This window comes from Nomascus leucogenys, chromosome 22a (assembly GCF_006542625.1).
Source record: "Nomascus leucogenys isolate Asia chromosome 22a, Asia_NLE_v1, whole genome shotgun sequence".
Lineage (NCBI taxonomy): Eukaryota > Metazoa > Chordata > Mammalia > Primates > Hylobatidae > Nomascus > Nomascus leucogenys.
In genome coordinates, this window is record NC_044402.1 from 59960125 (window position 1) to 60248482 (window position 288358).

The window sequence follows — 288358 nt, forward strand, 5'->3', positions numbered from 1 at the left end:
TTCCACCATCGACAACCAAATGGAAGCCAGAGGACAAAGGGGCCTATGTTGCATATATGTCAGCCTCCTAGGGGTGTATGAGAGGTGGAGGAAGATTGGAACAGACCCTAATATAACTAGCATATTCCCCTTTCCCATTCCAAGTTCCACTTGTATGAGCCAGTTTTCTAATTGGCAACATGGTTTACCTAATGGCACAAATCAAAATATACTCAACATTCATTCCTACCATGATCCTTACAATCTCAACTCATACAAATATCTGACCCCAAGTTTCCGTTGATTCTAAATTGTGAGATTTATGAAGTGCCTTCCATTCTCTCACATCACTGCTCATTTCTCTCTTCACATCACTCTACCATCACTCCAGCCTGTTCACTTCTTTATGGCATCTATCACTTTCAAAAATTACCTTGTTTACTTTGTTTTTCAAATTTACTGGAAGACTGTGCTCAGGTTTGTGTCTCCAGTTCCTAGTACAGTGGCTGATACATAGTATATGCTTGATAAATAAGTATTGAACGAATAAATTGGTGCAGGCTTCCAATATTTATTAGCTAACTATTTTAGTACACTTTAAAGCAGTCTCTTCAGCATCAGTTTTAGTCCTTTATAGTCCACCATTTCTATGTCTGCTAGCATAACTTTTTTATTCAAAAATCTGCTTAAAATTATTTTGCAGCACTTTGTAGGATTCCAAATGAAGCAATTCTGTCACTGAACACTTATTTATTGAGCATACACTATGTGCTAAGGAATCGAAGACAAAGATGAGCCAACAGACTCAATCAGGGTGTTTACAATTTACTAAGCAAAGATAATAAATGAAGCCGCGGCAGCGAAGTGGAGTATTCTAAGATGGCGGAGCACCAGGTGCTGGGATGCACTGAACAAGAATCTTTGACCTACAGGGAAGAAAATATTAGGAAAGGCTTCCCAGAGGACTGAAGAGTAAAAGAAGACAACGAACATGGCGACCATGTCCTAAGAGGCCCACACTCCACTTTTATAGTGTCTCCTCAGCCTGGTATCTCAGTGTCTTAGTCCTGATGTTTACTAGCTGTATGTCCTACACTTTCTCAGTTTGGACTCTCTGCTCTAGAGACAGGTGACTATTTAGTGTTCCCTAAATGCTTCGTGCTGATTCCCCCTTCTGTGGTTTTGCCTACTTATTCCTGCTGTCCTAAGAGCCAAGATTCTGTTTCCTAGGGAAGCCATCCATTTTATACTCTGTTCTCCCCTTCTCTGCGCAACACAACATGTTTCTAGAAGAAACTTGACTTCTTTTCTCAGTTTTCCAGAGAACAGTTTGCATTTTCCCAGACATTACCAAGCCTAAATTAAATGGCAGTGATTTGGAGAAGGAAATCCCTGCATTCTCTTCACGTTAATACTCTGCATTAGCTACCGGAATATATAGAACTCCTTGAGAAACATCTGTGACTCATCAATTTATTCTTCTCTGTTTTAAAAGATAAACGATGGCTTCTCAATTACTTCGAGTAAACATAGCCAAATGTTAACTCCAAATTTAATTTAATGTAGACAGTTTAATCTGAAGTGTAGTGAATAGCAATAGAAATGAGACCAAATGAGCAGAAAATATTTGAATTTTAATTGTATATATGGCGGTTAGTACGATATCCTCAGGTTATTGAATATTTGTGCCTCTGTGGCACTATAGATAATACAACCTCATGGCTATTCTGAGTAATAGGTACTAGTATAATTGCAGGTGGTTGAAAAGCAAATATGTATTAAAATTCTAACTAATAAACATATTTTCTACAATTTTCTAATCACAATTATACTCTGATGTCAAACCAGGCCAAAAGTCACAGTATAGGAACATTATAAAAAGTAACAATTATGGTGTTACTTTATTATCGCAGAAGTTCCTCATAATTAGCCCAGAAAGGTTTAATTTAATTCACAAAAGTCTATGATTATTGAAGTGCACATTTTCTTTCAGCCAGTGTAGTTGTTTTACATTTTATGGTAGTAAAATGAAGATATCAAGGTCAAAAAGTAAAATTCAATCGTATTCAAATTACAAAATTCAAACTGTCACTTCCAATTGTTTAAGGCTTTCATTTAATCAAATATATATAAGAACTTAAAGTCAATGCTAATACGTTAGTGACTGATTTCAAAATGATCGAAAATATACAAATAACACAGACACTGGATATATGTATTAAGTTTTTTTTGGCAAGTTAATGGGAACTTATGTAATTGATCAGAAAACCTGCTAACTATGTCATATTATGATGCAAATAATTAATATGATATGCGTTTGTATTCATCATAAAGCAAATTATGCAAAATGTGACTTGGGATAACACTTTTTGCCTCAAGGGAAACTTTATTTCTGTTCCGGTGTTGTGAAAGATGCCATCATATATTTTTTCTTGAGTATTAAGAAAAAAAATAACATCATCATGCCATATTATTATACTTAATAAAGCAATATTTTTAAGTCTATTTTAACATTTTCCTTCTCGATGACAGATGGAATAGTGTGTTGACTGGCTGTAGGATTTGCTTTAAAGAAAGTGATTGTTGGCTCGACGTGGTTGCTCACACCTGTAATCCCAGCACTTTGGGAGGCCGAGGCAGGCGGATCACCTGAGGTCAGGAGTTTGAGACCACCCTGGCCAATTTGGCGAAACCCCATCTCTACTAAAAATACAAAAAAATTAGCTGGGCTTGGTGGCGGGTACCTGTAATCCCAGCTACTCGGGAGGCTGAGGCAGGAAAATCGCTTGAACCTGGGAGGCAGAGGTTGCAGTGAACCAAGACTGAGCCATGGCACTCCAGCCTGGGCAACAAGAGCAAAACTCCACCTCAAAAAAGAAAAAGAAAAAGAAAAAGAGAAAAGGAGAAGAGGAGAGGGAGGAGAGGAGAGGAGAGGAGAGGAGAGGAGAGGAGAGGAGAGGAGAGGAGAAAAGAGGAGAGAAGAAAAGAGGAGAGAAGAAAAAAGGAGAGAAGAAAAGCAGAGAAAAGAGTGATTGTTATTGGTCCATGACTCCTGATGAATCAGAGTTCTCCAGGTATTTGGATCGGTGAAGGATCTCTTGCTTTACTTGATATTCTGGAAGTTCTGTATAAAATAAAAGTAAAAGTTAACGACATGCCATTTTAAGGATTTCACAAATGTGCTTGTATGTGTTTGCATTTTTGCTGGAGTCTGCACCTGGAGGAAAAAAATAATCAAGTTCCAGAATGTAAAGTCGCAATAGTAAAATATCATATTGTCTTTCTAGGGAGCATCACACCTTTAACTATGATGTCCAAGTAATAATTTTTTAAAAAGTCCTTTCTTTTCACAAATATTTAAATTTTTAGTTGTTTCTCTGCAAACTTCTTTGAAGGCTCAGGGCTATTTGAATATAGCATAACATGAAACAAATGCAACTATCTTACTCCTTACAGAAGACACGTATTCACATGGGTTAGGCCTGACCATCAAGTGAGTGAACAATGTCTGAAATAGCAACCATTATTCTTTCTTTAGGGAGCATTATTTATCTCCAGGTGTGGGGCAACACAGTTTTTGTTGCCAATGATGCTTTTGTTTCAGTTTGTTCTTTTAATAATGGCTTTAAATTTTGTCTCTTTTATCCTGGGCCTGGAGTTTTCAGATTACACATTATGATAAATTTTAAATTATATGAAAATAATTTGTAACTAAATACAAATATATTTAATAGTATGAATAATTTGCTTTAAAATACACATTAGAATAAATGCAAAACATTTGTCCATAATAATAACACCCCCACTGCCATCCAAAAAAGGGGTATGCCTTCTATGCAGGTGAGAAAAAAGATGAAGTTACAGCAAATACATAGGGAATTATGAGTAGTCTATACCTTATATCTGTAGCACAACAGTAATATCTAAAAACCAGTGGAATCATGGGACAGGTGTAAATTTTATACATTCTGTATGTAGTTAAGAAGTAAAGATTGAGAACCATTAAAGTATGATGTTTTTTGCTGGGCCAGAAAACTGTCCATATTTTTTTGTGACAATGTTTGTCACGGAATATCTAGGCAGGAACAGTAACTAAACCGTGTTCTCAAGTACTTAAAACCAAATAAAGTAACTTTAATAAATTCCAAATGCTATTTTTCCCTCTTAGCAATGTACTCTAATTATTTGGCTTTCAACCCATATCTTAGAACCCATGGAATGTCTTCTTATCCAAATATAACTTTTAAGGCCTTGGCGAAAAGCAGTGTGTTTTGGTACTGGTTTTAGTTAACATCAAATTAAATGCTTAGAGGGGTTGGGTCCAAATAGTGAATACATTTTGTTTAGCTGGCATTGCATTTAAAAATAAATAAATTAGGATGTCTGTATGTACCTGACCCCTTGGTATCATCATACACCTTCTCATGCCAGTCTTTTATTTGCCTAATTGTCAAGGCCTTTTTAAGTCTGAGATCTCTGGAGGAGCAAGGTATGTTTACATGCATTGTATAGTTGACTGAATTAATCTTTCTAGGTGTCAGATGTCATAAGGTAAATCTCCGGTGAATACTTCTGTTCCTCTGAAGGCCCAATCTTACTGATATAGTTTGTGTATGTACTTACATGTATATATGGCTGTATACACACTTATGTATATTACTTCATTAACATTTATGCTACTCAAATTTTACAGACATGTACTCATATATATAAAGAATAAGCAAATGAACACGATTGATGCTTAAATATGAGGGTTTTTTTCATTAAAGGCAAGTCTACACTATTTTATGTATAGTTGTAAATGCTAAATAAGTGGAAAAATTTTAAACACTAGACATTTAGAAATCTAGAGGTTGATGTATATCTCATCGCAATGTCTCACATGCCTGCTGGAGTATTACTACATTCCAGCAATAAAAGCAGCCAAGATTTGGAGAATAAATTAATTTCAGGCAATGGTAATGTCTTTCTAGGGGCACTCTGTGAGGCCTTATTAAATGTCTTTTTCAATAATTGCCTATTAAAAATGAATAAAATGTATTAGCATGTAAGAAATTAGAGTGAAGAGTACATCTTCAGGTAAATATAAACTGTATGCAGTAAACAATAGGTCAGTTATGTCAGCCTATCAGTCATGCAAATGATTTGAATAACAAATGCAGCAAAGTTCAATTTGGATTTGGTAGGGAAGCCAAGGGGAAAGATTGATAAGAGTTTAATTGGAAGGAACATACAATGCATGTGTGCTTGTAAAATGCAACATAAAAAATCTCCTATGATCACATTTTCCTTACGTAGGAAGACTGAAAGTAACGTTTCCATGGACCTATGCCACATAAAACTTGATTTAGTATGTCTTAACAGAGAAGCTTTCATTCTCAGGCTCTTTGTAAGCTCAGCCATTGTGCAACATGCTTTAATACAGCTAAGTGACTCCCTTTCAGACCTTTCCTTCTAATTTATATTCAGTTACCTAAACTTGACCATAACCAAGAGAAGGATTCCACAGGTGACTGTCATGCACATGGCAGCATAGATTACTTCTCCTAGGAAAAAAAAAATTAAGAAAAAATAGTCACTGGATTTTTAGAGGAAATAAATAATATAAATATTATAGAGGATTGATTTTTAACTGACCATTGAAGGGGGAATGAAATCCAGTTAAAGTGATTTTGTTTGCATGTTTTCTTGCATACAATGCCATGCCTTTGACATTAGACAGGGTTGGATAATCTGAAAGAAAATCGTAAAAATGAGATTAGTTACATATCATACATTATTTTAATTTTATGGATTACAATTTGCTTTATCTTTTAAGGCAGCAATTTATTCCTATTACATTATTTTAATCTGATAGATTTGAATAAAACTAGGAACAATTTTCTTAAATTTTAACAGCCTGTTTTTCCCCTTTTAATCAGATAATTTCCCTATATAAGCTTTTATTTTTTGCAAACCAAGATAAGTACAATGATTATATTTTATAACATAAATCATTGTATCTTATATACAGACAAGAAAATAAAAGATGGTAACTTTAGGCCATCTTTGGGATATTGAAAAAGATCCTTTCTTTACAAAAGTGATTGCTTTAATGTACCTCTGCACTCATACTGGAATACCTAGTTTTGCTTTTTTCCCTTGTTCTGTCTCTTTTTCTCTCCATTAGCTAAACCTTCAGTTTCTCCTGTTACCTATTTTTGCCTCCCTTCAGAGCTATTCCTGGCCAGTCTGAGGCGCTAGTCTTCTTGGCCATGTTTCTGATAAACACATTCCCACCAGTTTCCAATAGCTCACAACTTTAGAAATCATGCTTTAGAGTGACCAGGTCATAAAAAGAAATGTTTCCCCGTGAGGACAGTCTTTTCTCTGGCTTTTCTACTTTAACAACAGAAAGATGCAATTGTTCAAATTAACTGATAGATCTCTTTTAGGTGATTTTTATCAATAACTTTAAAGTGAAATCACTCCGAGTTTTGACTTAATTGGACACAAATATGAATGTCAAACATACCAATAGTTTAGTAACCAATTTATGTAATGAAGGTTAAAGTTGGTTTTGAGGCAGTAAGAAAAATGAGATAAAGCTTCCATTTTAGAGAGGTTTCGCTGTCTTCTGTTATAGATGCTTCATGCATTTTTGAAACCTGACACTAACTATGAGTAGACAGTTGTTTACAAAAATGAATGTATCAAACAGTGGGATATTACATCCGATGAAAACTAGTGACAACAGACTCTGAGCAGGAAGGGAGATAAGAAAATCTACAGTGATGCATTGCTTAATGATGGGGATATGCACTGAAAAATGCATGCTGAGTGGATTTTGTGCTTGTGTGAACATCACAGAGTGTACTTGCACCAACCTGGGTGGTATAGCCTACCACATGCCTAGGCTATATAATACAGCCTTTGCTTTTAGGCTACAAACATGCACAGTGTGTGCTATTGTACTAAATACTTTAGGCAACTTTAATGCAATGGTAAATATTTGCATATTTAAACATATAAACGTAGAAAAGATACTATAAAAAATACGGTATTATAATCTTATGGGACCACTGATGTATAGTCTGTCTGTCTGTCTGTCGTTGACCAGAATGTCCTTACGAGGTACATGACTTTATTACCAAATGTTCCATTCAGTTATCTCTCCATCCAGGGCTGCTGCTGTTCAGAAGACAGCTTATTGGGAGCCAAGATTTGAGCACTATGTTAGCAATAATCGGTAGACAGATAGATTGGAGTTTCAGACCAGTAGTAAACCTCCCAGAGTGGGTCGGAAAGCAGCAGCCCAATACAAGACTAGAAAAGTGAGGATTTTGTCATTAGAAAACTCATTCTCAGGGGGTCTGAACTCAAATACAGTTAAGGCATTTTTTAAAATAGTTTTAGTCTCCAACTTGCATATTGGATTACCATCTATTTAAGAAACCTCCAATGTGGCTGATGCATGTAATACCAGCACTTTGGAAGGCTAAGGTGGGAAGATCACTTGAGCCCAGGAGTTTAAAGCCAGCCTGGCCAACATAGCAAGACCCCATCTCTAAAAAGTTTAAAGATTAGCTGGGCATGGTGGTGCACACCTGTAGTCCTAACTTCTCTGGAGGCTGAGGTGTGAGGATCACTTGAGTCCAGGCGTTCCAGATTGAAGTAGCTGTGATCAAGCCACTACACTCTAGCCTGGGTGAAAACACAAGACTCTGACTCTAGAGAAAAAAAAAAGAAAGCCTCCCGCTTGTTAAAATGCAAAATAAACCACTTAAGAATGTAAAAGTAATAGAGGTAGAACTTGTGAATTATTTTTTACTTTTGTGATTGTAAAATTACTTTTGTATTCACTATAAAGTTGAAAGCAGAAAAATGAGAAATTTTAAATAATACTGTTTTTTTAATAAGGGGTCCTTGAAAAAAATTAATTTTAATCACATTGATCATACAGACCTTTAGCATAATAAATGATCACAATAAAATTGTGTATTTAAATCAATTCAGAAAATGAAGAATCAATAGTTTTACTTCTTTTTAAGTTATATGGCCTTTTTAAAAAAGTTGTAGCTAATATACATTAGATGATTAATTATTTAAGTGATGCTATGGTTTTTCCTTATGAAATTCTATCCCTAAGTACATTTAGTCTAGTTGGGTGTTACAGTTCATCTTTGCAAAAGAAAAAAGTATTATTTTGAAACAAAAAAGGCTTTTTTTAGATATGTAACTGCCTTAATTGTTAAACGCTCACCTAGCAGAGTTTAGAAAGAATCATCTCATTTACTAAATTTCTCTCACATGGAACTCATTAACAGAGTTATAATAGATCAGTGACAGAAATGTTAGCTAATTATCCCAGTGAAAATTTAAATGCATCTAGCAATCACTCCACAGTCTTAAATATTGCACCCTAGGAGGATACCGAATATCAGTTAGAGAGATTAATGTTACTGAGGGTTTCTTGGCTACTGAAGCCCACTGGAGTTCCTTCCCTGCCTTTTACAAACAGTGAGGTTTACAGTGTTTTATAACCACAAAATTAAAGTCAGCAAAGTTGATAACTAACCTCAGTTCCACATCATCTGCTCTATTTATAGATAAACACTGTCAGTGACTTGTTTATCTTAACTTGTACCCTGGAGAAATTAAACAAGATTATGAACTATATTGTAAAATCCTTGTACATTTCATGGGAAATCAAGATTAATTTCAATCTTGGATTAGGAACAAATTTAGGTAGTATTCTCCCCAAATGAGCTATGGAGAGGTGAGCCTTACTATTTCTTTTTTTTTTTTTTTTTCCAAAATCCTTGTGCAACAGTAGTTGAGAGTTCATGGGGACTGAAACTCTGCTTGTATAATTCATATGAAACAGTAAATGCATTGTAAAAGTTATGGTTGATCAGAGACAAAGCAATGATTTAGAAATAAATGTCAGAATACTTGAGATATAATTTGAAACAGAGATTTAACATATCACAAACTGCAAATTTATAAACCTTCATTTCATTTTAATTAAAACATAATTTAGAAGAGTCAGCTTGGGGGAAACAATGCCTGTCTCTAGAATGTTTCATGGGAAAAAAATAAGTTCACAAAATTAAACAGTAATTTTTACCTTGAATTATATTACAAAAGCACTAGGCGAGTTTGTAATAAATAAGACAAATGAAAGATAATGAAAATAGTTTGTACTATAATTTACAAATTTCAAGACTTTATATTTCATATGTGGAGGTTTCAATGTATGGAATACTTTCAATGAAAAAAATATAAGTGACAGTACCACTGATTGTCCAGAAAGGTTTTGATGTCTTCATTTGACATTGAATAATTCACTTATGGCTACCCTTTGGAAAATGTGTAAAATTTTACCTCGCTGGCTTATATATATATATATATATATTTTTTTTTTTTTTTTTTCCATAGGCTGATTGAAAACAACAGGGGAGAGTTAGGAAAAAATAAAGGAAAGAGAACTCTCTTTTGGAGAGTGTTCATGGTCATTTCGAATGATGAGATAATCCAGAAAGTTTTATACATTACTGAGTTTTGAAATGGGGAACCTCCATCAGAAACAATGCACAATTGTAATGAGAGTAGAAGGGAAAACAAGGATAAAATATGGGATTTCTTTTTGGTTCTTTTTCTCATTTTTCTTTCTTTCCTCCTTCTCCTCCTTCTCTCATTCCTATCTTTCTTTAAAAAGTATTTAGTGAGCATTTACTATTAATAGACAGTGGAGATTTTTTAAAAAGTGATCCACGTGTACTTTTTCAGTATTGTTGAATGTGGTGCGAAAATACACCAGATTTGCTGTCTTTGCAGTCATTACCCAAAGACCACTTAAAAGCTGACGGCTCAGGAACCATTTTGTTACCTCTAGTTCTCCCTCCTTTCTCATTAGTACATTTTCAAGCCATCTTGAAAAGATCCCACGCTACTGCATTAAACTGTCAATATGACAACTACCTTTCACCTTTTGTGACTGTCCTTCAGTAGCCAAATGTCTTGAAATAGTTGTCTTGATAATTGTCTCTGATCCTCAACCCATTTCACTTTATAACATTTCCAAACAGGTTTTTGCTTCACTATTCCACTGAAATTATTATTTCAAGATCAGCTAAGGCCTACTTGGTCATTTCAAATATTCTTCTTCATTGGCTTCTTCTGCTGTCTTCAACTTCTAAAGGCTGGAGTTCGATCCTGGCCCTTCCCTTTAATAAGGTTCAGTCCTGCCCCTCCCCTTTAGTAAGAAGAAACCTAATAATCTCACTGACTGATCTCAATTTTCCAATGATTTTAAGTAAACTACAGATTCATTTCAAGCTACCTTCTTGATATTTTTGCTTGCATATCTTATAACCATCTCAAATTTAACAAGTTCTAAACTAAATGTAGGTTTCCTCCTACCATACTAACTTCCTTCACTGCGTTTCTCATCTCAGTAAATGATATGACCCATCCATATCATTCAGGTAATCTGGAAATTATCCTTGATTTTTTCCCTTCTTTCAATCGTATATCCCATTAGCCAGTCTTGTTGATTTTACATAAATAGGTATCTTTATTCTTCCTCACTGCAAACTCCACTGAACTAGCTAACGTGATCATCATATTCCAGTATAGGTGCTTCAATAAATACCCCCAATAATCTCAACTTTTTTCCTGTTTTCACTTCTGCCTGACTCCAGTGAAAGCAATCAGGGTTATCTATTAAACATCCAAATGAAATCATTTATTTCCCCTACTTCAAATCTTTAAATAGCCTCTCACTGAACTTAAATGAAAACCTAAAGCCTCTACCATGTCTAGAAAGTCCCACATGACCTAAACCCTAGCAATTTCTTTGGTATATTAAATCTCGTCTTTGCCCATTTCATTCCAGCCACCAAGAGGCTTCTTTCCTCCGTCCTTGCCTCTTTTCCTTCCTTCCTGTTTCTCTTACTTCCTTCTAGTTTACCAAACACATTAAATATTTTCTTTACTGCTGGAGCGCTTAACCCTTGCTATTGCCTCTTCCTAGAACAGACTCCTTCTCTTTCTTCAGGTGTCTGCCTAAAGACCACCTTCTGGGAAAGATTTTCCCAGGCCATTTTACTCGAGTAGAACCCTCTGTCATTTTCTATTTTCAAAGGGACACAGTAAATTCAACATCTTTTTAGAAGAGGCAGAGTTTTTAGAATTATGTACCATAAAACACTGGCTCTGCAGAATACTTTTATGGGTTAGGCAAACAAAAGATCCCATAAGTAAATGACTTTAAAAAATTTTGGTTTAGATGTAATATATGCATTTAGTTGCAAGTAATTTTCAGTTTGTTTTAATATAATATAGTGGCATACATTACCTAAATTTACTTTCTCCAGGGGCTATATTTTAGAATCCAAGAAAACAAATTGGAAAACATGGATATATGTGATTAAATGGCAAGGATTTATAAAATTTGTGCAGGCATAAGATGTTCATTGAGGATCTTTATTTTTGCTTAGTCAATGGAAGGCAAGAGAACACCACACTGAAAATATTGTGTGTTGATAAATGTAAGTACTAATTTATAATCCTTCGTCTACTAGACACACATATATACAAATGCTAGGTACCACAATTTCTCTTCATCTGTATTTCTGGGAGCCAAGGAAATTTTTCATTTTTCTTTTCTGTTTTCTTTTTCAGTTATTTATTTTATGTTATGTTATTCTATTTTTCTTTTTAATTTTTAAGTTCAAGGGTACACGTGTAGGTTTGTTACATAGGTGAACTTGTGTCATAGAGGTTTTTTTTTTTTTTTTTTTTTTTTTTGAGACAGAGTCTCGCTCTGTCGCCCAGGCTGGAGATAATTTTTTTGTATTTTTTTTAGTAGAGATGGGGTTTCACCGTGGTCTCGATCTCCTGACCTCGTGATCCGCCCACCTCGGCCTCCCAAAGTGCTGGGATTACAAGCGTGAGCCACCGCGCCCAGCCCATAGAGGTTTGTTGTACAGATTATTTTATCGCCCAGGTATTAAACCTAGTACTCATTAGTTATTTTTTTTAATCCTTTCCCTCCTCCCACCCTCCACCCTCCAGTAGGCCCCCATGTGTGTTGTTCCCCTCTATTTGTCCATGTGTTCAAGCAAACTTTTCACCCTGAGGTTTGAAAGATGCCTGACCTTTCAAGTGCTGCTCCTATTGCTGCTTAGAGAGGGTGATGAGATGCAACATCAATCCCACTTTTGCTGCCAGTTAATCTGGCATTCTTCAATTTCCCAACATGTCCCCATGAGATATGGAGAACTTAGAACCTGCTTTCTATTCAGGAGACCCATTACAGCAGAACCAGAAATAAATTCATGGATCATTTATTCCTAGTTACCTGTAAATGTCCACAGAACAATGTGATGAAAAGCACCATATATGGACCCAAGTAAAGGTTACCTATGTAAGTAATTACTTCCTACTTCAAAGCTAGCATAATGACAATCAATACGGAGAGATATTCATAAAATGATACATGACCTTGCTCTCGTAAAGTTCTTGATCTAGTTTCCAGTAAGGGGAAAAATGTAAATAAAGCAAGGTTGAATCAATAAGGGACAACCAGGTAAATGGTACACCTTGAGGACTAGTGGGAAATAAGAATAATTTGCACTCTGGGTGTCCTTGGAAATCAGATGAAGGAGTTTATATGAGGGAGGGATGAAAATAGGAAGAAGGGAGAGCAATGAATGTCTTCTGCACACAAAAGTGATCACGGCAGAGTTTAAGAATTAGTCTAGTCATGGTATATAGGTTGGCTTCATGAGTGAAATCTAACTAGAAAGCAACAGCAGAAATTTAGGCTTAAGGAGATAAAAACTAAAAATAGGCAATAGAAGCTGGAGTCGAGAAGAGACAAGTGTAGGATATATTTAAAACAAAGAGATTTTCATTAGAAAGCAGAATGATGCAGAGCATAGAAGCACAAGTGTTAGCATCAGATATGGATTAAAAACCAGCTCTACTTCACTCCCGGTCAGTCATTTTAGGCAAGTTATTGAGATTTTTTCCTCAATATTTTTATCCTTTTTTATTGAGATAAGGTCTTGCTTTGTTGCCCAGGTTACACAATCATACTTCACTGCAACTTTGAACTCCTGGGCTCAAGCAATCCTCTTACCTTGGCCTCCCAAAGCTCTAGGATTACATGGATGAGCCACTGTGTGTAGCCCTTTGTCTTTAAAGTGATATGATGCCTACCACAAAACTTATGGCTCAAAATTAAACAATATGTGAAGAGAGTTTGAAATAGTGTTTGGCACAAGTTAAGTGCTCAAAAAATTGTATCATTATTAAGCATTAGACAATGTAGAGTTTTATTTAATATGAAAAAATGAAGAGGATTAAATCAAAGATTATTCCTAGATCCTTAAGGTGACATGATGTTTTAGAAAATATTTGGAATGAAAGATGAAAAAATAATAGAAGAGAGAACTAAGTCTGTCTCCCCTCTCTTTAACCCGGCTATGCAAATCCAAGAACAGTGGCTGTGGAATTAGAAAAAACTTGACTACAATCTTAAATGAGCCGTCCACTAGATGCACTACTCTTGGACAGTTTATTTAACCTATGAGCCTCATGTTTCCCCTATATAAAAAGGGTATTGCGATAGATTGTATTTTTTTAATAAAGATTCACTTCTCTTTTGCTGTAAAAATATATGCATGCACCATCCAATGCCCTGTGAGTTAGAGCACTACTTTTGTGTGTGTGTGTGTGTGTGTGTGGGTGTGTGAGATGGAGTCTCGCTCTGTCACTGAGGCTGAAGTGCAATGGCACGATCTTGGCTCACTGCAACCTCTGCCTACCGGGTTCAAGTGATTCTCCTGCCTCAGCCTCCTGAGTAACTGGGATTACAGGCGCTCGCCACCACGCCTGGCTAATTTTTGTATTTTTAGTAGAAATGGGGTTTCACCATGTTGGTCAGGCTGGTCTCAAACTGCTGACCTCATGATCTGCCCGCCTTGGCCTCCCAAAGTGCTGGGATTACAGGTGTGAGCCACCGCGCCTGGCCTAGAGCACTACTTTCTATGGGAAGTGTATATTTAGTACTCCACTGATATTAGGCTTCACCTTGACTTGCATTTGTCAAAAATGTAAGAAAGAAAGGACATATATTATATTCATGCAGATATTTAAGAGTGATCTTGTTGCTTGTTTTTATCTTTTCCATAAAAATGGCATGTTCCCAATGGCAACTGTGCCTTCAGCCTGAGTCTAGAAATGGGAAGCAGAACCCAGCTGCCTACATGCAGCATGACCTAGAAATCAATCTTTGTTTTTGTATGCCACTGAAATTTGGCAATTGCATGTTAGTGTATAACATAGCAAAATCTAATTCGGGGGGTAATCATATACCACAAATGAAAATTTTTGACAGATTGCAGGTGCTTAATAAATACTAGCTTTTTCTTTTCTCTCCTCTTACATACCTGTCAATAGACTTGCAGGTGAAAGGACTATAAATCATGCTGCTATAAAGACACATGCACACGTATGTTTATTGCGGCACTATTCGCAATAGCAAAGAGTTGGATCCAACCCAAATGTCCAACAACGATAGACTGGATTAAGAAAATGTGGCACATATACACCATGGAATACTATGCAGCCATAAAAAATGATGAGCTCATGTCCTTTGTAGGGACATGGATGAAACTGGAAAACATCATTCTCAGTAAACTATCGCAAGGACAAAAAACCAAACACTGCATGTTCTCACTCATAGGTGGGAATTGAACAATGAGAACTCATGGACACAGGAAGGGGAACATCACACTCCGGGGACTGTTGTGGGTTGGGGCGGGGGGACAGCATTAGGAGACACACCTAATGCTAAATGACGAGTTAATGGGTGCAGCACAACAACATGGCACATGGATACATATGTAACAAACCTGCACATTGTGCACATGTACCCTAAAACCTAAAGTATAATAATAAAAAAAAAAAAAATAAAAAAATAAAAAATAAAAAATTTAAATTAAAAAAAGAAAAAGTGAAAAGGGGTTAAAGAAAGGTGAGAAAGGAGGAAACTGGAGAAAGGCAGGAGAGCGTTGAAGAACATTCCTACTTTGGAAATAGGAAGGCTTTCCCTTCTCTTTTGGGAAACATTAGGCAGTGAGGTATGCATTAATTGCAGTCACTCCTTATTTATTATGCACCAGTGTTATTTTAAAGTCCACCATATTCTCAAAAGTAAGTATGGAATGCAACATCGTTATCTCTACTGAGATTTAAATTATTCCACGTCAGTCAGGGCCACATTCCTTTTATTCATAAACATCTTACAGTACTGCATTACCACATGAGGTATTAGCACCTTTTGTAAATGTGGATTTTCCAGCTGATTTGTCACTTTACATATACACACAAATACATAATGAGAATTAGAAATAAAAATACTAGTAAACATAGATAATAGAGTGGAGTGAGGAGTAGTGTAGCATAGTAGAAAGGGGGTCAGCCTTTGACTTCCAATCATGGATTGAAGACCTTGCTCTAAAATTTGTACTTTTGTTTTTCCTTCTTTTTTCTGACTCATTTGTGCTCCAGTTTTCTATCCTAGAAAATTTTAGGATAATAATACTTACTGTTTTTTTGTGAGGATTAAATGAGGCAGGGCATGTAAGGTAACTTGCAGAGGGTAAACATACAACAAGAGCTATTTTTTTTTAATTAAGAAATTATGTTTTGCTAGTGGTTACACATTAGTATTACCTATGGAGCAATGAGAGATTTCTGGGTTCTATTGCTGTAGGTTTTGATTTAATAGGGCAAGGGAAATGTAGAGATAAGTACTAGGCATTCGTAATTTCAAATGTTTTTCTATACCCTTTCAATATATGGTCAGACACATAGAGGGAACAACACACACTGGCTGGGGCCTTTAGGAGAGTGGAGGGTGAAAGGAGAGAGAGGATCAGGAAAAATAACTAATGGGTACTAGGCTTAATACCTGGGTGATGAAATAATCTGTATAACAGACCCCCATGACATAAGTTTACCTGTGTAACAAATCTGCACATGTACCCCTGAACTTAACATAAAATTTTTAAAATAATAAAACAAAAACATGTAAAACATATATCTATACAGTCAGGATGTAGACCATTGGTAGAAAGGGGAAAACTCATGATTCTGGAAATGAAAAAGAGAAATCAGATCATAAACAACATTATAGTGGGCTAGTGGAAATGAAATACTTAATTAGTGAGGGGAGCTGGGGGAAGAACAGGAAGAGGGAGAGGTTGGGGAGTTATGTTTCTTAGGAAAACTCCTTTAAATATAAGCTGGTAGAGAAGAACCAGACGTAATAACGGTAACTGCTAAGCCAGTTTTACCAACTGAAGAAAAACATATTTGGATCAGTAAGAGATGTTACCACCTCAAAAGTTCCCTTTCAGCTACCTGGCAGTATTAAAATAACAAAAGCAATTAAAAGGAATAATATTTCCATTTTAGGGTAGGGGTGCTGGAATGGCAGTTTGGGCCAAAGAACAGTGAGAGAAATTGACTGAGTCGAAGCAGTTGTGTGGAAGTGTTGGAAGTAGCTATTAGGGTTGTAGACATATGCTTAGTGTACATTTTCAATGTAATAGCTACCATATGTTCTTTCAACAAAATACCATTGTAAGTTTTAGACTGTCTGTTATACTAGAAAGAGCTGGTGAATAGAGATTCAGGGATTGAATCATGTCTGGCCTGGAAACTTAAAACATCAAGAGTAGCATCTTCCTACACAGACCCCAGTGACGCACAGCAGTGTATCAGTAAGATGAGTCGCCCTCTGAGAAAACTCTGCAAACGGAGTCATGTGGCTTTTCTTGTTTCAGATTGCCTTCACTCCCAGCTAAAGCAGACATGCACTCAGGAACTAGTGGACTCTGGCCTCCTTTGCAACTGAGTTTTTTTGAAAGACACTAGCATGTGTCTACAGTTAATGTCTGGCCACCTGACTCAGGTGCTAATGCAGAAGTAGAACATCAGTCCCAGACTTATGGCAAACTTGAAGTGCATTGATGCTTGGGAAAGCTTAGTCTCTAGCTTCAGCGGCAACCAAGGGAAAGCATTCCACCCTAAGGCAGCAGCTAGAAGAAAGGACAGAGACAGTGGGGAGCAGTGTCTGTCACAGAGGCTCAAAACACCACCAAGGGCCGACATGTGCCATGCAGTGGCTTTCATCCATTCTACATTCTTTTATCTAGTTTGAGAACTAATTTGTTTACTAATGATTTGCACAACATACCCTAAATAAATGCTTTCCAAAGAGTAAAGGTTGCACAGAATAAAAATTATGTTGTGCTCATTTTACAGCTTATTAGCTGTAAATGTGACATTAAAACATTCTTGCGACTTTTAGCCTGAGAGATATTTATTGATGTTTGCAATGTCATAAAGGATTTTCTTGGACCCATGAAAAGAACTCTAGCAGATGGGTTGAGAAAATCTGATACTAATGGAAGATGAACTGTTGCCATCATCAATGGATTCTTTACAAATGTCTACTCATTACTCACCTATCTCATCCAAGGAGCTTTATCTGCCTAAGTACCAAACATTCTTTTTTTCTAAAGAGTCCCTCTTTAAGATGATATCCCAGCATGTAGGTGCCAGGGCAGTAACTATTAAGTGCCCACTTATGGTGTTTTATGGCAATACATCTGATGCTATTATATTGTTGTCACAAGAATACTTGGCTCTTTAAGCCAAGAATACACATGCTCATAATAAATGATTTTTACGACTTTGCATACACAATCACGATGCAAAGAAAGTATAGAGGAAAGGCTGCTTGTTTTATGCAGCTTTGGCACTAACCCTATCCCCAATTATAGGCAACAAGAGGATTGTACGAAGCCAATGAAAATATAAGGGTGGAAAATGGAAAAGATAATACTATGATTTCATGTACTGAAGGCTGTTATTGTTCAAATTGCAACAGTATTGTTTTGTTGTTTCATTTCCCTCCATGATCTTAAATGCTCCTTTCTTCTCTAGTAATGCCAAAATGTGAATTGTCTCACTCATCAATGGCAACTCTTTAATCTTTATGTTTCGGCTTTGAGCAAACAACAAAGGTAGTCAAATGATGATTCATACAACATTTCATGTTCAGTGGAAGATTTTTTCCCCTCCCTTAACAACACCTATGCCTTAAGAGTAGAATTAGGAGAAAAATGAAGGTAGAAGACAGCCGTTCTCCTGTTGTTTCTGTTGAGGGTTTGTACACTTCAGTATTTCCAGATTATAGCCCTGTGAAGCATTTACTGCAAAATAGGAAGCCTTGGCCAAATATGCAGTGTTTCAGGTCTGCAGACAAAATTTAAACCAGCTGGATTTTATTGGGAACTTTTGAGTGCAAGTAAACCTAGTGGTGAAACTAAAGCCCGTATTTGTCTCCATTGGAATGGGCTGCATCTCTAGGAACTACTCCCCCATGTCTCTTCTCTTGAGGGAATTTTGAATTTTGAAAGGTCCTAAGATAAAATCTTCCAGATAATTCCTTAGAGTATCTGGTTGAAATCTTAGCCAACAAAGGTGGAAGTTGCAGCCAGATATGGTGCCTCTGTTAGTCAAATCTTGAGAGAGATGAGGGGAAGCTGGGTCTCTCTCAGTAATCTAATTTTAAGTTGCCCAAATTAAAACAGATAAAGATTCCCTATACACATATACTTACAAAAACAGAGCCAACGGACACGCATTCACTTAAACTCACACACATTTACAATAGTGCCTGGTCAAAGTGGCAAATAATGGCCAACATACTGGATTTGTAGATGACAAAAGTTCCACATCATGTTTTTGAGTGTCCCTTAGGTGAAAATTATTGTGTTCCTTGCTTAAAAATAAGCAGTTTTATAGATTCAAACACGTAAGTACTAGAAGCAAAGAAACGTACCTTATTATGATTGTTTATTGAATCTGGACACATTATTAGCTATTTAGAATTTTTAAAACAAAGCAATAAAAGGTAAGGAATCTGGAACTAGAGAAAACTCTTTTATCCCAAATCTCAATTTAGCTCTCTGAAAGAATAAGTACTTTTTTCAAGGGCAAATAAAGAAATAATACAGGCTTTCTTAAAATTTTAGTATAATATTAGGAAAGGAAGGTTATTTGTGGGCTACTGGTCTTTTTAATATTAAATAAATAGTCACTCCAGAGGGGGCCACAAACACAGTCAGTCTGAAGTTTGCTTAAATGGCTCTGAACTTAGCCTCAATTACCTAATCCAAGACTATCAGAACACATCTAATATCAGAGATCATCTATTTCTTTGAAATCTTTCCTAGAATTTAATACGTGAGAAACCTGAGCTCTAGGGAGAAGATAACTAATTTCCTCTACACCACCTGGTGGAGGTAGGGATGGAACTTGCTTCCTAGGCTGTTCTTTATATTGCAACAAATTGCCTCTCATCAAACAAACTTTTTAAATAGTCTCTTATTATATTCCTGTGTTCCCTGTGAAATGTAACATTTATAATCAATTGACAATTATAAGGTTTATATCATTGGACGAGAGCAGTATATTATGGTGAATAAAAGCACAGCTTCTGGTGCCAAAAACAGCTGTGTTTAAATTCTGGCTCTATTGTCTTTTCTGTGACTTGGACAAGTTACTAATTTCTAGGTGCCTCTGTTTTCTTTTGGGTAAAAGAAAGAGCACCTACTTCACATATTGCTTGTAAAAATTAAATTAATTAAGTCACATAAAATGAATAGAACAATGTCTGACGCACAGCAGTCAATTAGGTCTCAGCATCTCGAGCAAACAAAAGACAAGTCAGCTAGCATTAGTAGTCAGAATGTAGATTCAACAGGGCAAGCAATATCTTTAGATGTTTATTAAATCTCCATTTTTAAGATACATCTTTTATAGCTTCAGTTTTCTCCATGTCATCATTTTACAGTGTTGAAATAAAGTGGCAAGCAGATCCATGAGAAGATTCTTTACAGTTGGTCCAATGGGATAATTATTTTCAAGAGTTTGTCCAGATTCTTATACTATTAATATTAATATAATGTTTTCTTGATATGCTTCTGGCCGTTAGTCATTCACTATTTCTGTAGTTTCTTCGAGGAAGGTAGTAGTGTGCTCAAAGGGAAACACCTGATTATCTTAGTGCTTTCCGTCAGAAGTGACGGCAAATGTAAAGCCAATTGCACAGGTGGATCTCATGTATAGGCTCCATCTCTATTTAAAAGACTGATGCTTTCCAGGATAGTTCCAAGTATAGCATCAGCAAGGTTGGAGCATTCCTCATAGTCTAACCCCGTAGCTGAGTCTGACTCTTTTTTTGCTGCTTTTTGGAGAAATTTAAGAAAATCTAGAATGAAATGAAGGGACTGAGATTTTCCTATTTGCAAAGTTCTGATGCAAATTCCAACTGCCATGACCAAAGAACCTCTAAAGTTGCAAAAGTTACTGTGGAAAATATGACTTACTCAAATATATTCAGGTTTGACTTAGATGTTAAACAACTAACCTTATCCAGCTGATCTCTCCCCGACACACATCTGTTGGTTGCTCTTTACTTCCAAGTCTAATTTTACCCAGTGCGAAGCAAAAATTCTTCACTACTTTCTAAGCACAGTGTGCTTGATGCTGAAAATCAAGTGATGACACTCAGTGTTCAGATGTTTTCTGACTCTTGACTTTTATCTGTCCCATCAGTTGTTATCAATGTAAACAGTAAAATTGTGGGGCCAATGGGAATTCTTCCAGTTATCCAAGTCTACTTTTTCATGTTTATAACACGATAATCTTGATACTAATGCCTCTGGAATATAGTAATAGTTTATTTTTAATTAATAGAAAAAAATAATGCTTCTCTTTCTGTTGAGTCTGGGGATGTTTTATTGTGTGGGGATAAATGGAAGTTCTTGAGGTTTTTTTTATACACTTTAAGTTCTGGGATACACATGCAGAACATGCAGGTTTGTTACATAGATATACACGTGCCATGGTGGTTTGCTGCACCCATCAACCCATCGTGTATATTAGGTATTTCTCCTAATGCTATCCCTCCACTAGCTCCCAAGCCCCCAACAGGCTCCAGTGTGTGATGTTCCCCTCCCTGTGTCCATGTGTTCTCATTGTTCAACTCTCACTTGTGAGTGAGATCTTTTTTCCATTGACTTAGTAAGCAAATTCAAAAACATTGGGATGGTATCTCAAAGGAACTAGTGTTGAAGTTCTCCCTATGGAGTTAACAGTAGTGTATGCTACGTTTACGATTTGAGTAAGTGAACATTGCCAGATTCCACCTGATTTTCCGAAAAGAATCAATGAGTACTCTAAGCCAGTGTTTCATGGAGTGTGGTACCTGGACAAGCAATTTCAGCATCACCTGGAAACTTGTCCTAAATGTAAATGCCCCAGTTTTCAAGCCCATTGCATTAGAAACTGCATCATATCAATCAGGTTAGTCTATTTCCCAGTAGAGGGCAGGAAGGTATGTACAATCACGTGTAGCTTAATGATCAGGACCAGAATACATTCTGAGAAATGCATCATTAGGAGATTTTGTTGTGCAAACATCAGAATGTACACAAACCTAGCTGGCATAGCCTACTACAGATCTAGTCCGTGTGGTCTAGCCTGTTGCTCCTAGGCTGCAAACCTGGACAGCATGTTACTGAATACTGAATACTGTAGTCAACTTGTAACACAATGGTATTTGTGTACCTAAACATAGAGAAGGTAAAACACAGTGTAACAAGGTATAACACTGTAAAAATATGATGTTATAATTTTATGGGACCACCATCATTATGCAGTCTGACTTTGACAGAAACATCATTATGCAGCGCATAATTGTATATGAGATTGGATAGTAAATTCATTTCTTCTTAAAATGTCCTCAAGAAATTGTTGAGGTAATTGCTATTTAAAATGTGATCCTTAGACCAACAGCATCAGCCTCACCTAGTTGCTTGTAGAAATGCATATCTCAGGCCCTACCCCAGACCTAATGAATCAGAATCTGGATTTTAACTGGAAACCATGTGATTCTTATGCACAATGAAGTTTGCAACTAATAGCCCCAGTTGATTATCTACCCTAAAATTATTCAAAGATAACACCATACTTAAGAAGTCACTTATTCTAAGAAAATATACCTTAGATCTTCCAGAAATTTTCTACCCATATTACCTGTTTAACATCATAATTATTCAAAAAGTATTGATTTGCCTGATTTTTCAAATCCCTCAAAATCTATGATAAAAGATAGTATTTACTGAGTTTTACTATGTTCCAGATATTTCTTTACTGATATAATCTTTGCACCAACATTCTCAGTTAGAAATGTTTATTGTGATTTTCATTTCACAGACTGGAAATTGAAGGTAAGTGAGAGAAGTAACTTGTTTATGGTTATTTATCTTGTAAACGATGGAAAAATTATTTGAACACAGACATATTGGTGCTATATTGCCTCTCTATGTCTGTGCTCTGTAATAAGGTCTATTTACATTTCCAAGCACAGAATTTGACTTCTACGGTCATTGTTGCCGATCATTGTTTTTAATCAAAAATGTAAGAGTCAGGCTGAGGAAGGAGAGTGGAAGAAGGGGCACTATTTATATTTTAAATTTGAAAGCTAATAATGGTTAAATACACTGATTTTTCCCTGAGGACCCAACCCAAAGAAATATCTAGAATTCTAAGTGTATATATTAAATAGCATAAAACCTAAAAGTTGTAGAGTTTATTATAAATCAACATTTTTACATTGGATGGTATTTAAAGTAATTTTAAAGAAACAGTTTATTTGTTATTATTCTCTTTATTGCTAACTTAAAACACATATGCCTGTTCTCTACAGAATTCAAAACAATGCAAATAAAAAAAACAAGATCCTTAAGGAATAATCCCTTATTTCTAAGAGGAAAAACAAACATTTATAAGTGAATGTCTATGAATCTGATGGACTACAAATTCACCATGGAGCCATTTTAATCCAGAAAATACCAAATACTGGACTGTTTAGAGGCTATGATAGAAATATGGATACAGAGTAGAGAAATTCTGTTGAATGTTCCTTGGAAAACCAAGAAGCTTTTTTAGCACCTGGACTGAATTTGAAGGAAACTAGACTTGAATTAGAGTTTTGTGTAGAAACCAAGAAAAAGTCAGTGGTTTTGGCTAGATGAAGTGATTTATTTAAAGCCAAAACTTAACATAAAGCTCCTGAAATACTAATTTATATGAATTGGCTATACTAGAAGGTGATGTATGTGCATTTATGTATATATGTATGTATATATGTGTGCATAAGACAGGGAAAGAGAGAGAGAGAGAGAGGAGTTTTTGCAGGGGAAGTGTCTTTCACAATTCACTTAGCTCAGGGTTTTATTTATAGTCTGTAATCTTCTTTCTTCAGACAGTCAGTGATCAGATAATAGTAAGAATTATAACATGTAATTACAAAAGTGAGTTTGAGCCTTTATTAATTCATTTTACACAGTCTTTGCATTATTTTGGTAAAATTAAGTTTAAATTTTTATGTACTTAAAGAAAAAAATGTAAGACTATGTATCATGCACCTCCATATATAAATGGGTGTATTTAAAGTACTTTCTATAAAAGTGCTCGCTAATGGAATGTTATTTTTAAATCCAGACCTTCACTGGGAGTAGACAGATGAAATGTTGTAAGACAGGATGAAATGCAGCCAAATAAATCATCTATCCATTGAATGCAGACAAGTAAGATGAATAAACCAATCTTACTAGCATCTTGACATCTAACATGAGGGATCAATAGACAGATGGGTGAGAAGTATGGCTATAAAAAGAAATGAAATGGTAGAAACAGGTATGGAAAGGCTCTTTTCTAAAGCTTCTTGAGAAAGACTATATACATTTCGAGGAGTTTTTATGTTAATATTTCACAAAAGCCAGCTGGTTCTGGAAACCAGTTGGGAACAATCTTCTGTCATTCACAGATGGGGCTAACCATATCAGTCATTAAAGGAATGCACACATTTAAGAGCAAAAATGTGTTAGGATCAATTGCTTATTTACAATGATGACACCACTCAAGGATCAACTGTAAAATTATTTCCTACTACTGGAACTTTTTGAGAGCAGATCTATAAAAAGGAAAACTGTTGGAAAATATAAGGAGCTTGCAATGTTTTTATTAAAGTGAGCAGTAGCAGCCTGCTCTTGTTAATTCCTGATTCTTTTGCTCAAATATTTGAATGAAAAATTCCAGCCTGAGTGGAAACATAAAGAATTGAGGCTCTAAATAGAGAAGCAGTATTAGGATACTTCCAAAAAAGCAAGGAAAAACTATTGAATTCAAGAACAGTGCTGCCATAGAACTATGGTTGACTTTTATTCATTTACTCATTCATTCATTCACTACCTATTGAGTGGCTAATGTGGACCAACAATTGTCTTGGGCACTGGAGTGAAGCAGGCCACCTTGGGAGCTGCATGGCATTAGTCTTATTGGTCTTTCCTTTCTGAGCACAGACTTTTCTTATTCCCTGAGAGGTGTAAGTGAAAAGAGGATCTGGGACCTACGGCTGGCGACTGGGTTTTCCCAAATGTGGATTAGAGAAGTGGTGCCCAAACTTGCTTGAAAATCAAAACCACCTGGATAACTTTTTAAATACACGTTGCTGAGCTCTACCCCAGGCCTACTGAATTAGAATTACTGGGGTTAGGGCTAAATACCTATATTTTCAACACACTTTCTCTATATTTCTGAGGATTAGCCAGATTTGAGAATCAAAAATTTAATGTCCAGTAATACTCCTCAATAGTTTGGGCTTGTCTTTGTGACCATGTTTCTTCATTAATAGTGGAAAGATTGTTACTAATGGAGTTGGGGAACCAGCTGGCTTTAGTAAAACCTTAATATAGAAACCCCTAGCACATTGTTGGTGGAAATAAATTAGGACAGCCATTATGGAAAACAGTATGAAGTTTCCTCTAAAAATTAAAAATAGAACTACCAAATGACCTAGCAATCCCATTACTGGGCATACATCCAAAGGAAGTGAAATTAGTGTGTTGAAGATATATCTACATTCCATGTTTATTGCAACACTGTTCACAACAGCCAAGATACGGAATCAACCTAAGAAAATGCGATATACATACATAAGGGAATACTATTCAACCATGGAAAAAAAAAGAATTTTTTTTATTTGCAACAACATGGATGAAACTGGATAACATTGTGCTGAATGAAAAATGCCGGTCACAGAGAGACAAATACCACATGATCTCACTTATATGCGGGATCTAAAAATGTTGATCTCATAGATACAGAGAATAGAGGGATGATTATTAAAAGCAAGGGTTGTTGGGGAGATATTGGTCAAAGGATGCATAACTACAGTTAGATAGGAAGAAAAAATTCAGGAGATGTATTGTACAACATGGTGACTATAGTTAATGATGATATATTATATTCTTGAAAAATGCTGAGTGAATGCAAAGTGTTCTCACCACAGAAATGATAACTATGTGAGGTTATGTATGTATTAATTAGCCAGATTTAACCATTCCACAGTGTGTGTGTGTGTTTGCATGTGTGTATTTCAAAACATTATCTTGTGTATGGTAAATACATATAATTTTTATATCAATTTAAAAAATAAATAAATTTGGGGAAAAAGCAAAACATAAAAAATAAATTCCTAAAAATGTGTAGCAGTATTCACTATAGCCTTTGTAAGGCATCAAATAAAAGAAGCTTAATGGTTCAATTCTTAATCTGAATCAAAATAATGGTTTTTAAAGGCAGAGAGTTAAAGAAGGAAACAACAGACACTGGGGTCTCCTTGATGGGGGAGGGAGGAGGAGGGAAACGAGCAGAAAAGATAACTCTTGGGTACTGGGCTTAATACCTGGGTGATGAAATAATATGTACAAAAAATCCCCATGACACATGTTTACCTACGTAACAAACCTTCACATGTACCCCCAAACCTAAAATAAAAGTTAAAAATATAAAAATAAAGGCACGGTGTTTAACATATACACAATACTTGCTATTTAATAGTCACTTTATACACTTAATCTCATTCAAGCTCTCAGGTTGGTATCTGGAGTCTCTGGCAAGAACTTAATAGGAGAGTTACAGCACAGACACGTTGGGCTCTGAAGCAAAGCCATTCCATCTGCAGTAGAATGCTCCTTGCCATTTGAAATTTAGTGCCCGTTGGATATTATCAGATCTGTTAAGTAAATGATTCCCAAAAAGATGAACCCAGTATATCAGTGTTTACTGTCCATGCACAGATGACTACAAACACTCACAGAGGTGGCTCTAGAAGACAGTGGTAAAAGGAAATCCATCCCACAGGCAGAACATGAGCAGTACTCTTGACTGTTCACTTTGTATGGAAAGACAAGTGGCTAGAAGTAAGACTCATGGTCAGTGGTAAATTGCTTGGTCAAAGGGATTTAAAAAAAAAAGCAGACTTGGAAGATTGTAGAAAAGGGAATGAGGGAAAAAGACTTGTGGAAGGACCCATGGTAGTGGCAAGACGTGGGCAAATTTTTATATCTCAGATTTTTGCCAGCAGAGAGTATCTGCCACAGAGAAGACCCTCCATGACCATACTTGTGCAATGAGCTTGAAGAATGTGGCTATGATGGCAAGGATGGCAGCTATGCATGGGCCTGACAGAATGGATTTCCTCTCCATAAGGCTGATCAGTTAGTGTTCTGCCAATGCTGAATGGCAAACCTTCCAGCAACAACAGATACCTATACCAAGATCTTATTTTAGCAGGTTGATGGCAGATTCATAACACCATAACCCTTCTACTTGAAAGAGGTAGTGATGCTTTCCAACTAGAATTTATACTTACTTTGGATACGAATTTGCCTTCCTTCCCTACCATCAAAATGCTTCAGAGAATGCCTAATCTTTTTTTATGCAGCTACAACCTAAGAGTGCTTCGTCTTGGACATTGTACCATGCTCTTCATTTTTCTTTTCCCAGTGCTTTTCTGCCACTGAAGCACGAAATGTGGGGACCCACTCAGTACTCATGCATACACTGTATGCAAGTTTGAGGGAATCAAGGCTAGTGGGGTCACCCCAAATCAGTGAGGGACAGGATCCAAAGGTCAAATGCTTTCCCCTTCCTTCTCCTATGAATAAAGCTCAGTGATGTATTTCACAAAGCATCTTAGAAGGTCCCAAAAGAAGCAAACTTCAGTAACCTGAATTAGAAAACAACTCAGTATTGCATCTTTGTACTGACTATTGACACCCCATCTCCTTTACATGTGCTCCCAGATAAACTACTGCACACAAGTCATTGCTTTAAGCTTTGTTCTCTGTTATATGTACTGGCCATATTCAAAAATAATTTCAGATCTTTCAGTATCTATCTATGATAGAGTGGTACAAATGATAATTAAATAGGACTAGTTTTAGGGAGACAGATTATATACTTTGTTGGAAATACTGTGGCAAAGACTGGCAAGCCACTCACCAAACTCACTTTTCTTCCTCCAAGGTATAGAGCTAAACTACATTTCCTAGCCTCCCCACAGATAAGCATAAACAGAAGTACATGTGCAATGCACTTATGACTGGCCCCTAAAAATTTCCAGTGTAATGTCTTTTTCTGAATCTGCAGGATGAATGAAGAAGCATCTGTGAACTTAGAAGAGGGTGTGGCCATACAGTAGAAACATTTGGAATCACTAAATAGCTGTATAACACCTAAATTCCTCTAACTCACTCAACCCATCCCACTTCTTCCCTCTGTAGTTATATTTCATGTGAGTCAGAAATTAATTATTGTCTCGGCCTACTGGTATTTGATGTGTTATCGGTGATGGCTTAGTGATGCCTAGCCTATATAAAAATTGACATCTTGAAGTAGGGCAGCTGCCATAGTTTAAACCTAAAATATGGAGAATTGTCTTAGCAGTCAGGTGGTGAGAAACTGCCTATTGGGGGCTGGAAAGATAGAGCCCCTTTTTAAATTGTGAATTGGCAAATTATTTGGTACAACTTGCAAAGGTGATCAGATATCCACCCGGCCAGTAGCACTACATGAGGTGGTTTGAAAGAGCTGGAGTGATAGTATGAATGGCTCACTCTTGGCTGCTTGAGCAGGGTTTTACAAAAGAGACGTGAACTCAGGTAGAAATTGGTTGTCAAGCAAAGATTAGAGGCATTAAAATAAGGATCCCCTAACATTTAAAAAGCTGACTACTTGTAGGTCTGAAATAGCAAAAGATAAGATTGAAAAATATCCAAGAGCAAATAAACCCCAAAGCTAGCAGAAGACAAGAAATAACCAAGATCCAAGATGAATTGAAGAAGATAGAGACATGAAAAAACTTCAAAAAATCAATAAATCCAGGAGCTATTTAAAAAATAAAATAAAATAGCTAGCTAGACTAATAAAGAAGAAAAGAGAGAAGAATCAAATAGACACAATCAGAAATAGTAAGAGGGATATCACCACTGACCCCAGAGGAATACAAACAAACATTACAGAATACTATAAATGCCTCTATGCACATAAACTAGAAAATCTAGAAGAAATAGACAAATTCCTGGACACCTTCACCCTCCTGAGACTGAACCAGGTAGAAATTGAATCTCTAAATAGACCAATAATGAGTTCTGAAATTGAGGCAATAATAAATAGCCTACCAAGCAAGATGGTATTAACATCTGAATCCTACCAGAAGTACAAAGAAGAGCTGGTACCATTTCTACTGAAACTATTCCAAAAAATTGAAAAGGAGAGACTCCTCCCTAACTTATTCTATGAGCACAGAATCATCCTGATACCAAAACCTGGAAGAGATGCAACAAAAATAAGAAAACTTCAGGCCAATATTCTTGATGAACATTGATGCAAAAATCTTCAATTAAATACTGGCAAACCGAATCCAGTAGCACAAAAAAAAGCTTATCCACCACGATCAAGTTGGCTTCATGTCTGGGGTGCAAGTTTGGTTCAACACAGCCCAGTCAATAAATATGATTCATTACATAAACAGAACTAAAGACAAAAACCACGTGATTATCTCAATAGTTGCAGAAAAGGCCTTTGATAAAATGCAACATCGCTTCATGTTAAAAACTCTCAATAAACTAGTTATTGAAGGAACATACCTAAAAATAATAAGAGCCGTCTATGACAAATCCACAACCAATATCATACTGAATGTGCAAAAGCTGGAAGCATTCCCCTTGAACACTAGCACAAGATAAGGATGCCCTTTCTCAGCACTCCTATTCAACATACAATTGGAATTTCTGGCCAGGGAAATCAGGCAAGGGAAAGAAATAAAGGTATTCAGATAGGAAGACAGGAAGTCAAATTATCTTTGTTTATAGAAGACATGATCCTATATCTAGAAAACCTCATGGTTTTAGCCCAAAAGCATTTTAAGCTGATAAGCAACTTCAGCAAAGTCTCAGGATATAAAATTAATATGCAAAGTGACACAAGACCAGGTTGCCCTTTCTTAGCACTCCTATTCAACATATTATTGGAAGCTCTGGCCAGGGCAATTGGGCAAGAGAAGGAAATAAAGTGTATTCAAATAGGGAGTCAAACTATCTGTGTTTGCAGATAATATGATCCTATATCTCATTGACTGAGCCCAAAGGCTTCTTAAGCTAATAAGCAACTTCAGCAAAGTCTCAGGATACAAAATCAATGTGCAAAAATCACTAGCATTCCTATACACAAACAACAGACAAGCAGAGAGCCAAATTATGAATGAACTCCTATTTACAACTGCTACAAAAAGAACAAAATATCTAGGAATACAGCTAACAAAGGAAGTGAAGGACATCATCAAGGAGAACTACAAACCACTGCTCAAAGAAATCAGAGAGGATGCAAACAAATGAAGAAACATTCCATGCTCATGGATAGGAAAAATCAATATCATGAAAATGATCATACTGCCCAAAGTAATTTATATGTTCAATGCTATTCCCATTAAACTACCATTGACATTCTTCACAGAATTAGAAAAACGCTATTTAAAAAATTCATATGGAGCAAAAAAAGAGCGAAATAGCCAAGACAGTCCTAAGCAAAAAGAACAAATCTGGAGGCATCACACTACCCAACTTCAAACTATACTATGAGGCTACAGTAACCAAAACAGTGTGATACTGATATAAGAACATATGCATAGATAGATAGAAGAGAATAGAGAGCTCAGAAATAAGACCATGCAGCTACAACCATCTGATCTTTGACAAACCTAGCAAAAACGAGCAGTGGGGAAAGAATGCCTATTTAATAAATGATGCTGGGAGTACTGGCTAGCATATGCAGGAAATTGAAACTGGATCCCTTCCTTACACCATATACAAAAATTAACTCAAGATGGCTTAAAGACAAATGTAAAACCCAAAACTATGAAAATCCTAGAAGAAAACCTAGGCAATACCATTCAGGACGTAGGCATAGGCAAAATCTTCATGATGAAAACACCACAAGCAATTGCAACAAAAGTGAAAATTGACAAATGAGACCTAAACTAAAGACCTTTTGCACAGCAAAATAAACTATCATCAGAGTGAACAGACAACCTACATAGCGGAAGAAAACTTTTGCAATCTTTCCATTTGGCAAAGATCTAATAACCAGAATCTACAAGGAACTTAAATAAATTGAAAAGAAAAAAAAAACAAACAACACTATTAAAAAGTGGGCAAAGGAAAGGAATGACACTTCTCAAAAGGAGACATTCATGTGGCCAACAAACATATGAAAAAAAGCTCAACATCACTGATCATTAGAGTAATGCAAATCAAAACTACCATACAACCATTGTGAAGACAGTGTGGCAATTCCTCAAGGATCTAGAAGCACAAATACCATTTGACCCAGCAATCCCACTACTGGGTATATACTCAAAGGAACATAAATCATTGTATTATAAAGATACATGCATGGGTATGTTCACTGCAGCCCTATTCACAATAGTGAAGACATGGGGTCAACTTAAATAACCATCAACGATAGACTGAATAAAGAAAATGTGGTACATATACACCATGGGATACTGTGCAGCCATAAAAAGGAATGAGATCATGTCCTTTTCAGGAAAATGGAGGGAATTGGAAGCCATTATCCTCAGCAAACTAACACAGGAGCAGAAAACCAAAGACTGCATGTGCTCACTTATAAGTGGGAGCGGAATGATGAGAACACATGGACACACAGTGGGAACAATAAATGCTACAGCCTGTCAGGTGGGTGGTGGGAGGAAGGAGAGTATCAGGAAGAATAGCTAATGGATGCTGGGCTTCATGCCTAGGTGATGGGATGATCTGTGCAGCAAACCACCATGGCACACGTTTACCTATGTAACAAACCTGCATATCCTGCACATGTATCCCAGAACTTAAAAAAAAAAAAAAGTTGAAGAAAAAGAAGGAAAATATCTCCAGTCATAAAAGGCCTAGTATTTCTAAGTTAAATACATTGATTCAATGATGGAGCAAATCTCAGATTAAGAGTATTACCTTATTACACAGTCTATTGTTTAGATTAGCTTAAATTATTAAATGAGAGAGAGAGGCACAGAGGTGAGGAAGGAAAGAAATAAGGCACACTTGGGAACTAAGTCAAGAAAAATTTTTTATTGTGAATACTGGCACATGTAACTGATAAAAAGCAAGTACATGAGAAATCTAACACATTTTTAAGAGATTATATTGCCAAAGGAGCCACAAGTCTGCTTGCAAAAGTCAGTGACTGTTAAACTTTAAAACAACTTTCAGTCCTTCAAACTATATGAACAGGATTTGGCTACGAACATTCCATGTTCCCCGAGGAGGGTGTACTCTGCCAAACCTATTTCAGATATGGCCGTGGAAAAATATGGTCAAGGAAGAACCTTTCAGAGGATAAAATAGGAACCACAGAAGGTGGTTCTTCACAGATATCTGATTCAGCTTCTCCTTACTGAAATCCACACTGCCAGAGAGGCTGCACAATGCCTATGGTATAGGATCTCACTGTGTGTTATTGTTCTCCCATTTTTCCTGATTTTGAATAGAAGGGTTTTTTTTTTTTTTTTTTGAGGTTTTGCTGTCCCTGATACTATATGTAGGTATATAGTGGGGGTTTGGGTGCGTTAGTGTTTTGTGTCTGTGTCGGGAAGATGGCAGTGGGTTGCCTGTCTATTACAAGGTGCCACAACATTTACCTTGCACATCTTTTAACATTCAGGGCTTCGAGTTGGTGGCTGATGCTGAATAAAAATTTGAAAAACATTAAGATGTCTCCACTGGAGAAGGAATAAGCATATTCTCTGTGTGAAGAGAAAAATGCAATGGAAATTTGGGAAGAGGAAGGGTAAACTCTGGCAGAGACTTACTTGTTGATTAACAATTACAATTGCCTCTGGCACAAAGCTAGGAGATAGGTGTGGCCGTGTGACTGAGTTGGGGCCAGATGACCATGAGTGTGTGTGATATGCACTGTTGCCACCATCAAACCATAAAATGCCCCTTTATGACTGTGAGGCAAACTACATTTTTTTATTTTCCTATCCTCTGTTGAGTAGAGAGCACTTAGAGGTCCTATGCTGAGGCAGAGGTGCGTGTAGGAAAGAGGCTAGTCCTCTAAATGACCAATGTTAATGCTGATTGGACTTATGCTTCCAAGAAATGAACTTCCATTCTGTAAAGCCACTGAGCTTCTGGAGCTTATTTGTTATATCACAATCTCAAAATCCTGAAGAATATATCAAGTAGGAGGACAGGCAATTGGGTTGGAATCTTAGAAAAGAGGTCTTCCTTAAAGATTGTAAGTCAATGTAAGAAGTGATGATGCTATGGCCATGGATGGGATCTCCTTGGGGAAGATTATAGCATTACTTTAGCAGAGAATCTACAGCTGAGTCTTGAAACACAAATATTAATTCGCCAATTGGAAAAGCCTACAAAGTAGAAATAAGAGGAGCATTCAGGGTGATCAGAGGAATAGGAGCCAAGGTGTGAGGGGAGTACACCAAGAAAGAAAAGTATATCAATTGTTCTTGAAGGTAGCTTAAAATCCAAATAAGACAAGGACCTCCAGGCCCTCTTAAATGGATGTGGTTGATAACCTATGGGAAAGCTGCTTTTGTGAGTGGATCTATACCCAGAAGCCAAACTGGAAAGGGTGGATCAGCCTGTTAGAGAAAAAGAAATTGAAACAATGAACCCAGGCAACTCTTCTGGAAAATTTGTCTGTGAAAGGGGAGAAGACAGGGTGCTAATGAATAAGTTGGGTTTATTTGTGTCTGGTTTTTTTTTCCCTTTTTGTACAAATACAGATTCTTGAATGTGTTTAAATGAATACTTTAGTTCTATTTTTGGTAGTCTAACAATATTAGAACCATGACCAGTCACTCTACCACAAGACAATGACTAAAAAGTACTAAATAAATTTCAGATGAGATCCTCAAATGTACAGTAGCATTTAATAAAATTCAGCATTCATTTGTTGTTTAAAAGAGATTTGCATTCCGTGAATAGAAGAGAACTTCTTTATTCCAATCTGCAGTATGTACAAAAAACTTGTGACAAATGTCAGACTTAATGGTAAATGAAGAGATAATTCTCTTCAAGATCAGGAACAAGGCAAGGGTGCTCACTATCACCGTTTATATTTCACTTTTTTTCTGTAGATCCTAGATGTTATAGGAAGTGGGGGGAGGATTAAAAACAAGCATGAGTATTGAACAAAGGAAACAAAACTGTGATTATTGAAGAGTATATGGTTATCTAAAAGGAAGAACAACATAATTCCGTACATTGTCAAAATCTATGAGTGTTTAACAACTTTGCTACATATGAATTTATGTGTGGAAATCAAATGAATTTCTATAGTTCAACCATGAAGGGTTTGACAGTGTAATCCTGAGAAAATATGACTTTCAATAACAATTGTAATATTTGGGCCATACCTAGAAATAATTGTAGACAGCAAAAGCTATGAAAAAAATTATTTAGAAATTATTTTTCATTGTGAAAGTAACAAAAATTTATTATAAGACAGAAAAGAAAAAAATATATATCTGTGGATTGGAAGGCTCAGTATCACTTTTTAGAAAATAGACAAATGTCTGGCAGCAGTTGCAGGATGGCAAAGTGAAGGGGTGTTGGGCAGGGCCCAGCATCAGAGGATGGGGAGCAGGCAGCTGAGAACTTGCTTGCCCCTAGGAAGATGTGAAATGGCAAGACACAGAAACACACATGTGCTTTGGCTCCAAGCCACCTCTTGTGTGTTTTATTGTTTCATTGAATTTCAAAAACGAAAGCAAAAGAAAATTATTAAGAATTTCGACAATGACTGCAGAGCATTGAATCCCAGATGTGGGATTCTTCTGAGCACAAGGCCTATGTAACTACACTGGCCACATGTCCATGAAGCTGGTCCTACTGTCATGTCCTGTCATTATATAATGTGATTTTATTGGTTTATGGGACATGAGAATTTTTAATCTCTCAATGATTCTCATGTTTAGCAAAGATTGAGAACTGCTCCCTAGAGAATATCTTGCATGTGCGTATCAAGAAAGATGTACTAAAATGTCCAACATTTTCAATAAATATAAAGATTTGGTTTGCTATGAAACAGTAAATATCCATTACTTCCTTCTAGAAACAGTATCTGCAGATATGGTAGTTACAGCTAGGGATCTAGGGGTAGGGGCCTGGGGAAGTTTGGGGACATCGATGGTTGCATGGTCTAATCCTGAAGATGGATAATAGAGAAGTTTTGAATTATTACATGATCACATCCTTAAGTTCCTTCCTTAAGACTCACAAAAGTCCTTCTTGAGCATTTGCTCACTTTGAGATGCTGAACAAATTATTTAAATTCCTAAATATCAATTTTCTTGTCCCCAAATTAAATAATAACTTTGGAAAATATGTTTTCCATCTCATCATTATAGGTTGATCAGCAGATATGTTAAAGACCAAGGGGAGAAAAACTAAAGAGTGAATATATTGTACATAGGCCAGGACAGCCAATTATAGTAGGTTGTTAGAGTAATGATCCCTGATTAATCTGACCTTGAATATTCATATCCTTATGTAGTCCACTCCCACAGTGACTCTGAGGTTGGCCATTGTGATTTGCTTTGTTCAGTGAAATATTTACAAATGTGACAGTAGCAGATACTAGATAGCTGCACAATGGGGTTTAGCCATTAGGAAGTCTTCTGCTTCCACGTAAGAGTTTTTGGCTATATTGCTGAAGATGTCATATTGAAGTGAACCACACCATACCAGAAAATGGTGTCTGCTAATACCACCTTGGACGAAACAGCCTCAGCCGAGCCTATAGGTACCAGATGACTATAGGCACATGAGTGGCCCCCCAAAAGACCATCAGAAGAGCCATCCAGCTGAGCCAAGTCCAATGTGCAGAATTGTGAGCAAATAAATGGTTATTATTTTAAGCCATTGTTTTGTTAGTGTAGATACTTGTGGTTTGTTATGTAGCAATAGATACTTGATATATCCATTTATCTGATAGAATAAATCTTCTATGCTTTTTATATTGAAATCAATAAATGATAATTAAGAGTGGTCTATCATATAAATTTTAAAAATGTACTATTTTCAAGTAAGTGAGTAAAATAGCAAATACACAGAACATAATCAGAAAGCAAATTTTCAAATGCAATACCAAAAAATGTCTGTGCTGGATTACCTCTTTGTACTGTATAGGCAAAAACAAAATAAATAGATAGATAGATAGATGATAGATGATAGATAGATAGATGATAGATAGATGATAGATAGATAGATAGATGATAGATAGATAGATAGATAGATAGATAGATAGATAATTTTAGTTGGGGAACTTACTGAAACATGATTTTCTATGAAGCATGTGCTGGAAAATCTTGCACAAAGATTCCTCACTTTGTGTAATGGTCCTACAGGTACATTGCACTTGAAGGACTGTCCCAAGGATATCTATGTAAGCAGCTTTGCAGTCATCACTTCCTGAACAAGTGAGGTCCTGTTTGCTTAAGGCGCTAATGCAATTCTCATCTTCATGACACTTTCTAGTCACACGCTGCCAGCATTTTGACTGAAATGTTCTATAGTGCCTCCTAGAGAAAGAGTGAAGAAAAATAATTAGTTTTGAATAATATTATTTCACATTAACATGTGATCCCCCATCACCTAATGAAAGACATAGAACATAATGCGTTTGAGATGCCAGTACATAGTTGAAAAGTAAATTTGTAATTTGAAAAATCAGTATAGGGAGTGTGGAAGAAATTGTAGAGTAATCTTGTGAATTATTGTCCCTTTTTGTGATGAAAGACAGTGGTTAAGTTGAGGATTCCACGGATGGATTTTCCTTTATTACTAATTTTATTCCAGTGTATGACGATTTGAGGCATGAACTACTTCAGAGATTTATCGGCAATTTTTTATTCCAAATATAGTTTTGTGGCTAGCCTTTGGCCACTGTGTCACACCAAGTGATTTCAAATAAGGTATTTGACCTTTCAAGTCAGTTATCCCACAGGATGGGAGGTGCTTTATACTTTCTCAAGGGACTAGGCAGACTAATTAGAATTTACAATACGTTGTGAGGTATAAGATTTCTGACTATGTACTTGATTACTGTTGTAATAAAATTGAATAAATTCTGGATAATGCACACTAATTTCATTTTTGCATTTTTTACAATAAGAATATATTTTTATTAATGGATGCAAGAATAAAATTCTTTCAATTTAATATTTGTCACCTAAAATTGCTTTTTACTCTTTCTTGAATAGGTTGACATCAAACATGTATGAAAGCCCTATAAGTACATGACATTTTCATGAGTTTATTTGTCCACATGGATGTCGCTATGTTAAAAAACCAAAGTCACATTGTTTTTAATAATTAAATATTTAAGTCATCTTAAAGGATAAGCTTTTAAATATAATAGTGAAGATTAATTCATGTATATTAAATTTATAATAAAGGAAGTACTACACATTTTCTGAACATATAATTATTAGGCCAGAAGAACAAACATATTCCTTCAATGCGGTTAATGGTTACATATAAGATATCTTCTAAATTTAAGTTTTGGAAGTATTGATTGTCATTCAGATAGAGAATAGACCTGTAGTTACATGCTATTTTTTCATTTTAAATATGTGTTTTACTAAGTTTAAATTGCATGGTTTATCTACTTATATATAAGTAGATAAATTTTCACTCAGGAAAAAAGCCATGAAATTTTGCCAGAATGATGAACTAAATAATATTTAATTAAAAATAAAATACTACTTTGGTACACTGGATTCCAAAATTATTTGAAATGTAAATGGACTAAAGTCTCCAATTAAAAGACATAGTATGGCTGAATGGATTAAACGGATTAAAAACCAAAAGAGCCAATGATCTATTACCTCTAAGAAACATACATCATCTATAAAGAAACACATAGATTGAAAAATAAAGGGATGGAAAAAGATATTCTATGCCAACGGAACCAAAAAAAAAGAAGCAGGAGTAGCTATACTTTTATTAGACAAAATAGATTTCAAGAAAAAAACTATAAAAAGAGATAAAGAAGGTGATTACATAATGATAACAGATTCAACTCAGCAAGAGGATATAACAATTGTAAATATATATGCACCCAACACTGCAGTACCTAGACATGTAAAGCAAATAGTATTAGACCTAAAGAGAGAGACTTCAACATCTCACTTTCAGCATTGGACAGATCATTCAGATGGAAAATTAACAAAGAAACATCAGTCTTAATCTGCACTATAGATAAAATGTACCTAATAGATATTTACAGGACATTTCATACAATAGCTGAAGAATACACATTATTCTCCTCAGCATGCAGATTGTTGTCAATGATAACCCATATGTTAGCTAAAAAGCAAGTCTTAAAATTTTCAAAAAATTGAAATCATATCAAGTATTTTCTCTGATGATAATGGAATAAAACTAGAAATCAATAACAAGAGGAACTTTGAAAACTATACAAATACATGGAAATTAAACAATATGCTCCTGATTATCCAGTGTGCAAATAAAGAAATTAAGAATAAAATTTAGAAGTGTATTAAAACAATGAAAATGAAAGAACAACATACCAAAACCTATAGGATATGGCAAAAGCAGTATTAAGAGAAAAGTTTATAGAAATAAGCACCTACATCAAAAAAGTAGAAAAACTTCAGATAAACAACTTAGCAATGCATCTTAAAGAACTAGAAAAGCAAGAGCAAACTGAACCAAAATTAATAGTAGAAAATAAATATGAATAAATATCAGAGCAGAAATAAATGAAAGTGAAACAAAAAACAATTCAAAAGAGTAACAAAATGAAAAGTTGGTCTTCTGGAAAGACAAAATCTCCAAACCATCAGCTAGGCTAATAAAAAGAGACAGAAGACCCAAATAAATGAAATCAGAGATTAAAAAGGAAACATTACAAATGATGCCACAGAAATTCAAAGGATCATTGGAGCCTACTATGAGAAAATATATGCCAATACATCAGAAAATCTAAAAATGGATAAGTGAATAAATTTGTAGACACATATAACCTACCAAGATTGAACTGCAAAGAAATCCAAATCCTGAACAGACCAATAACAAGTAATGAGATCGATGCTATAATAGAAAGTCTCCCAGCAAGGGAAAACCTAGGATATGATGCCAAATTTTACCAAACACTTAGAGAAGAACTAATACCAATTCTACTAAAAATATTTCCAACAACAGAGGAGGGAATACTTCCAAACTCATTCTTTGAGGCCAGTATCACCCTAATACCAAAACCAGACAAGACATATCAAGGAAAGTAAACTACAGGCCAATTTTCCTGAAGAACATTACTGCAAAAATCCTCAACAAAATCCTAGCAAACCAAATTCAACAACACATTAAGATTTTTCATCATGACCACGTGGGATTTATGCTAGTGATGCAAGGATGGTTCAATATATGCAAACCAATCAGTTTGATACATCATATCAACAAAATGAAGGACATAAAACATGATCCTTTCAACTGATGCTTAAAAAGCATTTGCTAAAGTTCGCTACATTCCTTCAAGATAAAAGCCTCAAAACCAGGATATAGAAGGAATATACCTCAACAGAATAAATGCCATATATGACAGACCAGACCAATAGCTAGTATCATACAGAATGGGGAAAAACTGAAAGCTTTTCCTCTATGATCTGTAACGAGACAAGGATGCCTACTTTCATCACTGTTATTCAACACAGTGCTGGAAGTCCTAGCCCAGCAATTAGACAAGAGAAGGAAAAAAAAGGGGGCGGCCATCCAAATTAGAAAGGTAGAAACATTTGTTTGCAGATTATATAATTTTATATTTGAAAAGACCCAAAGACTCCACCAAAGAACTCTTAGAACTGATCAACAAATTCAGTAAAGTTGCAAGATAAAAAATTAACATACAAAAATAAGTAGTATTTCTATATGCTAACAGCAAACAATCTGAAAAACAAATCTTCAAAGTAGTCCAATTTACAATAGCTACAAATAAAATAAGATAATTGGAATATGTCTAAATGTCCAAAAAAGACTAAGCAAATTAATTAAACTACATCCATGCAATGGCACACTCTATAGCCATTCAAACATTTGAGAATTTTCTTTTTTTAATTTCTTCTAAGAAAAATGAGATAGATGTGCAGAACGTGCAGGTTTATTTCATAGGTATGCATGAGCCATGGTTGTTTGCTGCACCTATTGACCCATCCTTTAAGTTCCCTCCCCTCCCCCCACCCCCGACTCCCTAACAGACCCTGATGTGTGAATTTTCTTATACGCAATTATGGAAAGATCTTTAATCCACATTTAGGGAAAAATAACAAAAATAATGTATAGAGAAGTATATAATATGATGTCATCTGTTTTAAATCAGTTGAATAAAGAATACATACATATTTAAAAGTATTTAGAATATTTTCTAAGCAAATACCTTGTCATTACTTTTTTAAGTTAATATATAAAAATATAATGTATTAAAATTTTCTGTAAATACCCAGACTTTTGTGAAATTGGCAAGACATAATCTCACCTCCCAGAGGGTATCTGTACTAGAGAAAGGTAATTGAGAAATGGCCCTTAAATTGTCCTCTTTGGCTGTTAATAAATAAAGGAATTTCAAAGCCCATCGTGAATTGAAAAATTTGGAACAGGGACAGAAATTGTATTTTAAAACTGAAGTGCCCTGTTTTGCCTATGTACAGGCTCTTCTGCAAAAAAGATAAGTATCATAAGGGGCTTAATATTCTCATTGAAGAAGTGGTTTTCCACTTGGAGATTTGTTTTTCATCTGAATTACATTAACAATAATTTAATATAAACTCTGGAAATCTCCCTAAGGCAAAATGGGCTCAGGAAAATGATAGGATTTGTCTTTTCACATTGACTACTAATATTATATAACATTTCCATCACCGCTATAAAGTACTCATTAAGGGACTATTTGCACATAGTGAAAGGAAATTGAAGACATACAGTCCTCACACTTGAACTAATCTAAGAAAGAAATTACATGAGAAGAAATACATACATGTACATTACGATATAAAAATTAAGTGTACAATATTCAAAAGTGAGAGGAAGGGAGATGACGTTTTTTGAGTGCTTATCCCACTCCAGACCCCATACCAAACATTTTGAAAAGGTGGTTAAATCTGGGGGTCCTTGTTGAGGAAAATCATAAACTCTGCCAGTCCATCTGAGAAGGTGTTGATACCAAGGGGAGGTTAGTGTAAGAGTGTGTGCTTCAGAGTCTATCACAGGAATTATCAAGGACTGTAGCAGCAGAGCCATCACTTGCTATTAAAATATTTTCTTTGATGTGGATGCTCAGAAATACCATGCTTTGAAGGTTGAGTGCTAATGGCTTCCAGATAATTAGATAGCACCTCTAAAGCCCTGGCACTGGAATCACGCAAAGCTGGGTACCTACCTGTGGATAAATCTGATATTTTTACAGTGATTGCTATTGAAACAATGGTGTCCCCTGGCCCTGGCTGGTTAAAATATTATTAGGTTTCATTGTTGATGTAAGAATATGATAGAAAGACAGAATAGTAATAGTTTTAGTTTATTTGATGTGAGAAAAGTAGTGTAATCAAATGTGTTTGATATTTCATTGATTTCATATTTCATTGATTTCAGAAGATATCATTATTTTATGTACAACAACAATAACCACAAAAGACACCTGTTGGAACTTAAATTATGACAAATGTCTTTGTTATTGACCTTAAAGGCTTGATCTTAAAAATATGAAAAATATGATATAGGTCGGTTCACACCCACTCAATTAAATCTCTCATCTTGCCCCTATTTCTCTCCTCTTTGCACACTCTACCCTCACTGCTTTTCTAAAATGCCACATACATGTTTTCCTAAGCACTGGCTGGTCAGTTTGCTTAGTATCTCCTCTCTCAGTATCTACTGTTTGCCTAGTGTTGTTTGCCTTAAAACAACACATACATTTTTAATTTAATATCTGTCTTCTCTCTGGACTATAAGATCCACAGGCATTTGTTTCCCTTATTCACCATTGCCTATAGTAGTAGTAGGTGCTTGATAAACTTGTTTTGAATTAATAAATAAATGACTAACATTACTCCCCCAAGAATTACAGGTGTGAGGTTGGAAAGAGGAGAATGAATACATTTCTATGGTCATGGCATACATGTGTGCTAGGGATGTCCAAATCCTACTTGTATAGAGCACCCTTGACATAAGTAACTGCAAAAAAGACTCCATCTTAGATTTCATAGGGTGCTTTTCCAACAGGGACAAAATATTTTCCTAAATAAACAAGACTGCATCCAACCAGATAAGGACATAAACAAGCATACTCTTCCACTATCAGTCCTCTCAAGAGGTCTCTGTGGCCATAAAGAGAGTAGGACTTCAGCAGCTCAGAATGGCCATCTTGCCTGACTGACACCGCCTTGCTCTCGCTCATGATAAGCACCCAGCATCTGCTGCCAACGATTCTCCCCACATCAGACTCTTCCTTGCAAGATCGATGGACAGCCCAGATAAGACCCGTAGAATCTTTGTTTTTGTCACTCTTCCTGGACTTGTTCGTTAGCCCTTTTCTCTATCCTTTTTCTCTTAATGTTAAATGTTACTTTGTTGTGGACTGTTTAACCTATAACCCTTATATATTAAGTATACTATTATGTATGGTTTGCAATATTGACTGATTTGTGGAGTGGCTTGAGCCCGTGTACCCATGGCTCTGAAAACAAAGTGAATGAGAAGTACTGAGAACTGCCTCCTTGGGAACTCCACGTAGCTTGTGGCTTTTGTGATTGAACAGTATTAAAGCCTGACATTGTGAAAAGACACAAATGTGTGTGGACCTGGTTATCTCTGACTTTGCACCACTCATATGAGTATTTATGCTACCTTCTTCTTCCTGATCTCCAGCCTAAGACAGAAAGAATTTATTTCCAAGTTTATAGAGTCTCCTTGCCAAAATAATAAATTTCCTAACAGCCTTATATAATTAAACAAACAAAAAAACAAACTAAAAAGCTGATATATGTCAGGTCTATTAACCAATTCATTAGTCTAACTTGAACACATAATTTTTATAATATTATTTCATGGCTACCATATTTTTACATGCTGATTTTTTATTTCAAAAATCTATTCTGCATTTGAATTTCAAAGACGATACTGCACATGTACCACAGATTCAAAAAAATATTAATTGTCTGGCTTTATTTACACCATGTTGGATGATGGTGGGAACTCTAGCTAATGTAATGAGATCAAGTGTTAGGACTGGACTATAACGAATCAGGTGCTGAAATAAGAAAGTAAGGTATGAGTGTTTTTACCCACCTGCATAATTCATCATTTTGGCAGCTGCGAATTACATTGAGGCAAGTAGGGGGAGGAACCATGTTCACTGCACATGGCTTGCTGTGAAGAGCTTCTTTGGACTGCTGACAAGGTATATCAGATTGAGCACAGTCACAAAAAGCCAACATCTGGGCAATGTTAAAAGGTATATTTTGATAGAAGAACCGTATGGCTGCTTGGCAGTGTTTCACATCACACGGATTTCCATTTGCTGAGCAAGCTTTAAGGTAAGAGGCCAACTGTGCATTACAGACCACATCCCCTACACATGCCTCTGCCACTTCCAAACAGGACCACATCCCTTTGAATCCTGAAAGCAATGATATGCCCAGGTCGTGGAAAAGTAAACACAAAGCTGTACATACAGAATCTGTAAAACACTGTGAGAAGTCTATGAGCAAAATACAATGATGTACCAATGTCCTATTTTGGGCAAACATTATATCTTTTAGAGTAAGGATGAATTTACTGAGACCTAAATCGTAGACTTACTGGAATCATCTTTCATCTATACAGGATACACATTGTGATCTAGAGTGATGGGAAGTGTGCAGGGCCAAAACTGAGCTGAAGGAAAAATCTCCCAGTCCAAGGTTTTCAAATATAAACGATAAATCTTCAGAAGTTGCATTTGAACTATATAGCTTATGGTTAGCTCATTGGCTCAAGGCAAAATGATTCTTGTTCTGCTGCACGTTTTTGTGAGGGGAATCTTGAATAAAGGCTCCACATAGTTATTCTAGCATATATAAATGTTTATACTCCTACAGATACACAAGTATACACAAAAACAGTTGGTGCCAAATAACTTATATGATCACAAATACCCATTAAATGTAATCAATATCTACTATCTGGGTTTTTGTTTGTTTGTCTGATTTTTGAGACAGGGCCTTGTTGTACAGTGGCATGATCCCAGCTCACTGCAACCGCCATCTCCTGGGCTCAAGTAATCCTCCTGCCTCAGCCTCCCAATGAGCTGGGATCACAGGCACATGCCTCCATGCCCCGCTAAGTTTTGAATTTTGTTTTTGTTTTGTTTTGTTTTCGTAGAGAGAGGGTTTTGCCATGTTGTCCAGGCTGGTCTCAAACTCCTGGGCTCAAACGATCCACCTACCTCAGTCTCCCACAGTGCTGGGACTACAGTTGTGAGCCACTGCACCCACCCTAGTATTTGGTTTTAATTATTAAGCATTTCTTAGTGCATGTATAAATTGATAATGGATGGGCAAAGCAGTTGCTTTGATGCATCATTAGTAAAAGAAATGAAATGATTTTGTTGCATTTTATTAGAACTGTTAAACCACATGATTTATTTTGTACTGGCCTATCTTTAAGAAGCCTGGTAACTGCATTTTAAATTATATTATCAGGTATTTGCAATGCAGATCAAAATAATAACTTATAAACATTACCATGATGGGAACGTGTAGTTAGATTCCATTTGAATTTATCCTCTTTCACGTTATCTAGAAGGAAAACAAAGAAACTATTTCATTATTGAACAATTTTCTGAATTTCCTAGGAAAACATGGGCCACATTTATAAATGAGTAAAGTCCACATATATTCAAGCAAAAGTACATACAAGGTTATGTAACATGTATTTAGCCCTTGATATTCAAAATTAATGTGGTATAGATGAAGAAAACAAGCCTCTGAAATATCATTCAAGTGAGCTAAACAGCCCTACTCTGAGGATTTAGTTACTTGAAGACTTAAATAAATGCTAGTGATTAGACTGTGCACGGAGTAAACAAACACTGGACGCTGACTGGGGAAAAAAAAAAACAGAAGGAATATTTTCTGAACACTACCTCTCACCCTGCCCAGCATAAAAACCCTTCTCAGAAGGGTCTTCATTAGTTTGAAATGCAATTTTAAAACCAGTTTGACCTCTGATTATCTTATCCTCCAAGAGTTCTTAGAAATTATAATTATAGTATTGAAAAAACTCATCAATGAAAATGAACTCGGTTTTCATCTAATTCCAAAATCTTTAAAGGAACATTGGTTGGTTCCCTACTATGTACCAGGTGACAAACTGAGGATGCAAATCTGCAGTCCCTGTCATCAAGCATCCCACAGCCCAGAAGGAAATACAGACATATAAAACAAAGCCAAAAGAAACTCTAAGGAGCACTAATATATCCATAAAGTGGCAGGGGAATTAGATGATAAGATTTTTATTTTGAAATGAAAATTATTATTCTTTCATTGGATATTAAGATATTAACTTTTGTTATGGCATAAATGTCCCTTCATGATTCAGTATGTCCTAATGTGAGCTGTTCGTTCGTATTTCCTGCCCGCTAGTCTAGTGCACATGTAAGATGGTACTATCACAGGAAACTTACTTCTACCCACAGGTGTGTCATGGCCTTCCAGACTCTTTATATTGTCCAAGCTATTCTCATTATGCATTGTTTTTCATTTTTTTCATTGATCAAGTCTCAGCTTGAGAACCATTCTTTCTTCTTGATCCCACCCATCATCCCGCCTCTCTGAGGAAAATCTGGAGGTTCCAACTTCTGTGCTACTATTCCGTATCTAATAAAATCCCAACAGATCCCAGGGAGTCATATAGCTTTGTAACAGGTACAAAAGTCTAGGCTAGACATTCTTTTACGGATTAATACCCCTGCATTGGGTCTGATTGGTAAGGCTGTGCCACTGACTAAAATATATTCAAGAAACTGCTGTGTAGAACTAAATAAACAGCAGCTTCACTCACTGTTAATTGACTGAAGTTTTTCCCATTACCCCTAAATTCTTAAGTTGGAGCCATAATCTCCCGTGCAGTTGTGGGGTGATGGTGTCTTTAGGTTAAAAGAGGTCATAAGAGTGGGGCCCTGATCGAATAGGATTAGTGTCCATATCAGAAGACTTCAGCGAGCTAGCTGTCTCTCTCCCCTGGAGCACTCACTGAGGAAAGGTCCTGAGAACACAGGGAAAAGGTGGCTGGCTATCTACAAGCTAGTAAAAGAGGAGTCCTAGCCAGGAACAGATTCTGGGGACCTTTATCTGAGATTTTTCATAATCCAGAACTGGGGAAAAATACAATTTTTGCTTTTTAAGCCACCCAGCCTGTAGTATTTCGTTACGGTAGCCAGAGCAGTCTAATGTACTTACTATATGAGTACTTGTTACCAACACAACAAAACAGTTATTTTTAGTGTCTGAAAATAAAGTGCTTCATAGAAGGTATTACATTTTAATACTTATACATTAAATGCTAATTTTGTATGAAATTAACATTTACACATTAAATATAAAACTAGCATTTACACACACACACACATACTCACACACACACTCATACATTTTTTCCCAGAGGATATTTTAAACAGTGGCTTTTACTGAAAGAGGAGTTGAAGGTCAATATGTTTTGGAAACGAATAAAATTATTCACCAACAAGACCTACATGTGAGTTATAAAATCCTATACAATTCATCAGAAAATATCCAACAATCCCTAAAATCTGATCTAATATCTAATATTAGAATCAGAAGTACTTCCATATATCTTCTTTTTCTTAACATTGATAGTATCAGAAACTAAACTCTTGTATATGTAAATATTTTGATTTATATTTTATAATCTGATAAGAAATATGCTTACAATAAACTAGTAGACAAACATGTTTCTATAAAATGACTAGTTGAATTAAATGCAACAGAGATTTCTTTTTTAGAGAGTATGCAGCAACTTTTAAAGCAAAAGCAAAAGAAGATGCTCAAAGGAGACAGAAGAATCACCCATGGAAGCAAGAAGAAAAACAGAAGAGTGTAGTATCTGGGAAGCCTAGCTTTTCTCTAGCCTCACTTCCCTGTAGCTCTTGCTAGTGAATCCTACCCATTTCCCATATAGATCATACCACGATATCATCAGAATGTGTTTATATCTGCTTTTCCAGCTTTGTAGCTTCCAAAATATTAATTATTCATCCTTATAAAACATTTCTCCTTCTTTGAATTTTATGCTATCTGGTTGTGCCTCCCTCTTTTCTTTTGTCAAATATTAACCTCGATGTCTTGCCCTGATATTCAGCGTTGACTCAGGTACTGTCTCAATATTCTCCTCTACCTCAGATCGTGTCATTGTGCTAAGTTATCTCTATGTCTTTTGGGAAAAAACCATCTTCCACCCTTAATTCACAATTCCTTAACCATAGCTTTTATGACCTTCACCGACACTCCGACTATGCCACACCAATGATCAACTTCTAGACCCGACATTGACATGAAGTTCTCTCTCTTTCAATTGCAAATATTAATTACCTTACTCGCTTCCAAAGCTTCACATTCTTGATCACTTCAAGTGCATATATACTTTCAGAACTTTCATCTTTTTATTCATTCCCAATCTTAGCATCATCTCCTGGATTCATAGACTCTTTCCAGCTTAAATCACTCACCCATTCAAATAAAGGAACAGTTTCTTGTTATTGTCATTTCGTCCTTTCTTCTTTACTTTCTCGTGATTCTCTATAAAACTCCAACCCTATGAAATTTTACTGAGTGGTTTTTCTGCTCCTTTATACCGTTTGGTTTTCTCGCAGAAAAGTCACACTATCATCTTAACTAGCATCCCAACAAATTAAAAAAAAAATTACCCCCAATTTTGCTTCTAATGTGTACAATTTCAGATGTCACCACACATTATGCATTTACATCAAGCTGCATATCCTACCATTTCCTTCATCATTCTCATAAGATGACCTTGACTCATATGTTAGTAGAGCTTTCAACTGGGAATCTGTTTATGCTGGAAGACAACGCTGGGAAAATGGCATGTGGGATCCATGAGACCAGGGACTATATCTTATTATCTCATATTTCCACTCAATATTATTCAATAAACATATTTGAATAAATATCGAATGAATATTATTCACCATTTAACCCTGCATAATCAATTATACCACCCTATCTAAATCATTCCCATTCACATACAGAATTTATTTTTTCCATCTTACAGGGAAAAAAGCCCTCTTCTTACCTCAGTTATTTATCCAAGCACTGCCCTATTTTCTCTCCTCTTTATAACAATCTTTCAAAGTGCTGTCTGTATTTTCTGGCTCCAATTTCTATCCCCTTATGTACTCTCCAACCTCCACCCCACATCCTGCCATTGTGCTTACCCTGCCACAGATACTGTTCTTATCCAGCTCATTCATAACTTCCACAGTGGCAAGTGCAATAGCTGATTTCTGACCCTGAATGTCTCTACCAAATCATTTGATCTTCTTGAACTTTCACTCTTCCTTGAAACTCTTCATTCTGCTTCTGGAGGCAATACTTTCCTAATTTACTCTTTCTGGCAGATCCTTATTATTTCTCATTGCTGATTCCTTCCTCTTCTCTCATACTAGTACATGTTGAAGTATCTCATAGACTAGTCCATGGACCTCATTAATATCCTCTTTTATTGACCCACTGGTATCAAAATATATCCAGAATCTGATATCATCTCACACTGTTACCACTCTGGTCCAAGACGCCATGCATTTCTTTGTTAATCTCAACCTGAAACAGCGTCCTGATTGAATCCATCTTAGTCGTCATTGAAGGCTGGAACCTCATTCATTTGAGCATCCTGTGTACACATTTATTCAAACTTTCCCAAATCTGAATGCAGTCTGCTTTTGAGGAATCACCGCATTAACAATTCCACAAAATAATTTCTTTCAGGCTTTTTCTTAATACTGCCCACATTTGGCCTTCATCAAGGGTCTTTGATTGTTCTGTTTCTCTCTCACAGATTTTCCTAATATTCTTTTCCAACAAAGTAAAATGTTCAGATTCCTGACAGACATGTGCTGCTGCTATTACAGTCACTCTTTTCTTCAGCAATTAATGGTGTATCTTTCTGATGGAACCATTGTGTGATATCTGATTGTGAAGCCAAATCTGAGGACAGGGCTGATTCTCCTACAAACAGAGTAAGGTTGACTAAAAATTAAATAAACTAATTTACTTATGACTTTTTAATATGTTTCAAAAGTGTACAGATATACTTTTATAAATATTCCAATATCTGTTATCTTTCAAAAACCATTTAAAGTTATTTCAAGAGAGCTATAACAAATGATCTTGCATTTTTAAAAACTGACATGTAAAACACTGATAAATTACAGGTTATAGAACCACATAATGTTAATGTTCAATTTCTTTTAGTGATATTTTTCTTTATCACTTATTTTGTTTTTTCTTTTTTTTGGGGGGGGGCGGATTTTCTAGTTTATTTTTTGTACTGATATCTAGGTTATTTCCACCGAGATAAAATGACATATTTCTAATTATTTCAGTGTCTTAAAATTTGTTGATATTTGCTTTGATTCAACATATGGTCAACTTTTTTTTTTTCTTTTAATATTATACTTTAAGTTCCAGGGTACATGTGCACAACGTGCAGGTTTGTTCCATATGTATACATGCGCCATGTTGGTGTGCTGCATCCATTAACTCATCATTTACATTACGTATATCTCCTAATGCTATCCCTCCCCCGTCCCACCACCCCACGACAGGCCCCAGTGTGTGGTGTTACCCTTCCTTTGTCCAAGTGTTCTCATTGTTCAGTTCCCACCTATGAGTGAGAACATGCGGTGTTTGGTTTTATTGTCCTTGGGATAGTTTGCTGAGAATTATGGTTTCCAGCTTCATCCATGTCCCTACAAAGGACATGAACTCATCATTTTTTATGGCTGCATAGTATTCCATGGTATATATGTTCCATATTTTCTTAATCCAGTCTATCATTGATGGACATTTGGGTTGGTTCCAAGTCTTTGCTATTGTGAAAAGTGCTGTAGTAAACATACCTGTGCATGTGTCTTTATAGCAGCATGATTTATAATCCTTTGGGTATATATCCTGTAATGGGATGCCTGGGTCAAATGGTATTTCTAGTTCCAGATCCTTGAAGAATTGCCACACTGTCTTCCACAATGGTTGAACTAGTATACAGTCCCACCAACAGTGTAAAAGTGTTCCTATTTCTCCACATCCTCTCCAGCACCTGTTGTTTCCTGATTTTTTAATGATCACCATTCTAACTGGTGTGAGATGGTATGTCATTGTGGTTTTGATTTGCATTTCTCTGATGGCCAGTGATGATGAGCATTTTTTCATGTGTCTGTTGGCTGCATAAATGTCTTCTTTTGAGAAGTGTCTGTTCATATCCTTCACCCACTTTTTGATGTGGTTGTTTTTTTCTTGTAAATTTGTTTGAGTTCTTTGTAGATTCTGGATATTAGCCCTTTGTCAGATAGGTAGATTGCAAAAATTTTCTCCCATTCTGTAGGTTGCCCGTTCACTCTGATGGTAGTTTCTTTTGCTGTGCAGAGGCTCTTTAGTTTAATTACATCCCATTTGTCAATTTTGCCTTTTGTTGCCATTGCTTTTGGTGTTTTAGACATGAAGTCCTTGCCCATGCCTATGGCCTGAATGGTATTGCCTAGGTTTTCTTCTAGGGTTTTTATGGTTTAAGTCTAACATGTAAGTCTTTAATCCATCTTGAATTAATTTTTGTATAAGGTGTAAGGAAGGGATCCAGTTTCAGCTTTCTATATATGGCTAGCCAGTTTTCCCACCACCATTTATTAAATAGGGAATCCTTCCCCCATTTCTTGTTTTTGTCAGGTTTGTCAAAGATCAGATAGTTGTAGATGTGTGGCATTATTTCTGAGGGCTCTATTCTGTTCCATTGGTCTATATCTCTGTTTTGGTACCAGTACCATGCTGTTTTGGTTACTATTGCCTTGTAGTATAGTTTGAAGTCAGGTAGCGAGATGCCTCCAGCTTTGTTCTTTTGGCTTAGGATTGTCTTGGCAATGCGGGCCCTTTTTTGGTTCCATATGAACTTTAAAGTACTTTTTTTCCAATTCTGTGAAGAAAGTCATTGGTAGCTTGATGGGGATGGCATTGAATCTATAAATTACCTTGGGCAGTATGGCCATTTTCATGATATTGATTCTTTCTATCCATGAGCATGGACTGCTCTTCCATTTGTTTGTATCCTCTTTTATTTCACTGAGCAGTGGTTAGTAGTTCTCCTTGAAGAAGTCCTTCACATCCCTTGTAAGTTGGATTCCTAGGTATTTTATTCTCTTTGAAACAATTGGGAATGGGAGCTCACTCATGATTGCACTCTGTTTGTCTATTATTGGTGCATAGGAATGTTTGTGATTTTTGGACATTGATTTTGTGTCCTGAGACTTTGCTGAAGTTGCTTATCAGCTTAAGGAGATTTGGGGCTGAGACGATGGGGTTTTCTAAATATACAATCATGTCATCTGCAGACAGGGACAATTTGACTTCCTCTTTTCCTAATTGAATGCCCTTTATTTCTTTCTCCTGCTTGATTGCCCTGGCCAGAACTTCCAACACTATGTTGAATAGGAGTGGTGAGAGAGGGCATCCCTGTCTTGTGCCAGTTTTCAAAGGGAATGCTTCCAGTTGTTGCCCGTTCAGCATGATAATGGCTGTCAGTTTGTCATAAATAGCTCTTATTATTTTGAGATACGTCCCATCAATACCTAATTTATTCAGAGTTTTTAGCATGAAGGGCTGTTGAATTTGTCAAAGCCTCTTCTGCATCTATTGAGATAATCATGTGGTTTTTGTCTTTGGTTCTGTTAATATGCTGGGTTATGTTTATTGATTTGCGTATGTTGAACAAGCCTTGCATCCCAGGGATGAAGCCCACTTGATCATGGTGGATAAGCTTTTTGATGTGCTGCTGGATTCGGTTTGCCAGTATTTTATTGAGGATTTTTGCATCAATGTTCATCAGGGATATTGGTGTAATTCTCTTTTTTTGTTGTGTCTCTGCCAGGCTTTGGTATCAGGATGATGCTGGCCTCATAAAATGAGTTAAGGAGGATTCCCTCTTTTTCTATTGATTGGAATAGTTTCAGAAGGAATGGTACCAGCTCCTCTTTGTATTTCTGCTAGAATTCAGCTGTGAATCCATCTGGTCCTGGACTTTTTTTTTTGGTTGGTAGGCTATTAATTACTACCTTAATTTCAGAGCTTGTTATTGGTCTATTCAGGGATTCAACTTCTTCCTGGTTTAGTCTTGGTAGAGTGTATGCATTCAGGAATTTATCCATTTCTCCTTGATTTTATGGTTTATTTTTGTAGAGGTGTTTATTCTCTGATGGTAGTTTGTATTTCTGTGGGATCAATGGTGATATCCCCTTTATCATTTTTTATTGCATCTATTTGATTCTTCTCTCTTTTCTTCTTTATTAGACTTGCCAGTGGTATGTCAATTTTGTTGATCTTTTCAAAAAACCAGCTCCTGCATTCATTGATTTTTTTGAAGGGTTTTTTGTGTCTCTATTTCCTTCAGTTCTGCTCTGATTTTAGTTATTTCTTGCCGTCTGCTAGCTTTTGAATGTGTTTGCTCTTGCTTCTTTCAATTGTGATGTTAGGGTGTCAATTTTGGATCTTTCCTGCTTTCTTTTGTGGGCATTTAGTGCTATAAATTTCCCTCTACACACTGCTTTAAATGTGTCCCAGAGATTCTGGTATGTTGTGCCTTTGTTCTCATTGTTTTCAAAGAACATCTTTATTTCTGCCTTCATTTAATTATGTACCCAGTAGTCATTCAGGAGCAGGTTGTTCAGATTCCATGTAGTTAAGTCGTTTGGAGTGAGTTTCTTAATCCTGAGTTCTAGTTTGATTGCATTGTGGTCTGAGAGACAGTTTGTTATAATTTCTGTTCTTTTACATTTGCCAAGGAGTGCTTTACTTCCAACTATGTGGTCAATTTTTGGAATAAGTGCAGTGTGGTGCAGAGAAGAATGTATATTCTCTTGATTTGGAGTGGAGAGTTCTGTAGATGTCTATTAGGTCTGCTTGGTGCAGACCTGTGTTCAATTCCTGGATATCCTTGTTAACTTTCTGTCTCATTGATCTGTCTAATGTTGACAGTGGGGTGTTAAAGTCTCCCATTATTATTGTGTGGGAGTCTAAGTCTCTTTGTAGGTCACTGAGGACTTGCTTTATGAATCTGGGTGCTCCTGTATTGGGTGCATATATATTTAGGATAGTTAGCTCCTCTTGTTGAATTGATCCCTTTACCATTATGTAATGGCCTTCTTTGTCTCTTTTGATCTTTGTTGGTTTAAAGTCTGTTTTATCAGAGACTAGGATTGCAACCCCTGCCTTTTTTTGTTTTCCATTTACTTGGTAGATCTTCCTCCATCCTTTTATTTTGAGCCTATGTGTGTCTCCGCAGGTAAGATGGGTCTCCTGAATACAGTACACCGATGGGTCTTGACTCTTTATCCAATTTGCCAGTCTGTGTCTTTTATTGGAGCATTTAGCCCATTTACATTTAAGGTTAATATTGTTATGTGTGAATTTGATCCTGTCATTATGATGTTAGCTGGTTATTTTGCTCGTTAGTTGATGCGGTTTCTTCCTAACATCGATGGTCTTTACAATTTGGCATGTTTTTGCAGTGGCTGGTACTGGTTGTCCCTTTCCATGTTTACTGCTTCCTTCAGGGGCTCTTGTAGGGCAGGCCTGGTGGTGACAAAATCTCTCAGCATTTGCTTTTCTGTAAAGGATTTATTTCTCCTTCACTTATGAAGCTTAGTTTGGCTGGATATGAAATTTTGGGTTGGACATTCTTTTCTTTAAGAATGTTGAATCTTGGCCCCCACTCTCTTCTGGCTTGTAGAGTTTCTGCCAAGAGATCCACTGTTAGTCTGATGGGCTTCCCTTTGTGGGTAACCCAACCTTTCTCTCTGGCTGCCCTTAACATTTTTTCCTTCATTTCAACTTTGGTGAATCTGACAATTATGTGTCTTGGAGTTGCTCTTCTCAAGGAGTGTCTTTGTGGCCTTCTCTGTATTTCCTGAATTTGAATGTTGGCCTGCCTTGCTAGATTGGGGAAGTTCTCCTGGATAATATCCTGCAGAGTTTTTTCCAACTTGATTCCATTCTCCCCATCACTTTCAGGTACACCAATCAGATGTAAATTTGGTCTTTTCACATGGTCCCATATTTCTTGGAGGCTTTGTCCATTTCTTTTTACTCTTTTTTCTCTAAACTTCTCTTCTCACTTCATTTCATTTGTTTAATTTTCAATCACTGATACCCTTTCTTCCAGTTGATCAAATCGGCTACTGAAGCTTGTGCATTCATCACGTAGTTCTTGTGCCATGGTTTTCAGCTCCATCAGGTCACTTAAGGACTTCTCTATACTGTTTATTCTAGTTAACCATTTGTCTAATCTTTTTTCAAGGTTTTTAGCTTCTTTGTGATGGGCTCGAACTTCCTCCTTTAGGTCGGAGAAGTTTGATCATCTGAAAGCTTCTTCTCTGAACTCGTCAAAGTCATTCTCCTTCCAGCTTTGTTCCATTGCTGGTGAGGAGCTGCATTCCTTTGGAGGGGGAGAGGTGCTCTGATTTTGAGAATTTTCAGCTTTTCTGCTCTGTTTTTTCCCCATCTTTGTGGTTTTATCTGCCTTTGGTCTTTGATGATGGTGACCTACAGATGGGATTTTGATGTGGATGTCCTTTCTGTTAGTTTTCCTTCTAACAGTCAGGACCCTCAGCTGCAGGTCTGTTGGAGTTTGCTGGAGGTCCACTCCAGACCCTGTTTGACTGGGTATCAGCAGCAGAGGCTGCAGAACAGTGAATATTGCTGAACAGCAAATGTTGCTGTCTGATTGTTCCTCTGGAAGCTTCATCTCAGAAGGGTACCCAGCTGTGTGAGGTGTCAGTCTGCCCCTACTGGAGGGTGTCTCCCAGTTAGGCTACTTGGAGGTCAGGGACCCACTTGAGGAGGCAGTATGTTCATTCTCAGATTTCAAACTCCATGCTGGGAGAACCACTACTCTCTTCAAAGCTGTCAGACAGGGACATTTAAGTCTGCAGAGGTTTCTGCTGCTTTTTGTTCAGCTATGCCCTGCCCCCAGAGGTGGAGTCTACAGAGGCAGGCAGGCAGGCCTCCTTTAGCTTCAGTGGGCTCCACCCAGTTTGAGTTTCCCAGCTGCTTTGTCTACCTACTCAAGCCTCAGCAATGACAGGCGTCCCTCCCCCAGTCTCGCTGCCACCTTGCAGTTTGATCTCAGACTGCTGTGCTAGCAATGAGTGAGGCTCTGTGGGCCTGGGACCCTCCGAGCCAGGTGTGGGATATAATCTCCTGGTGTGCCATTTGCTAAGGCCGTTGGAAAAGCGCAGTATTAGAGTGGGAGTGACCCAATTTTCCAGGTGCCATCCATCACTGCTTCCCTTGGCTAGGAATGGGAATTCTCTGACCCCTGTGCTTCCCGGGTGAGGCGATGCCTCACCCTGCTTCGGCTCATGCTCAGTGCGCTCCAGCCACTGTCCTGCCCCTGCTGTCCAACAAGCCCCAGTAAGATGAAACCGGTACCTCAGTTGGAAATGCAGAAATCACCTGTCTTCTGCGTTGCTCATGCTGGGAGCTGTAGACTGGAGCTGTTCCTATTCGGCCACCTTGGAACCACCGCCAAACACTTTTGTTTGCTCATTTCATTTGAAAATGCTCTTTATATCCTCCAGGGTTTACACATAAATATTTTATGAATGGAAACATGATTTTGATGCTCAATGTTTAGTTAATGAAAAATATTTACATTATATATTTACTAATCATTTGCTAAGTGTCAGGCATTATGCTGGGTGCTTTAGCACATTTTTAAGAAGAAATAACAAAACTGATTTTCTTGAGAATGGAAAAGTGTATGTCTGTGTACTCTGGAGAATATTTTGAGAATGCAAAGCACAGAGAGAAAACCATTTTGTTGAAGTGATGATTAGAAGGTTTGTGGAGGATGCTGCAGTTGACATAGAAGGAATGGCAAGATTTAAATTATCATGTTCTTTCTCATATTTAAATTATCATTTTCTTTATAATTCTTTATCACGAATTATAAGAAATCAGCTGAATGCTTTCTGTAAACAGAAAAACCAGGTTAGGTCCTTTACTAAGTCCATCGGGAATATTTAGGCCTTCTCCTTTAGATCTTCTCCATATGAAACTCTCATTGAGTGCAAGGTTTTTGTATGCCTGATTCATCAATATTTCCACATAGCAGTATTTAATAAATTTCTATTGTGGAAAAAATAGTTTTAGTATGTAAACTGATTTCAACTTAACTGCTCTAAATATGTATAGTTCTGTTGATATACAATATTTTGTCAAAATTTGATATGCTAAAAGTGGCAATTAAGGCTACTAAGTTCAGATGTCTTACCATCTTGAAAAAACTCAGTAAATATTTTAATAAGCATTTCAGCATGCTAACATTTCAGCCTAATTAATCTAAAACTAGTAACGTCTACTAAGTAGCAAATTAATGCCATTATCAGGCCCTATCTTATTTGACTTTTCAGAATTGTGACAATTTTCTTCATGTCCTCTCTTTCATTGGCTTCAAAAATTCCACTCTCTGTAGCTTCTTTTCCTGCATTTAAAAAACTTCTATTTGGTTTCTTCAACTAGATCATAAAATTCTTCTGAAAATATCTTTCTCCTCCCTTTCTGTTTTTCCCAGGCAGTCTTACTCTCCTTTATGTTTTTTATCTACTCATAAACCTCTGTGTCTCTGTTTTAGATTTCTCTCCTCAAGATCCCTGCTTCCCAATGCCAGCTTGATGAGACATGTTCCTTTACATTTTTAGACTATTTTTTATCATTGCAAATTTAGAAAAACAATACCAACATTCCTAACTCGAATATTCTAAAGCATGCCTCAGATGAAATATTTTCAGAATACAACTCATCACTTTTGTCCCCAGTCCTGTACAATTTTTCATTTCTTGGCTCAATGTACAGCAATCCCCTTGTCCCAAGCCAGCCATCTGGAGATTATGCTTAATACATTTTCAACTCCTCATATCCAACTGGTCACCAATTCCTATTGATTATTATTCATAAATATACCTTAAGTATATGTTTTATTATAATTCTCAGGACCAATACCTTAGTTCAGGCATGCATTACCTCTCCCTCCAATTATTTTGATGGCTTTTTAACTGATATTCTTGACCTGCATCTTTCTCTGCCCCCCATTCCATCCTCTCTACGTTACTGCCTGTGATATCTTTTGAGAAACTGATGATACATTCCTCTATTTAAAATATGTAATAGCTCCTCATAGCAATGGTTTAAAGTCTAATCTCTTTAGAAAGATATGTAAGTTCAGCTTTCCTCCTTTTCATAAATATCTGGTTTCTTTCCAGTGTTAACAAATACTTTTCCATTCTAGTATCCAGCTTAACAAGAGAATTGTTGCTCCCCAAATGTTCCCCACTTCATTCTATTTCTTCTGCTTAAAATATCCATTTTGTTTTGCCTCCCTAATGAAACCAACTTACCCTAAAAGGCCCAAGTCTGACAATTCTGTGAAGTCTTCTGAGTTACCATTATTTTTCACTCTATGGCTTCTGGTACTTTGTCTGTGTGTGTGTGTGTGTATGTGTGTATCCTTATCATGTGTGTAGCATGTATCACATTGTACAGGTGATATTTGGCAATTATTATTTTAATTAAGAATCGAGTTCATACAAAATAGGTTATATGATGATACTGAAATTAAACTAGAAATCAATAATGAAGATATCTGAGAAATCTCAGATATTAGGAAATAAAATAACCTTCTGGCTGGGCGTGGTGGCTCATGCCGGTTATCCCAACACTTTGGAAGGTCGATGCTGGCAGATCACCTGAGGTCAGGAGTTCGAGACCAGCCTGGACAACATGGCAAAACCATGTCTCTACTAAAAATACAAAAATCAGCCAGGTGTGGTGGCAAGCACCTGTAATCCCAGCTACTCAGGGAGCTGAGGCAGAGGAATAGCTTGAACCCAGGAGAAGGAGGTTGCAGTGAGCTGAGATCACTCCACTGCACTCCAGCCTGGGTGACAGAGAGAGACTCTGCCTCAAAATATAATAATATTAATAATAATAAAATAAATTATAACAAAGAGGAAGTCACAAAGGAAAGGAGAAAATATTTTGACATAAATATAAATTAAAACTACATATCAGAATGTGTGGCTATAGCTAAATCAGTACTTGGAAGGAAATTCATAGTATTAAATGCTTATATGAGGAAAGAATAAAATCTCAAATCAGTGGTTCAAGGTTTTATGTTAGGAAGCAAGAAAATGGGGAACACCTTAAAATCAAATCAGACATACACATAAAGAAACAATGAATAGTAAAATTGAAAGGACACAAATTATACAAATTATCAATATGTAAACATAAAAAGGACATCACTGCAACTGCTACAGACGTTAAAATGGACAATTAGGAAATACTAGGAGCAATTTTGTAGGGAGATAGAAACCAAAAAGAAACAGTAAACTGAAAACTTTAAGGATAAAAATCCAGCATAAATTCAGCAAACGGAAGACATAAACTACCAAAGCTCACTCATGAAGAAATAGATAACAAGAATAGTCTTACAACAAGTTAACACATTGAATTTATATTTTCAAACCTTTCTAATGAAGCATGGGCCAGATATCTTTACCGGTTAATGAAACAGATGATGTAAGGAAGGAATGGCACCAATTCTTTTTGTGCTTTTCCAGAATACTGAAGAGGAGGAAATACTTCCCAATTGATTTTACAGGCCAGCATAACTTAGATACCAAACCAGGCAAAGACATTGTAAGAAAACAAATCAACCATGCCAATATGCTTTATGAACATAGCTTTTTAAACAAAATATTAGCAGTTGAATCCAGAAATACAAACAGAATAATACACCATGATTGAACAGAATTTAGCCTTGAAATGAAGGGCTGGAACAACAGTAAAAAATCAAATAATGAATTTCGCCATATAAAAATCTAAAGGAAAAAATGTGATCAAGCTTGGCAGGACATGGGGGAGGAGAAATGGAGAGAAGTTGGTTAACAGGTACAAATATACATTAACATAGAAGGAATAATTTCTAGTACTTGATAGTACAGTAGGGAGACTATAGTTAACACTAATTTACTGTATATTTTAAAATAGCCAGAAAAATTGAAATACTCCCAACAAAAAGAAAAGATAAATGTTTGAAGTAATTAATAGTAATAGAGGCAAAAAAGTATTTGCAGAATTCAGCATTTATGCATTTATGATTTTAAAAATGAAGAAAACCCAAAATATAAAGGAATTTCCTCCACTTGATAAAGAGAACCTGCAAAACACACACACACACACACACTCTTTATGGTACAAAACTGAATGCCTTTCTCCTAAGACAGGTGAAAAGGTAAGATATTCACTTTCGACAATTCTATTTAATATATTGAAAGCTCTAGTTAGGGTAATAAAGCAAGGAAAATAAATGAAAGACTACAGATTGGAAAGGGGAAAATGAAACTCTATCATAGATGACAAGACTACTTATGTAGAATTTCCTGCAGATTCTAAAAAAAAAAAAAGAATAATTGCATTTAGCAAGTCATAGGCTATAAGTTCCATATAGACAAATCAATTGTATTTCTATATAATCATTATAATCAATAGAAAGTTAAGATGTAAAATAAATTACCATTTGTAACAGCACCAAAAACTGAAGTGTGTTTGTAGAAGTCTAAAAAGTTGTGCAAGAACTATATACTGAAAGCTATCAAATACTGATGAACTAAATCAATGAAGTTATAAATAAATGAAGAAATATATCATGTTAATAAATCTGAACACTCAACAGAGTAAATTGGTTTATAATTTCAAGGTAAGTTCGTCAAAATGTCAGCGGGATTCTTTGCAGACATTGACAAGCTGATTCTAAAATGTTTATGGAAAGACAAAGGTGTGGTCCGGCCTAGTGGCTCACACTTTTGGAAGCTGAGGCGGGCAGATCAATTGAGCCCAGGAGTTGGAGACCAGCCTGGCCAACATGGCAAAAACCCGTTTCTACTAAAAATACAAAACTTAGCTGGTGTGGTGGCACATGCCTGTAATCCCAACTACTTGGGAGGCTTTGGCATGAGAATCGCTTGAACCCAGGAGGTAGAGGCTGCACTGAGTGAAGACTGAGCCACTAAGCTCCAGCCTGGGTGGCAGAACAAGAACAAGGCCCTGTTTCAAAAACAACTACAGCAACAACAACAAAAATAAAATTAAAATAAAATAAAGACAAAGAAATAGAATAGCCAAAATTATTTTTAAAATAACAGTTAAAGGAATCGTACTACTTGATTTCAAGACTTTCTGTGAAGCTATAGTAAGACTATAAAATATTTGCAAAAGTACAGAATTAACTCAATGGAACAGAAGTCTAGAAATAGAGCCACCAACATATGGCCAAATGACTTTTGAGAAAAGTAAAATTAATATTATTTTCCACAAATGTGGGTGGAACAATTAGATATATGCATGGAAGAAAATCTGACTTATATCTTGTACTGGATACAAAAATTAATTCATAATGTAACACAGGCCTAAATATAAAACCTAAAACTACATCATTTCTAGATCTTATGAGAAAATCTTTGTTAATGTGAATTAAATATTTATTAGATGCAACATCAAAAGTATGATCTATGAAAGAAAAGCTAAACTGAATTTCACTAAAAGTTTTTAAATTCTGTTTTTTAAGACACTCTTAAATGACATAGACTAAAAAAATACAAAACACATATTCTGATAAAAAAGTCTATTCAACTTACAGAAACAGCTCTCAAAACTCAATGCAATAACCAAACACCAATTTAAAAATAGGCAAAAGTTTGAAGAAATACTTTACCAAATAAGATAGATAGATAGATGGCACACAGCACATAAAAATATGCTTAACATTATGATTAAGTGCAAATTAAAACCACAATGTGGTACCACTAAATATATATTAGAATGGCAAAAAAAATGTGTTGCTGGGAATGTGAAGCAACTGGAAATTTTATACATTGATGGTTACATTAAATCTGGATTACAGTTTAGAAGCTTTTTGTAACATTAAGCATATACTTACCATGTGACCCCACAATTTCATAAGTGAAATAAAACTTATGTTTGTCTGAATCTTGTATGTGAGTATTTATAGCAGCCTTATTTTTAATCCCTGAAAACCTGGAAATAATGCAATTTACTTTCAATAATGAATGGATAACCAATCTGTGATATACTCACACAATGAAATACTACTCATCAAGAAAAATAAACTTACACATGAGAAAAATTAATGAATCTCTAATGTATTATGTTAAACAAAATAAACTGAATTAAAACGGCCACATGTTGCATAACTTCATTTGTTGATATTCTGGAAATGGCAAAATTATGGAACAGAAATTTGTCCAATGAGCCCACCACGGATGGTTGAATGGGTTGGACGATGAGACCATTCCGTGTACATGAGAGGTAAATCTACCTCTTGTAAAGTGAGAGAAGGTTGATTGTGAAAGAATTGAGGACTCTGTGATAACAGGTGCATTTCTCTGCTGATTACTTTTCAGAGTATATAGGGACATTGAAGACTGGAAACTGTTCACTTTAGAACTGTTTGATCTTGCACATCTCTTGGAATGTTGTACAGTTAAGGGTACATGCAGGCTAGCTGATCACCACTACACCATTGTATTAGCCTGATTAAATGTCCCCATGCAAAGGCAAGTATAACTCTAGCAATTATTTACATTTTGATTTCTCCCAGGAGACTCTGAGTTCCTTAACAACAAAGATAATATCTTATTTGCCTTCTATCATCTAGGTGTTGTGCAAGGCCACAATAAACTCCACAAATATATGAATTGAATGAGTGAATCTATAATTCCACTGACTGGAATGAAGCTTAGAATTGTGGCTACCAATGAAATAAATATGTCATGCACTTACTGAGACTGAGGTCTATGGCTCACAGAACCCCAAGGTACATCAAGAACTGTATCAAAACTCCTCACGTACCCCTCAAATATATACACCTACTATATACCAACAAAATTTTTAAAATAATAAAGCTTTGAAAAGAATGAATCAAATTACAAAAAGCATTAATCAGATTACATAAATGTGGTTAATTTTGAAATTTTTGCTTTCTTTTTCATGACTATAAACATTTCTTATAACAAAATATTACCTGATTTATTGATACATTTTTTTCCAAGCAGTTTGTTCACAGTACAATAGAAGTCATCAGTGCAAAGACACTCTTTAAATTGGAAATTGCTTTCCACTAAGTACTGGATACTCAGGTTGCAGTATGATGGATTCCTCGTCTTGCAGGGGTCACCTGGATCTCACAATCAAACACATAACACTATAGATAGTAATCTGATTATAATTTTGAATTCTTCCTCCCCAAAGTACTTTTAACATATTAACCTGAATAATGCATTAATATGGTAAAATAATCTGGGGTTGCTGCAGGATGTCCATATAAGTGACTTTTTATGAAAAACCTGTATTTTCATTGAATATTTTCCATAATGTACTTTCTATATTAAAACTTTCTGCATTTCAAAATAGCTTTTTCCTACTTAGAATATCATTTCTTGCTTTTCGGTAAAAATAAGGCTACTCTTACTGGAGGTGACCAGAATGCTCTCTAATCTTAGCATTTTGTCAGCTTATCTATTTTATTAGCCATTTTGTCATAATCTGATCTTTTATTTTCATGTCATTCTCAGACTATAGTAAGATATGTGCAGGTGGCTCTAAATTTATCATTAAAAATTATGTGGTCCTGGCACATAGCACTCAATAAATATTATTGAATAAGTCTTTCATAATTACCAATATTTCATTTTCTGCATTAATTTAAAAATACATAATCCTCTACCTGAACATTTTCTTTTATTTATTATTCTGAATAAAACTACTTGAGTTTATTTCATTTGTACATTTGAGAATATGCATGTTTCAGCTTCATACATAAAATAATTATGCAAATATTGCAATTTACTGCAAAAGACTTACTGTTTATATACTGAAATTAAATAAGGTACAATCTGTGACACCTAAATATAATATTTTGACAACATATTTTAAATTGCCTTATAAAATGTAGCAAGAAGGTTAATCATCAAAATAGACTATTTTTAGATTATACTGTAGAACAGATTATACTGTAGAACAATGTTCTACTGTATAAATTGACTATGTTCTACCACATAGTTTATTCTATTTACTTATTCTATTTACTTTATTCTATTTATAGTTTATAGTATTCTATTTACTTCATTCTATTTACTTTTAAAGAAAGGAGTCTTACTATAATGTTCTCATTCAAGGCTTATTTAGCTACTTGAATATTCAATATATATATATATTTTCTTTTTAAGGAAATACAGGCCAGGCACGGTGGTGCACGCCTGTAATCCCAGCACTTTGGGAGGCCGAGGCGGGCAGATCACGAGGCCAAGAAATTGAGACCATCACGGCCAACGTGGTGAAACCCCGTCTCTACTAAAAATACAAAAATTAGCTGGGCGTGGCGGCATGCGCCTGTAGTCCCAAGCTACTCTGGAGACTGAGGCAGGAGAAAGAATCATTTGAACCGGGGAGGCGGAGGTTGCAGTGAGCCGAGATCACGCAGCTACATTCCTGGCGGCAGAGCGAGATTCCGTCTCAAAAAAAAAAAAAGAAAGAAAGAAAATACCAGTCACTCCCCAATCTTCACATTCTCAACTCTTGAACCTCCCCACAAATGTCTGTAAGGTAGGCCAAGTTAAAAACAGAACTATAGCTTTAATTGTTCTTGACATAGAATTGGAAATACTGTATATATGTTTCCAGAATATAAATTTTACATTATACATGGACAAATACACAACAATTATTATAACAAATCTTATTTTTTCTATTTTATCATTGACATATGTAATCAAAATAACCTCTTATTTGAAAAAAAAATACTGCCATGTTTCTGAGAAGAATGCATAAAATTGTGGCATTATACATGGTGAGAGAGGTAAGAAAATAATCTGAAATCTTGAATAATGCTGCCCTCAGCATCAGTAATTAAAGCCCTTTAGTAACTAAGAAAATCCTTTTGTAATTAAATTTGCTAATACATGATTAAAAGTGAATCGATTGGGGGTCAAGATTGAATAAGATACTTAGAGTAAAACTTAGTTCTTAGGATAATGACAAAATATCAAATCCTGTTTTTATCTTAGTAAAAATAAATCATTTGAGTGTATTTTTAGCAACTTGTTTACCTGAATCATTGCAGGCATCTTCCATTACTCTCCAAGCATGTTTACATCCATTTGCATCACGTAAGCATTGCTCTCTTAAATACGTGCAATTATTGGTTTGTGAAGTGTATTCATTTTCCAAGCTTAGCCCCATAGCTTGAATAACAACAACAAAAACACGGTTGTAATATAAGTTTGCCATCCGTTTTCTTCAAATCTAAGTTATTAATGATAAAGAGCAGAATTATGGAAAATAACATGTAGTGAAATTATTGATGGTGGGAATAACCTGAACCTCCTCTCTAGCTGTAGATCTGTTTTTCTTTTTATAGATTCTTAAATGAATATTTTAAATTTGCTCATTTTGACTTCTCATCATCTATTTATTCCTCAACTTATAATTTATTTTTATTACTATCATTCCATTAAAACTGCTCCTAAAAATGTCTCTAATTACCCCTTTAAAATCTAACTTAATGGCTTTAAACTTTATCTCACCATTGAGCATTTTGTGGATTTTTTGTTTTTGAAACTCTTCCTTTGCCAGCCCTCCCTTCTTGTTCTCTTGATATTTATCCACTTTATGTTTTCTGACCATAGCTAAAATCCTTCCCAGGATCATTTTATTCTTCTGGTAAAGTATAATTTTAGCTTAGGTTCTCTTCTCAGACCTTTTCTATTTTCATTTTATACATTCTCTGCAGAAAATTCCATGCACTCTTATGGTTTGAACTAAAATCGTTAGTCTGATGATTCTCAAATGTGTAATTCAATCTCAGTATTTCCAGTTTTCCTGTCATAGGTACATAATTGTTATCTCTACTTGAATGTTTCAGAAACACTTTCACAGGATCTTCATCATCATTGTTCCACTGTGTACCACTCTACTTCATCTGCAATGCCACAATTAACATAAGAACCCAAACTAGAAAGCTTGGTTTTGTGGAAGACTATTTTCCATCCTCAACTTCACTCTCCCATATTCACTCTTATTAAATTTGTTGACTTTCACTTTGAGCATTTGTTTAACTTATTAGTCAGTCTGCCTCCAGTTTGAATCTTATTCAGAACCTTATTCAGACAGGTTCCTTATAACCCCTAATCTACCTAATGCACTATTCCAGTCTTGCCATTTTTCTGTTTTATATCCTTTGAACTATTTCTCATATCAGGGCTCTGATATCCCTCACCATGTGCTATCTGGAAGGTCTCAAGCATTTATCGTTTCCCAAATGATCCGTGCGTCTTCTACCTCTGCATACATACTGTCTGGTCCCTGATAAGCATTTTCTTTCTTTTTCTTCTGGAATAACCCTTTTTGTTGTTTAAAACTGAACACAATCATTAGCTGTTTTCTGGAAACTTTACTTGAATTCTATACTCCCCTTTTTCCACACTCAAATTGAATTTGACATCTTCCATCCATTTACTAGAACTGTGGGGATCCCGCAATTACAGGTTTTGCTGTTCTGTAGTGTATATATTCATGTGCCTGTCTCCACCACTGGATTGTACAGTACAGCTTTACCCGCAGGCAGTAAGGATAATTTATAACTGTATTTTTGTCACCAAACACAATGATGCAGTATAGGTATTCAATAAATGAATATTGACTTATACCCAAGTTATTAGTTGTTTATATGTAAGATATGTAAATAACTGATAACATCTAAAAAATAATACCTTCCAGATATTTACAAGTTACTTTTGCTAGAGGAGAAATCCAGCAAGTTTTCTAAAAACAATCAAGAAAATAGCAATGTTAATTTAATATGTTACACGGATTAGTCAAATTGATTCTGCTAACATGTGAACTGACACTAGCCAAATCAATTAATAGAAAAAAATATAGGAATTGCAATTGTGTTACAGAGACAGTTACAGTAACTGTCATCAAGAGAGTCAAGCTATAACTAAATAAGAGCCAAATTATTTGAATTTTTAAATGCTGTTGTTAATTATGAATCACCTGTGACAATGTAGAGTGATAGGTTTCAAGTAAGGCCTTGAAATCTTTTTTTTTTTAAATCTTACCTCTTTCCAAATCTCATCTTACAAGAAGAATCCAAGACAACTGATTGGACCATGTGTACTACTTGCTGGGTCACTGCATTTGGAGATTAGGCCCATGGGTGTAGCTTGGTAACATTTTTCTTGCTGAGGGCTGGAGTGGAAATGGACATGTCAGCTTTCTGTTTTCTCATGGGTTCATGGACAACCTCATCTAGCCAAGCCCTTGTACTCCTTAGTTGGCTAGCCCAAAGAAAGAAAAAGAGGACTCTTTTGATCCTAGCACAAAGTTACTTGGTCAAATCCAGTTTTCCAAAGACCCAGACATAGAAATTTGAAGACATAAACTCAACTTACAAGAAAATGGTATTTTATTTGCCATTAATCATTATATCTTGTGAAAAGCCCCCTCAAGAATCTTATAAGTGATAATATCCCAGATATATCATCAAAACTTCATCAGCACTTCAGAGTAATAATCACTTAGAAATACTACATATTATCTTCCCCAAATATGTTTTACTTGCTTTCACATTTTCAGTTTTTAATGTTTTACTTCCTTTCACATTTTCAGTTTTTGGTTGAACGAGCTACTTAATAGATTATTTTATAGGATTTTCCACACTTTCTACTCAACAAAATATTGACTCAACTGAGAAAACCACCTCAATGATTTGGTCCACAAGAATCAAGAATATATTACCTTTCCAAAATCTGCCTTATTCATTCCTGACTATGATTTGTGGTTTTGTATTTAACCTAGGATTTTTCAAGAATTTTCCTGTAATACTCAATGAAAAATAACTTCTGTTTTTAAATTAATAAGATGGATAATGCTGCAAATTATGTCACTGTTTTTAAGATGTATGGGGCTCATTATCCTATTAAATGTTCTGAGATTTTAAAATTCATTGTTTTCCACATTTCTTTATCAACAGACATTTTCCTCATTATAAGACCTATTTAGATAATGTCAAACAAGCATTCTAAAAAATATAATATGGGAAATGTTGGTACAACCTATCAAATAGTATAATTTTAGTTCTAACAATGTTAAGAAGTTATTTCCCTCCTTCATGCAACCTGGTGTCAAGTTAATTTAGCAGTAAAAGATGAAAATAAGAGGCCATTGCCTTTTCAACTGAGGCCATAATGAGTCTGTAATGCATTTTGTGAGCTTCATTATATTGCTGCCTGATCTATAAAAATTAAAGTTTCCCATATTTCTCTTTACCACAAAAAAAGAACTAAAGAAATATTAACAATCTTTATGAAAATAAGAAAATATTTTAGGAATAATTACAAAAAGCAAAATTATGGAACAATGGAAAAATATTACTTAAACCAAAGAAAAACTGCAAATATAAGGGATTTCTCTTCTTCTTAACTTGTTTCCTTGAATTGATATGACTCTCCTTTTATGTTCAATACAATTTAAAGTAAACTTTTTTGCTTTCTTGCCCACAATTATGCCTTTATTCATCAAGTATATATTAGCTTAAACATAAAATGTCATATTTTTAAAATTATTATCTAGCTACAATTACAATTATTCCTTTTCTGAATTCAGTTTATAGATTCTACCAAATGCTAAAGAAGATATAAAATATTCTCCAGTCACACATCTAGCAAATAGATTTTCATGGATTCTACATTAAATAAAAATAAATTATTTTTCATCAACATCTTATAATACGTTCATCAGATGCAATACAAGAGAAGTAAGTCCACACTCGAATTCTAGGTCATAAAAATTAATCAAAATATGAAGCATTCTGATATGGTGTTAAGTTGTTTTACTTCACTAAATTACTTCTAGTTAGCAAATATTAACACTGTAGGTAAATTGAATGTTTTAAATTAATCTTATTTTTATTTAATTTCAAAGCAAAATAAATAAAATAGATAATAGTTTGAAATTTTTCATCTTATAACTTGTAAATAGATACTGGAAGGTTTTATTTCTAAAAGGTTCTAACACATGTGTGAATTCCATTAATCCTAATAAGTAACTCAAAGTCATTGGGTCACTCTATACAATAAGACAGAAACAAGCTAAGAGATTAATGCAATTTTCACATTCTGCATTGTCTATAGAGTTAGAAATAAGTGAGTAAAAGTGAGTGTACATTTTTGCAAGAAGAATAAACCATGTTAAAGCATAAATTTGTAATTTACTTGGTACTTCATATTATAAGCCCCTGTTAAGCTTAAGTGTGATGGTATTCAGTTTACAAAGAATTAATATTATGAATAATTCAGATAAACCAGAAGCACCGTTCACTTACCCAAGAAAATAAACACTATCATGCTGGACAACTCACGGCAGTTCACCTGGAAAAAAAGGCAGATGCGTTTCTTCTGACAACTTTCTTAACAGTAACCGTCCAGAATAAGGCTTCAGCCTCTGTGTTTGCTTCCTAAAGGCATTACCAATTCAAGTCAGCTTCCTATGTCATCATTTCCTCCCCAGTGTTTCCTAAGCTGTGAACTGTTCTAATTATATTCAAATTCGATTATTCTCCTGAGGGTGCTGGTCTTGAATATTAGGATATTATGCCTCTAAGAAAGCCCATGAGCCAAATACTAAGAGAAATGATACATAATCTGCACATTCATGAAAAAGGTTTATTTTCCTTAACTAAAATACTACACTACGTAAAAGCCTCCCAAATATGACCCAAAATTTTCAAAGACACTTGAGTATACTCAGTCTCCACTTGTTTAATTAGCCTCATTAAGGCAATTTCATGTCATTTGAGGATATAGAAAAGCAGAAAACGCATAATAGCCCTGGAAAATGTTTGCAAAATCCAAGTTCTACTAGAATTAGCCTGATATACCTCAAACATACTGGGAAGCTGCTTCCCAAACAAAGAATGTTGTATTACATGTGCCACAAACCCCAGTATGCTTAAAACTTATGCCACTTCAGCTACAGTATCTAATACCTTCCAAATACAGCTACAGTGTAAAAAACATATTCTTCCCAGTGATGCAGAAATTCTATGTTCCACTGGAAAGATAATCATCTACATTTGTGTTCATCACTTGACAACTATTTTTTTTCCTAGTCTCAATGAAGGGACTTATATATCTTATGTCTTAGTTTGGCTATGCCCTTCCTCATGTAAACCTACAGCACATCATCTTTCTTGGGGTGTCATGAGACTTCTATTTTTAAATCACTTGGAGGCCTTTCTAGAATGAATGCTTAAAAAATAAAATGCTGCTTTGGCAAGAAATTAAGAAGAGATAGGGATGGGAGAGAAGTATTTGTGCAGTTACGCAATTGAGTTTTTGATTGCATATTGTTCATGTTCATTTTATACCAGTAGAGAAGTTATACTATATTTTGTTTTCAGCAGGCATAATGAAAAAACACAGATTCTAGAGTCCAACAAACAAAAATTATAACATTGCTTTTCTCTATAGATCTAGATGAGTGACTTAGCATTGGAAGTTATTCACTCCTTTGTAAAATGTGCTGATTGTATTAATTCTTGCTGTAATATAAAGTATGTATATGAGGGGCTTATCTCACAAAAAAATTGATTATATTACTTTCACTGACTTAATTATTACATAATAGGATTATAATATCATAAAATTAATCCATTTTTCTTCTTTTCAAGGGATTGAGTCACTAAACTTTCCTAATGACTTCTACCAAGATAAGCTTAGATATAAGCCAACTTAAAAGGGCTTAAGCTAGGACAGAGTTGGTTACTACCATAGTTGAAGAGTCCAGGGGAAGAATTAATTTCAGGTGTGTTTTAAACTGTTTTTTCTGGGTCCAAGTTGTTTGTTTCCTCCTGTCTCTTACCCGCATTCTTCTCTACCAGTCCTATTCCTATAAAGGCTCTTACCTTCTGGTGGGAAGATGGCTGTGAAGCCCTTGGCAAACATCCTTCTCTCTTAGAAAGCAGGGTAGAAAGTGTGATTCTTTTCCTATTAAAGTTGCAGTAATAAGTCACATCAGTTCTAGATGTGTCAAGTGCCAATCAGTTTTACAAAAGGAACTTACCCCATGTCAAGTATCACAGATATAGGTTGTCAGTGTAGTTGGCCCTTTTCAAAGCACAGAATCTGATGGTGCAGAAGGGGTGCATCACGAAGGAAAATTATGGTATTAGAAGAAGCAGCTGAAGGGATCTTGGGGCAGCAAAAACCACATGCTTAGTAAAGTATCTAAGTGCTGAGTTTAAGAAGAACAAGCCCAAGGAAAATAAACTTATGAAACAAAGGAAGAGGATAACATAATTTTCTGTTCAAGGAAGGCGATATAGTTATGACTTTCTAGAGTGCAGTGATCCACAGAACCTGAATGTAAGACCCCGGGAATGGTGCTAATCTTTGCCAGACAAGTACAGCTGCTGAGGTCTATAACTTATAGGTATAGAAAGCACCTGCGGTCATATAGCTGTTTATCCAACACAAAATACTATCAGCTGTGTTACCATTGAATGCCTGTTTATCGAGCCATCAGTCCTCTTTGTGTATAGACTCCTTCTCAGAATAATATTTTCAGGGCAAAAAAATTTTTTAAAGATTACAAAGGAAATTAAGTATGTTAAAATATACTTGTCAAAATATGTTTTAAATTTGTGATAAAGTAATACATATGCTTCCTCATTGCAGAAGTAAATATCAAGATCTAAGTGAGTCTAAAAATATTGTTGTTTCAGTGTAGTGATTATGATAGATCCTAATTTGAGAGAACTTCCACTAATAAAGTGTTATATAAAAATATCTGTAACTTCTATTAGTGCCAAAGATAGCACAGGAAGTACTGAATTTCAATGAGTTTAGTAAAAAGATAACACAATTTTACCCCAAGCAAATTATAGACACCTCAAATTAATAAACTCCAATTTAATGTCAATGAAAATAATATTCTCGATTATTTAAATGAAAGCTGCTATTGAATCAGAACATTGTAGAAATAGAATCATCAATTTTGATAGTTTCTAATTATAATGTGTGCCTAATTTTAAAATGTATTCTACATTTCATGTAAAATGTTGTAATGTATAAATGAAACAGAAGAAAGTACAGCTGCTCTGCTGGGAGTTTTCATGAGTAGTCCTAAGCTCTACTTATTGGGCTTTGCCAGCACATCCACAGCTGCTACTGAGGCATCCAAAGGCTCTGAAATTCCCATTCAAAATTCTCTAAATGTATGTAATTGCTGTTTGATAAATTTTGTTTTAGCTAACGTATCATTCTCATGACAGTTAAATGCACTAGACCTCACTCCTTGGCAAAAGACATATAATATTTACTAAAAGGCTTTTGTATCAAAGACTCTACAAAAACAAAAATGAGGAACAGACACTAGTTGCATGAATTGGATAAACTAGAATGCAAATTAAGCTACATATAAAAAGGGAAAAAAATTGTTAAATAAAACTATGATAAATCAGTGAAAAAAACTTCATATTAAAGGGCATTTCTTTTTGGAACATAAAGTTGTTTAAATCTTTTGTTCGATGACATTTGACTTCCTCCAATCACCTTTGTGTTACCACTATATTTGTCTACTTAAAACTTTTGTCGCATGCTACTGTCTGGAGGAGTCTGGTCAGCTCTAGCCAACCTAAAACTGACATTCTGAAAAGAATACATACATACGGTCATGAGTTTCTTGGCTAAAAGACCTGTAAACAGAGTTCTAAGATGCCGAGTAATAAAAGCAGACACAATGCAGTATTTTTTGGAGAAATTAAACAAACAAACAAAAAAAACTTCTTGCTTTTTTTTTTATTGGAGGACCCCACCAAAAAAATAATAATAATTAGGTATACTTAATAACCCCACCATAACTTGCCCATCAAGCTCCTCACTAACGACCTGATGAGATGTGGCCAGGCGTGGAGGGACAAGGCCACCAAAATTGGGAGAAGCTGAGAAACCACAGAGAGGCAAGACTCTGAGGTTTGTTCTGTGGACTTCAGATGGACTAACATTACTGAGACTCAGTGGATGAAGAGGAAAAGATAAGTGCTAATTATGGGTGGCCTTTTATGCTTTACCAAGAAGACTAGGGTTTAACAGAAGAAAGAGAGGCTTTTGTTGAGTTCCAGAACGGAGTAACCTGGTTGGGTTTTGAAAAATTGCTTAAGCAATGCTATGGAAGATGGTTTGGAAACAAGGCAAATTGCCTGTCACGAAGCTATGTCAGTAGTTTAGGGGAGAATGACAAGGGCTGAACTAAAAGTAGTAATGATGCAGAGAAAATGGTAGGTCCAAGAAATTTCAGAATTTAAAATTTACAGGATCTGGTGACCATTTGAGATGGTGGGCGGGTTGAGAAGGAGGAATGAATTCTTACTTTTGTTTTGTGTTACTTGATGTTGGTTGTCACCATTTATCAAGGCACAAGACTCACAGTTCAATGCTCTATATACAAAATCATTCAATCCATTGATGAAGTTAAAAACTTTAATTAAACAGCCATTCCTTTGGCTCATGTCATCATTTGGGAAGATAGGCTGGCTGTCTTCAAGAGAACCAAAACAGCTCCAAAAAATAAGATTGCCTTAGAGGATTATTATTAAGTTCTTGCCCTCAGTCTAGTAGGAAATAAAGAACGGACTCATTTATTATTTATTCTTTAAACAATGATATTAATGGAAGTGTTAATGATATTGCCACATATAGCACCCCAATTATAAGATGTCCAACAGTTTGGCTCTTAATTCACCGACTCTGGGAGTTAGAGAGAATTAGACATACATAAGTTTATTTAGACCGCAGGAAAACAGTGGCAGTTTTATATGTGTGTGCAAGCACTTTTTCAGGTGCTTTAACACTGTGAATTAGTACAGAGACAGGACTCAAAAATACCACTACTTGTTTCTCCCTGGAAGAGGTTTACAGCATACTCCCCTAGTGGCTACTTGACAGTCTGGTTTCTAACTAACGCACCTGAGAATTAAAGGGGCAAGCAAAAAGCAGCTTTCTAACAGCCTGAGCAGCAGCTTAGCACTTCCTGAGACTCTTCCTCCAGCTCAACACATCAATAATCCCAGCTCTCCCAATTCTCCCTGGAAGGAGTGTGATCATCCACAAAATGCTCTTTTACAGCATTTACCAGAAATACTGTATCCCAAAATTCCTGGCTCTAAGAGCAGAAGAGACTAGGCGTATACGAGTCTCCCTAGATCACAGAACAAAGAGGTGGTTTTAAACAGGCATGCTGATTCTTCCAGGAACTGTATCTCTTGGGAGCAGTATAGAACAGGAGCTAGAATGCACAGCTCCCTTTTTTTTTTTTTTTTCCTCTAGCAGCCTACTGCACACTCATCCAGTGACAACTACATAGCTTAACCTCCAGCTTGCATCAGGGAGCTAACAAGGCAGACTAAAAGTAGCTCTCAGGTAGACTAAGCAGAACTTGGCATGTCCCCAGCCTATTTTTCCTAAAAGGAGTTTGTTCACACACCAAGTGTCACAACTTCTATAGCTCTATTTATTTCTTCTATTATTTTATAGTCTACTTATTCTTCTTGAAAATAGTTTGTTCACAATTAAGTGTCAAAACTTCTATAGCTCCCACCCAAAGGACTGAATTCCTAACAGCCTAAGCTTGGGAGTGGTGGGGCTTTGCATTCCTAACTTACTCTAGATCACAGATAACAAAGATGTAGACAAACAGTGGCCCCACTTCCAAAAGCTATCTTCCCAGAATCAAAAAGTGTGACCTGAACACAAATGCAGGCAGTTTCCGTAGAACCTCTCCCTGGCTTCGTGCAGAAAGAGTGGAGAAATAACACCTGCACCCAATTTCAACAAGAGGATAGAAGGAACTGGACCACACATCTAATACTTGGCATTTTTCTGGCTACATTTTGAAAGTCTGGCCTCTATCTTACAGTTCACAGAGTATCGATAGGACATGGCATATCCCAATCTCCTGGGAGCCACCAATAACAGAAACAGTGGCCTGGACAAACAAAGCTTTGAGAGGCACATTAAAATTTTTTGTCAAATGGACAAGTGATATTTTTCTTCTTCACAAGTCCTGTTTCATAAGACTGGGAAAGGCAGCTGCCTTATCTAGTGTGCAGTAAACAACACAGAGTCAAGGAAACTAAAGAAGCAAGAAATATATATTCCAAATAAAGAGCAAAATAAATGTACAGAAGTTGACTCAAGTGAATGGAAGAGATGTAATTTACCCAACAGAGAATTTAAAATAATGATTATAAAGACTGTCACTAAGGTCCACAGAGAAATGCAAAAACAAACTGAGAACTTTAACAAAGAGAAAGTATATGAAAGTATCAATCAAATCTTAGAGCTGAAGAACATTAAACTAAACAGAAAAAATCAACAGAAAGTTTACCCACAAATGAGATTAAGCAGAAGAAAATATCAATGAACTCAAAGACAAGTCACTGGAAGTCATCCAATCTAAGCAGCAAAAAGGAAAAAGAATGAAAAAGAACGAACACATCTTAAGAGACATACGGACGCCCTCAATCAGAGCAGTATACACATCATAGGTGTTCAGAAGGAGGAGAGACAAGCACAGAACATATTCAAAAAATAATGGCAGAAAATTTCCCAGTACTGGGGAAGAAAATAGAAAGCTGGATACAGGAATCCTAAAGAATACCAAATAAAATGAATCCAGATAAAACCACATCGAGTACATATACATCAGGAAATACTGTGAAGCCATAAAAAAGAACAAAATCATGTGTTTTTCAGCAACATGGATAGGCTACTGGAAGGTATTATCCTATGCAAATTAACACAGAAACAGAAAACCAAATATTGCATGTTCTTTTACATAAGTAGGAATTAAACATTGGGTACACACAGACATAAATATAGAAACAATTGACACTGCATGCTCCAAAAAGGGAAGAAAAAGGGTCTAAGAGCTAAAAAAAAAAAACCTTCGTACTAGATACTATGTTCACTACTTGAGTGGTGGGATCAACAGAAGCCCAATGCCACAGAATATGTCCTTGCAGCAAGTCTGCACATGTACCCTCTGAATCTAAAATTTAAAAAAGGAAAAGAAACCCACACCAAGGCACATCATAACAAAACTGTCAAAACTTAAAGACAGAGTATGGAAAGCAGCAAGGGAGAAGTGAATTGTCACATATAAGAAAACCCTGATAAAACAATCAGCAAATTTCTCAGCATTAACCTTGAAAGCTCAAGGGAATGGGATAATATATTCAAAATTCTAAAAGAAAAAAACCTGCCAATCAAGAATAGTATACCTAGCATATCTGTCTTTAAATAATGAGGGGTGTTAAAGACTTTCTCAGAGAAACAAAGGCTGAGTTTCTCACCATTAGACCTGCATTATAAGAAATGCTAAAGGGAGTTCTTCAAGCTGAAGGAAAAGGATTCAAAATAGAAACATGAAAACATATGAAAGTATAAAATGCACTGGTAAAATTAATGGCATTTTTCAAATCCAAAACATCCTAATATTGTAATGATGGTGAACAAATCAAGGATTTCTCTAGTATAAGGGTTAAAAGGCAAAATTCTTAAAAGCAACTACAGCTACAGTAGTTTGTTAAGTATACATATTATAAAAAGTTGTAAAGAATGACATCAAAAACATAAAATTTAGAAGGAGGAGAGTAAAAGTGTAGCCTTTGTGTAAGTGATCAAACAAGTTGTTATCAACTTGGCATAGCTTGTTAGGGTATAAGATGATTTATGTAACCACAAAGCATGAGTCTATAATAGATACACAAAATATTTTGAAAAATTCAAAATATATCACTACAAAAAGCAATCAAATCACGAGAAAGCAAGATATAAGAAAAAAATGTAGGATCTAGAAAACAACTTGAAAACAATAAAATGGAAGTAGCAACCTCTCATCTATCAATAATTACTTTAAAGCTTAATGGATTAGATTCTGTAGTCAAAATGCATACAGTACCACGATACATACCAAACAAGATCCAACTATATGGGCCTACAGAAGACTCACCTTACCTTAAAGGAAACTTGCAGGTTGAAAATGAAGTAATGGAAAATGATATTCCAGGCAAATAAAAGAGAGCAGGGGTGGCTATATTTATTTCACACCAAATAAACTTTAGGTTAAAAAAAACTGTAAAAAGGGATAAAGAAGGTCAGTATATTATAATAAAAAGATCAATGCATCAAGATAATATAACAGTTGTAAATATATATACACCCAACACTGAAGCACCTAAATATATAAATCAAAGATTAAGAGTTCTGAAAAGAGACATAAATGCAGCACAATAATAGTAAATATTTTTAATATCCCACTTCCAACAACAGAACTATTATCTAGACAAAAAATTAATAACAAAATATTGGACTTGAATTATACTTATACCAATGGAGTTAATAGACACATACAGAAGATTTCATCCAACAGCAACAAAATATATATTTTTCTCAAGTATACATGTAACATTCACTAGGATAAATCAATTGATAGTCCACAAAAAAATCTTAACAAATATCAGAAGATCAACATTATATCAAGTATCTTTCTCAATCACAACGGTATGAACCTATAAATCAATAACAGGAGAAACCAAGAAAAATTAACAAGTATATGCAAATTAAACAACATGCTCCTGAAAAACTATTGAATCAAAGAGGAAATTCAAAAATTAATTTTAAAAATATTTAGAGAAAAATGAAAATGGAAACACAACATATTAAAACTTATGGGATTCAGCAAAAGCAGTTCTAAGGGGAAAGTTTGTAACATTAAATGCCTACATCAAAAGCGAGAGTGAGAAAAGGAGAGAGAGATCTTACATTAACAACTTAATGTTACACCTCAATGAATTAGTAAAAGAAGAACAATCTGAGCCTAAAGTTAGTGGAAGAAAGGAAATATTTCAGAGCAAAAATCAGTGAAATAGAAATTAGAAAAACAATACAAGAGATCAGTAAAGCTAAGGGTTGATCTTCCAAAAAGACAAACAAAATTGACAACCCTTAGCTAAATTAACCATGACAAAATAGAGGTGATTCAAGTAAACTAAATCAGAAATGAAAAAAGATATCACAATTGATAATACAAAAATACAAAGGGTCTTATGAGACCACTATGAACAATTGCATGCAAACAAATTGGACAATGGAGAGGAAATAGATAAAGGCTTTGATACATAACCTTCCAAGGTCAAATCATGAGGAATATAAATGGAACAGTAATGGGCAAGGAAATTAAATCAGTAATGAAAAGTCTGCCATCAAGGAAAATCCAAGGAAAAGATATTTTCATAAATGAATTCTACCCAACATTTAAAGAAGAACTAGTAATAATTATTTTCAAACTTCTTCAAAAAATTGAAGAGAAGGAAATATTTCCACAATCATTTTGTAAGGCCAACATTAGCCTGAGACCAAAGCCAGACTAACAAACACTGCGTGTTCTCACTCATAGGTGGGAATTGAACAATGAGAACACATGGGCACAGGAAGGGGAACATCACACACCAGGGCCTGTTGTGGGGTGGAGGGACCGGGGAAGGATAGCATTAGGAGATATACCTAATGTTAAATGATGAGTTAATGGGTGCAGCACACCAACATGGCACATGGATACATATGTAACTAACCTGCACATTGTGCACATGTACCCTAAAACTTAAAGTATAATGAAAAAAAAAAAAGAAAGAAACTACTGGAAAAGAAAATTACAGGCCAATATCACTGATGAACATGGATGCAAAAATCCTCAACAAAATACCAAAAACTATATTCAACAGTACACTAAAAGGATCATTCACCATGGTGAAATGGAATTTATTCCTGGGATGCAAGAATGGCTTACCATATGCAAATCAAGTGGGGATTGTTAATGGGTGCAAAAATATAGTTAGATAAAATGAATAAGACCTACTATTTGATAGCACATCAGGGTGACTACAGTCAATAATAATTCATTGTATATTTTAAATAACTAGAAGAATGAAATTGAAATTCCCTAACACAAAGAAATGATAAATGCTTGAGGTAATGAACACTCCAAATACCCTGATGTGATTATTATACATCATATGCCTGTATCAGAACCTTGCATGTACCCCATGAAAATATATACCTATTGCATACTCATAATAATTATAAATAATATTTTTTAGATTCACTCTGCGTCTAGGTCTGCAGATGTGCTTTTCTAACTATCACAAAATAAATTTATGGAAGTAAAAAACAATTAAAAATGTGAATCACCACAGTAACAGAATGAAGAACAAAAACAATATAATCACCTCAATGGATGAAGAAAAAACATTTGAAATAATTTAACATCCTTTCATGATAAACTTTTGAAAATCAGTTATAGAAGGAATGTTTCTCAACACAACAAAATCATATATAACAAGCCTACGGTGAACATCATACTCAGTGGTGAAAAGTTAAAGGCTTTTGGATCAGGAGCAAGACAAGGATGTCTGCTTTCATCAATTATGTTCAACATAGTACTGGAGGTCCTAGTCAAAACAACTGGGTAAGAAACAAAAGCATCCAAATAGGAAAAGAAGAAATGAAATTGTTTGCTGATGACATAATCTTATATATAGAAAACCCTATAAGACCACACCCAAAAAATTGTTAAAACAAATTAACAAATTTAGTGAATTTGCAGAATACAAAATCAACTTACAAAATTAATATTATTTCTATACACTAACAACATACAACCTGAGAAAGAAATTTTAAAATTACAACAGTATCTTACACACACACACACACACACTCTTATTCACTTAGAAGTAATCAATGGAATATGATAGAAAGCCCAGAAATAAACCCACACACCTATGGTCAATTAAATTTTCATAAAGGTAACAAGATCACACCATGGGGAAATGACAGACTTCACAATAAATGGTGTTGGGAAAACTAGATATACACACACAGAAGAATCAAAATGAACCTTTATTTCAGCCTTTGTACAAGAATCAACTCAAAATGGATTAAAGACTTAATATAACATAAGACTTGAAGCTATAAAACTACTAGAAGAAAACACAGGAGGAAACCATCATGACCTGGATATAAGCAGAGATTTCTTGACCCCAAAAGCACAGGCAATGGAAGCAAAAATAGACAAATGGAATTGCATCAAACTAAAAAGCTTCTGCAGGAAGGAAAGGAAACAGTTAGCAGGCTAAAGAGACAACCCACAGATTGGGAGAAGATATTTGCAAATTACACATTGGATAAAAGGCTAATATCTAAAATATGCATGGAACTCAAACCCCTGAATAATAAGAAAACAAATGATCCTATTAAAAATGGGCAGGCAACTTAAATATACATTTCTCAAAGGAAAACATAAAAGTGGTCAACAGATATATGAAAAAATTCTCAACATCTCTGATCATCAAAGAAATGCTATTTAAATCACAATGAAATATTATCTCACACTTGATAGACTGGCTATTATCAAAAAGATGAAAACTAACAAGTGTTGATGAGGATGTGGAGAAGATGGAACCCTTATACATTGTTGATGGTATTGTAAATTCGTACAGTTATTTTGGTAAACAGTATGAATGTTACTAAAAATCTAAAATTACCACACAGTCCAGCAATTCCACTTTTGAGTACATAGTCAAAGGAATTAATATCAGTACGTCAACAAGATGTCTGAACTCCCGCATTCACTGCAGCATTATTAACAAAGCCAATATTTGAAAACAACTTACGTGCCCATCAACGGATGAATGGATTTTGACAATGTGGTAGATATAAACAATGGAATACTATTCGGCCTTTGAAAGGCATGAAATTTTGTCATTTATGACAACATGGATTAACCTAAAGGACATTATGCTACAGGAAATAAGTCAGACACAAAGCAACAAATACTGCATGATCTCTCTTATATGTGTAATTTAAAAAGGCAAAGGGATAGAAATACAGAGTACAGTGATGGCTACCAAAGGCTGGGCTAGGAGGATGGACAAAGAAAGGGGAGATGTTGGTCAAAGAGTACAAAGTTTCAGTTAGATAGAAGAAATAGGTTCTGGTGATCTATTACACTACATTGTAAGTAAATATAGTTAGAAAACAATATATTTTATATTTCAAAATAGCTGAAAGAATGGATTTTAAATGCTCTCACGATGAAGAAAGGATAAGCATTTGAGATGACAGATATGTTAATTAGCCTGATTTGATCATTCCACAAGGTATGCTTGCATCAAAATGTCACATTGTATCCCTTAAATAAATACAACCATTATTTGTCTATTAAAGATAAAATATTACTTAAGAAAAAAAAGACAGGCTAATTCCCCTTGAGGAAGGCCACTGAATACCACAGTAAGTGTGTATACTAGTGATTCCTCTAGTTCTTCCCCAAAGGGACCAATTGCCAGAATTTGCCGGAATTGGTTAATGACAGTATCAGTATTTGGATAAGAAGAATACCTAGATCTATTGAGGAATCTTTAAAAAATTCAAAAATATTTTACTTACATTTATTTATTGGATTTTTAAAGCGTGGTTGTTATATTTGTATACATATTTGTACATTAAAATGTAAACAGCCTCTTTATTATTTTTCTTGCAAAATCAAGAAAATGAAAAAAAACACCATGATTTGACTACTTATGTGTATGCAATATTAATATTTGGCTACATTTCTTAGATTTTTGCCATATATACATATGCACCATATATATCATTGTTTGAATGCATAGATAGTGCAGGATTATTCATTCATAAATTGTAGATGAAAAGAATGTGAACAAAGGCTTGGTGAAAGTTAGTATCAATTCTGAGTTTCCAGCTGACTATTTCCACCAAACTTCCACATTTACTTATTGGATTTAAAGTGTTAATTTTTTTTAAGAAAACAGACCCTCCAAATTCTAAATGTTAAAGCAAAAATTCAAGTGACTCAAATTCTGTGAAGAGAATATAAACATTATGTCCATGTAATAGTACATTTTTTGTTGTGGAAATTAGTTGTACATGTGGTACATATACACCATGGAATACCATGCAGCCATAAAAAGGAACAAGAGCATGTCCTTTGCAGGGACATTGATGGATCTAGAAGCTGTTATCCTCAGCAAACTGACGCAGGAACAGAAAACCAAACACTGCATGTTCTCACTTATATGGGGGAGCTGAATGATGAGAACACATGGTCACATGATGGGTAACAACATACACTAGGGCATGTCGGTGGGCCAAGGGGAAGGAGAGCATCAGGAGGAATAACTAATGGATGCTGAGCTTAACACCTCGGTGATGGGTCGATCTGTGCAGCAAACCACCATGCCACTCATTCACCTATGTACAAACCTGCACATTCTGTACGTGTACCCCAGAACTTAAAATAAAAGTTGATGAAGAAAAAAAGAATTATTTAGTTGTCATTTGTGATTATACAAGTAACCTGTAATAACAGATAAAAAATAAAAAGAAAATTATAAACAATAAATTGAAAATATGCAATTAACCTTCTAAAGATAAATGATATAATATTTGATACATAGCTTTCAAATTTTTCTAGACATATTTATAAACCTACACCGTGTGTATTTTATACAGCTGTCCTCTACATAGTGTTCTGTAATTTGGTTTGTTCCCTTAACAATGCACCACAAAGACCTTTCCATGTCCATATGTGAATAACAAAACTGTCATCTTGACATCTACCCAGTGTTCTATTATGATGTTTTAAACTTTATTTAGCCTAGTATTTATTCATTTATTCAATAAATATTTATTGAGCACCTATTACATACCAGGCCCAGCTTTTGCTTTAGAGATACGTATTAAGCCAACTTTGTATTGCTATAAAGAAATACCTGAGACTGAGTAATTTATAAGAAAAGAGATTTAATTGGCTCATGGTTCTGCCAGCTGCACAACAAGCATAGGAACATGTGCTGCTGAGGGAGGGCCTCAGGGATCTTTTATTCATGGTGGAAAATGAAGCAGGAGCAGGTACTTCACATGGCAAAAGCAGGAGCAAGTGAGAGAGGAAGTTCAGGGGAGGTGCCACACACTTTTAAACAACCAGATCTCGTGTGAAGTCAGAGCCAGAGCCCACTTCTCACCAAAGGGATGGCCCAAGCCCTTCATGAGGGATCCGCCCCATGATCCACATACCTCCCACCAGACCCCAGGGAACATTTCAACATGAAATTTAGGTGGGAGCAAATATCCAAGAATATTAGATAGATAATAAAAGAGAAATAGCTCCTCTTTTGGAGTTTATATTCTAGGTGATTAATGCAAGCATAAAAAAAAAGTAAATACTATCTACATCAGGTATCTGCAACTCCAAGAAAAAAACATAAGGCAAGGCAAAGAAGACAGGACATAATGGAATTATAGGGGTAAGAATTACTGTTTTATATAGTTCAAGTAAGTAAAGCAACTGCAGAAACAAGACACTCAGAATAAGTAATGAGAGATTACAACTAGAGAAAAGAATGATTGAAAAAGCCTTGAGATTAAGTATGTGCTTGATGTGTTCACAGACCAGCTATTGGGCCACTGTGGCTGGGCAGAATGGGCAAGGGGCAGAATGGACAGGGGCCAGAGGGGCTGTGGGGCCAGATCCTATGGGAATTTACAGGCATATAGTAAGGACTTCCGTTTTTTACTTGAATAAAATAAGGACCCCTTGGAGAGTATTGAATAGTGACAGAGTTTTATTGACATTTTTAAGGGATTATAATTCCTTTCTTGTAGAGAATAAACCATAGGGAATTAAAGTGAAAGTAGGAAACCTAGTTGGGAGGCTAGCAGGGCGCATTAAAAATATAAGATCACGTAGATATTGAAAAAACAAACAGAAATGACTGATGAAGTGAAAGGAAATCCATGAGATCAGGGCATCCTAGAAGCCAAATAAGGAAAGTGTTTCAAGGAGAAGGGAGTAATTAACTACAAATAAGTAAAATGAGAACAAAATACTGATACAGCAATGTAGAGGTCCCACGTGACCATGATAAGACAAATATTTGTGGGATTTGGCAAGGAAGATCTAGATGAAGTGGATTCACGATCAAATTGAAGCAGAGGAATTTCTGATCCAGGGAGTCCCTCTTTCAAGGGAATTTGCTGTAAAGAGAAGCAGAGAATTGAGGCAATATCTGGAGAGAGATGTGAAGTCAACAGAGAGACACTGGAAATATCAGGTTATACTTGTTCCATACCTAAAGCACTTTTTTTCTGACTAAAAATAAAAATCAAATTAGTTTTTAAGTCATGTCTATGATATAACTTTTGCTGTTTGCTATCATCTGTCTTTCTCTAAATTACAAGTCCCTGCCAGAGACCAGCTTTCTCCTTCCCTGTTGTGGTGTTAGTCCTAGTTTTTCTCTCTCATCCATATTCTAAATTGGTCTGATTCTTTTACTGGAATTAATACAATGTTATTTCATTTTATTTTTTTTCTTTTAAGAAATTTAAAATTTTGAGATGGAGTCTCTCTGTGTTGCCCAGGCTGGTCTCAAACTCCAAGTCCTCCTTTGGGAGGTCCTCCTGCCTAGATTTCCCAAAGTGCTAGGATTGCAGGCATGAGCCGTGGCTCCCAGACTGCTGTATTATTTTTAAGCAGATCACCTCACCTTCATTTTAATCCCTTTCCTTAAAGAACTTCTTTGTCTATTTAATGGAATAATCTTAAAAACTTTTCCAATGGCTTTTATTCTTTTTCTTCTTCTATAGATTTCTAAATAAATTTAACTTTTTGGTTGATGTAAAGTCGATCTTCAATGCATAATTTACAAATAGTTGACTTACTACAAATAGAATTTAGCATTAATGATATTTGTACCTGATACCTTCCAATTTAATCTGACCTTATATTCATTAAGTTGCTCAGAAAGAAATTTCCTTTTGATGGTCATCCTATTGCCTATTTTGCGCAATACTACTTTCCTCTCCTTGTATTCCTCCCCATTTTATTCTATTTGCATTTCTCTCCATGTTTCCCATTCATCAGTTTTTTTTTTTTTCTGTTGCTGTGTGTAAATAACCCCCCAAAACGTATGTGCCTTACGACAACAATAGTGATTTACTATCATTCATGTCAATTTGGAATTTGACAGTGGCCTGGCTGGATGTTTCTGGCTCAGGGACTCTTTTGAGGTTTCAATCGGACAATCATTTCAGAGGGATGATCTCGAAAGCCTTTTCTCCACTTGTTTGGTGCCTGAATTGGGAGGCCTTGAACCTCTGAGACCCCTTGAACATAATCTCAATGTCTATGTAATTTCTCCACTTGGTCTACCCAGTAGATAAACTTTAGGATAGCTGAGCTTCTTGCAAATAAGCTCATGGTTTCCATGGCACATGTTCCAAGAAAGAGTCAAATGAAAGCCATTATTTTCTTGTGTGTATTAGCCTTTGAAATCATCCAGCATCACTCCTATTGGAATCTCTTGATCAAGGCGATTACAAAGTTTCCTTTGGTTTCAAGGGAGGGGACATAGGCCCCACCTCCAGATGGAGGAGTGTCAATACAGCATGGTAAAAACAGCTTGTGAAATGAGACATATATTGGTGTAGCCATCTTTGAAAGATACAATCTGCCACACCTCTCAAGCACCAATCTCCTTCTTCCTTGACTCATGTTTCTCACTCTAATTATGTTCTTACACTTCAACATCATCTCCAGTCTTGTATGATTTTCTTATTTTCTAATCATCTCCTGGCTTCACTTCCTTCCCTTCTAGTCTGACCCTCTGGTTAGGAATTTCTTCCCACTCTTCAGTACCCTCAGATGTGTGTCCCTTGTGATCCTTAAGTACTCTAAACATAGTCTACCCTCAGTAAATGTGGGCTCTGTATCCGTACATTCAGCCAACTGTGGATCAAGAACAATTTTTTTTTTTAAAAAGGAATCTGTTACTGAACATGTACATATATTTTTTATTGTCATTATTCCCTAAATAATACAACAACTATTTCCACAGTCAATTATAATGCATGGGTATTATAAGTACTTTATAAATGACTTAAATTATAAAGAGGGTGTGTGTAAGTTAAATGCAAATATTATGCCATTTCATATAAGGGACCTCAGCAAACTGTGAATTTAGGTATCCATAGGGAGTCCTGGAACTAATTCCTCATGGATGCCAAGGGACAACTGTATGTCAATTTCCAGGTTTCACTATCTCTCCTTTTCCACTACTGAATCATACTGAAAAAAAATTGCATTACTGAGTTTTTTGGCCCTATTATTAGCATTATTTTTAATTCTATTCTTAACCAGTGTATTAACACTGCCCAACAATACTTCCTCAACTAGTTACAAATATTCTGTGTTCCTAGGATGGCTATTACAAACATTTGCCACATTTATGAAATCATCTTTTCACAATTCTCTGTTACTAGCAGAAAATTCAGCTGCTGCTAACAGAAATTTCTCTTATTATCTGACCTAATCCCACCAACATTTAATTTTTAAAATTCTATGTTTTAGTTTATTTATTTTTATAATTTTAAAAAACATTAAGAACATGTAATACTCCACATTTTTGTCTTTTATTGGTATAGCTGCCTTCCATCCATACTGTTTAAAGTCTTCTCTTTTTTTGTTATTTTTAAGTTAGTAATGTCATTTCAGTTTTGATTTTATTCTAAATCTAGTATTATTTAAGATCACAGTCTTAACTTTTTAGGCTGACATTGATTTATACTGACATTATTTATACATACTACATGTTAACAGTGGATCTAAGTGTTGGATAATACATATGAGTCATTTATTCCTCAAAAAAAAACACTGATGATGTAGAAACTATTGTTATCCTAATATTACTGAAAATTAAGCTGAGGTAGAGAGAAGATAATTAACTTTCCCAGATCACAAAACTAGGAGAATAGAGCTTATGTTCACAACCACAATGTGATACTTCTTCCATTTTTACCCAATGTTATTAAATTATTAAGTTGGCCTATAATATCTCTACTTTCCTTGCTTTACCAAGGTTTTCTGAGTGGCCAAATTATTAATTATTGTAAATGTATAACATTTTAAGAAGAAATTGTATATTCTTATAATAGATACACATATATTCTTATTTTAGTTTGATATATTACTTTCTGCAATAAATGTATTCTTGTTACCTGATAATTTGCATTTTACCAAGGTATTTTCGTTTTATATTGTTTGTGTTTTGTTAATATAATTTCAAGTTTATAAAAGTTTGTCACCATCGATTGTACATTTATCCTTATTTAATGTCCCTCTTTGTCATGTTTTCACCTTAAATTTTACTTTGTCTAATGACAACAACATCTGACTTTATTTTTGCTTTCACTTCCCTGGGAGATCTTTGCGCTTAATTTTAGTTTTATTTTTTCCTAACCACCTTAAATACACTTTTTATAAACAATGTATGGCTGGAATTTATTTTACTAGGGTTATTCAATCCATTGATTTTTACTCTAATAAAATATAGTTGCTTTTATGCTTTCTTAGTAATTTTGTGATGCCATTTTTCTTACTCTTGCATGCCTTGTTCAAATTCTCTTTTTCTCCCCAATTCTCTACCAATTTTCAGATTTTTATCTTAAATTTTTTAAAGTTTTTAGTCCCAGGCTGCTAAGAAGCTTTTTCTCAACGATTACTCCTTGTTTTCAAGGATCTTAACATTTATTTTCCAGAAATGTAATCATTATTGCAGAAGGTACTGTTTCCTATCAGATATCTGTTATTATTTTCCCCCTAATTTTATTTGAAGTGATGTCATGTGCCTTTCTGTTCCTTCTTCCTTTTCTCTTTCTTGCTACAATTTGGGCATAAAAAAATGGAGCTTTAGTAGTCACCTTACACATAAGGCAATCCTGAGGAGGAAACCTTCCCTCTAAGGATATCGGGCAGAAACACAGGAGCCTGGCACCTTGAGAATGGGAAACCCACGAACCAATCTTCCCCCCAACCCCCCAGATTGCATGTAAATGAAAGCAAGTAAACTTTAGCTTTTTAAAGCCAGTCATTTAAACTTTCTAATTTCTGTAGCTAAAGTTAATCCTATCTAATAAACAATCAATTTTTGACTTGACTCTGTTAATGTATATGCAAATGTGAATATTTATGTCGTGAGATGCAGGTTAGCCTAATTCTTGTTAAGTTCATTTTTCCTGTTTTGAGATCTCAGTTCAATTGTATTTTAGTTTAAGTGCTTCAAAAAAAAATCTTCCTGGGAAATAGTCTCTGACTTATTAAATGTCCCAAAATGTCACCCTTCGGTTTGACACATTCTGGATTCAGAATCCACAGACCCTTGATTCTGCTGCTGCCAAAGCACAGATTTCAAGATGTGAGGGACCGCACGCTTGGAGTACTGTAGTGGGTTGTTAAAATCTCAACTGACAGCAAGGTAGCCCTTGAGAAGTAACAACCCAAGTGTAGGCTGTGCCAGTAAAGAGCTTCTAAGGCTTGGAGTTAGGACAGGTTTTGATGTGAGACACTCCGGGAAGTGTATAACATGAGTAGAGAAAATGTGGCCTGCTTTCTTCTCATTACAAAAGACACACACACTCAAAGAGAGAAAGTGGGAGAGAACAGAACTCTCAAAACCTACACTTGTACATCAAGGCCAGTATTGGCAGGAGAGCAGCTAGCAGAGCAGGCTGTGGTGGGCCAGGTGGTGGCAGATTCTTGGCTCTAAGACCAGCAGACTGGCAGCAGTGTTAGGATCTTGAGGCAACATATGCCAGAAGGAAGAGGTGGGGATCATTGTTTGGGGGAAAAGAGAAAGAAAGCATTTCAAAGACTGAACTTCTATGTGTGATCCTAACTCTGCGTTCCCCATCAACCTACACACAGACAATAAAAAAGCATGTTGACAATGGGAGGACAACTTCACAAACGTACCTAAAGCACCTAGTCCTCTTAGCTACTGGAAAAGCACCTCTGTGTTAAAGCGGGTGGTGGCTGGGATCCATTGTAAATAGAATTAAACATTAATGTGGCCTTATTCCCCAAATCTTCATCTAGATATGAAGTCTAGTGTTTATTTTCCAGCCCCATTGCCACTGCCTTGATTTAGTTCCAAATCATGTTTCTTGAGGATGAATACTGCCATAAAAACCTATTTGAGATCTAAACTTTTGAGGCCCAGCTTTCAAATTCACCAGCTGTAATGCTATTATTATGCTCCCCAGAACACAAATCTAACCATGCCATTCCTCTGCATAGAATTTTTAAATTGTTCCTCATTGTATACCACAAGTTTCAAATGTCCTTGAATATTATAAAATGCTTTTTACTATCTACCCTTTTCCTGCTGTTCAATTCCATTTTCTGCCATGGGCTCCCATTTTCCTTTTAAATTATGTGTAATTTCCTGAAGGGTTCTTGCTGTTTCATACCCCATCCCATTATGGATCTGTCCTTGTGGCCAGAGTGGCCTTCCTCACCTCTGCCTTTAAACTACAGCAAAGCCTCTCCCAAAGCCACTTAACTCTAGGCAGAGCCAGAAGATTTTGTCCTGTCTAATCTCTAGCACCTAAAAAATGCATTTTTGACTTTGTTTACGTTCTTCTTTACAAAAGAGTTAGCTTAATACAGGCAGAGATTTAATCTTTTTGATCTGTGTATCCCTTCTTAGTAGAGTGTTTAGGTAAGCAGTAAATACTATTTTTTTCTTCATTAACAAGATCTCCACTTGTTCTTAGCACTTTTAACAATTGACTGAAATAGGCCAGGCGCGGTGGCTTACGCTTGTAATCCCAGCACTTTGGGAGGCTGAGGCGGGCAGATCATGAGGTGAGGAGATCGAGACCATCCTGGCTAACACAGGTGAAACCCGGTCTCTACTAAAAATACAAAAAATTAGTCAGGCGTGGTGGGGGGCGCCTGTAGTCCCAGCTACTCAGGAGGCTGAGGCAGGAGAATGGTGTGAACCCGGGAGGCAGAGCTTGCAGTGAGCCAATATTGCACCACTGCACTCCAGGCTAGGTGACTGAGTGAGACTCCATCTAAAAAAAAAAAAAAAAAAAAAAAAAATTGAGTGATAGGGGCTTTTTTGTTAATCTATTCAGCAAGTTTATTGAGGGTCTACATCTTATGAGGCACTGTGCTAGGCCCAGAACATGACTCACAAATTTCTCAAATACAAAGTAGTTCTTGTCTACAAACTTAGATCCTAATAACTTAGGTCCTAATAACTTAAGTACTAATAGGGAAAAAAAAGCCCAAATTAAAAGGCTAAGATCTACAATTAATTGAGAAGAAAACTAGTACTGCAAGATTCTAAAATGAATTAAAATTTTGAGAGAGGAGAATTCCATATATATACATAGGAAAAATATTTACTTTTTCAATTTTTTTTTTTTTTTTTTTTTTTTTTTTTTTTTTTTTTTTTTTTTGAGACGGAGTCTCGCTTTGTCGCCCAGGCTGGAGTGCAGTGGCGCAATCTCGGCTCACTGCAAGCTCCGCCTCCTGGGTTCACGCCATTCTCCTGCCTCAGCCTCTCCAAGTAGCTGGGACTACAGGCGCCCGCCACCACGCCTGGCTAATTTTTTTTGTATTTTTAGTAGAGACGGGGTTTCACCGTGGTCTCGATCTCCTGACCTCGTGATCCGCCCGCCTCGGCCTCCCAAAGTGCTGGGATTACAAGCGTGAGCCACCTCTCCCGGCCTACTTTTTCAATCTTAAGAAAATTATAACTGAGATGTTCATCAAGACCTGAAATCCATCAACTGGAAAAGGATTTTAAATGTAGTTGGCATTTCCAAGGACCAAACCAAGAAGGCAATTCTGTTTATAATAGCTACAAAAAGATAAGATAAAGTAAAATGCCTAGGAATACATTTCACCAAAGAGGTAAAAGATATCTATGAGGAGAACTACAAAACACTGATGGAAAAAAGCCCTAGATGACAAAAACAAATGGAAAAACATCCCTGGCTCATGGACTAGGAGATTCAATATTATTAAAATGACCATGCTGTCTAAAGCAATCTACAGATTCAACACAATCCTTATCAAATTACCAATGTCATTTTTCACAGAATTAGAAAAAAAAATCCTAAAATTCATATAAAACCGAAAGAAAAAGAGTCCAAAACCCAAAGCAATTTTATTTTATTTATTTATTTTTAATTATACTTTAAGTTCTAGGGTACATGTGCACAACGTGCAGGTTTGTTACATATGTATACATGTGCCATGTTGGTGTGTTGCACACATTAACTCGTCATTTACATTAGGTATATCTCCTAATTCTATCCCTCCCCCCTCCCCCCATCAATGATAGACTGGATTAAGAAAATGTGGCACATATACACCATGGAATACTATGCAGTCATAAAAAAGGATGACTTCATGTCCTTTGTAGTGACATGGACGAAGCTGGAAACCATCATTCTCAGCAAAGTCTGGCAAGGACAAAAAAGCCAACGCAATTTTAAACAAAAAGAACAGAGTTGTTGGCATCATGTTATCTGACTTCAAATTATGCTACAAAGCTATAGTAACCAAAACAACATGGTACTAGTATAAAAATGTACACATTGATGAATAGAACAGCATAGATAACCCAGAAATAAAACCATACATCTATAACCAACTGATTTTTGACAAAGCCAGCTAAAAAATATTTACTGGGTAAATGACTCCATATTCAATAAATGGTGCTGGGAAAATTGGATAGCCATATGCAGAAGATTGAAACTGGACACCTACCTCTGACCAGCTACAGAAATTAACTCAAGATAGACTAAAGGCGTAAATGTAAGACCTGAAATTATAAAAATACTAGAAGAAAGCCTGGAAAAAATCTTCAGGACATTTGCCTAGGCAAAAAATTATGACCAAGTCCTCAGAGGCAAATGCAACAAAAACAAAAATAGACAAATGGGACTTAAACTAATGTTTCTGGACAGAAAAATAAACAATCAACAGAGTGAACAGACAAACTACAGAATGGGAAAAAAATTGCAAACTATGCATCTGACAAAGGAATAATTTTCGGAATCTACAAGGAACTCAAACGACTCAACCAGATAAAAAATAAATAACCCCATTAAAATGTGGGCAAAGAACACGAACTTTTTTTCAAAAGAAGACATACATGCCACTAGCATAGTGATGTTGAGACAATGCTCAACATCACTAATCATCAGAGAAATTCAAATTAAAATCACAATAAAATATCATCTCACACTAGTCAGAATGGCTGTTATTAAAAAGTCAATAAGCAACGGATGTTTGTGAGGATGCAGAGAAAAGGGAATGCTTATACACTTTTGGTGGAAATGTAAACTAGTACAACCTGTATGGAAGACAGTATGGAGATTTCTCAAAGAACTAAAAATAGTTCTCAAAGAACTAACATTAGATCCAGAAATCCCACTACCTGGTATATATCCAAAGGGAAAGAAATCATTATATTACAAAGATACCTGCACTCACATGTTTATCACAATAGCAAAAATGTGGACTAATCTAAGTGTCCATCAACAGAGGGTTTGATAAAGAAAATTGAAATACACACACACGCACACATACATACATATAATGGAGCCATAAAAAAGAATAAAATCACAACTTTTGCAGCAATGTAGATGGAACTGGAGGCCATTATCCTAAGTAAAATAACTCAGAAACAGAAAGTCAAATGCTCCATGTGGTCACTTATAAGTGGAAGCTAAACAATAGGTACACGAGCATACAGAGTGGGATAATAGACCTTGGGTACTACAAAAGATGGGAGGGTGGGGGGGATGAGAGTTGAAAAATTACTTATTTGGTACAAGTTCACTGTTCAGATGATGAGTACAGTAAAAGCACAGACTCCAACACTATGCAATACAGGTGTGTAAGAAATCTGTATTCTTACACCCTAAATATATAAACATAAGAAATTAAAGTATCTGGCATTTCAAAAATCTTTTATGAGAGACTTTGTTAATACAAATTATTAATGTGATGTGTTATGGCATAGAGGGTTACCAAATTTCATTTGGGAGGTTTTGAGATATATATAGTGGAGATATTCACTCTTCAGCTCTGACACAGCAGAAACAACTTGTTCAATCACCTGTGGAATTTGGAGCCAGTGCAATCTCTTCCACAGAAGCCACAGTCTGGGAGACTGGGACCCCAAATCTGCATTTGTACCTTAACCATATTTTCAAGTTCAAGTCCACTCTCTGTGATACAGGTTAGAATTTTTAAAAAGAAATAACTTGCTAAAATGATATAAACTTAAATGTATCTGCAGCTAGTTTTCAGTTTTACATAATATTTAACTCCTTAACCTTTTCCAAGTACTTTTATTTTTTTGCTTTCTTTTTTTTATTATTATACTTTAAGTTCTGGGATACATGTGCAGAACGTGCAGGTTTGCTACGTAAGTATACACGTGCCATGGTGGTTTGCTGCACCCATCAACCCATCATCTACATTAAGTATTTCTCCTAATGCTATCCCTCCCCTAACTCCCATTCCCCAATAGGCCCCGGTGTGTAATGTTCCCCTCCCTGTGTCCATGTGTTCTCATTGTTCAACTCCCACTTATGAGTGAAAACATGTGGTGTTTGATTTTCTGTTCCTGTGTTAGTTTGCTGAGAATGATGGCTTCCAGCTTCATCCATGTCCCCGCAAAGAACATGAACTCATCCTTTTTTATGGCTGCATAGTATTCCATGCTGTATATGTGCCACATTTTCTTTATCCAGTCTATCACTGATGGGCATTTGGATTGGTTCCAAGTCTTTGCCATTGTGAATACTGCTGCAATAAACATACGTGTGCATGTGTCTTTATAGTAGAATGATTTATAATCCTTTGGGTATATACCCAGTAATGGGATTGCTGGGTCAAATCTTATTTCTGGTTCTAGATTCTTGAGGAATCACCACACTGTCTTCCACAATAGTTGAACTAATTGACACTTCCACCAACAGTGTAAAAGTGTTCCCATTTCTCCACATCCTCTCCAGCATCTGTTATTTTCTGGCTTTTTAATGATCACCATTCTAACTGGTGTGAAATGGTATCTCATTGTGGTTTTGATTGGCATTTCTCTAATGACCAGTGATGATGAGCTTTTTCTCATATGTTTGTTGGCTTTGCTGTTCTTTTTTGTGCTTTGTAACGGACTTTATTTTCTTATTTTATTTTTTTATTTTTTGAGACAGAGTCTCGCTCTGTCGCCCAGGCTAGAGTGCAGTGGTGCAATTTCGGCTCACTGCAAGCTCCGCCTCCTGGGTTCACACCATTCTCCTGCCTCAGCCTCTCAAGTAGCTGGGACTCCAGGCACCCACCACCATGCTTGGCTAATTTTTTTTTGTATTTTTAGTAGAGATGGGGTTTCACCGTGTTAGCCAGGGTGGTCTCAATTTCCTGACCTTGTGATCCACCCGCCTCGGCCTCCCAAGTGGTGGGATTACAGGTGTGAGCCACTGCGCCAGGCCTCTTAACAGACTTTATTTATATTTATTTCTTCCAAAAATCATTTAAGTAAAAAATACAATTTTAAAACATTAAAATGCCAGGAAATGGAGGCAGATAGGAATATAAAGTGAAGCCAGATAGAATTAGCACATTACAATGTTTGTCATGATATCATGTATGCAACGATGGGATTGGGCATGTTACAGATCTGCCTCCAATCCTTCCAGCAGGCAATTTGAACAGCAAGCACAATTTTTAAAAATACTCTATTGTGCAATGTTCTTAGGAAGAAAGCAAGGAAAGTACAAGTATTCTTGGCACTAAGTCCAGGCAGAAATTTCTTTTTATATATTCTTTTATATAACCTTGGAATGTCATGAGCAATGTCCTCAATACTTTTTTTTTTTTTTTCTTTTTTTGAGATGGAGTCTCGCTCTGTCACCCAGGCTGGAGTGCAGTGGCGCCACCTTGGCTCACTACAAACTCCGCCTCCTGGGTTCAAGCGACTCTCCCGCCTCTGCCTCCTGAGTAGCAAGGATTACAGATGCGTTCCATCATGCCCGGCTAATTTTTGTATTTTTTAGTAGAGACAGGGTTTTACCATGTTGGTCAGGCTGGTCTCTAACTCCTGACCTCTTAATCCTCCCACCTTGGCCTCCCAAATTGCTGGGATTACAGGTGTGAGCCACCACCCCAGACCTATTCTTTTAAGTAAACATAATAACATGTTCTTATATTCTTTTTGCAAAGCTTCTCCATGAAGGGTGCTATCATCATACCAGCTTGATGGGATACACACACACACACACACACACACAGACTCACGTACAGTGCAATAAGAGGACACAGCTCCACCAAGGGTTATACTTTAAATAAGCTGGAGGAAAAGAAAGGCGGCCTAATCTTACAGAATATTCTCCAAAAATATTATTTACTGTCGTAGCTTTTGACATGCAAAGAATAGTTGTGAGTTCCATAAGTTTTTCTAAGTACCTCCAGTAGGTTTCTGAAAAACCATCTGGAAATCCATTTATAGGTAAGTCCAAAGTAATGTCATCTGCTGGTGGTAGAAAGAGTTTTGCTTTGGCTTAGAACTTTTTTGTGATCAAACAGTGTTAGTTACAAATTTGAAACTGGGAGAATATCTCTGAATCTTGACAAGATCCAGGAATGCAGCTATGTTACCAGACAAGAACCGAGTCATATAATTTAGCTCTTAGAAAACTGAGATTGTACGGGCCTCGTTGGTGGTATAGTGGTGAGCATAGCTGCCTTCCAGAAAACTGAGATTGTGTTAATATATTCTGAGCATTAAGAAGCCAAAAAGGACAGTGTCTTGAATGAAACTCTGCCTGATCCAGTCAGAATCAGGCAAAGAGGCCCCAATCAGAAGTGGACAGAGAAGCCCACAGACTACAAACATTCTCCTCAATTATAATGAAGTCTGCTCTAAAACATATAAGTGGTTGACTTTCCTAGAATCCCAGATGATAAATCAATGGTCAAATGCTAGTCTAGATCAATTAAATCAGAATCTTGAGTTTCATCTCAGACTAAATAGTGTATTGGGAGTGGTATCAAAGAATCTGCATTTTTAACAAGAATCTCACGGGAGTTTGAAGCAGAAATGGCTTGGTAGTCCTTGCCAGAAAATCCTGATGATATAGTTTGGATAGTCGTCCCTTCCAGATCTCATGTTGAAATGAGATCCCCAGTGTTAGAGGTTGGGCATAGTAGGAGGTATTTGGTCATGAGGGCAAATCCTTCATGAATGGCTTGGTGCCATCCCCCTGGTATTGAGTGAGTTATCACTCTGTTAGTTCATGTGAGAGCTGGTTGTTAAAACGTGCCTGGCACCTCTCCTCTCTCTTGTGCTTCCTCCCTCTCTTGCCGTGTGGCACGCTGGCTCCCCTTGCCTTCTAGATGAGTAGAAGCTTCCTGAGGGCATTACCAGAAGCAGATGCTGGTGTCATGCTCTTTGTACAGCCTGCAGAACCATAATCCAAATAAACCTCTTTTCTTTATAAATGACCCAGCACCAGGTACTCCTATATAGCATTTCAAAACAGACTAACACACCTGGTCACAATATTTTTAGCTTGGAAACAAGGTATAAGCAAACATCCCAGTAAATCATGCACATAAAGCCCAGCTTTAAGTATTACTAGTTTGTTATAAGCTCCAAGATCATCTGGTTGAATAATAAACACAAGCTGATTGGATAAAGTGTCCCATTAAATAGGAGACTGATTTATACTAGCTAAAAATCTTAGAGTGGGGGCATCTAATCGTACAAACATTGGTTGATGGTTTTATTGAGGTTTAGCTATAGAAAATAATGTTATTTAATTAAACTATGTTATTTTGTTTTGATAGTAGTAGCTTGAAGGCTGTTTCAGTGGTCTATTCTGGACACTCCTAGTGGCAACATGACCTTGCAATATGTATGTAAAATATTAACTACTATTCTGTTCTCTGTAACAGGAAAAAGGATCCTAAATTCATCATATTTAAACCTTTTGTTAAACCAAAATTTTCAAATACTTAAAGGAGGAAAAAGAACTCATTAATGTGTCACCCCATTGAAAAATCTTGTTAAGGGAACATCTTGACAGACTCTGGCTCTTAAGAAAGTACTGAACTTCAAAACTGATATAAGCATTCATACGGAGCAGGACTTACCCACACTCTCTGAGAAATAAAGAGCTAGGAAGATGGCTCCTGTTATCTGAACAAGTAGCATTCAGGGTTTGTTTTTTTTTTTAAATTATATTTTAAGTTCTAGGGTACATGTGCACAACATGCAGGTTTGTTACATATGTATACATGTGCCATGTTGGTGTGCTGCACCCATTAACTCATCATTTACATTAGGTATTTCTCCTAACGCTATCCCTCCCTCCTACCCCCACCCCAAGACAGGCCCTGGTGTGTGATGTTCCCCACCCTGTGTCCAAGTGTTCTCATTGTTCAATTCCCACCTATGAGTGAGAACATGCGGAGTTTGGTTTTCTGTCCTTGTGATAGTTTGCTCAGATGGCTGCATAGTATTCCATGGTGTACACATGCCACATTTTCTTAATCCAGTCTATCATTGAATGACATTTGGGTTGGTTCCAAGTCTTTGCTATTGTGAATAGTGCTGCAATAAACATACGTCTGCATGTGTCTTTATAGTAGCATGATTTATAATCCTTTGGGTATATACGCAGTAACGGGATGGCTGGGTCAAATGGTATTTCTAGTTCTAGATCCTTGAGGAATCACCACACTGTCTTCCACAATGGTTGAACCAGTTTACACTCCCAGCAACAGTGTAAAAGTGTTCCTATTTCTCCACATCCTCTCCAGCAAGTGTTGTTTCCTGACTTTAATGATCGCCATTCTAACTGGTGTGAGATGGTATCTCATTGTGGTTTTGATTTGCATTTCTCTGATGGCCAGTGATGATGAGCATTTTTTCAGGGCTGGTTTTAACCTGCATATAAGTTGATCAGTGATAAGCATGGAAGAATCTCCTACAAGAAAACATGGAATGTTGTTAACTTTTGAATCACAGATTACTGCCAGTGGAATGAGGGAAGAATTTTTCTTTCTCAATCCTCTTAATTCTACGATCTCACTCCATTCTGGTTATGTGCAAAGTAAGTTATAAGAAGAACACAATTTAGGGACAAGAAGGTAAGAAAGAGATGGGTTCTTTCAACAACAGGAATGTAACAATCATGAGGTAGCATTTGAAGCTGAATATTCATAGTCTATTGGAAACAAAACAAAACAAGCAAACAAATGAAACATGGTTGATAGATACTTTCTTGTAATAATACATTCTGAAGGCCTAGACTACATTTTTGCATAAAGACAGTGTGCTTTTAGAATTGATAGACTATATAGATGCAACAAATAATACATACTTTGTAAAGAGAAATATAATTTTCTAATAAAAATATTTTCATTAAATAAGTCAACTCTTTTTTGTTTGTGTTTTGTTTTGTGTGTGTGTGTGTGTTTTTTGAGACAGAGTCTTGTTTGTTGCCCAGGCTGGAGTGCAGTGGTGTGATCTCTGCTCACTGCAACCTCCGCCTCCTGAGTTCAAATGATTCTCCAACCTCAGCCTCTCAAGTAGCTGGGATTACAGATGTGCACCATCACACCTTGCTATTTTTTATTTTTTTGCATTTTTAGTAGAGGTGGAGTTTCACCATGTTGACCAGACTGGTCTCGAACTCCTGACCTTAAGTGATCCACCTGCCTCAGCCTTCGAAAGTGTTGGGATTATAGGCATGAGCAACCGCGCCTGACCTAATAAGTCAATTCTTAAACACCAAAATGTTTGACCGAGCACAGGAAGAAAGTTTCTCTTAGAAAAGAAAAAAAAATGCAGTGTGATTACTTCGATAATCAGATAAATAGTTCTGCTGCCTTTTCAAGATGCCAGCATACAGTGAGGTAAGTTCTGTTATTTTAACAGTTCTCAATGGAAGTAATAAAGCTACAGAATGTATGTAAAAAGTCCTTGCTACAGATGCATTTAAAGTGGATACTTTCCAATTTTAGAAGATAAATTTAAAAATTATTAATAGCTAGTACATTTTTAAAAATGAGATTAATTTATTTCTGCCTCAAATTGTACCCAATTAAAAGCAAAGATTGGACAATAAGAAGTGTAAGTTTTAGAGGGTTTGAGAAATCAAACTAAGCAGATTCATATGGTTTAAAAATAATTTGTAAATAATAAAATTATTTTTTGAAACAATTTCTGAAGCAGAAAAAAAACTAATGTGGGCTCATAATAGCAGAGATAGGGTATAAAAAATGCTGCGGTTAGTGCCACGGCAGGCTTCCCATCTGGAGTATTAGGAGTGCAATTCTGAACAGGAGAACAGTGCTTAGCTCTGCTGGCCTAGCCACCTAACTCCGTGAGGGCCTTGTACCTTACTTCAACCATTTCTTTTCAGTTCTCTTCTCTTCTAAGAGGGCAGGCTTTCTGTTGTATGAAAACTGTCATGAATTTCATCAGGACAAAATAGTAAGAATTTGTTTGAAGTACATAATATCTAGTCATAAGTGCAATTCTACCTGATCATCTTGCTTTTCTCTGAGCAGAGAAGGAAGGAAGTCCAGGATGGGACTGGTAGACTGGGATAAAATAAAAGGGTGAAGAATCCAGTAGTCCCTTTGGGGTTGAGAAGGGAAGTTGTAGCGAGAAGAAACATATAGGAGGAAAGGATGGAGAAGGAGTTGTTGGCTTAACATAGAGTTTTGCATTTCAGTGGAGGATCTGTTGTTACAGGAGGTAATAAGCAGACGGTGCAGCATGTGATCTGCACTGTGCAAAACTGTGAGACTGGTTTGATGAAGAAATGTAGAAATAAAGGTCAGTCACATCAAAGAGACCAAGGAAGAGTTAAGCTGTATTCCTGGATGCATTACCCACATTGACCCACGGGCTAGACAGTATGACTTCAAGCCGGGTGCCAATGTGTATAAGTAAGGGGAGGAGAGCCCAAGAGGCTGAAAATGTCAGTAACAAAGAGAAGTTCACCATGATAAATCCTCTTACAGGTGCCAGGTTTTATTCATGAAAGAAACAGTAGATGCCTGGGCATAAAATTGGTGAGCAAAAAGAACACTGGTGCTACCTGCCAGTTTGATGATGGTTAGACATTAGGATTTGGTGCTTCAAAGTATAGTTTAATTTTAATAAAAGGAAATAAGTGCTTTGTAGACACTGAGAATGTAGAGTGTTTTGTTCACATAGAAAGATAGTTCCACAGACACATTGAAGCAACTGTGAGAAAATGAAGCAAAATGATGAGTTGGGGAAATAATTGTCATGCAGTTATTATTAATTCATTAATTGAAGAGATATTTATCAAATAACTTTTATGTGCCAGGCATTGTTCTAGGGAACCAATGACACAACAGGCAGCAACACTAATGAGAAGGTCTTTGGCATCACGGAACTTTATATTCTTAAGGATTATTGGCAATGAATTTCAAAGGAGATAGGCGGTTTACAGATCACTCCTTTTCACTTGTCTCAAATTGTTATAACCATATGAATGTTAGTTAAAAACAAACAAAAATAAAGAGAAAGAAAGAAAGAAAAAGAAAAATATATTCTTGAAGGAAAAAGCTCTCTAGAAAAGCAGAAATATAGAACCTCGATATTTGTAAAAGAGTGAGGAAAACTAGACACCAAGGAGTGAATTAAATGAAGAAGAGACATTGAAGAGCTGACAGATGAAACTGATCTACACTGTGGGATGTATTTGGACTAATTAACTGAGTGTTGCATATGGAGAGACATACATAGACATACACACACACACATTTGCATTTAGAAATCATGTAAAATTTTTGGATGTATTGACAATACTCTAAAATTGCAATTTTCTCACTTTATAATGGGGCTTGAAAAGAGAGTTGTCACAGATTCAGAAGACCACTGATAAGCATAAATGTTCTGGGAAGAAAATGAATGGGTTTTAAAAAAATGTATGATCTAGACTCAGCTTTATAGGCAAGTCCTTCACTTAAGTCTACAAAAACCATATAAACAGAGCTTTTAAATCTGTACCTCTGTTTTAAGGAACATAGCTTCTTTTCTGAAGATGTTCTCGTTATCTCATCTATAATAAGTTAAGTAAGTTTCATGTTGCCAAGCACTGAGGATTTTCCAGTCCACGACATTTTGTTTGTACCATTCTTCCTTGGTAATTAAAATATTACCTTAAATATTTTGAAATTAATTAGAAATCGATCACCTAATAAACAACAGTTTAAAAAAATAAGTATTATCTTTTTGCTATTGCTCAGGGCCTAGGCCTATGAAATGTAAGGCAATAGCTGTTTTGTTTCTGAAGGTGTCACAAGCGGTACCTCCTCAGATATATCTCCCCACTGACCTGCCATGGCCTTAACACAAGACTCAAAACTGGGATTCCTTCTGGCTTGAGGCAAGAAGCTTAGCTGGGGCTTGAAAAGAGAGTTGTCACAGATTCAGAAGACCACTGATAAGCATAAATGTTCTGGGAAGAAAATGAATGGGTTTTAAAAACATGTAAAATTATAAAATTTGGGATATGAGAAAATAAATGTTTTACTTTTTCCTTCAGCTCTGCTTCATTTGTTCTCAAATTAGCTACTTGCCTCTTGTTCATCTCAGGAGACAACAAGAACCTAGGCAATTGGATGGGGTTGGGCTAAAGGAAGGACCAGGAGTTCTATAGGGCAAGGCACGCTCTGGAGGGAGGTCTGCTGATACTTAGCTTGGTGGTAAAACTGGCAGTGGGCATTACAGGTGGAGAGTGAGAAAAGAGTGAAAGAAGAGCAAGAACAAAGCGATGCTTCAAGAATTTTGCTACCCAACTTCTCATGCATGGCCATTGGCCTGGATAAAAATGAAGATGCTGTGACCACTCTTCAGGGCTGGCTCCAGAAGGAAGAGTGGCCAAGTAGCTAGTCTGTGCTAATGGATTACTTAGAGCAACACATTCTCACCACTGAATAACTTGTTTTTCTCGTAATTTCACCACAAGAAGGTTCACTTCCTCTTGAGATGCCTACTAAAATCACATTTTCCTAGGAGTCAAGTATTTACCTTGACGGGTTACTTTGGCTTCATTTTTTATAAACGTTAGAATAAATAGTGCTGAATAAAAATTGATTTTTAAATCAATATCCTTAGTAGCTGATTCTGTAGTTTCTCAGAATTATTTCAAAAAAGTTTGAAAAGCTGAAAATATATATTTTAAAATTTATCAGTGAACATAAAATAGTCCTAAATGACTTATACAAAATGGCCCAGAAAAAAATTAATTATGTAAATGTCACTTATTAGTCTGATCATAAATTGAAAATTATGAGTTCATCATTTCATCTCAGTCAATGTAGACTAAATCTCTCAACTCAGATAAAAGCTCCAAAATTTAATGCCGTATTTATCTGGTTTTCATAACTTTCATGACATATTTCTGTGCCAGTGTTAACCTTCTTTGTTATAGTACCTGGTCTTAAAAACAACATTAAAAACCTTTTATATCATTATTATCCTTGGTTATATAAACTTATTGGAAAAAATGTTTTGATCATTAGGTACTGCACCAGAGGGCTTAATTCAATCCTTAACTGCAGAGATTTGACATTAACTGTGAGTGAATAGCCAACTTATCTAATCAACAACAACAAGATTTTTCATACAATAGAGAGGGCAGTGTGAATGTGATTATAGAATTCTCAATATAGTTTTTACTTAAAAACTACATAATGCGCATCCTTTACAGCAGTAAGTGTGTAATCACATTGGATTTGATAAGAAATTTCTTCATGAAGACACAGTACAATCAGGCATAAAGAATTTCAAGATATAAGATAATTGTTAAAACAATTGACATAATGTTACACACATGAAATATAACAATTATAGAAATATATTTCATGAAAAACATAAAAGACATTTAACTCCAAAGATTATAAAGAAAACTTAAGAGAATAAAAATACGTGGCAAGTGGAGGGGGTTGTTGTCCCCTCGTTAGTAGCAGTAGTTGCGTAGAAAACAATTCCCTTTGAAGTTTGGGAAATAATAATGTTTTTCATGCCTTTGTACTTTATTTTTTTGTGGTACATAAGGTAATAGAGAAGGCTTTTACAATATTTTCTCTATTTATAGATTGTCTCTAAAAAATCTATTTTTTGCTTCATGCAATTTGAAAACTAATTGAATAAAACTTAGTGGAATTTACTTTTTTTGACTTGTGACTTGTAGAAAGTAGAAAAGGCATTTGTTGTAAAACTAACTGACACTGAAAAGCTTTCTAAATTGTAATGGCTAGCGAAATTTTTTTTGAAATGCAGTTGATGGCTATTACAATTTACATCAAGTGCATTCTATTATTACACAAGTATTAAAATAATAGCCCTCCTCACAATTTGGGTCCATAAACAACTTTGGGGATTTTTGCCATTCAGCTATTTCAGGTTTAACCACAGCCAGACTAAATTTTATAAACATATTTACCTCAATCTTCATTAAAACAATGTGTATTAGGAGTGAAATTCAATATCATTGTGTCTGCTACTTGCAATTAACTCATCAATAATTTATAACAGGTGTTTAATATCCAATAAATTCTCCAAGCTTTGGAAACTCAGAAGTAAATTTCCTCACAAACTGGGAGTAATCTTTAGCCAGGAATAAATAAATTCAAGTATGAAGGTTTCTGTGGTTTTATAGAAATTCAGAAATAACAAAGTTAAAATGGATTCAATGTTAGATAAAATTATATCATCACTATTGATAACAAAAGCTCAATGACATTGACAACTTACATTAAATCTTTGAAATATAGCAAAAAAAGAGAGATACATTTTCAAGGTACAGCATAAAACAGTCCCAACACATTCCTTTCAAAAGATGTCTTTGCATTTGTGTCATTAGCAAATAATGAGGTAAATGGTTGACTCTTTGTTTCATAAGATTGGCAGGGTTTGGGAATACCTATTTCTTTACAATTTGTCCTATTAAGGTAACCATACCAAATCCAGACCTCTTAGAAGGATTCCTGGATTCACATGTTGAGTGCTATGTACATGGTCTATTACATTCCCAGAGTTTAAGTACTGGTTTTATTTTATTTTATATCTCCTTCCATGAAATGAACATTCTTAGAAACTATCTGCTTCTGCAAAACAAACTTTAGTAAGTATAAATAAGATAGGGATTTGAAAGTTTTAGTTAAAAACTCAAGTCATCTGGGTGGACATAAAGCACACAAGTGCCTTAAAACCAGTCTTTCCCACTGCACTTATCAGTAGCAATTGTTTTGTAAACTGTATTTTTTTTAATAAGATGACATGAGTGAGAGTCAACATTGATACTCAGCGTCTTCTTTCAGACATCCAACCACGTTGATGGTAGCGATGATGGTGGCCCCTGTTGTAGACACCTGTGCAGTAAAAGACTTTATTTCACACAGGCTGATAAACTGATGTCAGATGGTATCACTTAAAGCAGTGGATCTCAAATCTTAAAATGCTTCAGAATCACCTGTAGGGCTTAACACGTAGCTTCTGGGCTATCACCCCTAAAGTTTCTGGTAAAGTAGGTGAGGGATAGGGTGGAAGTTAGCATGTCCAGTAAGTTCCCAGATGATGCTGATGGTATAGAAACCACATTTTGAGAATCACTGATTTAGAGCAAAGGAATTCTGACTTCGCATCTGTCACATAACTGCTGCTGAGTCAGTTTTTTCCTCTCTCTCCCCCTTTCCCTCTCAATCTCTCTCCCTTTTCTCTCTTTTAAATTATAAGTAGGTATATTTGGGTCTAAGGAATTTACTCTTCCTCTGAGCTATTACTTGGCTATTAAGGCATATTATCAACGTTATTTGAAGTTATCCTCAAACTTTTTAAAGTGCTGTCATCATGATCCGAAATTTACAACTCTCATGCAGCATAAATAAGAAAAGAAGTTCTGAAATATACAAAGGGGAGAAAGGAGAGAGTTAAAATACTTTGCTTTCACTGATATAGTGCTGATATTTTACAATATGATCTCAATAAACCTTGTATAAGAAGATAGTTTTTGCTTTGAGTCATAAAAGGCACAAGGTAACAGAATCCCAAGTTCCAAGATTTGAAAACAAGTTGTGGATAATTAGGCTGTATTATTTTTCTCTGAGAGTAATGGAAAAATGAAAAAACAACAAAAATTAATTTTTTATGGAAATTTTTCTTAAACACTGTGCTCCATATCTTTTGTTTCAATACAATCAGAACACCTATTACCATAATATGAGATGAAAATCATCTTTCATAAACACTTCTTTTACTTTTAATTTAATTTTCAAGTAAATATTTGAATCAGAATAATTTTTCAGGGGAATAAGTTTGAATATTCAGTGCTTTGACTCCTAGATCTTACATTTTCTACAAACTATACGATAGTCTATTCATGTATGTGTGAGTTAAGAGCAAGCCCCTCTATTTTTTAACCACCTGGTACTCAGCCCCAGGCCCAGATGGAACCCACTGACATCAACTGTCATTGTAATTAAATTGAAAAAAAAAAAAAAAAAAAGTGCAACTGCACTACAAACTTTCTGGTGAAGACCACTGTCCTTGGTCGCTTCACTGCTCTGCCATGACCAAGAATTGTCCCCCAGATTGTTTGCTGCCTGGCACTCTGTCAACATGTCTCCCTCACTAGACTGAAGCTCTTTTGAAGGCATGTTTGCATCGACACCACCTCATTCCCCAGCACCTAGCATATCCAGCAAGGCTGACTATATCATTTTGTTGTTGTTGTTGTTAAAAGAACATAATGATGTGATTTAGCTTATTCTTAAATGTTGAAGTGTTAGAGATGGAAATTACGTTAAAACTTTTACTGTAATAGAGTCTTACTGGCCATATGTTGAGACAAGAAATGTTAGCAATGGTCAATTTGCAAACCTGAGAAAATTGTGTAAATGAGTGAGTATATAGTTTTGTAAGATAGTTTTTGAATTACCTAACACAGTATGCTATTTTATATATAAATATTTTCTCAGATATCACATAACAACAGTCTTGTGATTTTTTTTAAAAAAACTATTAAGTCAACTAACATGTCTATTGTTAATTCATAATTAGTAATTGCTACTTCTTTTAGTAGCAAAAAAAATCATTGGATAGATTCTGGTAATTTTTAGGAACCAATTTGAATGTGAGAGATTAAAATAACAAGGGATTATAAATAGAATTAGAAATGTTTAAACATTTAATTGACACACATTATAATACATGAAACTAAAAGTGAAATAGCCTGAAAAAAGCTCAGTTGAAGGTTAAACTTCTAATATATTTAAATCAAAAGTTAAGAAATCATTTTAAACTGACTTTTTTTTATTTCCAAAGAGCAATAGATTAAAAAAAAAAAGATCCACAAGTAATTTTAGCTTCACATCATAGGATAATAAAATTTCTGTTCCCAGTGATTTTAAAAAGGATAGTTTTACTCAGGTATCCTTGTCATATGAACAAATATTCTACCAGTTTTGAAGTGGTCCTGCTCCATTGGCTGCTGGGAGTGTGCTTATGCTAGTGAGCACAACTTGCTCAGAAAGTTTTGATATGTTATCAAAGTTGCTGATTTGAGTGGTCAAGGACTTCCGGCTCTCTGTGCTAGTTCGTCCCCTGGTGAGCCGATCCTCCTGGCGATGGTGAACTCCAAGGCAACAGCAAGAAAACGCAGCTTTAAATTCCTCTCGAAATTTTCCTGGCAAACAGAGAGAATGAAAGGAAAAGGAATTATGCATAAATGCTTCAACAAATTATGAATAGTGTACAACTGAGTTGCTCCCTTGAGCCAAACTAACAATGAGGTGTAATATTTTGCAAAGATGGGGAAAATAGAAGAAGGAAATTGAGTTTATTGGAAGCTTGGTAGACTCTTGAAACAATGAGTATTTTCAAAAAATAATGAGGCTGCCTTTCATGTATGGTGCTTGGAATTTGCTTCATTCCTTTATAGTCAAACCTCATATATTTACACATATTGGTATATGTTATCTACATAGCTATAATGGAAGTGATCATCAGTAGAAGAACGCTCAGAGACATTTAATAGTTAAACACAATGAAACTTAGGTCATACAAAGCCAAAATTATACAAAAATTACCCCTGCATCTTACTCTAAATAACTGATACTGAAACAATTAAATCCACAAAATACCTAGAAAAATACACTCAAATATCCAGAAAATTTTCAGTTTCATAATCTATATGAGAAAGAACAAAAACTGAAGGGGGAAAAATACTGTAGAAGGTATTCCTTGTCTTTAAATTATGGAGGAGATATTGGAGAACTATGAGAATGAATCGATCACTTTTATTAGTGTGAATGGCAGTATTGTGAATCATTTCCTCTCTCTTAGCCTCAGCTACCCACTGAGTTATCAGTGATTAAGTGAGAAGATGAATGTTCACGGGCCCAGCACAATAGCAGTCACATAATGAGTTATCAGTGATTATCAGTTGCCTCCTCTAACTCACTTTTATCCTCCATACTAGGACTTTGACCTGGTTCTGTGACTTCTGCTTCAAACACTTCTCATTACAACTTCCTCATAGCCTTTACCTGCTTAGTGTGAGGTTCAGAGCTTTCGACATTGTGCTAGATTTTGTTTTAAATAGAACAAAATTATTCCTCACCAATCTAATTGGTTGCCTTTTTTTTCAACCTATGCAACCAGAAGGCCAAAGACCAAGTTGGAAGATGCACAAGCTTTATTAAATATGCCACAAAATGAATTTCTATTCTTCCACATAAAATCACCGTATATTTGAAGATAGAAATAACAAAGAAATCGCCAATGAGTTGGAGATTAAGGCAATGTAAAAATGTAGCTAATTAAAACATAATTCTAAAAGTCAGGCAAAATGTGAATAAACAATAGTGATTTAAATGACTTTTATAATTGTCTTGATTCCATAAACAGATATAAATTGTATAAGTTACATGTATATGTATGTGTGTATCATTTAACTTACGTGTTATTTAGGAGTAATACTATTTTTGGTAGGCAGTGGGAAATATTGAGATAAATCCAAGAGATGATACTGACAAGAGAAACATGAATATAGCAAAATATCTAAAAGTGAATAGATCCTAATTCTGTCTCAATTAGGCTACACATTTTGGCAAAGGAATAATATAGCAAGGCAAAACAGAACAAAGTATTTTATATTTTTGTAAATCATGAGTTTAAAGTATGTCATGTAAGATTTTGTGTTATTGATTTCTCAGAACATTTACTGTTCTTCTATTATAACATTTCTTGTAAGTTTTACATGGAAAAAATCAGTTCATTTTCTCTGATGAGTTCAGTAACAAATATTTTGCCTCAAAAGAGAAGAAACTCAAGATAAATCAGGTCAGGGAAAAAATATATCTCACATAGCAACTAAACTCTTCATAAAATTGAAGAGTGTTCACTGATTCCTCATCCTTAGTTAGAAATGTGGCTTATGGAAGAAAAGTTGAAAACTCACCACTGAGAAAATTATAAATAATTGGATTCGCAGCACTATTGGCATATACAAGCCAGTGTGAAAAGGTAAACCAGGCATACACAGTCTCTCTGTCTTCGGTGTGGGTAAACATCCCAAATACTCTGCAGGAAAAGAAACAACAGAAAAGTGTCTTTTAACTAATTAAATTCAAAGGTGAACAAGGCTATTGGTAGAGGTTGGTCTGACCCCTGTCCTCTCCGGTTGCAGGAATTGACCACAGGTTGGTTTCTGACCCCATAATTGGTTTAGAATAACTTCAGTGCCTGAACAGAAACTCCACAGCACAATCAATAAATCAAAAGCCAAATCAGGTCAGAGAAGGGTCTCTCCCTCCCACAAATAGCAGATGCAGTATTTCTTTTAAATAAGAATACAGAAGTTGAATATATATATCGTCTTTATTTCATTTTCTTTCTAAATACAATTGAATAATGTTGTATTAATATTCCATTATGTGTATCATTTAAAAATCACCCCTAAATGATAGTCTTCAAGTACTTCTTCCTACTTTCATTTACGTATTGATCAAAGTATCATATGCCTTCAACTCCAATCTTCCTGGATTATCTGAAACTTGCCTTCCGGGACTCCTTAATACCCAGAGAAGAAACAGTTCTCGATGGGCAGAATTTTGGTAATTTTTAAAAATTAATGAGTGTTAACTTTTCATGTATTATTTTAAACTTTAAAACATGTTTTATTATGGTATCCTTAAAGACTATTTAAAAATTTTCTTCATACTTAGTAATATTCCATCTATTAAATTCTAATCACTAACCTACAACAGATAACTTACAGCTACTCAATAAGATTATAGGCCAAAAATCATATATATTTCCTGTGAAGTCTCCATCTTTGATTGTCTGTGTGTGTGTGTGTGTGTGTGTGTGTGTGTGTTACAGCAAGAAGGCATGACAACAATGCATTTCTGGTATAAGGTGATACTCTAAAGAGTACTTGAGTTTTACAAAAACACTATATAGAGTGAAACAATATGGACAAAAGAAATTTGTACTATGTTATGACCCTTTATCTCAAAATGTCTTTGAAATCTTGGACAAACCTGAACTGTTGTAAAGAAATTGGTTTTGACTAATTCGGCAAAAAGTTAAGTTTTAAGGAGAAGAAGCTAGGAATGGTTTTTGTGGGAGAAAGAAAAAACAAATTTCATATGCAAGGACAAATAAATACAAGCATTTGAAAAAAAAAGTGTGTGGTAACAAGAAAAACAATTTTCAAGTTCTTTTTTTCAAAAGTTTTTATGTTGTGGAAAAGAGTAGAATGCCCAAAAACTTGAAATATCTTAAATTTAACATGGCCTTGCTCCTTTGAAAGTTATTTGTTTTCCTTGGAAAGGAAGGGATTTGAGTCAGAAGAATAAGACAAATATTATTGACAAAAAAAGCATTTGGAAATAAAGGGAAAGAGCAAGCTCTGAGATACAGGAAATCCAAATACGTAACCAAGAGAGAGGTAAATCCAATTTTCTTTGAATTTAGACTGACTAATGGAGAAAGAAGATTAAAAAGACAAACAAAGAATAAAACACTTCCAGTAATATAACATGTTTATAAAGTTCTTAAAAGCAGAAGACAGTATCTAGCAGGTGGCCATAATAAATTTGTATTAAATTTCTGTTAGCAATAATAATAATAATAATAATAAGAGGCAAAGCACAAAAAGATACGGAGGGCAAAATAATTTCTACTTTCTTGTGAGCTGGCATATGTCTCAAGGACCCAGGCCACAAGAAAATCATATCTCTTTAAGGCTGTGACTGTAGTAAATAGTATCACTGAACAAAAGTTTGCTCTCCATTTCTTCTCCTTTGAAAAAGCCATTAAACCATCAAAAACAGGGGCCAAAGAGAATGAGAATCCTTTGCAGCTGGTTATACCACCTTTCTTCTGACTCCAGCCAAAGCTGCCGCTCTTCAGAGTTCCCAGCTGTGAGGAATATAATATTGATTCTGAATCAGGCAAAAGTGAGAGGAGCAATTCTTTTTTTTTTTTTTTTTTTTTTTTTTTTTTTTTGAGACGGAGTCTCGCTCTGTCGCCCAGGCTGGAGTGCAGTGGCACAATCTCGGCTCACTGCAAGCTCCGCCTCCCGGGTTCACGCCATTCTCCTGCCTCAGCCTCTCCGAGTAGCTGGGACTACAGGCGCCCGCCACCACGCCCGGCTAATTTTTTGTATTTTTAGTAGAGACGGGGTTTCACCGTGGTCTCGATCTCCTGACCTCGTGATCCGCCCGCCTCGGCCTCCCAAAGTGCTGGGATTACAAGCGTGAGCCACCGCGCCCGGCCAGCAATTCTAGCTTCAGTTCGAAGCCCGTGGTAAACAAGAATTGATATTGCCTTGGGAACAGTCTATGTGGAACAGTTTTGATAATTCCCAATAAAGTTGGCTGGCCATGAAGTTTAGTGTGTACCACTGCCTCTGCATCTGCTTGCTGTTCATGTCATGGGTCAATATTTTTAACTTAATAGTTGTGCCTGCAGTGTAACAAATAACATACTTTCCCTCATTGATTTTTATTAATATCTGTCCTGAGCTTGATTCAGTGACTTCAGGAAATGAATTCTTCTGTTTAGACATTCGACATACATATCTGCCTTGATTGCTTTTTAAAAGTGCTCACCAATGCACTTTTAAGTATAATTAGAATACTAACATAAGCTCTTTTTATCCTTAAGATATAATTCTCTCACAATCGCCTATGTTTTGGAAAACGAAGTTTTGAAAAACCCATTTGTTCTCATCAAGAAAGAACTGCAAGCTGTAAATGAGTTGTTACGCATTAGAACTTTGTCTGCATCTAAGGTTTAGCAACTAGCTTGAAGAGACTGGAGAAACATCTGTTTTATGTCTGCCATGCAACTGAGAATACGCATGACAAAAGCTCAAGTCTGAGCACTCTAAAAGGCTGTTCGCCCTACCTGCTGGTAACAACATAACTGAGTCATCTGGCCTGACAAGGTATCTAGGCAGAAAGTTTAGATTTTTCACTGGCTTAGTAAAAAAAAATAAAAAAAATAAAAATGTTAATTAAGAATCAAGTTAAAAGGCAGGCTATTTCACTTTCAAATAACAGATAAGTTTTACCTCTTTAGCACATTGAGGATGCTAATTGGTAGATAGCAAATTGCAAATACCAAAAGCACAACCATCAACATCCGGGCTGTTTTCCTTCTGGCTCGGATCTGCTTTATTTCAGCGGCTACAGCGCTTATCCGGGACTTTGTCGGCTGTCCTGGCCCTCGAGGCTGTGAAACAGGCTGCAGGGGCTTCCATTTTCTCTGAACTACAGATGATGTTCCAGGGATCTGAAAGGAGAAGAGACAGACCCTTATTGCAATTTGACTTAGGAAAGTTCCACTTTGGGGAAGTAATTAGAAAACACAGTCAGGAAAGGCTTCCAGACGCCTGAGGTGTGGGAGGTTTGAGCGCCTGTTTCTCCAGAGCATTTGCTGAGCTTAGTATGTGCTTGGCATTAATTCAGACAAATGCCAAATAGGAGTTTGTGTGGAAAACAAAGATAAAACATCAAAATTTTGTCAATGTCTAAAGAAAGCTGCAAGTGGAAAAGATATTTCCTTGTAAAAAGAACAAAGCTTGGAAAAGGAGAATGATAAAGGGATGACAGCCATATTATCTCGTTAGGAATTTTTGTTCAGCTCAGATACCAAAGTTTAAAGCAAAGGAACAGCCAGCAAGTAACGTCAAGCAACCCGCATGGATTTTTTTTCACGGATCAATACTGCCATCTGCTGCCAGACAGAGAGATAGGACTTAACTACCTGTAGCTTTTCAGGTTTTCTGCTTCTCAAGTTCGGACATAGCAAACCTTTGAATAAAAGCGTATTTTTTAAAAATCAAGTATTTTTTTTGTTGTTCACTATTTGTAGTTATGAAATTGTTTGAAATCAATTTTGTGGTTCAGCCCTTTAAAATGCGCACAAACCCACTGAGGATTTTTTGTGGTCTTACATTAATATTTCAAATAGCCGGAATTTATAACAATAATTACACAACTTGTACTTTTCCATTTCTTTTCAAAGCTATTTGATAATAGCAGGGAGTCCCTCCAAGTATAATATTTTCTTAATTGTAAGCTCATGAAGATTGATAGGGTTTAGTGAACAGAACAATAAAATTCAGCATGCATAATTTTTTAAAGAGGAAAATGTGCCAACAAGCACAAGAAAAGGCCAGCTTAGTTCTATTAAGATTATTAAGCTTTTGCTTTCTGTCTCCGTGCGGCAAACCAGTGCTGACCAATGTGTCCTTGTGGTCTCTCAGAACAGATGTTCAATGGATTTTGTTGCTTTTTACACCACAAGATCAAAGTCTGTTCAATAATCTTTGAGAACAGAATTTTACTTATATGTCCACACAGATAAATTAATATGACATTTCCTTTGACCATCTTCTTTCTTGAAGAGGCAAATGATGTTAACAAAAACCTGTCCTTGAATGGAAAATATCGGATAAATTATTTGTCTTCTCACTCTGTATGTCTTGTCATATAGACAATCTTTTTTACATAGTAGTGGTTCAACTCAATCTTTTAACCCACTGGTTGGGGACAGATAGGAACTTTCTCTTCTGTGACTCTCATTTTAAGCAGCAATTTTAAAAAATAACTGATAAGAATGAGCAATGGATGCTGGAATGTTCCAGGAGACTTCTATCATGAAAAGCCTGTATGTGTCTGCTAAATGATCTTGAACTGTTTTCTAAATGATCTCTGATAGATCAATTAAACTTTAGTGATTCTATCACTGACTGTTCCCCTGAAGGAGAGAATCAACATTCTGCATCTGATGACTTCTGCAGCCATTAGAAACAGTTCTCGGTCACCTGAGGTTGGGAGTTCGTGACCAGCCTGACCAACATGGAGAAACCCCGCCTCTACTAAAAATACAAAATTAGCTGGACATGGTGGCACATGCCTGTAATCCCAGCTACTCGGGAGGCTGAGGCAGGAGAATCGCTTGAACCCAGGAGGCAGAGGTTGCAATGAGCTGATGAGATCACACGATTACGCTCCAGCCTGGGCAACAAGAGCAAAATTCCACCCCCCCCCAAAAAAAAAATACAGTTTTCATAAAGAGAAAGCTATGGTCCCTGAAATCGGGAAAAAAAAATGTAGTGATGCCCTTTTTAGACAATGATCTAAATAAGGATAGAAGGTGCTGAATCCTGCATTCATTTTGAAGAGACATAAATTTCTCCATTGATAAGCTGTCTAGAGACACTGAGAATTCAGAGAAACTCGGTATAAAATTAAGAGGAATAACTGACATTACTGAGCTCCAGGAACTATGCACTAGTAATCCTTAATGCATCCCTAAAAGTACGTTATTGTAAATCTCATAGATTTCAATCAAGCAGGCACTGAGAAGGATTAAGTAAAATACATGCACCCCACTTTTATTTCACGATTATAAATAAACTTTATAAATCATATTTTACACAAAAATACACCCTGAAAAATGTATTACCACAGTTATGAATTGGAAATAGCATGTACATGATGGACCTTAAAACCTACTCTGTCTTAAAAAGTGTTTGTGACCAGGATAAAGTTATGAGGAAGAGGCAAACATGCTACAAACATTAAAAATATTATGAATAAACAATGAATTTGCCAACTTACATGAAATGGACAAAGCCTTGGAAAGACAAAGATGACCAAAACTGACTCTGTACTTACAAACCATGCTACAAAAAAATCTCCAGGCCCAGATAGGTCCATTCATGAATTCAATCAGACAGTAAAGAATAAATAATTCCAATCTTGTTCAGACTTTTAATGAAATGTACAGAAAATATAATTTTTCAACAAGTTTCATGAGGCCACATTTATCTTTATAAGCAAAGATATGATAACAAAAGACAGCTAACAAGTAAATATCCTTCATGAATAGAGATAGAAAGCTCTTTAAAAATATGTTATCAAATTAAAGCCTGCAATATATAAATAGGATAATATCATTTGCTCAATCAGATTTATTCTAGCAATGCAGTGTTGGCTTACCACTCAAAAACTCAAGTCTTCTCTGACCACTTGTACCCAGCATTGTACTGGACTTTGAGCCAATACAAGAAGAAAAGAAAAATAAATAAAATGCCTACAGATTGGTTCTATTGAGAAGAAATTATTGCTTACAAAGATCATCCTAAAGAATCTACCAAAAACCCACTAGAACTTATAAAAGAATTTAGCAAGCAGCAGGTCACTAAATCAACAAACAAAAAAATCAATTATACTTATATATACTAGCAATAAATGGAAAATTAAATTTTAAAAGTTTCAATATCAAAAGAATGTGTTTTAGGCATACATTTCATAAAATATATATATATAGGTATATATATTTCATAAAATAGATGTAAAAATATATATATTTCATAGTATATATATATATACTGAAAATGATGAAACATTGCAGAGAGATAATAAAGAACTCCTAAATAAATAGATTCACTGTGGTCATGCATTAAAAGGCTTAGTATTGTTAATATGGCAATTCTCCCCAAATTAATCTATAGAGTTAATGCAATTAATCATGTTCAATACCACAACAGTCTTTTTTGTGGAAATGAAAGTACTGATTTTAATTTTTTATGAAAGTGGAAAGGACCTGGAATAGCCAAAACAATTTAAAAAAAGAATTTATTCTTTTTTAAACTTTGGTTGCAGGACTTATAAAAACTCATTTCAAGATTTATAATGAAGGTACAATGAGTGTTTAAGTGTATTTGTGACTGCGTATATCCCAGAGGACTAGTCTGATGTATATATATATTTGATACTCACCTCACTTAAAAAGTGCCTGGACAAGCGACTACCTAAAAGAAAAGTATGCAGCTGTGAAGAGACCTAGCAAAGTGGCATTTACTGGTCAGGGAAGGAAAGGTAAGTATTCGAAGCAAAAAGTATTCAAATCAAAGTAGGAAGAAAGTATATAAACAATGAAATCACGAACAACATTGCTTAATGCTGCCAAAAGATCAATAAATAAACTTTAAAAATATATATTCTTTAGAAATCATTGGTAACTTTCATGTAAGCTGTTTCACTGTAGTGATGAAAGTTGAAGCTACATTGAGGTGGGCTGAGACATCAGGGGAGGTGGTGGTTAGTGAGAAAAAGATGACAAATGGAAATAAGTCGAGAATTTTATCTGGGAGGAGGAGGAACAAAGAGTTAAGTTTGTGGCTGGATGAGTCTGAGAGTTTGGATGATGCTTATTTTTTAATGCATAGCAAATGCCTGCTCCATTTGCTAAGTGCTAAGAAACTTGTAGGACAAGTCTCCTTTCCCCTTACCGTATTCCTTAACCCATTACCCATTTCATCATGATAAAGTATAACAGATATTTGGTAGGCACTGGTGGTCTTCTGTGAAACAATAATCTCCTTACATTTCCCTGTTCAGCAGGGACCATGAAACTTTTCCTTGCCCCTTACAGCCACCACCATATGAAGATGACTGTGTTCCAACTCCGAGGGAGTTTTTCACATTAAATTCCATGATTTCTTGACACTTTTTGTTTACCTCAGTACTGCTCTGATAAGATTTGCATGCTAAATTCTTATAATGAAGACTATAATTTTATTTGTTCCTTTTCTTAACATCATTCTCACTATGAATAGCTCCAGTTTCAGAGTGTGCAGATGGCCCTTATGGATGACAACTGCAATACCTGATCTTCTCACTATGCCTGCTGCCCCTGTCCAACTCCAGATCTGTTGTCTCGCAACATTATTCTGTCACACTGTCTATGACTTCTTTGCAAAAATGGTTTTCCCTCTGCTTTCTGGGACTTGATATACGGTTTCATGGAATAGGTTCTCTCATTTTTTGCATGTCTATGGATCATTTTAAAGTCCATAGAAGTACAGAAAAAAACTTTAGTCAGAAAGTACAGAAAAAACAACTCGTGGATAATTCCTATTATAGTCTCTCATTACATTAACATGTCAAATTGTGTGTTCAGCCTTTTTTCCTTCCCTGTGGTTTCAGCAGCAGAACTTTCTAAAAAAAAAAAAGTCTTCAATTTTTAAAATTTTAAAATATCCCATCATTTTTGTTCTTTCTTTTTAAAAGATAACATTTTATTGAGATATAATTCACATACCATAAACCTCACTGCTTTAATGGGTTCAAAAAATGATTTTTAGAATATTCGCAGGGTTGTGCAACTATCACATCATCACTATCTAATCTAGAACATATTCATCACCTCCAAATGAGGCTCCAAATCCATTAGCAGTCACTTCTCATTGTTGCATTCTGCCAGCCCCTGCCAAGGACAAATTATTTTGGCTCTATATATTTGCCTATTCTCAACATTTCATGCAAATAGAATTATGTAATATGTGGCCTTCTCTGCCTGGCTTCTTTCACTTAGTATGTTTTCAAGATTCATCAGTCTTGTGGTATCTATCGGTGCTTCATTTCTTTTAGTAGCTGAATAGTATTTTATTGCTTGCATATAGAACAATTAATTATTCCATTTACTCATCGAAAACATTTGGGTTGTTTCCACTTTTTGGCTACTATGAATTATATACTGTTATGAACATTCATGTGCAAGTTTTTGTGTAAACATGTCTTCAGTTCTCTGGGTCCATAACTAGAGATTGAATTGGTGGGTAATGTAGTAATTCTCTAAGATTTTGAGGAACTACCAAACTGTTTTCTGAAGCAGTTACAGAATTTTGCATTCCCACCAACAATGTAGGAGGATTCCAATTACTCCACATCCTGACCAATAATGATTACAGCCTTTTAAAACAAATCTATCCTGTTTAGTGTGAATAGGTATCTCATGATTTTGATTAATATTTCTCTAATAAGTAATGATGTTAAGCATCTTCTTATGTGCTTATTGACCATTTGTATATCTTCTTTGCAGAATTGTTTATTCAAGTCTTTGCCTACTTGTAATTTTTTTAATTATTAATTCATAAGAGTTATTTGTATATTCTGGATACAAATTCCTTAACACATATATGATTTGCAAATATTTTCTGCATTTATATGGGCTGACTTTTAACTTTTTTAATGGTGCAGTTTGAAGCACAACAGTTTTTGTTTTGATATGTTGTCATTTGTTGCTTGTGGTTTTGGTGTCATATTTAGAACCTATTGGTTAAGCCAAGTTCATGATGATTTTCTTCTGTGTTTTCTTCTAAGAGATTAGCTTTTACATATAAATCTATGATTCATTTTGAGTTAAGTTTTGAATATGGTGTGAGGTGAGGTTCAACTCCATCCTTTTGCTTGTGGATATACAATTGTCTTAACACCATTTGTTGTCAGGACTATGATTTTTCCCATTGAACTGTGTTAAAACCTTTATCAATACTCAATTAATCATAAATATGAGAGTTTATTTGTGGACCATGAATTCTATTCCATTGATCTATATGACTAACTGTATGCAAGTACCACACTGTCTTAGTTGCTGTGGCTTTTTATTAAGGTTTGACATTAGGAAGTAAGTTTTCCATTTCTTTTTCAAGATTATTTTGGCTCTTCTCTATCTCTTGCATTTCCACATTAATTTTAGGATCAGTTTGTCAATTTGTGTCCAAAATACAAAGCCATCTGGGATTTACATAGGAATTGTATTGAATTCATAGATTAATTTGAAGATTGTTTCTATTTTAACAAGATTGAATCTTCCAATCCATAAACACAGAATATCTTTTAATTTATGTAGTCCTTCTTTAAGTTTTTTCAATGATATTTTGTAATTGTAGGTGTACATGTTGTGCACAGATTGAATATCCCTTATCTGAAATTCTTGAGAACAAAAGTGTTTCAGATGTGAGTTTTTTTGGATTTTGGATTATTTTCCTATACATAATAAGATACCTTGTAGATGGCACTTAAGTCTAAACCCAAAACTTACTTACATTTTATAAACACCCAATACAAATAGTCTTTAAGCAAATTTATATAACATTTTTAATAATTTTGGACATGAAACAAAGTTTTGGTTGATTTTTGACACAACCTGTCACATGAGGTAACAGGGGAATTTTCCACTTCTGGCATCATGTTAGCTCTCAAAAGTTTGGGATTTTAGAGCAGCTAGAATTTTAGGTTTTGGGATTAGAGATGCTTAACCTGTACTACATGTGATTCAAGGACTGTGTTGGTAACCTTTCTGAGACTGAATATGATGATGGAGAACAAAATGTTACAGAAATGGACTATATGTTGCTTGAATGGAAATAGTTCCGAACTGACTCGAGAAACCTGTGTAACTGTGGCCTACTCATTGAAGTTGCTAATAATTATGATTGTAAATGATATTCACGTATAGGACTTGAAAATATTGAAGGAACATTATCTATTTGATTGATTCGATCAACATACTATTTATTTTTAATAATCCAGAGCTATTTCCTTTTCATTATTTTTGTTGCCTATATAGAGACTAGAACCACATCATTTAATAGATGCACCTTTTTAAATACAAAAATCGGGTAATTTTCTTCCTGGATCTTTGGTGGTTATGTTAGAATCCTCAGCAATACAGTGAATTCATAATTCTCTTTTTAGGGAATTATAACTGCTGCATGGAATCCATGTTTCTACAATTTCTGGAAATTCCCTAAATATACATGTTTATATTGAAGATTTTTTTTTTTTTTTTTTTTTGGACAAGAGTCTTAACTCTGCCACCCAGGCTAGAGTGCAGTGGTGCAGTCTTAGCTCACTGCAGCCTCCGCCTCTCAGGCTCAAATGATTCTCATGCCTCAGCTTCCTGAGTAGCTGGGATTATAGTCTTGCACTGCACCACCATGCCTGGCTCATTTTTGTATTTTTAGTAGAAACACGGTTTTGCCATGTTGACTACGCTGGTCTTGATCTCCTGCCCTCATGTGATCCTCCCGCCTCAGTCTCCCAAAGTGTTGAGATTACAGGCATAAGCAATCGAGCCTGGATGAAGTCTCTTATTAAGCTTCTTTTATTAAATCTACTTCTAGGTATTTGATTAATTTTGTTGCTATTTAAATGATTTTTTGTTAATTTCGTTTAAAATTTTTCTTTGCTAATGTATAAAAATGAAATTGATTTTTGTATATCAACCTTTCATCCTGAAAACTAGCTGAACTCATTTATTTGTTCTAATGTACTTTTTTTCAAAATAATTCGTTAGGATTTTCTATATAAAATATCACATAACCTACAAGTAGAAATAGTTTACCTCTTATTTTGTGATCGTCATGCCTTTTATTTTTTATTATTGTTAATATTATCTCTTGCCTGTTTGCCCTGTAAAGAATCAGTTCTATTCAATATTGAATGAAAATGGTTGTAGCAGACATACTTGTCTTGTTTCTGACTTTAGTAGGAAAATATTCAGTCTTTCATCATTAAGTATGATGTCAGCTATGAAGTTTTCATAGATGACCTTTGTCAAATTGAGGAAGTCCCATTCATTCCCAGATGGTTGAGTGTTTTTATCATGAATGCATATTGTATTTTTTCAAGTGCTTTTACTGCATCTATTAAGTTGATCATGTGGTTTTAGACATTTATTTCATTAATATGATGCAATACATTGATTGATTTTCATATGTTAAACCCACCTTGCAATGGTGGGCTAATTTACAGTTGATCATTGTGTATAATTCTTTTTACATATTGTTGGATTTGATTTGATAGCATTTTGTTGAATACTTTCACATCTATATTTATAATTATATTAGTGTGTAGTTTTATTTTATTGTAATGGTTGTGGTTTTAGTATCAGGGAAATTCTGGCCTCATGGAAGGAAATGAGAGTGTTTCCTCTTTTTGTATTTTTTGGAAAAAGTTGTGAAGAACTGGCAGTAATACTTGTTTAAATGTTAAGTAGAATTCAATGGGGAAGCCACTTGGGCTTCTCTCTGTAGGAAGTTTCCTGATTACTAATTCAATCTCTATTCAGATTTCCTAATTTTCTTTGAGTAGGGTACAGTAGTTTCTGTCTTTCTATGAAATTGTCCATTTCATCTAGGCTATTTGTTGGCATAATTTTTTTTCTTACTGTTCTCTTATTCTCTTCTTATCTCTGTAATGACAGTAGTGATAGATCAAGCAAAAGCAAATCAAATGGGGAAGATAACTTCTGATGTTAGTGATTTTTGTTTTCTCTCTTTTTTCTTGATTAACTTAGGAAAAGGTTTGTCATTTTCTCTGATCTTTTCAAAGTACCAACTTTCTGTTTTATAGATTTTTTTCTATTGTTTTTCTATGCCTCATTTATTCCCTTTCTAATCTGTATTATTTCCCTCCTACTATTTGCTTTGGTTTTGATTTTTTCTTTTTTTGGGGTTTCTTTTGGTGGAATATTAGGGTTTTCTATTTAAAAGCTTTCTTCTGTTTTAATATAGATGCTTATAGCTATCAGTTTCCCTCTCAGCATTTGCTTTGCTGCATTTTGTATGTGTATATATGTTGTGTTTTCACTTTCATCCATCTAAAAACATTTTCTAAATTCCCTTGTGATTTCCTCTTTTACCTATTGATTATTTAAAAGACTTAATTGTCATACAGTTGTGAATTTCAAAAATTTCTTTCTATAATTAATTTCTAATTAATATAATTCCATCGTGATAGGAAAATGCATTTTTTATTATTTTAATTGTTTAAAATGTACTGAGGCTTGCTTTAGAGCATATCTTATGATCTAACCTGGAAAATGTTTTATGTGCAAACGGGATAAATATGCATTCTTCTGTTTTTTGTGGAGTGTTCTATAAATATCTGTTAAGCCCAGTGGTTTCATAGTTTCTTTAAATCTTTTATTTCCTTGTTGCTATTCTGCCTGTTTATTCTTTTTTTTTTTTTTTTTTTTTTTTTTTTTTTTTTTTTTTTTTTTTTTGAGACGGAGTCTCGCTGTTGCCCAGGCTGGAGTGCAGTGGCGTGATCTCTGCTCACTGTAGGCTCCGCCCCCTGGGTTCACGCCATTCTCCTGCCTCAGCCTCCTGAGTAGCTGGGGCTACAGGTGCCCCCCACCTCACCCGGCTAATTTTTTGTATCTTTAGTAGAGACGGGGTTTCACCGTGTTAGCCAGGATGGTCTGCATCTCCTGACCTCGTGATCCACCTGCCTCAGCCTCCCAAAGTGCTGGGATTACAGGCGTGAGCCACCGCGCCCGGCCTGTTTTTCTATCCATTACTGCAAGTGAGTATTAACATTTTCTACTATAATTTTCTAGCTGCCTACTTGTCTCCTTAATTCTACTGCTTTTTGCTTTGTATATTTTGGGTTTCAGTTGCTAAATGCATGTATGTTTACAACTTTTATATCTTCCTGATGGATCGACTCCATCATCATTATGAAATGTCCCTCTCTATGTATAGTAATATTTTGTTAAAATTTATTTTGTCTAATTTTAGTATAACCACATTAACTCCCTTTTTGTGATTGTTTTAGTACTTCTTCTGTTATTTTAATTTAACCTATTTGTATTTGTATATCTGAATACAAAGTATATCTCTTATAGACAGCATAAAGTTGGATCATGCGGTTTTTTTTGTTTGTTTGTTTGTTTGTTTTGTTTTTTTTGTTTTTTTAATTATTGGTTGGTTTTTATTTATTATGTCAATCTATGCCCTTTGATTGAAGTATTGTATCCATTTAATCTAATTATTAAGAAAATATAATTTATATCTGCCATTTTAGTATTTGTGACATATATATTGTATCTCTTGTCTTCCTCTATTTCCTGACTACTGCTTTATTTTGTGTTAAATATTTTCTGTATACGATTTTAATTCTTTTACCTATATTTCTACATTTTTCAAAAAATTATTTTCTTAGTGGTTACACCAGGGATTAAAATTAGCAACTTAATCTAAACAACCTGCTTAGATTATGTCAATGTAATTTCAATAGTATAAAACCAATTTGCTCCAATATAGCTCCGTTTCCTCCTCCTTTTTTGAATTACATCTGTATACATTATAAGGTGAATCTTCACAATTTTATAGCGATTATTTCATGCAGTTGCTCTTTACATTAGATAACAGAAGATAAATATGTTTATTCTGTCTACAGTATTCACCTATGTAGTTACCTTCACTGGTGCTCCTTATTTCTTTTTGTATGGACTCGAGTTACTGCCTTCCTGATTCTGCCCCTGCAATTGTAATTTGTTTGCTGTCTATTTTCTCACACTAGACTGATTTGTCATCATCAAATATTATTTATCTTAAGTTCTCTTAGAAGAGTGCTGAATAAAGAGCAGCAGAAAACTTTGTGATAAGAGCTGGGAACAGGAAGGTCTTCCAAAGGCCTTGAAAAGCTGAACTATAGTTTCAGACCCAAATATCTACTACAGTCCATCCTCAGTACCTCACACCATAGCTGACACGGAGTATGTGCTTAATAAATGTGAAATAAATTAACACAGGCACATGACGATTAAGATATAGTGTTGAATTATATGAACGGTCTGAACTAGAAAAAATGCTGACAGATAAATGAAAGGGTCAAGCAAGATTAAGTTCTTTAAAAAAATAAGTTTTAGCAAATAATCTGTAGAATTTCCTGAGTACTCTGAGTCAAACTGCCAAAAGAGAGAGAGAGAGAGAGAGAGAGAGAATTTAAGTAGTTCACAGCAATGCATTAGCTAATTCTTTTAATGAGGCTTAAACTTCTTGAGAAAGTCAGACAAGGACACACAATTTGCTCACTAATAATCTTACACTTACTAATTCAAAAGTGCATAACAGAGTTCATGCATCTCTGTAATTTTAAGCAAATAGGACAAGCTCTTCATTTGATGGCTCACTTGATGTAGGCTATGGCACACATAATGCCTTACAACTTTGTTTATAGACACCAACAGTTGGAAATTGAGAGTTGCTCAAGCAGAATTCTATGTAATCACCCATTTGGGGTTAATTCACTTTATTGTGGCTGCTAAAGTGAGTTCAGCTGAACCTAGTATTTTTCTATTCCAATCTGTTTTGTAAATGACTTTAGTTTCACAGCCCAAGCATTTTACTGCAAATCTTCTGAATCATGTGGCTTGTACTAATCAGGATAATTCATGAAAAGAATGTGGATTATTTATGAATCTGTGATGCAATTTATTTTAAACTTTATTTTAGAGTTTGGGAAATGTCAAACTATATGCTTAAATGGTGGAAAATTAAATTGTTTGGATTTTGGTGTCACTCATTCATTTAACAAACTTTTTAAAACATTTTCTCTGATGGTACCCTGTAAACTTTAGGGTAACCATGGTATCATGGTAAAGTTTTACCATGTAAAAGTAACAAGACAGATACGTTACAACCTTGAAAGAGTTTTAAAGGTATGTCAATTTGTAAATAAATGAATAAGAAATTATAAGCATATCTTTTATACAATGCACACTAACTAGTAAACATAAGGAAATAGGGGATAATCTTAATACTGAACATTCCCCAACAAAATCTGAATCCAAATCTAAAATATCTTCATGCCTACTTGCTCATTAATTGCTTTTCCCCTTCAAGAAATTTTTCAGATTCTAATCCATTTCTACAAATGTTTATCGGAGTAACTGGGCAATAGATTCTCTATGTCCTCTCTAAACTTTCCCAGCACTTTCTCCTCTTCTACTCACTTTGTTCTTATGAAAAAAGCAACTGATGTGTGCTGAGCACCTGCTATTTATAGGGATACAAAGATGACAGCGAGACTATCTTTATCTTAGTAGAGTAGAGGAACCAGACAAATAAGAAGCACTATACTGGTATTTCAATGTGCATTTTTTAAAAATAGTCACATATACTAATTCAACACATGCTTGCTATTTAAATGTAAGTACAATTAGTTGAGAGGCCATTATTAAACAACATCTATTAAGATATTTTGTTTAATGAGCACTTTCTGTATTTTAGGCACTTGAGTTAATTCATCTAAGCAAGCTTTCCAACCCACCTTATTTTGTTGTTGTAGTTCTGTTTTGTTTTGTTTTAGCCTTTTAGCAGCCTGAAGCCCTGGTTTTTAGTTTCTGTCTCTAGTATTAACCAGAAAAGAGAGATGAGGAAGGAGTTTTACTGGCTCAAGCAGAAATAGAAACTAAGAACCCACGACGGTGTTCTCTCCCTTGGACACCCCTGAATGCATGTAACAAACCTATGAGGAAGATGCTATATAACCCCATTTTAAAGTTAATAAAGGGAGTCACAAGAATTTAAGCCATTTACAAAATTCATGTCAATACTAAGTGGTGGAGTCAGGATTTAAATTCATGCAGTCTGGCCCTGTGTTTTTGACTTCTCTATAGTGTATCATTCCAGATCATTCATCCCCAGCTTGTAGGAAGCTCCCCATTGCCCTGTGATGTGTGATGTCTTTCTGTCAGAGAAGAATGTGTCCCCTCTTCATGATCAAGTTTAACCACGTGACTTGTTTTAGCCAATGAAAAGTGAGATGTAACACATGCCAGTTCATAAAAGACATTAAGAGAAAATATACTTTTCTTCCAGTTTTCTTTTTCTCTCAGTCTCAGAATGGCATGTCCCAGAAAGTGCCATTTCTTCAGACTAGGTTCTGGAACGAGAAAACAAATGGAGTGCAGTGGCCCAGCCAGCCCTCCCCACTGACCTCTAATAGCAGTGAAACAGAACTCTTGTTGCAAACCACATTTTTTAATAGAAGAATAATAACCTAGCAGAACCTGACAGATACAATAATAGGTACTAGGAAGCAGGATGCTGCAGTAACAAACACCCTAAAATATAAGCATTGGCTTCATAGGGAGGTGGAGAGTGCTGAGAAGACTGTCACCAACATCTAGAAAATCACCACTCATATTTTATAGTAGTCCACATTAGTTTTTATAGTAAAAAATGATGGGAAACAAAATGTTAATAAATGTTGCTACTGGTTTCACTTATAACGTCATAAAAGAAATGACTTCTTTGTAAAAGTAGAGGAAAAGAGAAAATATTGAAGTTATGAGCCATATAGTGTTAAAAATATGCGAGTGTTGCTCAAATCCAGTCAGTGAAGGATGATCTTGAAAAACGCTTCGAATAACAAGGGTTGATTAAAAAAACAAAGACACATCCTCAAAGACCAAATAAAGTGTTTGTGAAATCTTTTTAATGAATTAAGGTGACTCCAGTAAATCTTTTCAGTTGGATAAAATGTGTCAGAGAAAACAGAATAATGGCATGGCCTTCCACAAGCCTGATAAAGTAAGTATTGGCAGTAAGTTTAGAGAATGAGAGAAATACATCTCTAAGAATTGTGGCATTTTAAGATACATTTTACAAAATGCCAGAGACCGAGTATTTTGTCTCTATATTACAAACGACTAAATGTGTTCGTTGGTGATATCCTTCAAATCATCAAGGTTTAAGTTAAATGTTACCTTTCCTGGATTAGATACGCTTTTAGTACATTGTGCTCTGATTCTCTGTGCTTATATTTAAAGTAATTTTCACCCTGCATCTGACGATGCCCCTCCTCTAGACTATGAATTCCTCAAGGGCAAAAAGTAGAATTTTTAGCTTTTTTGTGAGAAATGTATGTGAAAGTTTCATGATATGTATTTGAGGAATGAATAACTGAGTAAATGAACACAAACATTCACTGATACAGCAGAATTATCGAACAGTGTAGTAACCCCAAATCAGCATTATATACAGTTTTTAAAATTATACATTCTGCCTGATTCTTATAATATTCTAAAAAATGAGATCTTTGAAGCTGGAGATTTAACCTGTATGTTCAAATGTTTTAAATAAATCTGATTAAAAATATAACCTTTCAGACTTAGAGTCTCAAAAAACTCTAAAGGAATTTTTATTTGCTATTTCTCATAGAAAGTGAAATTAATGTTATTCCTAGACAAAAGACAATTAATCACAGATATTAAATTTTATTTAAAATGTAAAGTACTTAATCAGTTTATATAATACATTTCCTGAATATTATTCTAAAAATGCCTAGACATATTTCTATGTCTAGGTTCTCATTACTTTAGAAGAACACACAATATAATGCTTTTCTGAAGATGTTATGTTGGTTCAATGCATTCTTAAATTTTGTTTATAAGTGCATCCTAAAAAAAAAAGCACAGACAAATTATTTGGAAGCAATAACAAATAACAAATTATGTGTGGAGGAATAACACACGCAAAATATTTGAAACTATATACCTGTCGACACCAGAGTTTGCGAAATATTTGCAGATAAGCCAACACCATAAGACACAGTGGTGCCATGTATGTCACCAGAAAGAAACAGATGTGGTACATCTTGGGATAAATTTCACCTAGGATGAAAGTCAAAACAACAAAACCTTACGTTACAATTGATGGACTTTTTAAAAAGATACATGTCAATGCTTTTCTTCAAAGTGCATATTTACCTTTTATATGATTTCATCGTCATATTATATGCGCAAAGGAGAAAAAAATTCATAATATTTAACAACTTATTTTACTCAGTATATGGGTATACGCATGCCAAATGTGAAGTCATAATTTCACTTAATGTTGTACTCAGAGAAATAAGAATTAGCTATTTCTTAATTTGTGCTATGCAAAGTCAAGTGTTCAGTTATTAAAAGGACCTTTATTTGACTTGATTACATCTGGCTAATTAACAAAATTAATTTGGGTTGTTCTAAACTTTTGTTTACAAAAAGGGACATGAATCAATGAAAACCTAAAAACTAATGCTTTGGTTAAAATGGGAAGAAAATATAAACTCAGTTGGTTGTTCCTTATTAGAATGTAAGTTCCCTGAGAAATGGGAGGCTATTCTCAGTTGTATCTCCAAATATAAATGTGAAAAAAATTTTGAAAACTAAATACAATAAAAATTTGACAATGATTCTTTTTGTTGACTTATTGGAACATATACAAAATTCCTCTTTAAGCATAGTATGTCTGTGGTGTGTGTATGCTTTTATTAAAAATACATATATATACTTTTAATGAGAATTTTAAGGCTTTATAACATTAATTTTCTCCAATCTAATATGAATATTTTCTCACTTATTAAGCATAAACACCTCTAGGACTGTAGTAATTTTTTATTTATAATTAATCCTATGTACACAAATGATACACATCACAGATTAGCCACTTACGAACAAGTCGATTAATCAGTTCATGGCATTGTGGTTTAATATTTTAGCTTTTCTAAATTATATTGATTACTAACTTTGTAAATGCTCTAGAAGATATATATATATTCCCTACCTAATACATATATATATTCCCTACCTTATATATATACATAAATACATAAATAAATTCAGATTCCCTACGTAATACATATTTTATATAATCATTATATATTTATATATTTATATTTTATATATTAATATAAAATATAATATTCATATAATATATTAATATATTACATGTTTATTAATATATAAATATATATTAATATGTAACAAATTATACATTATATATTTAGATGTAACATAAATAATATTATATATTAATATTATATGTAATATATATAACATATACTATATTATATATTATATATTTATATATAACATATATAACATATACTATATTTATATATTATGTCGGGAATCTGATTTTATGTATGTATTTTTTTAATTTTTTATTCTGATAGGTGTTGGGGGAACAGGTGGTGTTTGGTTTTACTTCAGTAGGTTTTGGGGGAACAAGTGGTGTTTGGTTACATGAATCTTCAGTGGTGATTTCTGAGATTTTGGTGCATCCATCACCCATGCAGTGTACATTTTACCCAATCTGTAGTCTTTTATCCTTCACCCACTCTCCCACACTTTCCCCTGAGTACCTGAAGTCTATTTTATCATTCTTATGCCTTTGCATCCTCCCACTTATGAGTGAGAACATACGTTGTTTGGTTTTCCATTCCTGAATTACTTCACTTAGAATAATGTTCTCCAAATCCCTCCAGGTTGCTGGGAATGCCATCATTTCGTTCCTTTTTATGGCTGAGTAGTATTCCATGGTATATACATACCACATTTTCTTTATTCCCTCATTGATTGATGGGCATTTGGGCTGGTTCTGTATTTTTCCATTTGCAAATTGTGCTGCTGTAAACATGCGTGTGCAAATATCTTTTTAGTATAATGGCTTATTTTCCTCTGGGTAGCTACCAGAGTAGGGAAATTGATGGATCAAATCGTAGATCTACTTTTAGTTCTTTAAGAAATCTCCACACTGTTTTCCATAGTTGTTGTACTAGCTTACATTCCCACCACCAGTGTAAAAATGTTCCCTCTCCACCACATTCATTCCAATGTCCATTATTTTTTGGCTTTTTGATTATGGCCATTCTTGTAAGAGTAAGGTGGTATTGGCCAGGCAAAGTGGCTCACGCCTGTAATCCCAGCACTTTGGGAGACCAAGGCAGGAGAATCGTTTGAACCCGGGAGGCAGAGGTTGCAGAGAGCTGAGATCACACCACTGCACTCCAGCCTGGGCGACAGTGCGAGGCTCCGTCAAAAAAATAAAAATAAAAAAATAAAGTGGTATTGCATTGTGGTTTTGATTTGCTTTTCCCTGATTCTTAGTGATACTGAACATTTTTTCATATGCTTGTTGGCTATTTGTATACCTTCTTTTGAGAATTGTCTATTCATGTTCTTAGCCAACTTTTGATAGGTTTGTTTGCATTTTTTCTTCCTGATTTGTTTGAGTTCCCTGTAGATTTTAGAAGATATTTTTGTACTAGTATTCGAATATATCACAATGGTCTACCTCCTTTTACTGCAATGTAAAAGAGGAAGCAATATATCTCACATAGACTCCATAGATATTAAACGTAATTAACTCATTATAATTCTAATTGAATGCTAACACAACAGAGCTGTTTTGTTTTTCTTCTAAAATTTACATACGTTATTTTGACTTTTCTATTGACAAGGGGGTTTGTCCCATAGTATTGTTGATGAATAATGCTATTACCTCTATGCATTTTATTCTTTTCATTACTTCATAAAGGGGGTGTAGAAGCATGAAAGCTTGGTTACGTGATCAAATTTGTGATAAGGGCAGTTTACAGTCAGGATTAATCAATAATAAGCATGATGATTGTCATAATAATAGATAATATTTATTGAGCAATCATGCATTTGATTCTTGCTGAATTTATTTTAACATATTTATGAGTTTAATATTCTCCACAATCTTATTTCCATAGGCTGTCTTTCAGATGCAGTTGAGTTTGAGTCTAATTTTCTCCATATTCATCCTTCTAAACCTATCTTCTCTTTCGGTTTAGATGTCTTTATCCACTGCAATCTTCAGCGGGGTCAGTAGGATGCATGTGTTGGCAGGTCTAAGAGACCAATTTGAGGTGTCATTTTTAGCTACTCTATGGCCCAGGTAGCACTCACCTACCTCATCAGTTTCTAACTTTCTTTCAAGTTGATCCTGTAAAGCAGGCCAGTTACATAAAAAGTGATAACATTCAAGCACTCTGACTGGAGGAATAACAAACAGTCTTTCCCTTTGAAGTGCTACAGCCTACACAGCATTTGGTGGGCCAATTTCAAAGGAATCTGAAAGTGACCTCAGCACTTCCCAGGCACCTAAGAGGCTTTGAACTTTTATTTGTTTTGAAGAAGTGTCACATGAGCTTTCCTCATTAAAAAGTCTATATAACTTTGAAGCTTACATACCTGTGAAGCCCTGTTGCCTGCATAAGACAAATTGAGTGGATAGAGGAAAGTAGATTTGACAGGTAAATTTTTTCCACTGCAGCTACGGATAGTATCACTGTGATAACAGTTTGACGTTTTGAATAGATGGTAGCAAAAGCTCCTATGTGGTTGGTATATTTATGAATAATTAGAAAAAATATGTAATTGACTGCTATGTAATATGTAAATATTGACTGCTATGTAAAAATATGTAAATGACTGCACATTATGATAATAAACACTGATATGGAAAAAACATCAAGCAAAATTATACTTCCAGGATAGGATAGCTTGTTTGAATAAGGAGATTATAATAGATAACTAGGGAAACATGATAGTCTAAGCTGATTAAAAACTCAGATATGCCATTGAAATTTTAAATTATGTGTGATGAAAATATCTTTGAAGACTTTTTGTACTTCATAAGCAATGTCTTCAATGCATTTAAGACATTTGTATATAACCTAGAATATAGCTACACAAAATTTGTTTCACATAAGCATTACTTTAATTAAAAAAAGTTTTAAATATTGATAATCATTAATAATTACTCTTTTTACTCAACTGATGAATAAGCACAATCTAAATAAATTATATATATATGAAACTAACTAATAAGGAACAAATGTGGATCTTTAGTCTTTGAAATCAGAGATTAAAGAGTTATATCATACATTTGACAGGCAAAACTTAATTTCTCTCAGATGAGTTAAGGTTCATTATTCAGCCAGCATGTTATCTTAATTATCTAGAAACTAGAAACATTCCTCTTTCATGGTACACTTATCAGGAATTGAATGAACAAGTAAATTAAATACAATTTCCCAGTATCCAACTTGGAATGTCTTTTCAAAGTTTAGGGGTTCATTAAGTTTACCTGAATCTTTAATATGTTTTACTATCTTCTCCCTAATAAATATGTTTAATAAATCTTCCCATTAATAGACATATACACATATTTATATGCTTTCAAACCTCATAATAGGCCAGATGCCATAATTACTTTGACTGTAAAAAGGGTTCCATTTTTTTTTTAGCCTACCAAAGAACAATTTGTCAGTAATATTCAAAAAGAGAGATATTACTAATCTCCAGTGTCCAGAACAATTGACCAAGGGTACATGCTAATTAAACACTGGATGAATGAATAATGGAGAAAATATAACTTTGATGGAGTGTATAAAAAGAGTTTTTTTTTTCTTTTTGAAGACGGGGTCTCGCTCTTTTGCCCAGGCTGGAGTGCAGTGCCGTGATCTCGGCTCACTGCAACTTCCGCCTTTCAGTTTCAAGTGATTCTCCTGCCTCAGCTTCCCGAGTAGCTGGAATTACAGGCGCCCACCACCACGCCCAGCTAATTTTTGTGTTTTCAGTAGAGACGGGGTTTCACCATGTTGGCCAGGCTGGTCTCGAACTCCTGACCTCATGATCCGCCCATCTCAGCCTCCCAAAGTGCTGGGATTGCAGGCTTGACCCACCACACCCAGCAAAGAATTTCTTTCTATAGGATCTTTCTTGTAGAACTATACATTTACAAACCAAGCAAGAAAGAAATTGTGGGTTAATTTAATAATTTTAGAAGTATGAAATGATGTGACTGAAGCAAACAGTGAACACATACAAATGTATATTTTAAAGATTATTAAAATGAGTATTTACATTATTTATATGTTCTTGAGTGTTGTGTGTGTCTGCCAGAAATCATGGCGTATGGTTATTTTTATGAAGAAGTAATAGGCAATAATGAACATAATTAGTTTTAGAAATCATTTATCCATATATAATTACATATTTCTGGTAAATTTTTTAGTTAGACAGAGTTCTCAGTTATTTTGCACCATGAGTAAAACAGCATTTACAGAACTTTTCCAAAAGTTATTTGATAGATATGTATCAACTGACCAAATTGCTTTTCCAAATTTTTTTCCACTGCCATATTGGTTGTAGGATAATTATGATACTACTCTCTACTTTTATAACTACATTATTGATTTAACTTAGAATAAAGATAAGAAACACAGATTATGAATTAATCTCAAATAGAAGATATTTTACAATAGTTTTAAAAATCAGGCTAAATGACAGTTGGCCTTTAAAAATGTTTGAATTTGGAGAGATGACACTGTAAAATATACTTTCTTACAGTTTTTTAAAAAGTTGTGACAATCACACATATGCAAAGGTTTAACATTATAAGTTGAACATGGACTTATAGTTTACATGAACAATGATTTTACATGCTATGTAGAAATCATCATAATAAATGTCTAATAAAAAAGATAAAAATCCGCCTTGAATTATTTTTTCTTAAAAATATTCTTAGCAATTTTATTTAATATTTAAATGACTATATAGCTTTTATTAAGTTGGATTTTGTAGCTAATCAATTCAGTCCAATAATACTTAATTTTAGTCTTTATAAGCATTTAATTATAGGCTATGATAAAATCACCTTCAAATAGTTTTCTTAAATGACTTCTGAAGGCTAAGTTTAGATTTTTACATATTCAACAATTGTTTCCTTTTTTTTAATGAAAATGTCCATGCTAGAGTTATGTAATAAAATATCAGAGTAGAAGTGAGTTTTATGCACTTATATTTACCACTCAGAGGTAATTTAAAAATCATACATCTATTTACTTAATCATAATAACTGAACAGGAATCCATGACTTTGCAATCTTTTTGTTAATGGAGGTTACTGTTACTTGATTATTCAGGGAAACATTAAAAAAAGAAAAGCTTATAAAAGCAACCCATAAATATATAAGTGAAACTAATTGCCGGAATATTAGAAAAATACTGCTGACACATACTGAAAAGTATTTTTATATTTTATCTAATTGCAATCTCTATAAAACTTAAGGAATCCCAACTTACGAGTTGGAAGCTTTAGATTTAAATGTACCTATTTGCTTCATAATCTTGAAAAAATAATATAATCTTTCTAGGGCTAAATTTAGTCTTGAATTTAATACAGGATTCTGAGAAATACCTTTTTAGGCTTTCTAAATATAAATCAGTGTAAAAAGATTGTATAAGAGACATGTCACAGTCAGTCCCCAACCCATCTTCTTTCAAAACTCAATTATTTACACTACCTGCTCCTATGTTCCAGAAACTACAAGTGCTGACTCACTTTCTTTCTGCTTTGTAATGTAGTATCGATGATGTGGATTTTCTTGCTTTCTGGACACCCTTTTCCCTCTTCTCAGTCTGGAGAATTTTTGCCTATCTTTAATATTCTGCTGGAATGTTAGCAGCTCCTCTGTAAACTTTTGTTCAAGTGGCCAGAACTGAGTTTGTTCTCTCATTTGTGTTCTCAGCATTTTGTATATAAATATATTAAAATACTGATTACCCTATAAAAATGTGTTTATTGGCCTTTGAGCCTTATTATATAGAGTGTGCTCCCATAAGCAGAGTCTGTTTCTCTCCAGGTGGGCACAATGCCTGACATATACTAAGTTCTCAAGGTGGTGTTTGAGCATTAAATGAATGGGACATAAAACACTTCATAAATATACCTACCATTCTGGAAATTTCCATTTATTTTGTTTTTGTCTGCACTATTAATTTGGAAAATTGGAAAAAACTGAAAATTATACAGAGAAAAATACAACAAAAAAAGTTGCAATGTTAAAAAGGAAAAGTAAATCCCAATAAAAGACAGATATTTGATATTTGGGGTAACAGATAAAGCAAATTATAAAATTTTAGTTATTATAGGTCTTACAACAATATATGAAATAATCCCAGCCTCTCTTAAATATTGTCTTGCTGTAGATATATCCTGTAGTATATGCCTAACATATCAGTGATTGGCTTTTTTTCCTTTTGGTGTTCTAGTACAAACACCAAGGTAGGAAATAACAGAATTCAAAGATTACAATATTTAAGAACATTATCCTTAATGCCCTGGTGTGCCTTAGTGCCCTGGTGTGCACTGCTTGTTTTGATACATCTTTCTAATAAAAAACAATTTTAATGTATGAATTCTCTAAATATGAGCCATTTTAGTATCTTATCTAGAAGAGGTCAGATTTTATGTGTGTATATATATATATATATATATATATATATTTCATGTGATATATTGGAATCAGTGCATGTTATGCTGACATGCAGGGTTACTTTATTTTCTGTCATTCTTTCCTGTGCCCAGATTTGTGCTAGCACCAGGTGTTGATAGCAGTATTCTCACTGTTAAACAAAAACCTCAGACTGACTCTAAGAATTTCTAACCAAAGAAACCTAAAGCCTTCAAGGCTGATTGTTTAAATTTCACATCATACATGTCAGATGGGAAACCAGATTGATTCGTAATTAATATAATTCTTAAACTGGATAACAATTATTTGAGTGGCAAAACTCACCAACTGAATGTATTATGAATAGAGAAAACAAATTTGGATTATTTGACTTAGAGACCCACATGCTGACTCTGGCCATGTTCCCAGGACCATGTGATCCAGGACACGGTCTCAAAATGAAAAAATTCAGCTGTATTTGAAGCCCATTAGGGACCCTAACACTAGTCAACACAGTGTTGAACCATCTTATAAATCGTGGATCATTCCAGAATACACAATTGGATTTGTATTCCATATTGCTTTTTGTTTAAGGAGTTTAAGAAAAACTAAAATAACCAAATCTGAATTGTAGAATAATCTCCTTTCATTTCCTAGCTGAAAGATATGAAAATGAGAAAATAGTAGATAACATTACCAAAGGATTCAGATAGGTAGAGTTATTCTATGAAATTGCTTTGAAATTCAAGTTGGCTTTCATGCTCTCGCAAAACTGTATTCACAAATGTCAATAAAATATGTAAGCCCAGCTTCACAATGGCTATGCTAACCCAATTTTCAATTTGCTGCTGTAATATAAATGTCAGTTGATGGGCCATAAGGTACTTACCACCCCAGCGCTCATCACACACTGTAAAGAGGGTGGTTTTATTGGCTAAGCCCGGGAGCATGGTGCTGCACTCCATGACGATGGCCTGAGGAATCATTATAATGCAGGAGACAATCCAGATGATGACAATGCTGTTACGGGCCCGCTTTGCTGTGCTCTTAAACATCAAAGGGTGACAGATTGCATACCACCGATCCAAGGCGATACAGCTCAGTGTGAGGACAGACACAGACACCGACACGGTCTAGAGAAAAGAAAGATCATAGTAATAGAGAAGCACCAGCTGTTAAAAGAATTACTCTTAATATATTTACTATATGAGAAAGGTAGTCACAACATATAAGCAAATTCAAAGTTGCCAAAGATAAACAATCCATGCAAGTGCTATTTAAAAAGAAATTATATCAAAAAATAAAATATTAGAAATATACTTTTAAATGTAAATTTATTGTTAAACATGAAAAGGTATGATGAAAACTTTGCAATCTTTTTTTATTCCAAATGTCTTAATTTATAATATGGCATTCTTTAAATAATTACTTTAATTATTTTGTCCTGTAACTTTTCAATTGATTGGAAGAAATCATACCCGCATATGGAAAAAAAATAAAACACATGTTTAGTCCAAACTGGTAAAGCCTCACTTATAAAGAATAATGTCTTTCTTTTAAATTATCATATAGGAATTTGATTGAAATTATATTTAATTAACATTTTTTAATTATGGGTAGCTTATTTCATACTTTCAAATAATAAGGGCTATTTGTACATCAGTGCATTTTCAACATGTAGCACCCAAGGGAAGTTATGAGTCATGTTAAAAGAGAATTCTGTATGCGGATCTCCTTATGACAGTTTGCTCACTGCTAGCCTAGTCAATGTGATTCCAAAAACTAGGTAAGTTCACCCAGTCAAAATTTTTATATAATTAGCAATGCCACAAATCATTCTTTAACTTGGCACTTTAAGGAAATAACAACAAAAAAACATGTTAAAAATGCCTATATCCACATGATTAGTTAATGTAATTATGTTCAATGTGCTCTCTGATACTGGATGAAATATTGATTCTGATATCACTCTCAGAATAACCTCTCCCTTTAAAAAGACTTTTGATTTCTTTTACATTTTTTTAGATTGTTATTTATTTTCCTTTCAGCATGTATAAGGCAGTAAATTATTTGTTTAATTTGCTTATTTATCGTCTGTTTTCTCTATTGGAACAAAGCTCTATGGTAGGAGGGACTGCTTCTGTTTTTTTCACAACTGTGTCCCCTATATGTGATACAACGTTTGATGTCCATTGTGCATTTAAGAAATATTTGTTTTTAACTTCTATTTTAATTTCAGGGGTACATGTGCAGGTTTGTTACATAGGTAAATGTCTGTCATGGGTGTTTGTTGCACAGATTATTTCATCACCCAGGTATTAAGCCAACTATCCACTGGTTATTTTTCCTGATCCTCTCCCTCCTCCCACTCTCTACCCTCTGAAAGGCCCCAGTGCATGTTGTTCCCCTTTATGTGTCCATGTGTTCTCATCATTTAGCTCCCACTTATAAATGAGAACATGTGGTATTTGGTTTTCTGTTCCTGCATTTGTTTGCTAAGGATAGTGGCCTCCAGCACCTTTCATGTTGCTGCAAAGGACATGATCTCATTCTTTTTTATGGCTGCATAGTATTCCATGATGTATATGTACCACATTGTCTTTATCCAGTCTATCATTGATGGGCATTTAGGTTGATTCCACATTTTTATTATTGTGAATAGTGCTGCAATGAACGTATACTTGCATGTGTCTTTAAAACAAATATTTGTTAATCCATTAATAGTGGTGAGCCTTAATTGAAGACAGTAGATGTAGTCCAGTCATCTTCTTCTATTTTTCTGTCCTGGTTATATTGATCTCATAATATGTGGAAAGGGTAGATATCTCTGTCTTTTACATGAGACCTTTCTTGTTGATATGTTGATTATAGGTACAAATGAGTGAAAGAGATCTAAGATCCAGTGCAACAGTGCAGAAAGTCTCTGGGCTGTCAGGAGGATCTATCTGTTCTCTCTCTCTGATCAGCTAGCTGCACACTATTGAGTCACTCACTTTACAGCTTTGGGCCTAATGTGTGTGTTGTGTGTTGCGTGTGTGTGTGTGCTAAATGAAGGAAATCAACAGGATAAGATTCTCATCAACTATGATTCTTTTGTTTCTCCATGGGAGAGGCAGAAGAGTATAGTCGGAATCAAGTCTGCAACCAGGTTTTCTGGGTATGAATCCCAGCTGACTTACGGAGTTATCTTAGGGCCATTATTTAACCTCTCCATTCCTCAGTTTTCTCATCTGTAAAATGTGGATGATTAACAGTACCTAACCATGGAATTGTATGGACAGTTAGTTGAGATGAACATGTCTATTCCAGGGATGGCATGAAAGTGCTGTGTGTTTGCTATTACTTATGATTATAATAATAATAATGATGATGATACTGTTAGTTTTTATCTTTCATTCTTGAGTCTGAAGTTCTATATTTTAATTGGAACAGATTGCTTTTCAGAGAAGAATATTCATAGAAATTACAAGTGAAAGCCTAACCTTTGCTAAATTATTGGAGGCTAATTTCATTTTAAGTGTAATTTTAAAGGGCTGGACTCTATGAGAATGGGCTTAAGTTGATTAGTGACTCCTGGAAATTTCTTAGTGCTATCTTAGGGTACCTTCAACTCTCTTTCTCAAACCAATCTCACCTTATTCTCTACAACCTCCATTCCTTCTCTGCAAATAAGTTAAGCACCTAGGGCCCCTCAATACCATTGATAACCTGGGAATGGAAGTATGGTTGCATAAATTTGCACAGTCGCCTTTTCATAGCTTCTGGGCTAGAGACATATCAATCCTCTCCAGGAATTAGAAGTACAAAGTGTTCATCAAGCCTTAGTAATTTATAATCCATTAATTTAATCAACATGGATAAATGGGATAGATGTAGCATGGTTCAAATATCAATGTCATTTCTAATGTTTCCTAATGCCATTAGGTCATAATAATCAATTCATATCAGTTCACTTGAAAGACTGACATCCAGTGCCAACAGTGACCCAGGGAGCACTGCCCTTCGTCACACAGAAAAGGGAGGAATATGCTAGTGTGATTTATCTAACAGTAGAATGAACCAATCCATTGAATGAACCCTTGACAATCAGTGTGTTAATATTCATTGTTTGAACTACTATATTTGCTTGTGCATTTGACACATCAATATACAATTACGTGTAATGTATAAGATTTTCTTGAGGTGATGTAAAATTGCATTTTATCATGAGTAATTATAAGTGAAAGTTTTGTTGTTGCTTTTAACTTCTAAGAGTGCACTTCTGGGTGTCTTTTTCACTTGGATTCTGATATTAGCTCAAGTCAGTCGAATAGTAAGTCATTTGAGAAATGAATCTAGTGTGGATTATGAATGTTGAGAATGAAGTGGAGTGAGATAATGGAACTTTCTTCTGCCTTCAAGTACTTGGCCTTTGACCTATACTATGGGCACCCTTCGCACAGGATAATGTTTGGGGATTTCCTTTAGTAGAGAAGTCCACTGTTTTATACTAGCAAATAGATATGGCAAAGGGATCTTAAAGATTCACTATAAGGAGAAATGAAAATTTTGCCAAATCACAGATTTGGATGCTAAGCACTAATAGGTAGAAAGGTTGCAAAGTATGACTGAAAGAGAGGGAGCTTGTTTGACCACCCACTACCCACCTCCCACATCTCACTTGGCTTCTTTTTTTTTCTGGCATTTTCTGTGTAGGGCGTCTTCTGCAGTTAAAAAAAATCACTCTGAAAAAGTAACCAATGCTCTTGTCATTGGTGGAAGAGAAGTGAAATACATGATAATTATTCAGCAAATAGCCGAATACATGTTAATGGTCTTGGAGTTGTGCAATTGTTAAAGATACAAAAGAGTTATTTTAATTATTCAGCTAAGCTTTATAAGATTTGTGAGACTTTTAAGATTTTTGTGCATTTGCCAATGCGTTATAGCATATCACTCATAAATCTAAAGGCTGTATTGTATTTAGAAGAAAAAGAACATATAAATTATAGCAAATTAACAAATGTCCAAATAATCTAAAACGCAACCAAATAACTTTAAAATGTGGCTGGGCATGATGTAATGTGTTTTTAAATATTCAGTAAGACATAAATATCATATCAGGGATGTAAGTCATTAGTTTCAGAATGTCACAACTAGGGAGAAAAACTGCTCAAATTTAAATTATATGTTTATTGCCCATTGGCACTGTTCATCGCATTTGGGAACATTCCATGAAAAATGAAGCAATAAATATGAAGAATTTGGAGATACTAGCTTTACCCATGTACCAATCTCTTGGTGCATTTACACCTTTCCGTCAGGAAGTAATGTTGGATGGGGTAACAAATGGATCTAGTCTTTTGCATCATGTGGTTACCCAGTAGTTTTTTCCCTTGCTCTGTGGAGAAGAGGATCAGCTAAGGAATTGATTAGATTGGACACTGTGTTCAGAGAGGCAGACAGAATCCTTCCAGAGATGAGGATGTTCCTTGGACTGTAGGACTGGTTAAGTAGTTCTGCTGTGTGAAAGAGGACTGTCAGTGATTATAAGAGATACCCATGCTCTGTATCACTCACTGGTTAGGCTGCTTCCATTGTGTCCTCTAATGCAAATACTCACAGGAAACTCTGACATGCCTGCTCTGCAGAAAGCTATCGCTGTGCATTAGCACATGACTGCACCTGCCCTTATCACTTCACTTCCCACCAGGGAATCTTCTGGTTCACAGAGAGAACATGAAATGTTACCAGTCAGTTGAAGATTCTGGGCAACTGCAGCCATCCCAAAACTTAAGAGAATTCTCAAAATATTCTCCTGGGTAGTTATTGAAACCGAGAGAGGTAAAAGGCTTTCTGGAAGTACCACAGAGATAATGAAATATTAGAATTGTCTGAAAGGTATTATTTTCCTATGCCTCTATGCAAACACCACCAGAGCCATTCATTTCTTACTAACTTTTCTTCTATGAGAATATTTTTCTCTAATGTCCCATGTACTATTTCTTCACACACAAAAAAATCTGTTCCTGTTCGTTTCGTAATCCATTCATGATTTTCAGCAGGCTGACCCAAACTAGCTTTATAATTAAACATAATATATGCATGGAGCTTATAACTTCTATAGTATTTTCCACTTACTATTCTATAAACAATGTTTAACCTTAAAAATTTTTCACTTCTTTTTGTAAGAGGTAATTGAGGAACTATTGAACTAAATATCTCTTTGCAACATTTCTTTCCAAAAGCCTAATCAGCGTAATGTCTAGTAATAGGCTATTTGTGCTCCCCTCCCTAATTTTTTGTTACTGGGAGCTTATTTTCTGTTTTCTTAAAATATTATAATCACCATCTGGGAGACTGCGTGGAGTAACAACTGAGGGTGCAGGAAGGCTACAGGAAGACAAGTAGAGAGTGGTCACCATTTCACTTGCTGTCCAATTACTAAGGGAAATCCATCCTGTAGGATGGATGTGTGAATGTGAACATTATCTTATGAATCTTTTGTTTCAAACATTTTAGAGCTATAATAACAATCAGAACACTAATCTTTGAAAGTATTCATTCTTAATTACTGAAATGGCAATTAAATAGAAAAAGAAGGTGTTTTCACTGTTAAGGAAAGAAAAACACCTAGTAATGATGATTCTGATGCTGATAATTGATGTTTATTGAGAACATACTGTTTTTATTAGATCATCATCTTCCAGAGGGTAATCGCTGCACCAAGTTATTTATATGAATTATCTAAGTAAATGGTCACAGCAACCATATGAGGTAGATCCCATTAAAATTATTCTTTTAAATAAGTGAATTACAACTATTTGGCTTGATAGCATAAAATTGGTGAATGGCAGAACGGAGATTCCAAATCCGGTAGTTCGAATTAGAATCTACACTAAAACCTGTTGATGGCACTGATTTGACCAAGTAGGTCTTAATTCTTCAGTATAAAATAAAATCACTTGTAAAAACAAATATCCTCAATGATTTGGACTAGAAGATCATTAATTGGTTCAAGAGAAAGATCAATAATTGGTTTGGGGAGATCACTAATTGGTTAAATGATTAATTGGTTCAAGGTTCTTATTTAACAATGGGGAAATTAGGAATCAAAAAAGTTTGTGCAAAATCAAATTTTGGAATCAAATTAGGAATCAAAAATGTTGTGCAAAAATGTTTGTGCAGCATCTAATGATGATTTGGCAGTTTGTTGCTTTATTTTTACCCAGAACTTATTTCTCCAGAAATTCTCAAGTATTATTTTCGTTCAGTTTGCCAATGCCTTAGGCAAATATATTTCTCAACTCACTAGTTAATTTACCGTAAGGGCCATCGCTATGGCTGCACATTTTTTTAGTAGCTTCAAAAAAGCATAAAAAACAATTACCTGTAGATAAGGAATCACTTTGCAAAGGGACTGTCCAAAAAACCAGGTCTCAGTGATATCCACGACCAGCGTGGCTGGAAGGCAGGTGATGGTCACGAGCACATCAGCCAGAGAAAGATTGACTATGAAGTAGTTGGTTACCGTCCTCATGTGGTGGTTCTTCCACACTGCCACACAAACTAATTTGAAAAGAAAAAGGAATAGTCACTCAACAAAGAAAATAGGTATTGGTGAAGAAACACTGTCAATATTTCTATAAAGTCCACAAATATGTATTTAAAAGGAAAAATAATTGAAGGCTGTGCCGTGTTTTCACTGAATCTGTCAATCTGTGTGAATGCTAAGTACATACTTAAAATCAGTTCATTTCCCTTGCATGACATTTCTCAATAAATCATAAGGCTGTATTTATTTTTACTTGATTTTGAATTGCAAGTGCCAGACGTTTTAAAATGGTCTTTGATTCATCTTTCTATTCCCTCAGTACTCGATATGTAGTAGAGTCTCAAGAAACAGTTGCTGAGTTAAGATAAATTAAGAACTAACAATTTTTATTGAATTGTAGTGCTTGCCTCATCCATGACCTTGACCCATATCTGCTCCTGAACGCTGCATTTGGAACTTTTAACAAATAATTTTTTTAAGGTAAGAGCCAACAATTATTCAGCTCCTACCATTGCCAAACACTGAGCTAGATGGTTCATATACTTATGTTGTTTAATGCTGACAACAATCTTAAGGGACAATGATATTACCCACATTTTATAAAAGAGGAAGCTGAGACACAGGAAATTAACTCACGAAACTTGTCTGAGGACATACGGGCTCACAAAATATAAAACTACAGCTATAAGTTGGCTTTAGCTCCAATACTTGTGGTCTTTTCACCACATGGGTTGCCTTCTTTGGTGAAAATGAGAGTAGTGTAATAAAGTACATAGAAGTTCCAGACACTCAATTTTGTCTCCTTTCTATTACCTTAGGGCCTCTAAACATCACCCTGCAATCAAACATATTTTTGAATACTTTCACAGCCAGCCTCCCTCATTGCCTTGTAGTATATCCCCAGTTCAAAAGCTGTACTGTCTCATTCAGTTGCTCTTTACTGAAAGAACACCCAGTTCCTCCATTCTCTGTCTTCCCTCGGTCTGACCTATGTAAAAGTTACATAATCACTAGCTCTGGAATTATATAGGTGTACACACTACTGTCACATTTATTCATGGGTTTGCTTCACTGAAAGTTACTGAATTTGTCTGGGGCATCACAAACCTGTCAGAGCTGTCACCCATGCACCCAAATAATTCAGAGATTAGTATCTTTTTATAGTGAATAAATAAAACCTAATTTTGTTAAATTTGAATCACTGAATGAGGATTTCTTTTGACAATTATGTGACATTTATTAATAGTTTCATAAGGTGGAAAACGTTCTTACTAGTTCCTGAAGCTGAAATTGGCTGTCAGCTACCAATAGATGTCAATTTTACAAGATCCTTGGATTTCAGAGGATTTAATTTTGAAAACTCCACATCATCCTCTAACTCTCAGGTGATAATATCCAAAACTCTGGTGAACCTTAATCAGGGTAACTGTAGTCTTTATTATTTGAAAATGATGCCATTGAGTGATTTATTTTCTATAAACACTTGAAACACACACACACACGTATTCACACACACACAAACCCATCCTAGCAGTTGACAAACACATTATCACAGTTTGTTATGAGAAAATTGGCAAAAATATTATATTTCTGGTACTTGGTCAACAAATTTCCAAATAGGACAATATTGGATCTAGAAAAATGCACAGAGCTTTTAGAAAACATTCAATTATTTCTAATCTTTTAACTCTGTATTTTGGACACGAGGAATTGCACTGGTGGGAAGACTTAATGCATTGTATCTAGACAATCTAGACAACAGTAGAACAAATTTATGTTCAAAAGCACTTCTTTCTTTAGTCATTACTATGTGCTGTGCCTTGTTCTAAGCATTTTTTAAATTATTAACTAGTGTCATCATAATAACACTATGAAGTGAATAGTATTAATATCTCTGTTTAACAGGTGGGAAAATAAGGAGAGAGAAGTTAAGGGGCCTACCTAAGAAAAATTAAGTACTAGAGTAAGTAAAAGCAAAACTAAGTACTAGATCTTGAATTTAAGTGTTATCCACCAAACTATATCATCCATATATCCTCTGGATTGAAGCGGAAAATGAAAAGGAAGCCACCAACCTCTATTTGACAGGGCTTTAAGATAGGATAATACAATTTTTTCACTTGGTGATTATTCAGTCTAACCTTCCGTCTGATGCGTGAATAATCACCTCTGCACCATCTCTGATTCATCCTGCTTGAACATTTATAATACTAGGTAATTTAAAACCTGCTGGAGCCCTTGAGTTCATTTTGTAGTGGCTTTAATTACTAGCAAGTTCTTGTCCATGTTCTATTTTCCCTTCATTTCTGCTTACTAGATCCTAATTATTTCTTAGAACTGAACGAATAAACTTTACCTATTTATGTATATTGTATTTGTTTTCTAGGGCTGCTGTAACAAACTACCATAAGCCTGGTGTCTTAAAACAATACAAACTTATTGTCTCACAGTTCTGGAGCTAGAAGTCTCAAATCAAGGTGTCAGCAGGGCTATCCTCTCTCTGAAAGCTGTAGTAAAATTCTTCTTAGTCTCTTCCTATTTTCTTGTCATTTTCAGGCAATCTTTGGCGCTCTTTGGCTTGCAGCAGTGTAACTCCAATTTCTGCCTTTGTCAGTGCATGACATTCTACTGTGTTTCTATCTTCACATGGCCATCATCTTATAAGGATCCCAGTCATATTGGATTAAAGGCCCACCCTACTGCAATATGACTTTACGATATCAAATTACATCTGCAATGACCCCATTTCCAAATAAGGTCACATTCTGAGTAATGATCATTAGGACTTAATCATATCTTTTTGGAGAAACACAATTCAAATCACAAAGGCATTCATTCAAGTATTTAACAACCACAGCTATGCCCACTTCCCTAGCCTATGCTTCTCCAGCCTAAAGATAATCAGAATCCATCATGTGAAACTTATGGGTTTTTCATTCCCCATCACCCTGGTTATTTTATTCTGAACACACTTCAGATTATCAGTAATAGCTCTAAGTGAGCTATCCATAACTGCAATCATTTCTCCAGGTGCAATCTACTCAGAGCAGCAATGAGAAGGATGATTGATTTGGTTACTGTCAGTCTATTAAGACAGTTTGAGATCTTGTAAGCTTTTTTAAAAGTATGCCAAGGCACACTTCTGGGGGAAGTTTATCTATCTATCTATCTATCTATCTATCTATCTATCTATCTAATCTTCCTATGTATTCTATGTGTATATATGTATATATACATGTATGTATTCCTGTGTATTCCTGTGTGTGTGTGTATATATATATAGTACATAGTTTATATATATGTTTGTGTGTGTATATATATAATATATATAATATATATTATATATATACACACATCGGTTCTCTTGTGTAGATGCTAGGATATTTACCTTTCAATGCTAAGAAGAAATAAAAAGAAAAAATATTTATAAAGAAAGCTACTGGGACAACTGGATACATTTGAATTTTGAGTTTGTGTTAGATAATATTACTGTGCCATTTAAACATATCTTAAGTGTGGCTTTCACATTCTGTCCATTCAAATATTTAAAGACTGTGGCTATGCCCAAATAGGCAAATGAATCTTAAGCAAAATGAACAAAGCTGTAGGTATCATATTAACTGACTTCAAATTATGCTGTAAGGCTATAATAACCAAAACAGCATGATACTATTAATAGTATAAAAATAAACATATAGATCAATAGAACATAATAGAAAACCCAGAAATAAAGCCACATACCTACAGGCAATTTATTTTCAACAAAGTCAACAAAAAGAGACACTGGGGAAGGACATCTTACTCAATAAATGGTGCTGGGAAAATTGGATTAGCCATATGCGGAAGAACAAAACTAAATCCATATCTCTCACCACATACAAATAGCAACTGAAGATGGATTAAAGACTTAAATGTAAGACCCAAAACTCTAGAAACCCTGGAAGAAAACCTAGTATCTGTCTTTAAATGGACTATTCAGAATTACATATATATCTACAACTGCACATCCTCTAAATTTGTGTTACACAAACATTTATTTGTTTATTCAGTAACTCACTCACCCATGCAAGGTTCTAAAAGTACAAAGTAAACATCACCTTCTCCTGAGAGCACATTGAATTTATACAACTTAAACTTATCACTGGACTTTATGCTTCTCTGAAGTATAATAAGCTTCCATTTTCTCCCATTAATTATGCCTCAAATCTCCAAAATATCTCTTTCCTCTATTATATTCTTTCTATTCCTATTGCAAATACCCAATGTCAGATTGTTGTAACCATTAGCTAGAGTATTGCAGTAATGTCCTAATAGTTTCCCCATGCATTGTGCCTGTCTGTACTCCTATATATTTTATCCATTATTGTCATTAATGGATAAATGTCATAAAATAATAAAATAAATGCCATAAAATGGATAAAATCCATTAATTCCTTTAATGGATAAAATATATGGGAGTACAGACAAGCACAATGTCTTGTTGTATTAACTCTTCCATTTCAATGAGAGCTCTGTTTTCTCCTGGACAGTACAAAATTCTCAGATGGACAATAGTAACTGGGTTTCTGTTGAATTTTTACCCTTTATCCCGTATAATGTTTCCTGTAAAATACACAGAGCATCAGAGTGAATCTGATATTTCACTGTGTAACAAACATATTCCATGCCCAGACCATCACTCATGCCATTCCTCTGTCTGGGAATGGTTGATACTCCATTTCAATAGCTTTTTAACTAATTAAATAGTACCCAAAACTATCCAAAATCAACTGATCAACCAACCAAATAAAAAACTTTCTGCTTCACAAAATATCTTTTAATTAGCCTAAATTAACATGGCTTCTTTATTCTTTGATACCCAATCACATGTTGTACCCTTCATGGCCATAAATTGCATTCTAAAATTATTGTGGATCATTATGGATTTCTTTTGTATTTTTTCTTATCTCTCTACTGGCACAAAGGCTCTTTATCATTATGAGCTGCTTTTTCTCTTTCCCTTACTTTGCTAAGTTTCTGCTGCTTTTCTCCCAACAAAAATACTGCCTATAATATACTCTGCAGTAACTATATATGGAATTGATTTGCTCATAAACTTAGAGTATGTTGCTGCCATTGGTATGGTATATTTTCCCATGAGCAAATTCTTTAAAAGGAGAAAAAAGGCCCAAAGGCTAAACAGAGAATTTACTTTCTTCATTTCTTTTAGTGAAATCTGAGAGCTCACAGAGAACTTAGTTGTTTGTCAATATTCTCTTAGACATAAAGTAGGCTATGGTTCTCAATTCGCCATGTACTGTCCTCTGATGAACTTTGGTAAATCCCAGGACCTGAACTTGATACCACATTTTAAATCAGTTCTGTGAATAACCATTAAACGCCAATATTAAAGTCAATTTATGGTTAGTCTGTAGTTAAAAGCCTGCCTTCATTAACCAGGAGTGAGGAATAATTGAGCATATCAGGGGGAAAGAAGATAGCAGAAAGCAAGAATGCAGATTCAATGAATTCTTGAATTCCACCTCTAACACGGACTTTATTGAAATAGTATTTTTGAAATGCAGAGGTGCCAAGAAGATACCAATTCTTTTTTTCCTTTATCTTTCAGACTATCATTTGTCTTACCAGCTCTTTCTCTGAAAGAATCTGATGATATAAAGCTCCTGCACATTCTCCGTAAGACACGGAAAGTGGCTCAAGCTGCATGAAAACCTCTGCAGCCATGATGCAAAGGAGGATATCTTTACAAAATATGTTAAATAATATTCAGATATAGTCTTTATGATTTATTTTCCTGTTATTTTATGGGCTAAAGACTAAACTGATTTTCAAATGAGAAAATAATGCAATATTTTTAAAACGGACTTTGCCATTATTTCACTTATAATAAACTAGCTTTTGTTTTAGTATCTTACAGATTGTATATGAGCAAAATTACATTCCAAACCAATACTTGCACTTAGATAAATGTAAACTAAGGTGATATGCTGGTGCTAAGACTTGATTAAGAACATGTAAACTGCATATGTAGGATTGCATCTCTTATTAAACATATACTTGGGCCTTGAAATGTCAACTAATAATTGACTATAAAATTTATGATATTGTGATGTGATTGGACATGGTACATAATTAGTGGACCACTGAGTGTCTCAAAAGGACCTGTACTAAATATATCAATTTTATTTTAAGAATTTGCTTATTTATTTAGTTTTGGTTATATTAAAATAAGGTAAAAACAGAAAGGGACAATGATTACATGATTCCACTTATATGAGGTACTCAGAGCAATCAAATCAGACAGATAGAAAGTAGATTCTTTTTCCCCAGGGGCTAGGAGAAGAGGGGAAGGAGACATTATTGTTCCATGAGTAAAGAGTTTCAGTTTTAAAGAATTTTAAATGTTCTGGAGGTGGATGGTGACGATGGTTGCACTATAAGGTGAATATACTTAATGTCATTGAACTATACACTTAAAACTGATTAGGTTGTTGAATTGTATATTATGTATATTTTACCACAATTTTAAAAATCAGTTGCTGACTAGGAGTGGTGGCTCAAGCCTGTAATCCCAGCACTTTGGGAGGCCGAGGTGGGTGGATCCCCTGAGATCAGGAGTTCGAGGCCAGACTGGCTAACATGGTAAAATCCTGTCTCTACTAAAAAATACAAAAATTAGCCGGGCTTGGTGGCAGGAGCCTGTAATCCCAGCTACTCAGGAGGCTGAGGCAGGAGAATCGCTCGAACCCAGGAGGTGGAGGCTGCAGTGAGCTGAGACTGCACCACTGCACTCCAGCCTGGGCGACAGAGTGAGGCTTTCTCTCAAAAAAAAAAAAAAAAATTAGTTACCATGATAAGACAGACTACAAAATGTGAAATACACTTTGAATTAATAATGATGTCCCTCAAAAACCTTCAATACAGAATGAAAATGCCCAGAGACAATCTTAATGACTCATTTTATAAATATGGTATTTTTTAAAAGATTGAAAGAAAACACAATTTTTCCAAAAACCTTAGTTCCAATATATCAATGCAATGTTAATCACAGCAACTGTGATTTTTATATGCAATTCAAATTATTTTTGAAACAAACTATTATTTGCAGTAAGTTGTGATATTTCAGTTTAGATATCATCTTAATAAAACACTTCGCGATTTCTTGGTTGTTTAATTTACATATAAGTACATAAATAGCATAACAATTTCTTGATTGTTATTTGTTATATTACACACATAAAAAATTTATCAGGAAACAACTTGGAAAAATATACTGTAGTTCCACACTTTGCCACAAAGTGTCAGGGAAAGCATTTGAACCTGCTTCCATCGTCACTTCCGGAATGAGTTTTAAGCGTTAAATTCATTGTAATATTTTTTATAATGTAGAACTGAGTACATTTGTTTGAAGTCAGATTTTCTAGATAGAAAATAATGTTTAAAGAAGGATAAAATGTCCAACACCTTCTCAATTAAATATAAATAAGGGAACGTGAAATAAAACAACATTTCTAAATGAAAAAGGAAAAAACGCAACTGAATACATAGGGAAGAAAGCCTATATTTAACTCCTATTTTCAAAAAACCTACCTTAAAACAGGTCATGGAATGCAGTCATCCAAAATCATTACAGTGTCCAGACTTAAGAAGCTGGGAAGCTGACCAGGAGTATTATCTTAAAAAGGCGAAACAAACTGTCCATCAAATCCTGAGGCATTTTTCCTTTTCTTGTTTTCACTCCATCCCACTGCTATGGGATTGACCCTCCTTCTTTCTATTGCTAGTTTTACTCCCTTGTCTTCCTGGGCCAATATGCCTGTCTCAATCTCCCATTCTCCCACCTACACACCTTGGCAAAGTTGTCCCTAAATCTCCGTGTCAGAAGAACTACATGCAAACGTGCCACTTCCTTTTTTACAACGCTGACGGATGGAGGACTTTTAAGAAGTGCATCTGTGTTGTGAAATGTGCCACCCAAATGCTTATCTAATATGAATATAAATAAAACTTTTTTTTTTTTTTTTGAGACGGAGTCTCGCTCTTTCGTCCGGGCCGAATTGCAGTGGCGCGATCTCGGCTCACTGCAAGCTCCGCTCCCGGGTTCACACCATTCTCCTGCGTCAGCCTCCTGAATAGCTGGGACTACAGGCGCCCGCCACCGCGCCCGGCTAATTTTTTTTGTATTTTTAGTAGAGACGGGGTTTCACCGTGTTAGCCAAGATGGTCTCGATCTGTGACCTCGTGATCCGCCCGCCTTGGCCTCCCAAAGTGCTGGGATTAAATAAAACTTTAAAACTATTTACTGGCCGGGCGCGGTGGCTCACACCTGTAATCCCAGCACTTTGGGAGAACGAGGCGGGTGCATCACCTGAGGTCAGGAGTTCAAGACAGGCCTGGCCAACATAGCGAAACCCCATCTCTACAAAAATACAAAAATTAGGTGGGCATGGTGGTGTGGGCCTGTAATCCCAGCTAATCCGGAGGCTAGGGCGGGAGAATCGCTTGAACCCAGGAGGCGGGGGTTGCAGTGAGCCGAGATGGCGCCACTGTGCTCCAGCCTGGGCGACAGAGCGAGACTCCGTCTCAAAAAAAAAAAAAAAAAAAACCAATTTACCACATATGCACAAACAGCAATATATCTTAAATGTATTTTGGTTTTTATTTCCTCAAGAAAAGAAAATATAAAAGTCTCTAATTAGACAAATATTTTCTCATTGCCACTTGCTCATTATGTTAATGTTGACAAAAGCTCTCACTTTTGTCAACCAATGGTGCCTCTGTAGTGTTGATAACCGTTAGGTACAGTGGAGAATAATTAATATATCACAATTAATAATTTGTCTTGAAAGGGATTTAGAAAGAGTATCTTCACACACACAAATGTGCAGGGAGAAAATGCATAGAGGAATGCTATACCACTGAATCCTGTGATTATCTCTACAGAAATCAAATCCATAAACAAATTCTTCAGACAGGAAAAATACAGTGAAGAAAGTGGGAAAATAGGCTTGACTTATCAGCTGTCTCTGAGTGGCATGATTTCTCCCAGGGAGGGGCTCAACCACAAATTGGCACCAAGCCTTCTGGCACCAAGAGCTGCCAGAGAACAAAACAGCAGTGTTATTAATAGATCTTCATAGGCCTTTAAGGCTGGCCTGAGGGGAAGGTTAGGAAGATGGAAGGTTCCATAGTCTTAGTGTCTGTAGTTCTATTAATGGCTATACCTGGTAGTTACAGTTTCACTTCAGGAAAACTTGTTTTGGAGGAAATGACAACCTTTTGGTTACCCACAACTTTTTACACTTTGTAGATAAGTCATTACAAGTCTCCATTCCCAGTGTGATGTCTTAGAAATGCATCTGGATTTTGATCCTGTTCTCAGAGCTCTACAGGGCCATAAAGTCAGTCCTTCTCTTTGACCCTTTTGCATTAATTAACATACACAAGCAACCAGTCCGATCCTCCCCAAGACATTTGACTTCTGTTCACCTTACTACCTGCAATTAACTTATTTTGGGGGTCTTTTCTGTAGAAATGCTTTTCTCTTTCACCACATATCTGTCTTTAATCCACTTGTCTTTTGTTCTTTCATTATCTTTCTTTAGTTGTTCTTACTGACTCTCACAACTTTATGTCTCATCTATAGAAGACCAACCCAATATTATAATTCAAAGTTATACATCTAATTCTTGGCTCTCTCTCCTACTTTGCATACCAGAATCTCTGACTACAACTGTTTTCATCTTATAGATGTTCTGTCTTTCTATCAAACTCAAAGTATGAATCATAAAATGTGTGTGAGCATGTGTGTGTGTTTGTGTGTGTGTGTTTGTGTGTGTGTATTCAGTTAAAACATTTGGATATTGTCCTGCAGACCATGGAGAATTGGAAAATTACAAAACTACTAAAGGATTTTAAGCAACAGAATGGCAATATCCTGCTACTATTTTTCAAAGATTACTTAGGGGGAATATGTGGAAAATATATGTCTTTATGTTGGAAGCAGGGAGATTAATATTGACAGTTTCAAAATTCCAAGGAAGCAAGTTGGTAACCAAAACATGGAAAGAGGTGAATGCCAAAAATAATAATGAGGCTGAAATATCAGGCCTTAGTGAGGGATTAGATATGAGGATGACAGAGTAAGGAGAACTGAGGATGATTAGCAGGTATATTGCTCGACAGCTGGGGATGCTCACTGAGCTAGGGGATAAAGGATAATGAGGTAGCTTTGTTTGGAGGAGTAGATAGAAGATGAGAAATTCAACTTTGTATATGTTAATTTTGAAGCACCTGTGAGTTATCCTAGTGTCAATATCCAGTTGGCATTTAGATTTATGGTTCTACACTTCAGGGGATATAATTTCTTTACATGTAAATATTTGGGATTCATCAGAATAGAAATTGTGATTAAAGCCTGTGGAGTGGATAAGATCAACCAGTGACAGAATTAGAGTAAGAAGGGAAGAACCTAAATCATCTCCAGAAAACCGTGCAGTTTCAACTACATATTCCTGGTTGGGAATATCCAGAAAGTGCCAATTGTTCTCTGAAGTACTAAATATTGTAGTACAAAAGTATACATTTGTTTTACTATTACAAAATAATTTCTATTTCTGGTAATGTCAGATAAGCTTACTGCAGAACAAACTTCCCACCTAAAACAACCAGAAGTGTTACACATTTATTTAAGACATTGGAAAACTACTAAGGCAGAAGGGACATCAAAGGCCAATATCCTGGAGAAAATGCAAGGGGGAGATGCTCTGGCATTTAGCACCTCTTTTCTTCTCAAAGTTTTTGGCAATTTGCAAACACTAGCTAAAAACAGGAGAAGAGAAACAGAGAACAAAGCTGATAATATGAGATGCTGAGCAGGAAATTTAGTAGTCTAATCAAAAGTAAGATGATAATTGGAGTTCAAGGCCTGTCAAGTAGGTAAACAACCATGGCTTTCAGCTGTAACTCCAAGTTATGAACTCTAATAGGGATAAACCTGAAGTAGACAAGCTCTCCTAAAGAATGAAGCCCAGCTTCCAATGCCTCCAGTGACTGACGGGATATGGTTTTCTGTCCCAACACTAGCTGCTGGCCAAAGCAAAAGCAAATTCTCTATGAAAGAAGATAATATTATCTAGAACATCAAATAATTTCTACTATTTTTCATAAAATATTTCAGAAATTTTAAAATGATTGAATCAGTAATGTCAAGAAATTAGATATATTATAAAGAATATAAAAAATAGAAAAATAGTCCAAGAAAATTATAGAACTTAAAAATATGTGAACTGGAAACCCAACAAATAGATTTAACAGAAAAAAAGATTAGATAGAGCCATCTAATAGGAATATACAAACTAATAGAAAACATCCAAGCTAAAGAACTGAGAGGAGAAAAGGAAAATGCAGAAGAATGTGCATCACACATGGTGAAAATGCTATTATACATGTGATTGGATTCTCAATATGTGTGTATAAAAGTAGCATGAGGCAAAAGGAATCTTTAAAAAGATATTGGCAAGGCAAATACATTATCTAAGAATTTTTCAAAACTAATTAAAGGTATATATTTATAGATATAAGAAGTGCTATAAATTTCAACCAGGATACATGTAAGAGAAAATCACACCCACTTATATTATCATAAAACTGCTGAAAAACCAGTGATAAAAGGAAAAAACTTAAAGCAGGAAGAAAAAAATGCATCACCTCCAAGTTGTCATATTGGGATTGACAGCTAAATTCTCAAAAGTTAATATCTACAAATATTTAACTAATTCACATAGTCTTTCCTCCAGTGATCAGGAGTAAGTGCACAAAGTCTTCTATGGTAATTTCTATTTAGTATTGTGCTGGAGCAGGGATAATAAAGCAATAAAAATAAATAAAATAATGAAGTTTGGAAAGGATTAAATAAAACTTATCATTATCCACAGAGGTCATACTTATTAAGTGTGAAAGAGTCTCCAGATAAGCTACTAATCTTAATAAATACTTTTGTAACACTTGCTGAATATAAAACAATATATAACATAAGAGCTATGTGAAATTGATATATAAAATATAACGTATATATGCAAAATCAATCATGTTTCTATTAAATAAAAACAACTAGAAAATGCAATTTAAATAGATGATACTATTGACAATAGAATAATAAATGTTCAACATCTAGGAAAAAATTAATGAGAAACACATGATTTCTACACTGTAAAATATGAGGAATATGAAAAATAACCTAAATGGATAGGGGGATATACCATACTCATGGAATAGAAGAATAAGTATTGTAAGGCTGTGAGTTTTCTCTAAAATTGATATATGGATTCAATGCATTCCAAATTAAAATGCTAGCTTTCTTTTGGTAAAGACTGGCAAGCTGATTTCAAAATTTGTATACAAATACAACGGGCCAAAATTAGTCAGTATTATATTATGGAAAAACAAATTTGAAGGATTTACATTAGCTACCAAACATTAATACAAAATGTCAGTAAACAAAACAGTATAGTACTGGTACAAGGATATAAATGTAGATCAAGGGAATAGAATAAAAATTGAGATCCAAAACAAAAACAAAACAAACAAAAATAGTTGAGATCCACACCTAGGTATATAAGGACTCTTGACATATGACAAAAGTGCCATGTACTGCATTATCAAAGAAGTATCTTTTCTACAAATGATACTGAATAAATTGATATCTACATAGAAAAAATAAAAATTTGATTTCTACATCATATACAAACATATACAAACATAAATTCCAGGTTACTTATAGATCTAAATTTGACAGTTAAAAAAATAAAATTCCCATTGATAAGATGATGGGGTGGATAAGCATTTCTTAAGCAGATTTCCTCAAATATATTAAACATAAAGGGCATATTTGAAAAATTAAACAAACCTAAAATTAGGGTATATCAAAAGAGGACAAAAATATATGCCAAAGAGAGAGAAGTTATTTACAATACATTTATTTGAAGAAAACAATCTATAGGATTATCTCTTGTGGTTAATGGGCTTTGTTGTTGCCACTGCTGTTGTTGCTTTTCAGATATTTTTATTGAAGTATCACACATGTATAAAAATGTACAAACCATCATGTATCACTGGACAAATTACAGCAAAGTGTACATACCCTTGTAACTACTATTCAGACTGAGAAGTACAATATGACCGGCACCCCAGAAGCTCTCTTCATATTTCCTCTCCAATAACATCCCCCCTGCCAACAAAAGGAGATCCATATACTGATTTGCAATACCATAGATTAACTGTTACCTGTTTTTTTACTTTATCTACGTGGAATCAAAATTTATGTGTTATTTTGTGTCTAACTTCTTTCACTTATGATTATGTTTGTAAGATCTAGGTTGTATGTTTAGTAGTAATTTCATCATTTTCATTCCAGTGTGTGATTATATTATCATTGAAATACTCTACAATTGATGGAAATGTTGGTTCATTCTAATTCAGGGCTATTGTAAACAGGGCTGTTAGTAACATTCTTATGTACGTCTTCTGACACATATGTGTAGATTTCTGTTAGTTATCTATCTAACAGTGGAATTGCTATCATAGAGTATGCATATGATCACCATTACTACATAACTGCCATTAAGTTTTCTAAAGTGCTTGTTGCAGTACTAGTTTTTACACTTACCAGCTGGTATGAATGTCCCAGCTGTCTGCATTTTTGCCAACATTTGGTACTACCTGGTTTTTTCCATTTTTTTAATTAGATATTCTGGTGTACCCATATTATACATTTGTTGCCAATTAGAAAATGGAGTTGAACATTACTCTCTAGGGCTTTCATTATCTTACAGAAGTTTTATCCACATTTATGGGGCAATTTCATGCCTTCTTTAGGACGTGATCTTTTTCAGAATTAATAAACTTGATTTAAATCTGGACTTATTTTAACACTAGGTAATCCTCAAATTAATCTAGTCATTTCTCCCCTCTCTTCTTATAGTATTTTATAATCTTCTTTTAACTATCGAATATAGATAGCCTATTTTTCCTTAAATTGTATGTGTCATTTTACAAAACCAATCTTTTACTTTTTTTTCTGTAAGTCAGGTGTTCCATTCTAAACATAGTAGATTCTCAATGGTTGCTGAGTGACTGACATTGATTGTGTAAAATTTACATGACCCAGGTTTTATTTTTTGACATTAGAGAATCTATCATTAATATCTGATCCTGGAGAGAAGAAAATAACTAAATATAGGTAAAGTAGCATAGCGCCTATTTCTACTTTGGCACCTTATATAATTTTGCTCTCATAAATTCCTGAAATAGTATCTGAGAGTGTCTTAGATGAAGGCTGAAAACAACAGAATGACCTTTTAGATAATAGGATGGACCACATTAAATGAATTTGCACCTAATCTAGAGACTGATGGCAAACCTTTCTGTGATGGTGTAGGTACAAAATGGTGTAGATAAAAAATCTAGGTCTCTGCTACAAACCACACTGATTTATATTTTATAGTAATGAAAACATACATGGATTTGCAAATTATTATAACATGTTTAACTTACTAAATAATATTAAATCATGTTTTACTTCCTATTTTTGAATATAGTTTCAATAATTGAGTAAATAAAGCAAAGACTATTTGCATATTCCCCAAATATTACTGATTTTAGGCTTGTCCAGACTTTATTTATTTATTTATTCGTTATTCTTTAGAGACAGGGTCTTGCTCTTTTGCCCAGGCTAGAGTGCAGTGGCACGATCCTCCCTCATTGTAACCTCGTCTCTGTACTCAAGTAATCCTTCCACCTCAGCTTCCCAAGTAGCTACAACTATAGGTGTGCACCACCATGCCTGGTTAGTGTTATTTTATTTTTGTTTTTGTAAAGATGGGGTCTTGCCATTTTGTCCAGGCTGGTCTCAAACTCCTGGGCTCAAGTTCCTTCTTGCCTCAGAATTTTTGACATTCAAATGAAATTTGATAATAATGTACAATGACCCCTTTTAAAAACCAGCTTTGGCCATGCGCGGTGGCTCATGCCTGTAATCCCAGCACTTTGGGAGGCCGAGGTGGGTGGATCACCTGAGGTCAGGAGTTTGAGACCAGCCTGGCCAACATGGCAAAACCCCATCTTTACTAAAAAATACAAAAAATTAGCTGAGCGTGGTGGTGGGCGCCTGTAATCCCAGCGACTCGGGATGCCGAGGCAGGAGAATCACTAGAATCCAAGAGGCAGAGATTGCAGTGAGCTGAGATCGCACCATTGCACTCCAGCACGAGCAACAGAGAAAGACTCCATCAAAAAAAAAAAAAAGCAGCTTTATTCATTTTTCAAAAATCCATTTTTTGTCTGTCACTTTTCTTTTAAAATGTACCTCACTTTTCTTGAATCATCAGACATTCATTTCTTCAAATTACTGTTAAGAATCTAGAATTGCGTAAAAATATTTTCTTCTGAAATAAAAAAGCCTCATCTTTAAAATCATTCTCTTTGAAGACAGATAATATAGTGGTAAAGTTTATGCTCTTCAGAGTTAAAAATCTATTTCAGACTTCACCTTCAATATCTTGTTTAGTCAAGTTATTTAGCATCTCTGTGCTTTAGTTTTGACATGTATAAGATTGAGATACTTGTACCTATTTTATAGGACTGTTTTAATGGACATAAAAACAGTTTTCACAAAGCTTGGAACATAATGGATGATAGATGTTCACTAAAAATTATATATTTTTCAACCAAATAAAACTTAATAAAGCTCTTCACAAGTGATCTCTGTCATCCAACATCAAGATTTCTATCTCTGAATATTGAAAACAATTTTACTGAAAAGTTAATCTGTATTTGATAGTTAAACTTGATCTGCAATCAGAGATTGATAAACATTTCCTAGTTTTACGGCTCACACTGAGTAGGGGAAGATGATATCCTTTTAGACAACATGTCAGAGAAAGTTAGATTTATAATTTCGACTCTATTCAAGGAAAGAACAACAACAAAAAAGAATGTCCACTTGGCTCTATTGGACAAGAGCAATGGCATAAACAGCTGCAGCTGTTTCAAAATTTACATCCCATAGATTTAGTGAGAACTCTCAATAAATTAGGAATTGTGTGGTGCATTTTAATAAGTGAATATATAAAGATTGTATTAATTAATTGCCCATTTGACTAATATTCATACCCCAGTGAATAGTATGAAACTGAATTACATGCAAATTAATGTAAATAGTCACACATTGACAAAGAGGGGATGCTCTTTGAGGCAACTATTAAGTATTGTTAAGTTTTTAATTACAGGTTGAAGCCAAATGTTTGTCAGAATAGATCTTTGAAATAAAAAAAAATGGAAATTATTTTGTATACAAAAATGTGTTTAGAAAAATGGGTTAGGACACATCTGTTCTGTAGAAGATGATGGGCAATGAACAAAAATGGAGAGATTGATCACAGCAGGAGGAGTGAGGTGGATGGAGATGAAGAGATTATGAGTTTTCTTTGGAACACGTTAAATCTGATGTATTTAAGGGACATCCATTATAGAATGTATAAGGTAAGGTTAAATTTAGAGCAACAACAAAATGTATGATTAAAAATAGAGAAACAGCTAGATCGATACAGCATTTATTAAATGGAAGGCACGTCAAACAAAATAGCTCATATTGGCTAGTCTTTAGTTTGTTATTTCACCACCTCACAAGTTTGCAAGCCTTGGCAATCTTTTCTCTTTAACAAGTAAGTCAATTTCTTTTTCTTTCACTCAATTTTTCGGATGGAGTAAGTCTTTATAATAACTGTCTGCTGTATTAAGATGATACATTTCTCTTCTAATTTGGAAAGGCACATAAAGCAGATTTTTACTTTATAAAATCTTGGCTTTCTTTCCTAAAAAAAAAAAATACAAGTACTTTCCATAGGTAAAATTAGAAATAAATAAGTGGGACACTTTCAGATATTCCATTAAATAAAGTGGGTTATTCCTTTTGATTCTATTTGCCATTAAAACAAAGAGAATAATGCAGTGTATTTCATATGGATATTTCATTCTTACTTCTCTTAAAAGAGAGTATTAGTTTCCCTTCACATGTTTAATTTAATTACAATAACAAACTTAATAAAAAGGGATATTGAAATTTTTACTGGTCAAACATTAAAAAGTTCCTTTAATAGAATACCTGTATGTCTATTATTATAAATATAAGTGAGGGTTATGTATAAATTTCATTTTTTTACCTCATTACTGAAGTGTGTGTAGTTGACTTTTGTAAGTAGAATATTGATTGGATCATGTGTTTTGGAAAAACTGTATATCTTTCCTAGTGCTTGCCTAAACCATATTTCTGAATGACACTCAAGTCTAGAAATAGCGAGGGCCTATGGGTATCAGAGTTATGGGAAGTACCAACTAACTTGACTAATTATGGAAAAGATTAGATGTGATACTTCTTACTGCCTCCTCGCAGCCCCCAACAAAGGATTCTATACAGAGGTGAAGTGAATGAACCTTGGTCTTATTGGCTAGAAATCAACCAGAAAAAAAAAAAAATCTTTGACCTGTTTCATTGGATAATAACATTCAGATGACTGAGCCACACCTGAGTTTTTGCCTGAATTTTTATTCATTAATTCATTCGTTCAGCATATATTTATGGAAGACGACGTTTCAAGTTTGCAAATATGCCTTACACATGTTTTAAAATGTGATTATCCATTTCGTACAAAATACAAAACTGTGTACTGTGGTTTAAGTCCCATAAATCTGTTTATCGGTATTAAATGGAAGAAGAAATTTATGTAGTAATTAATCTATGTCAGTCATCAGGCTAGGTGACAGTGAAAAATGTTTTGATGTATTCTTTCAACACATCCCATATTACTTCAATTCAGGGGAAACAATATCATTTACTCATGTTTTCTTTAATTTAGATTATACATTTTAAAGTGTTAAACAAACTCTAGGGAGTTTCTGGGTTAGATGATGACTGCTGCTTTCTAGGGATTATTCTCTGAGTAATGAAGTCCTAAGAATCCTGTCATCTTAAACTCATTTTTGTTATTGCTATTGTTATTATTATTAGAGGCATTAGTGTAAAACCACCCATAAAGCAAGCCATTTATTATGCTTATAGTTGTTGCTCAAATCTTAGCAGTTTATTACATCTAAAATCTGTACTAAAGACTTTAAAACAGAATGGAGATTTTATGGAATTAAAGGAAAGTTATTTAAAGTTCTCAGTCTATTCATATCCTGGTTAGTAAACATGAGCTCTCATCCTCAATTATCTCAGCAGTAAACTAGAATTAAGGCATGAGAGTATTGCTGGTTGGTGCCTGACCAGTCAGAGAGCTCCAGGTACTGCCATTTTGACCCTGTACCACACCCTACTTCCCTCACGACTCTAGGGACCTTCCATTTTGTTTCCCAAGTAGTTTTTGCCTGTGAAGCAGTGTGTGTAAAGCCTGCTGTATTATATTTCATTTCATTTTACTGTACTTTCATTATGAAAAGAGCACTCAACATGGCATCTACTCTGTTTAAGTGCATAATACTGCATCATTAACTGTAGGCACAATGTTTTACAGCAGATCTCTAGAACCTATTCATTTTTTCATAATTCAAACTATATACTCATTGGACAGCAGTTCCTCGTTTCTGCCTCCTCCCAGCCCCTGGCAACCACCATTCTAGTCTCTGTTTCCATGAGTCTGACTATTTCAAATACCTAACATAAGTAGAATCATGCAATAATTGTCCTTCTATACCTGGCTTATTCCACCTAGCATAACGTCCTGCAGGTTCATCTACGATGTTGCATTCAGAAAGGTACCCTTCTTTTTTAAGGCTGAATAATATTCCATTGTATGTGTAGACCACATTTTCTTTACCCATTAATCCATGGATGGACATTTAGGTTGTTTTGTGAATAGTACTGCAATGAATGTGAGAATGAAGATATCTCTTCAAGATTTTGATTTAAATTATTTTTGATATATACCCAAAAATGGAATTGCTGGATCATTTGGTAATTCTATTTTTGATTTTTTGAGGAAAATAAAAATATTCCAAGCCAGCACAGTGGTTCATGCCTATAGTTCCAGCTCTTCAGGAGGCTGAGGTGAGAGGATCACTTGAGTCTCGGAGTTTGATGCCAGCTTGGACAACATAGCAAGACCCATTCTCAAAAACAAAAAAATTTTATAGTGGCTGCATCATTTTATATTTCTATCAACGTATACAGGGGTTCCAATTTCTCCACATCCTTGCTAGCATTTGTCATCTTTGGTTTTGCTAATGTTTGTTATCCTAACAAGTGTGAGGTGATAGTTCTGTGGTTTGATTTGCAAAAATCCCTCCTTTTAGCATCCCACCATGAAAATCAGCCTAATAAACATGCACAGTAACCAAGGAAGTGAAGCAACCCTACTTAGTGGATTAATAAAATGAATACGAAGTTTGTTCCTGAACTCACCCAAAAAACAGTGCTGAAAAGCTGTGAATAGCTAGTTTTGGTTAAGTCATTTCTACATGTTTATTTTCATTAAAATATGTTATTTTGTCAAAAATAGGATAAAAAAACCTTGAAAAGTATTTGTAAAACAATTGTTTTAGAAAAAGAGGTTAAAAATCTTAATTTTTCATTCTGTGAAGTTTTAAGAATACAAGTGAACTTACTAATTGCCTAAGAAATTTCTTGGTACTTAATACAGAAAGTTGAATAAGACTTCTGCAGATAAATGGAATGTGATAAGATCTCAGGGGCTATTGGTGTGATAGCTGCAAAACATTGGGGCATGTTATTGGATATTTTTTGTTTATTTATCATGTCTACTGACATTATTATTGAAGAAAGTATTGTGGTTCCAATAAGAATGAGTGAATGTACTGAATAATATGGCATTGACTTCTCAAGAATCACAGACTGTAAGATACAGACATTCTTATATTTTGATATACATGTCAAGCCAAAGATGCTAAGAAGCAGCATCAAAAACTGAATTTCAGTTTTAAAGTATTCAAATCCTACAATATTACATATTAAAATTTAATATTTTAATTTTTTTCTTCCTAAACTCTAAACTCTCTTGCTTTCTTTTCAACTTCTATGTAGAAATTCTTTGCTGTATAAGTTTTATTAATAACTTTCTTCATTTAACTCTTATACATAAATTTCAAACCTTTTTTCTATCCCCATTCTGCTTGACTTCTTTTCCCTTGGTCCTATCATTATTCATATGATGCTGTGGGTCCACATGCTCCTTCTGCTGAGGTTCCGTTATTCATCACTGTCCTGGAAATCCTCTCACTACTTCAACCATGACTTCTGCATTTGTATAAGTCTTAATTGACTCCTCCCTCACTGTCTGTCTGTACTGCAATGCCTGAGGCCCAAACAAGTAAGCTACCACCTCATCTTTGAGACTATAACCAGTGCTTCGATAATCTCTTGTCTTCCAACTGCCACGACACTACTTACTAGGAAAAATAATCACTGTTATACCCTATCTTATTTCTCTTCCTATGTTACTGACATCTTCATTACATAGATTTATCTACACTCTCAATTTCATTTTTAATTTAATTCCATTTATCTCTCCTTTGGCTTTTTGCTTTGTTAACAATAGAAATTGACTCTTCCTGTTTAGTGTCCCCTTTCCCCCCACCAAGTATAACCAACAGCATCTAATTTATATCAAGTATTATGCACCATGGGGAGACTAGTGATGCATATGATATAGTAGCTGTTCTCAGACTGATGCAGTTTTCATGGGAATAGAAAACAATTCGATGAACATACTAAGACAGTCAATAGTCAAATACTTGATTGTATGTAATATACAGGAATAATCTTTAATGCAGTACAAAATTCCCTGTTCAAACATACATGTTAAACATTAATGCTTACCATGTTGCATAAAATTAGAATAGGTTTTTATGTGTGCAAACACACACACACACACACACCCATTCGAGGGATAGGGAAAAGAAACAATTGGATAGAGTTAGATTTCAATTAAGGTCCCCATAGTAATAGCTTTTGTGAACTCAGCTAACCTATTTAAATAATCTAAAACTAATCCTGACCGCTTGGGAGTAATGTAAAAAGTAATCAAAATAACCCGTTGATATCTCTGTGACTAATTATCAATCAATAAATATTTTTCAGTAAGTGGATATCAGCCACTTAACATAATGCATTACTTTGGCTAGGTGCTTAAACCTTTCTAAGCACTAACTGTAACACACGGATAAAAAAAATCATAGAATACTGCAAGGGTTAAGTAAGGAATCCAAGTAACAGAATAGTAAATATCAATTATAAGTATTACTATGTTATGCTGGTTTTGTTTTTCTTCATTCATATTTTAAAATTTAAATTCTATAACTTTTATAAATAGATGCGTTAAATTTGAAATAAGAAAAGTTACTTTGTTAATGAAAAGAATCCTTCACTAATCTTCATATCCTGTTTTCATGAATTCTTTGATAATGTAAAGAATCGCAATTAGCCGGGCGTGGTGGCAGGCGCTGGTAGTCCCAGCTACTGGGGAGGCTGAGGCAGAAGAACGGTGTGAACCCGGGAGGCGGAGCTTGCAGTGAGCTGAGATCGCAACACTGCACTCCAGGCCTGGGCGACACAGTGAGACTCCGTCTCAAAAAAAAAAAAAAAAAAAAAGAATCACCTGGAATTTGGTATCACTCTACAAGCAGAGCCTAAGCATAAATTCATGATTTTGGATATTTTTATGCTTACCTGTGCCCTAAGATAAAATTGCAGTGTTGGGTAGGGCTCGGCGACTCACACCTGTAATCCCAGCACTTTGGGAGGCCAAGGTGGGCGGATCACCTGAGGTCAGGAGCTCTAGACCAGCCTGGCCAACATGGTGAAACCCCATCTCTACTAAAAATACAAAAATTAGCCGGGCGTGGTGGTGCATGCCTGTAATCCCAGGTACTTGGGAGGCTGAGGCAGGAGAATCACTTGAACTCAGGAGTCGGAGGTTGCAGTGAACTGAGATGGCACCATTGCACTCCAGACTGGGCAACAGAGTGAGACTTTGTCTCAAAAAAAAAAAAAAAAAATTGCAGTTTCATTTTTCAGACTTCATCCTGAACAAATAGGAAGCACTTCAGAGCACTATTATTTACTTTGTATTGTAATACGGGATTAATGAAGCCACAGAGGAACAAAGAGAAAGTGGGAGGAGAATAGAAAAGAAGGAAACTAAGAAGAATGTCAAGGCATAAGATTCAGCACATCTTTTAAAGATACATGAGTTAGTGACGTTTTATAAAAGCTGCTCTTACAAATTTCCCAATGATGCTGCAATTGGATGTTTCTGACCTTAAAACCATCTTGTTTGTCCCTCTCATTGCACAAGAATGCCCAACTAGGGAGGAAGCACAAAACAGCTTAGGCTGTCTTTTTAACAGTATTGTGGTGAGGACCAAATGAAAAGATTTTGAAAATGTTTTGTCAATGATAAGCCTGAGTAGGGCTTCCCAAATGTCTTAAGTATAAAGATCCTTATATAATGTGAAGAATGTGCAAGGCATTTAATTACATTTATACTTAAACGGAGTTGACGGAAATTATACTTTTAGTTTCTGTTCATTAAGAAAATAATTATAATTACAATTTGATTACAATAATTTTAAAAATACATTAAGACTGTTAATTATAACATAACCTTCATATATCTTAAAAATATTAGTTTATGTATATGGAATTATAGATCATTGCATTAGCATTACCAGGTACTTGATTATTGTTGAATGTATGAATGGGGAGTGACTGTGTGGGGTGCACATTTTTATTCTTTATGCCTTGTGCAAGTCTAGCACATATTATATTAGAATCTCTCAAGAAGCATTTGTGGAGTTATATGCTTTGCCTACACAGACCATGCTTATGACAACTCATATGCCTTTGTCTCACCATATGGTCTGAGAAAGTAGAGTCACTAATTCAACTCATAGAAGGATGAGGACACGAGAAGATGTTTTATTGGAAAAAAAAGACAGGGCTAAAATAATAACTAGGGACATAAAAGATCAGATACACCATTTGTAAAGTCATGTTTCCAGTTGGGTGTTTGTATAATGCACTTATGGAGACAAAGAAATACTATGTAAACACAGACTAATAATAAACACTATAAATAATTTTTGTACCTTAATTCCTAATTTTCTTTTATTTATCTACATTAAATCTTTAATATTTTTTATGTTGACAAATAAAAATTGTATATATTTATCATGTACAACATGATGTTTTAAAATATGTATACATTGTGGAATGGCTAAAGGGAGCTAATTAAAAAATGTATTACTTTACATAATTATCAGTTTTTGTGTCAAAAACACTTAAAATCTACTCTCAGCAATTTGAGGATACAAAATATTGTTACTAACTATATTCAACATGTACAATAGATCTCTTGAATGTATTCTTCCTCTTTAACTGAAATTTTTTATTTTTTGACCACCGTTTCCCCAACCACATCTCACTCCAACTCCCAGCACCTGATAATCACCATTCTACTCTGTATTTCCATGAATTCAACTTTTTTAGATTTCTCATATAAGTGAGATCGTTAAGTATTTGTGCCTGGCTTGTTCCTCTTAACATGTTTTTCAGGTTCATCCATGTTGTTGCAAATGACAGGGTTTCCTTCTTTTAAAAGGCTAAATAGTATTCCATTGTGTATATATACCACGTTTTCTTTCCTTTTTTTTTTATTTGTTTATTGAGACGGAGTCTCGCTCTGCCGCCCAGGCTGGAGTGCGGCGGCGCAACCTCGGCTCACTGCAAGCTCCGCCTCCCGGGTTCACGCCATTCTCCTGCCTCAGCCTCTCGAGTAGGTGGGACTACTCGGTGCCCGCCACCATGCCTCGCTAATGTTTTTGTATTTTTTTAGTAGAGACGGGGTTTCACCGTGTTAGCCAGGATGGTCTGGAGCTCCTGATGTCATGATCCGCCCGCCTCGGCCTCCCAAAGTGCTGGGATTACAGGCGTGAGCCACCGCACCCAGCCCATGTTTTCTATATTTATCCATTGATGGGCACTTAGATTGATTCTATATCTTGGCTATTGTGAATAAAGCTGCAATGAATATGAAACATCTCTTTGACATACTGAACTGATTTTCTTTGGATATATACCCAGAAGTGTGACTGCTAGACCATATGGTAGTCCTATTTAATTTCTAATGTTTATAAAACAAAACTTATTTAATACAACACTTTGAATTGACTTTCATTTAAATTTAAATTAAGACTAAAGAATACTTACAAGATAACTCTAAGATGCCTCATTATCTAATAAAATCTCTCATTGAAAAAATGTCAGCAACTGTCTTTGAAGTGTGAATTTTGGGAAATTCACCCATATAGAAATATACATTTGTTCAACTATTTCATTCCTTATCAAGTAGAAATTTGGCATGTAGATTGCTGCCATTAACAGCTCTGCATATAAATAATTTCCCTGCATATAAATAATTTCCTCCATATTGATAATGAATAAAATTATTTTTAAATGGCTGATTAGGTAAAAGAAGTACTGAAATGTAAATACTTTTTTTTTTCTAGGTAAGTTGCCAGAATTTTTCTGCATCATAGCCAGATTTTTAAATCAACCTACTGTTTAACCTAAATTTGGAGTGATTGCCCACCATATAGAGGTTGAAAAACTATAATATTCTCAAGTGATAAAAAATATCAACAGAGAATAAATCTAGAGTTGAATTTAGACACAACAATAACATAAGTAACAAAAGTAATTACAAATACATAGTAATAAAAAGACCCTTTTCTTCCCTCTTCCAATTGAAAATAATTTTGCAAGTGTATTTTGTTCCTGAATGCTAATTAGGGTCAAAGAACACCAAACAAAGGAAATTTCTTCTCTTTTGTAGTGTTAACAATTACTTCAGGATGTTTTACAAGTGATGCTGTATTTTTAATTTATGGTTACAGGATAATGGTAATTTAAAGAGAAGGCACAAAGGAGAATAGAATCAATTTATGAAAGGTAAGTAAGGGCCTATTCACTAAAGAAACCAGATGGCTTGTTGTCACAGAATTGATCAATCTAGTTGTTTGGCATCACATAGATACAGCTGCAAGGATCCCAGTTACTAATAAAAAAGCCAGAAAAAACGGGAAACATGGTGCCAATAATTTTAGGAGATTAACTGGCAATCTAGCTACATAAAAATGGGAAACAAACTAAAAGAAATGGATCATTAGAACAAAAAAATAGTTTATATACTCTAGTAAAAATTCCCTAAAATGATAATATGGATATATTAACAAATTAAGTAAACTGTACTGTTTCTCGTTTTTTAATTTTATTTGAACTCGTGTCACTATAATTCCATTTGGCAAACTCTTTAGCAACTTGGTTTCAAAAACTGTGGTAAAAATCACATAACATGGACCTAACGCATTTTTAAATGAACAGTACAATATTGTTCATTATATGCATGTTGTTGTACATCAGATCTTTAGAACTTTTTCATCTTGCATGCTTTAAACTCTATACCCACTGAAATGCAACTTTCCTCTTACTCTTACTCCCAGGACCTGGCAGCTGCCGTTCTGCTTCCTGCTTCTATGACTGACTACTTTAGATACTTCATAGAAGTATATTCATGCAGTATTTGTCATTCTGTGACTGGTTTATTTTATTTAGTATAAGGTCCTCAAGGTTTGTCTATGTTGTAGCATGTCATAGGATTTTCTTCTTTTGTAATGCTGAACAATATTCCATGATATGTACATGCCACATTGTATCGACTCATCTGTCATTATATATTTCATTTGTTTCCACCTCTTGACTATTGTAAATAAGGCTACAATGAACATGAGAGTGCAAATATCTCCTTGTGTTCCTGTTTTCAAATATTTTGGAAAAATATCTAAAAGTGGGATTACTGGATCATATAGTTTTATTTTTAATTTTTTTGAGGAACTTCCAAACATTTTTTCACAGTGGCTGTACAAAGTTTCTAGTTTCTCCACATCCCTTTCCACACTTTTTTTTTTTTAATTATCTTTCTTTTGTTTGATAATGGTCGTCCTACCAGGTGTAAGATGATAGCTCATGTGGTTTGGTTTGCATTTCCCTGATTACTAATGATGTTAAGCACTTTTCATATATCTGTTGGCTGTTTTTACATCTTCTTTGGAGAGATATCCATCAGGTCCATCGTCCATCTTTTTTTAAATTTTATTATTATACTTTAAGTTTTAGGGTACATGTGCACAATGTGCAGGTTTGTTACATATGTATACATGTGCCATGTTGGTGTGCTGCACCCATTAACTCGTCATTTAACATTAGGTATATCTCCTAATGCTATCCCTCCCCCCTCCCCCCACCCCACAACAGTCCCTGGAGTGTGATGTTCCCCTTCCTGTGTCCATGTGTTCTCATTGTTCAATTCCCAACTATGAGTGAGAACATGCAGTGTTTGGTTTTTTTGTCCTTGCAATAGTTTGCTGAGAATGATGGTTTCCAGTTTCATCCATGTCCCTACAAAGGACATGAACTCATCATTTTTTAAGGCTGCATAGTATTCCATGGTGTCTATGTGCCACATTTTCTTAATGCAGTCTATCATTGTTGGACATCTGGGTTGGTTCCAAGCCTTTGCTATTGTGAGTAGTGCCGCAATAAACATGTGTGCATGTGTCTTTATAGCAGCATGATTTATAATCCTTTGGGTATATACCCAGTAATGGGATGGCTGGGTCAAATGGTATTTCTAGTTCTAGATCCCTGAGGAATCGCCACACTGACTTCCACAATGGTTGAACTAGTTTACAGTCCCACCAACAGTGTAAAAGTGTTCCTATTTCTCTACATCCTCTCCAGCACCTGTTGTTTCCTGACTTTTTAATGATCACCATTCTAACTGGTGTGAGATGGTATCGCATTGTGGTTTTGACTTGCATTTCTCTGATGGCCAGTGATGATGAGCATTTTTTCATGTGTTTTTTGGCTGCATAAATGTCTTCTGTTGCATTGTCCATTTTTAATTGGGTTAGTTTTTTGCTATTGAGTTGTAGGTGTTCCTTATGTATTTTGAATACTAACCCATTATTAGATATATGGTTTGCAAATATTCTCTCCCATTTCATGGTTTGCTTTTGTACTCCGACCTTAAAACCACCTTGTTTGTCCCTCTCATTGCACAAGGATGCCCAACTAGGCAGGAAGCACAAAACAGTATTATGGTGAGGACCAAATGAAAAGATTTTGAAAATGTTTTGTCAATGATAGGCCTAAGTAGGGCTTCCCAAATGTCTTAAGTATACTCTGACAACTTAATGTCTTAAGTTGTACTCTGTTTTTACTTTTTATTTATTTTCTGTGCATCAGTTTTTAATCTTATGTAGTTCCACTCATCTATTTTTTGTTGCTTTTACTGCCTGTTCTTTGGTGGTGTATACAAGAAATTATTGCCAAAACCAATGGTATAAAAATTTTCTCCTGTTTTTCTCTATAAGTTTCATAGTTTCAGATCTTGTATTTTTTTTCTTTTTTTTTTTTTTGAGATGGAGTCTCGCTTTGTCCCCCAGGCTGGAATGTAGTGGTGTGATCTTGCCTCACTGCAAGCTCCGCCTCTGCGGTTCACGCCATTCTCCTGCCTCAGCCTCCTGAGTAGCTGGGACTACAGGCGCCCGCCACCATGCCTGGCTTATTTTTTGTATTTTTAGTAGAGACGGGGTTTCACTGTGTTAGCCAGGATGGTCTCAATCTTCTGACCTCGTGATCCGCCTGCCTCGGCCTCCCAAAGTGCTGGGATTACAGGCATCGAGCCACTGCGCCCCACCCAGATCTTGTATTTTTTAATCCATTTTCACTTGATTTTTTGAGTAGGGTCTAATTTCACTCTTTTGAATGTGGCTATCTAGTTTGCCCAACACAATTGTTGAAAAGACTATCCTGTCCATAGTCTTTGTGCTTTGTATATTATTTTACCATGTATGTGTGGGCTTATTTCTGGGCTCTCTATGCTGGTTTGTTAGTTCATATATCTGTCTTTATGCCAGTGCTAAACTGTTTGTATTACAATGGCTTTGGAATATGTTTTGAAGTCAGGAAGTATGAGACCTTCTACTTGTTCTTCTTTCTCCAGATTCTGTTAAGTATCTAGGGTTCTTAGATTTTTTTTCTATTTCTGAAAAAAAAGACATTATAATTTTGATAAGATTGTATAGGATCTATAAATTGCTTTCAGCAGTGTGCACATTTTAACAATATCAAGTTTTCTAACCCATGAAAACAGAATTATCTTTCTATTTATTTGTGTCTTTTAAATTTTTTTTTTTTTCGGTAATGCTTTTATGGTTTTCAGTGTATAAGTCGTTAGCCTCCTTGGTTAAGCTTATTACTAAACATTTTAGTCATTTTGATAATATTGTAAGTGGGATTGTAATGTCTTTTTCAGACAGTTTGCTGCCATTGTATAGAAACATAACTGATTTTTGCATTTTGATTTTATATTCTGCAATTTTGATGAACTTACTAGTTCTAACAGTTTCCTTGTGTGATTTTTAGAATTTTCTACATATAAGATTATTATATCTGGGAATAGAGATAATTTTCCCTCTTCCTTTCTGATTTCAGTGCTTTTTATTTCTTATTCTTGCGTAATTGTTCTAGCAAAGACTTCTAGTAATATGTTGATGAGAAATGGCAAGAACGGGCATTCTTACCTAGTTCCTGATCTTGGAGGAAAAGCTTTCAGTTTTTACCATTGAGTATGATGTTATCTGTTAGCTTTTGATATGTGACCTTTATTATTGTGTTGAAGTACATGTCTTCTATGCATAGTTTGTTGAGTATTTTTATTATGAAAGGGTATTAAACTTTGTCAAATGATTGTTCAGCATTTATAGAGATTATCATGTGATCTTATCCTTTGTTCTGTTAATATAGTTTATCACATTGATTGATTTTCATATGTTAAACCATTCATCATTCCAGAGATAAATTCAACTTGGTCACAGTGTGTGACCCTTTTAATGCACTGTTGAATTCAGTTTGCTATTTTTTATTGACAATTTTTGCATTTATATTCATCAGAGATAGTGGCCTGTAGCTTGTGTGAGAGTGTGTGTGTTCCTTGTAATATCTTTGTCTCGTTTTGGTATCAGGAAAATGCTGGACTCATAAAATGAGTTTGAAAATGCTTCATCCTCTTCAATTTTTTGCAAAAGTTTGAGAAGAATTGGCATTTTTTTTTTTCTATTAAATGTTGGCAGAATTCCCCAGTGAAGTTTTCTGATCCTGGGATTTTCTTTTTTGGGAAATTTCTGATTATTGATTTAATCTCCTTACTAGTTACAGATCTGTTCAGATTCTGTATTTCTTCAGGATTCAGTCTTGGTAGGTTGTATATTTCTGAGAATTTATACATTTCTTCTAGGTTATCTAATTTGTTAGTGTATAATTGTACAGAATAGCCTCAAAATCTTTATCATTCCTGCCTCTTTGATTGTAATAGCTCCTTCTTTATTTATAATATTATTTATGAGTTTTCTCTCTTATTCTTAGTTATTCTAGCCAAAGGTTTGTAAATTTTATTGATCTTTAAAAAGCGGCTGTTAGTTTCATTAATTATTATAGTAATTTTCTACTTTCTATTTAATTCATTTTTTCTAATTTTTATTATTTCCTCTCTTTGCTAACATTAGGCTTAGTATTTTCTCCTTCTTCCACTTCTGAGGTGTAGTTAGGTTGTTTACTTAAAATCTTTTTTCTTTTATAATGTAGTCACTTACCACTATAAACTTAACTCTTACCACTTTTGTTGCATTCCATAAATTTGGATATGTTTTTTTTATTTCATCTTGAGACATTTTCATTTATCTCGAAACATTTCAAATATCCCTTATAATTTCTTCTTTGACTCATGGACTGTTCAAGAATTTATTGTTTAACGTACACATATTGGTGAAATTGCCGGTTTCCTTTTGTAATTGATTTATAGTTTCATTCTACTATGTTCAGAAAAGATATTTGGTATGATTTCAGTATTTTTAAATTTGTTAAAACATGTTTTGTGACATAGCATATGATCTATTCTGGATAATATCTGCGTGTGCATTAGAAGAATGCATATTCTGGTGCTGTTAGATGGAATTTTCTGCATATGTTTGTTAGGCTTATTTGGTCTACATTGTTCAATCCACTTCTCATTGATCTTCTGTCTGGATGTTCTATCAATTTTTGAAAGTTGGGTCCTCAGCACGGTGGCTCATGCCTATAATCCCAACAATTTGGGAGGTCCAGGTGAAGGATCACTTGAGCCCAAGAGTTCGAGACCAGCTGGGCAATATACGAGACTTCATCTGTACAAAAAGTTAAAAAATTAGCAGGGTATGGTGCTGCATGTCTGCAGTCCCAGTTACTCAGCAGGCTGAAGTGGGAGAATCACTTGAGTCTGGGAAGTGGAGATTTCAGTGAGCTGAGATTGTACCATTGCCCTCTAGCCTGAGTGACAGAGTGAGACTCTGTCTCTAGAAAAAGAACGCTGAGAATTAAAATCTCCTACTATTGTTGTATTGCTGTCTTTCTCCCTTCAGTTCCATTAATGTTTGTTTATATATTTTAAAGCCCTAATATTGGATACATATATGTTTAAAATTGTTATATCTTTCTGGTGAATTGACTCTTTTAATATTACGTAATGTCCTCCTTTGTTCCTTGTGACAGTTTTTGACTTACAATTTATTTGTCTGATATAAGTATAACGAGCCCTGCTCTGATCTGGTTACCATTCACATGGAATACCTTCTTCCATCCTTTTAATTTTATCCTATGTGTGTCTATAAATTTGGAGTGGGCTCCTTGTACTTCTTGTAGACAGCATATAGTATTTTTTAAATCCAGTCGGCTACTCTTTGTCTTTTGTTTGAGTTTAGTTCATTTATGGCTAAAGTAACTATTGACAGATAAACTCCTACTATTGCCATTTTATTGTTTTCTATATATCGTATAGCATTTTTATCCGTATTTTGCTCTCTTACTGTACTCCTTTTCAGTAAGTAAGTAAGTTTCACAAGCATTCTTGTACACCAATAACAGACAAACAGAGAGCCAAATCATGAGTGAACTCCCATTCACAATTGCTTCAAAGAGAATAAAATACCTAGGAATCCAACTTATAAGGGACGTGAAGGACCTCTTCAAGGAGAACTACAAACCACTGCTCAGTGAAATAAAAGAGGATAAAAACAAATGGAAGAACATTCATGCTCAGGGGTTGGAAGAATCAATATCATGAAAATGGCCATACTGCCCAAGGTAATTTATAGATTCAATGCCATCCCCATCAAGCTACCAATGACTTTCCTCACAGAATAGGAAAAAACTATTTTAAAGTTCATATGGAACCAAAAAAGAGCCCACATCACCAAGTCAATTCTAATCCAAAAGAACAAAGCTGGAGGCATCACGCTACCTGACTTCAAACTATACTACAAGGCTACAGTAACCAAAACAGCATGGTACTGGTACCAAAACAGAGACATAGATCAATGGAAAAGAACAGAGCCCATAGAAATAATGCCACATATCTACAACTATCTGATCTTTGACAAACCTGACAAAAACAAGCAACGGGGAAAGGATTCCCTATTTAATAAATGGTGCTGGGAAAACTGGCTACCCATATGTAGAAAGCTGAAACTAGATCCCTTCCTTACACATTATACAAAAATTAATTCAAGATGGATTAAAGACTTAAATGTTAGACCTAACACCATAAAAACCCTAGAAGAAAACCTAGGCAATACCATTCAGGACATAGGCATGGGCAAGGACTTCATGCCTAAAACACCAAAAGCAATGGCAACAAAAGCCAAAATTGACAAATGGTATCTAATGAAACTAAAGAGCTTCTGCACAGCAAAATAAACTACCATCAGAGTGAACAGGCAACCTACAGAATGGGAGAAAATTTTTGCAACCTACTCATCTGACAAAGGGCTAATATCCAGAATCTACAATGAACTCAAACAAATTTACAAGAAAAAAACAAACAACCCCATCAAAAAGTGGGCAAAGGACATGAACAGACACTTCTCAAAAGAAGACATTTATGCAGCCAAAAAACACATGAAGAAATGCTCATCATCACTGGCCATCAGAGAAATGCAAATCAAAACCACAATGAGATACCATCTCACACCAGTTAGAATGGCCATCATTAAAAAGTCAGGAAACAACAGGTCCTGGAGAGAATGTGGAGAAATAGGAACACTTTTACACTGTTGGTGGGACTGTAAACTAGTTCAACCACTGTGGAAGTCAGTGTGGCGATTCCTCAGGGATATAGAACTAGAAATACCATTTGACCCAGCCATCCCATTACTGGGTATATACCCAAAGGACTATAAATCATGCTGCTATAAATACACATGCACACGTATGTTTATTGCGGCACTATTCACAATAGCAAAGACTTGGAACCAATCCAAATGTCCAACAACGATAGACTGGATTAAGAGAATGTGGCACATAGACACCATGGAATACTATGCAGCCTTAAAAAATGATGAGTTCATGTCCTTTGTAGGGACATGGATGAAACTGGAAATCATCATTCTCAGTAAACTATCGCAAGGACAAAAAACCAAACACTGCATGTTCTCACTCATAGGTGGGAATTGAACAATGAGAACACACGGACACAGGAAGGGGAACATCACACTCCAGGGACTATTGTGGGGTGAGGGGAGGGGGGAGTGACAGCATTAGGAGATATACCTAATGCTAAACGATGAGTTAATGGGTGCAGCACACCAACATGGCACATGGATACATATGTAACAAACCTGCACGTTGTGCACATGTACCCTAAAACTTAAAGTATAATAATAATAATAATAAAAAGTAAAAAAGAAAATGTCATACTTGGTATAAAGTAGCAAACAGCTTACTGGAACTGTGTCCATACTCTAGGGCTGTGTGGAAGGCCAAACTTGACAATAATAAAGTAAAATATCTGATAGAAGAAATTTTTAAGGAGCAAAGCATTCATGATGCTGTTTGGCTACTTTTGGCTGTGTGGTTACTTTTGGCCAATTCAGGAGCAAAAGGATGACTTAAAGACAGATGTATAATTAAAGGGAATCACAGCAAAATGATTTGAAAAGTTTGCAGCTTGCTTAGCCATGTAAATAGCAAAACTGCTTGCTAAAGAGATTAGCACTGATAGAAGGGAGCCAGATGTTATTCATTAAGACAATGAGGAGAATGTTCTAAAAGTATTTTACATATTTTTAAGACTGCTCTCTCTCATGAAAAGCCCAGGGGCCAAGGAGGGTAGAATAGTTTCAGGGGACAGGCCCAGGGTACTCTCCACTGGCTTGCTGCCCAGGGCTGCTGAGGACTCCTCTGCTGCCTTCATTGAGCACATCATTCCTCAGCCACTCCAACTGGCTCAAGAGGCTCCAAGTGTAGCTCACGTCACTGCTCCAGAAAGCAAAAGCCATAAGCCTTGGCAGTGTCCACCTGGTGCTAATTCTGCAGGGATACAGAATGCAAGAGTTGTAGGACCACTATGGCTTCACCTAGATTTCAGAGGATGTATGTAAAAGCATGGGGACCCAGGCAAAGACTTGTCACAGGGACAGAGCCATGGCTGAGAGCCCCACTACAGCAATGTTGAGTAAAAATATGGGAGAGCTGCCTTTGAGATCCTAGAATTATAGAAACACTAGCAGTGTGCATTGCCCACCAGGGAAAGTTGCAGGCACCAACAAGCAATTCCAATCTGAGAAAGCTGAAGTGTGTTCTGAGCACAGCAAAACCATAGGGGCAGAGTGGCTCAATGTCTTCCCTGCATTGTGCAGAGAATGCTTAACATGGACCCAAAAAAGAGTATTCTTTAGCTTTACAATTTAATATCTGCCCTGCTGTGGTAAAGACTTGCTTGGGGATCATTACCCCCTTCTAGTTTATTTTCCCTTTCGACGAGGGAATGTCTGTCTTATCCCTGTACCACCATTGTATTTTAGAATTATATTACTTGTTTTGATTTCACAACTGAAAGGGAACCTGCCCAAGGATGGATCATGCCTTGAGTCTCAGATGAGACTCTTGACTTCGTATTTTAGAGCTGGTGCTAGAACAGGTTAAGACTTTGGGGCTATGGGAATGGAATGAATGTATTTGTATATGATAAGGACATAAATTATGGGAGGTCATGGGTGAAATGCTATGGTTTCAATATTTCTAGACTCTGAAACTCATGTTAAAACTCAATACTAATGTAACAGTATTAAGAGATGGGTTTTTTGAGAAGGGTTTGAGTCATGAGGGCTCTCCCCACATGGATATATTAATCTATTCATGAATTAATGGATTAATGGGCTAATGGCTTAGTGGGTTTTCATAGGACTATGTTAGGTGTCACAAACTAGCCTATGATAAAAGCCAGTTTGGCTCTTGCTGTTGCTTTTTTGTCATGTGATGCCTTCTGCCATGTTATGATGCAAAAAGAGGGCCCCTCAACAGAGGCAGCCACTCAATCTTGAACTTCACAACCTCCAGAACTGCAGTAAATAAATTTATTTTCTTTATAAATGACCTAGTCTCAGATGTTTAGTTATAGCAAAATAAAATGGACTGAGACGCACTTTCATTTCTTTCTCATTTTCTTTTGTTTATTACCTGTAGGTATTTTCTTTGTAGTTGCCATGGGGCTTAAATCAAACATGTTATAATTATAACAATCTATTTTAAGGTGATAAAAACCTCACCTCATTCTTATTTAAAACTCTACACTTTGATTTCTCCCCTCCACACGTGGTATGTTATCAGTATCACAAATTACATATTTTTACACTGTGTATTCATTAATAATTTTATAGTTACAGTTATTTTAATACTTGTGGGGTTTTTTAACTTCTATGCTAGGATGAAGAATAAGTTATCCACCACCATTATAATATTCTGTTGTTTTTCTTTATTTCTATCTTTGACCAATGAGCTTTATACTTTTATATGCTTTTGTGTTGCTGGGCAGTGTTCTTTTATTTCAACTTGAACGACTTCATTTAGCATTTCTTGTAAGGCAGGTTTAATGGTGATGGATTCCTTTGGCTTTTGTTTATCTGGAATATCCTTTATTCTCCTTCATTTTGAAGAAAATTCTTCTGGATAAAGTATTGTTTGTTGGCAGACTTTTTCAGCCCTTTGAATATGTAATCCCACTTATTTCTGTTTTGCAAGTTTTCTGCTGAGAAATCTGCTGATATTCTCATGAGAGCCCTCGTGTATCTGATGAGTCACTATTTTCCTTCTGCTTTCAAAATTCCTTCTTTGTCCTTGGTTTTTGATAATTAGATTATAATGTGCTGAAGTATAGACTTTTCTGGGTTCATCTTAGTTGTAGGCCATTGTGCTCTGGATATGGAATGTCTGTTTTGTCTTTCATAATTGGGAAGTTTTGGGTCATTATTTCGTCAATGATGCTTTATGCCTATTTTTCTGTCTTTTTCTTCTAAAACTCTGATAACACTTATATTGGTCTACTTGATGATGTCCTTAGGGTTTCTTCACTCCTTTTTAGTCTTCTTTTTGTTTCTCTGACTGAATAATTACAAATGACCCATCTTCAAGTTCCCTGACTCTTTCTTCTGCTTGTTCAAATCTAGTATTAAACTCCTCTAACGTAATATTCAATTTGGTTATCGTATTCTTCCACTGCAAATTTTGTTTGAATCTTTTTACATGTATCTCTTTACTTATAGTTACATTTTGTCCATTAATTAGTTTTATAAGCTCATTGAGTATCTTTATAATTGCTATTTTGAAAATTTTCTGAGTTTTTTACAACAAAACAAAACAGTTCAGGCATGGTGGCTCATGCCTGCAATCCCAATGATTTGGGAGGCTGAGTCAGGAGGATCACTTGAAGTCAATAGTTCAAGTCCAGCCTGAACAACAAAGTGAGACCGCATCTCTACGAAAAAAAAAAAAATTAAAAAATTAATCAAGCACAGTGGCATGCGCCTCTAGTCTCAGCTACTCAGGAGGCTGAGGTGGAAAGATCACTTGACCCTTGGAGTTTGAGGCTGCAGTGAGTTATGATTGCACCACTGCACTCAAGTCTGGGTGACAAAGTGAGATCCCCATCTTTCAAAATAAAAATGTAAAACAAACAAAAACCACCTCGCCCAGTCTTTAGGGACTAGCTTGATATAGAGAAAGGCCTTCACCAAAAAACCCATCTAGAAATTCTGGGGCTTCTATTGTTTTTTTGCAGATTCATCTTCTCTGTACCAGTGTGTGTAAATTCTCAGTTAGAATGAATTGCTTATTTCCTTTTTCAGGAGCTTGTAATCTCTTCCTCCCTTTGGTGTCTATCTGTGGTACCACAGTTCTTCTGGAGCTGCTGAAAGTTGCCTGGCTCTTTTTTGTTCTCAATGGCCCCCAAGCATCTAGAATATGCTAGGTTCCATCTGCACTCTGAGATTGGTGTGGTAAAAACTCATTTTTTTTTGATACATCACTTCCACAAAGCCATAATATTGGATAACTGCTTTGACTCTTTCTCTCCCCAGGAAAAAAACCTTGAGAGTTAAGGTTCTTCTACTCATTCTATGAAGTGAGGGGAGGAACTATGGCAAATGAGTGCATGCTAGTCCAAACTGTTGCCCTTGTTTTTTGCAGCCCCCAACATTGTGACCTTCCCTTGGCACTTGTATTTAGGCATGACAGAAGCTAGTCCTTTGAGCAGCCCACACCCCATCCCCATCAGAATATCAGACATATGGTATATTTTTCTCTTTCCTTTCCAAGAAAGTAGCCAAGAGCTGAGAATTTCTTCTAGATTGCACTGTGCTATGCCAGAAGAAGTAACCATGAAGAGTGAGTACAACAAATTTTCTGCTGGCTTTGTTGCAGCTGGCTTTGCACTCATCTGAGATACAGGAGCCTCTTAACTGGCTTCTTGATTTCTCAGAAAATAAATTGTTTCCATTTGTCATTTCTGAGTCAGTGGTTCCATGGAGAGAAGGAGGTCCTGAAGATTGCTATATCTCCATCTTGCTGATGTCACTCCCCAGCAACTAGTTCAGTTTTAATTCTTCTTAAATTATAAATTAATGACAAGACCCATATGACAGGTAATTTAAATAATTATTGTTTGTTTTATATGTTGATAATTTTAAGAAGATGCCACAAGGTAGATTGTTGCCTATTCTAACCTTTCCTAAACAATATCCCTGAAACCCCAAGATTCTATGTGCTGCTATTTAGTGTTTTTTTCTGTGTGGCATGTGAACAAACACACACCATAATAAAATGACAGCCTCTTCATGTAAAGGAAAAGTTTCTGAGATCAGCTTATGGGGAAAAACAAAAACCAAAACCATGAAGCAATCCTATAGAAACCAAATATTGTAAAAACTTGAATTTGTTTCATTTTCACTCATTGTCCAAGTGGGCTTCCTGACATTTTATTTTCTTAGTGAGATATTTTATAACTTTTTTCTAATTAATTTTTCCTGACCAATAAGCTTTTTCCATGACACTTAAATGGCATGATTAAGCCTCCTTTGTTATATGACTCACTAGTTCTTGAATTCTGATAGTCTAGAGATTAAATCATGTCTCCTGAAGCATGCCAATAATATGCAGTAGAACATAATTGTTTTAACTCCCTTAGGGAACTCTATTTTAATGGATTTAGAAAATACTGTTTGATTTACCTTATTATTATATTAACATAGTACAAACTAATGCACAATAGTTATCTTAGAAAATGCATATGTAATAAAAGAATCATGATAAGTAAGACAAAAGTAGTCTTCATTTTGTAAATATTTTTCAGTACTTCATACCTCCTTTCTGAAAGATGCCTCAGTATCAGTATCCACATTTGGGCCTTGACTTAAGGCCCAAATAATGCTTTTACACATTTGTCATTTTAATGCATGGTTCTTTTATTTATATGGTTCATCTAAATCTGATGCTCATTAAAACATAACTCATCATTGAGTTCATCTAAATGTACCTATAAATAATCATGGCTGCATTACATTACAGATGTAATCTGGAGATCTTGAGTACAGATCCCAGCAGAAAATGGGAAGACTGACACCAGCTTAAAGTGTGAGGTGTAACTTCATCCACATGAATCAGAGCAGAAATCAATAGATGACATAGATAACATCACAAATAAAACTTTGGATATACCCTCTCATTTCCATCAAAAGACATAATCTTGCAGGATTAAATTTAATCATCAGTGAGGTACATTTATGGGTAATTCATTCTTTTATTGTTTTTATTTTATTTTATTTTTTTGAGGTGGAGTCTCGCTCTGTCACCCAGACTGGAGTGCAATGGTATAATCTCGGCTCACTGCAACCTCCACCTCCCAGGTTCAAGCGATTCTCTCACCTCAGCCTCCCAAGTAGCTGGCATTACAGGCACACACCACCACACCTGGCTATTTTTTTTTTTTTTTTAAATTTTAGTAGAGACTGTTTTTCACCATGTTGGGCCAGGCTGGTCTGAAACTCCTGACCTCAAGTGATCCACCTGCCTCGGCCTCCCGAAGTGCTGGGATTACAGGTGTGAGCCACCGTGCCTGGCCAAGTAATTCATTCTTAAATGGAGGTTTACAGATACAATTAAGAATTCTGCTCCTTTTTGTAAAGAAATTGCTCTTGTTTAAAAGACTGAATATCATCTCATTAGGGTAACAATCCGTGATTTTTCAAAGCTCTTCCGAACATAAATCTCAAGTGATATCACATGATGATGCCATTAAAGCTCAGCTAGTTCCAAGGAAGAGATACTAAAACAAAAAAGGTTGACATGATATTAAAAGCTAAATTTGTTATAGGATCATGGATACTACAAAGTGTTTCTCTTTTATCTGTAGTTGTAGCAGACTTTTAAAATGAATGCAGATATACATTAACATTCAGAAGTAGTTTATTGCTCGCCTTCTTTTGATATTAATATACTCTTAGAGGTTAGAAAAAAAGTGAGTTGTGCTATTTTATCGTTAGAAGAAACTTTATCAGTCACCTTGACTGACCTTCCACCCAAGACAGAAAATCTTTGCTACAGTGGCCCTGGTACAATGAACCACTTAAACATTTGAAGTGTTTAGGAGGTTATATCATTCTTTCAGCCTGTTCTATCATTTTGCAACAATTCTTAGTTCTTCCCTATTGTAAGCTATAATTTTTTCCCCATTGTTTCTACCCTTTTATCCTAATACAATCCCACAAAACTGTCAATATGGTCCTTGTATCCTATATGCTCATAACCTAATTGAATCTTTTGATTTACTTCAAATGGTGAGGTTTAAAAGAAATCACATCCATATTTCTCAGACTTGATATGGAGACCATTGAAAAGAGAGATAATTATTAAGTTCACGAAAATGCAAATCCTTAACTTATTAATTTCTACATTTAACTGAGTTCAAGGCAAAGAAAACATTCTGTTCTACACATTACATTTTTCATTCAAAATGCCAATAAATGCTTTCATAATTGAGCTATTTTAATTCACAAGCTAGACATACACTAAGGTAAAATAAATTTTCCTTATTGTATTAGTGAATGTAACAATTTATTCATCAATATAAATGAAATAAAATTTATAATTTATTTCCAGCTTTGCTACAATGCATAGAACGAGACTCCATCTCAATAATCTATGAATTTCCATATCTAAATCCAAAGATTGTTAGATTTATAAGATAATTTGAAAGTTATTTTCTATCCTCCCACTTTATAGAAAAGCAAACCAATGCCTGGAAAATTAGGTATATTTTAAATGGTCTTACATTAATTAATTGTAAAGAGAGGAATATAATGAAGTCTCTTGTCTTCTAGACAAGTGTATTCTTTTTCACTGCATGATAAATCCTGAACTTGGAAACTTACACTAAGTCAAAAATACTCACAAAAAAATTATTCTACAATAATTATGCAATTATTTTGCCTTTTTTGATGTGATCTTTTCAAGAGGAACATGTCATGTTAAGAAGTTTCTGAAATTAATTAAATGATAAAAATATTTCTGCATATAGAACACTTCAGGTTTTCAACAAATGTCACATACCTTTATTTGGCCTTCTTTATTTTTGATCTAGTTATAATGAGCTAAGAACATAAGCCTTAATTCTGGGTTTGCTGATATTTTTAGAAAAATTACTGGCTTTGCAAATCCTTATAGGTAGATGCTATTTTTCACCATACTCCTTACACTCATTAAAAAAAAAATAGAAATAACTATTAAACTCTTTATAGTCTCACACAACTTCCATTAATTCTAGTTTATGTTTGAAAATCTGCATCTTTTCTACATAATTCATCTTAGCTAGTTTCATAAAATAACTATAAATAGATGTAATACTTCTCTTACTAAGGAGATGAAGAAATTTCTCAGGTACTATCACAGTCGTGAAATCATTTTTTCGTTTTTAATTGTCTTGCAATTTTACATTTTATGACTATTTTAAGTGATTCTTCAATATGAAAATGGTTTCAGATATTACAAATTCAAATAAAGATTTTAATGAGTAGTTTGTATAACTCCACTCACACTTATTAAAAAACTCTTGAGCCATAACTCAGTTCCTTCTACTACCAAAATATTTGAAATTTCCTTCAACTAATACTTGGTTATTTATTGGTCTTATTAAATCCTTCTCAAAGTCTGATTAAATATTTAATCGGACCTGATATTCCAAAAAATGAGAGAATGATTTCAACAAATAAAAGAGTTAGTAAACATTATTTAACAAATTTTTAAAAATCATAATTTTTAAATTTTTTATTCCTAATTTTTGTAGGTACATAGTAGATGTATATATTTATGGGGTATATGAGATGTTTTGAAATAGGCATACAATGCTACAATTATAATAAGGGTGGAAAAAAAATTCAAGCTAGGGAAACTATAATAGCAGAATAACAAATAGAGTTGCATTATACCAGGCAGCTAGGGCAAGGCTGAAAACATGGGTAAAAACACAAATAAAAGTATTTCTCCAATCCCATCTAAAAAATAAGCACACTAATCAATCAAAAACAAACAAACAAACAAAAAACATACTCAAGAAATTATTCTTGAGTATAAATTGGCCTCCAAACACTTGCCATTTCCCTTCTTTTTTTTATTTTTTTAATAGCAGAAGTCTTGGAAGGAATTGTCAGGATAAATGTCTTCAATTCCTCTCTTTCTATTCTCTGTTGAACTTGAATTCACTCTACTCACCTTCTGCATCTTTCTATTACTACACTAAAAGCACCTTCTTTAAGGTTATTAATGATCCCTATAATGCCAAATTTTATGGTTGACTCTCATTCTACATCTCTCTTTACTTATCAGTAGCATTTGAGCAAATTACTCTCTTCTCTCCTTGACACATTTCAATCTCTTCACTACCTTAGATTTCTTCTCCCCCAGTCATTCTTCTCGATCTCTCATATTTTCTTGTCTTTTCAACATTTATGATAGTACTCCATGTCTTGATTATTAGATATTTTCTCTAATTCATCTATATTTACCTACCTAGTGATCTCATCTCGGCTCACAGCTTTAGATACCAAGTATGTGCTCCATTTCCCAAAAGTACATCCTCAACCCAGACTTCTCTAGAAAACTCTATTCTCATATATTCTAGTTGACTTCTTTACTTGGCTATCGAATAGACATTCAAAACTTAAATATTTGAAAATGTTGGGCCAGGCACAGTGGTTCACACCTGTAATCCCAGAACTTTGGGAGTCTGAGGAGGGTGGATTGCTCGAGCTCAGGCAACATAGCGAGACCTCATCTCTACTAAATATAAAAAAACTAAAAAAAATCAGCTGGGCGCATTGGTGCATGCCTGTAGTCCCAGCTGCCTGGGAGGCTGAAGTAGAATTACTTCAGCCCAGGAGGTCGAAGCTGCAGTGAGCCGAGATCGCGAAACTACACTACAGCCTGGGAAACAGAGCAAGACCCTATCTCCTAAGGAAAGGGGAGGGGAGGGGAGGGGAAGGCAAGGGAGGGGATTTTGATATTTTAGGATTTTTGATTCTCCCGAATCTAAGTTTCCACTTGCTTAAGACAACTTTGGTGACATCCTTGACTTTCTCTCCCACTCTTTTTATTACTTCTCACAATCCATTTTTCCACCAAACTTCTTGGCTGTGTCTTCAAAATATATAAAGAGTGTGATAGCTTGCACAATCTCCTTTGCTACCACCTTGATCCAAGCTATCAGGCTCTGTCCTACATCACTACAAACCTACAAAATATTTCCCTGCTTCCACTCTTTGCCCCAGTCTTAGCTCAGGTTTGTATAGAAGATTCTAAGAAAAATATTCAAGTAAAGGTAATTTATTTTGGAAGTGTTCCCAATGAACACTATTAGAAAAATGGAGAAGTAAGGTCAAATGGGGAGAAAATTAATAAAAATCATGTTAGTAAGCAAGATACTACTGTCAGCAACTTGAGCTTAATCCAGAGGGTGCCCTCTGGGTAATGGTGTAGAACACACATCTCAGAGCTCTTCCACCCAAGGAATATGAGAGCTGGGGTATTCATCTACCAACTTCCATGAGTCATAGGTTGAGAGTGCTCCTGGTGAGTGCTCTGTGTCATTCCCAGCCTGCTGGATAGGTAAGCAGACTAGGCCCTCACAGCCCTTATGAGACGGAATAGAAAAGCTCTCAAGCAAGAAGTCACAGAAGTTGGCAACTGGACTATTTAACAGGCTTGTGTGTTAAATATTGAGCAGAGAAGGGTAAGATCAATATAAGATCATATACACCCTTAGAGACAATTTTCAATTCAGCAAAAGAGTAGTCCTGTTAAATATAAGTCAGATCATGTTACTTCTCTATGCAAACCCTTCTAATGGATCTCCATCTCATTTGGAGAGGAAAAAAAAAAAAAAAAAAAAAAAACCTTAAGTCCTTACAATGACTTACAATTTCTTACCAGAGATTCTTTTTGGTTTCCAAGTACATCTGTCTTTCGTGCCACTAATTTCTTACTGTTACTCGTATACCTAAGGTATGCATCTGCATCAGGGTTTTTGCACTGGCTGTTACCTTTGCTGGAAATGTTCTTTCGCAGGATAACTGCATGGCATTCTCCCTTCCTTCTGAAGACTTTTGCTCAAATGTCACCTTATCAGTGAGAAGGTGACCATCCACTTGTAAAGTGAACCCATACCCAAACAGGCACTCCATAACACCTCTTCCATTTTACTTTTTTCCATAGCACTTAACTTCATCTAATATTTTAATGTACATATTTTACTTACTACTTGTGCTTATTGTTTCTCAACCCCCAATGAAGGTGATCTCCAGGAAGACAGGATTTGTTTTGTTTTTATTTTACCAACCCCTCACTATAACATAGTTGGGCCCATGGTAGGCTGACAGTATAAAAAGACAGAAAGCAAACAAACAAAAACCCGAAACCATGGTTGCAATATTAAATGTCATTGATTAATAAGATAGATATAAACCAATCAGGAAAAATAAGCTATTCTTTGAGCTTGGAGCTATGCTTGTGATTTGTCAAATGAGTTTTTATGTAAAGAACGAAGTACAAATTCTATCCTTCAGAGAATTTATATATATACATTCATACATATTTCCTTTATTGAGTTTTGATAAAGTTTCAGTTTTTCTCTGTATAGAGGCAAATTTAGAGAGGGGTTCCTAATTATGTAGTTCCAATTTGATGTAACAGTAAAACTGGAAGAACTCTGAATAATGAAAAGGGAATAGGCTTGGCTTTTTAAAGCAGTGTTTTTACATTTTTTAAGGTAATGGAAGTATATTCAAAACAACTTTGATGTGGAGCCAAATATTACACAGATAAAATTGGAGCTGCTGAAGCTTAAGTAGGATGTGTGTGTTGGGTGGTGGGGAGAGTTTTCCTCATACCACTTATCCCTGCCATGCTTTAAACTGCCATATCAGATGGAATTTTTTCCACAGGCCGCTCCTGGAGATAGGCATTGCTATAGATTGAATGTTTACCAATCTCCCCCTGGCTTCATTTGTTGAAACCTAATCCCTAATATGATGGTCTTTGGAAGTGGGCCGTTTGGGAAGGAATAGGTCATGACAGCAGAGCCTTCATGAATGAGATTAATATTCTAAAAAAGAGACAACAGAGAGCTCCTTTGCCCCTTCTATCATGTGAGGACATATAAGACAACAGACGTTTATTAATTAGGAAACAGGCCCTCACCAGACATAAAATTTGATCTTGGACTTCCCAGTCTCCAAAACAATCGGAAACAAATTTCTGTTGTTCATCAGCCACCTAGCCTATGGTATTGTGTTAGAGCAGCCCAAACTGACTAAGAAAGAATGTATAAAACAAGATAATAAAGACTAGGATTTAGATCAACTATTCCATTGATGAAGGTCTATCACCTCCACAAAAGGGAGCATATTGTATTTACAGGTAGTTGATAAATATTTTCCAATGTGCTTTAATTTCATGAGTGGGTTGAGAGTATTTAGCAAGAGTAGGTGGTGAAAAGAGACAAAACAAATATATGCAGCTATCAAGTAGCATTTCTTGTCTGCAAAGCAAAAATGGAAATAAAAACAATATTTATTTTATTAAGATCACCAAAGCTGTTTTAGAAACACAATTAACACATTATTTAATCTGAAAAGTTTTTTCTATTCTCTTCTTTCCAAATCTCAGAATCTATAAGCTCTCTTATAACCTTGAACTTAGCTCTATTGTGAGTGCAGGAACTTATGTTTAATTTTTTAATATTATTGTATCTATAGCTTCTTTCTAAGAATATTACATTCTTAAAGTTGCTTCTTGAATAACTTCATTATTCAGATCCACGGTCAAGAAACATTTCAAAACCAACAAAAGCAGAAATCATATATTAAATTTGAGCAATGTAAGTAACTGTTAATAGTATATGCTTCTGACTTACTTTTCTTACTTGCTATAAAATCTGAGTTTGTGGATGTAAATAATTTGGAAAACTAAGTCTTCTTGAAGTATTAAATATTTTAATTATCTTCTGGCTAAGCAAGAAGTTGAATATCAGTCATAGATTTATGCAAATTCCTCTTAAGCATTGCATATGTAACTTACTAATTCATTTACACTTATGAAAATTAGTTTTGCTTAACCTTTTCCACCACTAGTAAATCAATGTAGCTATGTAAGAAAAAGCTTAATTTATATATTGTGCTTACCATTTAAAAATATATTTATAAATGAGCAAAAAGAATTACCAGAAAAAATCCCTTAGTTTGTTCTCATTGTAAATTAGAATTGCACTATTGAGATTTGCATTTAGAATTCCACAAAAATGTGCTTTTGAAGTGAACATATATGAGTATTCTAGATGTACCTTATTCAAGTTTTCTGTACATGGTACTGTGGAAAACTGCCAGAATCATTGGCATGACTTAAAACAAGCAGAGAAAAGAGAACAGCAAAGGTCTAAGTTTAAGTAGAATTCTACTACTTGTATTATTGATGTAGCTGGATAGAAAAGCACGTTCTTGGACTACATGTGCTTCTCTGCCTAAAGCAGAGAAGGAAAAATGGCACCAAAGAAAAATAAAAATATTTGATACATTTTCCCTGCCTACACTTAATCCAAAATACAAAAAAGCTTAAATGACCAAGGCAGGGGAAAAAAGATGTCTGTCCTCTAAAATCTGGGAGAACCTACCAAACAGGTCTATCTTAATTCCTACTCTCATCAGCTTAACTCTTTCTCTACCCATGAATGTATGCAATATGGCAGCAAGCAGAGGAGATATGATTCTTACTTATCCAAGTAAAAATTGCATTCTCTGATGGGAAAGAGGAATTTGGATACACAAAATCAATACATCTATCAAAATCAAGACAACACTAGATAACAAAATATTAAACTATAATTGAATATTGAAATAAATTACAGAATAACAACAAATAATTTCTAAATATCTAAACAGAATTAAAGAACATGCTGAAAGCTATTATACAAAATAAGATTCAGAGAATATACAATAATATAGAAAATATATTGATTCTGTAATTGCAGACAAGAAGCATCAAAATTCTACTAATTGTCTTGTCATGAATACCAAATATCAAAAATTAGTTTTTAATTTAGTGAATAAGACTAAAGACATAGTAAAAAGATACATGGACTCATGGAAAATTATAAGCAGGGCAGAAGAAGAAAGAACAGTGGATGCATTTATGAAGCAATTGATAGACTGAAAGACAACCATTAGTAGAATTACAATTGTGAGTCCCATCTTCTGAATCAGGAAAAAGTCTTTTTAAAAAACACCAGTCTGGCCAACATAGTGAAACCCCATCTCTACTAAAAATACAAAAAATTAGCTGGTTGTGGTGGTGTGCGCCTGTACTCCCAGTTGCTCAGGAGGCTGAGGCATGAGAATCACATGAACCCAGGAGGTGGGACTTGCAGTGAGCCAAGATCCCACCATTACACTCCAGCCTGGGCGACAGAGCAAGACTCCATTTCAAAAAAAAAAAAAAAAAACCACACACACACACACAAGAAAGCAAACAAGTACAAAAACATATACAGTAAAATTGAAAAAACAAAAAGGACATTTTAAGGAAAGAGAAATTATAGAAAAGATTTTGGGGTGGGGGAGCCAAGATGGCCGAATAGGAACAGCTCTGGTCTACAGTTCCCAGAGTGAGTGACTCAGAAGATGGGTGATTTCTGCATTTCCATCTGAGGTACCGGGTTCATCTCACTAGGGAGTGCCAGACAGTGGGTGCAGGACAGTGGATGCAGTGCACCGTGCACGACACAAAGCAGGGCGAGGCATTGCCTCACTCGGGAAGCACAAGGGGTCAGGGAGTTCTCTTTCCTAGTCAAAGAAAGGGGTGACAGACAGCACCTGGAAAATCGGGTAACTTCCACCCTAATACTGCGCTTTTCCAACAGGCTTAAAAAAACGGCACACCAGGAGATTACATCCCGCACCTGGGTCGGAGGGTCCTATGCCCACATAGTCTTGCTGATTGCTAGCACAGCAGTCTGAGATCAAACTGCAAGGTGGCAGCCAGGCTGGGGGAGGGGTGCCCACCATTGCCCAGGCTTGATTAGGTAAACAAAGCAGCCAGGAAGCTCGAACTGGGTGGAGCCTACCACAGCTCAAGGAGGCCTGCCTGCCTCTGTAGGCTCCACCTCTGGGGGCAGGGCACAGACAAACAAAAAGACAGCAGTAACCTTGGCAGACTTAAATATCCCTCTCTGACAGCTTTGAAGAGAGTAGTCGTTCTCCCAGCACACAGCAGGAGACCTGAGAACAGGCAGACTGCCTCCTCAAGTGGGTCCCTGACCCCCAAGCAGCCTAACTGGGAGGCACCCCCCAGTAGGGGCAGACTGACACCTCACACGGCCAGGTACTCTTCTGAGACAAAAATTCCAGAGGAACGATCAGGCAGCAGCATTGCGGGTCACCAATGTCCACTTCTCTACAGCCACTGCTGCTGATACCCAGGCAAACAGGGTCTGGAGTGGACCTCTAGCAAACTGCAACAGACCTGCAGCTGAGGGTCCTGTCTGTTAGAAGGAAAACTAACAAACAGAAAGGACATCCACACCAAAAATCCATCTGTAGGTCACCATCATCAAAGACCAAAAGTAGATAAAATCACAAAGATGGAGAAAAAACAGAGCAGAAAAACTGGAAACTCTAAAAAGCAGAGTGTCTCTCCTCCTCCAAAGGAACACAGCTCCTCACCAGCAACAGAACAAAGCTGGATGGAGAATGACATTGACGAGTTGAGAGAAGAAGCCTTCAGATGATCAAACTACTCTGAGCTACAGGAGGAAATTCAAACCAATGGCAAAGAAGTTAAAAACTTTGAAAAAAAATTCGAAGAATGGATAACTAGAATAACCAATGCAGAGAAGTCCTTAAAGGAGCTGACGGAGCTGAAAGCCAAGGCTTAAGAACTACGTGAAGAATGCAGAAGCCTCAGTAGCCGATGTGATCAACTGGAAGAAAGGGTATCAGTGATGGAAGATGAAATGAATGAAATGAAGCCAGAAGGGAAGTTTAGAGAAAAAAGAATAAAAAGAAATGAACAAAGCCTCCAAGAAATATGGGACTATGAGAAAAGACCAAATCTACATCTGACTGGTGTACCTGAAAGTGACAGGGAGAATGGAACCAAGTTGGAAAACACTCTGCAGGATATTATCCAGGAGAACTTCCCCAATCTAGCAAGGCAGGCCAACACTCAGATTCAGGAAATACAGAGAATGCCACAGAGATACTCCTCGAGAAGAGCAACTCCAAGACACATAATTGTCAGATTCACCAAAGTTGAAATGAAAGAAAAAATGTTAAGGGCAGCCAGAGAGAAAGGTCGGGTTACCCACAAAAGGAAGCCCATTAGACTAACAGCTGATCTCTTGGCAGAAACTCTACAAACCAGAAGAGAGTGGGGGACAATATTCAACATTCTTAAAGAAAAGAACTTTCAATCCAGAATTTCCTATCCAGCCAAACTAAGCTTCATAAGTGAAGGAGAAATAAAATACTTTACAGACAAGCAAATGCTGAGAGAATTTGTCACCACCAGGCCTGCCCTAAAAGAGCTCCTGAAGGAAACACTAAACATGGAAAGGAAAAACTGGTACCAGCCACTGCAAAAACATGCAAAAATGTAAAGACCACCAAGGCTAGGAAGAAACTGCATCAACTAACAAGCAAAATAACCAGCTAACATCATAACGACAGGGCCAAATTCACACATAACAATACTAACTTTAAATGTAAATGGACTAAATGCTCCAATTAAAAGACACAGACTGGCAAATTGGATAAAGAGTCAAGACCCATCAGTGTGCTGTATTCAGGAAACTCATCTCACGTGCAGAGACACACATAGGCTCAAAATAAAGGGATGGAGGAAGATCTACCAAGCAAATGGAAAACAAAAGAAGGCAGAGGATGCAATCCTAGTCTCTGATAAAACAGACTTTAAACCAACAAAGATCAAAAGAGACAAAGAAGGCCATTACATAATGGTAAAGGGATCAATTCAACAAGAGGAGCTAACTATCCTAAATATACATGCACCCAATACAGGAGCACCCAGATTCATAAAGCAAGTCCTTAGTGACCTCCAAAGGGACTTAGACTCCCACACAATAATAATGGGAGACTTTAACACCTGACTGTCAACATTAGACAGATCAATGAGACAGAAAGTGAACAAGGATACCCAGGATTTGAACTCAGCTCTGCACCAAGCAGACCTAATAGACATCTACAGAACTCTCCACCCCAAATCAACAGAATATACATTTTTTTTCAGCACCACACCACACCTAATCCAAAATGACCACATAGTTGGAAGTAAAGCTCTCCTCAGCAAATGTAAAAGAACAGAAATTATACCAAACTGTCTCTCAGACCACAGTGCTATCAAACTAGTACTCAGGATTAAGAAACTCACTCAAAACCACTCAACTACACAGAAACTGAACAACCTGCTCCTGACTGATTACTGGATACATAACGAAATGAAGTCAGAAATAAAGATGTTCTTTGAAACCAACAAGAACAAAGACACAACATACCAGAATCTCTGGGACACATTCAAAGCATTGTGTAGAGGGAAATTTATAGCACTAAATGCCCAAAAGAGAAAGCAGGAAAGATCCAAAATTGACACCCTAACATCACAATTAAAAGAACTAGAAAAGCAAGAGCAAACACATGCAAAAGCTAGTAGACGGCAAGAAATAAGTAAAATCAGAGCAGAACTGAAGGAAACAGAGATACAAAAAACCCTTCAAAAAATTAATGAATCCAGGAGCTGGTTTTTTGAAAAGATCAACAAAATTGATAGACTGCTAGCAAGACTAATAAAGAAGAAAAGAGAGAAGAATCAAATAGATGCAATAAAAAATGATAAAGGGGATATCACCACCGATCCCACAGAAATACAATCTACCATCAGAAAATACTACAAACACCTCTACGCAAATAAACTAGAAAATCTAGAAGAAATGGATAAATTCCTCAACACATACACCCTCCCAAGACTAAACAAGGAAGAAGTTGAATCTCTGAATAGACCAACAACAGGCTCTGAAATTGTGGCAATAATCAATAGCTTACCAACCAAAAAAAATCCAGGACCAGACAGATTCACAGGTGAATTCTACCAGAGATACAACGAGGAGCTGGTACCATTCCTTCTGAAACTATTCCAATCAATAGAAAAAGAGAGAATCCTCCCTAACTCATTTTATAAGGCCAGCATCATCCTGATAACAAAGCCTGGCAGAGACACAACCAAAAAAGAGAATTTCAGACCAATATCCTTGATGAACATTGATGCAAAAATCCTCAATAAAATACTGGCAAGCCACATCCAGCAGCACATCAAAAAGCTTATCCACCATGATCAACTGGGCTTCATCCCTGGGATGCAAGGCTGGTTCAACATATGCAAATCAATAAATGTAATCCAGCATATAAACAGAACCAAAGACAAAAACCACATGATTATCTCAATAGATGCAGAAAAGGCCTTTGACAAAATTCAACAACCCTTCATGCTAAAAACTCTCAATAAATTAGGTATTGATGGGACGTATCTCAAAATAATGAGAGCTATCTATGACAAACCCACAGCCAATATCATACTGAATGGGCAAAAACTGGCAGCATTCCCTTTGAAAGCTGGCACAAGACAGGGATGCCCTCTCTCACCACTCCTATTCAACATAGTGTTGGAAGTTCTGGCCAGAGCAATCAGGCAGGAGAAGGAAATAAAGGGTATTCAATTAGGAAAAGAGGAAGTCAAACTGTCCCTGTTTGCAGATGACATGATTGTGTATCTAGAAAACCCCATTGTCTCAGCCCAAAATCTCCTCAAGCTGATAAGCAACTTCAGCAAAGTCTCAGGATACAAAATCCATGTACAAAAATCACAAGCATTCTTTTACACCCATAACAGACAAACAGAGAGCCAAATCATGAGTGAATTACCATTCACAATTGCTTCAAAGAGAATAAAATACCCAGGAATCCACCTTACAAGGGATGTGAAGGACCTCTTCAAGGAGAACTACAAACCACTGCTCAATGAAATAAAAGATGATACAAACGAATGGAAGAACATTCCATGCTCATGGGTAGGAAGAATCAATATTGTGAAAAATGGCCATACTGCCCAAGGGAATTTACAGATTCAATGCCATCCCCATCAAGCTACCAATGACTTTCTTCACAGAATTGGAAAAAACTACTTTAAAGTTCATATGGAACCAAAAAAGAGCCCACATCACCAAGTCAATCCTAAGCCAAAAGAACAAAGCTGGAGGCATCACGCTACCTGACTTCAAACTATACTACAAGGCTACAGTAACCAAAACAGCATGGTACTGGTACCAAAACAGAGGCATAGATCAATGGAACAGAACAGAGCCCTCAGAAATAATGCCACATATCTACAACTATCTGATCTTTGACAAACCTGACAAAAACAAGCAATAGGGAAAGGATTCCCTGTTTAATAAATGGTGCTGGGAAAACTGGCTAGCCATATGTAGAAAGCTGAAACTGGATCCCTTCCTTACACCTTATACAAAAATTAATTCAAGATGGATTAAAGACTTACATGTTAGACCTAAAACCATAAAAGCCCTAGAAGAAAACCTAGGCAATACCATTCAGGACATCGGCATGGGCAAGGACTTCATGTCTAAAACACCAAAAGCAATGGCAACAAAAGCCAAAATTGACAAATGGGATCTAATTAAACTAAAGAGCTTCTGCTCAGCAAAAGAAACTACCATCAGAAAGAACAAGCAACCTACAAAATGGGAGAAAATTTTTGCAATCTACTCATCTGACAAAGGGCTAATATCCAGAATCTACAATGAACTCAAACAAATTTACAAGAAAAAAACAAACAACCCCATCAAAAAGTGGGCGAAGGATATGAACAGACACTTCTCAAAAGAAGACATTTATGCAGCCAAAAAAACACATGAAAAAATGCTCATCATCATTGGCCATCAGAGAAATGCAAATCAAAACCACAATGAGATACCATCTCACACCAGTTAGAATGGCCATCATTAAAAAGTCAGGAAACAACAGGTGCTAGAGAAAATGTGGAGAAATAGGAACACTTTTACACTGTTGGTGGGACTGTAAACTAGTTCAACCATTGTGGAAGTCAGTGTGGCGATTCCTCCGGGATCTAGAACTAGAAATACCATTTGTCCCAGCCATCCAATTACTGGGTATATACCCAAAAAATTATGTCATGATGTTATAAAGACACATGCAGACGTATGTTTATTGCGGCACTATTCACAATAGCAAAGACTTGGAACCAACCCAAATGCCCAGCAACGATAGACTGGATTAAGAAAATGTGGCACATATACACCATGGAATACTATGCAGCCATAAATAATGATGAGTTCATGTCCTTTGTAGGGACATGGATGAAACTGGAAATAATCATTCTCAGCAAACTATCACAAGGACAAAAAACCAATCACTGCATGTTCTCACTCATAGGTAGGAATTGAACAATGAGAACACTTGGACACAGGAAGGGGAACATCACACTCCGGGGACTGTTGTGGGATGGGGGGAGGGGGGAGGGACAGCATTAGGAGATATACCTAATGCTAAGTGACGAGTTAATGGGTGCAGCACACCAACATGGCGCATGTATACATATGTAACAAACCTGCACATTGTGCACATGTACCCTAAAACTTAAAGTATAATAATAATAAAATTTTAAAAAAGATTTCTAGATTTGGCTATAAATTCTTTTAAAGTTTTAATGATACATATTTTAATCTTGTTATTACAACAGGGTGGGCCTGACAGGTGGAGAAATCTGATGGATGGCAATATTTACTTGAGCAGTAAGTGGCATAGCTTGGTCTACCCAGCACCAAATACCAACCTTTAATCACCATGCTCTGCTCATTTACATTCATTGTAGAAGATGTGGATTTCTTTAATATATTCATTCAGGTAGTGAGCAAATTGATAGTATGCAGTGAATAAGCCTGTGATGTATTTAGAATTTTGCCTGACTGATTACATCCTTCCCTTTTATATTTTTCACTTCATTCATGCAAACAAGGGATAAACCTAGAATTTTAATATAATATTTTCCCATATTGTCAATTATGATGAAGGCTTTTTTGCCAGCTTTAAATTATCCCCAAATTACAACTTCTTGTTAATATTTTTTTCAAAATAAAACAAATGTAATTATTTTGAAGTACACATAAGAGATGTTGAACACATTTAGAGATAAATGCATAAGTGCATTTTGTTTCACCTTCCCACTGCTATTTTTGTAATGCATAGAATGTATTACTAGCAAAATTAGTTCAATACATTAATTTCAATATGTGTACTATAAGTGGGTACATTAGGAGAAGAAAGGAGATAACTTTACAGTCTGACATAATTCATATTAATGAATTAGAAAGAAAACCGCCATGAGTCAGCTGTTTTCTAGCAAGCATCTACATTGCCTGAGACAGAAGACCACCATTTACATTCCTAAAAGAATTCAATCCTCCCCTTTGTAAATATCTTTTAAGTACTCTCCAAATTTTCAAAGACAAAATGTAAACTATTCCCAACTTTATGACATGCTGCAATAAAAAAAAAAAAAAAAAAAAACTGGTCAAAACCACAAAATTAGAAATTAGAAAGTTGGGCGAGATGATCATAAAGGAAAATTCTTTCTCAACATTTGTGGTAGTCATGTGTGTTTTTGTCATTACAATATCCGTTTCTCATTCTCCCATTAACAGTAACCTAATTTTCCTTTTCAGAGAACCCCCTTAACCAACTCTCCCACTCTTCATATTAGTGTACCCAGTTGTAGTAATCCCTTACCTGAGCAAAGCTGACTAGGTTTGATATAAACTAATCTTGGAATTTAGGCTTGAGCAACCAGGAAAACAGAAATACTATCTTCTGTTGTATTTGATCCTAGTCTGTTACAGGCCTGAGGCCATTTCATCTTGCCACAGGAAACCTAACAATGAATCCAACAGGGAGGAGGAAGCGATTGAACTGAGTGACAGATTGGATCCTGATGGCAGTATGGGGACTAGGGAATCCAGGTATTTGTGAAACTCAGTCCTGAATTATTCTGTTCCTTGAACCAATAACTCTCCTACTTCTCCCCTGCGCACACATTTTTATTTTTTTCCTGGTTAAGCTACTTTTCAGTGTTTTATCACTTGCAGCAGGACAAACTCTGGATAATACAATAATTCAAAGACCCTGATTCCACACCACTATTTTCTGATTCATTATCCAAAATTAGTAAAGAAAGCTGGATGAGAGTGAAGCAAAGAAATGACACCCAGAACACTAGTGGGTGCTAGTATGCCCAAGTCATGATCCAGATTTAAATTTAGTGTTTGGATTAGAGGTAGGTTTAAGGTTAGGGTTGAGTTTAGGTGCAGGATTTTGTGTAGGGTGAGGGTTAAAAGTAGCCCGAAGGTTAGCATTAGGGTTACAGTTTGAGATAGTGTTGGGGTTAATTTTAGAGCTAGGGTAAGAGTCAAAGTTGGGGTTAGGTTTAGAGCTAGATGTATGATTAATGACATGTTTGGGGTTAATGTTAGGGTTAGGGTTGGAGATATAGTTAAAAGATAGGTTTGAAGTTAGTTTGAGACTTAAGGATTAGCATTAAATATTGGGATTTGGGTAGTGTCAGTGATGGGGTAGAGATGCAGATTGGGGTCTGTTTTAGCATTAGTGTTACTGATAGGATTGGGGTTATGGTTACATTAGTGCTACATGTAGTTTTGTGAAGGTTAAGGTTTGAGGTACATTTTGAGTTATGTTTAAGTTTAGATTTACTTTTGGGATTGGGTGGAATTGAGATAGGATTGAGTTTCTTGTTAGAATTAGAGGGACCTTTGTAGTGAGTCATCAGGTTAGGTTTACAATTAGAGTTACAGCTAGGTTTACAATTAGAGCTACAGCTAGAGTTACAGCTAGTGTAGGTTAAGAGAAAGGGTCGGCTGGGCACAGTGGCTCACACCTGTAATCCCAGCACTTTGGGAGGCCAAGGCAGGCAGATCACAAGGTCAGGAGATTGAGGCCATCCTTGCTAACACGGTGAAACCCCATCTCTGCTAAAAATACAAAAAATTAGCCAGGCATGGTGGTGGGCACCTGTAGTCCCAGCTACTCGGGAGGCTGAGGCAGGAGAATGGCATGAACCCAAGAGGCAGAGCTTGCAGTGATCCGAGATCATGCCACTGCACTTCAACCTGGGCAACAGAGTGAGACTCCATCTCAAAAAAAAGAGAAAGGGTCAAGTTTAGTTTTAGGATTATGGTAAGTGGCAGTCTGGGGTTTGGGTTATAATTAGATGTAGAGTTAGGTCTGAGGTTAGTTTAGGTTTTGGGTTAGAGGTCGTGTTAGACATAGGTTTGATGATAATTTTCGGGTTAGGATTACAGATAGAATTGGGGTTAGTGTAAAGGTTGAATTTCAAGATAAAGTTTGTTTAGTTTTTGACTTTGAGTTAGAGTTATATTTGGGCCTATGTTTAGAGTCAGAGTCAGGGTGGGAAGTAGAATTGGAATTTGTGTTCTGATGAGGGTTTCAGATGGATTTGGGATAAAAGGCTTGGGGTGGGTTGGTGTTTAGATTACAATTGGAATCAGAGTTAGATTTGAGGTTATGGTTAGGATTAGAGTTAGAAGTAGGTTTGTGGTTAATGTTAGGTTAGAGATAGGATTAGAGTTAGGTTTGGGGTTAACATTTGGGTATAGAGATAAAATTGTTAGTTAATTCTTAGTTTTAGGCTTACGTTTAAATTTAGTTTTACAGTTGGTTTTAGGGTAAAAGGGGCAGATGGGAGTAAAATCAGAATTAGTTTTAGTTTTGAAGTATAGAGGTAGGGTTGTTAATAGTAGGGTGCAGTTAGGGCTGTAGATAAGATTGGGTTTAGTGTTAGTGTTAGATTTTTATCAGGCTTGCAGCTAAATTTGAGATTACTGAGGGAGCAACATACTCCTTGCCTCATTCAGTCAAGGTTTCCTGGAAGACCAACCATGCTACAGTGCATACATCATCCTCACTCTAATCTCTACATATATTTAGAGAAGAACAGTCTGTCAGAAGTGTAAACTATGTCAAAGAGGAGAGGTAGTCAGAGTTTCTTGTTTTCCTTCTTTCTTTTTCTTTATTCTCTTTTGTTAACCTCATTTTCTCTCTTTTTCTTCCTTCTCACCACCTGAATAATATAGGTTGGTTCTTATTTTAATCAGTACTTTGAAGCACAGCCATTCAAATCTGATAAATGTAAACAAAGTAAAGCTCAGGTAACTGGGAAGGAGTAGAGAAAGCCTGAGTGACTAGGTCTAAAACTAATGTCATGGTTCTCTGCATCTCTTTGTGTCTCTGAAAGCTGGTCTTGTATGCTCCTACCATAGATGATTTGTTTTTAACGTGGCAAAGGGAAAGATCTTAGGCACCTCTAGGTTTAATCATCCCAAGTGGCTAAAGGTTAGGTGGGGAAAAGTTCATTTGTCTCCCACAGGTGATATGTAAAACCCAATACACAAGCTCTGATGCTTCCTTGTGCATCAAATTATAATTCATTTGCTGCTGTGGTTGGGGGATGGGAGAAGATCAGGCATTTTTGTCACTGGTCCCAGCTGCTGGGGTACTGTGATTGACAACTCCCCCACTCCACCATATGCATGAAATGGCAAAAGGATAGTTTCCTAAAGAAAGATGTAGTGCTGTTAGAAGAAGGGGGAATGTGAAGAAACAGGAGTGTAGTTGTTGGGAAGACAGAAGCAACAATGATCGACAAGTATTAATTAGCGATCCCTATGCTATAGTAAAATTTTAAATTACTGATATTTTATTTTATTTTAAAAATAATTTATTTTAATTATTATGAATACTGTTTGTTGTTGTTGTTGTTGTTGTTTTATTGAGACGGAGTCTCACTCTGTCGGCCAGGCTGGAGTGCAGTGGCGCGATCTCACGATCTCAGCTCACTGCAACGTCCGCCTCCTGGGTTCACGCCATTCTCCCAGCTCAGCCTCCCAAGTAGCGGGGACTACAGGCACCCACCACCACGCCCAGCTAATTTTTTGTATTTTTAGTAGAGATGGGGTTTCACCATTCACAGGATGGTCTTGATCTCCTGACCTTGTGATCCGCCCACCTCAGCCTCTCAAAGTGCTGGGATTACAGGCATGAGTCACCACGCCCGGCCATGAATACTGCTTTTATATAAGCATACAATGTGTAAAGATCAAATCAGGGTAATTGGGATATCCATTTCCTCAAGAATTTATCATTTCTTTGTGTTAGCAACATTCCAATTCTACTCTTTGAGTTATTTTGAAATATACAATGAATTATTGTTAACTATAGTCACTCTGCTGTGCAGCCAAAAACTGGATCAATTCCTGACATTTTAGACATGGTTAAGATGTTCAGGATTGTATTCCTCCTTATTTTCTTTCTATGCCTGCTTCAGTCACCTTCTCTCTATCTGATTTTAATTTAAGCTATTTTTAGTTTTATCCTCAGTGATTACCTAGAACAACTTGATCACTTTCCTCATGGTATCTTTACCTAAATACATTTTAAAACTTTGTCAGTCCTCAAGTTGTTTTGATATGTTTTTTTCTTTCAGTTTATTATTTTCTTGAGATTTCCCTTTCTGAGGTGTTTCCTATTGTGATATTTCTGTCTTTTAAGAAAGTCGCTATCTTACTGATTTTTCATTTTATCTTCATTCACTCTTATTATACTATATGGTTACTGTGTTTCCTCTTCATTCTCTCTTTTCTCTTCCTGCCTTTAATTCTGAAAGTAAATAATCTGATAATTATCATTTTCCTGGTAAGTTTGGTGATCATTTTACTGGAAAACCCAATGTCTAGAGGAACTAATGTGTCTCGATCTGTATTATTCGGTTTTTAAATATTTTATATGAGTCACTCCATGTTTGCTTTTTAATCTAATTTTGTCTTCTCATATGATTGTACTTTAATTTAAGGCCATAAAATTGTGTTGTTTTATAACAATCCAAGAGGCCAACATCTCTTTCATTAAAAAAAATTACCAGATTCAATGATAAAGCATTGTCATTAATGTCTCATTGTTTTGATCTCCCAGTGGTCATACTTACAGCCTACTGAATGACAAACACACATAATTAAATACCAAACTCGTAGAAACTGAATATTATGAAGCTGAACAGAACACAACAGAACCCCCCAAAGTAAATCTCAAAATTTTTCCATAACTTTTTTCATCATGTTTATTAGAAAATCAGACTCGTGTTAAGATTTGGAGTACCATAGTATTGATAGTGAAGTAGAAATCACACCTATAGTTAAAGATTAGTCAGCATCTCAGATATATTTTATTATTTGAAATTTGAAAACGAATATCCATATTTAATTATATATAGAATAATTTTTAAAATTTCACTAAATTATTTGCATTTCTAGATTATATGCCTGCTGTTTTTTAAACAGAATGGGTAATAATATAAAAGTATGTGTTTAAAAGGAACTCTACTTCTTTTACTATTGTTGTTTAAAGGGAAAGCATTATTATCGTTTAAAGGGAAGTCACATACTTAGCAACATGAAATATTTTTTTCCTATTAGACTTTTAAATAGGTGAACTTGTAAATAACTGATGTTTCTAATAATATATGCATCCTAAAGGTATTGTCAATAAAACTCAAGCCTGCAAGCTAGCTTGGAAACTCCCATTCTAAGGTTTTTAAGATTCTAATTCTCATTCCTAATAAAGTTAATAATACAAATGTAGGACACAATGCTTATTTTTGTTTTTTCTTTTTTCTTTTTTTACCTCAACTATCTATGATTATGGGAAAGAACGGGAATTCAGACAAATGAAACAAAACATTTTTAGGGCACTATTTTTAAGTCTGTTAGAGGAAAAAAAAAATCTTTATTCAGTGTTAAAGAGACAGACAACCTACTTGAGATTTTTCTCCCTTTTCTGTTTCATTGCTGACATGATAATAAGCTCAGAACCAATCATCAGGGAGAAGCAGAGGAGGAAAGGTCAGAGAAACCCATGGTATCAACATATCCATTAATGAAATTCACACTGTACTATCGTATTCTTACATTGATAAAATTAGTGATGCTAACCTAAATAGGTCATGAATGACCTATTTTATTACATCAACTAAAAAGAAATAATAGAAAATTAAACTAATGTATTTAATGAGAAATGTGGAGACAGTATTTTGATCAAGTTTCATAGGTAAAACAGAAAAATGGGGTGAGGTGAAGACCATAGGAATGACCCCTAAACTTTGGTTTGACAGAAGGTAAATAAATCCCAAGGTTTGCTACTTGGAATGAGAGGAAAAAAACAAAAGAAAAACAAAAAACTCTCAAATCCAAAGTTTTGTTGTTGTTGTTGTTGTTTCTTTGTCATTCTGTGGATAATAAAAACTGAAGGTAACAAAGATTTAGCTCCTTTATGCCCTGCCTCTGCAGCACTGTCTGCTTTTTCTTTTGCCCCTCCTGTCATTCACTTTCTTAATGCTCTGCCTCCTGAAGTTAAAGTTGCCTTCTCATCCATTAAGCAAATATTATATATATTATTCTAGATCATAGTACACTGTTTATATCTCTTTAATAGTAAACACTACACTGTGTTTTACTTTAATATATTGCATTTCTGGCCTTCCCATGATGCTGTCATGTCCTTGAGGTTAATGATAATATCTTTTTTATCTTTGCTTCTTCTAATGTCTGAAGAGTGCTTGCCAATTAATAGACTTTCAATATTTGTTTGATGAAGGAATGAATGAGTGAATACATGAATGTTCTCTCACTATTTTTATTTAGTTTAAACCTATTCAATAGTAGGACACCCCCAGATTAGATCTCAACAGAACATCAAGTTCTAGACTGAAAGATGTTGACATATTCTTTCCGAAAATGGTTATCGCTGAGCTTCCAAAGGAGTCAGTCCCTGTGACCTTGCAGTCATTATCCAAAAGACCTCCAGTATATTTTCTTCATTTCTTAAATCCGAGCACAGATACTGTTTCCTCATACTCATGCTTAGTGCTAAATATAACATTTAGCAGAAAAATGGGCAACAACTACAGCATATATCCAGTTCTTATGTAGACTGAGTATGTAGATTAACATGATTCTTAGAGACTGCATGCAAAAGAGGAAGGCCATTCGATTTAGTGAAAAATGAGTTTGAAATGTTTTATCAATCAATACTTATCTTACTTATCAATGTTCTATGTAAATACAAAACAATAATTTGGGATCTAGATGCAGAAAAGTGTGTATGCGGGAGCCAAGATGGCCGAATAGGAACAGCTCCGGTCTCCAGCTCCCAGCCCAAGCGACACAGAAGATGGGTGATTTCTGCATTTCTGCTTGACGTACCGGTTTCATCTCACTAGGGAGTGCCAAACAGTGGGTGCAGGACAGTCGGTGAAGATCACTGTGCACAAGCCGAAGCAGGGTGGGGCATTGCCTCACTCGGGAAGTGCAAGGGGTCAGGGAGTTCCCTTTCCTAGTCAAAGAAAGGGGTAACAGACGGCACCTGGAATATCGGGTCAGTCCCACCCTAATACTGCGCTTTTCCAAGGGGCCTGGAAAACGGCACACCAGGAGATTGTGTCCCGCACCTGGCTCGGAGGGTCCTATGCCCATGGAGTCTCACTGATTGCTAGCACAGCAGTCTGAGATCAAGCTGCAAGGCGGCAGTGAGTCTGGGGGAGGGGCGCCCGCCATTGCCCAGGCTTGCTTAGGTAAACAAAGCAGCCAGGAAGCTCGAACTGGGTGGAGCCCACCACAGCTCAAGGAGGCCTGCCTGCCTCTGTAGGCTCCAACTCTGGGGGCAGGGCACAGACAAACAAAAAGTCAGCAGGAACCTCCAGAGACTTAAATGTCCCTGTCTGACTGACTGCTTTGAAGAGAGTAGTGGTTCTCCCAGCACACAGCTGGAGATCTGAGAACGGACAGACTGCCTCCTAAAGTGGGTCCCTCACCCCTGAGCAGCCTAACTAGGAGGCACCCCCCCAGTAGGGACAGACTGACACCTCACTCGGCTGGGTACTCCTCTGAGACAAAACTTCCAGAGGAACTATCAGACAGCTGAATTTGTGGTCTCACGAAAATCCGCTGTTCTGCAGCCACCGCTGCTGACACCCAGCCAAACAGGGTCTGGAGTGGACCTCTAGTAAACTCCAACAGACCTGCAGCTGAGGGTCCTGTCTGGTAGAAGGAAAACTAACAAACAGAAAGGACATCCACACCAAAAACCCATCTGTACATCACCATCATCAAAGACCAAAAGTAGATAAAACCGCAAAGATGGGGAAAAAACAGAGCAGAAAAACTGGAAACTCTAAAAAGCAGAGCACCTCTCCTCCTCCAAAGGAACACAGTTCCTCACCAGCAATGGAACAAAGCTGGATGCAGGATGACTTTGACGAGTTCAGAGAAGAAGGCTTCAGATGATCAAAATACTCTGAGCTATGGGAGGAAATTCAAAGCAATAGCAAAGAAGTTAAAAACTTTGAAAAAAAATTAGAAGAATGGATAACTAGAATAACCAATGGAGAGAAGGGCTTAAAGGAGCTGATGGAGCTGAAAGCCAAGTTTCGAGAACTACATGAAGATTGCAGAAGCCTCAGTAGCAGATGCGATCAACTGGAAGAAAGGGTATCGCTGATGGAAGATGAAATGAATGAAATGAAGCAAGAAGGGAAGTTTAGAGAAAAAAGAATAAAAAGAAATGAACAAAGCCACCAAGAAATTTGGGACTATGTGAAACGACCAAACCTACGTCTGATTGGTGTACCTGAAAATGACGGGGAGAATGGAACCAAGTTGGAAAACACTCTGCAAGATATTATCCAGGAGAACTTCCCCAATCTAGCAAGGCAGGCCAACATTCAGATTCAGGAAATACAGAGAATGCCACAAAGATACTCCTCGAGAAGAGCAACTCCAAGACACATAATTGTCAGATTCACCAAAGTTGAAATGAAGGAAAAAATGTTAAGGGCAGCCAGAGAGAAAGGTCGGGTTACTAACAAAGGGAAGCCCATCAGACTAACAGCTGATCTCTCAGCAGAAACTCTACAAGCCAGAAGAGAGTGGGGGCAGATATTCAACATTCTTAAAGAAAAGAATTTTCAACCCAGAATTTCCTATCCAGCCAAACTAAGCTTCATAAGTGAAGGAGAAATAAAATACTTTACAGACAAGCAAACGCTGAGTGATTTTGTCACCACCAGGCCTGCCCTAAAAGAGCTCCTGAAGGAAGCACTAAACATGGAAAGGAACAACCGGTACCAGCCACTGCAAAAACATGTCAAATTGTAAAGACTATCGAGGCTAGGAAGAAACTGCATCAACTAATGAGCAAAATAACCAACTAACATCATAATGACAAGATCAGATTCACACATAACAATATTAACGTTAAATGTAAATGGGCTAAATGCTCCAATTAAAAGACACAGACTGGCAAACTGGATAAGGAGTCAGGACTCATCAGTGTGCTGTATTCAGGAAACCCATCTCACGTGCAGAGACACACATAGACTCAAAATAAAGGGATGGAGGAAGATCTATCAAGCAAATGGAAAACAAAAAAAGGCAGGGGTTGCAATCCTAGTCTCTGGTAAAATAGACTTTAAACCAACAAAGATCAAAAGAGACAAAGAAGGCCATTACATAATGGTAAAGGGATCAATTCAACAAGAAGAGCTAACTATCCTAAACATATATGCACCCAACACAGGAGCACCCAGATTCATAAAGCAACTCCTGAGTGACCTACAAAGGGACTTAAACTCCCACACAATAATAATGGGAGATTTTAACACCCCACTGTCAACATTAGACAGATCATCGAGACAGAAAGTTAACAAGGATATCCAGGAATTGAACTCAGCTCTACACAAAGTGGACCTAATAGATATCTACAGAACTCTCCACCCCAAATCAACAGAATATACATTTTTTTCAGCACCACACCACACCTATTCCAAAATTGACCACATAGTTGGAAGTAAAGCTCTCCTCAGCAAATGTAAAAGAACAGAAATTATAACAAACTGTCTCTCAGACCACAGTGCAATCAAACTAGAACTCAGGATTAAGAAACTCACTCAAAACCACTCAACTACATGGAAACTGAACAACCTGCTCCTGAATGACTATTGCGTACATAATGAAATGAAGGCAGAAATAAAGATGTTCTTTGAAACCAATGAGAACAAAGACACAACATACCAGAATCTCTGGGACACATTCAAAGCAGTGTGTAGAGGGAAATTTATAGCACTAAATGCCCACAAGGGAAAGCAGGAAAGATCCAAAATTGACACCCTAACATCACAATTAAAAGAACTAGAAAAGCAAGCGCAAGCACATTCAAAAGCTAGCAGAAGGCTAGAAATAACTAAAATCAGAGCAGAACTGAAGGAAATAGAGACACAAAAAACCCTTCAAAAAATGAATGAATCCAGGAGCTGGTTTTTTGAGAAGATCAACAAAATTGATAGACCGCTAGCAAGACTAATAAAGAAGAAAAGAGAGAAGAATCAAATAGATGCAATAAAAAATGATAAAGGGGATATCACCACCAATCCCACAGAAATACAATCTACCATCAGAGAATACTACAAACACCTCTATGCAAATAAACTAGAAAATCTAGAAGAAATGGATAAATTCCTCGACAAATACACCCTCCCAAGACTAAATCAGGAAGAAGTTGAATCTCTGAATAGACCAATAACAGGTTCTGAAATTGTGGCAATAATCAATAGCTTACCAACCAAAAAGAGTCCAGGACCTGATGGATTCACATCTTAATTCTACCAGAGGTACAAGGAGGAACTGGTACCATTCCTTCTGAAACTATTCCAATCAATAGAAAAAGAGGGAATCCTCCCTAACACATTTTATGAAGCCAGCATTGTCCTGATACCAAAGCCTGGCAGAGACATAACCAAAAAAGAGAATTTCAGACCAATATCCTTGATGAACATTGATGCAAAAATCCTCAATAAAATACTGGCAAACTGAATCCAGCAGCATATCAAAAAGCTTATCCACCATAATCAAGTGGGCTTCATCCCTGGGATGCAAGGCTGGTTCAACATATGCAAATCAATAAATGTAATCCAGCATATAAACAGAACCAAAGACAAAAACCACATGATTATCTCAATAGATGCAGAAAAGGCCTTTGACAAAATTCAACAACCCTTCATGCTAAAAACTCTCAGTAAATTAGGTATTGATGGGACATATCTCAAAATAATAAGAGCTATCTATGACAAACCCACAGCCAATATCATACTGAATGGGCAAAAACTGGAAGCATTCCCTCTGAAAACTGGCACAAGACAGGGATGCCCTCTCTCACCGCTCCTATTCAACATAGTGCTGGAAGTTCTGGCCAGAGCAATCAGGCAGGAGAAGGAAATAAAGGGTATTCAATTAGGAAAAGAGGAAGTCAAACTGTCCCTGTTTGCAGATGACATGATTGTGTATCTAGAAAACCCCATTGTCTCAGCCCAAAATCTCCTTAAGCTGATTAGCAACTTCAGCAAAGTCTCAGGATACAAAATCAATGTAAAAAAATCACAAGCATTCTTGTACACCAATCACAGACAAACAGAGAGCCAAATCATGAGTGAACTCCCATTCACAACTGCTTCAAAGAGAATAAAATACCTAGGAATCCAACTTACAAGGGATGTGAAGGACTTCTTCAAGGAAAACTACAAACCACTGCTCAATGAAATAAAAGAGGATACAACCAAATGGAAGAACATTCCATGCTCATGGGTTGGAAGAATCAATATCATGAAAATGACCATACTGCCCAAAGTAATTTATAGATTCAATGCCATCCCCATCAAGCTACCAATGACTTTCTTCACAGAATTGGAAAAAACTACTTTAAAGTTCATATGGAACCAAAAAAGAGCCTGCATCGCCAAGTCAATCCTAAGCCAAAAGAACAAAGCTGGAGGCATCACGCTACCTGACTTCAAACTATACTACAAGGCTACAGTAACCAAAACAGCATGGTACTGGTACCATAGCAGAGACATAGAACAATGGAACAGAACAGAGCCCTCAGAAATGATGCCGCGTATCTACAACTATCTGATCTTTGACAAACCTGACAAAAACAAGAAATGGGGAAAGGAATCCCTGTTTAATAAATGGTGCTGGGAAAACTGGCTAGCCATATGTAGAAAGCTGAAACTGGATCCCTTCCTTACACCTTATACAAAAATTAATTCAAGATGGATTAAAGACTTAAATGTTAGACCTAAAGCGATTAAAATCCTACAAGAAAACCTAGGCAATACCATTCAGGACATAGGCATGGGCAAGGACTTCATGTCTAAAACACCAAAAGCAATGGCAACAAAAGCCAAAATTGACAAATGGGATCTAATTAAACTAAAGAGCTTCTGCACAGAAAAATAAACTACCATCAGAGTGAACAGGCAACCTATAGAATGGGAGAAAATTTTTGCAACCTACTCATCTGACAAAGGGCTAATATCCAGAATTTACAATGAACTCAAACAAATTTACAAGAAAAAAACAAACAACCCCATTAAAAAGTGGGCAAAGGACATGAACAGTCACTTCTCAAAAGAAGACATTTATGCAGCCAAAAACACATGCAAAAATGCTCATCATCACTGGCCATCAGAGAAATGCAAATCAAAACCACAATGAGATACCATCTCACATCAGTTAGAATGGCCATCATTAAAAAGTCAGGAAACAACAGGTGCTGGAGAGGATGTGGAGAAATAGGAACACTTTTACACTGTTGGTGGGACTGTAAACTAGTTCGACCATTGTGGAAGTCAGTGTGGCGATTCCTCAGGGATCTAGAACTAGAAATACCATTTGACCCAGCCATCCCATTACTGGGTATATACCCAAAGGACTATAAATCATGCTGCTATAAAGACACATGCACACGTATGTTTATTGCGGCACTATTCACAACAACAAAGAGTTGGAACCAACCCACATGTCCAACAACGATAGACTGGATTAAGAAAATGTGGCACATATACACCATGGAATACTATGCAGCCATAAAAAATGATGAGTTCGTGTCCTTTGTAGGGACATGGATGAAACTGGAAAACATCATTCTCAGTAAACTATCGCAAGGACGAAAAACCAAACACCACATGTTCTCACTCATAGGTGAGAATTGAACAATGAGAACACATGGACACAGGAAGGGGAACATCACACTCCGGGGACTGTTGTGGGGTGGGGGGAGGGGGGAGTGACAGCATTAGGAGATATACCTAATGCTAAATGACAAGTTAATGGGTGCAGGAAATCAACATGGCACATGGATACATATGTAACAAACCTGCACATTGTGCACATGTACCCTAAAACCTAAAGTATAATAAAAAAAAAAATTGAAAAAAAAAGAAAAGTGTGTATGCACAGTGTTGAAGATAATGACTTTCTTTTTGTCACCCAGGCTGCAGTGCAGTGGTGGAATCACGGCTCACTGTAGCCTCGACTTCCTGGGCACAGGTGATCTTCCCACCTCAGCCTCCCAAGTGTCTGGGACCACAGGCGTGTAATCATTCCCAGCTAGTGTGTGTGTGTGTGTGTGTGTGTGTGTGTGTGTGTGTGTGTAGAGAAAGAGTCTCACCATGTTGCCCAGGATGGTCTTGAACTCCTGAGCTCAAGCAATTTGTTCACCTCAGCTTCCCAAAGTACTGGGATTACAGATGTGAGCCACCATGTCCAGCCAATAATTACTTTCTTAGCAAAAGCCAAGACAGATCCTAATTTTTTTTTGTTGGAATGAAAACAGAATATCAAAATTTGAGTAGCTTGAACTGAATGTAAAAGAGATGCAAGTTATCTATTACTAATGCCTCTGATATTTCCTTAAAGTTCATATGAGTATACACAGGATTTTATGTATATATATTTGCAATGAATAGAAAAAAATTTAGACTTACATATTTTATATTTTAAATCTGAATTATTGCAATTTAAAGTAAAAATGTCTCGTCTCTAACCTACTATGGCAAATATATTTCAAATCTTGGAAATCTTGCACACAACGTTTTGGTAACACCTATTCTTTGAAGGTAGAATATTTGCAAACTCCAATATATTGAAGAAAAGATAGGTAACCATATGTCTGCAAGTGGATTAGATGGAGCTTGCTAAAGTCTTATGTTTTCTTCTCATTTCTATATAGAGGATTAAGGATATTTCTGTGAAAAAAATGCATTTCTAAAATCTTAGTGTAGACTAGTCCTTGGAGGAGATTTTTATTCATTGTCTTAATGCTTATTCTTCTGGTACTTCCATATCTTCACTATTATTGCTGGTTTTTTGTTTTTGTTTTTAGACTGTCATATAATTCTGGTATTTATTTTGTGACCAATAACTCCTGACATTTATGATTTAATATATCAGAGATACTAGATCTAAGTCAGCGCCAGTATTTCACAATGTTTTTGAATAGTGAAACACCTTTAAATTTATAACAACCCTTCAATTCTTTCCATGACATAATTGACTAACTATATTTACTATGTATAGCAATATGTGTATAGATTTTAACAGTTTAAAGGACACACGGTAAAAAGAAGTAACATTCATTTTAATCCTGAAAGACTGACTTTATATAGAAAATCATAAGCTAGAAAATATAGAACAATATTTTGCACTACTGATTCTATTATGCATTCTACTTAGTAGCCCAGACTTCTGATTTGTACTTTTTTGCAAAGTTGTATAAGTTTAAAAGTATATTGTTGGCTTAATATAATAATAAATTACACCAATGTACACACTAATAACTCTACTTTAAATTTAATATAACTAAAAATATAACTTCAAAGTTGTTATTAAGAAAACTTTTTGGGTTCCCACATCTTTGCTCCTTCCTTCATTGCCCCTAATTCCTCTTATTGGTCTTTTTGCTGTAATTTCTTGTTTTCTTGCCAAATTCCATTTCAAGGTAGGTGTTTTAATCTTCTCCCCTCTGATAGCTCTTCATTGGTACAATAGAATTTTTGTCAAATGGAAAACTACTTGGCTTGTCAATTGGCCTCCATCAAATATAACAGGAGGTTACTTTTCCCTGCTACATGAATTCTCATATTTGGTGAACTGAGGCTCTATTTAAAGTGTAGATTCCAGGGTCTTCGCTCCCTGAAATTCTGACTTGATAAGTCAGGCATACGTTCTGAAATCAGAATTTTTACCATGCACCCCTGTTTTTGTTTTTTGGATGTTTAAATGCATCTTTCAAAGTAATCCTTTTTAAGATTTAAAAAAAATGTAACTGTGATGATTCACACAGGAGAAAACCAAGAGCAAAATAACCTGTAAAAAAGAATTTATATATAATCACTTATTCACTATCCAGTCCCTTCTATAGTCTTTGATATATATGGGGAATGTATAAAAAGGTACAGACACAAAAGATAATATTGGTTATAAATATCGGATTTATTTCACCATACCTGTCTCCTTATCTGAACTCTTACCTTCGTGTTCTAATGGCCACCATACACTTACCTGCACTATATCAAATTTAGTATGCTCAAAATCAGACTTCTGAGTCTTCTCCTTCCCTGCTGCAAACATACTCCTCCTCCACGGCCCCTTATCTCAGTAAATGGCACCTCCATCAACCTACCTGGCATGAAAGAATGGACTCCTCTCTTTCTCTTATACCCATAAGGCAATCCGTCAGCAAATCCTGTTGGTTCTATTGTCAAAATATATACCAAATATCACTAGAGTATAAGTTCCCTACAAGGAGCTTCGTCTGTTTTCTTTGCTGCAATAGGCACACAATAAATATTTTTTGAACCAATGAACTTATTTATTGTGGCAAAAAGGTCTTGCCACATTAAGAGATTTACATTCCCTTGTATGCTTTTAATTATTCCAGAAGACATTTTCTAAAACATTTTCACATAAACTGTATCTATTGCTTGCATAGCCACACAGAAAAACAAATACCTGAGAGTAGTAACCTGATTGTGAATAGCATGTTGGGGAACAAGCCCTAATTTCTGCTGGACAACTGCACATGGGTACTCCTCTAGCAATTCAAACTCCACATACCTTTGTCCAATTCATCATGACCCTTCTACACGCTACAGTTGATATATATTATATATTTCCCATTTTAAGAAAAAAAAACGAATAAGACAAGCACTGTCTTTTTCTTTTTTTAATAATTTAATTTTATTTTAAGTTCTAGGATACATGTGCAGGACGTGCAGGTTTGTTACATAGGTAAACATGTGCCATTGTAGTTTGCTACACCTGTCAACCCATCACCTAGGTATTAAGCCCCACATGCTTTAGCTATTTATCCTGATGCTCTCCCTCCCATAGTCCCCACAACAGGCCCCAGTGTGTGATGCCCCACTCCCTGTGTCCATGTGTTCTCATTGTTCAGCTCTGCTTATAGGTGAGAACATGCAGTGTTCAGTTTTACGTTCCCGTGTTAGTCTGCTGAGGATAGCCACTGTACTGTCTTTGGCAGAAAATTTCTATTAATCAGCAGGTTTTTTTTTTTTTTTTTTTTTTTTTTGAAACGGAGTCTTGCTCTGTCGCCCAGGCTGGAGTGCAGCGGCGTGATCTCGGCTCACTGCAAGCTCCGCCTCCAGGTTCACTCCATTCTCCTGCCTCAGCCTCTCGGAGTAGCTGGGATTACAGGCGCCCGCCACCATGACCGGCTAATTTTTTGTATTTTTCGTAGAGACGGGGTTTCACCGTGGTCTCGATCTCCTAACCTCGTGATCTGCCCGCCTCGGCCTCCCAAAGTGCTGGGATTACAAGCGTGAGCCACCGCGCCCGGCGGTTCTTTTCTGTTCCTATCAATTTCTCACATTTGATGAGTTGCCAACTTCCATCTTCAGACTGCCTCTCACATTTGTTTCATTTTTTTGCATATTCTATCCCATTGTCTTGACTTTATTCTTACAACAACTGCCCTGAAGCATCTCAACAGGCTTCTAACTGGTTTCCCAGTGTCTGGTCTCTCACAACTTTAATCCATTCTTACCATTGCACCAAATTAATCTCCCTTTAGGAAACTCTGATATAACACAACAGTCATTTTAAAATCAATCCAGAGATTGCAAAACATGTTTAATTCAATCCACCATAATACACTACAGACAAGACTGGGCCAGATATCCACAAAATAAAGAAGGCCACAAAAACAATTGAAAGCAGTACAGGAGATTAAGACCTTATTACTCAAAATTACCCAGAAATGTGTTTAAAAACCTGTGTATTATTGGAATTCCCGAATGATTTTTGGAATGGTTTATAAATAATTATTTTTGTGTCTTCAAGCTATCATGCATTTAATGTTACTACTTCACCAATGCAGGTGGAATTTTTCATTCTTTGGAACTTTTCAAAATCGTATTCACATGTCAACAATAACTCAAAATGCTACCTCCTCAGCGAAGGTATTTCTTTCCCCATGTCAAACCCAACTCTTATATTTCAATGTTCTGAGACTTAGCATATGCCTCTTCAGTAATCCTCATACTAAAGTTTATTGTTTATATGTTAGTCTCCCCCACAAGATTAGAAATTCCTTGTAGGTAAGAACCATGCCTCATTCACTTCTGTATTTCCTCCACAGAATGTAATAGAACAGATTACACATTGTGGGTGTTCAATAAATATTTGCTGAATGAAATAAGAAAAGGAAATAGCTCCAAATTAGATAAGCCCTAGAAAGTCAGCATGTTGGTTCAGGATGCTTTATTTTTCTGTGTACCTTTTGCTGCTACAGTTGGATTTAGCCCACTGGTGCTTTATGATGCTTTTGCCTCCATTTGGATAAAAAAGATATGTTTGCATGACTTCAAATCAACAATCTGCAGATATTTCTATTATTGCTGATGCTAACTCAGCATTCAGAGCCGTCTTCTGAACTCCTGTTTACAAAGAGATAAAATCTGTGTCTGGCTTGACTCTTGCTCTTATATTCCTCGCTCCTCTTTCCCTTTAGTAACTGTGATCAGGTACCTACGAGGAGTTACAGATCACTGAGGCATCAGTGATTAGTTATGGAACCCAAGTCCATTTTGGTTAAGTTTACCAGAAAATGTGTATGACACTGTGTTTTGTTTAAATCCCACAGGTCATATTTTTTCAATTTGCTATGCAGACTAGCATAGCTGTACTGTCAAAGGAGGAATGGAAGTGGGGAACACAAGACTGCATTTATGGCTGGGTGCGGTGGCTCATGCCTGTAATCCCAGCACTTTGAGAGGCTGAGGCGGGTGGATCATGAGGTCAGGAGATTGAGACCATCCTGGCTAGTACGGTGAAACCCTGTCTCTACTAAAAATATAAGAAAAAAAAAATTAGCCTGGCGTGGTGGCAGGCGCCTGTAGTCCCAGCTACTCGGGAGGCTGAGGCGGGAGAATGGCGTGAACCCGGGAGGCGGAGCTTGCACTGAGCCGAGGTTGCGCCACTGCACTCCAGCCTGGGAGACAGAGCATTCACTCACAACTCAGGAATGGAAAGGCCAGTTGATAATATGTAAAGGTATTCAGACAACTAACACAATAGCAGCTCTCTAATACTGAATGTCGCTACCTGTTAAAAAAAAAAAAAAAAAAAAAAAAAGATCAAATAATAGCCCTATCACACTAGTTGTTGTAGAATTAACTAAAATAGGTATGACGAACACTTTTATTGAAGAGTTATGTAATAAGGGAAATGTAACAAAATGTAACAACTCCAAAAAGTCTATTCTGTAAATTTTATTCATTACTGATTTTCAATAATAATACATATTAATAAATTTGGTTCAATTGTTCTAGGGTCTGCTAGAATTACCAATATCTGCTTTCTTTTCTTTTCGTTTTCTTTTCTTTCTTTCTTTTTTTTTTTTTTTTTTTTGAGACGGAGTCTCAATCTGTCACCAGGCCAGAGTGCAGTGGCTTCATCTTGGCTCACTGCAACCTCCGTCTCCCGGCTTCAAGTGATTCTCCTGCCTCAGCTTCCCGAGTAGCTGGGACTACAGGCGCATGCCACCAAGCCCAGCTAATTTTTTGTTTGTTTGTTTTTTAGTAGAGACGGGGTTTCACCATGTTGGCCAGCATGGTCTCGATCTCTTGACCTCCTGATCCACCCGCCTCGGCATCCCAAAGCGCTAGGATTACAGGCATGAGCCACCAGGCCTGGCCCCAATATCTTCTTTCTCTGGGTGAGGTTACACTTTGATTTTTTTTTTTTAATTTATAATGATGAACATTTTAGGAGTTTGAAAGCAGACTTAGATGGGATTAGTGTTTCTCTTATTCTCTATTAAATAAAGTGTCTAGAACTATGCATCTACTATGAACACTGGTTTTGTGCACCACCTGAAAGTATTATTTTTTCCATTGTTTGCACAATCCAGAACCCTAGAATTGGCACAAGTCACTGGCAATGGAAAAGAATGACAGAGGATTCCTAAAGCTTAGGCTTTATGGCATGCCTGAAACATCCCAAGGCTCAGGTGAGGATATGTCTGTCCCTTTTTATTATAGAAAGTACAGAGTCATAGTAACATTCTGTCACAGCTATTTCACCTCATTTGGGACACAGATCATTAAGTATTTGCTTAGACTTTTATCAAAACAACCAAGACTTATTTCGAAACAAAAAGAGTTTAAGAGTTTTGCAGATTACACGTTCTTCTCAGTTGTTGCAGAAATACAGCATATCGTTTAAAGAAATCTTGGTGTATCTTACTTGAGAAAACAAAAGAACAAAAAGCTACCAAATTTGTAAATTTCATTTTGCTTTGAAAAGCAATATAATTACATAGTATAAATCACTTGGTAATGTCAAGGAGATCTCGGTGCTGGGGAAAGATTTTCAAATGGTCTTTCATAATAATTACTAGAATAACTACAAAATAATTGATGTATAAGTTACTTAAGATATAAAACAAAATAATCACAAAAGCAATTCAAATTATTGAAGTTTTAAATATTTATATAGAAGAAATTTAAAGCCAGCAATGCTTAATTTAAAAAATGTATTTATATCTAAAAAATTCCTCCTGCTGGAAGTCTTACACTTTAATTCATTTGCTAACTAAAAATTCTGTATTCCTGAACCTGTTCTCGGCACTGAGGATACATCGGCAAACAGGAAAAATAATGAAACTATTCTCATGCCGCTTACATTTTACTTAAGGGAGACAACAGAAAAATGAACAATAAATTAACAATTCAATTTCAAATGGTAATCAATTCTATGACAAAACTAAAATGGGATGCTATCACACACAGCACATGAGGGAGCAGTGATTCAAAGCTGGCATTCTAAGAGAACTTCCATGAAAGTGTGGTGTGAGCTGAGCAGAAGCCAGTCATAGGAGGATCAGAAATTGTGAAAACTCTGGAGCAGGCATATATGGTTTAGGGAAACATTGTATTCTGTTTACAGAAATATTGTCAAGGAATATTGTCTGCTCAAGGAAAAGAAATCACGCTACAGTGATCAATCATCCAAGGGATGTGCCTTCTTGTGTGGCTGTTAATTCAAGGACTTATTCATCTTTAGTGTATTTATCATTTTTACTTCTGTAAATGTTATAGTTCATTTACTCAGGGGATAGCTGAAAATATGTCTTGAATTTGGGAAACTCAAGGCCTTATGTCCAGTTTTTAGCATTTTTAATGTTTGGAAGGTACTTTCTTAATCCTGCATGAAAAATTAGGGTGTATTAATCATATTATTCATATCATCCAATCCCCAAACTGTGTGTGTACACGTGTGAGGTATGCACATGTTTTCATTTGTTTTTAAGTTCTTAAATTTTTATTTTCCCCCTTTTCTCTAAGATGATTTGGCTTCTTGTCAGTGACAAATTATACAGTTCATTATGCCTGGGGGAAAAAATAACACATATGTCTATAAACTAGGGTAATCTCACTGATTTTCAGGAATCTGTGAGTCACCATCACCATCTCTAATGATTTCAAAGAACCAGGTCTCTCTAGGTTTTCCTGTGTCCAAAGTATAAATCAAGCCCAAACACATAAATGTCTCAATAATTATGAAGTTATTTTCCTGAACCAGCTGGTAAGATTTGTTAATGTATTTTTATCTTCAGTCTACATAAAATTGGAAACTTTTGTATAAAGTATGTTGAGGATGCTAAGTTTTTATCTATTTTTAATAATAAAAAGTTGATTCAGTTTAATATAATAACAAAATGGTTTCTTAAGCATTTAATCACACCGCCATACCCCTGCCCAGAAAGATCAGCACAATCTTCACATTTTATGAAAGACGAATTGCCTTCAAAACAGTATTTATGAGCAATATGGTTCTCTACCAAAGTGGTTGACTCATCAAATTCATTCCGAATTGATGAATTAAATTATTAAAGCTGGTGGCTTTCTGACCCCATTTCTAGCAATGTAGTGATAAAATCAAGGCCTCACGTGGTTACAAACCATGTGCCTTATAAATTCATTTTAAAGTCACTGAGTAGGAATAAAAGCTAAGAATCTACAAAAGGATATTACAATTTTTAATCATTGTTGTATTTCCATTGTGAACTAGGAACAGCAAATAGAAGCTTCTAAACTATCCACAGATTTAGAAATTGTGAAGTGTGTTACCATGCCAACCTGTAGGGAAATGGTCATGGAAATTCCCTAAGGGCTCACTTGGGGTCAATGTAGCATCTTCATTGATTATTTGAATGAAATACATGTCAATTAAAATAAATTTTCAAGTGAGAATGTTTAGAAAGTTGTAGAAAATTTAGAAAGAAGTGGGGATTTAGTTGGAACGTGAAAATTGTTTATTAGATCTCAAATTTTTAATATTTTGAGTTTCAGTGTGAGGCCAAAATGTGATGTAAAAGCCAAAATGAGAGATGGCTAGGAGTACAATGATGCATTGAAACCTCAATCACTAACTAATCATAAAAATGATTTTAGTAAAAAACCATGTAGAATATTGGAAAATACTAATAGAGCTATGGCATGCAAGATTCCTACATATATGTTCCAGGAAAGATATAATCAAAACATCATAAAGAAAACTTGGGGCTGGGCGCAGTGACTCACGCCTGTAATCCTAGCACTTTGGGAGGCCAAGGTGGGCGGATTGTCTGTGCTCAGGAGTTCAAGATCAGCCTGAGCAACACGGGGAAATCCCATCTCTACCAAGAATTCAAAAAATTAGCTGCGCGTGATGGTGCATGTCTGAAGTCCCAGCTACTGGGGAGGCTGAGGCAGGAGAATCACTGGGACCTGGAAGGCGGAGGTTGCAGTGAGCTGAAATGGCGCCACTGCACTCCAGCCTGGGCGACAGAGTGAGACTTTGTCTCAAAAAAAAAAGTAAAAAGAAAAAGAGAAATTGCTTCTCAAATTTAAATATTCAGCAAAGCAAAAACAGCAACAGTTTTTCCAATATGTATTCTTTCTTTCTCTTCTCTCCTTGTTTTTCCTTAATTTTCTCACTTTATGTTTTTCTTTCTTTGTTTTGTATGCAGCATGTAGAAAGCCTCCTGGAAGTAATTACCTGGAGAATTTGGATTATGTTCTTTATTGTTTGTTTGTTTTCATTAAAACAAGCTTATTGCCAAAACAGGATGCAAACCCCAGTGTGAAAACCTTCACTAGTCTTTCCCCTTTTGTATTTATTCTCTGCATTTTCCTCAAAATGCTCTCATGGAAAATGCAAACCAATGGTGGCACGCTAATTTAAAATCCTTTAACAGCTCCCCCTAAACAACAGTGTCAAAGCCTAGATCTTAAGAATCGTACACAAGGTCTTTTATGGCCAATCCTTATCTACTGCTTCAGCCTCATTTCCAGACTCTCCTCATATGCACTTACATTGGACTTACCCAATTGCCTAACACTTTCTTCATAGCTCATTCTATTTCACGCCTCTTTGATTTTGCTTATGTTGTTTCCTCTGCTTAGAACATCCTTACCCAATTTTCTTCACCTGGGTAACTTGAATTCATCTATTAAAACTCAGTTTAGGTGTCGTCTCCTCCTGTATCTCTCTCTAATCCCCCAGCAGAGCTAACTGTCCTTCTCAAATACTTCCACTACATTCTGTGCAACCATCTGTCATAGTGGCACTTACCACGTTATTTTGAAAGTATGTGTTTATGTGTCTATCTTTCAAAAAGAGTGCAGGTTCCTTGGATTCTATTACCTTTGTACCCTCAATCCAGGCACAATAATTGGCACATAGTCTCTTAATATTACCAATTACCTCTATTGTCAGAGACCCAAATTGCACTGATATATCTATCAGCTTATCTTAGTGGTATGCCATTAAGTATTGAATTCTTCCAAATTCTCTTGTTCTGAGTCTATGCAAGTTAAAAATACTTTTAACTATTATATAGATGCTGTGACAAAGACATCACCATCTCCCAATTCCCTTTGTAGTTAGGTTGATACAATATGATTGATTTGGGCCAAATGAGTATGAGCATGACTGACAAGTGTTAATTTTTGGCAAAGGTGGTTAAGAGCCAGTATACTTCTTCTAGTTCACAACTTTAGAGGCTGTGCAACAATTTATCCCGAAACTGAAGTCAAACAACAAAAATTTATTATGACACAGCTTCTGAGTGGTCAGGAATCTGCAAGAAGCTTAGCTGAATAGTTCTGACTCGGTGTCTGTTACTAAGCTTCAGTGAGGCTGGGGGTGGGTTGGGGTAGTGGCTGTTGTAGTCACCTCAAGACTCAACCTGGTCTGAAGGATTTGCTTCCAAGCTCACGCATGAGGTTGTTAACAGACCGTATTTCCTCTCTGGCTGCTGGCTGGAGATTTTAACTGCCACAAGGCAGCCTACTTCCTCCAGAAGAAGAGATCCAAGAGCTAGAGAGAAAGTGGGTACTTGAGCCAGAAGCTGTAAGCTCCTGTTATGTAATCTTGAAAGTGACATCGTTTCATTGCTGCTATAAGCTGTTGGTCACCCAGACCAATTCTGGCATAATATGGAAAGGGACTACACGATGGTGTGACTATCAGGAAGTGGGGCCGGGGCCCGGGGGTGGTCATTGGAAGCCATACTGGAAACTGATTACCACAGAGTCCACCTTTTAGGGATAGTGCACAAAATGTGGAGGCTGCCTGAACTGTGACTCATTGGATGAAGCAGACTTTCCAACCCACCTTAGATGTTAAATGAGCAAGAAATAAACTTTCGTGATACTAAGCCAACGAAAATTCAGGGTTTCTTTGCTACTATGGCATAGCCTAGCTATTCAGAACAATAACAGTCCACATGGATTTCTGTCTACTGAAAAAGACTATGATAACTGAAAGAACTTTGGGTATTTGAGGACTTGTAAGAATAAACTCTTACTGTAAATTAAAACATCGAAATTATTACTTTATGTTTAACAAGTTTATGAAGTTTGTTAATGTGAGTTTTTCCTCAGAGTTTTGACACAATCACATATCAAAGACAGGATAGCTGAAGACCAGTAAAAGGTAATTACACGCCTCATCCTGGCCTCTTGAAATAAAGGAAATTTGCAAGCTTTTCCCAAGTCGACACACAACCACTTGGTTTTTCTGTGTGCCCACGCTTTTCTTCCACGGTGATTTTAAATCACTTCAAACTCTTGAGTTTTTTTCATTAAAAAAGACCTACCTCATAATGTTGTTGTGAAGAATAACTGAGACAGAATATGGACAAATATCTTCTGAAGAGTAAAATACTACATAAATATTAAACATTGTTCTCATGTGTTTAATATTGAAGGCAAATTACTTGTAAAGGCCCAATAATAATCTCTAAACATTTTTTAGAAATAAAGATATAGTCATTTATTTTGAGCAATTTATTTTTTGTTTATGAAAGAACAGTTTTTCTGGCAAGAAATGTAACGTTATTTTAAATATCGATTTAATTCATTTACTTGGTTAAGAGATCACTTCACATTGTGAACAAAGGTGAAATGAAAAAATTTTATCCTCAGAGTCAGCAATTCAAAAGACTGGTCATATGTGTCATGTGTTTCATCCAATAGCATCTCAAACTGTTTCAGAGTCAGTATCTAAAGGTCATTTCATGTCTGATGTAATAGGTAATGATTCTTTGTACATATAATACATTATTCTGCTCCAGGAACACTGTCCGGTGATATAGAAATTGACCCATTCAGGTTAGGCACAGTGGCTCATGCCTGTAATCCCAGCATTTTGGGAGGCTAAGGTGGGTAGATAACAAGGGCAGGAGTTCAAGACCAGCCTAGCCAAGATGGTGAAACCCATCTCTACTAAAAATACACACACACACACAAAAAATAGCTGGGCATGGTGGCATGTGCCTGTAATCCCAGCTACTGGGGAGGCTGAGGCAGGAAAATAGCTTGAAGCCAGGAGGTGGAGGCAGCAGTGAGATGAGATTGTGCTACTGCACTCCAGTCTGGGTGACAGAGCAAGACTCCATCTCAAAAAAAAATTTTTAAAAAAAGTTGATCTATCTAATAAAATCAATAGCAACATGATTTGTTTAAATAAATACTAATTATTTATTTGACAATGGATGACAAAAAGAAAAATAAACAAATATCTTTAGATTATGTTAAGTGTTAAGTGTTTAGGCTCTCAGGCTCAAATTGTGTCTAAAAATAGCACTTTCAATAACAAAATAATCCTTGGCCACAATTATCTAACTTTTTTTTTCCAGTGAGTCACCCCTCTGAACAGGTAAAAGCATTTTTGGCAGCACCTATTTTACCTTGAAATTTTCTCTTGTAAAGTAACCCTAGCCCGACCTTGATTAGCTTATCAAATGAGCTCATCCTCAGAGCTGAAGAACTGTAGTCTATCAGAAAAATAGCATGGCAACATGCCCAAACAACTCTGTAAATTGTCTAGAGGGCACATCTAAGTATCTCTTCCTTCCTCTTTTTTCCTATGCATCTCCAGTCAGGGTTAGAAGCTACGGAAAGAGGCAGGATGAAGTAATGGAACAAGCATGGACCATGGAATTTGTTAAATCCATATTTGAAACCTAATGCTGCTATTTACTCCCTGACTAAACTTTTGAGTAAGTTTAATATTGCTCTTTGAATTCATTTTTCTTATTTATAAAACCTATTAATCTTCTCATTATAAGTTTGTTGTAAGGCATCAATAGAATATATGTAATTGGAGCCTGACATATAGTACCTGGCATATAGTACCCAATAAATATTCAACAATTTCCTTTGCAGGGAGAAAAGGAACTGAAGACAAATACCGTCAGCTTCACCAAGCACATGTCATTGACTGAACCATACTTAATAAAGCCAGCATTCCTTAGGGTTTAGAAGATGTCAGAATGCTATAAGAAGAAACATGGAAGGATCTTCTTTCACTAGTTAAATAACATCAGCAGTGGATGTTTCCGAGCTGAGTGAGAATATGGAGACTTTGAGATACTAACATAGCTGCAGTACATGAAAATTTTCAAATATAATCTAAAATACAAAATAAGGAAAATTAATATAAATCATATGATACAATTTAGTATGGAGGCACTACTAAAATCAAGACAGTTTTCTAAAAACTGGAGCATTGTGTTTATATTTGAGTTTTAGATTTGGTCTCTTGAAAATTGGTATTTTTAATTATCCCATTTCCCAAATATATTTTTTCGAATACAGAAATAACTCATTACATTTAAATTATCAGTTGCACATGATATTCTCATTATTGTCTGTCCATGATAAATGTTGCTGTTACCTATGAAATAGCCATCTTAAAAGTTATCATTGGGATCTTGTTTAAGTCAAAGATATAATTTATTTTACTAAGTAAGACTAAACAGTTATGATTTTAGCAAAAATGCAGAGCCATCAGATTAATTCTTATTCAGATAAGCATTTTTGCATTTTAAAACGAAAATGTACAATAGGTTTAAAACTTAATAGTTAATATTACCTTTTACAGTCACTATTCATGATTCTATTGAGTCTTGGCCGAGATGAGTGATGTATTATTTCTATATCTAAAAGGGGTTTAGAAATAACCCCTTTTTGCTTCCTGTGTAGGAAAGGATGGGTTTACAAACACCCACGAAACTAAAATGGGCATTCGGAGAAGCAGAAAATAAATGTCTCCAGGCTTAGGAGTAACATGAACTTGCAATTCTGCCACTTACATATCTGACACAAGACTAACTCTGTAGGAAGCAAACCCATTACAAATATTTCCCCATTCCACACACCTAACTTGGGTAAACTGTTATTAGGTAAATTACTTCATGGATAATGTATTTTAACTATGAATACTTCACAATGTATTTTAACAATGTATGAGTTAAATCAACATATTACCAATGTGTGTGTTATTTAAAACATTAGTAGTGATAGACCTGCCTGTCAACAGCCTATTAACAACTCAAAAATTCTAAATGAATGGGACCCAGCACAGGCAAATTTAAGTTGAGAGAGAAAGCAAACTATTCCAATAGTTAGGAATGGCTTTCATTTAAAGGCAAGAAGGCAATGTTAAGTAATCAGTATGAAGGAGATGGGTGGGTGGAGCTAGTGTGGAAGAGGAGAGTAATGTGTGCCAACACCATGTTATTCACACCTTTTAGGAAAATATGCAATTAAGGAAAAGGCTGGGGCAGAGGCCATAAAGAGCTACAGAGATACAGACTGGCCATGAAGGCAGAAGCTGGCTATACACCACATCACAAAAAGTTCAGTCATGAAAATTAAGGGATAAAAATTGACATTAATTAGTGTCTATGTGTCAAGAAAAATATGTATGTGCCTGTGTCCCTTTATATGTCTTTATAGAGGGTATATGTACATTATATCCTGATACTATTTCTATAATGCAGGCATTATCAATCTTAATTTGTAATTATAAAAAAATTGACTTGGATAGCTCAATAACTTGCACACCAGAAGCAAGAAGCATAGCTAGACTGATGTTGACATTTATTACATATTTTCCCATTTTCCATATGGAGACAACAACAGATATGATAGAAGTATACCAGGTGAAACATATGATATCTTTGAATGCAGATATGAGAGGCAGAAAATTGATCATTTTCCCCAGGTACTTAATGTTTAAACTGACTAGAACACATTTCTCCTTAAAATTGTCATTCAAGGAATCAGGAGTAAAGATTAACATCAGTCACATTTCTTTACATTTCCCCAGTGGCTCCCCTGATATACACACTAGTTTTAGAAAATGATAATGCTCACAATATACCAATTGAATAAGCTGATACATCTACTTAGCTGTAGTAGAAGACATAGTTAGGAATAGGTTATAGGTGGCATTATTCTGAAGATACTGAAAAGATACTCCTTCCAAAAGGAACCTTACCCTATGCTCCTTCCCTAGAACTTGAAATTTCACAATAAACATGCTTACAGCTTTTCATTGAATGTAAATACTCATAACATTCTATTTAAAACTTCACTCCCCCAGGAAACTGCTTTCCATCTTTGGAAAGAGTATATGAGAGTGGAGAAGTGGCATAATGATAGAGAGGGACTATGGGGAGAAGGAAAAGAGATGAAGACAATCAAGACATTGTCATGCTACTCATAGCATATCCTATTACATCACTTCACGAAAGGACATTGTGGGGAAGACGACTTCTAACTGATGGCATTATATGTGTAATCCCAAAAAGGATGAGATTTTCCAAGTAGTTATATGAAAGTACAAATGGTGACTGGACCTGAAAGCTCAGTGATTACATCTGCTGCCTACACTGTGGTATTTTACCTTCATACTTAATATTGCATCTTTATTTTGCATAAATCATGTGACATCCTGTCCTACCACTCTATGTGTAAAATTACTTATACCAGAGGGGCAAAAAAGCAATTCTCAATCTAATTCACTTTGCAAATTTGACAGTGACATCAAAGAGCAGGAAGTTGTCTGTGAGTAACAACACTACTCGTTTGTTTAAATGTCAAACCTAAACCTCATCAACTTTCAGGCAGTATGTCAGAAAAGAATGCATTTCAGTTCAACCAGAGAGGATTTCAGTGTTATTCAGTCCTGAGGAAAATAGCTGTCAGTTTCTTTAAGGCAGAGTGCTTTGAGTAAATCTTTCTTTCTTTTTAGGCTGAATGGAATTGGCCATTTCAGCACTTGGGGCTGTGGACAGTGCTATCTTCCTTGACGTTATGAAACAAGTAGCCTTACTGTAGAGGTGTTTCCTTCTTGAAACTAAAACTCCCCAGCTAGCAAACATGTATCCCTAAACTTTGCAATTAGGATATGGAGACTATTCACTACAAGGTCTGTGCAAGGTAAAAATGCAATAACAGCAAAGAAGAGCACATTTTACTACAAAGATTCAGCCTAAAATTAAAATAAGGAAGGCAAATAGTTACTATTCATAGCTATTCATAAAAAAATTACTGCTTCTCTGGACAGGTTTTTGGTGAAGAGAATGACAGTGCCATTAATCCCTCATTGTGCTTTATTGGCTGTGGACATTAATGCAGGGGAGAACAGGAACACATCCAATAGGCTTGCAGACAATCAGGGGCAGAGAATCTATTCTCTATATGCTTTCTAGCTCTAGAGTGGAATAATAATAGAGAATTCTGGATCTGAGGTCAGAAAAAATGGAGCTGAATCTAAATTATGTCCCTTAATACGTCATTTTATTTCTCTAAGTCTTGTTTCTTCTTCTGGCTAACGTGGGTTATTTTGATGTTTAAGGGAGAGAATGTACATGAAGGGTTCTGGCACACAGTAGGTACTCAATATATGTTCAATTTTGATTATTCATTTATCAATAAGTGTTGGCATAATGCAGTAAAATGTTGCTATGCTGGTAGCCATGTGTCTTAAGAGATGTAATCCTAAGGATGGGTAACAAGAAGAAGGAAAGCAAGATTGGGATTATTATCAACAGAATTATGTTTATAACAACAGTTCCAATCCTGTGTATTTCCACTTTTGTTTCATTTTGTTAGTATCCCAAAAAGATTTCCTTTATTTTTACTTTTAAATCAACCAAAGGAAAACAGTCTAAAAATAATATTTAAAAATGTACTAAAGTTCTCAGCGGTTTTTTGTCTCCTCAGATAACATTCTACCGACTCTCTGGAGAACTCCTCTCATTCACATACTATCATCTATTCTGCCTGCTGAGTTGGTGAGAGACTACTTGGGATGATTTCTACCCAGACCAACACACTTGGGAGAGAAGGTCAAAATCAGGCTAGTCTGAAAGCCTGATAATTTCCTTGTCAGTCCCTATTGCAGCTACAACTTCTTTGCTTTTGACTGCAAAGCCTTCCAGCCTATCTCACCTCACTCACTTTCTTCCCCTTTTATAAATGAAAATCAAGAGCAACTCCTAGCCTCCTCCATCTCCTGTCATTTTCAGAAGAGACTTCCTCCACACTGCCCTCTGCATGTGAAAAGTCTCCCAGCCTTCTACTCTTCATTCATCAAGGTACACTCTCCTTCCATTCACAATTTATTTCAAGTTATCCCTCCCTTCCAAAGCCTCTTTTCTGGAGGTATATTCACCAACTGCCCTAATAAATTCCACCATCGCACTCACCATGTTGCCAACTCACTCCCTCCCCAACCCTCAGAAATTGTTTAGGGGGAGGGGGATGGGGGTCGAGGAAACCCATGTTTGCATACAGACCTAGACAGGGACAAATAGTCCAGCATTAAGCTTAGTCTCATCTTTGGGGAAAACAAAACAAAACAAAACAACAACAACAACAAACAGTTGATGTGAATAATTCCTGAGCCTGGCAACAAGCAGACTGAAAAAAATAAAAAACAATATTTGGCTGAATGGATGTATGAATGAATGGATGGATGGATGACTGAGATCTCTGTGGTACTTTTCTCCGATGCCCCTCCTTCTCCTTGCTCCAGGCATGGATGCTGTTTAATTCAGCTTCTATGAGTGAGTGCACTTCCCTGCTTTGCCTCCGTCTCCACTCCCTGCTGGTTCATTACCACCTCTTGAGTGGAGACTAAACCTCCTCGCCAAAGGGCAATACCAGCTAGCTCACAAATGCTTTGTGACTTCCAGAGCCACAGAGAGCTTGCTCCTTAGGGATGTAGCTTTGCATTCTGCCAGCTCTGCCTCGTCCCAGCCCCCCTGAAACACCCAGCCACGTTACACAAAGGGATGACTGACTCCCCCACCCACACACACACTCACTCAACAAAATCCACCTGGAGATCCCTGCCGCGGCCCCTCTCCCTGCGCTTGTAATCTAGGTGCTCGAAAAAGAAACGCGGTTTCCCCGTTATTCCTGCAACACAGGGAATAACCTTTCCAGGGCTCTGTCCTGGTTCGGAAAATCAGAAAACTTTTTATTATTATTATTATTTTATTAGAAAACCCCATCCGAGAGCAGCGACCTCTTTGTTTGCTTCCCAGGGGGAGGGAGGGGTCTCTTCAGAGCCTTCTCAGCCCGGGGAGGAGTGGGGGTGATAGCCCCTGGGAGGGCTGCCCGGGAGAACACTCACCCAGGACGTTCCCAATGAGAGCCACGACGAACACGATGATGTACCCGGCGATCAGGACCCACTCATATTCTTTCGGGTGCAGGTATTCCCTCCACAGGTACCGCAGGAATTCTTCGTCGTCATAGTCGGTGGGGTTTAAAAAGGGCTCTTGAGTTTCATTCAGCTCCGAAGCAGATGACCAGTTGCGACAAGGGGGGGAGTCCTCCAATTTGGTGCCGGACATCACGGGCTCAAGTCCGGTTCCGCTCAATGCTGCAAGCTCCTCTCTGCCTGCCCCATGAGCACTGGTGGTTTGCGGTGGGAAAGGCTGCGCGGAGAGGCGACAAGGGGCTCCCTAGCAGAAAATGACGTGAAAAGTTACTGAGCCAATGCCTCCGGAGTCTTCTGCCGGGCAACTTCTGCGGCGGCTTTGCTGTCTTTACAGGCGATGTTACACCGGGAAGAGAGGCAGATGGGGAACTAGGGACCCGGCACTGGAGGCTGCAGCAATCACGCCAGGAGGAGAAAGCTACCTCCGGCTCAGCTGAAGCTCAATTACTCCTCATTCCAGCACTCAGTCCGCAGCCCACAGCCTCCTCCCGCTCGGAGGGAGAGCTGAAGCTGAAGAAAAAAAAAAAAAGTAATGAAAATTAATTTAACCTGTGTTTTTGTTGGGGGGGGGCGAAGAGTTAAATCTCTCTCTTTTTCTACTTATTTTCTCTATTTTTACGTGCACTTGTTATAAACCATGCACAGACATGCATCAGTCTGTGGATATGACAAAAACGTCAACATACAGTTAATACAGAGCATGTTGATACATTTGTCTTTGTAAAGCAAATATAAAAGTAATAAGGAGGCGCCTCTGTGTTTCTCAAGCAGGACAATGAAAAAGTCATTCCAGGCAAATACTTTAACATTTAATATAAACTTATTTTAACATTTGACATTTGCCAACTTAGTACTCGCCGAGTCTTTAAGACATCTCCGTCTTCGCTTTCTCCTTAAAATTTGAGAATGAGACTGTTTTTAAATTGAAGGGTCTATTTAGCTGGAATTTGTATTTGCGATAGTTAAGTGTCATATGAAATACAGCAACAAATTCTTGAAGGACGCCAAGGATCATAAATATGATCATAGTTAATGTTGTCAAGCAAGACAGACCACCAATATACTAAACGATATTAAACATTCATTGTAGGATGTAGTAATCTAAGCAGAAGTGCACTCTCTCGTAAATACCACATCCCATTGGGTCTTTCTTCCCATTGATTCAGGGCTGATGTCACCTGCCATTCTCTCATGCATTGGTTTTGTCTCTAATAATAAGTATTCTAGCATTTGTCAGAATGTGAATTCATGATCCTTTTATTCTTAATAAACATGGTAAAAATATTGCATTTGAGTAATTACCATCTTGCACTTGAGAAGAGCCTGAAAATCTTGTCTGAACTTCAGCTTAAGGGTAGAAGCCTCCTGATAACATTGCTGAAATGTCCCCATCTAGCTTGAATGTGACCACCACAATTCACTACTTCCACCCTTATGGGAGTGCTCTAAAGGTGAGAAAACTGTTTCTTACATTAAACCAAGGTCTTAAGCCACGATTTGCCTTTTTGAGACTTTTACCTCTAATTCCTAGTTTGCATCTTGGTACTACACAGAATAAATCTTCCACATGACAATGCTTCACAGATTCAAAATAAACATCACAGCCCCAGCACTCCTTATTATGCCCTCATGTTTCTTTTTTTAGTATTTTTCTTTTCAGTGTTGTTCAAGTGACAGTAGCTTCCAACTACATCTGTTTGGTCTTCCTTTAGACAATTGTCCATCTCTTGCAAAATATTTAACTGGGAGGAAGTAACAATAATATGGTTTGAGTTTTGCCAGTGCAAAAAGTACATTATTCTTCGGATGCAACCAATTTTTATATGTAATTATTTTTTCAACACACACAAGACATTGATGGTTTACACTGAGATTTAACTACCCCAACCCCTCCTCCAATCATAATTTTTCATATTTGTTTTGTACTTTATGGTTTATAAAATTATTTCATATGCATTTTTAACCCCCTGAGGGCTTAGCTATTACTAACCCTCTTTAATAGATGAGGAAGCTGTTCCTGGGGAAATTAGATGATTTACGAAAGATCAATGGATTAATCAGCAGCAAAACCATCTGTTCTTTCTTCTATTTATAGAATACTTTTTGGGACCTAGTACTTCTGTTATTGTATAGATATCATGTTTTATGAGAAATACTGTTGTATTTCCCCAATCTGCACTAATTAAATTTCTTTTTAAGAGGAGGGCATCAATGGGCATTTTATTATTTTACCAAATATTTCCTGAGGGTTATTTTTCCACTCTTAGTGATACAAAGTTAAATGGGTTGCTGTTTCCATGCATTTTACTTTCTAGTTAAGTTAGATTAAAAAAAAAAAACAAACTAACAAATACATAGGGAAAACATTAGGAAGAGATAGATGCTATAATGCAAACCAAACAGGATGAGGTGATGATGAGTAGAAAATCCCAAAGGTCACATTAGAAATGATTGGTCAAAAAGGCTCTGTTAAGAGATGATATATAAGAAAAAGACCCAATTAATATGTGCATATATTAATTTAATTCGGTTAATTTGAAGTTTAAACAGACCTTAAATTCTAATGCTATTATCCAAAACATTAGCCATTTCTCCAGACCTGTTGTCACCAGTAAATTTGACAAGCAGGCCTTCTGTGGCTTCGTTCAAGTTCATTGGTATAAATCTGTCAACTTTATACTCTGATACAATGTCTTCCTCTGATTTATTAATATCTGCATTTTACTCTTCCACGCACTATTCATCTCAAAGTGGGAAAGGTTGTTGCAACTTAAGTTCGGATCTATATTCACTAACATCTGCAAATTCATTGTCATTGACAATCTATAAATATGGACCCAGTCTGCTATTTCCTAAGTAGTCAGTGTCATTTCCTAAGTAGTCGGTGTCATTAGCTTTCATTTTGTGGCACTTCAACTTGTCTATACTTCAGTCTTCTCTTCGTAAATCTTCTACCTACAATTAATCATCACAGTAAATTGAAGTTATAAATAAGGAGAAATGAAAATATTTTCAAGATTTTATCCTGATACCTGCTTTATTTTATGACAAGCTGAATTTATCTTGATCTTACAAATATTCCATTTCCTTCTATCTATGATTTCTCTGGTGCTTTCTTCTAAATAATGTGGTACTCCAATGTCATAAAATATTCACTTAAATCTTCAAATTATTACTTGTTTTCTTTTTTGCAAGTGCATCATAGATAATAAATATTATAATATTAATTTTTGATGTGAACATCTTCCTTAGATCTTTTGATATCTTTTGAAATATAAGAAAGGAATTTCTAGTTCTTAGGTATTACTCTTCTCTTCAATTCAAATATTTCTGCTGGATGTAGGGAAAAGGAATCAATCCATTTCACAAACACAAAAGGAAGCTCTAAATTTGTCCCGTGATATCCCCTTAAGGTTGTTAAAATTAAATGAATTGATATTTTTAGACCAGTGCCTGATATAGAAAGTAATTGGAAAATGTTTGTTAAATGACATTTTAAAAATATGTGATATCCCTGGCCATCGGAGAAATGCAAATCAAAACCACAATGAGATACCATCTCACACCAGTTAGAATGGTGATCATTAAAAAGTCAGGAAACAACAGGTGCTGGAGAGGATGTGGAGAAATAGAAATACTTTTATACTGTTGGTGGGACTGTAAACTAGTTCAACCATTGTGGAAGACAGTGTGGCAATTCCTCAAGGATCTAGAACTAGAAATACCATTTGACCCAGCCATCCCATTACTGGGTGTATACCCAAAGGACTATAAATCATGCTGCTATAAAGACACATGCACACGTATGTTTATTGTGGCACTATTCACAATAGCAAAGACTTGGAGCCAACCCAAATGTCCAACAACGATAGACTGGATTAAGAAAATGTGACACATATACACCATGGAATACTATGCAGCCATAAAAAGGGATGAGTTCATGTCCTTTGCAGGGACATGGATGAAGCTGGAAACCATCATTCTCAGCAAACTATTGCAAGGACAAAAATCCAAACACCGTATGTTCTCACTCATAGGTGGGAACTGAACAATGAGAACACCTGGACACAGGAAGGGGAACATCACACACTGGGACCTGTCATGGGGTGGGGGGATGGGGGAGGGACAGCATTAGGAGATATACCTAATGTAAATGACGAGTTAATGAGTGCAGCACACCAACATGGTGCATGTATACATACGTAACAAACCTGCACGTTGTGCACACGTACCCTAGAACTTAAAGTATAACAAAAATAAATAAATACATAAATATGTGATATCCTATTGCAAATATTTGCTATACATATCAATTAGTCTGTGTTAATGATAGTTAACATCAATGTACATTTCAAAATAGCTAAAAGAGAGGACTTAACATGCTCCTAACACAGAGAAATAATACATACTTTAGGTAATGGATACTCTAAATACTCTGGCTTGACCATTACACATTCTACGCATGTAACAAAATATCACGTGTACCCTATAAATATATACAAATACTATGTATAAATAAAAGGTAAAAAAGAAATGTAGCTCACAACATTCTGAATAATTCTGTTTAAATACCTAGGTTAAATTTTTCTTGTCACTTATTTTAGCTCTTTCACTAACTGGAATATATCAAAAATGAGACGGAAAAATAAATCTCAACTCAGGTATTTTTTTTTCTTGGTGGTTATAGGTAGGTTGTTTAGAGATCTTATACATGGGCTGTCCCAGATTTTATTTTCTTATTCCTGGTGAGAGATCATCTTTTTTGCAGGCACAACTTTCTATATGCATTTCAGTAAATGTATCTGAGTATCTGTTGTGTGTCCAGGAGTTCGGCTAGGAGCTGGGGTATAAGGATTAATAAGACTAGTCAGCCTCAATGATCTCTCAGTCCATTGGTGACCTGGAAATGTTGCCATTATTAAGAAACTCTGTGAAGGTAGAGAGATGCAGAGTGGCATGGAAGCATGAAAGAAGTTGCTTTCTTTCCTTTGCTGTTGGAATGAAAATGAAATCAAGTCTAAGTACTGTTGGTAATGACGATACTGAGCTTATATATTCCCAAAATAAATGCATTAGCTTTGCAGGAAGTTATCTGACACCTCTAGGCTCCAAATACTACATTTTAAAAAACAATATGGTCTTCAGCTAAATTCTTCTAGAAAAGTCTCAAATCACAGGGGGTCTAGAAATGTATAAAAAGGGAAAAGGGGACTTACATAACATGTGTCACTGTATGCACTTTCGGTGGGCTACAGAGAATGAAATAACCTCATGCCCTAAAAGATTAGGCCATGAACAATCAAAGCTACTTGTCACAAATTACCACAAACATTTGTGTCTCTCTGTCTCTTTTTCCTCCAATCTTTCTATTACCTCCCATGCCCTGTTTTAATTATGTCTCTTTTCAGACAAGGTTCTCTTCATTCCATCTTGCCTCCTGTCCTGCATTATTAGATCTGATATTTTCCCCTTATGTTTTTTATTCAACAAATATATACGAAGTTCCCATTATATTCCTATGTTATGTTGAGCATAGATAAACATTCTTCCTGTCTTATTTAGTGTGTCGTGAAAAGCACAGAGTAGCGGGCAAATAATTTTGGTCAGTAAAGCAAATGCTCTAAGGTATACACCTAAAAAGGTCTGAAAATGCAAGCAGAAGAGACCTCTATTTTCCCAAAGTGGCATCAATAAAACCATATGGAAAAGACATTGTTTAAGCTGAGAACTGAAGAATGAATGGTAACCAGATTGTGGGAAGTGGGAGAGGCAGTTGGTGCCAGACGGAAGTAAGTAACTTTTTGTGAGACAAGTAATGTTAGCACTCATTGAGAGATTACATGGGCCAAGCTCTGTGCCAAGTACATTACATACATTAACTCAATTGATCTTCACAACTCTAGGAGGAAGATTTTATGAATTATTCCAATTTTCCAGGTTGGACAACTTAGTGAGACACTATTTCTACGAAAAACTTAAAAAAAGAATTACCCAGGCATGGTGGCATGTGTCTGTGGTCCTAGCTCTCTGGGAGGCTCAAGTTGGAGAATCACTTAAACTCAGGAGGTTGAGGCTGCAGTGAGCTGTGGTCACGCCACTGCACTCCAGCCTGGACAACAGAATGAGACACTGTCTCAAAAAAAATCATCTATTATTCCAATTTTCCAAATGAAGAAATTGACACACAAAGAAGTTGAGTAACTTACCCAAGGTCATATAGCTAGAAAGTGGTGGAGTGTTTAAGCAGAGTTGTCAGGGTCCAATTCCAGAAATACACTTTTTGCTGTTACTCTATTCTGTTTCCACAGTAAAGAACCAAAATGTTTTCAATTTTCCAGCTGTGTCCTTTACTAATGATAGTTTTAATTCTTAACAAAAACATTTGTAAAATTATATAAATTTTGCATATTTAAAAAAATCCAGTTGTATGTTAAACAGTACTGAAAAGTAGAATTATGGGGGAACTTGTTATACTCTTCAAGATGACATCTCCCCCAAAGAGAATCAATCTCCTTCTCTATTCTCTGAGATGAAGATATTTGTTTTTCTCCTAAGGGCATAAATATTTTCTCATTCATCTTTGTATCCCCAAACTTAGCACCCACTTTGCATTTAGCTGTTGGCCAATCACTACTTGTTGATCAGGACTGAACTCAATTGAAGGGAGGAATTCCTTCTTCAAACAGTGAATATTTTGTGACAAATATACATATGTGTCACCTTTGTTTATGTAACACCAAGGAAATTCCTGGATAGGTATATTCTTGCCTATTACTAAATCTTTAGACTGGAGATGGATTAGCAATCTTTATGTATGGTGTGCTATTTTATTAATTCACTTCCATATTCTAAAAATTCTGTTTTCTTTTCAAAATAATAAATGGTTAAAATGCAAAAATAATAATAGAGGGCAGAAAAAGAGTGGGTTCAAGTCTTGCAGTACAAACTATAACTTTGGGGGTCCTTGCCCATTCCAGTCACCCTGCTAGAAACTATCCATTATCGTCAGGTGCTCTGAAGGGTGGGATCTGGGGAAGGAGAGTAGGAGCAAAATATGTGTATTTGCAAACATCAGTCCCAGGGTCACATGAGAGTTTTCTACAATCTTGGGTTTGAGTTCATTGAAATACTTCTGTGTTCTTTCAATACATGTTATTTCTTCTGGATCTCAGTTCTCTGGGCTTCTTTTCCTTGAAAATAATATATTTGCCTGAGTAAGAGGAAATTTACTTTTAGGTGAACAGCAGGTGGGGCATGTAACCATTAAGGCACGTGTTCTGATTTTCCACATTAAAAAAAATGATCCATTGTGTTGCAAAATTCATCTTAATTCTATTTTAATAAATATACATATAACGAACTCCATATAGTTATGTTGAAAGAGGTTTGCATATTGGACTCCAATGTTAAAAGCAACGTGACATGCTTTTACTCCAATACAAATGCAATCGCTAAACTGCATTGAGTAGCACTGTGGAAGCGATCCCGCCTTGTGTGGAAATTTCTCTTTGTTATTGATAAGATTTTTTTCTTTTCTAATTGAGATAAAATTCACATAACATAACAGTAATGTTTTAACCATTTTGAGAGGTATCATTTAATGTTTTACAGTATATTCACAATGTTTTGTCACCATCAGCACTACTAATTCCAGAAACCTTCTAACTACTCATTTTCCTCTCCTCCCACATGCTGGCAAACACTTATCAGGTTTCTTGTTCAGTGGATCTGACAATTCTGGAAATTTCCTTTAAATTGAATCATAACATGTTGGGTTTTGTATCTGATGTCTTTCACTTAGCCTAATATTTTCAAGGTTCTTCCATGTTTTAGTGTCTATCAGTACTTTATTATTTTTGTGGCTGAATAGTATTTAATTATATGGATATACCACATTTTATCTATTCAGCAGTTGATGAATATTTGGATTGTTTCCATTTTTTGCCAATTATATATAATGCTGATCTGACTGTTCTTGTACAAGTTTTTGTGTGTACTTATGTTTTCGATGCTCTTGGGTACATGCCTGGGAGTTGAATTATTTCATACAGTAACTCTATGTTGAACTGTTTGAGGAATTGACAAACTTTTCCACAATGGCAAGATTCTTTTACATTACCACTGGCAATGCATGAAGGTTTCAAGGTTTCCACATTCTTATCAACACGAGTTATTTTCCACTTTAATAAATTTAATGGGTGGAAAGTGATACTTCATTTTGTGTGCGCGTTGTGTGTGTTTTAAGTCCTTTAACAAAGAAAAGCCCAGAACTGGATGGCTTTATGGCTGAATTCTACCAAACTTATAAAAAAAACTAACAACAATTCTCAAACTATTCCAAAACACTAAAGAATTGTTTTGGACTTCCTGACATGCTCAACAAGAACAGCATTACCCTGATACCAAAATCAGATTAGAATACAACACAAAAAAAGAAAACTACAGGCCAATATCCTTGATGATTATAGACGCAGAAATCCTCAACAAAATATCAGCAAAGTGAATCCAAAAAACATCAAAAAGATAATACACCATGATCAAGTGGGATTTATCCCAGGGGTGGAAGGATGATTCAATATATGCAAATCAATAAATGTGGTACATCATATCAACAAAATAAAGGACGAAAACCATATGATCATCTCAAAAGACACAGAAAAGGCATTTGAAAAAATGCAACATCTCTTCATGATAAAAACTCAAAAAATTAGGCATAGAGGGACTTAATAAAGTCTATATATGACAAATCCATGGCTAATACCATTGTGATATTAATCTGTATTTGCCTCCTGAGTAAAGATGATGAGCATCTTTTGATGAACTTGTTGGTCATTTGTGTATCTACTTTGGAGAAATAATAGCTATTCAAATTACTTGCCTTTTTTTTTTGATTGGGTTATTCATCTCTTTATAGTTGAGGTGTAAGAGTTTATATATATATATATATATATATATATATATATATATATATTCTGTATACTAGTCCCTTAACAAATACATGATTTCCAAACATGTTCTCCTATTTTGTAGGTTTTCTTTTCATACTCTTGATAGTATCCTATGATGCAAAAAAGTTTTAAATTTTGATAAGATCCAATTTATTCATGTTTTCTTTTGTTGCTTTTACCATATTTTATCATATTTAAGAAACCATTGACTAATCAAAGGTCACAAAAATTTACATGTGTTTCTTTCTAAGAGTTTCATAGTTTTAGCTCTTATACTTCGGTCTTTAATGTATTTTGGGGTTTTATGTATATGACACAAGAAAGGTTTCCAAATTCATTTTTTGCATATCCAATTGTCCCAACACTTTTATTGAAAGGACTTTACTTTTCACATTGAATGAGAGTTCGATTATTAAATGCCTTGAGGTAGTCTTCTTTGGGTTAAATCTGAATGGTGTTCCATAACTTTGTATTTGAATAGTGATACTCTATTGTTATCCCTTTGAGTAAACTTTCTACCCCTATCTCTCTCTCTCTCTCTCCCCTTCCTCTTTAAGGCCAGTAACTCTTAGATTTATGCTTTTGAGGCTATTTTCTACATCCTGTAGGTATGCTTCATTGTTTTTAATTTTTTTCTTTTGTCTCCTCTGACTGTATATTTTCAAATAGAGTGTTTTCAAGTTTACTAATTCTTTCTTCTGCAGGATCAATTCTGCTGGTAAGATGCATTGTTTTGTATATCAATTGAATTTTTCAGCTCCAGAATTTCTGCATGATTTTTTAAAAAATTATTTCATCTTCTTTTTTGAATTTATCTGATAGAAGTCCAAATTCCTTCACCATGTCATCTTGAATTTTGTTGAGTTTCCTCAAAACAGCTATTTTGAATTCTCCATCTGAGAGGTCACATATTTCTGTCACTCCAGGATTGGCCTCCAGTGACTTATATAGTTCTTTGGTGAGGCCATGTTTTCATAAATGGTCTTTTTTTTTTTTAATACTTTAAGTTCTGGGATACATGTGCAGAACGTGCAGGTTTGTTACGTAGTTATACATGTGCCACGGTGGTTTGCTGCCCCATCAACCCGTCACCTACATTAGGTATTTCTCCTAATGTTATCCTTCCCCTAGCCCCCCACTGCCTGACAGGCCCTGGTGTGTGATGTTCCCCTCCCTGTGTCCATGTGTTCTCATTGTTTAGCTCCCACTTATGAGTGAGAACATGTGGTGTTTGGTTTTCTGATCTTGTGATAGATCGCTGAGAATGATGGTTTCCAGCTTCATTCATGTCACTGCAAAGGACATGAATTCATCCTTTTTTATGGTTGCATAGTATTTCACGGTGTATATATGCCACATTTTCTTAATCTAGTCTATCATTGATGGACATTTGGGTTGGTTCCAAGTCTTTGCTATTGTGAATAGTGCCGCAATAAACATACATGTGCATGTGTCTTTATCATAGAATGATTTACAATCCTTTGGGAATGGGATTGCTAGGTCAAATGGTATTTCTGGTTCTAGATCCTTGAGGAATCACCACACTGTCTTCCACAGTGGTTGAACTAATTTATACTCCCACTAACAGTGTAAGAGCATTCCTATTTCTCCACATCCTCTCCAGCATCTGTTGTTTCCTGACTTTTTAATGATTGCCATTCTAACCGGAGTGAGATGGTATCTCACTGTGGTTTTTATTTGCATTTCTCTAATGACCAGTGATGATAAGCTTTTTTTTTGTATGTTTCTTGGCCATATAAATGTCTTCTTTTGAGAGGTGTCTGTTCACATCCTTTACCCACTTTTTGATGGGTTTTTTTTTTCTTGTTAAGTTTCTTGTAGATTCTGGATATTAGCCCTTTATCAGATGGACAGATTGCAAAAATTTTCTCCCATTTTGTAGGATGCCTGTTCACTCTGATGATAGTTTCTTTTGCTGTGCAGAAGCTCTTTAGTTTAATTAGATCCCATTTGTCAATTTGGGATTTTCTTGCCATTGCTTTTGGTGTTTTAGACATGAAGTCTTTGCCCATGCCTATGGCCTGAATGGTATTTCCTGGGTTTTCTTCTAGGGTTCTTATGGTTTTAGGTCTTACGTTTAAGTCTTTAATCCATCTTGAGTTAATTTTTGTATAAGGTGTAAGGGAGGAGTCCCATTTCAGTTTTCTGCATATGGCTAGCCAGTTTTCCCAACAACATTTATTAAATAGGAAATCCTTTCCCCACTGCTTGTTTTTGTCAGGTTTGTCAAAAATCAGAGAGTTGTAGATGTCTGCGGTTATTTCTGAGGTCACTGTTCTGTTCCATTGGTCTATATATCTGTTTTCATACCAATACCATGCTGTTTTGGTTACTGTAGCCTTGTAGTATAATTTGAAGTTAGGTAGCATGATGCCTCCAGTTATGTTCTTTTTGCTTAGGATTGTTTTGGCTATATGGGCTCTTTTTTAGTTCCATAAGAAATTTAAGGTAGTTTTGTTTTTGTTTTCGTTTTTGTTTTTTGAGATGGAGTCTCACTCTGTCACTCAGGCTGGAGTGCAGTGACGGAATCTTGGCTCATTGCAAGCTCCACCTCCTAGGTTCAGGCCATTCTCCTGCCTCAGCCTCTCCGAGTAGCTGGGACTACAGGCACCCGCCACCATGCCCGGCTAATTTTTTGTATTTTTAGTAGAGACAGGGTTTCACCATGGTGTCAATCTCCTGACCTCGTGATCTGCCCGCCTCGGCCTCCCAAAGTGCTGGGATTACAAGTGTGAGCCACCATGCCCAGCCAGTTTTTTACTAATTCTGTGAAGAAATTCAGTGGTAGCTTGATGTACATAGCATTGAATCTATAAATTACTTTGGGCAGTATGGCCATTGTCATGATATTGATTCTTCCTATCCATGAGGATGGAATGTTTTTGCATTTGTTTGTATCCTCTCTTATTTCCATAGCAGTGGTTGGTAGTTCTCCTTGAAGAGGTCCTTCACATCCCTTGTAAGTTGTATTCCTAGGTATTTTGAATGGGAGTTCACTCATGATTTGGCTCTCTGTTTGTCTATTATTAGTGTTTAGAAATGCTTGTGATTTTTGCACATTGATTTTGTATCCTGAGACTTTGCTGAAGTTGCTTATCAGCTTAAGGAGATTTTGGGCTGAGACAATGGGGTTTTCTAAATATACAATCATGTCATTGGCAAACAGAGACAATTTGACTTCCTCTCTTCCTATTTGAATACCTTCTATTTCTTTCTCTTGCCTGATTGCCCTGGCCAGAACTTCCAACACTATGTTGAATAGGAGTGGTGAGAGAGGGCATCGTTTTCTTGTGCCAGTTTTCAAAGGGAATGCTTTCAGCTTTTGCCCATTCGGTATGATATTGGATATGGGTTTGTCATAAATAGCTCTTATTGTTTTAAAATACATTGCATGGATACCTAGCTTATTGAGAGTTTTTAGCATGAAAGGCTGTTGAATTTTGTCGAAGGCCTTTTCTGCATCTATTGAGATAATCATGTGGGTTTTGTCATTGGTTCTGTTTTTGTGATGTATTACATTTATTGATTTGTGTATGTTGAGCCAGCCTTGCATCCCAGGTATGAAGCCAACTTGATCGTGGTGGATAAGCTTTTTGATGCGCTGCTGGATTTGGTTTGCCAGTATTTTATTGAGGATTTTTGCATCGGTGTTAATCAGGGACATATTAGCCTGAAATTTTCTTTTTTCTGTGTATGTCTCTGCCAGGTTTTGGTGTCAGGATGATGCCGGCCTCATAAAATGAGTTAGGGAGGAGTCTCTCTTTTTCTATTGTTTGGAATAGTTTCAGAAGGAAGGGTACCAGCTCCAATTTGTACCTCTGGTAGAATTCGGCTGTGAATCCATCTGGTCCTGGGCTTTTTTTCATTGGAACGCTATTAATTACTGCCTCAATTTCAGGACTTGTTATTGGTCTGTTCAGGGATTTGACTTCTTCCTGGTTTAGTCTTGGGAGGGTGTATGTGTCCAGGAATTTATCCATTTCTTCTAGGTTTTCTAGTTTATTTGCATAGAGGTGTCTCTAGTATCTTCTGATGGTAGTTTGTATTTCTGTGGGATGAGTGGTGATCTCCCCTTTATCATTTTTTATTGTGTCTATATGATTCTTCTCTCTTCTTTATTAGTCTGGCTAGTGATCTATCTATTTTGTTAATCTTTTCAAAAAAACAGCTCTTGGATGCATTGATTTATGAAGGGTTTTTCATGTCTCTCTCTCTCCTTAGTTCTGCTTTCGTCTTAGTTATTTCTTGTCTTCTGCTAGCTTTTGAATTTGTTTGCCTTTGCTTCTCTAGTTCTTTTCATTGTGATGTTAGGGTGTTGATTTTAGATCTTTCCCACTTTCTCTTGTGGGCATTTAGTGCTATGAATTTCCCTCTAAACACTGCTTTAGCTGTGTCCCAGAGATTCTGGTACATTGTGTCTTTGTTCTCATTGGTTTCAAGCAACTTATTTATTTCTGCCTTAATTTCATTATTTACCCAGTAGTCATTCAGCAGCAGGTTGTTCAGTTTCCATGTAGTTGTGTGGTTTTGAGTGAGCTTCTTATTCCAGAGTTCTTATTTGATTGCACCATGGTCTGAGAGACTGTTTGTTATGATATTAGTTCTTTTGCATTTGGTAAGGAGTCTTTTACTTCCAATTATATGGTCAATTTTAGAATAAGTGCAATGTGGTGCTGAGAAGAATGTATATTCTATTGATTTGGGGTGGAGAGTTCTAGAGATGTCTATTAGGCCTGCTTGGTCCAGAGCTGAGTTCAAGTCCTGAATATCCTTGTTAATTTTCTGTCTCATTGATCTGTCTAATATTGACAGTGGGGTGTTAAAGTCTCCCAGTATTATTATGTGGGAGGCTAAGTCTCTATAGGTCTCTAAGAACTTGCTTTATGAATTTGTGTGCTCCTGAATTGGGTGCATATATATTTAGGATAGCTAGCTGTTCTTGTTGCATTGATCCCTTTATCATTATGTAATGCCCTTTGTTGTCTCTTTTGATCTTTGTTGGTTTAAAGTCTATTTTATCAGAGACTAGGATTGCAACCTCCACTTTATTTTGCTTTCCATTTGCTTAGTAAATATTCCTCCATCCCTTTACTTTGAGCCTATGTGTGTGTTTGTAAGTGAATTGGACTCCTGAATGCAGCACACTGATGGGTCTTGACTCTATCCAATTTGCCAGTCTGTGTCTCTTAATTGGGGCAGTTAGCCTATTACATTTAAGGTTAATATTGTTATGTATGAATTTGATCCTGTCAGTATAATGCTAGCTGGTTATTTTGCCCATTAGTTGATGCAGTTTCTTCATAGTGTTGATGGTCTTTACAATTTGGTATGTTTTTGCAGTGGCTGATACTGGTTTTTCCTTTTCATATTTAGTGCTTCCTTCAGGAGCTCTTGTAAGGCAGGCCTAGTGGTGACAAAATTTCTCAGCATTTGCTTGTCTGTAAAGGATTTTATTTCTCCTTCACTATGAAGCATAGTTTGGCTGGATATGAAATTCTGGGTTGAAAATTCTTTTCTTAAAGAATGTTGAATATTGGCCTTTACTGTCTTCTGGCTTGTAGGGTTTCTGCAGGGAGATCCACTGTTAGTCTGATGGGCTTCCCTTTGTGAGTAACCTGACCTTTCTCTCTGGCTGCCCTTAACTTTTTTCCTTTATTTCAACCTTGGTGCATCTGACAATTATGTGTTTTGGGGTTGTTTTTCTTGAGGAGTATCTTTGTGATGTACTCCGTATTTCCTGAATTTAAATGTTGGCCTGTCTTGCTAGATTGGGGAAGTTCTCCTGGATAATATCCTGAAGAATGTTTTCCAACTTGGTTCCATTCTCCCCATCACTTTCAAGTACACCAATAAAATGTAGGTTTAGTCTTTTCACATATTCCCATATTTCTTGGAGACTTTGTTCATTCCTTTTTATTCTTTTTTCTCTAATATGGTCTTCACACTTTATTTTATTAAGTTGATCTTCAATCTCTGATATTCTTTTCTTTGCTTGATCGATTTGGATATTGATGCTTGTGTATGCTTCACAAAGTTCTCGTGCTGTGGTTTTCAGCTCCATCAGGTCATTTATGTTCTTCTCTAAACTGGTTATTCCAGTTAGTAATTACTCTAACCATTTTTCAAGGTTCTTAGCTTCCTTGCATTGGGTTAGAACATGCTCCTTTAGCTCGGAGGAGTTTATTACTCACCTTTTGAAGCCTACTTCTGCCAGTTCATCAAACTCATTCTCTGTCCAGTTTTGTCCCCTTGCTGGTGAGGAATTGTGATCCTTTGGAGGAGAAGAGTTATTCTGTTTTTTGGAACTTTCAGCCTTTTTGTGCTGGTTTTTCCCCATCTTTGTGGATTTATCTACCTTTGGTCTTTGATGTTGGTGATCTTCAGATGGGGTTTTTGTGTGTATGTGCTGGTTTTTTTTTTTTTTTTTTTTTTTTTTTTTTTTTTTTTTTGATGTTGATGCTATTCCTTTCTGTTTGTTAGTTTTCCTTCTTACACTCAGGCCCCTCTGCTGAAGGTCTGCTGGAGTTTGCTGGAGGTCTATGTCAGACCCTGTTTGCCTGCATATCACCAGTGGAGGCTGCAGAACTGCAAAGATTGCTGCCTGCTCCTTCCTCTCGAAGCTTTGTCCCAGAGGGGCACCCACCAGATACCAGCCGGAGCTCTCTTGTATGAGGTGTCTGTCGACCCTTGCTGCGTAGTGTCTCCCAGTCAGGAGACAGAGGGGTCAGAGACCCACTTGAGGAGGCAGTCTGCCCCTTAGCAGAGCTCTAGTGCTGTGCTGGGAGATCCACTGCTCTCTTCAGAGCTGGCATGCAGGGACATTTAAGTCTGCTGAAGCTGCACCCACAGGTGCCCCTTCCCCCAGGTGCCCTGTCCCAGGGAGATGGGAGTTTGATCTATAAGCCCCTGACTGCAGCTGCTGCCTTTCTTTCAGAGAAGCCCTGCCCAGACAGGAGGAATCTAGAGAGGCATTCTGGCTATAGTGGCTTTGCCGAACTGTCGTAGGCTCCACCTAGTTTAACTTCCCAGTGACTTTGTTTACACTGTGAGGGGAAAACTGCTTACTCAAACCTCAGTAATGGTGGACGTCCCTCTCTCCACCAAGCTCAAGCATCCCAGGTTGACTTCAGACTGCTGTGCTGGCAGTGGAATTTCAAGCCAGTGGATCTTAGCTTATTGGCCTCCATGGGGGTGGGATCCACCGAGCTAGACCACTTGGTTCCCTGGCTTCAGCCCCCTTTCCAGGGGAGTGAATGGTTCTGTCTCACTGGCATTCCAGGCACCACTGGGGTATGAAAAATAACTCCTACAGCTAGCTCAGTCTCTGCCCAAAGATCCACCCAGTTTTGTACTTGAAACCCAAGGCCCTGGTGGTGTAGGCACCCAAGGGAATCTCCTGGTCTGTGGATTGTGAAGACCAAAGGAAAAGCATAGTATCTGGACCAGAATCCACCATCCCTCATGGCAGTCCCTCACAAACTCCGTTGGCTAAGGGAGGGAGTTCCCCATCCCCTTGTGCTTCCCCAGTGAGGGGACACCCCACCCTGCTTCGGCTCACCCTCTGTGGGCTGCACTCACTATCTAACCAGTCCCAACGAGAGGAGCTAGGTACCTCAGTTGGAAATGCAGAAACCACTGCCTTCTGCATTGATCTCACTGGGAGCTGCAGACCGGAGCTGTTCCTATTCAGCCATCTTGCCAGCCACCTCCTGGATGGTCTTGATGCTTGTGGATGTTCATCAGTTTCTGGGCATTGAGGAGTTAGGTATTTATTGTAGTCCTCACAGTCCAAACTTGTTTGTGCCTATCTTTCTTGGAAAGTGTTTCAGGTATCAAATGGGACTTGAGTGTTATAATCTAAGTTTTTGATCATTGCAGCCATATCTGCACTGGGGAAACCTGAAAACCAATAATGCTTTGGCTGTTGCAGACTCTTAGAGGTCCTGGATAAGATCTGGAAGAATTCCTTGTATTACCAACGGAGACTTTTATTCTCTTCCCTTACTTTCTCCCAAACAGAGTCTCTCTCTCTTTGCCTGCTGCCTGGAACTTAAGGAGGGGTGACACAAGCACCCATGTGGTTACCACCCTTGGGTTGTGCTGGGTCAAACCAGAAGCCAACATAGCAATGGGTCATGCCTGATGCCCATGGTAACTGCTATCTGGCTACCACCTGTGCTCCCTGAAGGCCCTAGGCCTCTACAATCAGCAGGTGGTAAAGCCAATCAGACTTGTGTCCTTCCCTTCAGGGCAACAAGTTCTCCCTGGTTCTGAGTCGATCCAGAGATGCCATCCAAGAGCCAGGATCTGGAGTCAGAAAACTGCAATGTGCTTAGATTATCTTTAATTATTTTTAATGACTTTTTTTTATTTTTCAGCACATAAAACTTGTACATTCTTGGTAAATTCCTTCCTAAGCTTTTCATGCTTTTTTGATGCTCTTGTAAGTGGAATTGTTTTGTTATTTTCATTTTTAGACTAATTTGCTAGTGTATAGAAATACAAGTGTTTTTTGAGAATTGATACTGTATCCTGCAACTTTGCAGAACTCATTTATTAACTCTGGTAGTTGTGAGTGTGTATGTAATCTCTAGGCGTTCTCCATGTATAAGATTATGTCATCTGCCAGAGATAATTTTACTTCCTTTCTAATCTAAATGCCTTTTTTAAATGATTAATTGACTAGAACTATCTTTCCAATGTTGAATAGAATTAGTAGACCTCCTTGTCTTTTTCTGATCTTAGGGGGAAATATTCAGAGATTTTAGTCTTCCACCATTAAATATGATGTTAGCTGTGGTTTTGTGGTAGATGTTCTTTGTAAAGTTGAGGAAGTTCCCTTCTATTCCTAGTCTGTTGAATGCTTTTATATTGAAAACATGTTGGATCTTGTCATTTTTTTGTATATCTAGTAAGATAATTATGTTTTTTAATTACTATTATTTATTGCACTGGTTGATTTTCATTAAGTGTAGCCAACTTTATATCCCAGGAATAAATCCCATTTGTCCATGGTGTATAGTCCTTTAAAAATACTGCTGGATTCGATTTGCTATTAATGTTTTGAAAATTTTTGCATCAACATCCATAAGTTATATCGATCTGGTGTGTGTGTGTGTGTGTGTGTGTGTGTGTGTGTGTGTCTCAGAGAGACAGAAAGAGAGAGTGAGAGAGAGACAGTTGTCTTGCTTTAGTATAAGAGTAATACTGACCTCATAGAGAAACTCTAGTTTTAATTCCAGTTTTACTATTGTTTAAAGCTGGAATAGTTGCTTGATAATTTAGAGTTTTAGATTCCTCATCTCTGGATTAACAGTAACTCCACAGAAATTGTTGTGATAATTAAATAAGATTATTATGTGTTCTTTATAAGTTTTAAATTTCAGTATTTATCAGATTATGAGAAGAATTGGTGTGGGTGGTAGGAGTAAAAGCAGCAAGCGGAAAATGTAATTAGAAATGGCTGTACCTTAATTAATAAGTATAATAATCCTGTACCTAGGATTATTATACTTAATTTCTCTTGGTCTCCATCGCAGCATCTTTAAAATGAGCCACAACAATTCCAGTCATGTTCCAATAATACTAATAAAAATAACAATGTAACTATAATAATGTAACAATAATATTACTAATACTAATAGAAAGTGCATAAAACCTAAGCACTTAATATATATTAACTTATTTCATCCACATAACACCATATTAAGGGTGCTGGGGTTTTTCCCCTCATTTTGCAAGTGAAGATGGTACCTGAAGTTTAGATGACTTTTCAATATCACACAGCTTAGAAGTAGAAGAGAACCAGTTAATTCTATAACAACGGTCACAAAATTAGTCATTTTTCACTCTCATCTAGGTATTTCTCCCACGTCTATATAGATAAGATGAATCAAACTTTGTTCATATATTCTTCAAAAACAATGTGAATTTCCTAAGATAGCCAACGAGTTTAAATTAAAATAAAATAAACATGATTCAATCTGATTTTTCTGTCACCTTGAAAATTAACTTCTTTACAAACTTTTTTCTATAATGTTTGAATGAATTAACATTATGCATGTAGAAAATGTCTAACTACCACCTCCACAAACCTCTACGATGAATAGCTCTTAGGCCTTGGGAATTCAGAGAAGTGTTTCTGAAATAAAACACCACACATTCATATAAAACATTTAATACCAGTGGTTGAATATCTTCCCTGAAAGACAACAGCAAAATTATCATCTGATGTTTCAGATTGCTAGTAATGATGTGAATTAGTGTTGATTTAGACTCTTGGCTTTTTTGTGCAAATACGTAACACACTATTTAAATACAAGTTTGGCTACTAAAACTGGCTCAGAGCTCATTAAGCGGGTTTGTTATTTGGTATTTCATGTAAAAATTAGGAACCAGGCTTTGAAATTTGGAAGGCACAAATTCAAAATAATAAAAGGAAATCCATTCTAACACATTTGACTAAATTGAAATCGTAGGTTTATTTAATTGGTTTAAATAGTGTCAAGATTGTGTTTTCATTTCTGTAAAAAAAATATATTGGTATTTTGATAGGGATTGCATTGACTCTACAGGTTGTTTTGGGTAGTAAGTACATTTAGCAATATTAATTCTTCTAAACCATGACACGGAATGTCTTTCCATTTATTGTGTCTTCTTTAATTTTTTTATCAGCATTTTATAGTTTTCAGTACACAAGTCTTTCATCTCCTTGGTTAAATTTGTTCTTAAGATTTATTATTTATAATGCTATTGTAATTGGGATTGTTTCCTTAATTTCCTTATGAAATAGTTTGTTGCTATTATATAGAATTACAAGTACTTTTTGTATATTGATTTTGCATTCTGCAACTGTACTGAATTCATTTCTTTGCTCCAGCTGTTTTGTTTGTTTGTGCGTTTGTTTGTTTTTGTGGAATCTTTAAGGTTGTCTACACATGAGATCAGCTCATCTACACACAGAGGTAATTTCACTTCTTTCTTTCCAATTTGGTGGATTTTCTTTCTTTCTTTTTTTTTTTTCCCCAATTGTCCAGACTAGGACTTCAAGCACTGTGCTGAATAGAAGAAGCAAGAATGGGCATCCTTGCTTTGTTCTTGATGTTAGAGAAAAGCGTTCAATTTCTCGCCAATGTCAAATTTTGTTATATGCTTTCTCTGCATCTATTGAGATGATCATATGATTTTTATCCTTCATTCTGTTAAAGTGGTATATCACATTCAATTTTGTATGTTGACTTATCCTTGCATCCTAGGGAGAAATTTCATTGGTCATGCTATATGATCTTTTAAATGTACTGTTGAATTTAGTTTGCTATTGAGGATGTTTGCATATGTGTTCATGATAACTCCCACATTTGTAGTTTTTATTTTCTTGTAGTATTTTTGCCTAGTTTTGGTATCAGAATAATGCTGACCTCATAAAATGAGTTTGAAAATATTCCCTCTTTCTTTTTGGAAGAGTATAAGAATGAATGATTGGCATTAATACTTTAAATGTTTGGTAGAATTCATTTGTGAAGCCTTCTGGTCCTAGCCTCTCCTTCTTGGGAAGTTTTTTGATTATTTACTCAGCCTCCTTACTTGTTACTGGTATGTTCAGGCTTTCTATTTCTTCTTGTTTCAGTTTGGTAGACAGTGTATTTCTAGGAATTTATCCATTTTTTTTCCAGGTTGTCCAATTTGTTGGTGTATAGTTGTTCATAATAGTACCTTATGATCTTTTTGTTAGCATCAATTGTAATGTCTCCTGTCTCATTTCCAATTTTATTTATTTGAGTCTCTTTTTTTAGTCAAGGTAAGGGTTTGTTAATTTTGTTAGTCTTTTCAAAAAAGCACGTTTTAGTTTTGTCCACTTTTTCTAATTTTTTCATTCTCTGTATTATTTATTTTTGCTCTAACCTTTGTTATTGTCTTTCTTCTGCTAACTTGGTCTTAGCTTTTTCTGTTTGTCTGTTTTCCCTAGTTTTGAATAACTAGACTCCACCAGTATGGATCTCAAATGACCAAAGCAAATTTGAATCATAAGAACACAGCTAGAGATATCACACTTCCTGATTACAAAATATATTACAAAGCCACAATAATCAAAACAGCATGGTATTATCATAAAAAGCAACATAGTCACAAATTGTATAATGATGTTTTCATCAATGACTGACTGCATAAATGCTGATGATTCCATAAGATTATGATGCCATATTTTTACTGTACCTTTTCTATGTTTAGATATATGTAGATACACAAATGATTACCATTGTGTTACACAATTGCCTATAATATTCAGTAACCAGTAATATGCTATACATGTGTGTAGGCTAGGAACAAAAAGCTATACCTTATAGCCTAGGTGTGTAGTAAGCTATACCATCTAGGTTTCTGTAACTACACTCTGCAGTGTTTGAACAATGATGAAATCATGTAATAAGGCATTTCTCAGAATGTATCCCTTCCCTGTAGTTAAGTGATATATGACCACATGTTGACCAATAGAACAGAACAGAGAGCCTAGACATAAACCCATGAATTTACAGACAACTGTTCTTTGCTGAGGGTAACAAGCAGTGCTGTGAAAACTGGATATTCATATGCAAAAAATAAAATAAAATTGGACGCTTATGTTGCACCACACATAAATATCAACTCACAGTGAATTACATTTAAATTTAAAAGATGACCATAAGCTCCTAGAAAAAAAACACGCACACAGGGAAACACTTTAACATTGGCTCCGGCAATGATTTATTGGATATGACACCAAAAACACAAGTAACAAAAGCAAAAATAGACAATTGGGGTTTTTTGTGCAACAAAGAAAACAAAAGAATGAAAAGTCAACCTATGTAATGTAATAAAATACTTGGTAACCATATGCAAATATTTGTGTCCTCTCAAAATTCACATGTTGAAATGCTAATGGCCCGTGTGATGATACTAGAAGGTGAGGCCTTTGGGAAGCTTTGCCCTTGTGAATGGGATTATTTTACTTTTCAAAGGGACTTCAGAGAGCTCTCTTGCCCTCTTTCTACCATATGAGGATACCACCCCAAAAGAGGGCCCTCACCAAACCTACCATGTTGGCACCCTAATCTCAAACTTCTAACCTCCAGATCTTTGGCAAATAAATTTCTGGTTTTTATAAGCTACTTAGGCTATAGTATTTTGTTAAAGCAGCCGAAACTTACTAAGACACTGTATATCAGATAGAGTTAATATCCAAAATACATAAGGAACTGCTACAACTCTACAGCAAAAGACAAATAAACAAACAAAAAAATATACCAATTAAAAAATGGACAAAAGATCTTAATATATAATTTTTCAAAAAAACATATGAATGGCCAAAAGGTATATGAAAAGGTGCTCAACACTTCTAATCACCAAGGGAATGCAAATCAAAACCACAATGAAATTTTACCTCACACCTGGTAGGATGGCTACTATCAAAAAAACACAAAGGATAACAAGTATCAGCAAGATGTAGAGAAAAGGAAGCCTTGTACAGTGTTGGGGAGAATGTAAATTGATGTGACCACTGTGGAAAGCAGTATGAAGATTCCTCAAATAATTAAAAATAGAACTTGGTTATGCAGGCATATCCCTAAGAATTAAGCTAAACCTACTCTGCTTGTGCTCTATGTAAAATGGAACAACAAAGCCTGGATGGCAGCACGTCTGTTTACAGCATGGTTTACTAAATAATTTAAGCCCATTTTTGAGACTTACTGTTTAGGAAAAAAGATTCTGTTTAAGATAGTACTGCTTATTGATAATGCACTGGTTCCCCAAGTGGTCTGACAGAGATCTACAGGGAGATTAATGTAGTTTTCATGCCTACTAACAAAACACCACTTTGGAGTCCATGAATCAAAGAGCCATTTTGATTTTTAAGTGTTATTTTTTTAAGAAACAAATTTTGTAAGACTATAGCTCCCATAGATAATGATTTCCCTGATGGATCTTCGGAAAGTAAATTGAAAGCTTTCTGGAAAGAATCCACCATTCTAGGTGCCATTAAGAACATTTGTGATGCATGGGTGGAAACCAAAATATCAACATTAACAGGAGTTTGGAAGAAGCTGATTCCACCCCTCATAGATGACTTTGAGAACCTCAAGATTTCAGTGGAAGAAGTCACTGCAAATGTGGTAGAAATAGCAAAAGGAATAGAATTAGAAGTGGAGCCTGAAGATGTGACTGAATTACTACAATCTCATGACAAATCTGTACGAGATGATCTGCTTCTCTTGATAAGCAAATAAAGTGGTTTCTTAAGATGGAATATACTTTTAGTAAAGATGCTGTGAACACCATTGAAATGACAAGAAAGGATTTAGATTATTACTCAAACTTAGTTCATAAAGTAGTGGCAGACTTAAGAAGATTAACTTCAATTTTGAAATAGTTCTATTGTGGGTAAAATAGTATCGATCAGCATTGCATAACACACAGAAATTTTTTGTTAGAGGAAGTGTCAATCGATGTGGCTGGCTTCGTTGCTGTCTTATTTTAAGAAACTACCACAGCCACCTCGACCTTCAACAACCATTACCCTCATAAGTCATCAACCATCAACGTTGAGGCAAGACCCAGTGGTTTGCAAAAAAGATTACGATTCACTAAAGATTCAGATGATTGTTAGCATTGTTTTAGTAATAAAATGTTTTTAATCAGGGTATTTCATTTTTAGATATAAAGCTATTGCTCACTAAGTAGACTACAGTATGGTATAAACATAACTTCCACATGCACAGGAAAACCAAAACATTCGTGGGACTCACTTTATTGTGATATTCACTTTATTGTAGTTGTCTAGAAACAAACCTGCAGTATCCTCTAAGGAAAGTGTACAGGGACAAAGGAATTGAAATCAGGATTTCAAAGAGATTATCTGCACTCTCATGTTTATTAAAACATTGTTTATAATATCAAAGGCATGGAAGTGACCTGCATTTCCATCAATAGAAAAATGGATAAAGAAAATATGACAAATACATAAAATGGAATATTATTCAGCCTTTAAAAAGGAAATCTTGCCATTTGCAATGATGTGGATGAACCGGAGGACATTATGCTTAGGGAAACAAGCCAGACATAAAAAAGACAAATACTCCTATCCCACTTATACAAGAAATATGAAAAAGTGAAACTCATAGAAGCAGAGAGTAGAACAGAAGTATCCAGGGCCGGGGGATGTGGAAATGGGGAGGTATAACCAAAGGGTAGAAAGTCTTAGTTATAGAAGATGAGTAGGTTCCAGAGTTCTTCTGTATAGCAGACTGCTTACAGTTAGCAATGTGTATTGTATACTTAAATATTTGCAAAGAGTGTAGATCTTATGCTAAGTGTTCTTATCACACCAATAATAATAATAATAAGAAGAAGAAGAAGAACAAGGAGGGTAGGAGGAATCTTTTGGAGGTAATGAATGTGTTTATGGATTTGACTGTGGTGACAACTTCCTGGGTGTTTACTAATCTTCCAACTCATCAAGTTTTATACATTGTATATATTTACAGTCAACTTTTAATGTCAATAACTTCTTAATAAAATGTTTTTTTAATGTAGAATATTAAATGTGTGTGATGGGTTGCCAGCAGAATGAGAGCTGATTGATAAGCACACTTCGAGGCTGCATCCTGGAAACTGAGGTTGACCTGAGGGTGACATCATGATGTGTAATGTTCCTTAGTGCTTCTGTAAAAGATAGAATCTTTAATTTGATTGCAATATCTATTTTTTGTTTTCAACAAAAAACATTGATTAGAATTTAAAAATTTAAAGTTTAGTGAAATACAACATTAAAGTGATTTAGCTTTATCAGTCTAAATGATTTCCAGTCAGAAGTTCTGAAAGCCAAGTACATTTGTCTTGTTTAACTAATGTATTCAAATATTTTCTGAGAGTAGGTCTTCACATTTTATATAGATGTAATTAAATATAGGAATTAAATATGAGTAAATACCCCTTCAAACTATGTTTAAATTTATTTTTATCATTAAAATATTTTTAAAAGTTCTTTATATGGTCAAGGTGTTGCTTTCATGATCCCAAGATATAAATGCTGGCTTGCAAACTTTATTTAAAACCTGCATTAAAGGGTTTACATTCAACTTCTAATTTATTGTTTATTTATGGATGACCTGTTTGGCTTTGGCTAGATATTTTGATATGTCTTCAATTGACGTTTCTTGTATTCATGCTTTATAGAAAGAACAGAAAGAACACTAAATATTAATCATAATAGCAATTTGCTCACCTCACTTTTTACCCACAGTTGTGTCCACTTTCGCTTGTTGGAAAGAGTGGCCATATCTGCACTGTCTCAGAGAAAATCCCTGCTGTGTAGTATTAAACCCTGTTGGGTGCCCATATTGGTACAAATATGAAACACATTGATGACTTCTTTTGAAATACTGTAACAGTTATGAGCAAACATATTTTGGACTTTTAGCATTAATGTAATTTTTTCCACAAAACAAAACTGTATTTGGTTGAGAAAAAAAATAAAACAGCTTTAGAAGAATAGCAAACATAAGAAATGACAGGGAACAAAAGATTTTAAGGGTCTCTGTGGTGGGAAAGCTTACTTTTTTATAAGGTTCTCTGGCTATGTTCACACTAATCAACTAGACAATTGCCCTAAGGTTATAAATATTCATGCAAATGTTTTGAGTGAAAGATATTAACTTTCCCCATTTTATGGCAATATGTAGGTTCACAACTAAAGCATAAAGCAGGAAAGAAAAAGAAAGTATCTATCAGAAATAGTCATTTTATTTTCTTATCATTCAAGTTCTCTGTCTGTAAAATTACACTGCAATGCAGTTATCCCTGTAAAATAGTGGTTCTTAAAATTTGGTAATTCCCATATGTGTTTAAGCATGAAATAAAATGTCATAGATCCTATCTCTCTTAAAACGCTCATATAAACATATACTACCTGAATCCCAGCCACGGACTCTGATGTTCACAATCCCAGCCTTATAGAGATTTAATTGGAAGCATCTCAGAGATACAGTATTTTCTAGCCATAATAAGATGCTCCCATTAACTAAAACTTTGTAGGAGGAGCATATTGGCTTCCCAACACATCCCAGAGTTTCCTCAGCAGCTATCCTGCAGGCTACTCTAGTCAACTGCTTCTGAAACAATTCTTACACTCAAGTTTGAAGTAACATGGAGAAGCACATGGTAGGTGGGTAGTAAGTAAGGCTGTTGCTGCCTGACATCCATCTGATATAAGAGCAAGGAATGCCCACTTCTATAATTTCCAATCAACAACTGATAATCCAGAATTTTAGATGAATGATGTGGGAGGAATTGAGTTTTGAAGACAGCTGCTGTTTACCAAAACAGAACCTCTAGAATTCTTTTGGTCAAAATTTACTTTTAAAAGAGATTGATACAGTTCCCACAAAAATAAATGAGTAGAAACACACACACACATGCGCGCACACACACACACACACACGCACACGATCATTACACAGTAGAAAACAATTTTTGAGTATTTTAACATTTGAAATTAATTTTGCCCTTTGCTGCCATTTTTAATCACTCTTGCAATATTAGATAATTTGGCTAATTTAAATAAAGGTACTATAAACCTTGGTTTGCCTCACCATTGGAAACATCAATGACATTAGTTTCTATTGAAAAAGAAATGATCTCCAACAACAAACTCTAACAAGTCCATTCAGGCAGATTCTACAAATTCGTTCTACCTCCCATCATGATTTCACTAAAACACCTTTCCCATTGGAAACATCAGTGACATTAGTTTCTATTGAAAAAGAAATGATCTCCAACAACAAACTCTTAACAATTCCATTCAGGCAGATTCTACAAATTCATTCTACCTCCCATCATAATTTCACTAAAACACCTTTCCCAGAGCTAAACTGTTTACATCCAGAGCCTATACAAAGTCATGTAAGATACAATCAACTCTTTTCTTATTGCAAATAACTATATATCATCATCATCTTTATGCAATAATTTCAAAGGGACACTACATTAAAAGGAAGAAGTATCAAACCCACCCAACAGATCATCAAAATGAATTATTGAAAGATAGCATCATATAGCATTCTATTGTACTGAACCTGAGAGACCCTTGAGTTAAAATCTCAGTTCTGCCTCTTGCTGGTTGTGTCACTTAGCTAAAATACCTCTCTGTGTCTGTTTCAATCCTCTTAAATGGGGATAATAATAGTAACTATTTCATAAGATTGGTGTGAGTTTATATGTAAAGCACTTAAGTCATTATCTGACTCATAAGTCCTATATACATCAGTAAATAGCTATGTGTGTGCATATGTCTGTGTAAATCTATAGTATTCTTAAGCCACTGTATTTATTAGTTAGCATATATTCCCCTTGTACATTCACTAGAAAGAGTAACAATATTTATTTTTATCAATTATGTAGATTTTTGGTAAAATATGATGAATTAATGTATATATTATACTTGTATCCAAATATGAATTCACAGATAATTTACAAATATAACTAATAAAATAGTTATATTTTGTATTTATAATAACTGAATATAAGTAATTAAAATAGCTTTATTAGAATAGACTATTACCTTACATTTTGGGAGAAAATAAGTATGTAATAGTTTTAAATATCCCCTAAGCTGATAGCTCCCTAAATTTGCTGTCTCTTAGAAACATTTGGGATTTTTTAAAAATTTCAGTGCTTAGGTAGCATCCCATACCAATTAAATCAGAGTGTATGGCAGTGAAAACCAGGCATCAGTTGTTTTTAAAGATCCCCTGGCTATTCCAAGGTACAACAAAATTTAGAAGTACTGCCCTAAATTCTTTATTCAAAGTATGGTGCACAGAACAAAAGCATTGGAATCACCTTGGAGCTTGCTAGATATGCAGAAACATGGGCCCCACTCCAAACCTACTAAATCAGAGACTATATTATTAGCAAGATTCCCAAGTAATTCATATGTATGCTAAAGTTTGAAAAACACTGTTTGAATTTTGAAAGACATTAAACAAAATCCCTGGGCAGAATAATGTAGAGAAATTAGTTTGGACAAATACATTGGCATCAAAAATGGTTGTAACAGTCATCTTAAGGAGAAAAAAAAAAACGCTTGATTTTTTTTTAACCTTTGCTTTAATCTGATGATTTTATTAATCAAATGTCAGGTACTTTATCTGCAATATTAATTATTCCAACTTCTTTCCAATAAGGCATTCTTGCATTTGCCCAGGAATGAATTAGCATTTTTGACCTTGAAATGTCATTGTTTTGTCATAGATCTGTATTGTGAAAATTAATGCCTGCAAGTCTTTTTTAGTACAGTAATAAGAATTCTATAACCATGTGGCATTTGTTTGCTACTATACAAATGAATTATTACTTTTGCATTAATGCCAGTGTCCTTCCTTCAGGTTTTATGGCATCAAACTAGATGTCTTATACTGTATATTATCCCTCTCTGAGATAAACATGGAATATATGCCAATTCCATATAAATCTTATAATTGTTCTCCACTATTCAATCATTTATTAGCTTAGTAGCATTTGTTGCATGTTTCCTGTGTACCAAGCAATTTTACAAGGGAAGTTTTTTGCCATAGCCTGTGCAACTAATAATATATTTTTTTGAACTTGGAATTTAGGTTGGAAAATCAATAAATTAAGAAAAATAAAATTCAACAACTCCTTTCCAGCAGTAGATGGAAAACAAAGTGCTATCAAAGAGATAAAAAAGGCATATTTTTCCTGCTGATGGTCATTTTTTTTGTTGTTGAGGGATTACAATTTATATGATGAGTAGAAATGTAGGATTATTCCGTTATACGTATATGGGGAAAGAGAGCTCCAAGAGATTGGATACCAGTTTTTTTAAAAAATAAGAAGTGTTATATACAGGGAAGAGAATATGGTATGGTATGTGGCTATGGTGTCATGTGAGGGGAGAAAGGGTAAAGGAGGTTGGTTAGCAACGTTATGAGACGGCCGGGCGCGGCGGCTCAAGCCTGTAATCCCAGCACTTTGGGAGGCCGAGGCGGGCAGATCACCAGGTCAGGAGATCGAGACCATCCTGGCTAACACGGTGAAACCCCGTCTCTACTAAAAATACAAAAACAAAAATTAGCCGGGCGTGGTGGCGGGCGCCTGTAGTCCCAGCTACTCAGGAGGCTGAGGCAGGAGAATGGCGTGAACCCCGGGAGGCGGAGCTTGCAGCTAGCCGCGATGGTACCACTGCACTCCAGCCTGGGCGACTGAGCAAGAATCCGTCTCAACAACAACAACAACAAAAAAAAAAAACAAAGAATGTTATGAGACGACTTTGTATGCCACATCAGAGAGGCAGGACATCTTCCGTGGATACGTGGAATGATTAGACAGTGACATGCAACAACGTCAAGAATGTGTTTTGGTTTTTCTTTGTTTTGTAAAGGGATACCTGGTTTTAAGGTGAAAATGAAACCAGTTGAGAAAAGAAAACTAAGACCATTTAGGGTCTATTACACAATTGACATATCAGAATAGGAAGACAAAGTAAATGAGTAAAACAAGGAATGAGAAGGAGGGAGCACATTTAAACAGAATTTGGTAAGTAAAATCTATGTACTTTGTAACTAGAAGAATATGACTGGGAAGGGCAGTAAAAGACGCAACAAGGTAGACTGGTAGCTTTTCTCTGGGGTTATATGCTAATGGAGAGGATAATTAATTTAAAAAAGAAAAATGGGAAGAAAAGACAGTTTGAATAGGGAGAATACGGGCGACTTTAATTCTGGCATTTGATCCCTGTAGAAGATCTCAGCATAGCTCTTAAAGAAACAGTGATATATATTAATCCAGAGCTCACAAGATAAGCATGGTCTAGACAAGAGGATTTGGAAGCCACTAATGCACACAGGTAGTCTTTGGTGTCCACTGGTCATATCACTTGGAAATTTATGGAGAAAAGTCCTGAGCCAAAGGTCCTCTAGACCGGGGGTACTGGCGGGTGGGTGGGCAGGCGAGGGAGCAGATTATCATAAGAGCGTGAACCTATTGTGAACTGCGCATGCGAGGGATCCAAGGTGCGCTCTACTTAGGAGAATCTAACCTGATGATCTGAGGTGGAAGTTTCATCCTGAAACCATCCCTCCGCTTTTCCCCTTTCTGGTCTTTAGGAAAATTGTCTTCCACAAAACTGGTCCCTGGTACCAAGAAGTTTGGGGACCGCTGCTGTAGACCACCAATATTTGAGGGACGCATAGAAGATGAGTCTGCAGAAGACAGAGAAAGAGCTGTCACGGTGGAAGACAAAAAGGCAGAAGATCCCAGCACTTTGGGAGGCCAAGGCGGGTGGATCACTTGGGGTCTGGAGTTCAAGACCAGTCTGACCAATGTGGAGAAACCCCGTCCCTACTGAAAAAAAAAAAAAATACAAAATTAGCCGGACGTGGTGGCGCATGCCTGTAATCCCAGCTACTCGGAAGGCTGAGGCAAGAGAATTGCTTGAACCTGGGAGGCGGAGGTTGCTGTGCGCCGAGATCGCGCCATTGGACTCCAGCCTGGGCAACAAGAGCGAAACTCCGTCAAAAAAAAAAAAAAAAAAAAAAAAAAAAAAAAAGGCAGGACGGGAAAGAATGGCATCACACACTGATTTTTAAAAAAGAACTGAAATGAAATGCATCGCTATCAAACTCTGTTGTGGTTCCCTTTTCCCAAACATGATGCATGACTAATATGTGACTTCTATTCATTGTTTTAAGGGCTTGAGAATTATATAAAACTAATATAAAAACCTAGATTGAGAACAAAAGCTGATAATGACTAAATGCTGCCTAAAACTTGGCTCTAATCCGTATCATAGAAAAGCTGGAGTGAGACCCGGCATCAGGCTACCTGCGTTCATATTTTGGCCCTACCCACAGTACATAAGTGATCCTGAACATGGTGTTAACCCTGCAGTATGTCTCATTTTTCTATGTATTAAATGGAGCTAATTGTTACCCATCCTCATCAAATTATTGTGTGGATTAAGTGAGATGCTAAAAGTCAAGTATTTGGAAAGAGTTGGCATAATGCACATGCACTAAATAAATGTTAGCTATTATTATAATAAAAATGTTTCATTAGCTTGGCTGCGATCCTGCAAGGTTACATCAGTCACACAATTCCAAATAAAACAAAAAACCAAAAAGGAATAGAAAACATTTTCTAAGCAAGGCAATAACTTTCTGGTCTTAGGTAAATCCTCTTTTAGAATAAATTGGTTTTTGTTTTAATCTTGCAGGGAAGGCAAAGACATTTGGAATAAAAGTTTCAATAGCAAGACCTAAATGATGGGTCTGTGGGATACATTATATTGACATAATTACAAAAACTAAAGAGAAGCATTTTATTCTGTCTTCTAGGGAAAAATACAAAAGAAGACATTGTAGATAAGGATGACAGAGTTCTTAAACTAAAAAGCTAGATACCTAGAACATACTATAAGAAGTCAGGATAATTCAAAGGTTGACTTTCTAAGGTATCCAGGGCATTATTTAATTATATTATAATTGGTAAATACCGGAAACTTTTATTCTATTAACTTAAAAAATATTTGAATGGTCACATTTTGCCAAATAGTTTAAGACCCCCTATGATTATCTAGAAATAGTTATTTTTATATATAATGTTTCACATATAATATTCAGGCTGTTCCATCTATCTATCTGTCTATCATCTATCTATCTATCATCTATCTATCATAATCTGCCTCTATCCATCTATTTATTTGTAAATTGTGCCCAAATTCTGAGGTGTTATGGGAATAGAAGTGTGTACAATTCAAACTGTTATTTCCTTACCCTAAAATATTTTTCTGTTGACCACTTTTAATGGACTTGAATCACAGGTGTTTCCTTGAACAGAAATAAACATAGATGATTCATGGGCCTGGTAACATACACAGTGGGGAAATAATACATTATTATTAAATCTCGGTGTGCATTTTATCTCAGTGCTACCTCTTTAATTAAAAAAATGCTAAACTACACATGTGGAAAACGCTGCAAAAACAACAAAAATGATGTTTTCTACTAACTATTTACATATACTTATATAGTAAGCTTTTAAAAATCTTTTATGCACAGCTTTATATCCAAGAAAATAAACATACCATTAATGAGCATTAAATATAAAAATATTTAAACATTAAATGGTCAGTTGAGGCTGGGCGTGGTGGCTCATGCCTGTAATCCCAGCACTTTAGAGGCCGAGGTGGGTGGATCACAAGGTCAGGAGATCGAGACCATCCTGGCTAACACGGTGAAATCCCCTCTCTACTAAAAATACACACACACACAAAAATTAACCAGGCATGGTGGCGGGCGCCTGTAGTCCCAGCTACTCAGGAGGCTGAGGCAGGAGAATGGCTTGAACCCAGGAGAGGGAGCTTGCAGTGAGCCAAGATCGTGCCACTGCACTCTAGCCTGGGCGACACAGCAAGACTCCATCCCCCCCCCCAAAAAAATGTAAATGGTCAGTTGAAAAGTACTCTGACAAATGCCATCGAAATGATGGTCTCTTAAGGACTCTTTAACTAATTCTCTTCAATAAGTTGTTTTCAGTTTTTTGGGAGATAAACCTTACTATTTAATTTACTTTATGTTGGCATACGTCACATCTTGATTTTACTATTTAATTAACCACATTTAACTTTTTTGTACTTTCTTTGATTATAATGTGGAATATTTTATCAACATAATTTTACAATTTATTTCCCATTTCTTGCTGTTTGACATCCTTTAATGTATGAAGAATAATTCTTGCATGTATTTTACATGGGTTTCTATAGCTTTTACTTTTTTTAGCAATAATTCCTTTGTACATATCTAATATTAGCAATGTCCTGAATGTGCATGCACAAGTTATTAGTCACCCCTAATATATTTTCTGTTAAAAATACCCTTTTTATTTCCTGCCTTATTTCTCTAAATTCTGTCCAGTTGTATTGTTTGTTCTCTAGGCTTCTCTAGATATCAGTATTATAGATTTTTGAACATCCAACAGCTGGCTTCAAACATCTCACAACCTGTATTATCCATTTGGGATACATCTTTATTTAAATAAATTATAAGCTCTTCTATAGAAATAATATTTTACAAAAGTAATGTTCTTTAAACAAATAAAATTAGTATACTTATTACCAATAGGAGCACAGTTTGACATAAGAGACAGATAATTAAAATAGAATTTAGATGTATTTATCTCTTCTTCTAACTTCATTTTGTAAACTTAGGTATTTGCCTCTCTTTCCTGGTTTTCTCATCCAGACCATGAAAAACAGCCATTTCTAACACATTTTTCTTTTTCTTTTTCTTGTTTCTTTCTTTTGAGATGGAGTCTCGCTCTGTCGCCCAGGCTGGAGTGCAGTGGCACAATCTCGGCTCACTGCGAACTCCACCTCCTGGGTTCATGCCATTCTCCTGCCTCAGCCTCCCGAGTAGCTGGGACTACAGGCACCTGCCACCATGCCCGGTTTTTTTTTTGTTTTTTTTTTTGTTTTGTTATTTGTATTTTTAGTAAAGAGGGGATTTCACCGTGTTAGCCAGGATGGTCTCGATCTCCTGACCTCGTGATCCACCCACCTTGGCCTCCCAAAGTGCTGGGATTACAGGCATGAGCCATCGCACCCGGCCTCTAACACATTTTTCTAGGACATTGTCTGTCACTTGATATATGATCAATACATATTTGTGGAATAAATAAGCACTTGTTGAAGTGCTAGTAAGCGAAAGAGCAGGGGGATTCTAACTGAGGCACAACCAGCTTCCGAAGTCTCTTTTCCTCTATGTGCCTAATCTCCATCAGGGCAGATATGCCTGTACGTAAATTATTAAATTACTTGTGGGTATACATTTGCAAGATTATACTAACACTTTTTCTACGCAACTATGAATCAGTAGAAAAAAACTGGAATTAAAATTGAAAGGTTAATTTCCCGGTTCTATGATATACTTTTGTATATGTGCTTCAGTTTCTGCATCACAAAATGATGTTAGATCTTTCATTTTGTGTGAGTGTGTTTGTGTGTGTGTGAGACAGTATTTTTTAACAGACAATATATTTTAAAAATTTTGTAAAATCTAAATATTTATAAATGCTAGTTGTTATTATAAATAATGTGCTGTGATGCTAGCTGAAAAAGTCTTTTTGGGAATGAAGGGCAACATTTTCAAAAGGGATTTCTCCTTCTACCCTTCCTCACCTCCATTTGTTTCCGAAAAGAAAGGTTTTGGTTGTGGAGTCATCCCTCAGAAAACCTTGGCAAGATTTGAGTGAAGAGCTTGGAGAGTAACTGAATCTAATTATAAGGAAACAATTAGTCAATACAGAGCAAAGGACCCTAATAGACTAAAACTCACAAAGACAGACTAGAACTCCTTGTCTAGTCAATTCAATTCTAGGCTTTAATATTTTCTATAGGCCTTAATATTTTCAATATAATGAAAAAAAGGAGACTGGACAATAAGTAAAATAAAAGACAGGGAGATTGTGGGAGACTGGGCAATAAGTAAAATAAAAGACAGGGAGATTGTGGGAGATATCTGGTTTGTTTTCCATTCACTAAAAAAAGGGTCAGATTAAATTCTACAAAAATCAAAGCACCATATCCTTTTTCTTCTCAGTTGGTCTCAATAAGAGGTCAGGGTGCCCAGGAATAATATCCACTATGCATGGGTGTGTTCATGTCCCGAGGTGCAGCTTTGCCATAGTCTACTAAACCACCATGGCTCATTTTCATAATGACAACTCTGACATTTCACAGAGACATTTTTAAAAGCTACCCCAGCAGCTGTAAGTATTTCAAATCGGTCAATTTTATGCCTCAGTTTTCTCCTAACTAGTGTCCCTGTGTGTGCACTAATTTATTTTAGTCTATTCTTTAGGCTGCAGCAAGTGTGGTCCTTAAAACATAAACTTAAGTCTCATCAGTTTCCCCTATTCCCAAACCTCAAATAGCTGCTACCATGTCTAAAGGTGAATCCACAATTTTCATTCTGACCTATGAGGACTTCCAGGACCTATGTTTGGGACCCTTCTTTAACTTTCTCACCCTAGGATAGCCACATTTACTTCTTTTTCAACACATCAAGGCCACTCCTACCTTGGGTCTCTATGTTTGTGCCTGAAACTTTCTCCTTCCAGACACAAATGAAATTTGTGCTCCCAATTTACACTTCCAATTTTGTTTGGCTGAGTGATTTAGGTCTCTGCTTACTACCAACTCCTCAGAGAGGGCTTCCATATGTCAAGGGTCCCCTAAACCCAAAGGCACTTTCTGTCCTGTTACTGTGCTCTATTCCTAGCATCTGGAAGAGTGCCTAGCAAAGATGGGTTTCAACAAATATATGTCAAATGAATAAATGAACAAACATATATAGCTGAGAGGAAAGAGATATAGCAAAGGTGAGTTTTTGCTCATGTTAGGCTACCCATTTGGAAATATTTGAATACATGTGCTGGAGAGTAACTATCTATAGAAAGAATGACTTTCTTTTCTAACCCTCTGCTTAAGCAGTTTAAAATGACACAGTAAAAATTCTGGCTCTAAATAAAATGTAAAGGCGAGGATTGGATTTTAGAAGGAATTCATATATGTAAAGCAGTGATTGTAACAAAACATACAGTTTTAACAGCTATTTCTCAATCTACTAGCTTGAATAAAATATGACTACCATGGCAAGCACATGCGCATATTGCTTTGCAACACTGGCCACATGTTTTAAGCAGGAGAGATTTACATTCAAGGAACTAATAGTGTCTTCATTTATTTGACCAAGTTATTCATTAATTTGATCAAGTTCACCTTAGCAGTTAAAATAGCAGGATCTCAAATTTACAGAATTTTGTTAAAAGGAGCTTATCTTACTTGCTAGAAGCAAACATGAAGACTACATCTTTCTTAAAATGGATTAAGTCTCATCACACTGATCATATGAAATGCCTTTATAGGCAAATGTTTCAGGACAAAAATAATTAACTATTCTATCTTTTCATCTTGCTTAAAATCTTAAAGCTTCTTTTTTTATTTATTTTTAACTGAATACATGGTTTATTTGCTGATCATGCAAAATAAGCTTTAAAAATATATTTCTAAAAGTGATCATTGTTCCTAATCATAAAATAAGCTCTACTGCTGGCACATTAAATGCAGTATATCCCATTCTCCCTTCCTGTATGCAAGTCTTGCATTTAATGTGCCAGCAGTAAGAACTAGGAAATGAAGAAACTGAAGGCTAAATTTCCTATGGCCACATATTTAATGGTCAGATGGTGGTTCCTGTGTATCGTGAAATTTAGTCTTTTAAAAATTTATATAAACCTCAAACATTTCCAATAGCAACTAAGGTATTTTTGGTTCTTTATAGCCTAGAGAGTGCTTTCATAAAAACTATCACATTAGTGGCTCACAGTTACCCAGTAGGTACGGTGTTAATATTCATGTCTTTTTTGTAGTCAGCCAGCCTGAGGCTCAGTGAATGGCATAATCAAGAACCAGAGCAAGGACATTTGACCTACAGATCACTCTTTTTCCACTAAATCACACTGTCTCTTGGATTTCCAAGATATAAAATGGTCCAGGTCATTTACCTAGCTACTCTCTCAGGTTTCCCGAGTTCAAGGCAATACTGATTAATAATCACAGCCCTACCTGTCTGAAGTATCACAATACTTCACAGTTGATCTTGGAATTTGTAATGTCTTGCTCTCAGGAAAAAATTTAATTAATTAACTAAAAGCAAAAAAGGAATATATTTATTTCTTCTTTTTTGACATTCAGTTAGATGCACCTAAAATGCCAGTCCCTAAATGAAGAACTGTCCATAATTTCAGAGCAATACGGGCTACTGTTTTCAGAGTGTAAGGAAGATTTTAGCTGGCTGCCTTTCAGGCTGTTTGCACTTTAAATGTGGCTAGCATGCTTGATGTGTTTTGTATCTACTCTAAAGGGTTTTTCATTTCTTAGTTCTGGCATTTCTGTCATAGAAATAGAAATTAATTGTAGAAAGCCCTGCTATGGGGAATCATTTCGTAAGGGTTTTTAATGTTCATTTGCATACCTTTGATTATTAGTCATCCAAGGTCATCTTGAAAGAAGGCTCCTAATGCTTACCCACATCCAATTCTCCTCCCTTTCTGGTCCCACAGAGGAATGAGATTTTCCACCATGTGACTATTTCTGGATAATGGTTTTTGAGCAAGAACTGATGAAACATTTAATTGCTGGTTTGAGACACTTCAATGCCCTCTACCCCTGTATCAGCAACTGAGGACACATCAAGTTCCAGATGCCATAGCCACAAGGTGGAGAAGCTCCTTCAGCCAGGGTCCCCACGTCCAGAAGGACACCGTGCCAATCCAGAAGGCCACGTAAGCGCAAGTGAGAAACGAGCCTTGTGTGTTACAGCTACTGAGATTTGGGGGTTACTCTGTTACTGCTTATCCTAATTAAAAATTCTAAGGAAATAGTCAAAGGTGCACAGGAATGGGATGCAGGAGACTTGAATTATATCCAACTTAGCTTTATCAACTTGGGTAAATCACCTAAATTTGAGTTGATTTTCTTCCTTCCTAAAACCAAGATGATATATTTTATCTATTTCAAAGAATGATTATGAAAATCAAATTACACAGTGTACGCAGAGTTACTCCGTAATTTATATTCAATTCATAAATGTGGTAACATATTTTTTATTATTTTGTAATTGTGATTTCCCAATTGAAGGAATTTCTTTTCCCAGTGTCTAACATTCTACTCCACAGGCAAAGTAAATAAAAAGACCAAAGTTAGAGTGTGTACGTGAACAGGATGCCATTTTTCATTAGTTAATTTGACTCATTATTATAATCATACTGTGGCTCTAGTAGTTACATTCAAGGTTTATAATCAGGCACTGAAGACTCAAGCTCAATTCCATGACAACCAGCTGTTTCAAAATTGTCTATATATTTTTCCTTTAAGTAGCTTTGAGCTTCAGAGAATAAAGACACTCCCTTATATTTTTTTCAGCACAATGTGGAATACAAAGTAAATTATGTGTTAGGACAGTATGAGATCAATTTCTATTATTCTGGAATAGTTAAACCCTATTCCCTAATCTAGCAAAGCAAGTAGACCAGCAAAGCTTCTAGGCACTAATTAGATATTTCCTTTATTAATTAAATAGACTGAGAAGGGAAGCAGGCATGCAATTAATGTTCTACATTTTAGAGCCATGAAAATTGACCATGTCTTATGTCCTCTCAACATAAGAGATGCTGGGGATATGGTTTGACTCCTCAAGTTATCACAAAATTTCCTTTTCCATGAATAAGCAACGCTACTGCAGTTCTTAGAGACCCTGTAGGTTGTGGTTAAAAGCGGGCTTTCTGAAACCAGGCTGAATTCCAGCTCTACTACTTACTGAGTTACCTTGAGTATGTAAATTCTTTATGCCTGTTTTCTCATCTATAACATGGGCAAATGATAGCATATAACTTACATGGTTGTTTTGAAAACGAAGGAGTTAATATATGTAAAGTGTTTAGAAAGGGGATCAAGATATAGCAAGTACTATAAGGCTTACTCATCTATTGTCTCCCTTAATCAAATTTGAAATTTTTAACCCAAACTCCAAACTCCAACTAACACAAACTGAAGCAAGTGGATGCTCTAAAATATGGAGGAGTTTGTGAGAGGAGGGATAAATGAGTTTTTGGGCAACTTTCCTGAATACATTTAAGCCATAACAGATGAGTAATGATATTATAGAGGTTTTATGATATTCTGATTGGCTAGAGGTCTTTAAGAGTCCTGAATCTTCCGGGCCTAGATTTGTGTTTCTTTTCATGGGAGACCACATTTAGGTGAACTAATTATGGTTTTTATCTAAACTGAAATTTCTCTACAAAATTATCTTTTTCTCCTTATTTTCAACAAAAGTCTAAGTGTTTTACTGGGTACTCTAGCATGAGATCTCAAAGTCATTTTTAATCCTGTATATTTCCTTGTTCCAAACCCAATTAATGGCCGAACTCGGACAAATATTTTTTACAGTAGAGTCTTTACCATGCCCTTTCTGTTGCCATTTCATAAATTTCTCATCTTTCCACTGCTTCATTACTCTGGGCTTTCCACCACATTCTTTGCTACTAGTGAAGCTTTCTTCATCCTTGTTGAAGTAAATAGAAGACTTTGTTTTTATTTTTCCTTCCAAGGATATAGATTTCAGAAGAAATATCTGCACTCCCATGTTCACCGCAGTATTATTAGTAATCGCCAAGGTATGGAAATAACCTAATTGCTGACAAATGAATAAAAAAGAAAATATTTCATATACACACAGAGAAAGAGAGAGAGAATGAAATATTATTCGGTCACAAAAAAGAAGGAAATCCTGCCATTTGCAATGACATGGATGAACCTGGAGGACATTATGCTAAATGAAATAAGCCAGACACAGCAAGACAAATACTGTATGATGTCACCTATATGTGGAGTCTTAAAAAGTTGATCCCCATAGAAAGAGAGAATAAAATGTGTAGTTACCAGGGTCTGGGAGAGGGAGGGCAGTGGAGAAAATGGGGAGATGTTGGTCAAAAGATACAAACTCTCAGTTATAAGATGAATAAGATCTGGGGATATAATATATAGCATAGTGACTATAATTAATAATATTGTACTATATACTTGAAATTTGCTGTGAGGGTAAATCTTATGCTCTCACTATACGTACACACACACACACACACAAATGGTACCTATGTGAGATGATGCATGTGTTAATTAACTTAATTTTAATCATATCACTATGTATATGGGCATCAAGTTATCATATTATAAATTTTTTGTCAATTATATCTCAATAAACCTGGAAAAATAAATAATGCAAACATAAATTTCTTTATCATACTGTGTTTTGTTTTGCTTGATAAGATTTTGACAGAAAATTTTAGAGTGAGTTGAAGCAAAAAACAAACAAACAAAAACAGAATAATCAGTCTCCTCAACTTAAAAGGACTATCACCCAACTTATGAAATCCATTAGATAACCATAGAAATAAAATGTGCTCAGTTTGTTTTGCCACAATTTTGGTGGAGTAATGAAGAGGTATGTAAGAAGTGGGGGGATCAAAGAAAAAAGAAAAGAAATAAGAAATGTATATATTCCTAAGATGTGTGAATTTTCATTAGGATAATTTCATTTACTAATTGACCTTTGACCAACTAACTAAATGATAAATATTCTCACTTGCTGAATAAGAAAAACTGTTTGTAATAACCACTTTTTATACTATGTTATAGCAATAGAATGAAATCAGGAAATTTTTTATAAAAGAAAAACAGCCATATAGGTTCACTTCTGCTAAAATTATTAAATTATTTAAGAAAGAAATATTAAAGGTAACCAAGTAGTAGATTTATTCCTAATATAAAAAGCTATGTTTGAGCTTAAAAGAATACCAAGACACACAAATATACCTAGATAGATAGAGATATAGGTAGATAGACATATAGATAGATAGATAGATAGATAGATAGATAGATAGATAGACAGACAATGCATATAGATATATAGCTATGTCTTCTTTCTTAGAACGTACAATGTTTCATTGCCAACAGATATCCATACTGGCATGAAAATTGATGTTAGTGAGGTCATCAATCAGTTATTCCTGACTTTCAGATCACTATGCAGCAATTGAAGAAAGCTTTGAAATGGATATCATAATTTTACTTTGGACATTTGTTATTCCTAACTTGATGCATACCCTTTCTGAATTTTAGAAATGCCTTGATATGTGTGTGTGTGTATGTGTATACAATCTCTCTCTCACACACATACATGTATGGAAACAAAGCAAGTGGGAAGAATATGTCTGTTAGCTTCAATTTTGCATGCATAAAAATGCATGAGAGAAAGGACTGAAAACAAGAGCAAAGAAGACACAGAAGACAGGAAATGTCAGGCTTAATAGACTGTACTGAGAGAAAAAAATTTTGCTCTAAAAATAAGTCCTATATTTTACTTATTGGTGTTAATTTGATTTTGTATTCAACACAAACATATTGTATCAATTAGCGATTAAATCAAGCTTGTAATTGTACCAAGCTAAGACTAATATTGCACAGTGGATATCAGCATTTCAGGGATCTTACTTTGAGATTATCAGCTATCCCTGTTTTTAAGGATTGTTTGAATATAACTGCACAAAACACGAGTTTATCCTCTATTGGTGTTGAAAAGGTCTTCTGTAACTTAAAAACTGTGGTCATCATGGGTCTCTGGTGTCTATGTAAAAAACTGGTTGACTTTTTTCCCCAAAGAATGATTCATGAAGATCAACCCCATCTAAACATAAAGCAATACCACTTTCAAATATTTTGTTTGTTTGTTTCTCTTTGCAATTTTCAGGGGGAAAAAAAGAGAGAGAGAGGATAAATGGAGTTGGTCTGAGTAGGGCTCCACTGTCCCATTCCTTTGCTCCCTAACCATGTCTTCTTTCCCTTAAGCTTAAGAGCTGACCTCAGTCTGAAACAGATGTCTTACTGGGGCAGCTCATCTTTGAATGACTGTTTATAACTCATGTCTCCCAGAAAACATTTAACTTTAATGCACCACATTCCATCTGTTTCTCTGTTCTTAAGGCTAATTGTGTAACATCTAATGCTGTTAACCTACTCCAGGATTGGCATGCATAGTGCGTCAATATTCCCCTTTCTTGTGCCCATAGCACATATAGATAATCAGTAACTACATTCTTTTCCACTTTGCCGAGACATCTTTAGAATCCTTCTTGCTACTGCACTTCAGACAGTCTATAGCAGCGAATCAAGGCTAAAACTTACTTGCTACCCTTAGGTTACTCATTCTCACTTAAAATGTGTGCATTTTATGAAAGAGTTTAGGAGACACAATGATTAACCTCAAATTTACTTTTATTATGACTACTTGTTATTAAATTAACAAATTATATATACAAATGTGTTTAATAAACTCTTGTGATAGTCATTAACTTTTATGTTTATTCAAAAATATAAAATTAAAGTGTTATTCAAAGATTATTAATTTTATTAATTAAAGAGATATCTATATATGTTTAGAATTGGCCACAAACACATGTACAAGTCATGCTATTTATTTAGTCTACAGAAGAACCTTGCTGAAAGTATGAATTTAAGGCATTATTCTTTCATTTGTGCCCCTAAAATGCATTGCCTTTAAATTGATTATAAAGCTTGCCACATGGTTTCATAGTTGCTTCATTTCCAGGTTCATTAACTAGCTCCTTGGAAGCAGGAGTTTCTTATTTTCCTCAGCACCCTATGCAGAGTTTTTCACATAGTATTGGCATGACAAATATTTAAAGAGTAAATAATTGACTAAGTGGATAAAACATGTTATTTTTCAGCAAGTGCTCTTATGTTACTCTGTTGTCATGAGATTAATTCTATTCTTAGCACATCTAAAATGTTTTAATTGTCTTACTCCAATGAAATTTTGTACAAGGACTGTTTTCAAAATTGTTATTTCCACTTAAAATTTTTCCCTTTTTTTGCTTGTTGAAATGTTAAATTAACTGACTTTAGGTTTATATGAATAAACCTGATGCTATTAATGACTTTAAATTTTGAAAATATTTCATAGCTATTATCCTTAAAACCACATAAGTAATTGCATGAATCTAGGAGACTGTAAAAACTTTAATACCTACACAAGATTGTTAAGTTACAAACATCTTTGAAGAAGTTCAAACAAATTAAATCATCTTTGGACCCTCTGAGGAACATCTAGAAAAACAGGAAAAATCTGAAGAGGTGAAATCTTATAAAAGGGGAACTACTGTGTATTCATGATCAATAATAACAATAATAATATATGTAAAACCACTCAGCTGATCCCTAAAGATGTGACCTCCTTGACATCATGAAAAAAAAGAGATCTTAATTGCAGAAAATGCTGACATGCTATTAAGTATATGTGAAACTATCCCTTAAGCCTTGTTGATTAGAAGTATAGTGCTAGTTTTATTCAAGTCAACCTCACTCTTACTGAATCATCAGCTTAATCTCACCACTTGGAATCTTGTTTTTCCTTTTGAAATTCACCTAGTTCTAGTTCTTTCCAATTCCTTCTAGAAATTGTTAAGTCCTGATGGTTATGATTCATGAATCTCAAGCAATCTTTATTTTGTACATGAAGATTTGCCCAAGCCAGAGATGCTGTCATTGAGAAAATAATTGACCTGATATTAAAACAGTTGTGTTTACAAGTCATTTCTGTGTATATGTATGTTGGGGTGGGATATTAATAATGCAGGAGAAGAAAACTATATAAAATATAGAAAATCCCTGGGGTAGGAGAAAACATTTCAGTCTTCAAGGAAGAGATTGGAGATTTAAAGGCCAAGGCCAGGTTCTATGTGCTTTGTTAAGAATATTTGCCTTTACCCTAAAAGTAATGAGATGTTATTGAAATATTGTAAGTAGAGGATTGATACCATCAGATTTTAACTTTCAAAGTATCGTTTTGGCTTCAGCCTTGGAAATAAACAGAAGGAAGAGAATTGTGGATGTGACAGCCCATGTGACAGGTGATGATAGCTTTGAAAGACATAGGAATACATTGGAGATGAAATTTATAGAAACTGGTTGGATTACTTTTAAAGAATGAAGGAGAGGAAAGTGAAAAAAAAAAAAAGGTTACCAATTCTCCAACTGGTAAAAGTTACTACATGGTGGTAACACTCATCACATGGGGAATACTGGAAAATAATCAGCAGTGGAAGCAATTATATATTGGTCCCACTGAATTTTTGCTGCCTTTGAGATTCATAAGTGAAGAGGTCAGGTAGGAAGCTAGATATAGACGTCCATAATTTAGAGAAAGGCCTTAGATTAGTGATCAAATGTTTAGGTCACTGAGTATAGATCAGTGCCTCTGACACGGATAAGGATGAAAGTACTGACAGATGAGGGAAGGGGTTAATGCTTACCTGAGGAAGTCTATCTCAGTTGACACTTAAAATGAGTTTGAAACATTAGTAGGGGTTAAACAAATGAGGACATGATGGTGTGAAACTCACTGGTGGGTCCAGGAAAATACATATGGGTTAGCATTACTAAATACAAAGTAAGGGAAAAGCAGTGGAAATAGATGAGTAGGGAGACTAATGGGTTAAAGTAAAAGAGAACTTATTCTCAAAGGCAACTTCTGTAGAAATTTGAATGTCATCTTGCAGGAAAAGTGAAATGATTGAAGAATATTGGCTGAGAAGACGTGATCAGATTTGTATTTTATAGGGACAAACTAAAAACAGCCTAGAGGATGCATTTAAGAACAAACAAGACTGTCATCAGAAGAACCAGATAAGTGGCCATTGCTTTTACCCAGACTAGATGCTGGTGGAAGGAATAATTGGAAAAGAAAAAAAAAAATGTGCTAAAATATATTTATGGAACACGATATTGTGTATGTCAGAATACAAAGACCGGAAAAGAGGAGACTGTGGAATAACTTGTAGATTTCTGGTTTTTATAACTAATACTGCCACTTATGGCAACGTTCTGTCACTATTTTAATAATACCAACTCACACATATTTTCCTAGATCTATGATGGGATTTCATGTCATCTTCATTTGATTAACTCTTACTTACATTTCAAAACCCATTTTAGATGTAAACTGAGTTGGATTTCCACAACTAAGGCTTAAGCCCTTACCTTATACATTATGGAAGTTGGCACATTTAGGAAGGAGTTTCCATTTCTGATACGTTGATTTTGAGGAGATTTGAATACACAAGGGGATATGATTAGTCAACATTTTGATCCATGAGTGAGAAAACTTAGAACAAGGTTTGAGCTGGAGAGAAAGATTTATGAGTCATCAGCATGTAAGCAGTAATCAAAAGTAGGAGAGTTGATTAAATTGCATAATTAGCATAAACAAAGCATCATGCCAAAGATTGTTTTCTAGGGAACTTGGGTTTTAAGATTTAGGCTGACAAAGAGACGACCAAAATAAACCCAAAACAAAACAAAGATCAGAATTGTTGAAGAGAACCAGGAGAAGCCAAAAAATTTCAAGAATGAGAAGTCTTCAGTATCAGATGCAGAAATAAACCATTAGATTTGGAAGCATGGTGCATGGAATACTGACATCTATTCCTGATAATTTTTAGATGTTTTCAAATCTCTTCGTGATCATGTTATTATATTAAATCAATACTAGTGTGCCACAGTATATTAAATCAATACTAGTGTGCTACAGTGGTGTAAACCTAACTATTCTCTATTCTTCCTACTGATTACACCTAAAATGTCTGTAAAATATCTTTTTTAAAACTAAACTACGTGGATATTCTGAAAAGTAAATAAAAAACAGGCAGATTCACACAAAAAATAAAATATTTAGGAATACAGCTAACTATGAATGTGAAAGATCTCTACAAGAACTATAAGCCACTGCTCAAATAAATCAGAAATGACCTAAACAAACGAAAAATATTCCCATGAGCATGGATAGGAAGATTCAATGTTGTTAAAATGGCCATACTCCCCAAAGCAATTTATAGATTCAATGCTATTCCTATTAAACTATCAATGACATTCTTCTCAGAACTAGAGAAAACTATTTTAAATTCAAATGGAACCAAAAAAGAGCCTGAATACCCAAGGCAATCCTAAGCAAAAAGAACAAAGCTGGTGGCATCACGCCACCCTACTTCAAACTATACTATGGGGCTACAGTAACCAAAACAGCATGTTACTGGTACATAAACAGACACATAGATCAATGGAACAGAATAGAGAATCCAGAAATAAGACCACACACCTGCAACTATCTGATCTTCGACAAACCTGACAAAAGCAAGCAATGGGGAAAGGGCTCCCTATTCAATAAATGGTGCTGGGATAACTAGCTAGCCATATGCAGAAAATTGAAATTGGACCCCTTCCTTACACCATGTACAAAAATTAACTCAAGATGGATTAAAGACTTAAATGTAAAACACAAAACTATAAAAATCCTGAAGACAACCTGGGCAATACCACTCAGGGCATAGGAATAGGCAAAGATTTCATGACAAAGATGCCAAAAACAATTGCAACAAAAGCAAAAATTGACAAGTTGGATCTAATTAAACTAAAGAGCTTCTGCACAGCAAAATAAACTATCAACAGAGTAAACAGACAATCTAACACATTGGAGAGAATTTTTGCAAACTATTCATCTAGTGATAAATTTAGGCAAGGTCTCCTTTTGGACATTGATGAGATTGTTTCTGGCTTCTGGCTCAAGCACATGACATGCCTTGAAACAAACCCCAGGGATCTATAATGCAAGAGGCTGATACTGATTTTACTCATCTGTGTAGCTTTGCCCTAAGTGTGAGGAAGATGCTGAAAATTGCTTCTAGTTAGTTAGGCATAAGACAATTAAGGGAGGAATCAAAACAACAACAAGAAAGCAAGAACAAAGCTGTCTCAGACCTCACAGATCAATCACAAAATACTGCAGGACAGGCTTTTAAGAAAGATTCTGACAAGATGGCCAAATAGGAATAGCTCTGGTCTGCAGCTCCAAGCAAGATCAATGCAGAGTGCAGGTGATTTCTGCATTTCCAGCTGAGGTACCTGGTTCATCTCATTGGGGCAGGTTGGACAGTGGGTGCAAAAATCACAAACATTCCTATACACCAATAACAGAGAGCCAAATCACGAGTGAACTCCCATTCACAATTGCTTCAAAGAGAATAAAACACCTAGGAATCCAACTTACAAGGGATGTGAAGGACCTCTTCAAGGACAACTACAAACCACTGCTCAACGAAATAAAGGAGGACAAAAACAAATGGAAGAACATTCCATGCTCACGGATAGGAAGAATCAATATCGTGAAATTGGCCATACTGCCCAAGGTAATTTATAGATTCAATGCCATCCCCATCAAGCTACCAATGACTTTCTTCACAGAATTGGAAAAAACTACTTTAAAGTTCACATGGAACCAAAAAAGAGCCCACATTGCCAAGACAATCCTAAGCCAAAAGAACAAAGCTGGAGGCATCACACTACCTGACTTCAAACTATACTACAAGGCTACAGTAACCAAAACAGCATGGTACTGGTACCAAAACAGAGATACAGACCAATGAAACAGAGACAGAGCTCTCACCACTCCTATTCAACATAGTATTGGAAGTTCTGGCCAGGGCAATCAGACAAGAGAAAGCAATAAAGGGTATTCAAATAGAAAGAGAGGAAGTCAAATTCTCTCTGTTTGCAGATGACATGATTGTATATTTAGAAAACCCTATCATCTCAGCTCCAAATCTCCGTAAGCTGATAAGCAACTTCAGGAAAGTCTCAGGATACAAAACCAATGTGCAAAAATCACAAGCATTCCTATACACCAATAACAAACGGGAGCCAAATCATGAGTGAACTCCCATTCACAACTGCTATGAAGAGAATAAAATACCCAAGAATACAAATTGCAAGGGATGTGAAGGACCTCTTCAAGGAGAACTACAAACCACTGCTCTAGGAATTAAGAGAGGGCACAAACAAATGGAAAAACATTCCATGCTCATGGATAGGAAGAATCAATATCATGAAAATGGCCATACTGCCCAAAGTAATTTATAGATTCAATGCTCTCCCTATCAAGCTACCACTAACTTTCTTCACAGAATTGGAAAAAAATATGGAACCAAAAAAGAGCCCACATAGCCAAGACAATCCTAAGCAAAAAGAACAAACCTGGAGGCATCACACTACCTGACTTCAACCTATATTATAAGGCTACAGTAACCAAAACAGCATGGTACTGGAACCAAAACAGATATATAGACAAATGGAACAGAATAGAGGCCTCAGAAATAACACCACACATAGACAACCATCTGATCTCTGACACAAACAAGCAATGGGGAGAATATTCCCTATTTAATAAATGGTGTTGGGAAAACTGGCTAGCCATATGCAGCAAATTGAAACTGGACCCCTTCCTTACACCTTATATAAAAATCAACTCAAGATGGATTAAAGACTTAAATGTAAGACCTAAAACCATAAAAATCCTAGAAGAAAACCTGGGCAATACAATTCAGGACATAGGCATGGGAAAAGACTTCATGTCTACAACACCAAAAGCAATGGCAACAAAAGTCAAAAATTGACAAATGGGATCTAATTAAACTAAAGATCTTCTGCATGGCAAAATAAACTATCATCAGAGTGAACAGGCAACCTACAGAATGGGAGAAAACTTTGCAATTTATCCATCTGAAAAAGGGCTAATATCCAGAATCTACAAAGAACTTAAACAAATTTACAAAAAAAAAAACCCATCAAAAAGTGAACAACGGATATGAGCAGACACTTCTCAAAAGAAGACATCTATGCAGCGAACAGACATATGAAAAAATGCTCATTATCACTTGTTATTAGAGAAATGCAAATCAAAACCACAGTGAGATACCATCTCATGCCAGTTAGAATGGCGATCATTAAAAAGTCAGGAAACAACAAATGCTGGAGAGGATGTGGAGAAATAGGAATGCTTTTACACTGTTGTGGGAATGTAAGTTAGTTCAACCATTGTGGAAGACAGTGTGGCATCTCCTCAAGGATCTAAAACTAGAAATACCATGTAACCCAGCAATCCCCTTAGTGGGTATATACCCAAAGGATTATAAATTGTTCTACTATAAAGACACATGCACACGTATGTTTATTCTGACACTATTCACAATAGCCAAGACTTGGAACCAACCCAAATGCCCATCAATGATAGACTGAATAAAGAAAATGTGGCACATATACCCCATGGAATACTGTGCAGCCATAAAAAAAGAATGAGTTCATGTCCTTTACAGGGATGAAGCTGGAAACCATTATTCTCAGCAAACTGACATAGGAATAGAAAACCAAACACCACATGTTCTCACTCATAAGTGAGAGCTGAACAAGGAGAACACATGGACACAGGGAGGGAAACATCACACACTGGTGCCTGTTGGGGGGTTGGGGGATAGGGGAGGAATAGCACAAGGAGAAATACCTAATGTAGGTGACGGGTTGATGGGTGCAGCAAACCACCATGGCACATGTATACCTATGTAAGAAAACTGCACGTTCTGCACATGTACTCCAGAACTTAAAGTATAATTTAAAAAAGAATAAATAAATAAATAAGCAAATTTACAAGAATAAACAAATAACCCCATTTAAAAGTGGGCAAAAAATGAACAGGCACCTTTCAAAAGATGACGTACATGCAGCCAACAATCATATAAATAAAAAAGCTGATCCTCAATAATCAATAGAGAAATACAAATCAAAATCACAATGAGATACTACCTAACACTAGTGAGAATGGCTATTATTAAAAAGTCAAAAGATAACAGATGCTGGCAAGGTTGTGCAGAAAAAGGAAAACTTATCCACTGTTGGTGGGAGTGTAAATTAGTTCAGCCATTGCGGAAGACAGTGTGGCAATTCTTCAAAGACCTAAAGACAGAAATACCATTCAACCCAGCAATCTCATTACTGAGTATGTACCCAAAGGAATATAAATCATTTTATTATAAAGACACATGCACACATATGTTCATTGCAACACTATTCACAATAGCAAAGATATGGAGTGAAACTAAATGTCCATCAATGATAGACTGGATAAAAAAATGTGGTACATATACACCATGAAATACTATGCAGTTATAAGAAAACCCAAGATCATATCTTTTATAGGAACATGGATGGAGCGGAGGTCATTATCCTAAGCAAACTAACTCAGGAACAGAAAACCAAATACCACATGTTCTCACTTATAGGTGGGAGCTAAATGATGAGAACACATGGACACACATTGGGGAACACACAAACTGGGGCCTTGTGGAGAGTGGAGGGTGAAAGGAGGGACAGGATCAGGAAAAATAACAAGTGGATACTAGGCTTGATACATGGGTGATGAAATCATCTGTATAACAAACCTCCATGACACAAGTTTACTTATAAACCTGCAGATCCTGCACATGTACCCCTGAACTTAAAATAAAAGTTAAAAAAAGGAAAAACAGAAAAAAAAAATAAAACAGACTGTGGAGGAAAGTAAAAATTAGAAGAAGTAACTGGCAAGAGGATAAGTTTTCCACTTCCCTATTTTTTTTTTTCTTGAGACTTTATCCCAAGGGCAGGTGCAGCATGTTGGCTAAAACCTCAATAGAAATTCCCGTTTCTACACAGTGGAATCAGGAAGTGAAATCCTGTGGATGGAGAGTATGCAGAAAATAATTACAACAGGTGCAACTGCTCTGTAATTAAAGAGAGTACAATAGGGTGATTGTAGTTAATAATTTATTATATGTTTCAAAATAGCTAAAAGAGAAGATTTTACAGGTTCCTAGAACAAATAAATAGTAATGTTTGAGGTGATGAATATTCTAAATAATCTGACCATTATGCATTGTACACACAATACAAAATATCACATGTACCCCATGAATATGTACAACGACGATTGTATATCAGTAAAAAAACCAAAACAAAAAAAGAGCACTTATCTGAGATTCAGTAGATTGGATTCTAATCCCTTGTTTACTACTTTAGATCTGTTTGATTCAACCTCTTTGAGCATTTAGCTTATCTTGTAAAATGAAATAGCTACCATGATACTTTCTCACTTAATTTATCAGAGCAATGACAAATATCTAATATAGCAATGTATTTGAGTGCTTTAAAAGATTATAAATTTGTACTTAAGTATTACTCACATTTACATTTTCCTTGGTTTATAAACTTTGACATTTTTACAATATGGATCCATATTCCAGACATTATTTGAATGGTGTCCAAGTTCAGATAATTATCATGACTTAGCTTTTCTCAGTCCATTTAATGCAATTGTTATTTGATCATCTGACATCATACTGTACATGTAGTTTTTTCATTGGTTCTCTCTTTCATATACAACTGCAGATGGAGTGCCCCGGTCTTTGTCAGATGTTTTATTTAATGTCCAATCTCTAATGAGTGAGGAAAGCCCATTTAGCAAAGATGGAAATCTGCTGCCTGTGGCCTGTGACTTCTTCACACTTTCCTTTTACCACAAATTAGAGTTCTGGGGGGTTTCTGAACCCACTTAGTCACTTGGAGCTCATCATTTAGACTGTTAGTACCTTTCATAATTATGACCTTTGAGGAGAGGCTTCTGATCTGTTGTCACTGGAATAAGAGCTTTCTTCTCTCTCTCTCTTTACAGTACTGTTCAGAATAACCACTATTTTTGATACAGTCATTTGGAAGCAGATGTCCAGGTCTAACTGAATATGAACAAAGAATTTTTTTTAGATCAATTGTATTCTAGGTATTTCAATAAGAAATATTTTTAATTTTAACCACAAATTGGTGATTCTTTTCTCTCCTGGCTTCTCCCTTCTTCCCTTTTTCCTTTCTTCTCCTCTTTCCCTCATTTTTTTCTTTCCCTCTTCCTCTTCCTTCTAACTCTCTCCTTTTTTATCTTCCCCAGAAGTATTTTAGCCTCTTTTAATATTTTTTAAATACAAAAACCAATGATGAAAAATATATATATTCCCTAATTAAATCTAAACACATCGAAATATTTTCAAGATTATGCAGACTAAAAGTTAGTCGACTCAAATAATTTGCATTAACAAAATAATTTAAGTCTCATACATGCCAGTAAATAATGTTATACTATGTGATATAGTCTATCTGTTTTACTGGCCATTTCTCATAAATAAAAGAACTTCTGCATTCAGACCATAGATTCTAGATGAGGAAAACTTCTCAAGCTTTACATATAATTCTGTTTCTCTTTGTAGTTAGTAAATTTCTATTACCACAGCACAAGCCAATATATTGACAATATTTTGTAAAAGTTAAAAAAAATGGAAATGTCTTGAGACAAAAAATCCCATGAGGCTACAAGAAATAAATTTGGATTTAAACATTCTTGAATACCTGAGACATTTTGAAGCTCTATGGAAACATATGCATGCTAGATAATTTGATACATTACACACATATGTCATGGAAACAATATCAACCTCAAACAAAACAAATGTAGTAATTGAAAAATACAAATATATATATATTTAAATTTTAACTTAGAGTAATAGTTTGAATGAATATCTCTGTATTATTTATGTTTCATCTTCTCATGGTTCAGCTATTACCATTTTCTGATTAAGTAACAGCTGATATCCCTAAATCTACTAAAAGCTACATAAAATCGAGGTGGACATGTCAATTGCTTTCCATTTGACTTAATAAAGATTATGGAATAACAATAACAACAATAAAAATGGTAACTATCATTCTAAAATTCCACTGGAATAAAATGGTAGCAAGCATTTTAGAGAATATGCCTGGCACTACGCTAAGCACTTTACCTGCTGCTACTACTGCTAGTACTACTACTACACACACACACACACACACACACACACACACACTCTTCAGCAACACAGTGCATTTGATATTACTATATTTGTGCCACAGGTGACTAAGCAGAAGTTTAGAAAATTGATTAAATAGCCCAATTTAATACAACTACTTTAGCAGTTGAAGGACTTGAACTTGGCCTGATGGATTATTCTTTTAAATGAAAAGTCTCTACTCTGAATCTCTGGGATTGAGAACTAGAAGTGATCAACACCTAGATTCTGTGCTCAAGCCACAACAGTCAAAATTGAATAAGTAGGTTGAGGAACTCATAAGTTAATAAAATCAATAGGGTATACATGGATAAATGAAAGATAGAAATGTTTGCATGATAAGGTGCAGAAGTAGAAGAGAGAAGGTAATAAACTCAGGATTATACTAACTATACTAATGTGGTACATCTTAATTCTGCAAACACTATTGGAAAATTCTCACCCACAGCTCTGTTCTCTGTCACTTGACTACAGTTCCAAAACCTTAGCATGCACATTTCTAATTTGTATGCCTGCATGCCTCTGAAAGTGCAGCAGTGTCATTGGAAAATAAGGGTCTTTGGTAGTGAAAGCCTTGCTTCTCCACACCCACTCACCCTTTAATTATAAACTTAGATTTGAGTGCTGCACTTTGTACTCTGACTAGGGTAAGTATCTTCTACTCTACAGAATAGGTACCATGTTTCTGTATTAGGTAACCAGCTCAAATAATGCTTTTGTGTAGGTCAAATTATAAAAATACAAACATTAATTTATTGGAATATGGAGTCTTTCTTATAGCATCAGCACTTTATACTCATCATTTGAAAATTTTGGAAGACAAATTACAAATTTTTAAACGACTATTGTATAGACAGCAAAACTAGCAGCATTTTCCTTTTCTATATTAGTATCCTGTTTTTGTGCAAGGTAGACGGACATTGCAAATACAGAGGGTAGAAATTCTGAATGGCTTTCAAATGTTTGGATAATCTGGGTTATCGGAATTTGATGGAAACATATTGTCATTTGATTGTACTCAGCTCAGGGAAACAGGAGCATTACTGGGAGGAAATACTGTTAACAGTGTTAGTGCGCAGGATGAACGCTAACTAATCGGGAGAAAAGGGATTGAAGTTTCCAAGTAGCCCACATAGGTAGTTGTTTGTTCTATTTTGTGTTGTTTTGTGTGTGGAACAAGTTTATCACTTTTTTAGAATTTGAATGATATATTTTTTTTTTATTTCAATAGGTTTTTGAGAAACAGGTGGTGTTTGGTTACATGAATAAGTTTTTTTGTGGTGATTTCTGAGATTTTGGTGCACCCATCACCTGAGCAGTGTGCACTGTACCCAATCTGTAGTATTTTAACCCTCACCCTTCCACTCTTCCCCCAAGTTCCTAAAGTCCATTGTATCATTCTTATGCCTTTGTGTTCTCACTTATGAGTGAGAACATATGATGTTTGGTTTTCCATTCCTGAGTTACTTAAAATAATGGTGTCCGATTCCATCCAGGTTGCTGCAAATGCCATTATTTCATTCCTTTTTATGGCTGAGTAGTATTCCATTATACATACCAAATTTCCTTTATCCACTGCTGGTTCATAGGCATTTGGGATGGTTCCATACTTTTGCAATTGCAAATTGTGCTGCCATAAACATGCATGCACAAGTGTTTTTTTCGTATATGACTCCTTTTCCTCTGAGTAGATACTCAGCAGTCAGATTGCTGGATCAAATGGTGGGTCTACTTTGAGCTTTTTAAGGAATCTCTGCACTGTTTCCCAAAGTGGTTGTACTAGTTTACATTCCCACCAGCAGTGTAAAAATGTTCCCTTGTCACCACATCCACACCAACATCTATTTTTTTTATTTTTAAATTATGGTTTAAATGGATAAAATTACTCTTGCAGGAGTAAGGTGGTATCACATTGTGGTTTTGATTGGCATTTTCCTGATAATTAGTGATGTTGAGCATTTTTTCAAATGTTTGTTGGCCATTTGTGTATCTTCTTTTGATAAATGTCTATTCATGTCCTTAGCCCACTTTTAGATGGGATTATTTGTTTTCTTCTTGCAGATTTGTTTGAGTTCCTTGTAGATTCTGGATATTCCTCATTTGTCACATGCATAGTTTGTGAAGATTTTCTCCCACTCTGTGGGTTGTCTGTTCACTCTGCTGATTATTTCTCTTGCTGTGTAATAGCTTTTTTGTTTAATTAGGTCTCATCTATTTATCTTTGTTTATGTTGCATTTGCTTTGGGGTTCTTGGTCATGAAGTCTTTGCCTAAGCCAATGTCTAGAAGGGTTTTTCCAATGTTATCTTCTAGAATTTTTATGCTTTCAGCTCTTAGATTTAAGTCTTCGATCTATCTTAAGTTGATTTTTGTATAAGGTGAGAAATTAGGATCCAGTATGATTCTTCTACATGTGGCTTGCCAGTTATCCTAGCACCATTCCTTGAATAGGGTGACCTTCCCCCATTTTATGTTTTTGTTCGCTTTGTTGAAGATCAATTGGCTGTAAGTATTTGGCTTTATTTCTGGGTTATTTGTTCTGTTCCCTTGGCCTATATGCTTACTTTTACACTAGTACCATGCTGTTTTGTTGCCTATAGCCTTGTAGTATAGTTTGAAGTCAGGTAATGTGATACCTCCAGATTTATTCTTTTTGCTTAGTCTTGCTTTGGCTATGTGGGCTCTTTTATGGTATCATAGGAATTTAAGGGGTTTTTTTCCAATTCTGTGAAGAATGATGATAGTATTTTGATGGGAATTGCATTGAACTTGTGGATCGCTTTTGCAGTATTGTCATTTTCACAATATTGATTTTATATATCCATGAACATGGGATGTTTTTCCATTTGTGTTGTCTATGATTTCTTTCAGCAGTGTTTTGAGGTTTTCCTTGTAGAAGTATTTCACCTCCTTGGTTAAGTATATTCCTAACGTTTTTTTTTTTTTTTTTTTTTTTGCAGCTATTGTAAAAGGGGTTGAATTCTGAATTTGATTCTCAGCTTGGTCGTGTGGGTATATAGCAGTGTTACTGATTTGTGTACCTTGATTTTGTATCCTGAAACTTTACTGAATTCATTGATCAGCTCTAGGAGCTTTTAAGATGAGTCTTTAGGGTTTTCTAAGTATACAATCATATCACTGGCAAACAGCAACAGTTTGATTACCTCTTTGCCAACTGTAATGCACATTATTTTGTTCTGTTGTCTAATTGCTCTGGCTAAAACTTATGGTACTATGTTGAATAGAAGTGGTGAAAGTTGGCATCCTCACCTTGCTTCAGTTCTCAGGGGGAATGCCTTCAACTTTTCCCCATTTAGTATAACGTTGACTGTGCATTTGTCATAGATAGCTTTTATTACCCTAAGATATGTTCCTTCTATGCTGATTTTGATGAGGGTTTTAATCATAAAGGGATGCTGAATTTTGTCAAATGCTTTTTCTGCATCTATTGAGATGATCATGTGACTTTTCTCTTTAATTCTGTTTACGTGGTGCATCACATTTATTGATTTGCATATGTTAAACCATTCCTGAATCCCTACTATAAAACCTGCTTGATCATAATGGATTATCTTTTTGATATGCTGTTGTATTCAGTTAGCTAGAATTTCAATGAGGATTTTTGTATCTATGTTCATCAGGGACATTGGTCTTTAGTCTTATTTTCTCGTTAGGTCCTTTCCTGGTTTTGGTATTAGGATGATGCTGGCTTCATAGAATGATTTAGGGAGGATTTCCTCTATCTTTTGGAATAGTATCAACAGGATTGGTACCAATTATTCTTTGAATTTCTAATGGAATTCAGTTGTGAATCCATATAGTTCTGGACTTTCATTTGTTGGCAATTTTTAAATTATCACTTCAATCTCACTGCGTGTTATTGTTCTGTTCAGAGACTTGATTTCTTCCTGGTTTAATCTAGAAGCTTGCATATTTCCAGGAACTTATCCATCTCCTCTAGATTTTCTAGTTTGTTCATGTAAAGGTGTTCATATTACCCTTGAATAATCTTTTATATTTCTGTGGTATCAGTTTTAATATCTCCCATTTTGTTTCTAATTTAGCTTTGGATCTTCTCTCTTCAGTTAATCTTACTAGTGTTCTATCAATTTTATCTTTTCAAAGAAACAGCTTTTTGTTTCATTTATCTTATATGTTTTTTGTTTCAATTTCATTCAGTTCTGCTCAGATCTTTGTTATTTCTTTTCTTTTGCTAGGTTTGGGTTTGGTTTGTTCTTGTTTCTCTAGTTCCTTGAGGTGTAACCTTAGATTGTCCATTTGTGCTCTTTCAGACTTTTTGATGTAGGCATTTAAGGCTATGAGCTTTCCTCTTAGCACCACTTTTGCTGTATCCATTTCCATCTTGATTTCATTGTTGACCCAAAGATCATTCAGGAGCATGTTATTTAATTTCCATGTATTTGCATGGTTTTGAGAGTTCCTTTTGAAGTTGATTTTCAGTTTTATTCTACTCTGGTCTGAACGAGTACTTGATAAAATTTCAATTTTCTTAAATTTGTTGAGACTTGTTTAGTGACCTATCATATGATCTATCTTGAAGAATGTTCCACATGCAGATGAATAGAATGTATATTCTGCAGTTGTCGGTGGGATGTTCTGTAAATGTCTGTTAAGTTTGTTTGTCTAGGGTATAGTTTAAGTCCACTGTTTCATTGTTGACTTTCCGTCTTGATGACCTGTCTAGTTCTTTCAGTCGAGTATTGAAGTCTCCCACTATTGTTTTCTGTCTATCTCATTTCTTAGGTTTACTACAAATTGTTTCAAAAATTTGGAAGCTCCAGTGTTAGGTGCATTTATATTTAGGACTGTGATATTTTCCTGTTGTACTAGACCTTTTACCTTTATACAACATCCCTCTTTGTCTTTTTTTTTTAACCGTTGTTGCTTTAAAGTTTGTTTTGTCTGATATAAAAATAGCTACTCCTGCTTGCTTTTCATGTCCATTTGCATGGAATATCTTTTTCTACTCCTTTACCTTAAGTTTATGTAAGTCCTTATCTCTGTTATGTGAGTCTCTTGCAGACTGCAGATATTTGGTTGGTGAATTTTTATCCATTCTCTCATTCTGTATCTTTTAAATAGAGCATTTAGGCCATTTACACTCAGTGTTAGTATTGAGAGGTGAGGTATTATTCTATTCATCATGCTAGTTATTGCCTGAATACTTTGTTTTTGTTGTTGCTGTGTTATTGTTTTATAGGTCCCATGAGATTTATGCTCTAAGAAAGTCCTATTTTGGTATATTTTGAGGTTTTGTTTCAGGATTTAGAGCTTCTTTTAGTAGTTCTTGTAGTGCTGGCTTGGTAGTGGCAAATTCTCTCAGTATGTGTAAGTCTGGAAAAGACTATCTTTCCTTTACTTATGAAACTTAGGCACTGGATACAAAATTCTTGGCTGATAATCATTTTGTTTAAGGAGGCTAAAGATAGAACCCCAATCCCTTCTATCTTGTAGGGTCTCTGCTGACAAATCTGCTGTTTATCTGCTAGGTTTTCCTTTGTAGGTTACCTGATACTTTTGCCTCACAGCTCTTAAGATTCTTTCATTCTTCTTGACTTTAGATAACCTGATGACCATGTGCCTAGGCAATGATCTTTTTGTAATGAATTTCCCAGATGTTCTTTGAGCTTCTTGTATTCAAATGTTTAGATCTCTAGCACCTCCAGGGAAGTTTTCCTCAATTATTCCTTCGAATATGTTTTACAAACTTTTAGATTTCTCTTCTTCCCCAGGAACACCAATTATTCTTAGGTTTGGCTGCTTAACATATCCCAAACTTCTTAGAGGCTTTGTTCATTTAAAAAAAAATCTTTTTTCTTTGTCTTTATCAGATTGTGTTAATTCAAAAGCCTTGTCTGTGAGCTCTGAAATTCTTTCTTCTATTTGATTCTACTGTTGAGAATTTCCAGGTATTTTTCATGTCTATAAGTGTGTCCTTCATTCCCAGAAGTTGTGATTGTTTCTTATGTTACCTGTTTCTCTGGAGGTTTTTCCATCCATATCCTATAACATTTTTTTTTTAATTTCTTTAAGTTGGTATTTACCTTTCTCTGGTGCCTCCTTGAGTAGCTTAAAAATTGACCTTCTGAATTCTTTTTCTGGCAATTCAGATATTTCATCTTGGTTTAAATCCATTGCTGGTGAGCTAGTGTGATCTTCTGGGGGTGTTAAAGAACCTTGTTCTGTCATAGCACAGGAATCGTTTTTCTGGCTCCTTCTCATTTGGGTAGATTATGACAGAGAAAAGATCTCAGTTTTTTTGTCCAACAGGTGTTCCTTTGATGTGGTGCTCTCCCTCTTCCCCTAGGAAGGGGGCTTCCTGAGAGCTGGACTGCAGTGATTGTTATTTCTGTGTCTAGCCACCCAGTGGAGCTACCAGGCTCTGGGCTGGTACTGGGAAGTGTCTGCAAAGAGTCCTGTGATGTGATCAATCTTTAGGTCCCTCAGCTGTGGATACCAGCACCTGCTCCAGTGGAGGTAGCAGGGGAGTGAGGTGGACAGCCACGCTCCCTCAACAGCACCAAATTTATATCCAGGCAGCCGGTGAGTGGAGCTGAGAACCTGCCCCAGGCTACAAGCCTCCCTGCTGAGAAAACTAGCAGGATTTCAGGCTTCGCCCCTCCCCACAATGGCTTCTGTGCTCTCTCTATTCACCCCAACCCCCTCCTCCTTCTGCCCTGGAAAATTTGCACTCTGTTGAAATTATTATAAAATTACAAAAAGCCAGATGTTTTCTTCTCCCTGTGGTCTTTCCCCAATTCCACTGGCAGCTCTCCCCAAGGACACCTGTGAAATAAAGTCAGAAGTGTGTTCCCTGGGCTTCCTTAGGGGCCAGAAGTGCCTACAGTGCTCTTCCTTCTGCTGCTTCTACTTTTATATTCCTTTCAGCTCTCTAAATTCATTTCAGCTCTAGGTAAGGTTAAATCCTTCTCTCTCTTGTGAAGGACTTAACCTAGAAGGATTTAACCTTACCTAGAAACATTTAACCTTACCTAGAGCTGAAATGAATTGAGGTGAAGATGTGTGTTCAGAGGTGGACTTTCTCCATCTCACATTTTGGGCACTCACAGCTTTTCAGCTGTCTCTTGGAGTTTGCAGCAATAAGCTGTTTCTTTCAAAGGGTCTGTGAATTCTTTTGGTTTTACTGGTATGTTCCTGTGGTAGTTCTTGGAGCAAAAGTTCATAATGTGAGTCTCCACCCGCTGTTCTGTCCATCCGGGTGGGAGCTGGAAGTTAGTCCTGCCTCCTATCCACCATTTTCCCAATCTGAAGGATATAAAGTTTATCTCCTTATGAAGCAATAAAAAAAGTTGCCTTCAGAATAAAACCACTGATTATCATATAGGAGTTTGATTTCATGTAGCATTTTTAAAAACCATTTTTAAATGCAATTTTAAAATTTCATTTAGTTGTACCTCTTATCATCATGAATTTATTGATAATAAAATATAACGTGCATCAATTTTTTTCTTTTCTGATTTTAGTGCTATTATATTTTCAACCAAAAGGATGGATAGGTGGTTTAAAATAGAAAACTTTAAGCATAGCAAATCATAAGCAATGAATATGCACAAAATTATGAGGGGTATTTAGAAACACCCGTGAAGTATTACAATAGTCACAGCATACTTCCAGAGGCTGACTGTGAGTAAAACAGAAAATGATATAAGCACTCATCTAATTACAATGAGTAGATGGCTGTAAAAATCAGCAGTAAATTTAGAAAATCAAAACTATACCAGGATGTATATTTAAAATATTATTCATATCGTTTGAAATTTATGTATGTGTAAAACTTGATAAGAAAGGAACCTGAAGCAAATCAAACATTTTGTGAAACTATTATTTTTGCAACAATACTAATATATACATTCTTTAAAGATTAGGCCTTTTAAAATATACTGCCAATTTTAAAAAAGGTCAAGGAGAAAATATTTTATAGTGTATATGATACAGAACCTATAGGGGAGAAAAAAGGGAGAAATAAATATATTTGTATAGTTCACGCATGCGTGTAGCTATCTATCATCCATCTGTCTATCTACTTATGCCTATCCCTTTATATATTGAAAAGAGACAGAGAGACAGAGATAAAAATAAAGATATCTATATATTCATAAATGTATGGATTATCTCTGAAACCAAAAACAAGAAGCTAGTAATGGTAGTTGCTTTGGGGAGCAAAGAACTGGGAGGCAAGAAGTCAGGGTATGAAGGAGACTTACTTTGAGTCATATATCCTTTTATAGTATTTGAATATTTTTGCAAGCATGCTCATTTCCATTTCAAAAATAATGCTATAAGACTTCATAAATGATCAATTTTTAAAAATCATAAAATTTTAAAGAATAATTAGCAGAAAATATTTTGCACCTACAAACAAGACATCTACACAGAAAGTAAGAAAATGACAAATATAGATAAACCAGCAAGCAGTGATTTGCTTATGTGCCCTTTGCAATCACTTGCAGAATCACCTTGGAAAGAAAGTCATAGCAATCACTTACAGAATCATCTTGGAAAGTCACACTAGAAGATGCTTTGATGACTCCTTGAATTACATATAGTCACATCTGTTTGAGATTGAAAATGTTAAGTATCTTTTTTGATAGACAAGCTAAACACAGGCCTCTTTACAGCCTATGCAAGTGATATCAGCAAAAGGGGCATGTAGGCATGTGCAAAAGATTTGTGTAAAATAACAGCACATAGGCTGAATTTAATCCAGGGTTTTGTCAGGACTAGCTTGATGTATTTACCATGACAATGTCTGAGAAAACAGAATCTGTAGAATGCTTGGTGGTTAACAAAAAGTTGAAGAATAGTGGCAAAATATTTAATAAGTTATCTTTAATAAATCAGAATATTCCTTAGGACAATTTCTAAAACATGGTTGTTATTCAATAAATATTTATTGAATTGACTTGAATAAACAGAAAAAATACAGAGTAAATGAATTAACGTAAGTACATACCTTGAATGCTCAAATTGCACCTTCACTAAAAATAACTCACTTCAATATATTCACCTCTTGATTTGTTTCAGTGGATCAAAAGGAATGCTGAAAACACTAACTTTTATTATACATAATAAGATCTTTTGTAATTACATAAGCAGTAACCTTGAGATCTTGCTGTGCTCTGATAGGTTGGCAGGGAAGGTGCTAGTAAGGGTTTTTAAACTCAAGGTTGAATTAAAATCTGTCTCCATAGGAGAAAACAGTCAACACAAAGGGGTAAGAGCTATAGGAGGTGAGTAATTCCATGCATTTTTAAGAATGAAGAATGGTCCATAGTTGACAAACTCAGCAGAATTTTTTAAGACTGAATTTCCATTAACACTACAAGGCATTATAATAATATTCTTCTCTTTTCTTTTTTAATTACACTTAACAAGACCACGCCAGTGAAAACAGAATTTTAGATTTCGATCTAGAATGCTTCTGGCGGTGGTATAAGTAATTTGAGTATATTAATCCACACATTAGAAAAAGCATAATTAGTAATCTGATTTAGTTGAGGAAAGCACTTGAGCTGGGATTTCCTTTGACCAAGAGAAAATACTAACTGGTTGCTCAAAAACCATTTTACTCTCATATATATGTGTGACTCTACTCTCAAAGGGAAGATATTTCTAATGATATTTTCAGCAGTAACCTAAAAATATTGCTTTACCCTATCCTTTGGCAAATGCTATGCTGAATACTTCTCTCCAGTGATTACTATAAGATATTCATTAATCAGTGAAAATATGATATAATTTGAATCCATACATGTATATACATCAGAACTCTTAAAATAGTATGATACCAAGATAGATAGTAGTAATTTCCAAGAAGCTGCAAATGATATGAAATGAAGGTTCAGTTGCCTGAAATGCACATAAAACATTGCCTGATCCATACAGGGGGTTTAATACTGTTCTAGGCAATAGGCTAAGTTCTGCATGTGACGTTACACTGAAACTTCAGAGCAACACTTACTATGTAGTAAGTGCTGCTTTCTTCCTAATTATATAAGGGAGAAAAACTGTATGTAGGACATACTATTTCATTCCCAATTGTGTAAGTGGCTTGTAAGTGGTGAAGACAAACTTGAACCCAGGATGTTTGACTCCCTGTTTTAACTACAAGAAAAACTTTGTTCTGTAACCCCCTGAGATGGGTAGGAAACTATTGTTTTGATGGTAACTCATTTAAGATAATAATTAGTTAATAATAAAGTATTTGTATTATAGAGCAGATTGTAAAATATCACATTTTGTGATAAAACTTCAAAGAAATTTTCAGAGATGTGCATTCGTCCCTGTAGTCTGGTATTTCTTGATGGAAAAGATTAAGAGGCATTGCTACTGGCATAATTATTATTGTTGCTTATGTTTCTCTTTGACCCATCCCAAATTTGAAGGAAGGGCATAAAAATAGGGAGTAATTTCTTCCACTCCATAACAACCATATGTCCTATAGTTGCAGCT

At 35.7% G+C, this 288358-nt stretch overlaps 2 protein-coding genes across 4 annotated transcripts; both read right to left on the reverse strand.

Moving 5' to 3' along the window:
• Window positions 1-3039: 3039 nt before the first annotated feature.
• Window positions 3040-68343, reverse strand: GFRAL (GDNF family receptor alpha like). The gene is made up of 9 exons (XM_003254126.3): window positions 68322-68343; window positions 64045-64179; window positions 61962-62120; window positions 44306-44359; window positions 42870-43200; window positions 35838-36088; window positions 5617-5712; window positions 5453-5525; window positions 3040-3103 (listed from the first exon to the last, which is right to left on the reverse strand). Exons 1-9 carry the CDS (start codon window positions 68341-68343, stop codon window positions 3040-3042), a joined length of 1185 nt encoding a protein of 394 aa, XP_003254174.2.
• Window positions 68344-103305: 34962 nt separating this feature from the next.
• HCRTR2 (hypocretin receptor 2) lies at window positions 103306-225932 on the reverse strand. 3 transcript variants are annotated; one of them, XM_030803183.1, is made up of 8 exons: window positions 225331-225553; window positions 140552-140730; window positions 134072-134315; window positions 125650-125765; window positions 110572-110792; window positions 107449-107570; window positions 105447-105672; window positions 103306-103360 (listed from the first exon to the last, which is right to left on the reverse strand). In XM_030803183.1, exons 1-8 carry the CDS (start codon window positions 225551-225553, stop codon window positions 103306-103308), a joined length of 1386 nt encoding a protein of 461 aa, XP_030659043.1. The 3 variants fall into 3 exon arrangements, 2 of the variants coding, with proteins under 2 accessions (XP_030659043.1, XP_030659044.1); XR_004027889.1 differs by lacking the exon at window positions 103306-103360 and having other exon boundaries at window positions 105157-105672; window positions 107354-107570; window positions 225331-225589; XM_030803184.1 differs by lacking the exon at window positions 103306-103360 and having other exon boundaries at window positions 105157-105672; window positions 225331-225932.
• Window positions 225933-288358: the final 62426 nt, after the last annotated feature.

What these genes read in the sequence shown, in the direction of transcription:
- GFRAL (XM_003254126.3), bottom strand. Translation starts at nt 68,343, where the DNA reads ATGATAGTGTTTATTTTCTTGG. An exon ending in AGATGCCTGCAATGATTCAG is followed by an intron (nt 62,121 to 64,044) that starts GTAAACAAGTTG and finishes TTTGATTGTGAG; the next exon opens with ATCCAGGTGACCCCTGCAAG. An exon ending in AACTACACGTTCCCATCATG is followed by an intron (nt 43,201 to 44,305) that starts GTAATGTTTATA and finishes CATTGCTTTCAG; the next exon opens with GATTCAAAGGGATGTGGTCC.
- HCRTR2 (XM_030803183.1), bottom strand. Translation starts at nt 225,553, where the DNA reads ATGTCCGGCACCAAATTGGAGGACTCCCCCCCTTGTCGCAACTGGTCA. An exon ending in TATTTATAATTTTCTCAGTG is followed by an intron (nt 105,673 to 107,448) that starts GTGAGTTTTCAA and finishes TCTGTTTGCCAG; the next exon opens with GAAAATTTCGAGAGGAATTT. An exon ending in GCAGGACCACTTCAAAACTG is followed by an intron (nt 103,361 to 105,446) that starts GTAGAATATTTG and finishes TTTACTGCACAG; the next exon opens with GTGTCTACAACAGGGGCCAC.